The sequence below is a fragment of the Ranitomeya variabilis genome, chromosome 1 (genome assembly GCF_051348905.1).
Source record: "Ranitomeya variabilis isolate aRanVar5 chromosome 1, aRanVar5.hap1, whole genome shotgun sequence".
Lineage (NCBI taxonomy): Eukaryota > Metazoa > Chordata > Amphibia > Anura > Dendrobatidae > Ranitomeya > Ranitomeya variabilis.
In genome coordinates, this window is record NC_135232.1 from 228,474,868 (window position 1) to 228,763,225 (window position 288,358).

At 43.3% G+C, this 288,358-nt stretch overlaps 2 protein-coding genes and 1 long non-coding RNA gene across 4 annotated transcripts; 1 reads left to right on the forward strand and 2 right to left on the reverse strand.

The window, feature by feature from the left end:
- The first annotated feature begins 625 nt into the window (after positions 1–625).
- Positions 626–167,660, forward strand: DNAH10 (dynein axonemal heavy chain 10). Its single transcript, XM_077293221.1, has 79 exons — positions 626–938; positions 5,944–6,069; positions 6,704–6,852; positions 18,983–19,091; positions 19,192–19,307; positions 21,709–21,937; positions 23,820–23,977; positions 38,914–39,144; positions 39,237–39,427; positions 39,580–39,778; positions 41,315–41,509; positions 41,864–42,034; positions 45,069–45,245; positions 45,821–45,997; positions 47,564–47,733; positions 49,987–50,138; positions 50,828–50,989; positions 51,684–51,891; positions 53,121–53,277; positions 57,237–57,713; positions 59,168–59,326; positions 59,644–59,760; positions 61,674–61,776; positions 64,729–64,907; positions 68,713–68,924; positions 69,976–70,132; positions 73,907–74,140; positions 74,228–74,350; positions 74,498–74,731; positions 82,025–82,248; positions 82,805–83,074; positions 83,159–83,342; positions 83,699–83,833; positions 84,552–84,704; positions 86,831–87,019; positions 87,608–87,754; positions 88,178–88,369; positions 88,539–88,657; positions 91,272–91,430; positions 95,202–95,337; positions 95,424–95,546; positions 95,660–95,794; positions 97,228–97,444; positions 97,533–97,652; positions 98,787–98,932; positions 99,067–99,219; positions 99,367–99,627; positions 100,071–100,243; positions 100,365–100,458; positions 102,079–102,246; positions 102,337–102,525; positions 102,606–102,777; positions 103,591–103,794; positions 104,663–104,743; positions 104,879–105,076; positions 105,867–106,028; positions 108,565–108,739; positions 119,043–119,224; positions 119,487–119,623; positions 121,174–121,391; positions 130,642–130,863; positions 135,333–135,480; positions 136,889–137,168; positions 137,360–137,589; positions 140,061–140,334; positions 142,711–142,815; positions 142,971–143,125; positions 144,242–144,396; positions 145,186–145,369; positions 145,629–145,829; positions 147,305–147,514; positions 149,496–149,591; positions 157,479–157,650; positions 157,987–158,118; positions 159,581–159,792; positions 160,064–160,231; positions 163,569–163,749; positions 164,826–164,971; positions 166,827–167,660. The coding sequence occupies exons 1-79, from the start codon at positions 716–718 to the stop codon at positions 166,971–166,973; spliced, it is 13,929 nt and encodes a 4,642-aa protein (XP_077149336.1). The 5' UTR covers positions 626–715; the 3' UTR covers positions 166,974–167,660.
- Positions 56,832–61,090, reverse strand: LOC143811543 (uncharacterized). The gene is made up of 5 exons (XR_013223590.1): positions 61,032–61,090; positions 60,870–60,944; positions 57,414–57,562; positions 57,215–57,319; positions 56,832–57,102 (listed from the first exon to the last, which is right to left on the reverse strand). It is a non-coding gene; the product is annotated as an uncharacterized LOC143811543 (long non-coding RNA).
- A 13,119-nt stretch (positions 167,661–180,779) lies between the features above and the next one.
- On the reverse strand, positions 180,780–226,155 carry CCDC92 (coiled-coil domain containing 92). Of its 2 annotated transcripts, none has more exons than XM_077293228.1 (4): positions 225,796–226,155; positions 198,925–199,090; positions 192,268–192,309; positions 180,780–181,964 (listed from the first exon to the last, which is right to left on the reverse strand). In XM_077293228.1, exons 2-4 carry the CDS (start codon positions 199,052–199,054, stop codon positions 181,192–181,194), a joined length of 945 nt encoding a protein of 314 aa, XP_077149343.1. In that variant the 5' UTR covers positions 199,055–199,090; positions 225,796–226,155; the 3' UTR covers positions 180,780–181,191. The 2 variants fall into 2 exon arrangements, with proteins under 2 accessions (XP_077149343.1, XP_077149344.1); XM_077293229.1 differs by lacking the exon at positions 225,796–226,155 and adding an exon at positions 203,900–204,177.
- Positions 226,156–288,358: the final 62,203 nt, after the last annotated feature.

A 288,358-nucleotide genomic window follows, 5' to 3' on the forward strand; every position in this document is an offset into this window, starting at 1 on the left:
GGAGAAAGAAATGGTAAATGGCCGTGGATTGAGGTGTGGCCATAATGTGCCACGGAGCGCTATGTGCGCCACATGACCTGTCCCTCTGTTCTTCAGAAGTGGTGAAGTATGAAATACTGAGGTAAAAAGCTCACCAAATACTCCGCGTGTTCACGTGGCCTAATGGCGCCGACCCTGTCACCGTGTGCTCGGCCGTGCATCATTTTCGGACATACACGCCGGGAGGCGAACACTTGTAGCAGTCTACTACAGCTAGGTGTCCGCTTCCAGGTGTACAGCCCTAAATTAATGCACGACAGACTCTATCAGCATCATTATATTTAATGGCCGTTTGCAGGGAGTGCGAACATAAGCCCGGACAGGACCACTGACTATGGCCAAGATCCTAATGTGACCAGGGTCTTAAAAAAAAACAACTTGTACCTAGTGTCAAGTTGTGATAGGTAGCAAGTCGCGATATGACACTATAGGAAATCATTACATGTAATGTCACTATGGAAAAGTGTAATATCACTGTCTCGCCACACATGTCGCCCTAGCCTAAATCCATACAGGCGTGCAGTGCTGCATCCATTCCAGCAGGGGGAGCGCTGAATGCTTCCGTTCTAGTTTGTACTCACACAGACTCCGTAGTCTCTGTTACTAGGGCCGGCAGCGTCGCGTTGCTATAGTTACACACCACAAACTGAAAGAGCGTCCAGCGGAGAACACGGCCATGGACGATCCGCGCCTGGAGTGGATCCGGGACCGTGTCATCTGCGGATTTGGCTTGACGGATCCGAATTGCTTTGAGGAGCTGCTCAACCGGAACGATGGAGAAGACGAAGTGAAGCTTCTGCGGTTTCTGAACGAGAGCACGGAGGAGGAGGAGGGCGCATCAGCGCTGCTGTTCTTCAAGAGCTCCAGGCAAGAGGAGCTGGAAGTGGAGATAGCAGTCGGTGAGAGGAGTGTAGCGGTGTGCGCATGCGCAGTGTGGCGCTGTCACTATGCAGCACTGTTATCACATTACTATTACTATGTGTGTTATAGGACATCTTATTATATGTACATCTAATGTGTATTCTGTCTCACTGTGATTAATAAGCTATGATGTGTATTATATTAGACTATTATGTGTATTATTAGGCGGTATATTATGCTACATTATCCTATGCTGCAATGTGCATTCTATTACACTTTTGTGTATTGTACTATAGTATCTATTGTGCAGGACATATAATACCGACATCCCAGGTCTGAAGTCTCATTAACACGACCCGTCGGCTGAAAGTATCAGGAAAACTGGGAAAACTCCACTGGTCCTGTAATAGGCGCACATGGCACAGGAGACATTGGCAGGGCCGTATTTGCCACTAGGACTAGGCACTTGAGGGCACGTGCCTAGGGCACGTGCCCTATTAAAAGTACCAGGGAGCCTCCACTATCACTACCAGCCAGTGCCCTATTAAATGTGCCAGAGAACCTCCACCATCAGTACCAGCCGGTAAACTGTTAAATGTGTAGGTCAAGGAGCCTCCACTATCAGTACCTGTCAGTGCCCTATTAAAAAAATGCCAGCTGTGCTCCACTAACACTGCGAGCTGTAGTGTGGATCCCGTCTTACATCTGTACTCCTGTACTACATTTCTAGTTCTCATAGGTTTCTTTCCTGCCTCTGGTCTCCTGGTAGACAGGCAGACAGGCAGATAATTAGAAAATATCTAAATTAAAACCTTTTAGATTGATGGAAGGTAAAGTATATTCGCACATTGCATTTTAACCCATTGTTCCCACGATTTTGCAGTTCTACCAGCAGAGTGAATGAGATTTCTGAACTCTCATTGCATATTTTTTCCTTGCAAATGTGAAGCAGTTTCAGATCTGCAGCATGTCAATTCTGTCACCTATTTTGCAGCATTTTTCACCCATTTCAATTAATGAGTAAAATAAAGCGCATCAAAAACTCACGCAAAACGGTGGGTATTTTACTCAGGATTATTCCTGCCAACACTCCAGTATTTGCAGAAGACTTTTCTGCTGCAAGTATTGAACATCTGACCATACCCTTAGATTGTGTTCACAGGTTGCATTCATGCTGCAGTAAGTCGTTAGTAAGTTTGGCCAGGGCAGTATCAGTGGAATAGTGGGGACAGGAGCCAGATTGTAGGTTGTCGAAGAGTGAGTTAGATGCAAAGTGAGAGGAAAGTTTAGCGTTGACGTGCTGCTCAAGGAGTTTAGAAGCAAATGGGAGCAGAGATATGGGGCAAAGTCCTCGGCAGAGATTAGGGAAGTCGGATGGGGCAGTGGTGGGTGGAGGGGGGAATTAAAAGTGTGGGCACTTGAGGGCACGTGCCTAGGGTGGGACGATGCGGGGGGCGGCACCTGAGCAAGTCCTAGGTCACCTCCCGACCAACTGACCACACCCCACAACCCGCCTGCCTCCCACCGTCCTTGAAGACGTCATACTCACCCTGCTCCAGCGATGCCTGGTCTCAGCGCCTGCAGCTCGTCCTGAGTGAGCAGTCACATGGTACCGCTCATTAAGGTCATGAATATGGGCATATTCATGACCTTAATGAGCGGTACCACATGACCACTCACGCAGGAAGAAGGTGCTGCACCGGGAGTCGGGACAGAGCTAGAGGAATGTTCGGCGTGGCCGCGCGGTGTGGGAAGGGTGAGTATGAGGGACGGGGGGGGGGGGGGATGAAGGAGGACGGGGAGCCAAGCCATGCAAGATGGGAGTTGGGGGGGTTGAGAGTTGAGCCATGCATACAGGAGGGGGGGGGGAATATGAGCCATGCATACAGGAAGGGGGGGAATATGAGCCATGCATACAGGAGAGGGGGGGAATATGAGCCATGCATATGGCATGGGAGGGAGATGAGCCATGCATACAGGGGGATATGAGCCATGCATATGGGATGGGAGGGAGATGAGCCATGCATATGGGATGGGAGGGAAATGAGCCATGAATACGGGAGGGGGATGGGTATATGAGCCATGCATATGGGATGGGAGGGAGATGAGCCATGCATACAGGAGGGGGGGGATATGAGCCATGCATATGGGATGGGAGGGAAATGAGCCATGAATACGGGAGGGGGATGGGTATATGATCCATGCATATGGGATGGGAAGGAGATAAGCCATGCATACAGGGGGGGATATGAGCCATGCATACAAGATAGGAGGGGGGCATTATACAGTATTGAGCATCATGTGGGGTCATTATACAGTATTGAGCATCATGTGGGGTCATTATACAGTATGGAGCATCATGTGTGGCCATTATACAGTATGGAGCATCATGTGTGGCCATTATACAGTATGGAGCATCATGTGTGGTCATTATAAAGTATGGAGCATCATGTGTGGCCATTATACAGTATGGAGCATCATGTGTGGCCATTAAACAGTATGGAGCATCATGTGTGGTCATTATACAGTATGGAGCATCATGTGGAGCCATTATACAGTATGGAGCATCATATGTGGTCATTATACAGTATGGAGCATCATGTGTGGCCATTATACAGTTTTGAGCATCATGCGGGGTCGTTATACAGTATGGAGAACTGTGTGCGGCCATTATACAGTATTGAGCATCATTTGTGGCTGTTATACAGTATGGAGCATCATGTGTGGCCATTATACAGTATGGAGCACTGTGTGGCCATATTTTTTTTTGTTTATAATTATTGTTTGTGAAACAGTGTGATCAGCAGTGCTAAATGGGTGTGGTTGGGACGTGGATATAGGTGTGACTAGTTGTGAAATGAGTGTGGTCAGAGGCGTGGCCTAAAATTTGCTGCGGCGCACTACGCACGCCACAAACTTTAGACCTCTTTCCCCTCTTCAAAAGTTGGGAGGTATGGTACTGTATTTGCCAGATCACGGCAAGTGCCGCAAATCCCATAGGGAATGAATGAGGCCAAATGCAGTGTTGCCGTAAGTGATCCGTTACGCGGCAGATGCAGAAAAACTGCCCGATCTGCTGCAAAAGGCGACTTTCACATCAGCGATTCTTGCCAAAGTCACTGCCGATAGTGTCATACTCACCAAAGGGGGAGGCAGCACTAAAAGTACCTAGGGCAGCAGAAACTCTAAATACGGCCCGGGACATTGGTATCGTGTGTTTGCTCTGCCAGTCTGTCAGCAGTCAGCTTTCTGCAGCTTGTACAACCATCTGTGGTTAATCCATGGGTGACAGGTTTAATAGAAAATCCATTGTACATACAGCTGACAATCATATTCAGCCAGAGATAACAACAGTCAGGGAGCCTCCACTATCACTACCAGCCGGTGCCCTATTAAATGTACCAGGGAGCCTCCACTATCACTACCAGCCGGTGCCCTATTAAAAGTACCAGAGAGCCTCCACTATCACTACCAGCTGTTGCCCTATTAAAAGTACCAGGGAGCCTCCACTATCACTACCAGCCAGTGCCCTATTAAATGTGCCAGAGAACCTCCACCATCAGTACCAGCCGGTAAACTATTAAATGTGTAGGTCAAGGAGCCTCCACTATCAGTACCTGTCAGTGCCCTATTAAAAAAATGCCAGCTGTGCTCCACTAACACTGCGAGCTGTAGTGTGGATCCCGTCTTACATCTGTACTCCTGCACTACATTTCTAGTTCTCATAGGTTTCTTTCCTGCCTCTGGTCTCCTGGTAGACAGGCAGACAGGCAGATAATTAGAAAATATCTAAATTAAAACCTTTTAGATTGATGGAAGGTAAAGTATATTCGCACATTGCATTTTAACCCATTGTTCCCACGATTTTGCAGTTCTACCAGCAGAGTGAATGAGATTTCTGAACTCTCATTGCATATTTTTTCCTTGCAAATGTGAAGCAGTTTCAGATCTGCAGCATGTCAATTCTGTCACCTATTTTGCAGCATTTTTCACCCATTTCAATTAATGAGTAAAATAAAGCGCATCAAAAACTCACGCAAAACGGTGGGTATTTTACTCAGGATTATTCCTGCCAACACTCCAGTATTTGCAGAAGACTTTTCTGCTGCAAGTATTGAACATCTGACCATACCCTTAGATTGTGTTCACAGGTTGCATTCATGCTGCAGTAAGTCGTTAGTAAGTTTGGCCAGGGCAGTATCAGTGGAATAGTGGGGACAGGAGCCAGATTGTAGGTTGTCGAAGAGTGAGTTAGATGCAAAGTGAGAGGAAAGTTTAGCGTTGACGTGCTGCTCAAGGAGTTTAGAAGCAAATGGGAGCAGAGATATGGGGCAAAGTCCTCGGCAGAGATTAGGGAAGTCGGATGGGGCAGTGGTGGGTGGAGGGGGGAATTAAAAGTGTTGAACAACTGTTTGGGGTTGTGAGATAAGGAAGATACAAGAGATGTAAAGTAGACCTGTTTAGCAGAGGTGAGAGCTGATTTGAATTTGAGTGTTGCTTGTTTGAATGTGGTGAAATCATTTTGCGAATGCGTTTTCTTCCAACGCTGCTCTGCAATTCTGGATACTTGTCTAAGCTTTTTAGTGATGTTATTGTGCCAGGGTTGTCTACTGATTCGTCGCACTCTGCTGTGCATGAGAGGGGCGACACTGCTTCGATAGCTGATGCGAGAGTGGCCTTGTAGAAACTAGTGACAGTGTCTGTGTTGTGGAGTGAAGGTATGGAGGACAGTGGTAGAATAGAGTCAGAGTGTGCGAGTGTCTAGATGCGTGAGGTTTCTGCGGGGGTGCGCAAATTGGTGGACATGGGTGACAGGTGAGGAGGACAGTGATGAGAACGTTAGTAGATGGTGGTCAGATAGAGGGAGAGGAGAGGTTGTGACGTTAGATAGGAAGCAGAGACGGGTGAAGACCAGGTCTAATGTATGTCCATCTGTGTGGGTGGCTGAGGAGGACCACTGAGTAAGTCCAAAAGATGAAGTGAGCGACACGAGTTTATAGGCCTATGCATCATTTAATTTTATGCATTCTATCTTTCTCCTAGAACCAGAAGAGCTAGTAGCACAGAGCACAGGACCACGTGAAGACGATATTAACCCTCCACTCACCGATAGAACAGACCTGACCATAAGATCTGTTGACACAAACTCACTGGATCCATCTGGTGGCAGTAAGAAAAAATACTATTTGTGTTCTAGTATCATAGGTATAGTCAGGGGCCGACACGGACAGAAGAGGGCCCTGTGCAAGAACGATATATGTCTCATCATAATGCACATTTCATCTTGCTTTGGAGGTAGAATTGGTCTCACTTTTTAGGCCCAGGTTGCACCAATCATACGTCCTCTCATGTCTATATTAAAAAAAGTTTGCCTAGCTCCTATAAATTCACGGATGGTCTGTAAAAATAGGAGGCTGTTTTCTATTATATGTAAGAAATGTAGATGCTTCTGGGACGTCCTGAAGCTAGGGTTTGTATGCCGGTTAAGGCTTGTTCACACGACCGTATATTCGGTCCGAGCGCTATCCATGAAATAAAAGACAGCACTTGGACCAATGTTGTTCAATGGGACAGTGCAGATGAGCGATTTTTCACTTTAGGATTAGATTTACTCAGAAACGAAAATACCGTTGGTGAAACCTGTGCAGCCACATAGGGGCCCAAGAGGTAAGGGGTCCATCTCCGCCTCCAATGTAGGGCCAGTAAATTGTCCTGCACAGGGGCCCTCTTCTGTCTGAGTCCGGTCCTGTACTTACCCTCTCAACAGATAAACTAATGATGGAAAATTGTGATTTACATGTAGAGAAAGAAGAGGCATCGGACAATACCAGTCTGCACATAGACTCCGATAGAAAGGCAGAGGCTTATATTCCTTTGGGGACTGACAGTGGCCCGGAATCAGGCCAAGAAGAAGCTGCTGACAGTGAAAATGTGACTCCTATCAAACTCACTGTAAGAATGAACTGATTGATCAGCCGCCATCTATCATATCTGCAGCTTTTATTTATTTGTTTAATGGCAGTTTTTCTGTTGTTTACGGTATATAGGAGATTTGTGGCTGTTATATACTAATACCATTATTTCGGTTTAGTATGTACTTTTGTACTGGGAATGACACTATATCTAATAATGTTTGTTTTTGTGTGTAGCATTAACCAGGCCAAATTTTTCAACTCTGTCTTGTCACTTTATTTGGCAATAACTGGATGGAATGTTTCATCACGTCCCAGGGATTTTTTTGCTTGATTTTTTTTTATAACACGGTATACTTTATGATAGTGATACATGTTTAATTTTTATTTATAAAATATCAGAAATTTCACAAGAATTTCTGATCGCATCTGCTACACACCCATTGGGGGGGACGCTATTTTTTTATATCTCATGGCAGTAAAAAGGCATATTTGTGGTCATTAACCCCATAGCGACCAAGCAACATTTTTTTAAATCTGACCAGTGTCACTTTATGTGGTAATAACTCTGGACTGTTTCAACATATCCCAGTGATTTTGAGATTGTTTTTTTTTTGTGTGACACATTGTACTTTATGTTAATAGTAAATTTAGGTCGATGTGGTTTGCGTTTATTTATAAAGATATCAGAAATTTAACAAAAATGTTAAAAACAATTTGCAAAACCACACAAAACAGTTAATATAGAACATTTCCCTCATGTCTGCTTTATATCTAAAGCATTTCTAAAATGTCCTTTTATTTTCTTAGGATGATAGAAGATTTAAAAATGTAGCAGTCATTTTTTTAATTTTTCAAGGAAATTTTCAAAGATTATTCTTTTAGGTACCTATTCAGTTTTGAAGTGACTTTGGGAGACCTATATATTGGAAAATCCCCCAAAATGACACTTTTAAAAACAGCCCCTTCAACATATTTAAAACTGCTGTCAAGTAGTCTTTTTGAACCCTTCAGGTGCTTTTCAGGAGCGGCATGACAAAAAATAGAATTAGAACTTACCGGTAATTCTCTTTCTAGGAACCTTCCACGACAGCAGTATCGGAGGATGTCTCCCCGCCCTAATAGGGGACAGGAACAGAAAGAGGTTAAATACCCCTCCCCTTCCTGCAACCACCAGTGTTTTTTCTGGACACAGTAGCATGTTTAGTTACCACTTAAGTGCAGGAAACATTTAATATATAAATCAGATAGGGAGGGAAATTAGTGCTGTCGTGGAAGGTTCCTAGAAAGAGAATTACCGGTAAGTTCTAATTCTATTTTCTTTAGTCACCTTCCACGACAGCAGTATCGGAGCAATACCAACCGCTAATTTCTTTAGGGAGGGACAACAGCCTGGAGAACTCGTCTGCCAAACGATAGGTCCCTATTGAAGTTGAGCCTGTAGTGCCTGGTGAATGTATGGACTGACGACCAGGTGGCGGCTCTGCAAATCTGCTCTGAAGATGCGCTACCCCTCTCTGCCCAGGAAGTTGAGACTGCACGGGTGGAGTGTGCTTTTAGAGAAGCTGGAGGAGTTAGATTCTGGGATGAGTAGGCAAGGCTAATGGCCTGTTTAATCCAATTTGCTATTGTACTTTTGGCTGCCTTCTTGCCTTTATTACGTCCTGCCCACTGGACGAATAGATTCTGATCCACCCTCCAACTTTCCGTCTGTTGAAGGTAGAATAGGACCACTCTGCGGACGTCCAGGGTATGAAAGACCTCCTCTTTTGGGTTAGATGGATTCGGACAGAAAGAGGGCAAGATGATTTCTTGATTTCTGTGGAATTCAGAGACCACTTTAGGCATAAAGGAAGGATCTAATTTCAGGATTATGCTGTCCATAGTTACGGTCAGGAATGGCTCCTGGATTGATAACGCCTGTATCTCCCCTATACGCCTGGCGGTAGTGATCGCCACCAGAAAGACTGTTTTTAGGGTCAAGATCTTTAAGTTGGAAGCTGAAAGGGGTTCAAAGGGGTCACCGGTCAGACTGTTCAAGACAAGATTCAGGTCCCACGGAGGGGTGTGGATGAGACGTCTTGGACGGATTCTTGTTGCTGAAGCTATAAACCGTTTGATCCATCGGTGACTTGCCAGATCTTGGTCAAAGAAAGATCCGAGGGCCGACACTTGGACCTTCAGGGTACTTGGTGAGAGTCCCATCTCCAAGCCCTTCTGGAGGAATTGAAGGATTTGAGCAATTTCCGGGTTAAATGGATCTGGTTTGTTCGGAAGACACCATGAAGAAAATTTCTTCCATATTTTCCCATAAATGGCATTAGTTATCGGCTGCCTACTTTTTTGTAGGGTTTCAATCACGTCTTGAGAGAGCCCCCTGGTGCAATGTTCTGGATAGCAATGGGATTGGCGGGAAGGCATACGCTAGGGTAAACTCCCAAGGATGTGAGAATGCGTCCAGTCCTTGAGTCTCGTTTGAGATGTTCAGGGAGAAAAAGTTGTCTGACTTTTTGTTCTGACTGCTGGCGAACAGGTCCACCTCGGGGGTTCCCCACCTCTGGACCAAGGATAGGAATATCTCCTGGTTTAGGGACCATTCCCCAGGATGAAAGTCCCTCCTGCTGAGGTAATCCGCCTGGGAATTGTCCAGCCCTTTTATATGTACCGCAGAGATGGACAGGAGGTGTTTCTCTGCCCAGGAAAAAATCCTTCCAGCAGTTAGCTTTAGGCTTGAGTATTTCGTGCCCCCTTGGTGTCGGAGGTAGGCGACAGTGGTCATGTTGTCGGACATCACCCGTACATGGTGACCCTGGATGAGGGCCGATGAGGCTTTTAGCGCCTCCTCCACTGCTTTTAACTCTCTCAGATTTGAGGAGCTGCGTCTCATCTCTAGGGACCACAGACCCTGAAAGTGGGATTTCTCGATCACAGCACCCCAACCTCTCTGACTTGCGTCTGTTGTAAGTATTCGGAGAGGGGTCTGATCCCAGCTGACTCCCCGCTGTAAGTTTCGGGGATTCCGCCACCATGAGAGGGAGGATCTTACATGAGTGGGAAGAGGAATTTTCCTGGATAAAGCCATCTGGTGTCCTCTTGAGTACGACAGGATGTGAGACTGAAGAATCCTTGTATGGGCCTGGGCCCAGGAGACTGCCTGGATGCATGATGTTAGAGAACCCAGGATTGACATAGAGTCTCTTAGAGTTGGGTATTTCTGGTCTCTGAATCTGGAGATCTTGTGGACCAGATCTATCCGACGGTCCCTGGGTAAGAAGGACATTCTCTTTTCTGAGTCCAGCAGAATTCCTAGAAATTTCTTCTGGGGAGATGGCCGGAGATCTGATTTTGCCAGATTTGGAATCCACCCGAGAGACGTTAAGATGCTGAGAACCTTCGCCACGTCCTGATTGAGGCGAGAAGCTGATGGAGCAATGAGGAGGAAGTCGTCCAGGTATGGAATGACGCAGACCCCCTGTTGTCGGATAAAGATTATCACTTCCAACATGATCTTGGTGAAGACCCGTGGAGCTGATGACACTCCGAAAGGAAGGACATTGAACTGGTAATGGCTGATCCGTTTGTTTTGGGAGATGGCGAACCTGAGGAACCTCCTGTGGTCTGGGTGTATTGGCACATGGTAATATGCGTCCCTCAGGTCCAATGTGGCCATTACCCAGTTCTGTCCAATCAGCAGGATCGCTGATCTGATAGATTCCATCTTGAATCTTCGATATCTTATCACCTGATTCAGAGGTTTCAGGTTTACGATGATACGGTGTTTTCCTGAGGGTTTCTTCACCAGAAAGAGATGGGAATAATGGCCTTCTCCTTTTTCCCTTTGTGGTACGTGGGAAATCACTTTCTCCCGGAGCAGGCTTAGAATATCCGATCTCAGAGCTTCCTGTAGTTTTGGAGATTGTGGAGAAGTGATTGTTAGATGGCGAGGAGGAGGACTCTCGAATTCCAATTTTAGGCCATCCTGTATGGTACGCAGGACCCACTGATCCCTGGTGATCTCCTGCCACCTGGAGAGGAAATTCGAGAGTCGACCCCCGACGTGGAAGCAGTCATTGTTTTTCAGAGGGCTGCTGGGGCTGGGGGACCATGATGTTTCTGGCTTTCCCACCTTTAGGGTAGCTCCATCGCCCTGTTTTGCCTTTTCCCCTATAGTTCTGTTGGGGTGGTTGTTCACGGGGGGGACGAAAAAACCGCTTCCTCGGGTTCCGTTGTTCTGGAAGGTCCTTCTTTTTGTCCGAAGCCTTGTCCAGGATGTCGTCCAAGGCTGGTCCAAAGACATGATGGCCCTGGAAGGGGATACCACAAAGTTTGGACTTTGAGGTAATGTCTCCCCCCCAAGACTTAAGCCACAGGGCCCTCCTTGCTGAGTTTGTAAGGACAGCAGATCTAGCGGCTACCCGAACTGATTCCGCGGAAGCGTCCGCGAGGAATCCGGTTGCTTTTTGGAGCAATGGAAGAGAATTAAGGATGTCCTCTCTGGATGTACCTTGTACGAGGTGGTTCTCTAAGGTACGAAGCCAAATAAACAACGATCTGGCCACACATGTTGAGGCTACGTTGGATTTTAATAAGTTAGTTGAGGTGTCCCAAGATCTCCTCAGTAAGCTCTCAGTTTTACGATCCATCGGATCTTTAAGTTGGGAGGAGTCTTCGAAGGGTAGGGCCGTTTTCTTAGTGACCCTTGACACCTGAACATCCACCTTGGGCATATCAAATAAAGAACAATCTCCCTCCAGGGGAAAGCGATTTTTGAACTCAGATGGGACGTTCAGCCCCTTTTCTGGCAGGCTCCACTCCTGGAGGATAATGTTTTCGATGTTTTCATGTATGGGGAATCCTTTTACCGATTTAGGTTTCAGACCCCCGAACATATCATCCTGCACGGAATGGCCCTCTATCTCCTCCTCTACCCCCATGGTGCCTCTCACCATGGAAATTAACTCTTCCAAATCTTCAGAGGAGAAGAGGTACTTCCTACTTTCCGATTTGGGAGCAGGAGTAGAAGTAGAACCCTCTTTTTCCCAGCTGTATTCTGAACCCGAGGTATGTATCTCGCCCGAGTCAGAGTCTGAGGCTACCCGGCCCAATCTCCTTTTCTTAGGAGGGGGAGGCTGTGGGGTCGGGGCTCGAGAGAAGGTTGCCATAGAGGATTGAACCTCCTCCCTGATGAGGGTTCTAATGCTATCCATTAAAGAAGGCTGTTCGCTACGCAGCACTTCGTCTGTGCATGGTTGGCAGAGCTTCTTTGTGTATGCTGAGGGGAGCTTGGCTGCACAAGCACCACACTTGCGGCTGGGCTTCCTAGTGCCAGTGACCTTGTCTCCCTGGAACGAGAGAGAAAGGTGGACTGAGCCGCTTAAATTTTTCAAAGAATGGACAGCAAGGGACATCATCCCACTACTTACAGTAGAGGGGTGCGCGGTGGGCTCTGCAGTGGCAGAGTGAGAGGTTTTGTCGCCGTCCATAACGCCAGAGGTACTGTCACCGACAGACGTCTCACTAGGAGGGCTCCCCAGTCAGGAATAAGTAGTCTTACCGAGATTCCAGCGAGTTTGGTGCTCTTCCCTCGAAAGTGTCCCTGGGGGGGGTCCGCGACGCCCGCCCTGGCCGCCGCTGCTGTTCCCAGGTTCAGGACGCCGGCCGGCGCGCGCCAAAGCTCCAGTTTGAAAAACCGGAAGTCCCGGAGTGTGTCACTTCCGGCGCGCGCGCGCGCCAACCCCGCAGCGGCGTGGGGAGAGGAGGAAGCCGGGGAGCTGCAGGAGGACCCCGGAGCACTACACCGCTCTGCATTACCACCCGAAGGTGGCGCAGGAAGAGCGGGTGGGGGTCCCAAGTCACGCGGGGACCGCGGAGATGGGAGCAGTCTGGAGGCGGAGGAAGAGAACGGAGCTCCCGACCGCGACTGCCCGGCTGACAGGTAACCAGTGCTCTCGTTCGCCGGCCACGGCAGCACTATCGGAGAACCTCTTCATGCCCCATAGGGGACAGGAAAAACACTGGTGGTTGCAGGAAGGGGAGGGGTATTTAACCTTTTTCTGTTCCTGTCCCCTATTAGGGCGGGGAGACATCCTCCGATACTGCTGTCGTGGAAGGTGACTAGAGAAATGTGAAATTGTATTTTTACCTCTAAAATATTGCTAACATCTGAACTGGCAGACTTTAACCCCTTCACAACCTTAGAAGTATTCATATGTTCTGCCTGGGAAGAGGTTCCCAACATATGATGTATGGATACGTCCTGGCTATTGTGCGGACACAGGAGCTGTGCACATGCGATTGTTGCCGGATGTTCAGCTAGCACGACAGCTGACACCCGGCTCTCACTGCCAGGAGCGGTGCTGCACAGCTCCCGGCTATTTAACCCTCTAAATGCTGCGATCGATATTGATTGCATCATTTAGAAAGCAATGAGAGGGAGGCGGCACCCTCTTCTCTCAGATCGGCGCCCCCCCCGTAAATTTTGTTGGAAAAATTAGAAATTGATGATCAACTTTTAGCCCTTCTAACTTACTAACAAAGAAAATAATGCTTCAAAAATTATTCAGATGTAAAGAAGACATGTCGGAAATGTTATTTATTAACTATTGTGTGTGACATAACTCTGTAATTTAAGGGAATAAGAATTAAAAGTATAAAATTGCAAAATTTTCTCCAAATTTCTGATATTTTCACAAATAAGCGCAAGTCATATTGACCAAATGTTACCGCTATCACGAAGTACAATATGTCACGAAAAAAAACTATCTCAGAATCAGTGGGATACGTTGAAGCATTCCAGAGTTATTATCTCATAAAGTGACAGTGTTCAGAATTGTAAAATTTGGCTTAGTCATGACGGTGAAAACAGACTTGGGGGGTGATGGGGTTTACACCATTGCTCCACCATGGATTGTCATGGTGACCATCAGATCCAAACAATCGTGATCTCAGGGAATCGAATACTGTAAGGTTAAAGAGGGAGCATCCACGCTCTTATAACTATCTCAATGCTGCTGTCACTATAAACGGCAGCATCTAAGGGGTTAAAGGGCTTTGGTCGGTGCCAACACCAATTGTGACTGATGCAGTAGGGCAGTGATGGCGAACCTTTTAGAGACTGCGTGCCCAAACGACAGCCCACGGACATGACGGGAGTCATTGAGGCTGGTGCGGACATGACAGGAGGCATTGGGGCTTGTGCGGACATCGCAGGAGACAGTTGGGATGGAGACAACATCACAGAAGGCATTGGGGCTGCTGCGGACATCGAAGGAAACAGTTGGGCTGGTGCGGACATCACAGCAGACATTGGAGCTGATGCGGACATCACAGGAGACAGTGGAGCTGATGCAGATATTGCAAGAGACAGTGGGGCTGGTGCGGACATAGCAGGAGGCATTGGGACTAGTGGGGACATTGCAGGAGACAGTCGAGTTGGTACGGACATCGCAGGAGAAAGTGGGGCTGGTGCAGACATCAGAAGAAACAGTGGGGCTGGTGTGGACATCTCAAGAGACAGTGGGGTTGGTGGGGACATCGCAGGAGACAATGGAGTTGGTGCATGCATCACAGGAAACATTGGGGTTGGTGCGGACATCACAGGAAAAATACACAAATATACTGTGTATAGGGAGCAATGTATGGGCTCACTGAATATAGAAGGCTATATATTGGCGCATACTGTATATAGGAGGCTATATGGGGCCCTTACTGTATATAGGAGGGTGTATCAGGGCTCATACTCTATATAGAAGGCTATATGGGGCTCATACTGTATAAAGGAGGCTATATACGGGCTTATACTGTATATAGGAGACTATATGCAGGCTCATATTGTATAAAAAGAACTATATAGGAGCTCAAACTGTAGATAGGGTGCTATGTGAGGGCTCACACTCTATATAAGAAGCTATGTGGGGTTTATACTGTATATAGGAGGTTATGTGGGGGCTCATACTGTATCTAGGGAGCTATGTGTGGGCTCATAGTGTATCTAGGAGTCTATATGGAGGATCATACTGTATATAGGAGGCTATATGGGGGCTCGTACTCTATATAGGGAGTTATATGCGGGCTCATACTGTAAATGGGCTATATGGGGGCTCATACTGTATCTAGGGAGCTATGTGCAGGCTCATACTGTATCTAGATAGCTGTATGGGGGCTCATACTATATATAGTTTGTCAACTAAGAACAAAGAGGTGCACGCTAAAAGATAGGGAACACCCAATGTATAACAAAGAATGAATTTTATTAATAGTAACAACATATGCAAATGGACAGACAATTAAAACATTTAAACACCAAAACACGGCTATATAAGGTTGAAAACATGCAGTAACCATAAAGTGCATAAGTATAAAGTGAATAGCATTACTGAGTCAAATAATAATAATAATCTTTATTTTTATATAGCGCTAACATATTCCGCTGCGCTTTACAGTTTGCACACATTATCATCACTGTCCCCGTTGGGGCTCACAATCTAAACTCCCTATCAGTATGTCTTTGGAATGTGGGAGGAAACCCGCAAAAACACAGGGAGAACATAGAAACTCTTTGCAGATGTTGTCCTTGGCGGGATTTGAACCCAGGACTCCAGTGCTGCAAGGCTGCTGTGCTAGCCACTGAGCCACTGTGCTGCCCCATCAAATGACGCAATGTAATAATGGCAGATGCAAGTTGAAACATCTTAGGAAAAAGAAATGATTATTTTTTTAAATAAATTGCATCTGTGGGAAACTGTCGGAAATCAGACCTGCTGGTGTCAAAATGAGAAGACTGCAGCTGAGGCCATGTGAACCAACAAGAAACTATGGAGGAGCAGACCCCACGCGTATCGCCACGGACATCTGTGGTTTCTTCACGGAAAGTGACACTTCTAGCAGATCTGATTTCCGACCGTTTCCCAAAGATGCAAATTATTTTGAAAATAATAATTTATTTTTGCTAATATGCTTCATCGTGCATCTGCCATTATCTCATGGGGTCATTTGACTCAGTAATGCTATTCACTTTATACCAGCTGAACTTTGTGGTTACTGCATGTTCTAAACCTTATATTGCCATCTAACTAGGTGTCAGGTTATAGTATGGTGCTGTAATAGGTCTGTCCATTTGCATGTGTGGTTACTATTAATAAAATTAATTATTTGTTATACATTGGGTGTTCCCTATCTTTTAGAATGCACCTCTTTGTTCTTAGTTGTCAAACCATGTTGCTAGTCAGCATGCTTTCAGAGATCCCCTTTTATATTTGGCGGTGCCCTCCATTTGCATCTAACCCTCATACTGTATATACGGTAGGTAGCTATATGGGCTTTATACTAAGCTTTAAGCTATGTGGGGGCTCATACTGTATGTAGGGGGTTGTGTGTGGATTCATACAGTACATAGGGGGCTGTGAGGGAGCTCATACCTTATGTAGGGGGCTATATGGGGACATAATGCCTGGTCCTGTGAGCTGTTATCCTCATTGCAGTACAACATATGGCTATGGTCTCCTTTTCTTGTCCCGATTGAGGGAATTCCCTGATGAATCCCTGAATGACTAAAAGAGGGTGGAAACGCGTCGGAAGAAGATACCATTAAAGCTATGTACTGCCATTTATGATTTGAACGGTTATTCGTTGTTTGATAAGGACTTGTGTTGGCTCGATTTATCTGATCCTGGAGAAAAATGGATATGTCTCCGTGAGTTTTACAGAGACACAAGGTCCATGAAAAAACACAGACATGTGAGTAGCCCAATAGACTATAATGGGTACAAGTTCCCCAAAAAAAATTTTGTCAAAATTTATATGAGTCGCCCCGTACTCGGTACTGGGTCCTGTGGTTCACAGGGGGATGTCACGTTGGCTGCGACCCGGTTCATGGCCCAGGGCGCCAATGTAAAAGAGAAAGGTCTTTAAAGGGATAGAGTTTATGTTTGTGACGCCACCTGTGGTATTTGGTCAGGGTGACCGACGCTGCTTTAAGGGATCCGCTGGGGTGATGTTATGGCAGCTAGATGGTATACCTTCCCACAGGTGAAGTATGTCCCCAGGGCTTCCCGGTGTAAAGATGGTGGTGTGGTGAGAGGCGCAGAGAAGAACGAGGACACAAGGTTGCAGTCTTTTTACCTTTACTGAAGACTTCAGCATCCACAGTCCAGAGCACCAGATCACGGGGCAGGCAGAGTCGGGACGGTTTGGAGGCAAGTCCAGAGTTCCCTTGTCCAGGTGTAAATCAGTAGCCTTCCCTTGCGCTGCGGTGGTGTAGTCCCTTACTGCATATGGCTTCACATAAGGGTCTCACTGATTTTGTGTTTCGTTCTCTCTGTCCCCCATATAGGATAGGACAATACCCGTATGACTGGTGACTTGAGCCTGTTTATAGGGTCTCTTAGATAACCCGGCTCTGTAGGTGTCACTGTGCCTCCTGGGTGTAGGTGCGGACAGGTAACCTGCAATTAGCTGACCGACGGTCTCCAAAATAAGGCATAGAGGTCCTTACTCCCTCGGTGTTCCGGCTACCAGGATTTTGCGCCTCAGAAGGAGGCAGCCTGAGCGGGGCTGGTCTCCTTCTGGTATCCTCTCCTTTGATTCAACTTCCTTCATGCTCGCTGCAATACAATTCTGCCTTTCAGTGTCTCTTTCTGGGAGCTGCAGCTCTGAGGGCATGCAGAGCTCCGATGACCCTCTGTCCTCCTCAGACCACTGTCTGGAACTGACTACCAGAACTCCTGTCTGGAGCTCTGTCAGGAACTAACTAACTTTCCCTACAGACTACCAGTTATATCTATGCGGGGAGTGACCTAATAAATAGGAGCAAAAGCTCCCCCTGGTGGCCTGGAGTGTGAAATGTGTTGCATGTTTGTGGTACCTCGATGCAGTTATCCTTCATTGCCAACAAACGTAGTATCACTCTCCCCGAGAGGAAAGCAATACCACCGCGATGACTAGGACCCTGGGGCGCCGCTTATACACTTTCTGATGTTTGCAATGAACCAATTAAGCAAGAATAATTTTTAGAACTAATATAAGAAGTGATTTCTTAAAATAAAACAAAACGCCGCCTTTAATGACTGCTGCAGTCTTGGGGCGCAGTCAGACGGTCGTATTAATCTGTGTGCGATCGGACCACAGTGCACAGACTGGCTGGCGGCTCTCTTTAACTATTTAAATTACTCTTGTTTGATTGGTTTATTGCAATAATAATCTTTATTTTTATATAGCGCTAACATATTCCGCAGCGCTTTACAGTTTGCACACATTATCATCGCTGTCCCCGATTGGGCTCACAATCTAAATTCCCTATCAGTATGTCTTTGAAATGTGGGAGGAAGCCGGAGTGCCCGGAGGAAACCCACGCAAACACGGAGAGAACATACAAACTCTTTGCAGATGTTGTCCAAGGTGGGATTAGAACCCAGGACTCCAGCGCTGCAAGGCTGCTGTGCTAACCACTGCGCCACCATGCTTGCAATCATCAGATTAGAAGGTGTGTACATTTTGATAAAAAGCATAATTTGCACTAGGGGTTGAATAGTTTATATTGCAACTGTAATTATTTCTTGTTTTACAGCTACTTGTTCATCACTTTTTTTTTTATGAGATGGGACGCCTTTAATTTGTATTGTACGATAGCTAGCATCATGGAGCGACAGGCATCAAAGTGAGGAATTATAATTTCAGAGTTCTTATATCGCAGGGGATTTTTAGATGATATTAGTTGTGTTGAGCTACTTAAATTGTTGACTAACAGCTGAAAGTTTGTACATTTTGTTAATGCAATGGGGCTGAATAATTTTGATTGCAGCCGTAGCATTACCTACACGTTGAAGCCCCTGCAGCTCCAGCATTGCCTCTTTACTGCTGCCTGCGGTGGTAATTTCTCATCTACAACTTTTGATCACTACAGTCATTCATTCATTGTTTTATATATATCTTATACTACTTGACAATTTTACTTCTTAGGAGCAAGGCCTATATATTGTTTTTCTACAAGTCTCCCCCTCCTTTAAGGGGCATCTCCTGTCTACACCAAAAGTGATATCCGTTACCAGCCCTGACTTGTAAAGTACACTATTTTTTGGTGTAGACAAAAGATGCTCGTAAAGAAGCAGGACCCTTGTAGAAAAATAATACATGACTGTCCTGACACAAACGTCATGCGCGTTATTTCATTCCAGAAAACGATCAAACAGACGGTGAATCGCACTGTTCTCCATGTCGCTTTCAATTGCATCCCACAAGAATTTGCAGAATCGAACGCCTTGTATTTTCTGCGTAATACCCAAGGTATTTTACATTTATTTTATTTTTATGGGTTGATTTTGGGATATTTCTGGGTAGATCATCTGGTTACATCAATATGCTAATAAATTACCTTTGTGTGCAGAAACGATTTCCGAGCCCAATGATATGCAGGAAGCCAATGACATCATGCCAATGTACCTGGAGTATGGATATCTTGATGGAAATTGCCTTCTCATGCTAAATCAGGTTTTCTCACAGGTATTAAATAACACTCTGCTAGATCAAATAGAAATGTAGACAATGTAATAAAGGTTTCGTCAATGATGCAGGGTCATTTTGTGTTTCTTATCTTCATAAAACAGCAGAGTATTGTTATGTTGACAGTGACTAAAATCTAAGCAGTGGCTTATGTTTGTACAGTAAAGGAGCTGTCTGCTTCAAAAATATCTTTAGATGTGTTTAACATAAAAATGGAGAGGATAGAAAAAATAAAAAAACAGCTCACAATCTGCACAGAAACCTGCGATCCATGCCACTGCACGGCATTACTTAGGCCTCTTTCACACATCCGTGTCTCCGGTACGTGTGGTGGCACTTTTTACACGTACCGGAGACATGTACACACGTAGACCCATTCAAATTAATGGGTCTGTTCACATGTCCGTGTGCTTGCGTAGACCGTGTGTCCGTGTGCCCCACACGTAGACGTGTCCGTGTGCCCCACACGTAGACATGTCCGTTTTTTACTGTCATCACGGATGGCAAAACGTCCCTCACACGTGCACCCGAAGAACAGACAAAGGTGTCCTCTGTGTGACACGCATCGGCACTGGGGAAAAAGCGCTACAGTAAGTGCTGTTCCCTGGCGGCTGGTGCTGAAGACGGCTCTCATCATTCTCCCCTGCTCTGCCGGCAATCAGCGCGAGCAGAGGAGAATGATGAGAGTTATATTAAAGTCCGAACGATGACAGCAGGTGGGGGCTTTTGGGACTCTTACTTCCATCATCCGACACCTGCTGCCCCTAATAACAGTGACAGCAGGATTGGATGATAGGGGCGTTCCTCAGCCGCCATCTGTGATCTAACATAATAAATGGATGAAAAACCTGACGTGGTTTCCCCCCTATTTTCTTGAACCAACCAAGCAAAACTCACAGCTGTGGGCTGCAGCACTCAGCTGTCATCTTCAGCAAGGTTGGTTATCAAGAATAGAGGGGTCCTCACGCTGTTTTTTTAATTAATTAAATAAATAATTTTAAAAAAACGGCGTGGGGTCCCCCCCATTTTTGACAACCAACCTTGCTAAAGCTCACAGCTGGGGGCTGGTATTCTCAGGCTGGCAAGGGGCCATTGATATAGGCCCCCAGCCTAAAAACAGCAGCCCCCAGCTGCCCAGAAAAGGTGCATCTATGAGGTGAACACTAAGTTTTAGACTTCAATGTTCATTCCTTCATTCATTTTCAGATCATTCTGCTAGGTTTAGGTTTTCTTCTGTGAGTGTACCTACTAGTAATTCACAGTGGACATGTGATCTCTGCAATCCAAGATGCTTCCTCCTTCACTAGCTCTTATATATCTGATCAACTTTTTTGCTGTGCTGATTTCTCCTTCTACAACTTCTAAGGTATCTCCTCTTACTTCTACTGACAGACATTGATACTGATGAGTGTATGATTCACCCACCCTTACAGGGTTTGCCTGCTGTAACAAATGGAAGCGGAGGCAAAGGTGGTGAAGTTCACATTCGTTTTTTATTGATATTTCTGTGGAACCTCAGGACCACGGTCCGGGGGGCTCCGAAGGGGCCTTGACTACGTGAGCCCCAGGCACCCATGGTAAGTCTTCTCGAACAGGGTCAGAATGGAATGCCTATGGGACACGGGTGCTACCTCCAGTTAGACCCCGGACACGTGGCAGCTGTCCCAGCGGGACAGACGGACTAGCAGGGTTAACAGATGTCATGGAGCTGACCGGCGTGTTCTGTGTGTACGGGTAGGAGCTGGCACAGGTGGTACTGACGTTGTCCAGAGGTACGTGACGGAACTGGCATAGACAAAACGGATGTCATCCAGGATAGCCGGGTAACAGGTAGCTGACAGTCTGCGGAGACAAACAGTGTAAGCGGAGCACTGGCAGAACACTTCAGAAACTTAAGCACACACTAGCAGAAACTGGAAGCTAGCAACAGAGGATACTTGTTGCTCCGGCACCCTCCCTATGGCAGAAGGGCTAGAAATAGTAATCACTAACATGCCATTGGTCAGAAGTACTTTTGAAAAATGAGCGCTGACTCTTGAAGAGACCGGGAGCACGCGTGTGCACGACCTAAGTACATTACTCGGGAACCTGCTGGAACCAGAGGCTGCAGCAGGATGGCGTGGGGCCGGCACAGAGCGGGTGTCCCGACAGGGACCCCGCGAAGGTACAGGACCGGGACCGGGTGTAACACCGGCTATGGGTGACCTCACCAGCTTTTCCCTGCAAACTGCTTTGGAATATGCTTTCCTTCCTCAGCCTCTGTAAGCTGCCCTCCCTGATAACATGGATGCTTCCTCCCCTCTCTGATCAGCCATGTTTATTCACCCCCACCTCACCGCTGCTATTTCTGCACGACAGCAGAGCCTATATGGATATAAAGGTTGATTTGCTTCTGTTTTAGATTTTTATGCCTCTGTTGTCTTACAATGAACACAAAAGCAAAGATCTCTTGCTGCAAGAGGATCAAGATCAGCAAACAGGAGCCCCTGAAAACATTAGTGACAAAGATTACTTAAAAATGGAAGAACCCAATGTGGAACTAAGAAGTGTACAACTAATTCGAGATGAATTCCTCATGAATATGCAGAAATTCCTGAACCATATTCAACAAACAATACAACAACTTGAAGGTAAGTGTTTTTTTTCCAGTAATATCAAGACTATAAGATGTTTCACATGACTTTCCATTGATGACTGTGGTAGTTCAGCTCACTCAACGGTACTTGGAGGTAGAAAACAGGAACACTTTCTCTTTAACCCCTTAGTGACGGAGCCAAATTTTTGAAATCTGACCAGTGTCACTTTATGTGCTAATAACTCTGCAACGCTTCAACAAATCCCAGTGATTTTGAGACAGTTTTTTCATGACACATTATACTTTATGTTAATGGTAAATCTAGGTCAATATGTTTTGTGTTTATTTATAAAAAGTATCAAAAATTTTAGTAAAATGTTAAAAAATTTGCACTTTTCTAAATTTGAATGATTATCTCTTTAATCCAGATTGTCACACCACAGCGAACCATTAATAAATAACATTTCCCACGTGTCGGCTTTATATCAGCACCATTTGTAAAATGTTATTTTGTTTTGTTAGAATTTTATGAGGTTTAAAAATGTAGCATCAATTTTTCATATTTTCAAGGAAATTTACACAATTTCTTTTTTTAAGGACTTATCCATGTTTGAAGTGACTTTAGGGGTCCTATATATTAGAAAACCCCAAAAATTGATACCATTTTAAAAACAGGACCCCTGACATATTGAAAACTGCAGTCAGTTAATTTGTTAACCATTCAGGTGCTTTACAGTAATTAATGCAGAGTGGCATGACAGAAATGAAAATGTCTATTTTTACCACCTAAATGCCTCTAACTTCTGAACAGATTACTACAGCAGTCAGACTCTAAGGCCGCTATTTGGTCTTGAATTGCCATGGCAAACATCAGGACCACACAATCATGATCTGAGGGCACCAATTTGGATAAAGAGGGAGCCCTCACACTCTGTTAACCATTTATAATGATGTAGTCACTACTGACAGCAGCATCTAAGGGGTTAAACAGATTTGGAAGGTGCAAACACTGATCATGGCTGATACAGCAAGTTGTCAGCTATAGTGCACAACCGACAGATGCTGGATTGTCACCTGTATGGCGAGGCTATTCTCTCATATCTCAGGTCAGTTAAAAGATGTATTGGTGGTCATTAAGGGGTTAAATCTTCTGTTGGTTTATTAGGGTATGTTTCCACGTGCCGGATTACATCCAAATTAGCTGCGGATTGAACGCTGCATACAGCTGCAGCATTCAACCCGCAGCGTCCAGATGTTACAGCATAGTGGAGGGGATTTTATGAAATCCCGTCTCCACTATGAGTGCGAACACGCATCCGGCAGCCCTGCATTTCCGGACATGCAACGTGACTTTTTAGAACGCAGCATGTCTGTTTACCTTGTGGTGAAGCTGGGTCGCCGCAAGGTAAATCACAGGGTCCTATGTATGGGGTGCGGAGATTCCGGATGCGTTCAATGAACACATCCGGAGTCACCGCGCGTACAGAAGGGGGCGTGGCTTTGGGCAGAGCGGGATATCCGCTCCGTCCAAAGCGCCGTCATTACGGACCGTTGACATGCACCCTCAGACAGACGGCATAAACCAACACGAAGGGAAAAATAAATTTGCCCTTTGGGGCAAAACAGAAAAACAAAGAAGACAAAATGCTGCAAAACAATCCATACAATTTACTCCTCAGACCACACCCTGGGATGGCGATAAGGTGGACATCCTCCCACCCACTCTATGGATGTCCACATAAAAGCCAGCCCTTTATACAAATTAACCCCTTACCATACTTAGTGTGCTGGAGGAAAAACTCTGGGTTTTATATCACTGATGCACTTAAGCATAGTGAAACGTTTCTCCCTTCCAGCACTTTACCAGTGACTTTGTCACATTGCATATACTTATCCTAAAATATATATTTTTTGTCTTCTTTTTATCTCAATATTAGGAGAAATTAAATTAGAAATACCAGATGTGAACCTTGACATTGAACCTTCCATAGTGGCAGCAGATAAAACTGCTGTGGAGAAACTTGAGCAATATGTGATGAATTGGCAGACACAAGTGTCCGCAGCTGTGGAGGAACTGCTACAAAAGAAACCACAGGTATTTTATACATGGTATTCATTCCCTCTCTTACTCACATAAATAGTTTGTCAAAGCTATTAGATCATAAGAAAAGTCATATTATGTGAGCGGTGTAATTATAATTGATTTTAATGTTTTATCGGAATTAAATTTCACTTGTCAGTGCTATGAATGAAACCTTGCGATAGCTCGCTCTTTGTGAGATCGGTTTTGGCTGTTGTGGAATTCTGCGTTGCATGTTGGCACGCAACAACCTGGAACTCTTGGAGAACATTAGGGGCTATAAGGAGGAGTCGATGGGAGTTATGTGTCCCAGAGATGGCTGCGCTCTGTGATGCAACCCGGAGTACCTTCTTTAGTGCACGTAGGCACTAAGAGGTTCGTTTGGTGCACCTGGGACTGTGTTGCTGGTAGCTATGAGAGATGGGCCGGTCTGGCTATCCACATACCTCACCTCTGGGTGTGGCTACAGCCTATATAATGGAGGCTGTTGTTTGGCACATGGTCTGGGTGTTGGGAGGGAGAAGGCCTCCTGTGTGTTTGGCTCCAGACCAAGCCTGAGAACTGGACACTAACTCAGCCTGTGTGCCCACAGGCCTGACGGAGTAGAGCTCTGTTTTGGACATTGTGACTTTGTTTTGCCTGACCTAAAGGCTGTTTATTTTCTGTTTGTGCTTCTGGGGTTTATGAAGTAATAAACCCCCATGAACTTTTAGAGGATCGAGACTCCTGTTTTCCTCCCGTTGCACCAAAGTGAGTAAAACCCCTACAATTGGTGCTAGACGTGCGGGCAGCGTTCCCAACAGAGACGTGAGACTGATACAGGAAGGACTGCATGTCATGCCAGCAAGCATCGCCAGACAAGATGGAGGACCTGCAGAAACCCCTGGTCCAGTCGCAGCAGCAACAGCAAGAGACCAACAGGCTTTTATTACAGCAAATCCAGCAGGAGCAACAGCAGCAGATGCAGCTTCTGGCAACTGCCATCCAGGGCAGGACAATCACCCCAACCCCAAGTCCGGCTGATGATGCCCACGTCCGGAAGGCGGTAAGATGGGATTTGCAGAAAATGACTCCCTGCGATGATGTTGAGGCCTTCCTGACGGTGTTTGAAAGGGTCGACAGAGCAGTGCGCAGAGGTACTGGCGCCATACTTGACAGGAGAACCCCAGAAAGCATCATATGATTTAGCTTTGCAGGACGCCAAAGAGTATGGCAAGCTAAAAACAGATTCTTGAACGCTTGGGGCTAACAATGACTCTCAGGGCGCAGTTGGGCGTATCACTGGGACAAACCACTGCGCTCCCAAATGTTTGACCTGTTGCACCTGGTCCAAAAGTGGCTGCAGCCAGAGTCCTCTACGCCTGCGCAGATGGTAGAACGGATGGCGATGGATCGGTTTGTGCACTCCCTGCCGAGGCCTGTGCAGACTTGGGTTGCCCAGGGTGATCCCCGGAATGCTGATGAACTGGTTGGACTGGTCGAGAGATGCCGGGGGTTGAAGGTTCTGTGGGAAAGCAGCCCACTCCATACTGGGGGTCCCAACAGGGGGCAGAGGCCCAAAACGGGGTGGGGCATCCAAAGGGGCAGGGGAGGTGGTGCCCGAGGTCCCTACAGGTGATATTGTTTGCTGGAGGTGCCAAGGCCCAGGCCATATAGCCACCTGTTGTCACCTGACCCCTGAGCAGATGGACTGCAGAATAGGAAGTCGTTCATATTATGCATATCCAGCCTGCAGTATGAACTCTCCATCCAACGAGGGGCCTCAAGCGTGACCCTTGAAGGTGAATGGGAGAGATGTAACTGCACTGTTAGACTCTGGGAGTCTGGTTACCCTTGTGAGGGCCACGTTTCCTCTCCAACTAATCTCGGGGAAAAAAGTTGTCATTCGGTGCATACATTGTGACACTAAGGACTACACTATAGCCAGAGTGGACATTGAAACGACCCACGGTACTGAGTCCCATGAGGTCGGCGTTGTTCGGGACTTGTTGCACCCTATTATTATAGGCCGGGACTTTTGTTTATTTTGGGATCTGTGGGGGAAGGGTTCTGAGTTCGCTGGCACAAATAGGAAACCAGTGAACCCTAATAAGGTATCACCACACCCAGAGGCAGACGGTTTTCCCTTTTGTGTTCTTGTGGGGGATGAGGAGGAGGTGTCCCCTGTGTCTGACATTCCAGAGTTAGGGGGGACCAGTGAGAATTTTGGGACTGCCTAACATAGGGATCCAACACTGAAGGAAGCATTTACCGTAATAATGTTACCGTCATAAATGGGGTTGCACAGGAGCTGGTGGCTGATACAAGGTTTCCCTATTTTATGATGAGTAGGGAGTTGTATCGGGTCACAAAATTGAGGAGGGAGCTGGGGGAACAGTTAATAGTGCCAGTCCCCTATAGGTGGAAGGTGTTGGACATGGTCCATTCACACATCTTGGGGGGACATCTGGGAGTGGAAAAAACACAGTAACGGATTGTGCAGAGGCTCTATTGGCTCGGGTGTCACCGGGAAATATTAAACTATTGCAGGTCCTGCCCCACATGTCAGTTAACCTCCCACATCTCTCACTTTCGGAGTCCCCTCGTGCCACTGGCCATTATTGAAGTGCCGTTCCAGAAAATTGCTATGGACTTGGTTGGTCCCCTGATTAAATCTACTCATGGGCATCTGTATATTTTGGTCATCCCGGACTATGCCACACGATATCCTGAGGCAATTCCCCTGAGAAACTCCTCCGCGAGGAGTATAGCCCGCGAATTGGTCCATGTGTTTTCCCGGACAGGTTTACTGAAGGAGATCCTGACTGACCAGGGAACACCTTTTATGAGTAAGGTGATGAGGGAGTTATGCAAGGTTCTGCAAATCTCCCAGTTGAGGACTTCAGTGTAACATCCTCAGACAAATGGCCTTTTCGAGAGGTTTAATAAAACCCTGAAGAGCATGATATGAGGGGACAGTACAAAGACCTTTCTAATGATCTTTTTACTCTTAGACCAGAGATGGGGACAAGGGAGCATCCTATACATCTGGAGGAAAGAAGGTTTAATCATAATCACAGATGCGGATTCTTTACTGTAAGAGCAGTGAGACCGTGGAACTCTCTGCCATATGAAGTTGTAATAAGTGAGTCACTACTAAAATTTAAGAAGGGACTGAATGCCTTTCTTGAAAAATATAATGTTACGGGTTATATATACTAGATTCCTTGATAGGGCTTTGATCTGGGGAACTAGTCTGATTGCCATATGTGGAGTCGGGAAGGAATTTATTTCCCCAATGTGGAGCTTAGTGTTTGCCGCATGTTTTTTTTTTTTGCCTTCCTCTGGATCAACATGTTAGGCTATGGGTTTAACTAGATGCACCTAAAGTCTTCCTTCAACCTTAAATACTATGTTATGCTGAGGAAAGCCAAAGAAAAAGACGGTAGAGACTGGGACTGTCTCTTACCTTATCTGCTGTTCTCCGTCCGTGAGGTTCCCCAGGCCTCTATGGGGTACTCGCCTTTCGAACTTTTGTATGGCCAACATCCGCAGGGTCTCCTGCATATAGCCAAGGAAACCTGGGAAGCCGAAGTCACGTCACCTAGAAGCGTCATTGAGCATGTGACACTGATGCAGCAGAGAATTGCGAAGACGATGCCCATCGTAAAAGGACATCTCCTCCAGGCACAAGAAGCTCAGGCCAGGGTCTACAACCGGTCAGCCAGAGTGAGGCAGTTCAATCCAGGAGACCGAGTTCTTGTGCTAATTCCTATTGTGGAGAGCAAGTTCTTGGCCAAATGGCAAGGGCCGTATGAAGTGGTGAAGAAGCTTGGTGAGGTAAACTACAAGATTCACCAGCCAGGGAGGCGGAAACCATATCATGTTACCATGTTAACCTCATCAAGCCATGGCAAGACAAAGAGCCGACTGAAACTCCTTGCTTGCTGGGCAAGTCAGAAGGTGAGGTTTGACATGTCACCATAGCGGAGATGCTGTCGAAGGCCCAGAAACAGCAGTTCCAGGAATTGCTCCAGAGGAACAGGGATCTGTTCTCGGAATTACAGGGGTGCACAAGGGTCATAGAAAACAAATTTCTGATGGAGCCACGTGTGCGCATCAACGTAAAGCCTTATCAGATTCCGGAGGCCCGTCGAGAAGTGATCTCCAAGGAGGTGGAGCGTATGTTAAAACTCGGGGTCATTGAGGAGTCCAAGAGTCGTTGGTCGAGCCCGATTGTCCAGGTGCCAAAGCCCGATGGTGAATGGAGGTTCTGCAATGACTGTCAGAAGTTAAATGATGTCTCCAAGTTCGACGCATATTCCATGCCACGCGTCGATGAGCTTATTGAGAGGCTTTGGCTCACAAGGTACATAACCACCTTGGATTTGACGAAGGGTTATTGGCAGATCCCCATTGCACAGGGAGCCAAGGAGAAGACTGCATTTTCTACCTTGGACAGTTGCTTCCATATTGTCCGGATGCCGTTTGGACTGCAGGGGCCCAGGCAACGTTCCAGAGAGCTATGGATAAAATTCTTGCACCCCATAAGCAATACGCCGCTGCATACTTGGACGATATTGTTATCTTTAGCGCAGACTGGGAGAGTCATCTGGAAAAGGTCCAGGCAGTGTTTGATGCTCTAAGGAAGGTGGGGTTTTCAGTAAACCCGAAGAAGTGTGCCTTGGGGAAAGAAGAAGCCCAGTACCTTGGATATGTAGTGGGGCCAGGCGAGATAAAGCTCCAAATCAATAAAGTGGAGGCGATTCAAACATGGTCGAGACCGCTGTCCAAAAAAACAAGTTAGAGATTCCTGGGGATTGTGGGATACTATAGGAGGTTCATTCCGAACTTCGCCATGATGACCGCTCCCCTGACTGGCTTCCTTAAGGAGACAAAATCGATAATGGTCATATAGTCTGAAGAGGCAGAGGTGGCCTTTCAAGAAATGAAAGGGGCTCTCTGTAAACAACCAATTCTGGTGGCCCCTGACTTTAAGAAAGAGTTCATACTCCAAACAGACGCCTCAGATGTTGGGGTCAGAGCAGTCCTTCCCCAGGATTTACACGAGGAAAAGCACCCTGTTCTCTACCTGAGTAGGAACTTTTCCTCATGTTAGAGGAATTACTCGGTCATAGAAAAGGAGTGCTTGGCCATAAAGTGAGTGGTGGACACATTACGGGACGTAAGTTTAGATTGGTAATCGACCATGCCCCACTCAGGTGGATGAAGGAAACAAAAGGTAAAAATGCTAGGGTCACCTGCTGGTTCTTAGCCCTGCAAGATTTTTTTTTGTTTCAATTTGTTTATTTGAAATTTTCAACATAACAAAAACCAAATGCAGAAGCTCCTCCAAACATAAGAGAGAGCCAACACTCATAAAGTACAAAATCTGCAACGGAGGGGAGTCTATCGTACATCGAGTAAAACAACTAAAACATAAAATATCAATACAGAATGAGAAAGGTATAAGACAAGACAGACAAAGGGAAAGAACAAGAGGACAATGAGCTTCTTAACTGTAAACACCCCTACAGAAGGTATATAGAGAAACCAGGTAATACAGCCCCAAATTTAAACTTAAACATGTATCAAGCGGACAGACTTCAGGAGCTGTATGAAAGGTATACAATAAAAAGTGCTGCCAGGTCTAGAGGGTCAAAATGAACGGAATAACAAGGTTAAAACACATCTCAGTTGTCATAGGTATCTACGGAGAAAGCGAGAGGGCCTGAGCTAGAAGAGCACCCGAGCCAAGATCTATCCAAGAGCTCCAGGTCTTGAAAAAGACTTCCCATTCGTCATTTCTGGTGGCCTGGATTCGCTCACATAATAGGATCTCATCCATTCTATCTCTGACCAAAGATATAGACAATGAGGGGGTTCTCCACTTGGCAGCGATATGAATTTTGGTCGCCATACATAAAGTGGTCACCAGTTTCTGTGAACAATTTGAAAACCCAGGGAGTTTCTTGCCTAACAAGAAAACGGTGGGATCCATCGGGATGGTTTTACTATATAATTGTTCAATAAGTAGCTTAACGTCCTTCCATAAGGCTTCAACCACCGGACATCTCCACCAGATGTGTAGAAGGTCTCCCGGGACCGCACAACCCCTAAAACAACCCTCAGATATATGCGGAAACATGGCATGGAGCTTTGTTGGAACATAATATGTTCGGTGTAAAACTTTAAGTGATGTCTCAGTCAAAGATGTCTGATGACAACCCCTTGACAACGTGTCACAACAAGTGTGCCAAGTCTCTATGGGCATAGTAAGTCCCAGATCCCTCTCCCACTGTAGCATATATTTTTGCTTACCTTCTACGTATGGTTTGTTAAACAGAGAGTATAGAAGGGATATAATTCCACTACCCAGAGGATCGTCAATACACCTCTGTTCAAAATTGGTTGGACTGAATGGGACTCCACAGGGTGAATGCTGTCTGGCGAAATGGAGAATCTGGTTTATACGTAGGGCTTCCTTGGGTGGTGGCTCGTATTTCTGGACAAATTCTTGTCCGGTAAGTAGTAAATTGAATGGAGAGCAGAGATGTTTCAGCGTGGAGATATCCCTTAGGATCCACCAGGTAAAATGTGTTATTTCTAATCCCGGGGTGAACATAGGGTTATGAAATAGGGGAGTGAGTGGGGACAGTTTGGACTGTAGGCCGCATTTGAATCTCACCTTTCTCCATAAGATGAGGGAGAGAGCTGAAAAGGGAGCTATAGTGAAAATATTTTGCGGGAGTTTCCCAGTGGACCACAAAAGACCTCTAAGCGAGTATGGTCTTAGAAAAAAAGATTCTAGATGAACCCACCTGGGACTAAGACTGTTGGAATTGATCTTGGCCATTTGGGCTATTTGAGCAGACTCAAAGTATAACTTAAAATTGGGCAGTGATAGACCACCTATCTTCCTGTGTAGAAACATGACGTTTTGCTTGATACGGGGTCTCTTACCATTCCAGATAAACTTAGAGATAGTTGACTGGATGTCACGAAGGCATTTTGTAGGTACCATTATGGGAAGGGACCTAAATAAATAGAGAAATCTCGGAAGACAGACCATTTTAATAGTATGTAGACGGCCCAACCAGGACAATGCCATGCGTGACCACCCGGCAACATCTGTATGAAAAGTTCTAATTAGGGGGGCGTAGTTCCATTTGAAAAGAGAAGATTTATGAGTTGTAAGATTTATACCCAGATAAGTTAAGGAGTGATCTTTCTTTGTGAATCCGAATTGTGAAACTAAGTAATCCTGCTCAACCTTGGGGGTGTTGATAAACAAAGCCTCCGATTTATCCACATTTATTTTAAGACCAGATATTTTTTCAAAAGTCTGAAGGAGAGAGAACAAGTTAGGGAGTGTGGAGTGGGGATTAGACAGTGTCAAAAGAAGGTCATCAGCGAAAAGACTAACTTTATATTGTGCGCCTAGTCCAGTGGGACCTAGTATATCTGGATTATTTCTTATAGCTACTGCTAACGGCTCCATAGCCAGTGCAAATAATGCAGGGGATAGAGGACAACCCTGTCGAGTGCCGCGTTGTATGGTTATAGGGGTGGGTTTTGTTGAAGGAAGTTTGAGATAGGCATTTGGTTTATCATATATGAGTTGTAGGCATGTAATTAGCTTTTGTGGAAGGCCAAATTTCGCTAGTACTGTGAAGAGGTAGGACCAAGAAACAGTATCGAACGCCTTTTCTATATCTAGGGCTAATACCATGAGAGGTTTTTGGGAATAATTTGCTGAGTGAATAATGTTAAGATTTCTACGTATGTTGTCAGGGCCCTGCCTTTTGGGAATGAAGCCTACCTGGTCTTGGTGAATTAGCGTAGGAATAATTTTATTAAGTCTATTAGTGATAAGTGAGGTAAATATTTTTAAGTCGACGTTTAATAATGAAATAGGCCTGTAATTTTTGACTAAAAGGTTGTCGCGTTTTGGTTTAGGGATAACAGTCACATGGGCAACATAAAATTCAGGAGGCATCTGGGAACCCATAAGGAGAGCATCACAGAAGTTTTTAATGCGAGGAAGAAGGATATTTCCAAATTTCTTATAGTATAGGGCAGAGAGTCCGTCTGGACCCGGCGCACGACCTGTCTTTAACTTTTTAATTATTAAATTAATTTCCTCAGGTGAAGCTTCAGACTGCAGTTGCTGTGCTATGGAATCTGTAATTTTAGGGAGTTTTATGCCCTGAAGAAACGAGTTCAGAAGGTTAGCATGGTGCTCTGAAGGGGAAGAGTATAATTTCTGGTAGAATTCTTGGAAGACTCTATAAATGATCTCCGGGTGAGCGGATGAACGTCCCTTGTTATCTTTAATGGAAGGGATGGTATTTACAAATTCTCTGGCTCTCAATTGGCGGGCTAGCATTCTGGATGGTTTGTTAGCCTGCTTATAAAAAGTAGCCCTGGTCCAGGCCAGAGCCTTCTCCGTTCTATTAGAGAGGATCACATCTAGCTGTTTTTTGACATCATATATTTGTTTTATTAAATAACGAGAAGTGGATAGCTGGTTCGCTTGTTCTAGTTTGGAGAGTTTGGTCTCCAATCTGTTTTGGAGTTCAGTTCTGCTTTTTTTACGAAATGAGGCTATTTTAATAAAAGAGCCTGTAATAAACTTTTTATGAGCCATCCAGATATTTCCGGGAGTGGAGTCATCGGTCTCATTGGTTTGGAAGAAGAATTTCAATTCTTCCTTTATTTGGGATTTGATTGAGGGATCCATAATTAGAGACTCATTTAAGCGCCATTTGAACAGATTAGATGTGGCAATGTCAAATTTAAAAACCGACATGACAAGATCATGGTCTGACCAAATCGAGGGGATGTGACGTGAGTATAAAACTGCTGCGAGCGTACTCGCATTCGTGATATGAAGGTCAATACGGGAATATGATTTGTGGACAGGTGAGAAGAACGTGTAGCCTCTCATAGGCCCGTTTACCTCTCTCCATATGTCCACTAGTCTATTTTCTCTCATCATGTGTAAAATTAGTTTCCTGTCAGTCTTAGAGAGATCAGATCTTCGCAGAGCAGTACTATCGAGGCTCGGATTTAAAGTTAAATTAAAATCTCCACACCATACAATGTATTGGTATGAGATTGAGGAAAGTTTAGATATTATTTTTTTAAAAACCGACAATTGAGTATTGGCAGGAATATAACTATTTACTATACAGATAGTTTTACCCTGTAGAGTCCCTTGCAAGATTATGAATCTACCCTCTGAGTCGGAATAGGAGTCAGTTAGATGGAAAGGGAAAGTATTTTTGAGAAATATCGCCACCCCTCTAGTTTTGCGGTCCCAGGAGGCCAAATAGAAGCGGGAGTAACCAGGATCGAAGAACTTAGGAGCGGAGGTAGTAGAGAAATGTGTTTCTTGTAAACACAGAATATCAGGATTGTATTTTTGATAATTTAAAAAAGCCTTCTTCCGTTTTGTAGGAGAATTCAGCCCTCTCGCATTGTGGGATATTACCTTACACATAGTTGATCAAAAGTATCGCAAAAGACCCGTAGACCCAGGCTCTCAGCCAGCTCAGCCAATGAAGAACCTCTCGCCGCAGGTGATGAGGTAGACAGCAATGAGTAGATCTAAGGGAGAACAATAGGAAGGAGACGATACAGGGGTAAATAAACACATAAAACAATGAAAGACAAAGAGACTGGGATCTAGTCCCAGAACACATGGCGATCCGGATTGCCATATTAAAAAGCTTTCCGGGAATCTCCAAAGTTGGGCAACATGTAAGTGGCCCGAGGTCCAACCCATAACAAATAAGAGCCCGCTTATAATATAATAGGGGAGGAAGAAGGGGGGGGTTAGGGGGGAAAGGTAGGGGGGGGAGGTGGGGGGGGGGGAGGAGGGGGAGAGAGGTGGGGGAAAAGGGAGGGGGGGAAGGTGAGGGGGGGAAGGAGGGGGGGAGAGGTGAGGGATTAGGGAGGGGGGGAAGGTGGGTGGAAGGTAGAGGGAGGAGGTGGGGGGGAGATAGAGGGGGGAGGTGGGGGGGGAGGAGGAGGGGAGAGGTGGGGGGGAGGAGGGGGGGAAAGGTGGGGGGTAGGGGAGGGGAGGGGGAGGTGGGGAATAGGGGAGGAGGGGGAGGTAAGGGGGGAGAGGTGGGGGGTAGGGGGGAGGAAGGGTAGGGGAGAGGGGGGAGAGCAAGTAATAATTCAGGCTCGTCGTAATAAACATGGAACCGAAATGATGCACTTAAAATAGAGGAACAGTAAGACTATCTCAAATTGGTAATTGCAACTCTATGCAACAGAGTGGTAAAGGAAAACTATATCGTAGTGCCCAAGGGTTCTAAAGAGACAGTCAGGTAATTTGTGAACGTTGGCTCCTAGTTCTAGGAACGGTCTGCCATTCTTTGATCGGTCGAGGTATTCTTTGAGGTTGTGGGGGAAGGGAATCAAGGAAGGATATTCCCGCTTGCTCGAGGATCTTTTTTCCTTCTTCTAACGAACGACATATGTGTAGTTCATTGCCATGGGTGAAAGATAGGGAAAAAGGAAAACCCCAACGATATTTGACTTGAGCCGATTGCAAAGCTAAAGTGACTGGTCTGAGAGCTCTCCTGCGAAAAAGCGTGGCCGGTGAAATGTCTGAAAAGAGGCGTACAGCATCAGGAAGACCAGGCAAAGTGGAGAGTGGTCTTGCAGCGTTCAAAATGAGGTCCCTGGACTCCTCATATTGCATTTTAAGGACCACATCTCGAGGGATCGTAGGGGACCGTGGCTTACCCAGAGCTCTATGAACCCTGGTAATGTGTAGTAAAGAAGGGTCCATATCTGGTAGTAATGCCGTAAACAGGGAGGCAATTGTCTCCTTTAGATTTACAAAAGATTCTGGAAGACCCCGTATTCTAATATTTCCCCTGCGGGACCTGTTTTCAAGATCTTCATTCCTCAGCTCCAGTTCTGTGATACGGTCCGCATGGTGTTTCAGGGTCTCCTGATCTGCCTCTAGGGCCTCCGCCGTGACCTCCATCTTGTCTTCCAGGCTTGCTGTGCGCTGAGTTATATCCTGTAGCTGGGAGGATATGGCTTGCATAGCGGAGTGGAGCTCGGTACGGAAGGTGTCCTGGAGGGTTTTTAAAAGCGTTGCGGTGGAGACCACCGCTTCATCTCCGATGGTAGGAGCGTCTTCACCTGCTCCCTCACTGATCTGTGGGGACGGGGCAGGAGTGGAAACAGGCGCGGCGGCCATTTTGCCTGCACCGCTGCCCGCCAGGAGCTCAGAGATCGGGCGGCTCACCGGCTGTCCAGCACCAATTTTTTTGGGCATTATAGTTCTCGGGAGTCTCCGGTACAAGGGGGTCTCGATCGCTATAAAATATCTCCGGTTCCGGTGCTTAGAGAGGGTATATGTGGACGTCGGGCTGCGGAGCTTAGCAGAGCACGTCCAGCCCCATCAAAGCCCGCGCATGCGCCCTCAGCCCTGCAAGATTTTAACTTCCATGTAGTACACAGAGCATGGAAGCTACATGGTAATGCCGATGCCCTCTCAAGAATCCCTTCTCTGGTAATAGAAAGTGCCAAGCCCCACGGCTTTAGGCAGAGGGGGGAAGGGGAGAAGTATGTAAGGAGGCTAATGGTCGCGTAGTCGATGGGAGGTATGTGTCCCAGAGATGGCTGCGCTCTGTGATGTGACCCGGAGTTTCTTCTTTAGTGGACATAAGCACCAAGAGGTTGGTTTGGGGCACCTGGGACCGGGTTGCGGGTAGCTATGAGAGATGGGCTGGTCTGGTTACCCACATACCTCACCTCTAGGTGTGGTTACAGCCTATATAATGGGGTCTGTTGTTTGTTTGGTCTGTGGTGGGAGGGAGAAGGCCTCCTGTGTGTTTGGCTCCAGACCAAGCCTGAGAACTGGACACTAATCCAGCCTGTGTGCCCACAGGCCTGACGGAGTAGAGCTCTGTTTTGGACATTGTGACTTTGTTTTGCCTGACCTAAAGGCTGTTTATTTTCTGTTTGTGCTTCTGGGGTTTATGAAGTAATAAACCTCCATGAACTTTTAAAGGAACGAGCCTTCTGTTTTCCTCCCGTCGCACCCAAGTGAGTAAAACCCCTACAGGGTCCTTATGAGCACTTTTGTTAATTGGTAATTTTTGTAAAGATCATTCCTCTGGGGCTGTTCACTGTTTTATTAAATAGTATTAATATAATAGGTATTAATAATGTAGATAGGTATTCTTTACCTTCTTCTGGATGACCCATATATTTGAAACATCCGGGTGGTCCACACTTTGCTCTGCACTGATCTTCTAAATACAGTGTTAACAGCTTGCAGGAGATTGTGCAGCTGAGGAGAAAGAGAGAACACTGGGAGATACAGACAGAGTCGCAACATAGAAGGATAATATGATTTATTATCATATTTGCCTTGCTGATTGCTGTGTCCGTGGCGCTGAGCAAGTGTTGTGTTTGCACATTAGAAAACATTGATGGTTCTTCCTCCTCGAGACCCAGTGATCATGTCATAGGAGCTCTAGTCAGCTCTGCTATACAACTAGGAGGCTGAATTTCCTCTGTAACTGAGGCTTATTTATCACCCTCTGTTACAGGGAAAATCAACATTAAAAAATGTATTAATATTTTGAAATTCCACCAAAAAGATCTTTTAAGACCTTATTGGGTGCTCAGTTTGTGAAATAAATGAAAATTAAGTAAATAAAAAAGCAAGAATAAAAAAAAATGCCTGTCCTAAATGCTGATTATAGCCCCCGGCGAAAAATACACATGTCCAATGTATAAAAATAAGTTCTACAAAATGGCGAGCACAAGGTAAAATGTTATTTTAGCAGTCCTTTGTGGTCGTAAAAAAATAAATAAAAAATGTGAAAATAGACACGAATTTCCTGTTTTCTTTACATTTTCCTCTGATATCCGCAAAAAAAAAAAGAATATTAAAATTTCCTTTGCATTGCGAAAAAATGTGGCAAAAATGATTTGACAATCCAAAAGAGAAAGTCCCAGGAAATGTTCCTGTTAATAAACAGGGTAAATTTGCCTGATCCTAAACTTGTTAGGCACATTAAATCACTGAAACAAGGCTTATTATAGATCAGTTTCTTTATGTATGGTATATACATTACATAGTATATTGTACATACATTGCATATACTTGGAAAAGGCGGGTATTTCATCAGAACATCTCTGTTTTTAAAACAAACCAGGTTCAGTATTTTGGCATATTTAAAGGGATTATCCTGGACCTTTTGATTTACCGTATTTTTCGCTTTATAAGACGCACCCCCAAATTTAGTGAAGAAAAATGGAAAAAAAAATGTTTTATGTTAAATGGGGGTCTGTTTTATAATTCCAGTGTCTGTCTTACAAATCATATATGTCCCTCATCCTGGTATCTATATAACCTCCATCCTGGCACATGGCCCCCCTGTGCTGGCACATTGCCCTCGTGTGCTGCTGGCACATTGCTCCCCTGTGCTGCTGGTACATTGCCCTCTTGTGCTAGCACATTGGCACATTGCCCCCTTTGGCACATGGCCCCCTTGTGCTGGTACATTGCCCCCCTGTACTGCTGGTACATTGGCATATTGCCCCCTTGTGCTGCTACATAGCCCCCCATCCCATCCTGGATATGGCCCCCCGGTCACTATATGACCCCCTGCTGGCACACACATGGCCCCCCCAGGTCAATATATGCCCCCTGCTGGCATGCACATGGCCCCCCAGGTCAATATATGCCCCCCTGCTGGCACGCACATGGCCCCACGTTCACTGTATGTCCCCCTGCTGGCATGCACATGATAAAATAACAAAACTTAACTCACCTTCCGATGATGGCTCCATGCTCCTAGCTCCTCGGTTGCACTTCATGTTTCCTGGGCATCTGATCATGTGACCTGGGCACGCAGTGATGTAGGCACAGACACGGGAAAAGCCACGGGGGAGCTGGAAGCATGGAGCCATCATCGGAAGGTGAGTTAAGCGTTTATTTTATCATGTGCGTGCCAGCAGGGGGGCATATAGAGTGACCGGGGGGCCATGTGTGTCCCGGCAGGGGGCATATAGAGTGACCGGGGGGCATATTCATGATGGGTAGGGGGGGAGTGCAGGCACATGTAATATGTGCTGCTCCCCTGTCAACCAACACGGCGCGGCTTCAGCACCGAGGTGATGGACAGACGGTGCAGTGAATATTACAAGAGGCTAATGAGCGGGAGCATGTGACCTCCCGCTGTGTCTGCAGCCTGCAGCCAGCCTAACCCAGCCCCCTGACACCACTCCAGAGCCGCCCCCCCCCCCCCCTACAGCACAGCGCACATTCGGATTGTAAGATGCACCCCCACTTTCCCTCAAAATTTAGGGGAACAAAAGTTCATCTTATAATCCGAAAAATACAGTATACTCTTATGCTCCTTTGAACTTTTACAGGGAGGTAGTTGCTAACTACTTGCATGTTTTGCCCAATGCTGGTCTCGGCCCGATCAGAGCAGTCATGGACCACTCCTGCTGGAGATTCTGCAGCTTCCAGTGAAGTCACATTGACAGAGCAGCGGCTTTGTTCTGCTCAGCTCTGTTGATGGGGTTTTAGTGCCAATGTCATACTGATTTATAAGTCAACTCCCTGCTGCCTAACTGCGGGGAGCGTCTGTTAATCAGCATGAGGTCACCAGTCACACCCCAACTACAGAGCAGCCTGTAAGAGCTGCTCTGTTGATATGAGGTTAAATGAAACACCAGAGTCATTGGCAGGAGGTGTCCGTGACCGCTCTGAGCTGGCGCTGGTCAAAAGTACCTGCCTGTCAGTGCTAAGCCCCATGAGAAAAAAATAAAATAGTCATGGAAAACCCCTCTAACCTTTAGTAACCTGCTATTATAGCGGAGAAGGGAGGAGCATACAGAAACACCCCTTTATGACAAATATAAGAGGAAAGTCTTTTTAGTATTTCAAAGGTCTTCTAAAGCTCTTCTTCGGTTTTCAGGGAAACGCTCCCCTGGCTGAAATAGATTTCTGGCGAGAACGTAATGGTACTTTAAGTGCTGTTAGTGAACAGCTGAAACTTCCCGCAGTGAAGAAGGTCTTAAATGTTTTGTCCATTGCTGATCCTGGTTTAGTCCAAAATCTAGATCTTACAGTAACTGAGCTGGCAAAATACCATGTGGAAGCTGCTGATAACGTTCGATTCCTCACCACTCTTGAACGTCATTTGAAGGTCAGTATTCTAAATGAAGTATCTTGAACAGCCGGTATAATGTCATCTTCAAAGACCATAATATCCTAATTTTTCTGTCTTTTCTGTTGTAGAACTTAACACATGGCACGGGTTTTAACATAGTGCTGGATACAATTCCTCCAATGATGAATGCTTTGAGGATGGTATGGATTATTTCCCGTCATTATAATAAAGACGAAAGAATGGTCCCGTTAATGGAAAGAATCGCCTGGGAAATTGCAGAAAGAGTCTGTCGAGTCCTGAATATTCGCAGTTTGTTTCGGTAGGTGGCAAATCAACATGCTAAGGTTTGGTATGTTAATGAGAAATATAATGTTTTTTTTTTTCTTTACGATTTTCAAATGTGAGGTGGTGACCTAAATCACATTTACCATGAAATCAAATTCACAAGTTTTTTCCAACACTATTTTGTAGCGAGAACAGAGAATCAGCGAAAAACAAAACTCTGGAGGCAAAGCGAACCCTGGAATTGTGGAAAAGTTGCTACTTTGAAATCCGTGCTAAGATTGAAGCTTCAGGGAGAGATCAGCGTTGGGAATTTGATAGAAAACGCCTTTTCAAGAAAACTGACTACTTAGCCACTATATGCCAAAACCTGTATGATATTTTGCAGGTACTAATTGTTAATTTCTTGATTGATAAAATACTTTTTTGATTATTACAGTAGCTTTTACAAAAGACAAAAGACACCTAAAATAAAAAATATACCGGTACTTAAAACATATTTGGGTTCATTTTTTTATGAAACATAGTCCTAAATTTATTTAAATATTACTCCCAAAATTTTGTCTTCTCATGACAAAATAAAGGAAAATGGCCTAAAATAAGCAGACATGGTCAAGCAGAAGGAGCAATAACATTACAGAGGTTAATAATGTTCACATGTAATGTCACAAAGGTATGTCAGGTGTAAAAGGAAATTCAAAATTACTTTTAATTAATGAGGTGCGCTTCCACTAACCTAATTTAACTGACGTACAACATACTATTATTGAGTTTTCGTTTTTTTTCAAGTTTTTCAGTAATACTGTTAAAGTATGCATTTAGAAAGTTTTTTTTTATTATTCAGGATGTAAATTGTTATTATCCTGTAGGTTATCTGTGCCATGAATTTCTTTGTTAGGTTACCCAAAAATGAATCTACTATTTTATATATTTGGATAATAGGGCAAATTAACTGTCAATTGTGTTTTCCACTTTAAGAAAAGTGTTCTTCAAATGCTTTTAGACTTGTAACAAAAATTTGGCACTAGCCATCACTTGTTCCAGCACCAGCTGACCCTTGCTCTGGTCTTTATGTTTTGGCTGCGTCAGGGATGACACATAGACAATGCACATCACCACTGTAAGCAATTACTAAGCTTAGTGGCTCTGCCGATGTAAATGGTCATGAGCGGCTGAGCTCAGTAATGGATGGGGTCTACTGATGCAGCCAAAACAGGAGGGGCAGAGAGGCAGTGTTTTTCTTTTCTCTAATTTTCCATGATATAGATAGAAAAATCCTCAAATATTGGAGCTTTAACTCTGACCACTAAGTCTAATATTAGGATGATATTTCCTGTTCTGTAGAAATTGCTTCTCCTCCATTTCGTTATTATCACAGACCAGGTTACAGAGATAGATAGCACATATGTATAGCTGGCACAAAATCCACCGTTCACACTCGGAGATGTCATGGTTCACCTCCTCTCCCTCCCTGCGCAAATACTTTTGCTCAGATCAGAGCATGCGTAGAAAGATCCTCTATACAAGTCAATGAATCTATTACTCTCTATGGCCCAACGGCAGTGAAACAAATTTTTTAATGCTGTTTAAAAAAATCAAACAAGATGGCAGCCCCTATTATCATGTAAAAAAAAACCAATTAAAAATAGTAAAAAGGCTCGAAAAAAAATAGTATCACTATCCAGATTTAAGTATTTAAAAAAAAAAAATGATAGGTGACAAATTCAATTTAAGCTGGCACTGGCAATTACAGAAGAGAAGCTGCTGATGTGTGAAACAATTTTAAAATATTACCTAAATAATTGAAACAACACCTTTAACTGAATATTTTATTCATAATGGGCTGCAGACTGCCGCTGGGGTGTTAACTTAATATTTTATTACTTTAAAGAAAAGTTTAAATTTGTCTTCATGTAATACCCAGGTCCTTGAAGAGTTTTACAACATTTTTGGTCCAGAATTAAAAGCTGTCACTGGGGATCCCAAGCGTATTGATGATGTATTGCATAGAGTTGATGGTCTTATCAAACCAATGGAGGCCCTGTCTTTTGATCCTTTCGATATAAAATATTCCCAAGAATGGAAACTTGTCATGGATGACTTTAAAAATGAAGTTCAGGTATTAAATAGGTGGAAATTCTGTTTTAATATACCGGTAGACTTTTGGCAAAAGCAGTAATTGAATGGGGTTTTTCAGGATTCTTCGCAATTTTGGAAAGCAAAGTGATTGGTATAGTATAGAGAAATACGTTTCCTATAATGTGAATCCCCAACTTGGTTGGTATCATATTTGCTGCAGGGTCCTCTGACAGATGGATTGTTCTTCATCACTGCTGATCCTGACCTCTGGAATGTTGGGGAAAAGTGAAACCTTAGCTTTATAACAATCCCTTTGTTCTCCCAAAGTCCTCAACATCCTTTTAGTGTGAGCCTTTGCTGCTGACATGCTTCTAACCTTGTCCCATGTTAACAGGCCATTGAAGGAGAAGCCATAAATTTCATTGACGAATCATTTAAAACTCTTCGTTTGGCTGAGGCTGCATTTGACATGCTATTGAAGTTTAAGCACATTCGCTCTCGAGAAGCCATCAACAGGCAATTGATGATGAAATTTAACGCTATTCTGGAACAGTATTGCAAAGAGGTAAGAGGTGATTTTGTTGCAGTAGATCATCTTCATTTCAAGTGCTATTCCCACAGTCATAATCAAGGTTCATTGTACACATTGTTTCACTAAAAACAAAAGAGGACAAAATAGAAAAAAAAAATGCAAGAGATAATAGGATTCATACCAGGTGAAGAAGGCCTTCCAGGCTTAATGGTAGATACGAGGGAAATATGACTTTCAAGCTTGGACATGAAATGGGGTACCTTGTGATTGTGTCTGAATGCCATCAGGTTGACGTCTCACGTACCCCACTGTTGACAGATTTGATTGAAGACAGTCAGATGCAAAGACCACTCTCCTGCGGCTAGGCCAGAGAAACCAAGGAAAGACCTGTCCACGGGCCGCCCCAAACTAAAAACATGTTCCTCATCATAGAGACCGAGAGAGACAGACTGTTTGTGTTTCTGGGCGGCATGTGGGTAGGTCTCTTCTTGGTTTCTCGTAGGTACACTTTAACTGTGAGAGACAGAATCTAAAAATAAAAATAAAAAAATCACATTGTATGATTTTTACATAATTAATTTAAATTTTATTGCATGAAATAAGTATTTGATACAATAGAAAAACAGAACTTAATATTTGGTACAGAAATCTTTCTTTGCAATTACAGAGGTCAGATATTTCCTGCAGTTCTTGACCAAGTTTGCATACACTGCAGCAGGGATTTTTTGCCTACTCCTCCATCTTCTCCAGATTATTCAGGTTTCGGGGTTGTCACTGGGCAACATTGAGTTTCAACTCCCTCCAAAGATTTTTTTTATTTAGCTCAGGTCTTGAGACTGGCTAGGCCACTCCAGGACCTTGAAATGCTTCTTATGGATCCACTCCTTAGTTGCCCTGGCGGTTTGTTTTGGGTCATTGTCATTGTCATGCTGCAAAACCCAGCCACAACTCATCTTCAGTGTTTACTGAGGGAAGAAAATTGTTGGCCAAAATCTCTTGATACATGACACATCCATCCTCCCTTTAATACGGTGCAGTTGTCCTGTCCTCTTTGCAGAAAAGCACCCCCAAAATATGATGTTTTCCCTCACAGTGCTCTACACACGGCGAGTGGAGTTGATACCAAAAAGTTATATTTTCTATCTGACCACATGACCTTCTCCCATACCTTCTCTGGATCATCCAGATGGTCACTGGCGAACTTCAATCGGGCCTGGACATGTTCTGGAGTGAGCAGGGTGACCTTGCGTGTCCTGCCGGAATTTAGTTCATGACAGCGTAGTGTGTTACTAATGGTAATGTTTGAGACTGTGGTCCCAGCTCTCTTCAGGCCATTGTCCTGATCCTCCTGTGTAGTTCTGGATTGATTCCTGACCTTTCTCAGAATCATCCTTACCTCACAGGCAAGATATTGCATGGAGTCCCATACTGATGAAGATTGACAGTCATCTTGTATTTTTTCCATTTTCTAATAATTGTGCCAACAGTTGTTGCCTTCTCACCAAGTTGCTTGCTATTGTTCTGTAGCCCATCCCAGCCTTCTGCTGGTCTACAGTTTTGTCCCTGGTGTCCTTAGACAGTTCTTTGTTTTTGGCCATGGTGGAGAGGTTGGAGTGTGATTGAGTGTGTGGACAGCTGTATTTCATACAGGTATTGAGTTCAAGCAGGTGCAATTAATGCTGGTAATGAGTGCCGAGTAGGAGGGCTTATTAAAGAAAAACTAGCAGGTCTGTGAGAGACAGAATTCATGCTGGTTTTTAGGTGACCAAATAGTTATTTCATGCAATAAAATGCAATTTAATTATGTACAAATCATACAATGTGATTTTTCTGGTTTTATTGTTAGATTCTGTCTATCACAGTTGCGGTGTACTTACGATAAAAATGACAGACCTCTCCATTGTTTGTAGGTGGGAAACTTGCAAAATCTGCAGTGTATCAAATACTTATTCTCCTCACTGTACATCTCATTAACTTGGGACACGGGGTATTCTCTCCTGCGAGAACAATATTTGCCACTGTTGGGATCTTGTTCAAAAATACATTTGCTTTAAAGGTAGCCTCTCAGGCTGAAAATCGTATTTGATCTGTGGGTAGAATGTTATAGAGCAGGAGGTGTCAATCATATTGATGTACATTTTTGGTTGGAAAATATTCAGTAAACTTTGCATTTTATTCAATGAAACACCCTGATGTTTGGATGCATACGTCCAGTAGGTGGGGCTATTCAATTACCGTATATGACTGTGCATGTGGACAGAGCTGTCAATCTCTGAGTTGGACCACACACTGGACTACTTTTTCTATAAACCCCAGGGATTTCAATACATAAACTATAAGTTATACTGAATCTTTCCCACAAAACTATATATCATTTTCGGCAGCTTCTTTTTATACTATACTCTCCACAGATCACACTGCATCTACGTGACAGGTTCAATTAAATGTGTAAGACCTGCTTAAAGAGAACTTATCGTAGGGGCATGAATGTGTATTTGTATATGAAAAATATAATATAAATGTAATACAAACAATATAGACAGGATATTTATGATTCACACAGATTATGCAAAATTTCCAACTCCCCACAGTAGTTGGCACTGAAACTTCAGTTAAAGGAGTTGTCTGGTGTCTCTGTGTGACTGCAGACCTATGAAATGGCGGTGATGTATGCGATCTGCAGATATTGCCAGTTATCGCAGGATCTCACAGCTCCACAGAGCTGCATAATGTGGTCATATATCAGTTATTAATACATATAGTCAGAGCTTTATACTACATGTGGCCAGGGTTTATGAGGGGCCGGATAGGCTACAAGGAAGCAGCTTCAAAAGATGTTCTCTGCTGTTCCCAGTTGTGTGATGACTTATTTAAATAATCGCGCGTTAATATCCTTTAAAAAAGCTAAACATTTTCTTACTAGTTACAATATATTTAGAATTTTTTTGTAAAAAGAAACTAAACAAAACATTGATCTCCCCATAAAATGCATTTTTAAACCTCACACATTGTTGCTCTTGTAGAATCTCCCTAGATTCTGAGGATTTCTTTGTATCTTGCATTATAGGTTGATATAGTGAACAAACTCTTCATGAAACATTTGGAAACGCCTCCGCTCTACAAGAATCACCCTCCTGTGGCCGGGGCAATATATTGGGAAAGGTCACTTTTCCTCAGAATCAAACAGACAATCGTTCGGTTTCTGGAAATGGAAGAAATGTTAGCAAGTGAACATGGGAAAATGGTAAGGTTGCAAAGAGGACCCGTCATCAGGTCAAGTGAACAGTTTTTGGTTGTATTTTATTCCTGCTGCTCCTCTAAGTATTCGGTTAGGTTTTTTTGTTTTTTTTTAATCACCATACAGCTTCAGAGCAATGGGGACTCTAAATTTAATGCCAATTTTTATGGTCTTTACCAAGGGGCCATGGCTCACAAAGTACTCTGCGGCTGTGTCTTTTGGCTGTTCTGCGTTATTACCCTGTGAGCATCGCCCCCTTGGTAAAGACCATAAGAATTCGCACTACATAAAAGCCATTTCACTGTAACTCTATGGTGGATTTAAAAAAAAAAAGTGCAGCAGTGGAAATAACAAAACAAAAGATGGCCACTTTTAACCTGGTGACAGGTCCTTTTTAAATTGCTTGTGTTGTGTACTCTGTGGAAGAATCTTCTACAGTGGGTGTCTGCAGTACAATGCTGGGAGTTGTAATCAGGAGTCAGACATTTTTACCTCTAGGAAAGCTGCTGGTAACCATAACATGAATAGTCTTTAGAGAAGTTAAACTATTGTGATTTGATTTATTTTTTCATTTTACTTAGGCAAAGGCAAAATATTTGGAAGTGGCAAGAAGAATGAAGGAGTATGAGGACAAGAAGTACGAGGCTTGGAAAGAGAGCACAGATCAGAACCTGCCATCACTACTGAAAAGAAGTTTACTTGTCAATACGCATGTACCTGGTCTTATTAACCGCACCAGCATATCTGTTACCGAAATAGTAAGTTAGCTGTATGACAGATTGATAATGTCAGATTTATTATGACAATTATTAAATTCAATGAGCAAGTTCAGAGAAGAGCTACCAGGATGGTGAGCTGACTGCAAAGTATGTCCTATGAAGAATGGTTAAAGGAATATTCAGCTTGCAAAATAGAAGGTTAAGAGGAGACCTAATAGCTGTCTACAAATATCCAAAGGGATGTCACAGTGTAGAGGGATCATCATTATTCTCATTTGCACATGCAAACAAGAGAGGCAGTGGAATGAAAGTGAAAGGGAGTAGATAAGGATTAGATTTTAGAAAAAAACTTTTTGACAGTGAGGGTGATCAATGAGTGGAACAAGCTGCCACGAGAGGTGGTGAGTTCTCCTTCAATGGAAGTCTTCCAACAGAGGCTGGTTTACATGGTTTAGCGAATCCTGCATTGAGCAGGGGGTTGGACACGATGACCCTGGAGGTCCCTTAAAACTTTAACATTCTGTGGTGCTAGTGCTAAAATATTATCTCAGTAATGAGGAAATCTGTCTTCACTGAATACAGATTTTACATTTTGAATTGAGAATTTTGAGAATAAATAATCATTTTATGATTTAGCAAAGTTTATTAGTTTCATGTGTATTATTGGTTTATGATTATGAAATAACAATTAAAACAACGGTTACTCTTTAAGTTTAACTACAGGAAAGATATATATCTTGGTATCGTGTTAGCCAGTGGATAGAAAAATATTTAGAATTGAGAGTCCTCAGTGGTTGATACATTTGATATATTGATGATATATTGTTGGTTTTTTTTTGTCTCCCTGATCACAGCATTAGAGACATGAAATTACTTGTATTAAAAGGTGATTTCAAGTCTCAGAGAGACAGAAGAGCCTGGGAATATAAGCTGATGATGACCTGTGACACTCTCAGTGCAGGAATGAATGTGTTGCATGGATTTATGTGATTTTACATAAATTAAGGAATTTGCTCCTCAGACCGTGTGGGGGCATCATAACATAGAACCAGACCCCAATCAGAGGACAATAAAACATTCACACTCCTTATCTGTGAACTGTTCCAATATTTATGGACATAACTGTTTATCACTCACATAATGGTAGTTCTGCTTCACGTCACCTGTCTTATCTATGGCATTATTTCTTTGCTGTGTTGTGCATAAATATGTGATTCTTCAGAATTTCTATTAGTCTGTGCCTGATGAAGAGACCTGTGTAGTCTCGAAAGCTTGTAATTTGTTACCATCTTTTCAGTTAGCCATTAAAAGGTATCAACCACTGAGGACTCTCAATTCTAAATATTTTTCTAAGTTTAACTAGTATTTTATTAGTTGCAATCCCTGCCCTTTCTGGGTGTAGTAGTCATGTGAGTGATACTAATAAGAAACAAAGAAAGCTATGTTTGCCAGTGTTTTATTGATTGTATCTATGCACATTACCAATTATTTTTGGCTTTGTATTATGTTTATATTGAAATGTAAATTGCTGCGGAATACATTATCGCTATAAAAAATATGATTATTATTAACAGTAACCAACTTACACGTTTGTTTGTTTTGCAGGATGTGGACCAAGTAAAGGCTGACACCAATTACAAGAATGTGCACTATGCTGTGAACTTTGCTCCAGAACTGCAAGAAATTATTACAGAAACCAAACATATGGAGCAGTTGGGCTTTTCTGTTGGTGAATTGCCAAGAAATGTAGCCTTGCAAGAAGACAAATTTTTAAGGTGGTTTAGCTTTATGGCAGTTCTGACCATTTACAGTTATTATTGGTCATCCATCAGGAAGTCTATGGTGACCTCTCTTGGGGCAGCATTAAGTAATGAGAGATGATCTGATATGTTATTCTGTGAAACAGTGTATAGGTGAAATTGTAGACCCACATATTGATGAACTATGGTCTCTCTCCATTTTTACAACGATGAATAACAGGTTTCTGACTATACAGAATGATTCACAGAGAAATGGCTGTCAGTCAGAGGTGGAAGGATGGGGAGAGCCCGCAGATTATTAATATCCCGGACCCCAAGTTCACATCCCTTGCATCGTGCTGCAGCTTAGCAGTCATAATGTGAATCCATATTCTAGCGACATGACATCACTTTATGAGATGGAAATAACCCTTTAAACTGTGAAATGTTGTACCAACTAAGTTTTTTCAAAGAGGACCTGTCACCAGATAAGAAATTAGCAGTTTTAGGGTATGTGCACACGTCCAGATTTCTTGCAGAAATTTCCTGAAGAAAAACGGAAATTTTCTGCAAGAAATCCGCATTTTTTTTTTGCGTTTTTTTTTTCGGTTTTTTTTCGCTGTTTTTTTAGCATTCTGCAAGCGTAATTAGCTTGCAGAATGCTAAAGTTTTCCAAGCGATCTGTAGCATCGCTTGGAAAACTGACTGACAAGTTGGTCACACTTGTCAAACATACTGTTTGACAAGTGTGACCAACTTATTACTATAGATGCTGCTTATGCAGCATCTATAGTAAAAGATAGAATGTTTAAAAATAATAAAAAAAAATAAAAAAATGGTTATACTCACCCTCTGCAGACAGCCAATCTCCTCAGCGGCGTCCGTTCCTATAGATGCCGGTGTGGTTCAGGACCTTCGATGACGTCGCGGCTTGCGATTGGTCGCGTGAGTCACATGAGCGGTCACGCGACCAATCACAAGACAGCGACGTCATCACAGGTCCTGAACCACACCATCTATAGGAACGGAAGAGAGAGCATGCACCGGAGAGGTGGGAACACTTCGGGGGCCATCAGAGGGTGAGTATATCACTATTTTTTATTTTAATTCTTTTTTTTTTTACCAATTATATGGTGCCCAGTCCGTGGAGGAGAGTCTCCTCTCCTCCACCCTGGGTACCAACCGCACATAATCTGCTTACTTCCCGCATGGTGGGCATAGCCCCGTGCGGGAAGTTAGCAGATCAATGCACTCCTAGGTGTGCGGAATCCCCGCAATTCCTCATTTTTAATGAACATGTTGCTTTTTTTTCCGCGATGCGATTTTTTCACGGAAAAAAATGCAACATTTGCACAAAAAATGCGGAATACCCTGTAAATAATAGGAGGCATATGTAAGCGGTTTTTTTGCGTTTTTATCACGTTTTTATAGCAAAAAAACGCGAAAAATCCTGAACGTGTGCACATGGCCTTACGCTTATTTTATTATCTCTGATCCCTTGAGTTTTCCCATTTTTGTTTAAAGTCACCATTCGGTTACAGAGATATGAACTTTTTTGTTTAGTGCTAATTGTTAAGGTCCTTACCAGGAGGGCCTCCTGATAAAGACAATAGAAACTGGCACTAAATAAAAAGGCCCATATCTGTGAAACCATTTGGAAGCTTTAGAAAAGCACCACTCCAGCGTTTTTTTTATTTCAGCGCTGCATTGGAGCTTATGACTTGAGGTCCCTGACCTTATTGTTATACTTACTCACCGCAGTCTTCGCCTTCTATCCGCGTTGTTCCGGTTGGTCTTCAGTAAGTTTTTACCTGCGAGATCACTCATTCTGGCTCTCATAGATTTGCAATGAGCGCTTGTGCCCATTACGTCGGACTTTTGGTCAGTCAGAAGTTGCGGCTACAATTGGCGTCCCGGGACTTGAGTGGTTCCAATAAAAGGTGAGGACAGCGGAGTTAAATATAAAACCGTATGGTCAGGGACCTTAGATTAATAGTACCACTCCAGTGCTGAAAAAAGAAGAAAAAAAACTGAAGTGGGGATTTAAATGTCCTTTCCTTTCTGTAATTTTTCATATGTATGCAGCAAAGGGATAAATAGTTTGACTGAATGACCACAAATGGATGTCGTATTATAATTATTTATTACCTTATAATAAATATTTTTAATTACATTTTCATTTGATTGATTGCAGCTTCTTTATAGTTGACTTTTCTATAACACAAATTTCCCATAGACCAGCTATGGCTTCAGATCCTCTCTTATTTAAACACATGGTTTTTTTCACAGGTATATCGATGACATGAAGCAAATTCTTGCTTCTTATGAAAAACTAATACAGGGTCTTAATGACGCTGAAACCCAACTACTTGATAATCACATCCGGGAACTTTTAAAAGTGTTTAGATCTGGATACAGAAGATTGAATTGGAACTCGCTAGGTAACACAACTCTCTTTTTCTGTAGTTCACTTTGATTTAGCTTTGGCTAAAAAAATCAAATTCTTCTTAGAAGAAGATGAATATTTGACATTTTATGATTATCAATAAGTCTAAAATTGAAGGACTGATCAGAACTTATTTTCTGGTAATTTTCTGTGTCTTGTTTTTGGCAGTTGGAAGTTTTTATATCTAACGATCTTTTGGTCAAACGCAGTGTCAATGACTGCACCATGTAGATTCAGCTGAACGAGTGAACATTGACTTTCTATATCATTAATTGTCACTCATTTTGGGCATAAAATCTTCTCAGGATGGAGGACATTTAAGTGTCAGTGACTGGGAAGTTCTTATCTGTGTGTATTACCAAACTTTCCTCTCCCTGACATTCTTAACATTACACTTCAGTATTTAGACCTTTAAATCTGTTCTATTGAGTCTTGGTCCAGAGAAATGTTTATGGCTGTATCCGGCTTCTTGATTATTGTGTGTCTCTGTAGATTCATCCTTATTGTTTTTGCTTAGGTTTTTTATTGCACTGCAAGAAGTTTGTTTTTATGATATATATATTCCATTCCATTGGGGGTTTCATGGGACCTCTACACAATTTCACTGCTGTTTTCTTCTTTTTGTCTTTTTTTTTAAACAGAAAATGTATATATTAATACTTTAATGTTACTTTGTATTATTAGGTATTGGTGACTTCATTAGTCGTTGCACCCAGGCAGTGTCAAAGTTTGAGTCTTTGGTGCATAAAGTTCAGAAGAATGCAAGTGACATTGATAATAAGTTGTCCGCTATTGAATCTGCAAACCTTTTTAAGTTTATCAATAGGAAGTCAGCAGATCTATCAGGTACGTGATGAATGGTCTCATATACTAAGCACTGGCCTCACATACATGCCCTTTATGTTGTACGGAATATACTTATCAGAAGATTAATAAAAAAGCATTAACCTTAATTGATCATGGATTACATGACAACATATAGTCACTCACCTGACTCAGAAATATTGCTACTTGTTGAGTTGCCTTGTGACTTGCTGCAATTCTAATGTTTAGGCCGTGGTCACACAGCCATCGATCCTCTTGTGCGAGATAATCGGGACAATTATGCAAATGATACTCTGCTTAAACTGTCAGAAAGAAAGTAATCAGACTGCACTCGGATGACTTCCGTGGCAGTCCAATGTTTCACCCGCACCCATAGTCTCGGATGCACTCGCAGCATGCTTCGATTATTTTCTCATGCCGAATCGACATGACAAAATAATTGCTGATCTGTACTGCCCCAAAGTGTGGCACTAGGTCGAGTGCTGTCCCATAAAATATCAGATAGCACTAGGCCTTGGTATACGGCAGTGTACGGCAATGCCATTATGTATCCCCAGTAATACATAGTGTGAGATGTGAAAGAAAAAATAACCAGCTAAAACCAGAAATATAAAATTGCATTAGTGGTAGCAGCACTTCATTTTTATTTATCACTAGTCTTGATGAACCACCCTCATGTTATGTAACTGTGTTATTATCATTATTTCTTCTGTAGGTGTCAAGGAATTCTTTGAATACATTGAAAATGAACGGTCCAAAGACGTGGAAATAATGGTCAGAAAATATACCGCCATCGGGTCTATTCTAACAAAAATAGAAGGGCTAGTGGTAAACACAAACACGGGAAAAAATCCTCAAATGGCCCAATATTATGCATTCTGGGAAAACAAAGTGTACACCATACTGACGAAAATGGTCATAAAGTAAGTGATACTTTCTTGTCTGTGTCTTTGGGGGACACTAAGTAGTTAAAACGTAATTGTTGTTTTAATTTTAATTTCAGAAATCAATAGTACATATGAAAATAAATCGTGTACTATTGATTTATGAAATAAAAATTAAAACGATGGTAACTCTTTAAGCGTTTGGTCCTCCCACTGGTTACTCCCCTCCAGCAGGTACTGAGCTACTCAAGTTGTAGCTTAGTGTCCTCCAGTAGGCTGACCTCCCTGCTCTTCCAATCTCCCCGTTTATCCTCAAGTGAGGAGGGAAATCAGTGTTGAATAATCAGATTATCCCTTCCTGCTACAAGAAAGGAAAGTGGAATAGGGCAGCCATTACTCCCCTACTTTCTGACAGCCACAGGATCACCCAATGTTTCTGACTGCTTTCCACTATTCAAGCTTACGGTCATGACCCCATGGAAGGCCTGAAGGGGGTGACCCTTAAGATGATAAAGATGAAGTGAATAAACAGAATAATTGAGGGATGGCACCATGCATGCTTCCCACCAACGCAGTGACTTACTGCCAATTGTGACAGGCCACGCGGCCACTATGGGCCTCATGAGTTTGGGAGGCCCAGCCCAACATCGCACTTTCAACTGTATCAACATCCTGGATGCCAATGTAGTTGAAAGCAATGATGGAGGAGGGAGCATCAGCTGACACACCCTCCTCCATCATTCTCCCTCTGCATCTCACTTCTTAGCACATTGGGCGCATTATATCGATGACGTCACTATAATGTGCACGCTGTGCCAAGCACTGCAGAACTGCAGAAGACAAGTTGAGGAGACCGGAGCATTGCAGGAACAGGGAGAGGTGAGCATTTTGTTTATTTATTTTATTTCAATCAATGAGAACATTGAAGGGCCCATTATATTATATGCAAGGCAATGTGCAACCTAGAATATTATATGGATGGCTATGTGGGGCCGTTATACTATAAGAAAGGCTACGTGGGGCCTAGAATATTGTATGGATGGCTATGTGGGGCCATTATACTATAAGAAAGGCTAGGTGGGGCATTTATATTATATGGAGGGCTATGTGAGGCCCATTATATTATATGGAAGGCTATGTGAGGCCCATTATATTATATGGAAGGCTATGTGGGCTGTTGTATTATATGGAAAGCATTGTGGGGCCCATTATATTATATGGAAGTTTATGTGGTGTGGGGCCATTAAATTATTATTTTTTTTTCACAGGAATTTCCAGGCTTTTAATGCAGCTATCATTGGAAATGTCCCTCTCTTTCAAGTTGAAACCATCCTGTCGGCTCCAGAAATAATTCTTCATCCTAATTTCAATGAAATTTTCAAGTTGATTGTGCAGTGCTACAAGGGTTGTCTTGAATCCACAAAGGTAACCTCAAGATAATGGTAAACAATGTAGAAAAGTACTGTAAAAGCCATCTTGTACGTCAGCCCTAATGAACACACCACTGAAGTAAGATGCGCTTTATTCATTAAGAAGCACACTACACTTAATGACTTAGGTGCTTTTTAGAACTGTCATGTGTTTCAGTCAGTGACTAGAGTACATTTCTGCATAATGTTGTCATAAATTTTCTGGGTGGACTACACCCAATCCATCCAACCCCAGCTCTGTCTATTTTGGTGAAGCTGATTGGCACTGGGGTAAAAACGCAAAACCTGAAAAATTTTGTGCAGCTTAAAGTTGTGTCAAAATTTTGTGACAATTAAAGGTATTTACACAGAATTCAGTAATAAACAACTCGCTGAATTGGGCCCTTAGTGTTTTGAGGTGAAATTAATCGAATTTACTAGCACAGTCTGCTCAACGGCCAGTAATCTATACCACCTCTGGTCGTTGCACCACAGACAGTTATTCCCAAGAATAGCTGAGATAGGAGTCAAACAATAATGCAGCCCGTGAGATTCCGTGGCTTGGCTGGTGTTACGTTGGTTTTCCCATGTCTGCAGTCAGCACAGTACCATTCTAGCTCTGGTCTGCAGACCTCCACAGTATAGCGGGATATTGGATTCCAGTTTCATTAAACACATTTCCCATTATACATTCTGTATAATTTCTTTGTGATTTTAAAGATTTCTCCCTGAATTAGATTTAATAGGAATCTTTATTTCAATGAGCAATAACTTGTCTGTGCGATATTTAATTACCAAGCCCTGTACCCTAAAGCTAGATATACATACAGTGCCTTGCGAAAGTATTCGGCCCCCTGGAACTTTTCAACCTTTTCCCACATCATGCTTCAAACATAAAGATGCCAAATGTAAATTTTTGGTGAAGAATCAACAATAAGTGGGACACAATTGTGAAGTTGAACAAAAGTTATTGGTTATTTTAAATTTTTGTGGAAATTCAAAAACTGAAAAATGGGGCATGCAATATTATTCAGCCCATTTAACTTAATACTTTGTTGCACCGCCTTTTGCTGCGATTACAGCTGCAAGTGGCTTGGGGTATGTCTCTATCAGTTTTCTACATCGAGAGACTGAAATTCTTGCCCATTCTTCCTTGGCAAACAGCTCGCGCTCAGTGAGGTTTGATGGAGATCGTTTGTGAACAGCAGTTTTCAGCTTTCCACAGATTCTTGATTGGATTGAGGTCTGGACTCTGACTTGGCCATTCTAACACCTGGATACATTTATTTTTGAACCATTCCATTGTAGATTTTGCTTTATGTTTGGGATCATTTTCTTGTTAGAAGACAAATCTCCATCCCAGTCTCAGGTCTTTTGCAGACTCCAACAGATTTTCTTCAAGAATGGTCCTGTATTTGGCTCCATCCATCTTCCCATCAATTTTAACCATCTTCCCTGTCCCTGCTGAAGAAAAGCAGGCCCAAACCATGATGCTGCCACCACCATGTTTGACAGTGGGGATGGTGTGTTCAGGGTAATGAGCTGTGTTGCCTTTATGCCAAACATATCGTTTGGCATTGTTGCCAAAGGTTTGATTTTGGTATCATCTGACCAGAGCACCTTCTTCCACATGCTTGGTGTGTCTCCCAGATGGCTTGTTGCAAACTTTTAATAACACTTTTTATGGATATCTTTGAGAAATGGCTTTCTTCTTGCCACTCTTCCATAAAGGCCAGATTTGTGCAGTGTACAACTGATTGTTGTCCTATGGACAGACTATCACACAGCTGTAGATCTCTGCAGTTCATGCAGAGTGATCATGGGCCTCTTGGCTGCATCTCTGATCAGTCTTCTCCTTGTTTGAGATGAAAGTTTAGAGGGACGGCTGGGTCTTGGTAGATTTGCAGTGGTATAATACTCCTTCGATTTGATGATCGCTTGCACAGTGCTCCTTGGGATGTTTAAAGTTTTGGAAATCATTTTGTATCCAAATCCGGCTTTAAACTTCACAACAGTATCACGGACCTGCCTGTTGTGTTCCTTGGTCTTCATGATGCTCTCTGTGCTTCAAACAGAACCCTGAGACTATCACAGACCAGGTGCATTTATACGGAGACTTGATTACACACAGGTGGATTATATTTATCATCATTAGACATTTAGGACAACATTGGATCATTCAGAGATCCACAATGAACTTCTGGAGTGAGTTTGCTGCACGGAAAGTAAAGGGGCCGAATAATATTGCACGCCCCAGTTTTCAGTTTTGGAATTTCCACAAAAATATAAAATAACCAATAAATTTTGTTCAACTTCACAATTGTGTTCCACTTGTTGTTGATCCTTCACCAAAAATGTACATTTGGTATCTTTATGTTTGAAGCATGATATGTAGGAAAAAGATTGAAAAGTTCCAGGGGTGCAGAATAAGTATGCACCCCCAGTGAAAGCTATTTGATAATATCCACTTGGACGTAGTGAAAATTAACTCATTAGGTGCCAAATACTTTCATTCTTAATTTCTCCTCTATGAAGAGGCAAAATTAGTAAAAAAAAAAAAAAAAATTCTGCTCTTCAGCCGCAATTGCATTGTGTATCCACTTCAATATGAAAAATTTGTTGAAAGTTCCTTTTCACCTGAGTCTAAATGTCACTTTTGATTATCAAGAGCATCTAAGACTTACAGTATATCCTTTTATACTGAAAGATTTCTGTTTTCCGTTCCTTGCCACCTCTCACCTGCTTCCTTGCCTCTGCCCCTTTACCTATGAAAATGCAGCTCTAGCAAAAATTAAGAGACCACTGCAAAATGTTCAGTTTGTCTGATTTTTCTCTTTATAGGTATATTTTTGAGTAAAATGTAAATTTGTCATTTATTCTATAAACTTCTGACAACATGTCTCCGAATTTCCAAGCAATACAATTTGTATTTTTTTTCCTGAAAAGGAGAAATGGTCAAAAAATACAAACCCCCCCACCCAGTGCTTTCAGACCTCAAATAATGCAAAGAAAACAAATTCATAATCATCTAGAAACAACAATACTAATGTTTTAACTCAGGAAGAGTTCAGAAATCAATATTTTGTGGAATAACCATGATTTTTAATCACAGCCTTCATGCGTTTTGGCATGCTTTCCACCAGTCTTTCACACTGCTTCTGGCGCAAAAATGTAAGCAGTTCTTCTTTGTTTGATGGCATTTGACTATCCATCATCCTCTTGATTACATTCCAGAGGTTTTCAATGGGGTTCAGGTCTGGAGATTGGGCTGCCCATGACAGGGATTTGATGTGGTGGTCTCTTGATTTTTGCCAGAGCTGTAGATTTATGTCTTTAAATCTTGTTATATAATGTTTGCACTAAAGCCATTATTACATGTGCCAATAACTGGCCAAATAAGTGTTCATAAAAAAGGGTAATATTAGGGAATCAGAGGCAAGGGAACCGATGAGAGGTGGCAGGGAAAGAAAAACTGTGAGACGTTATCACAGGCCAAGCTCGTGTTAGTCAGTCAATGTATACTAATCAATGTAATTAAGGTTATGTAGAAGAATTGTGGCTTATATTTCATTTATACTACACCAGGATTCTAATGTACCAGTGAGCCCCATTTAAAACTAAATGTATTAGTTATCTATATTTACATACTTAATCCATTTATCTACTATCTCATATCTGAGTAAACATGTTCAAACATTAGGCGTAATAGTATATTCATTTGATTTTCAGCTCTGCTTTGGAAAAAAAATCTGGACGTTGAGCTTCACTCCAGTTGTTGTCTGCATTAGGTTTCATCCATGGGGTCTTTTCTGTCTTGCATCTTATAGGATCTTCGGTATCACTGTTGTGTACAAATGTACATGTAATTTACTACCCATGTACAAATTAGATGTAGTTTACCTTTCTGTTCAGAAGTTGTGGTAGTTAAGTGCAATTCATTAGTTTTTTCCTACCACCCATTTCTTCTGGTCCTAGAGTTTTGTTCGCTGGATGCACAGAACCTGCATTCTCTGTCCTCCTCAAAAATCTGATGATGATGAACCCGTTATATACAGCTTCTACAATGACATTTACCAGAATCCTCAGATCACAGAACAAGCTCTCATCATCAACCAGAACATGCACAAGCTGCTCACATCGCTCACAAAGTACCTGAACAGGTGGAAGAAGTACCGGCCCTTATGGAAGCTGGATAAGGCCATTGTGCTAGAGCGGTTTGCTGCCAAGAAGCCATCTTGCGTCACGTATGATGAGAAGTTGCAGTTCTATAGTCGGTTAGCGCTGGAGGTTACACAGCAGCCCTTAATTAAAGATGAACAGTGCATTCGATTGTATCTGGGCCCCCTGGCCTACACCGTGCAGGAGAATGCTAGAGCATGGGTAAACTCCCTTGGCCACCTTCTCAATGAGTCCGCCCGTGAACAGCTTTACAGTCTCAGGGATGAGTTGGACGTATGTATTTTATTCTATTTGGCTTTATTACCTGATAATCTACTATTGTATTTGTAACGATTAATTGCCATTTACCAAGTTACCAATAAGGCTAACAGAAATAGATCCAAGATAGATATTGCTTGTTATGAATGATAAATGTGTGAGGGGTCTTTCTGACTTACATACGGCTTTATGTAAAACTCAATAAACAGGTAAATTAATATACCTTTTTTTTATCATAATGAGCTATTTTTCTATTTTTGTCTCAATAGTCTTGTTGGTCACTTCTGGATTTATGCTAGCCATACACGTAAGATATAGTGATGAGCAAATATACTCATTATTCGAGATTTCCCGAGCACATTCGGGTGTCCTCCGAGTATTTTTTAGTGCTCGGAGATTTAGTTTTCATCGCCGCAGCTGAATGATTTACATCTGTTAGCCAGCATAAGTACATGTGGGGGTTGCCTGATTGCTAGGGAATCCCCACATGTAATCAAGACTGGCTAAGAGATGTAAATCATTCAGCTGCGGTGAGGAAAACTAAATCTCCAAGCACTAAAAAATACTCTGAGGACACCCGAGCGTGCTTGAGAAATCTCGAGTAACGAGTATATTCGCTCATCACTAGTAAGATATACTTCAGGCAAACCTGCTGATTTCTGCCAGATTGGCCAATGCTCACATATTTATTAGAGCCTCCTGACTTTTCCCTGATGACAGATGTCGGAGGAAAAACACCCTGGGCATGTTGTAATTCAACATGCCTGATCAATCGTTTGTTATTTGTTACCACAGGAGATAAGCTTCTGCAGGGTCTGGCAGAGGCTTTTTCGCTATTTCCCATTGGAATATACAGGTATTCTTGGCTAAGCCTGTTTAGGCGAAGCATTAGCCACAAATACTTGCTACTTCCAATAGGTGTCACTAGAGTTCAAGTACTCTTCCTTTCTGAAGAGGCAATTTGCATATTTAATTTCCCAGAGGAGCATGCAAGGCGTTTATACTGGCTTGTCACTTTCCATAAGGTGAAACCTAAGATCACAGTCTTAGCCTCTAACCTATCCAAATCAGTTCTCATACTTTGCCCTGACGAGTAGCAATACCCCGAAACACCGTATCTGTAAATTGGGATTCAGGATTGGCTTTTATCCTAAGTCATATTGCAAGGTTTGTTAAAGGGTCGATATTGACATGTAGGATTTCTACTTCCAATAACTGTCACTAGAGTTCATGGCCTTTTTGTATGTTTTTCTCCTGCAGTGCTAATGAGCTATGGATCCCACCCCATTATTTACATGCACGACTGAGTCCTTGCTCCCTCCGCCGTCCCATTGCTGATTGACAGCTATATATACAGAGATGTAGTCATACCCTGACTGCATACAATGGCTCCAATCTATTAATCCGTTGCCTACCAAAACCTAAGCCTGGTCCATTTTATAGAGAATAACTTTTTTTTTGTATTGTAGAGACTGTCCATAAATCTAATGGTGACACCAGATATCCTTGAAGACCTCAAGTTTGTTCTTGCCACAATTGCAGACATTAGAGATATGTCGCTAGTTGTTGAAATGCGATATCGAGATATCCAAGAACGATATAGGACCTTGTCCATGTATAATATTGAGGTGGGTAGCTGCAGGATTATCATGGCTCTTGTATTTTGTAATTTATCATGTGTAATAATGTCTTTTTAATTAAAAAAAACATCATTGTTAAATTGAAGTGAGTGATTTCAATATTCATAAATAATAACTATGATCTAGAAAACCTATAACTCCACAAATCTGTATCAAAAAGTGCTCCATAGTGAAGAGTTAGAAAAAGTGACTACAGTCATATATCATACATTAAGATTTCTCTTTTTAGATTGAGTTGTAAATAATCCAAAAATGTACAGGATTTATTGATGAAAATATCATTACTATGTTCATTTTCTCTCTAGTTTGATGAAGAAGAGAACATTTTGTCAGAGAAAATAACACAAATCTGGGAAGATCTGTTTGTGGAATCTAAACAGGTGGATCGCAGCCTGGGAAAGGTGAAAAGGAAATTTACTCAGGTAACTGAATAACTTAGTATAGCTTCACCTCTATATAGTACACATAAGCCTGCTGGTTATTATTATTATTATTTATTTATATAGCACCATTGATTCCATGGTGCTGTACATGAGAAGGGGTTAAGGTACCGTCACACTAAACGATATCGCTAGCGATCCGTGACGTTGCAGCGTCCTGGCTAGCGATATCGTTGTTTGACACGCAGCAGCGATCAGGATCCTGCTGTGATGTCGCTGGTCGCTGAATAAAGTTCAGAACTTTATTTGGTCGTCCGATCGCCGTGTATCGTTGTGTTTGACAGCAAAAGCAACGATACCAGCGATATTTTACACTGGTAACCAGGGTAAACATCGGGTTACTAAGCGCAGGGCCGCACTTAGTAACCCGATGTTTACCCTGGTTACCAGTGTAAAATGTAAAAAAAACAAACAGTACATACTTACATTCGCATCCCCCGGCGTCCGCTTCCCACACTGACTGAGCTCCGCAAAGTGAAAGTGAAAGCACAGCACAGCGGTGACGTCACCGCTGTGCCCTGCTACTCCCGGCGCTCAGTCACTGCAGGAAGCGGACGCTGGGGGACGCATGTAAGTATGTACTGTTTGTTTTTTTTACATTTTACGCTGGTAACCAGGGTAAACATCGGGTTACTAAGCGCGGCCCTGCGCTTAGCAACCCGATGTTTACCCTGGTTACCCAGGGACCTCGGCATCGTTGGTCGCTGGAGAGCGGTCTGTGTGACAGCTCTCCAGCGACCAAACAGCGACGCTGCAGCGATCGGCATCGTTGTCGCTCTCGCTGCAGCGTCGCTTAGTGTGACGGTACCTTTACATCAAAATACAGATATCACTTACAGTAAGCAAACTGACAATTACAGACTGATACAGAGGGGCGAGGACCCTGCCCTTGCGGGCTTACATTCTACAGGATGGTGGTTAAGGAAAATATCATGTATATGTAGAGGGAGTTAGCACCTGATTCCTCATTGTCCTGTTATTATGGGACACAATGTTCCTGTAGAACGATCAGATTGATCTCCTGGGTGCAGTGAAGCTGTTGACTTGCCTTATGGCCACTTACATTTACCTGCCTAGTATTTGAGACTAACCTTGTTGGGTATGGAGGGGCTGGATAGTATGTGGTTGGCACAGAGGGCTCTGGCTCTTTCACTGTGTCCAAGATCCTATGGAGTGTAGTCATAATAATGATATTAGCAAATACCTTCAATCAGAAATGTAGTATAGTTCTCCTGATAACCTACGTCGCTTACCTCATGTGCAGGCATTGCAGTAGCTTAGGTTTCCAGAGTCACGACCACAAGCAACTAACTAACTGTCACTATATGAGTTGTCATAACGATGAATATCTAAGCTACTGAAATGCCCTGCACATGGGGCAAGCGACATAGGTTATCAGGAGAACTATGCTATATTTCTAATTGGAGGTATTTGCTAATATTATTATGATTACACCTACTATATATTGGGGTAAAATCTTGGAGATGGGAATACCCCTTTAATTTTATGCAATTTATGACTGTGGATCTGTGCAAGATAACGTATATGTTGTACTTTATTGGGCATGTGTGGAATTTGTTTGCAGTAGTGTATGGTGGCTATATAACTATAAGGGGCACTGTAGCTCGTCTTGTTATGAATTAACTGTGTTTTGAGACACTGTAATTTGCATTGATATGTGGGCACTATGGAGGGGGGTCACTGACTGGCACTGTTACGAGAGTTGGCAGTTTTATAGTGGTCAGTCACTGACATCTGAAAATGTTATGGGGACACTGAATTAAGTTTTATATTGCATCTATATGCACACAGATGTAAGTATTCATAAATCAAACCCTTTCTTTTGCATATACCCTTTGTACTTTCTAAGCAGTTTTCTTTTTCTGTTTTACTAGATTACAAAAAATCAGATTGAAGATTATAAGAAAGAGGTGGCGCAGTTTGCGGAATTGTTCCGTTCTGAAGGTCCTGGAGTTGTTGGAGATGACCTCGATAAAGGTACTTTATAACATTGTGTAACAATTATGTAACAATGTAACCGTGCTGTCAAACAGTGCTGCCACCTTTATATGTGCACATCTGCTGCAGTAAGCGGCAAGTTATCTGCTATATATTCATATAAAAGGATCAAACAAAGTATGTAGCCAACTGTGCTGTTGTGCACTTGTAAGAACTTCCACGTACAGAATTTGGTTCACACACATCAGTTTCTTACAATGTTATGTTCCGCACTGGAAATATAGAGCCTACAAATATGTAGTAAGATTGTATTGGAAATATGCTTGTGTGTCCTATAGTCCAACTATATGCAGAATGTCCCCGATAGATCCAAAAGCAGCGGTCTGCTGGTAGTTACAGGAGCATTGATAGAAAGTGTGCGCCACTGGCAGGGTGACGTCAGTAGCCGACCTCTGACTGGCTGGCTGCATTTATTGCAGTGCTATGATCCGTAGGGTCACTGTGCTACAATACACTTCAGCTGGATGTGCATCCTGAGACGCACATCCAGCTGAAGTAGACTCTTCCATCAGTAGGCCCCCCTCGTTTTGAGACTGCAGTAGTTACGCCACGTTCCTGCGACTTTCTGCTCTGGACATTTGATGCAAATAATTTCCACCTCTTCAGGGTTGCTTGATTTTTTTTTTTCTGTCCCCCAAAAAGAAGCACCCTCTAATGTACTATTATGAACCTCTTTATAATGTTTAGGTACAGAATGACCTATAATAATGTTATAGGCATGTTCTTTGAGTTCAATGCGCAATTCCCGCTTGATCCAACCTAGGAGTAATTTGTCACAAGGCCACGTTGTGTAAAAATTGTCATTTCAACGTATTATTAATCTGCATTGTACTTTAAAGAACCTAATACAATATTATCATCCATATACAGTACAGACCAAAACTTTGGACACACCTTCTCATTTAAAGATTTTTCTGTATTTTCATGACTATGAAAATTGTACATTCACACTGAAGGCATCAAAACTATGAATTAACACATGTGGAATTATATACTTAACAAAAAAGTGTGAAACAACTGAAATTATGTCTTATATTTTAGGTTCTTCAAAGTAGCCACCTTTTGTTTTGATGACTGCTTTGCACACTCTTGGCATTCTCTTGATGAGCTTCAAGAGGTAGTCACCGGGAATGGTTTTCACTTCACAGGTGTGCCCTGTCAGGTTTAATAAGTGGGATTTCTTGCCTTATAAACGGTGTTGGGATCATCAGTTGTGTTGTGCAGAAGTTTGGTGGATACACAGCAGATAGTCCTACTGAATAGACTGTTAGAATTTGTATTATGGCAAGAAAAAAGCAGCTAAGGAAAGAAAAACGAGTGGCCATCATTACTTTAAGAAATGAAGGTCAGTCAGTCCAAAAAATTGGGAAAAGTTTGAAAGTGTGTCCCCAAGTGCAGGGGCAAAAACCATCAAGCGCTACAAAGAAACTGGCTCACATGAAGACCACCACAGGAAAGGAAGACCAAGAGTCACCTCTGCTTCTGAGGATAAGTTTATCCGAGTCACCAGCCTCAGAAATCGAAGGTTAACAGCAGCTCAGATTAGAGACCAGGTCAATGCCGCACAAAGTTCTAGCAGCAGACACATCTCTACAACAACTGTTAAGAGTAGACTTTGTGCAGCAGGCCTTCATGGTAAAATAGCTGCTAGGAAACCACTGCTAAGGACAAGCAACAAGCAGAAGAGACTTGTTTGGGCTAAAGAACACAAGGAATGAACATTAGACCAGTGGAAATCTGTGCTTTGGTCTGATGAGTCCAAATTTGAGATCTTTGGTTCCAACCACCGTGTCTTTGTGCGACGCAGAAAAGGTGAGCGGATATACTATACATGCCTGGTTCCCACCGTGAAGCATGGAGGAGGAGGTGTGATGGTGTGGGGGTGCTTTGCTGGTGACACTGTTGGGGATTTATTCAAAATTGAAGGCATACTGAACCAGCATGGCTACCACAGCATCTTGCAGCGGCATGCTATTCCATCTGGTTTGCATTTAGTTGGACCATCATTTATTTTTCAACAGGACAATGACTCCAAACACACCTCCAGGCTGTGTAAGGGCTATTTGACCAAGAAGCAGAGTTATGGGGTGCTACGCCAGATGACCTGGCCTCCACAGTCACCAGACCTGAACCCAATCGAGATGGTTTGGGTGAGCTGGACCGCAGAGTGAAGGCAAAAGGGCCAACAAGTGCTAAGTATCTCTGGGAACTCCTTCAAGATTGTTGGAAGACCATTCCCGGTGACTACCCCTTGAAGGTCATCAAGAGAATGCCAAGAGTGTGCAAAGCAGTCATCAAAGGTGGCTACTTTGAAGAACCTAGAATATAAGACATAATTTCAGTTGTTTCACACTTTTTTTGTTAAGTATATAACTCCACATGTGTTAATTCATAGTTTTGATGCCTTCAGTGTGAATGTACAGTTTTCATAGTCATGAAAATGCAGAAAAACCTTTAAAAATTTTACTCTGTACTGTATATACTGTATATAGTTTGGATATATGATGTTTGGATCATGGGAAATTGATGTGATGTTGATTCAGGTCTCTTGCTTACATCCAAGCTGTTAGGCTGGTCCCACATAATACAACTTCTTATAGCAGTGGGTTTTTGATGAGGAGCACTAATGATGCTAATGCCATTTTATTAAAATTATCATTTTCTACTGATCAAATAGTAGTCACTGCAAAATCACTGCTCTGAGTTTTATGTAGAGTTTATGCTTTATTAAATATTTAAATAATAATTATACATATTGTTTAATGGTCAAATGATTGTAACTAACAGGCGATTACAACAATTATGTTTTTAACACTCAACTTCTCAACATTTGAGTACCGTGATCGTTCTATGTTTAAAGTGTTTTTTTTTATGATTATTTTAATCGCATCTGACATCTAATGGAAAATACATCTGTTTGGCTGCTTACAGGTTTACAGATTCTTGCTGCCTATGAAAAAGAGCTGGTGAAGTATGAAAAGAACAGACAGGAGTTGGCGAATGCTGAAAAACTTTTTGATCTTCCTATAACTATGTATCCTGAACTCTTACAAGTGCAAAAAGAAATGAAGGGTTTGCGTCAAATTTATGATATCTACAGTGCACAAAAGGTTTGTACATGGGTAACCCTTGCTGGGCTATTATACACAGTAAAATCTAAAGGTATTTATGAAGGTTAGTTTCAGGATCATCATTTTAAACATTGCAAAGTTCTTGTAAAAAAAGAATGTTTGCAATTTTTCTTGTTCATAAAAATTTTCTGTGTTCTCAAGAACTGAGAGATGTTTCATTTTATTGCTTTTTATCTAGATAACTGGCCACATCTGCAGTTTAGAACTTGTGGCCATACATGATAGTGCTTGCAAGCACTTTTTAAGGCCGGGATCACGCATATGAAAAATACGGCTGAGTCTCGCATGTTAACACCCGGCATTGCCGCCGTCGCTCAGGAGCGGAGCATGCAGCTGCATGTATTGCTATGCAGTCGCACGCTCTGCTCCTGAGTGACGGTGCCAATGCCGGGTATTAACATGCGAGACTCGGCCGTATTTCTCGCATGTGTGATCCCGGCCTAAGAGAGCTTGTAAGCACTGATTTAATGCTGGCGTGATCGCTTCAGCACACAATCTGGCCAGGTTTAGTGCTATTGTGCTCTTCCAATACTGTAGAGGCAAAACTGCCTGCAGCATCGGAAGGCAAACAGTTGGGGCCAGCAGAGCAACCATGGTCTGAAATGTCAATCTTCAGGAGCACACCGCCCCTTGCAAACAGGAAGCCATGTGCTCCTGAAGATGAAACATGAGAAAACCGCTGTAATAGATATTTCACATCCATCATAGATCTTGCTTTTGTATCCTTTTCTTAAGTTATACCCATGAAGGAAAGATGTAAGAACATGTTTTGACCTTTTTGATGTAATGGCATTGTGAGGAGTACATTTCTGGACATCTGTGTAAAGAAAGCCTATTTTTTGGGTAAATGTAATGCAGCCAATTAATGTGTAAAATGTAAATACTGATGCACATAGCACAGGCGCTTCTATAGTTGTGCAAGGAGCCTGTTCTAAACATCTTACATAGTGACATAGTTATATTTGTTGAAAAAAGACTCGGGTCCATCAAGTTCAACCTTTTTCCATCAGTTATACATTCTCTGTTGCTAGATTACCTCACAATGCCAGTTCTTGTGAGAAAAGCATCCAGCCCTTTTTTAAAAGCTGTTATAGTGCCTGCCATTACTAGATCTTGTGGTAGGGTATTCCACAGTCTGACTGCTCTAACTGTAAGGAACCCTTTCCTATTTAGCTGCCGGGAATCGCCTTTATAAACCACCTGTAATGAGTGCCCCTTAGTCCTTAGTAAGATTTTTGGAAGGAATAAATCATGTTACAGTCCTTTGTATTGATCACACAGATAATTATACATATAAATGAGATTTCCTCTGAAATGTCTTTGTTCTGAGCTAAACCAGCCCAACTATTTTAACCTTTCATCATATACGAGGCCTTCCATCCCTTGCAATAATGTAGTTTCCAGCTTAGAACAGACTCAAACTTCTCAATATACTTTTTAAAATGTGAGGCCCAAACTTCTATATGCCTACAATTTCATACAGAGTCATGCCAAGGTTTTCTGTAATATTCTATATGATTCTGTAGTCATGATAGCCATTGGGTTCTACATTATGGAGGTATTTCCCCCAGAAGTCTGTAAATCACCATGGAATGACTATAGTTTCCCACTCCCATGTATGTTCATATGACCTCTGACAGAGGTGTATATAGGTTTTCCGGCTCCCGGGGCAAGAAATCAATTTAGCGCCTTCCTCCATCCCAAGCACATATGCAATTTGCACACTTACAGTCGCGTGCCCACGAGCTGTTCTTCTTAATTCTCTCAATGTTCAGTGAAAAACTGAGAGAAGCAGGAAGAAAAGCTAGTTGTCGTGTGACCATAAGTATGAAAATAGCAAATGAGTGAAGTGGTTATGTGATGACTGATGGAACCAGCAAGCAGAGCTGAATCCTGACAGTGAGTATATTACACACTGTTAGGATTGTCATTCTACAGTACTTCATTTTATAATTAAAGTGCTTTTCCAGGTTTGAAATGAAAGTCTGCAGTCACTCTAGGTGACTGCAGGCTTCTGAATTCTCACAGTGCACGCATTGTACACTTTTAGGATTCTTCCTTGCCAGTGACAAGGGTGCACAGTCACATGAGCACAAGTGTGCGATTTGTATACTTCTGGCCACATTCCGACGTGTCCGGCCTAGCTCAATTCATTTTCATTGAGTGAGACCACGCATGTCTCCTTCTCCTTGGCATACTGTCACCTCCTGGCTGTGTACTTACACTGTCTCACCATGCTACCTCCCACACTACTCAGTCTCTTCATACTATTCCCCTGAATAGTCTCCTTACATGTTTCCACCCTCCCTTCTCATGCTGTCGCCTCTCAAATCCACCCTACTAACCATACTGGTTCCTCATATATTTACCTTCTTGGTCTCCATACTGCTTTCTCACACATCTCCCCGACTCCCCATGCTGTGTCCTCACCCATACTATCACCCTTGTTCCCCATACTGTGTTCGCATACATTGTTCTCCTCGCTCATCATACTGTGTCCGCATACATTCCCCCCTCGATACTCATACTATGTACGCACCCATCCCCCACTCACCATGCTGTCTGCACCCATCCCCTCCCTCACTTCCCATACTATGTCTACATCCATCACCCTCACTCCTCATACTTTGTCCGCACCCATCCCATCACCGTCGCTGCCAATACTGTGTATGCAAACATTCTTCCTTGCTCCTTATACTGTGTTTATTTTTCATACATTCCCCCCTCACTCCTCATGCTGTGATCACACCCATCCCCCACTCACCATACTGTGTTCACACCCATCCCCTCCCTTACTCCCCATATTGTTTCAACACCCATCCCATCACCCTCGCTTCTCATGCTGTGTCCGCATCCATCCTATCACCCTCACTCCCCATACTGTATCCGCATACATTCTCCCCCTTGCTCCTCATGCTGTGTCTGCACCCATCCCCTCACTCACCATACTGTCTGCACCCATCCCCTCCTTTGCTCCCCATATTATGTCTGCATACATTCCCTCTTTGCTCCCCATACTGTGTCCGCACCCACCCTTCCTATTCTGTGTCTGCACCAATCTCCCCACTCACCATACTGTGTCTGCATCCATCTACCCATACTATTTCATTATGCATGCACCCTCTCTTCCCCCCCTGCTCCTCATACTGTGTCTTAAAATTTCTCCCTTTCCCCATATTGTGTCTGCACCCATCCAAACTGTGTCTTCAAATCTTTCTCAACCCCCCACATTACACTAAATCTTTGGTGTTTTCTGCTCCACTTGAACACTTACCACTAATGTTGTTTCCACCTCTATAGCGCTGTCAAATGACGTCAGCAGCGTGATCACATGACCTGAACATGGTGCTGACATTACCCTGACCCAGCGGTCAGGGCTTCAACTGCACTCGCACAATTGATCACTGGGAGCCTTTGCTCTGCACCTTCTCTGAGCCAGCTGTCAGCTTGACAGCTGGCTTAGAGAATGGTGGACTCCCAATCTGGGGGGCGGCAAAATGCAGCCTCTGGGGAGGCACCTCGAACTGCCGCATCAGGCGGACCAATGATCCCCTTCCAGTTGCACCCGATCCCCCCCCCCAGATACGCCTCTGCCTCTGAGCTTATGGCTCTGACATATTCTGAGGCCTTAATCTAGACCTGCATTTTTGTGTTATATGAATTTATAATTTACAACAGAAAAAGATTGTTTGAAAATAATATTTATTGGTCTACGTATTATTTTTGTTTAATCCGTATCATTTCTGTAGCGTTATATAACAAATGTAAGTATTTATTTCTTTAGCTTGCCAAAGAAGAATGGTCTCAAACTCTATGGGCAAATTTAAATGTTCAGATTCTCCAAGATGGAATTGATGGATTTCTTAAAACTTTTAGAAAACTTTCCAAAGAAATTCGCAGTCTACCAGTGGCTTTTTACCTTGAGTCTAAAATGAAAGAGTTTAAAGATTCAATTCCTTTACTCCTTGATCTGAAGAATGAAGCTTTGAGAGATAGGTATGGATCTTTTTTGAGTATTGTGATGCTGTTCATGCAGATGTGATTCTGGTATAAAATCATATGAAATTCAGAAGGTGAAACATGAATATGCTTAGTTTCTGGAAGGCAAATTGCAATATATATGAAATGCTTTTCCTATACAAGTTCATTGTATGCTGTTCATTAGATGCAAGCATTTCCATTGGTAGAAATAAATGTATTTTCTTTTTAGATATTTTGCTCCATATTAATTTGGTGCTAAATCTTTACTTAGAGCTCATTCATACATCAGTGATTTTTGTCTTACACAAAAAAGTCCTTATTTTCTCAGTGTTTTTGATCAATTTCTTCACATGTTAATTAGTGTGTCTGTTTTTACCATCAGAGTTTGGTCAGAGTTCCATCAGTTTTTGTCAAATCAAAAGAATAACTGATGGAGGTTTCTCAAGCTTCTCCTAACAGTCCATGAAATACGGACAGCAGACAGATGGCATCTGAGTGTTGTCTTACTTTTTCACTAAGGCCAAGTTCACACCTTCATTATTTGGTCATTATCTTCTCTCAGTATTTGTAAGCCAAAATCAGGAGTGGGTGAAAAATGCAGAAGTGGTGACGTGTTTTATTCTACTTTTCCTCTGACTGTTCCATTCCTGGTTTTGGCTTATAAATACTGAGTTAAAATACTGACCGAATACTGAACATGTGAACATGGCCTTACCCATACACTAGAATTGGCAAGTTTGATCTGAGACTTAGATAAAAATTGGTTATGTTTGTGTGATTTTATTATGACCACTCTATCTGTGAAAACCAAAGATGGAACTCATATGAGAAAAACTGACATCTGAATGAGTACTTAGGGCTCATGCAGATGTCTGTGGATCTCGGTCCAGTCAAAGAGCATATCAGCTTCATATGTTTCTATGAGGCTGACACGATCGGGTCAGGAGGTCCGTGGTCAATCCTTGCATTGCCACCCTTAATCAGACTGAGATCCACGAACGTCTACACGAGACCTTGCTTGTCTGCATGAGTTCATGATATAGTTTATTGCATTTCATACTTTCAGACATTGGAAGGATCTGATGACCAAAACAGGGACAAGTTTTGAAATGAATCCTGACACGTTCACCCTGGAGAACATGTTTGCCATGGAATTACACAAGTATACTGATGTCATCAGTGACATTGTAGCATCAGCAGTTAAGGAGCTTAGCATAGAAAAGGTAAGACTTACACGGTGGGAAATATTAGTAAATGATAAATTGATGGATATACAACAAAGAAATGTGTGAGAGATTCAATTGTAATTTTTAATGGGCGAAAATGGAGGTGATTTCAACTTTTTTTAATTTTTTTTACATTTCACAGTACTGTATCGAGTGTAAGCCGACCCGAGTATAAGCCGAGGCACCTAATTTTGCCACAAAAAACTGGGAAAATTTATTGACTTGAGTATAAGCCTAGGGTGGAAAATGCAGCAGCTACTGATAAATTTCAAAAATAAAAATAGATACCAATAAAAGTAAAATTAATTGAAACATCAGTAGGATAAATGTTTTTGAATATCCATATTGAATCAGGAGCCCCATAAGATGCTCCATACAAAATACGCCCCATATAATGCTCCATAAAGTTCATGATGGGCCCCATAAGATGCTCCATAAAGGCTAATGATGGCCCCATAAGATGCTCCATACAAAATATGCCCCATATAATGCTGCATAAAGGTTAATGATGGCTCCATAAGATGCCCCATACAAAAATATACCCATATAATACTCCATAAAGGTTAATGATGACCCCATAAGATGCTCCATATTAAAATATGCCCCATATAATGCTCTAAAAAGGTTAATGATGGCCCCATAAGATGCTCCATATTAAAATATGCCCAATATAATGCTGTACAAAGTGTTAATGATGGCCCCATAAGATGCTCCATATTAAAATATGCCCCCATATAACGCTGCTGCTGCTGTGATTAAAAAAAAAAATTACATACTCTCCTCGTCGCTGCCCGCTGAACCTCAGCATTGCCGGCTCTCTGCAGTGACTGTTCAGGCAGAGGGCGCACACTAACCACATCATCGAGCCCTCTGACCTGAACGTCACAGCCAGAGGACCCGGAAGACACAGTGTTGCGGTGGAATGGGGACAGGTGAATATCGCATGGCTCAGCCTCCCCTAGTCCTACTCACCCTCCTGGCGCTGCATATCAGTCTCTGAACCTCGGGTGCCGGCATCACTCTTCCTGTCTTCCTTCCTGTGCTGAGCGGTCACTGATACCGCTCATTAAAGTAATGAATATGTGCTCCACGCCTATGGGAATGGAGACGCGTGCATATTCATTACTTTAATGAGCGGTATCACTGACAGCTCAGCACAGGCAGGAAGACAGGAAGAGTGATGCCGGCACCCGAGATGCAGGGACTGATATGCAGGGATGACACCAGGAGGGTGAGTATGATGTCTTCTGCACCCCCCCATTTCCGCCGGCAATGACTTGTGTATAAGCCGAGAGGGGCGTTTTCAGCACACAAAAAATGTGCTGAAAATCTCGGCTTATACACGAGTATATACGGTATTTGTTAGTCTTTAGTGAATTTGAACCTGCGATCATTTGATCGCTTGTGCTATATACAGCAATGCCACAGCACTGCTATGTATAGCAGAAATCACAGTCTCCTATGAACCCCAGTCACAAGCTTGGTTTCACAGAAGTACTGTGATGACAGACACAGGGGTCTTCAGCAGACCACTGGCTGTCATTGCAACACATCGTTGGCCCACAAGAAGGGATAGAATGGAGGGCCCTCCTGCCGGTGTGCTGTTGATGCCGCTGTCACAGATTGACAGCAGCAGTTAACAGTTTAACAGCTCCGTTTGAAGCTCAGCTCCACCCACGGCTGTTAGAGGCAGATGATAGCTGAATACTGCAGTCATTATCTGCTGGGAAAGATGCAGGCTCGGCCTGTGAGCCTGCATCAAAAGCAGGCAGATGACTTACGATGGACATAGTACGTCATAAGTCATTAAGGGGTTAATTCACTGCTCTGTATCAGATTTTTGGTCCAGTGGGTGGTCCTATCAGTGGTTATCAGTTGTTCACAGCTATCTTTATAGGTGCACTTATTCAAAGAAAGCTGCAAGTCACTGATAAGACTGCCCACTGGACCAAAAATCCCAGAAAGAGCAAAGGATTAAATGAGTAAAACACAGATATACTAAATCTTTTTCACAAACCTATGTATCAGTCAACTCAGCTCACGCTGTTGTATTACATGATGCCATTAGATTGGACTGCATTTACAGGTCCTTCTCAAAAAATTAGCATATAGTGTTAAATTTCATTATTTACCATAATGTAATGATTACAATTAAACTTTCATATATTATAGATTCATTATCCACCAACTGCAATTTGTCAGGTCTTTTATTGTTTTAATACTGATGATTTTGGCCTACAACTCCTGATAACCCAAAAAACCTGTCTCAATAAATTAGCATATCAAGAAAAGGTTCTCTAAACGACCTATTACCCTAATCTTCTGAATCAACTAATTAACTTTAAACACATGCAAAAGATACCTGAGGCTTTTAAAAACTCCCTGCCTGGTTCATTACTCAAAACCCCCATCATGGGTAAGACTAGCGACCTGACAGATGTCAAGAAGGCCATCATTGACACCCTCAAGCAAGAGGGTAAGACCCAGAAAGAAATTTCTCAACAAATAGGCTGTTCCCAGAGTGCTGTATCAAGGCACCTCAATGGTAAGTCTGTTGGAAGGAAACAATGTGGCAGAAAACGCTGTACAACGAGAAGAGGTGACCGGACCCTGAGGAAGATTGTGGAGAAGGACCGATTCCAGACCTTGGGGAACCTGAGGAAGCAGTGGACTGAGTCTGGTGTGGAAACATCCAGAGCCACCGTGCACAGGCGTGTGCAGGAAATGGGCTACAGGTGCCGCATTCCCCAGGTAAAGCCACTTTTGAACCATAAACAGCGGCAGAAGCGCCTGACCTGGGCTACAGAGAAGCAGCACTGGACTGTTGCTAAGTGGTCCCAAGTACTTTTTTCTGATGAAAGCAAATTTTGCATGTCATTCGGAAATCAAGGTGCCAGAGTCTGGAGGAAGACTGGGGAGAAGGAAATGCCAAAATGCCTGAAGTCCAGTGTCAAGTACCCACAGTCAGTGATGGTGTGGGGTGCCATGTCAGCTGCTGGTGTTGGTCCACTGTGTTTCATCAAGGGCAAGGTCAATGCAGCTAGCTATCAGGAGATTTTGGAGCACTTCATGCTTCCATCGGCTGAAATGCTTTATGGAGATGAAGATTTCATTTTTCAGCACGACCTGGCACCTGCTCACAGTGCCAAAACCACTGGTAAATGGTTTACTGACCATGGTATTACTGTGCTCAATTGGCCTGCCAACTCTCCTGACCTGAACCCCATAGAGAATCTGTGGGATATTGTGAAGAGAAAGTTGAGAGACGCAAGACCCAACACTCTGGATGAGCTTAAGGCCGCTATTGAAGCATCCTGGGCCTCCATAACATCTCAGCAGTGTCACAGGCTGATTGCCTCCATGCCACGCCGCATTGAAGCAGTCATTTCTGCCAAAGGATTCCCGACCAAGTATTGAGTGCATAACTGAACATTATTATTTGATGGTTTTTTTGTTTGTTATTAAAAAACACTTTTATTTGATTGGACGGTTGAAATATGCTAATTTATTGAGACAGGTTTTTTGGGTTATCAGGAGTTGTAGGCCAAAATCATCAGTATTAAAACAATAAAAGACCTGACAAATTTCAGTTGGTGGATAATGAATCTATAATATATGAAAGTTTAATTGTAATCATTACATTATGGTAAATAATGAAATTTAACACTATATGCTAATTTTTTGAGAAGGACCTGTATATGGTGATAGATTCCTTTTAAGTAATTTGATATGCAATCAACTACAGATTTTGTTTTCCTCTTTTTTATTTAGGGCGTTAAAGAAATTATAGATACTTGGGAAAATATGAAATTTACTGTACAGAGGTATATAAAGGGCACTCAAGACCGTGGTAGCATATTGGGGTCTGTTGATGATTTCCTACAAATACTTGATGACAATGCTATGAACCTACAGAGTATATCTGGAAGTCGCTTTGTTGGTCCTTTCCTGAATACAGTACAACAGTGGGAAAAGACGCTTTCTCTCATTGGAGAAGTAATTGCAGTAAGTGCAGAATTATTATTAATTTTACTTAAAATCCTTTTACATTTTTTGTAAAATGATAATCAATATTGTTTGTCTGGTTTACAGGTATGGATGGTAGTTCAACGAAAATGGATGTATTTGGAGAGTATTTTTATTGGAGGTGATATCAGGTCACAGCTGCCAGATGAGGCGAAAAAATTTGACAATATTGATAAAATATTTAAAAGGGTAAGTCTAGGTAAAATAATCATTGGATTATTATTATTATTATTATTATTATTATTATTGATAATGAAAGTAATAATTGTTCTTAATATGTTTTTATTTTTAAGAGATTTCCTCCCTCTGTTACAAAGTCTTTATGTAATCTTTCAGATAATGTCAGATACTGTGAAGGATCCGGTAATAAAGCGTTGCTGTCAGGCCTCAAATCGATTGTTTGACTTACAAAACCTAAGTGAGGGTCTTGAGAAGTGTCAAAAGAGTCTAAATGATTACTTGGACTCCAAGAGAAATGCTTTTCCTCGATTCTTCTTCATATCAGATGATGAGCTGCTCAGTATCCTGGGTAGCAGTGATCCCACTTGTGTTCAGGAGCACATTATCAAGGTGACTTCTTTATACTGTCTTATATCATTTATTATTTACTATATTTCTGTGATATTATATTACCATGAAAACATACAGCGTTTCTTATTACATTGCTATTTGACATGGTCTCTAATAGACTGAAAAGCTGTGGACTTAGCCTACAATCTATCTATATAATCGTCTAAGGGTCACTTCTGTCTGTTTGTCTGTCACGGAAATCCCGTGTCGCTGATTGACCGCGACCAATCAGCGACGGGCACAGTCCGGTCGCGAATTCACACCTTCCTACTCTCCGTCAGTGCCCCCTCCAGTCAGCGCTCACACAGGGTTAATGGCTGCGTTACACTGCGTTATGCCGCGGTGTAACACGGTCCGTTAACGCTGCTATTAACCCTGTGTGACCAACTTTTTACTATTGATGCAGCCTATGCAGCTTCAATAGTAAAAAGATCTAATGTTAAAAAAAAAAAAAAATCATTATATACTCAGCTTCCGGCGCCTTTCCCGCTCCTTGCGACGGTCCAAAGAATGCATTGCGGTTTCGCGAGATGACGTAGCGGTCTGGATCTAGGGGCTGCCGGAAGGTGAGTATATAACTATTTTTTATTTGTATTCTTTTTTTTAACAGGGATATGGTGCCCACATTGCTATATACTACGTGGGCTGTGTTAGATACTACGTGGGCTGTGTTAGATACTATGTGGGCTGTGCTATATACTATGTGGGCTGTGTTATATACCTCGTGGGCTGTTTTATATACTACGTCTCTGTACTATATACTACGTGGGCTGTGCTATATATTATGTGGTTGTGCAATATATTACGTGGCTGGGCAATATACTATGTGGCTGTGTTATATACTATGTGGGCTGTGCTATATATTACGTGGCTGTGCAATATATTACGTGGCTGGGCAACATACTACATGGCTGTGCTATATACTATGTGGGCTGTGCTATATACTACGTGGCTGTGTTATATACTACGTGGGCTGTGCTATATACTACGTGGCTGTGCTATATACTATGTGGCTGTGCTATATACTACGTGGCTGTTCTTTATACTATGTGACTGAGCTATATACTACGTGGCTGTGTTATATGCTACGTGGGCTGTTATATACTACGTGGCTGTTTTATATGCTACATGGCTGTGCTACAGGTCCTTCTCAAAAAATTAGCATATAGTGTTAAATTTCATTATTTACCATAATGTAATGATTACAATTAAACTTTCATATATTATAGATTCATTATCCACCAACTGAAATTTGTCAGGTCTTTTATTGTTTTAATACTGATGATTTTGGCCTACAACTCCTGATAACCCAAAAAACCTGTCTCAATAAATTAGCATATCAAGAAAAGGTTCTCTAAACGACCTATTACCCTAATCTTCTGAATCAACTAATTAACTCTAAACACATGCAAAAGATACCTGAGGCTTTTAAAAACTCCCTGCCTGGTTCATTACTCAAAACCCCCATCATGGGTAAGACTAGCGACCTGACAGATGTCAAGAAGGCCATCATTCACACCCTCAAGCAAGAGGGTAAGACCCAGAAAGAAATTTCTCAACAAATAGGCTGTTCCCAGAGTGCTGTATCAAGGCACCTCAATGGTAAGTCTGTTGGAAGGAAACAATGTGGCAGAAAACGCTGTACAACGAGAAGAGGTGACCGGACCCTGAGGAAGATTGTGGAGAAGGACCGATTCCAGACCTTGGGGAACCTGAGGAAGCAGTGGACTGAGTCTGGTGTGGAAACATCCAGAGCCACCGTGCACAGGCGTGTGCAGGAAATGGGCTACAGGTGCCGCATTCCCCAGGTAAAGCCACTTTTGAACCATAAACAGCGGCAGAAGCGCCTGACCTGGGCTACAGAGAAGCAGCACTGGACTGTTGCTAAGTGGTCCCAAGTACTTTTTTCTGATGAAAGCAAATTTTGCATGTCATTCGGAAATCAAGGTGCCAGAGTCTGGAGGAAGACTGGGGAGAAGGAAATGCCAAAATGCCTGAAGTCCAGTGTCAAGTACCCAGTCAGTGATGGTGTGGGGTGCCATGTCAGCTGCTGGTGTTGGTCCACTGTGTTTCATCAAGGGCAGGGTCAATGCAGCTAGCTATCAGGAGATTTTGGAGCACTTCATGCTTCCTGGCACCTGCTCACAGTGCCAAAACCACTGGTAAATGGTTTACTGACCATGGTATTACTGTGCTCAATTGGCCTGCCAACTCTCCTGACCTGAACCCCATAGAGAATCTGTGGGATATTGTGAAGAGAAAGTTGAGAGACGCAAGACCCAACACTCTGGATGAGCTTAAGGCCGCTACTGAAGCATCCTGGGCCTCCATAACATCTCAGCAGTGTCACAGGCTGATTGCCTCCATGCCACGCCGCATTGAAGCAGTCATTTCTGCCAAAGGATTCCCGACCAAGTATTGAGTACATAACTGAACATTATTATTTGATGGTTTTTTTGTTTGTTATTAAAAAACACTTTTATTTGATTGGACGGTTGAAATATGCTAATTTATTGAGACAGGTTTTTTGGGTTATCAGGAGTTGTAGGCCAAAATCATCAGTATTAAAACAATAAAAGACCTGACAAATTTCAGTTGGTGGATAATGAATCTATAATATATGAAAGTTTAATTGTAATCATTACATTATGGTAAATAATGAAATTTAACACTATATGCTAATTTTTTGAGAAGGACCTGTATATGCTATGTGGGCTGTGCTATATGCTACGTGGGCTGTGTTATATACTACGTGGCCTGTGTTATATGCTACGTGGCTGTGCTATATGCTATGTGGGCTGTGTTATATACTACGTGGCTGTGTTATATGCTACATGGCTGTGCTATATGCTACGTGGGCTGTGCTATATGCTATGTGGGCTGTGTTATATACTACGTGGCCTGTGTTATATGCTATGTGGCTGTGCTATATGCTATGTGGGCTGTGTTATATACTACGTGGCTGTGTTAAATGCTATGTGGGCTGTGCTATATGCTATGTGGGCTGTGCTATATGCTACGTGGGCTGTGTTATATACTACGTGGCCTGTGTTATATGCTACGTGGCTGTGCTATATTTCTGCTGTATCTGTGCATCATGAATCGTGGTATGTGTTAAAGAGGAGGGCCCACTGAGACTCTTTCGCCTGGGGCCCTCAAAAACCTGGAGCAGGCCCTGGCTTCACTGATTGGTCACGCCCCGGCCGGCCATGAACAATCAGCAACAGGCGCAGTCCGGCCGAGAATTGGCACGGAATTTGAACCACGCTTCGCTAATTGGTCGCGCCCGGCCGGCTGAATCCTGTGTATAAATTGCATTATTCTGAAAACTTCATAAATAAACTACATACATATTCTAGAATACCCGATGCGTTAGAATCGAGCCACCATCTAGTTAATATATACTCTTCAGTTATATTTTACTATCTGTTTATGTAAATGTGTATTGATTACTAGTTGTACGACTCTGTTCAAATATCCAAGAAGTATTGTTTCTCCTTGCGGAGATTGACATGCTAAGCATGCCGAGATGCTCCTCTGGGAAATATGCTAATTATGCAAATTGTCTCTTCAGAGAGGAAGAGAACTAGAACTCTAGTGCCACCTATATATAGGTGGCACTAGAGTTCTAGTTCTCTTCCTCTCTGAAGAGACCATTTGCATATTTAGCATCTGTTCAAATAAACATGTAACAGAGCTATGTAACATACAGTGCCTTGAAAAAGTGTTCATACCCAGTGACATTTTCCATATTTTTTCGCATTATACCCACAAACTTAACCCCTTAGTGATCAAACTAATTTTGACCCTAATGACCTGGCCAAATTATAGAAATCTGACCAGTGTCACTTTATGAGGTAATAACTCTGGAAAGCTTCAATGGATCCCACTGATTCTGGGTTTGTTTTTTCAATTCATATTGTACTACATGATGGTGGTAAATTTTGTTCGACATGACTTGTTTTATTTGTGAAAACAATTCAATTTTGACTAAAATGTTGAGAAAAAAATTTCAATTTTCAAACTTTCAATGTTTATATTCTTAAACCAGTTGGTCATGCTGTACAAAATAATTATTAAATAACATTTCCCATATATTTACTTTACATCTGCAGCATTTTTCAAACATTCTTTTATTTTGTTAGGATGTTAGAGGGGTTAAAAGTTTAGCAGCAATTTCCTATTTTGTTCAGCAAATTTACAAATTTACAAAACCTGTTTCTTTAGAGACATATTCAGATTTAAATGGACTTTGAGGGACCTATATATCGTAAACTCCCCACAAGTGATACTGTTTAAAAACACACAATCCCTCAAATACTTAAAAACTGCTATCAGGATTTTTTTTTTAACCCTTCAGGTACTACACAGGAATTAATGCAAAGTGGAAGGAAAAAATAATTAAAATTTTACCTCTAAAATGTTGCTTTAGCCCCAATTTTTTCACTTTTGAAAGACATTCCCCCAAAAAGTTGACACCACAGTTGGTTCCCCACTTTCTTATAAACGCAGCGATATCCCGGAGCTGAAGGAGCAATATTTGAATTTTGGAACACAAGTATCACTGAAAGAGATTGCGGGCGACCTGTCAAATTTGCGGAGCCTCTAAGGTGCCTAAGCAGCAGAAACCCCCCACAAGTGATCCCATTTTGGAAATTACAAACCTCAAGGATTTTATCCAGGGGTATAGTGAGGATTTTGAACCCAAAGATACTAAGCAGAATTTGATAACATTAGGTTGTCATATTGAATATATCGGCAACCTTTTTTTTTTGTATCTTTTGAAAAAACCTAAGCCTAACTCTAAACCTAGCCTAACCCTTACGGGGAAAAAATAAAGATATAGAAATTATAAAATAACAAAATTAAAAATGTTATAATCTGACTTAGGGGATGCATGACACTGGTGGGGGGGGGTGATTAAGGGAGTGCACAGTGAGGCACAGCACAACTACTGTCCTATATACTGATGATTGAGCTTTTGATTACTGTGATAGATGCTGTCACAGTGATCAAAAGTTAGGAATTAATAGGAAAATTCCTGTGGTTACTGGGTGCTGGCCTGCAGATCTTGGCGGGTACACTGCCCATGCGCCCGCCATTTTGCTTCACGAAGAGGAGGAGGATAGCTGGGGATGGTGTATCCGGTACTATGGTACCATAAGGGGCTTGGGACACCTTTTCTCTCTCTTCTGACATGTTACTGTATTGTTCAGACTAAGATGCACCGTACGATAAGACGCACCCAGGTTTTAGAGGAGGAAAATAGAAAAAAAAATTGACGCAAAAAATGTGGTCAATTCTGTACTAATATTCCAAATCTTGGTATATATATGTCACCTATCCAGCTATATATGGCTCCCTCATCCCCATTCTTCTATACATGGTCCCCTCACCCCATTCTGGTATACAGGGTCCCCACATCCCCATTCTGGTATACGTGGTCCCCTCATCCCCATTTTGGCATGCATGGTCCCCTCATCCCCATCTTGGTATACATGGCCCCCTCATCCCCATCCTGGTATGCATAGCCCCCTCATCCCTATCCTGGTATGCATAGCCCCCTCATCCCCATCCTGGTATGCATAGCCCCCTCATCCCTATCCTGGTATGCATGGTTCCCTCATCCCCATCCTGGTATGCATAGCCCCCTCATCCCTATCCTGGTATGCATGGCCTCCTCATCCCTATCCTGGTATGCATGGCCCCCTCGTCCCTATCCTGGTATGCATGGCCCCATCATCCCTATCCTGGTATGCATAGCCCCCTCATCCCTATCCTGGTATGCATGGTTCCCTCTTCCCTATCCTGGTATGCATAGCCCCCTCATCCCCATCCTGGTATGCATAGCCCCCTCATCCCTATCCTGGTATGCATGGTTCCCTCTTCCCTATCCTGGTATGCATGGCCTCCTCATCCCTATCCTGGTATGCATGACCCTCATCAGAAAAACATTAAAAAAATTACCTTTCTACTTATCTTCCCTGTGCTTCCTCACAGCGTCCTGTTCTGATGCCGGCAGCTGATTTATGCTTGAAAGCAGCACATGGCAGTGACGTCATGTACTGCTTACAAGCCAAGGACTTCTGACAGAATACTCCCTGGTCCCCACACCCGGGACTATGTGCGTGTTAAGAAGCGAGTATTAATTTCTCTTTAATAGCAGGCTCACTGTTAGCCGAAGCCTTCGGCTCCCCGCTGGACGATCACTTGTGCCCGCTACTAAAGAGATTGAATATTCACTGCTCTGCACTCCCATGGGGGTGGGGAGCAGTGAATATTCATTCTGTTTAATAGCGGGCACATGTGATCACCCAGCAGGTGCAGGAAGTTGGTGGCTGCTGCTACTGTGTCTGCTATTAAAGAGAAGTGAATATTCACTGCTCCACACGCATATAGTTGTGATCGCCCAGTCCAGCTAACATTATGCCTGCTATTAAAGAGAAATGAATATTCACTGCTGCCCATGCCCATAGTCCCTCCCATCTCTCTGCACCAGCTTCAGTGCATAGTGGTGGGAGGGATTATGGGCATTTTGATTGACTGCCCTGCTGCTCCATCTGGTTTTGTCTGCTGGCATTTCCATGGGTGCCTCCTGTCCTCAAATAATTTGCTAGGTATTTAGCTGGCTTGCTGTGAGCACCAGATTTTCAGTTGTAGCTTTGCTTTAGACTTGGGATATCAGTCTAGATATGTCTTGGTAGGTTTGCAGTTGTGCCATACTATCCATATTTGTATGACTGATTGAAAAGTGCTCCATGAGATGTTCAGAGCTTAGGCAACTTTTACAACCAAACTCTACTTTACTCTTCTCCACAACTTTATCCCTGACCTTTCTGATGTGTCCCTTGGTTTTCATGATGCTGTCAAATGCTCTCAAACAAACCTCTGAGGCCTTCTTCACAAAACAGGTGTAGTTATACTAAGAATAAATTACACACAGGTGGACTCAATTTACTAAATATGTGGATGTAATTGGTCAGTCAGGATTTCATTTATGGGTATCCGTCTACTGGGGACTGACTACAAATGCACATCACAATTTTCAGATTTCAAAAATTTAAAAAAAACATGCATCATTCCCTTGATACTTCACAGATACTTTCTACTTTGGCACATACTGTATATCACATAAAATCACAATAAAATACACTTTTGCTTATGGATGTAAAGTGAAAAAATGTGGAAATGTTCACGGGGTATGAATACCTTTTCAAGGCACTGTATGTAAGTAAAGATTCTCCTACATTTAGACTAAACATTATACATACCTGAACACCTACTTTATTGCAGATGTATGATAACATTGCATCACTGAGATTCCAAGATGGAGACAATGGAGAAATGTTGGCAACAGGCATGATCTCAGCTGAGGGAGAGGAGATGGTATTCCGCCAGGCTATAGCTGCTGAAGGTCGCGTGGAGGATTGGATGACTGCTGTACTGCAGGAAATGAGGAGAACCAACAGACTCATTACTAAGGAGGCCATATTTAGATATTGTGAGGATAAAAGCAGGTACTGTGCATATATCGCCATGTTATAATTATGTGAACCATATATTTCTATAGTCAACTTGACTAAAAAGAACGTGATGGGACTCCACCCTGTATCAGCATAAGAACTTAGCCCTTCAAAGTGCGTTTCACTTCAAATGTTGGTTGTTAGTGAATGTCTCATGTGCTTGTACACTAACACTTTCCAAATCATGCTGAATGCAAACACCAAATTAACAGAGTTGTCTGGGTGAATAAAGTGATAGGTGATCCTAAGAAATAGTAAAAATATTTATTTGTTCCAACATTTTCAAGATAGATCGCACAACTCTTTCCAAAATGTTGCAATGTAAGTAACCCGTTGTGTAACATGAGAGAGAAGACAATAAACAACTGCTTATTTCATGCTCTGCATCTACAATGGTGCTTGACAGTCTTGACATAGGTGTGGGATCCAGAGATGGGACCTGTATCAATCAGAAAGATAGAACATGCTGTGGGTCTTAGATTGGAAACCCCTTAAATAATAAACTAAGTAATTGCCTCCTTCTTATTTTTGGTCTACGTTAATTTTACAGGGTAGATTGGATGCTGTTGTATCAAGGGATGGTTGTCCTAGCTGGTAATCAGGTGTGGTGGACCTGGGAAGTTGAAGATGTCTTCCATAAGGTTAAAAAGGGAGAGAAACAAGCACTGAAGAGCTATGCTAAAAAAATGCACCAGCAGATTGACGAACTAGTTACCCGGATCACAGAACCTCTAAGTAAAAACGACAGGAAAAAGTATAATACTGTTCTCATTATTGACGTACATGCTAGAGACATTGTGGACATATTTGTGAGAGACAGGTGGGTTTAATGTTAACATAAGCTCTTGCCAGCTGACATTGTGATTGGCGACTGTCTAATGGACATTTGTGACCTTTTTCGTAGCATTATGGATGCCCATGAGTTTGAATGGGAAAGTCAATTACGTTTCTACTGGGACAGAGAACCAGATGAACTGAATGTCCGACAGTGCACTGGAACCTTTTCCTATGGGTATGAATACATGGGTCTAAACGGAAGGCTAGTCATTACCCCTCTGACTGATCGGATCTATCTCACTCTTACACAGGTATCTGGTGTGATCTAATTACATCATTTAGGTTGTATGATGAGAGAACACATAAATTGACAGAGAATTGTATATATTAGGATACTATTTTGCTGGGTCTGTCATAGATGGAAAATGCTGACCATGAAATAAAATCTGTACTGTCATTGAGGTGTCTTTTTTTATGCAGTCGACATAGCTGATTTAACACATAATTGTGTTTTTTCCCACTTATTGCTTTTGTTGTATATCTGCTAAGGGGATTCACCTTGATTGAATGTACCTAGGTACAAAATATGACCAAGGTTATAATGGCCTCCTGCCCATGCTCTGTGTCAGCAAGCTTTAGAGTCTGTTTTTTCTTTCAAATTTTTAAGGCGCTCTCCATGTATTTGGGTGGAGCACCTGCAGGGCCAGCGGGTACTGGTAAAACTGAGACAACTAAAGATCTGGCAAAAGCTCTTGGATTGCTGTGTGTGGTGACAAATTGTGGTGAAGGCATGGACTACAAGGTAAACTCGATAATTTTTTGTGCTTTTGTTACTTATTTAGCACGCGCTTATAGCGTATTTACATGCAAACATGACTTTATTAGGTCATCCTGTTATCTTATTACTATAAGACACACTGTAGAGAATATGGCAATTTAGAAAGAATATTTTATAGCTTATATTGTAGGGAATCTGTTAGCAGGATTTAATGCTTACTGTATTTATATGCTCATGTAGCTCTTTCAACAACAAGTCCAGCAATACGTTTGCATGGCCAGTTCATTCCTCCATTACCGAGAAATCAACGTTTGAATTGACGAGCAAATGAGGCTGAAGAGCTATTGTAGATCTGAAGCCTCTGTCACTCCAGCTCTATTCCCAGCCCTCCTCCTTCTCTGCTGTGTGACGTGAGACAAAGGAGGAGGTAGAACTGGACAGCAAATAGAGCTGGAGTGACAGAGGCTTCAGATCTACAACAGTCTATCAGCCTCATTTGCATATCAGTTCAAAGGCTGATTTCTCAGGAATGGAGGAAAGGACTGGTCATGTAAAGGTATTGCTAGACTCGTCTTTGAAAGATCTACATGCGCATATGACTAGTTTGGGGGTGACATCCTGCTGACAGACTCCTTTTATAAATATTTACTTTCATGTACAATAAATACATTGCACTGCCATTGGTGTTGTCTTCAACCTGTAGTCCGGAATTTTGTTTGTAACTTTTCATCATTTTTTTAAGGCTGTTGGTAAAATCTTCTCTGGCCTGGCACAATGTGGAGCATGGGGCTGCTTTGATGAATTTAATCGTATTGACGCCTCGGTACTCTCAGTTATTTCTTCTCAGATACAGACCATACGTAATGCCTTAATCCATCACTTGAAGAGATTTCAGGTGGGTTGCTGGATCACCTGAATGTGTTGTATATCCCACAGAGAGATTTATGAAACAGTCTCCTTTGTTTTTTTTTTCATATATCCTTAAAATCAAGTTATTGCTCATTAAGGACTTATTCGTACATATCGTTTTTACTGTGCTTTTCCCATGCATTTTTTTTTATGTAGGTAAAAGCACTGCCACTTTTTACAGTGGCAACAGAATGAATGAGATTTCTAAAATCTCATTCAGGTGATGTGTTCATTTTTTCTACCAATTTGGACTTATGGTGCTTTAAAAAAATGCAATTTTTTCAGCATACTTATTGCATTTTTCCCCCGTTGAGATCAATGAGGCAGAGCAGCAAACATGTAATAGAAATGCACAGCAATGGCATAAAAAAGGCACCAAAACATCAGTTTTGTAATGGGGAAAAATCCAATGCCTTTTACTGTGAGTTGTCTCTGTTTTGCTCTGTCCAAGCGTAGCTTAATGTAACCTGCACACATGCGGATTTGATGTTGATTTCCTGCAACATTTCTGCAGCATGTCAATTCTCTCAGAGATTTTGCTGCAGATTTCATTCATACTAAGGAGTGGGGGAAAATCTGCAACAAAAACACATCAAAAATGCATCCTGCCAAGAGATGCAGAAATGGTGCAGAAATTCCTGCACCAAACACTTAACGTGTGCACAAACCCTAAGCGTGCGTGTGTTCAGGATGGCCTTGCACGGAGCGGAAAACTCACTCCGCCCAAAGCTCTGCCCCCTTCTGTAGACGCGATAATGCCGGATGTGTTCATTGCACACATCCGGAATCATCGCACCCCACACATAGGGCCCTGTGTTTTACCTTGCTGCGGCGCATCGTCGCCGCAAGGTAAACGGACATGCTGCGATCTAAAAAGACGCGCCGCATGTCCGGAATCGCAGGGCCGCCGGATGCGTGTTCGCACGCATAGTGGAGATGGGATTTCATAAAATCCCCCCCACTATGCTGTAACATCTGGACGCTGCCTGTTTGACGCTGCGGCACTACGCAGCATCAAACACGCAGTGTTTCCTGAACATGGAAACATACCCTAAGAGCTCATGCAGACACCGTTCAAATCGGACCAAGCACAGACTACTAATGCACAGGCTGTCCACGAGCTGTGACGCTCTGGTCGTGAGAACCGCAGCCAGTCTGTGGATTCCAGTCCCAGATCAGAACGATTTGCACAGACATCTGTATGAGCCCTCAACATTTCACCAAATATAGCACAAAGGGTGAGGTCTGAAATAAAATCCACACAAAGCGCTAACATGATGCAAATTTTAAAATCCGCAGGTCAATTTCCATTTGGAAAATTTGCACAGTGTGTATATGACTTTCTTAAGCTCTTATAAATTTAGCTGGTACTGTATTATGCTGTTGATTTTCCGCAAGAAAACTGACACAGGAAACCTGCACCAAATCTGCGCCTTGGACATATACCGTACTCTTTTGTGTTTGTTTTTTTTTGTTGCTTTTCTCTTTTGTTCACAATTACTATTTCTCAAGAAGTGATCTGGAAAATGTTGTATTTCCTTATGTTATTTGTCCCATTTTAAAGAAATTTCCTTAAAGGTTTGTTTGGTCTTCTGATAAAAGTCTGCAGTGACTCTTTGCACGCGCATGCTAGCAGGATTTACAAGAATTGCTAGTGAGAGCAGGTGGTCACAATTTTGTTACATTCCAACTAGACGTGACTGGGTTCTCTTAATACAAGTGAATTACTATACAGTAAGCTGAGCACGTCTAGTCGGCATGTGATCGCATGTATGTAAATCATATACTTGTGGTCACATCACCACCTGGTTTTACTGGTGAATCCTGACAACATGCGCAGCATACTCTGTCAGTATGTAGATTACTGCAGTCACATACAGTATAGTAACTGCAGACTTTTCTCAGAAGACCAGACAACCCCTTTAAGCAATAGATTTTGACCCATAAACATGTGTCTAGAATCTCTAGAAGGCAGGTTTGATACAGGATATGCTGTGATGATCTCTTATGTGTATTTCTTTACCCCAACCCTGTATTTTTCTCAATTGTAAAATCTGGATCTGGATTCTAGAACTTGTCATCTGATTTCCCTTTCAATGCATTGATTTGCAGTTTGAAGGTCAGGAGATTACCATGGATGCTCGAATGGGGATTTTTATTACAATGAACCCTGGTTATGCTGGTCGAACAGAATTACCCGAATCAGTGAAAGCTCTCTTCAGGCCTGTGGTTGTAATTGTACCAGATCTCCAGCAAATCTGTGAAATTATGCTATTTTCAGAAGGGTTTCTTTTGGCCAAGGTAAGTTAAATAAATAAATTTTATGACTTATGTAACTAATATTATTGTTATTTATTAATAAGGTATGTCCTGAGCTTCAATAATATCCAGTGTATCTATAAAATATAAGGGAAAACCTGCTTAAATCCTGTTATTAATGCTGATTAGCTTAAAAGGGTTGTCTGGCCTAAGGCTACATTTCAGCAATCACTCTATGTGACTGCAGACTTGTGAATCCTCACATCATGCGCACTGTGTGCTGTCAGGATTCTCCAGTGCTGGGTGCAGCAGGCGCCCAATTTCGAGTATTCTATATGCATACATGTGATCACATACCAACTAGATGGGCGCGGCCTTGCTCCATGCAAGTGTATGGAGTAAGGCCGGACACAGTCTAGTTGTAATTTAGCGAAAGTATGCAAATTGCGTACTTGCGGCCACATGACTGCCCATTCTTGGTACTGGCACAGGAGAATCCCTACAGTACGCAGAGTGCATGATGTGAGGGTTCACAAGTCTGCAGTAAAAAAAAATCACAGTAGACTTCTAGGCTAATTCCGGACAACCCCTTTGCTCCATTGAGTATAAAATTATTTTATGTCATTTTAGAACTTGGCTAAAAAAATGACCGTGTTATATAAACTTGCCAAGGAACAACTGTCCAAACAGCATCATTATGATTTTGGATTACGTGCCTTAAAATCTGTGCTGGTTATGGCTGGCGAGTTGAAGAGAGGTTCGCCAGACTTAAGTGAAGTAAGTAAATTGGAATTTTTAACAATTGTTCACATACGTTCATATATTCTTTTTAGGACACATGATCATCATCGCACAGGTTTAGTGTTACCACTTAGGATTGTGCTTTTTGAATCAGAAATGAGAAATGGTAAGAGCGTCTCCTGTTATTGCAGTCCTATTAATGCATTAGCCATAGGGCGCCATCTGAGGTTACACATTAGAGGACAAATCATGTTATTCACTATATCCGAAAAAGAGGAAGGTCATTAATTTCTCCTCGAGTTTGATGACCAGGGAGGAAGACATTGTGATTTTACCGTATTTCTACTGTGAGGTTACCACTTGGAAAAGATTGGAAAAGCAATGTCTTTGTAAATGTTTTGGCCTATATTACACCTCTCAGTGCAAATATTTGGCTTTACCATGTTCCATTCCCTTTAGGATGTTGTTTTGATGAGGGCATTGAGAGACATGAACCTACCCAAGTTTGTGTTTGAGGATGTCCCCTTATTTCTTGGCTTAATTTCGGACTTGTTCCCGGGACTGGACTGTCCTCGAGTTCGCTACCCCAACTTTAATGATGCAGTAGAAGAGGCTCTCATAGACAACAACTATGTCCTGCTGCCTGTTCAGGTAAGGTACAAAGGAAATTTGCAATGCTGACTTTTCTTGCTATAATCAATGGCCTTAAATTTAAAGACACGGTATAAATAGGGAGCACAAAGAAGAGAAATTATAAGTTGTAATGTATTCATCTTTCACTTTTATACAATCTTTATTGAGTTTTTTTTTTCTTTTATAGGTAGACAAAGTTGTTCAGATGTATGAGACTATGCTGACACGTCACACCACCATGGTAGTTGGACCTACAGGAGGGGGAAAATCTGTTGTGATTAATACTTTGTGTTTAGCACAGACTAAGTAAGTACTTCCTTACTTCCTTTCCTTCCCAGGCAACATTTAGGCTGGAGTTATACAGAAACTTGTGGTGCGCTTCAGCAATTTTCAGACTACATCAAAAACATCTGTACCCTGATGACGCCTCATTTGAGTATCTCAGCATGCGCTGGGATTCGCAAACGAAGCATCATCGAAAAAAAAGTTTGTAAAAAACAAAACAAAAAAACAGTGTAGTTAGTGAAGGAAGGAAATTTTAGTAAAGTATATTAGAAAATAGATGAGATTATGGCATTAAATGAATAGGCAATTAGGATGAAAATCAATTTGTCTTTTGAACCACCCCTTTATCGTCTGGAACAGATTATGCTCAGTGATTTTGTGTTGTCACAGCAATTGGTATAAATCAGCAATTGAGAAAATAATTAAATATAACTTTTAATTCAACCAGTAAAGAACTTGTTAATCTAATTTAGGCATTTTATTTATACCATGGACTTATGGTTCATATGCCAGTAGTGCCATGGCCTGCATCTCAATGGCCGGATGTGATGCCACTTTGCATGCCGGATACCGGAAGTGGTTGCTCTGTGGAATGCTCATTCTCCTTAGTTGTCTCTTGCCTCCAACTTGTATAGGAAGCGCCTGGGAGTTGTCCTACCTATCTGCGCTGATAATAAATTTCCCATGTGTGCCATGGGTTCCCTGAAGAGTCGGATTCTGATGAAACACGTCTGGACCCGCAGGGAGAGTGCAGGGCCTCCATTGTAGGGTCAGATGTTGACTGCCCTTGTCAGAGTGGGATGTTTTGGAGATAAGGACTTGTCAGCCCAAATAGAGATCTATAGGGCTAGACTACTGTCCTCATTTTTCCTGGAGGCATCTATTTCCTTATATTCATGGCTTTGTCCCTGCACTCGCACATGCATATTTCTGGGGCATATAGCTAATGAAATGGGGTCTTTGTATTGCTCATTTCTCTCTGACCACTGTCCTGTAATATCTCTAATAATACCCGATTAAAACCACCATCTTGGTTTATTTTGCATGTTGAGCAAGCACATAGGGATAGATCTAGTCGAATTATTATTACAGAACTGGAGATATTATATTATACTGCTACTTTATAGGTGTCCGTAAATCCTTGTATATTGTTCATTATCTTCTACATCAGAATTTCTTTATATTTGATTCTAACCAAGAGAAGCTAGGTCTTTTACTAGTTGTAATGCTGTGGTAACATCGTATGCAGTGAAGAGGCAGTGACCCACAAAGTTCAACCACAAAAGTCTCTTTAATGTGTTACTTCACACATAAAGGTGCATAGCATTTTTAGTACACAACATCAAAGTTCATTACACACAGTTCATCTCGTCTCAGTGCCTGCTTCATTGCACTACACATCATATGGCTTTAGATTGCAGACCCTAAACAGGCTAGACTTCCCTTTGTCCAGTTACCCTGGGCGCCCGCACGCCATATTACAGTCTCCATACACACGGCTTTACATGTTGCAGACACTACACATGCCAGCCTTCTTCTGACTAGTTCCCGTGGGTGTCCTGCATCACTGTATCACAGTCTCTTTACTCACACAGGCATACACAGCCCAGGATATCCTCCGGATAGCAGCCGGGCACCATATCCACCTGTGTGCAATCGTTACACATGCTAGTCCTCTTTCGGGCACAGGACATCCACCTCTGGGCACAGGACTGTCCACATCCAACTCTTTCAGGCACAGGACATCCACCTCCGGGCACAGGACTGTCCACATCCGAAACTAGTTACCATGGACGACTTGCATCTCTGTATACACTGTGGGTGCTGGCCTGTGCCCCCATGCACTCATGCAGCACTCTGCAGGCCTCTGTTCTGCACACCAGCACACACCAGACTGACACTGACGTGCACCTCACACCTGACACACCCACACCCCTTACTGCAGGGCTTTTAATACACAAACCCGTGGCCTTCAGTCACATGGAAAACCCTGACCGGAAATCTGTGACTGCCATGCACACCTATGGACTTCATCCGCCTCTGTGCGCATTCTGGGGAGCACAAACAGCGCCCCTAGCTGTAACAGGGGTCACTGCCTCACATAGTTGAATTAAAAGTTATATTTTATTATTTTCTCAATTGCTGATTTATATTGACAATTTGTGAGAGATTTTCTTAGTGGACTCTTGGATCCGCTGTTTTCTGTTTTTCCACGTCAATTGGTAGTAACATGTTTATTTGTTCTGTAATTTTTTTCTTTTGCAGTAGCATCTGCTGTATTTTGCCTATTTTAATCTATTCCTTTGCTGGTATATGTCTTTATAGCTGCCTACATTTTTTTCAACCATACAGCTACTTTTACTAATAAGTTATTCTAATTAAGTAAAATGGGTAGTTAGCACTACTGCTTCACAAAACTGGATTCAAATTCAAGAAAAGATAACATCTACATCTGTTTTCCCGTTCTCCCCATGGTTACATAGGTTGCCTTTGGGTTTTCAGTTTTTTTCTTACATATAAACAAAATCTACTGTATATTGGCACTATATTAGTAGCATAAATGAAATACTGTAATTTAGAACCCAGTTGAGTGTTGATTATCCTTATTAATGATAAAAAATATTATATTTACCAGACTTGGTCTCATAACTAAGTTATATACACTGAATCCCAAGGCCATGAGTGTGATTGAATTGTACGGTATCCTGGACCCCACAACCAGGGACTGGACTGATGGCGTCCTTTCAAACATCTTCAGGGAAATCAATAAGCCAACCGATAAAAAAGAGAGACGGTAAGAGAGAGAAGTATAAAGGTTTGTTCCGATCACATTATGGACACCACCAGTTCTCCATGGACCCCAATAACTTATAAGGAATTTCCACTGATTCCACTGAGGGGTTTGTTGTCTTTGAACAGAGATTACTGCTGCATGTAACACTGTATTTCCATCAAATATGACAGAATCTTTATTGGAGGCTCTTAACTAAGGCTCTTTCGGACATCTGTGCCAATCAGTACGAGCACGGACCTCTAAGGCATGAACTGGCCGCGGCTCTCCTGACCCGAACATGACCGCTCCATATATTTCTATGAGGCTGTCACTCTTGGGTCGGGAGAGCTGGGGCCAGTCCGTGCACTGTGATCCAGTCTCAGATCGATTTGCACGGATGTCTGAATGAGCTGTAAGATGTAAGAATAACTTGATCTGTTACTAAATAGATTAAAATGATTGTATCATGTGGAAGTCGCCAATATACAAACTAGTGATATGAAAGGGACTTCATGTAAAGTGTCGAGCAACACTAGAACTCAAGCCTTTAGACTCATTTAGAGGAAGACAAACCATTGGCCTCATTCACTCCTATGGAACATTTCCTACAACTTTTACTGGGACATTGTTTAAAGCTCAAAAATAGTGACAAGTTATCTTTTAAAAATACGTAGATTTTTTTAAACCTATCTAGGTACTTGATTAATGTGTTTTTAGAGTGTGTTAATTTAAGCCAACTCAGGACTTGGAGGCATTGGATATACAGTTAGTCCTCGGGTTACAACGGTCTCGAGTTACATCGTTTCGTGGTTACGATGCTTTATACAACGCCTCATTCCGACTTACACGGTTTTGCGTCGTAAGTCGAACTACATGCAACTACGTGCAGTGGCAGAAGAATAGAGTCCAGTACTGTACACAGTACCCGGTTACATGAGGAAAACGAGTCTCCTGCACGCCATAACACCCTAATTATGTAGGGTACTGTGTTAGGATAGGTGTTTGGATAGGCTAAGTGTTTGCAGTACTGTACTGTTATTATGGTACAGTACTGTATGAATGTATGGTCCGACTTACATCGAAATTCGGTTTACGACGCCGTGTAAGAACGGATCAACGTCGTAAGTCGAGGACAACCTGTACTAAGAATGCGATACCAAACCTGGAAAATATTCACATCACATTGAATCCAACTTGTCCTCCTCTCAGAAAATTGAGTTACCCCAAAAATGGAACTATTTAATAGAACACTGAGAGTACATAGATGTGTATTCCTAAAGTCAAAGCTTTTTGGGGAAGATGGCTTGACACACCTGGACTTCCTGCACAGGCCGTATTAGATACCAGGCTTAGAGTTAGGCAATGGTAGCTGCTCCTAAATCTTAGTAGATGTGATTTATAGTCTATGATTAAATAATCTCTAGTATACCACTGGATCCAAACTTGATGATGTGGGTTAGGTTGGTGACTTTAAGAGATGAGAGAGATGGGAGAAATAGGACTTGGAGTTAGTCCAGGGTGTACAGGATAGATTCAATGGCTCCTATCTTAGTGACTGTAATCCTCGTATTTCTTTTTTGTACGTAATTGTTCTTACATAGGGTATGTTAGTATGGCCTAAAATTGTTCAATAAAATAGTATCTGATTTAGTGTTGAGCATTCCGATACCGCAAGTATCGGGTATCGGCCGATACTTGCGGGTATCGGAATTCCGATACCGAGATCCGATACTTTTGTGGTATCGGGTATCGGTATCGAAACAAAATTAATGTAAAAATGTGTAAAAGAGAGAATTAAAATAAAAAATATTGCTATACTCACCTCTCCGACGCAGCCTGGACCTCACCGAGGGAACCGGCAACGTTGTTTGCTTAAAATTCGCGCGTTTACTTCCTTACGTGAAGTCCCGGCTTGTGATTGGTCGCGTGCCGCCCATGTGGCCGCGACGCGACCAATCACAGCAAGCCGTGACGTAATTTCAGGTCCTTCAGGATTTTAAAATTACGTTCTGGCTTGTGATTGGTCGCGTCGCGGTCACATGGGCGACGCGACCAATCACAAGCCGTGACGTCACGGGAGGCTGGACACGCGCGCATTTTAAAATGCGCGCGTGTCCTGCCTCCCGTGACGTCCCGGCTTGTGATTGGTCGCGTCGCCCATGTGGCTGCGACGCGACCAATCACGGCAAGCCGTGACGTAATTTCAGGTCCTTCAGGATTTTAAAATTACGTTCTGGCTTATGATTCGTCGCGTCGCGGTCACATGGGCGACGCGACCAATCACAAGCCGTGACGTCACGGGAGGCTGGACACGCGCGCATTTTAAAATGCGCGCGTGTCCTGCCTCCCGTGACGTCCCGGCTTGTGATTGGTCGCGTCGCCCATGTGGCCGCGACGCGACCAATCACAGCAAGCCGTGACGTAATTTCAGGTCCTTCAGGATTTTAAAATTACGTTCTGGCTTATGATTGGTCGCGACGCGACGCGACCAATCACAAGCCGTGACGTCACGGGAGGCTGGACACGCGCGCATTTTAAAATGCGCGCGTGTCCAGCCTCCCGTGACGTCACGGCTTGTGATTGGTCGCGTCGCCCATGTGACCGCGACGCGACCAATCACAAGCCAGAACGTAATTTTAAAATCCTGAAGGACCTGAAATTACGTCACGGCTTGCCGTGATTGGTCGCGTCGCGGCCACATGGGCGGCACGCGACCAATCACAAGCCGGGACTTCACGTAAGGAAGTAAACGCGCAAATTTTAAGCAAACAACGCTGCCGTTTCCCTCGGTGAAGTCCAGGCTGCGTCGGAGAGGTGAGTATAGCAATATTTTTTATTTTAATTCTTTCTTTTACACATTAATATGGTTCCCAGGGCCTGAAGGAGAGTTTCCTCTCCTTCAGACCCTGGGAACCATCAGGGATACCGTCCGATACTTCAGTCCCATTGACTTGTATTGGTATCGGGTATCGGTATCGGATTGGATCCGATACTTTGCCGGTATCGGCCGATACTTTCCGATACCGATACTTTCAAGTATCGGACGGTATCGCTCAACACTAATCTGATTAAAAAGATGAAATAATGATTTTATATCTGAATCTAAAGTTAAATTACTTTGTATTTGGCAATCTATGTTTTTTAAGCCATGCTGGGCACTGCCTGTTCACTGATTCTCCCAGAAAGCACTTTGAGGCCATGTTCACATAGCGAAAATGTTATATTGTATAAATACCACGGCACAGAAATCTAATTTATTGATGCAACCAAAATTATCTGTACATGAAACAGACTCACCTTTCGGTCAGTTTGACCTTCATCAGGGCCAAATGTGAGACAGATGAGGACTTCATGCAGCAGTTCTTCATCTGTCTCACGTTTAAGTAGATATAATTTTGGTGGCATCAATAAATTACTGCACGTTTATTTCATTTGCACATATTTCTGTGCCGTGATATCTATATAATATAGTACATTTTTCTACCACGAAGCATGAAACTTATCTTTACTGTCATGTGCCCACCATATTTTTTTTTTTTAGCGGAAATGTTGCGCTTTTTTCTGCTGCTTTTTTTTTCTTTACTTATATATATTTTCTGCAAGTGTCCGCACCAAAATATGTAACAACAATCTTCTCTGTTTATTGCATTTTTGCTACGTTTTTCTATGTTTTTGCCATTGCATTTTTGATGCAGATTATGCTCATGCGTAATTACAATGGAAATATATTATTTTATATTGAGGTTACTTATTATTATTTCTGCCATAAAACAATATATTTATTTTCTACAGGTATATATTGTTTGATGGGGATGTTGATGCTCTCTGGGTGGAAAACATGAATTCAGTGATGGATGACAACAAGCTATTGACCTTGGCAAATGGAGAGAGAATTCGACTTCAGCCGCACTGTGCATTATTGTTTGAGGTCTGGGCTATTTTCATCTTATTATTGATTTACTTCATCTGCAGTCTCTCTTATGCTGCTGTATAACTTGTGTCTTATTTCTTTAGGTTGGAGATTTACAATATGCATCACCGGCTACTGTGTCCCGTTGTGGGATGGTTTTTGTAGACCCTAAGAATCTTAAATACAGGCCTTACTGGCAGAAGTGGGTCAGCAATAGGCAAAACAAGGTAAAGGCGTAAAGAGAATGAAAAGTTTGACTTATAGCAACTTTGTTAACTATCAATTTACCGCTTCTGGGGATTTGAAATTTTAGCTAATTTGCCTAAATTTTTTTTTTTAGCAAGAACAAGTTGAATTAAACCGATTATTTGAGAAATATGTGCCTCCTTGCATTGAAATGATTATTGAAGGAATCATGGATGGGAAGCAAGGAGAAAAGTTAAAAACTATTGTTCCTCAAACAGATCTAAACATGGTAATTATCAATGATTTGGTTTTACATTATGTGAGTCAATGGAAGATTAGTTTTTTCCCAGAATAAAGGAAAGTAGCTAGCTAGTGCCACCTAACTGGCTTAGTTATATGTAAATGACCAATTGTTTAATGAGCCTTGCAACATGGTGCTGTATTGGCTCTTTATTAGGAAACCAGCTTTGTATGTAGTGTTATTGGTTCTATGGGAATATGAAATCCATCCATCTACAGTATAGAGTGCTGTTTCAGGTACTTGCCCCTCATTGGTATAGAGCAGAATTTTGTTGGCTGTATGAGATAACCTTGGTGCAGCTTTTTTTGGGACAGTTGGGGCCATATTGTCTCTATTTTAAGAAGACCAGCTATGTATGATGTATGAAGTTTAATTGGCTCTATGGGAATATGAAATCCATCCATCCGCAGACAGCTGTTTTGGTGCCCTTCATCAATAGAGAGCATTGTTTGACTGGCTTAATGGACCGCCCTTTACAAAGCTTTTAGGGGAAGGGTTGACGGGTTATCCTTAAGGAAACCTGTCACCCCTAAAATTACTTTTAGACTAACTATACAGTGATATTGGTGTCTTCACCCCTATAAAAATCATACTTTAACTGTACTTGTTTTTGGTGCAGTGATTGTGAAAATAACTTTTAATCTATATGCAAATGAGGGGCCTTCGTTGCACCAATGTTGTGGCCATGAGCTTGGTACACCGTTATGCCCCCTCAGCTTGCGTCTTGGGACGGTGCTCACTCCTAGAGTGAATGCTGCCCTGCGTGTGTGTGCATGTGCACTGATATTGGCTGTGCCGGCTACGCACGCACACAGTGGCTGAACGTGTTCTCCTTCCTGGTTCCTCTCTGCTGATGCTGCTTGATACTTCAGGAACTTTAGCAAGGGGAGTCCACAGAGAGCGAGGTAGCACAGCACACCCAGCTATTGTGTGTGTGCCAGTATCATTGCACACACACGGGGCAGTGTTCACTCTAGGAGTAAGCACTGTCCATCACAAGCTAGGGCAGTCCCCAAGATGCAAATTGTGGGGATTAAGGGTGCACCTAGCTCACAGCCACACCATCAGTGCACAAAATCCCCCTAATTTCCATATGGATTTAAAGTTATTTCCACAAGCATTGTACCAGTAGCAATCACAGTGCTCATATGAATTTTATAGTGTTGAAGTCCACTAAATCACTTAAGTTAGTCTTAAAGGCATTTTGGGGGTGAGACTCCCTTTAAGGAGACTAGCTTTGTATGAAGCCTCATGAGAACCATTTATGGATAATGGATTGCTACCAGTAAAACCGTCCAAAGGGGACCCTTAGTCAATTCCCTGGGACCCATAGCCATTGATTGATTCTACATACACATAACATATACATTTAAGATTTCTTTTAATATCAGAAATGCAATGTTCTATTCTCATATTCTCAGGTGACACAACTGTCTGTGATGCTTGATGCTTTAATTGAAAAAGAGGTTGAAGATGTGGACATCTTGGAATGCTACTTCATAGAGGCTTTATACTGCTCTTTGGGAGCAACATTACTTGAAAATGGAAGAAATAAATTTGATGAGTACATGAAACGTTTAGCCTCAATGTCAACCAGTTACGATGAGCAGGTTCCAGCTGGACCTGGAGAACTTCCCGGTAAGTGCCATTCCACGAAGAAGATTACATTTCGAATCTGGTGGACTTGTTTAAAAGGGGATTACTTAAATATGTTTTTTTTTTTCAGGTCAGCTACCTACCATTTATGACTTTCATTTTGATGCTGAGAAAAAGAAATGGATACCTTGGAGCAACTTGGTCTCAAAGTATATACATAAACCGGAGGAGAAATTTATTGATATTCTAGGTATGTTTGATGATGTATAATGTTTTTAATTATTCGGGCATTCAATGTTCCAGGCTATATGGTTGAAATGCTTAATGGTGTTTTTAGAGAGGTAACTTCTTTAACCCAGCAAATTTTTTACATATCCATAGCTAATAACTTACCGTGTTGCGACAACTTTTAGTGTGGTCCAATCAATGAGGAAATCCAAGTTAGTGACATCATTCCTGCTGAACTTCCTCTTGTATTTTTACCCACCTTCACATTTACACATACTTACACTGTACATTCATATGTGTGAAGGGGTTAAAAATAAATATGCAGTAGTTCACGTTAATGTAGTGAGTGACCATGTAGATGTCCCTTTCTATGGGCACACTTCAGCTACAGCTCTATGATTTACATTGGGCCATGAGTTTTACCGAGAAATATTGTTGTAGACATTGGCCCCGATTCAGCAGTTTTCACCCGAATTCTGTTGTATTTAACATGTTGCACACTTTTGTCGCTTTCACTCCAGTCTTGGCCAGCTCTGCCCACTTTTGAGTGGGAATGCGCAGCTGGCAAATTTATCTTAATTTACATCAGAAAAGTTGCTTAAATTAAGGCTGAAATGTTCTTGCATCAATTCTTGGGGTGGTTTCTGCCCCTTATTGAATTTGGAGCATCTTACTCTAGCGCACTGTTCATCAAGACTGGGGTGCAAAATACTAGTCTTGATGATTTAGGGCCATTGTGTTAGTAATTGGCCTAATTTTTCATGATCTGTTCATTTTTAATTCAAAAATATCTCTTAAGGTGTCCATACACCAATGACCGACAGCTATAACTGCTTGGGTCAACTACATGGACATGGGGAGACAGGACAATACCACTGCTTGAGCCTGCAGTTGAAATGCCTGGTCCTTCTTTCTCATCATCTTTGAGGGAAAATTTTGTAGGCTCCATATCTTTGAAATGGTTGGCCAGTCCCACCAAATCTAACAAGTTCGACAGATTTTGCTCAGTGGAAAAATACTTTAACATATAGTGTCATTCTAATATGCTTTTGAGTGAGATGTCATTTGTCTGCAGGTCAACTTGTCATGATCACCATATTATCCTGTAAATGCTTGTAACGCACACTATTAATAAAAATCATACTGTTACCTTTAGTTCCTACGGTGGACACTACACGTACCACATGGTTGTTGGAGCAAATGGTGAAAATTAAAAGACCAGTAGTACTTGTTGGTGAATCTGGTACATCTAAGACAGCAACTACAATGAACCTCTTAAGGAACTTGAACAGTGATGCTACGGTACTTATATGGTAGCCCAGTTACCCATTGAACTATCTTGTTTCTTCTTTTCTCTTTTCATATTTTGTATACATATATTTCTTGCTTAAAAAAAAAACATTTCCATACAATCTTATGCATTTCTTCCTGGACAGATTCTTCTGACCATCAATTTTTCATCACGTACTACTTCTATGGATATCCAAAGAAATCTAGAAGCCAATGTAGAGAAACGTACTAAAGACACCTATGGCCCACCTATGGGCAAACGCTTATTGGTGTTCATGGATGACATGAATATGCCGAAGGTTTGTGTGTTTTTTTTTTATCAGATTCATTCCAAAAATTATGAAAAATAATATATATTTTTTTAACTGTTATAATTTATGGAAAAATAACAAACTTCCTAAAGATGATTCCCTACGGACTAATTCTGCTTTCCATTTTGAATCTAGGTGGACGAATATGGGACCCAGCAGCCAATTGCTTTATTAAAGTTGCTGTTGGAAAAGGGTGGCATGTACGACCGGGGCAAGGAACTAAACTGCAAGTTCTTAAGGGATCTTGGATTTATAGCTGCAATGGGAAAGGCCGGTGGGGGCCGAAATGAAGTGGACACACGATTTATATCCCTTTTTACTGTATTTAATGTGCTTTTCCCTTCAGAAGAATCCTTACGTCTTATTTACTTTTCTATCCTACATGGACACACAATGGTAATTTCAATTATGCTTTCTCGTTCACCATGGCTTTATTTAAAGGGAAATTATTACAAGTTTTAAGGCCTCTAAACCAAAACCATGCCTTTATACTGAACAGTAAAAGTATTCTACTAATGCTCATAAGAAATGTGCTCAGAGGTGCATAATGTAGAAATGAACCTTCCAGCATAGCTGTGGGACCAGACTACATGACTCCTCAGCATCATGCTTCGCCCACGTGACTCTTCACCCGTAATTTATGTCGTATGTTGAGCTTTTACATTATGCAACATCAGGCACATTATACAGGGGCATCTTTACACTACTGTTGCGTTCAATATAGCAGCTTGGGGGTGATGTAGGGCCTAAAAACTTGTGACTGGTTTCCATTATGTGGCGTTTCATGTTGTGTTTTTCATCATGTGTTGTTTGACTTGTTGATCTCTATCCTTCTACAGCTATTTAATGAAGACGTCCAGACCATTTGTGATACGTTGACTTTCTGTACCCTGGAGCTCTATAAAATGATTGTTCGGGACCTTCCTCCAACTCCTTCAAAGTTCCATTATATATTTAACCTTCGAGATCTCTCCCGAGTATTTAATGGATTGGTTTTGACAACTCCAGAGAGGTAGGTTTTGTTTCCTTATTCTATGTATTTAGTGCGTAAAATGTTCAGTAAGATTTTATTAAAAATGTACATAAAAAAGATATTACTTTCTCACTATTTTTTGTGTTTCACTAAATTTAAGATTCCAGACAATGGCACAAATGGTGAGAGTCTGGAGGAATGAGGCCTTGAGAGTTTTCCATGATAGACTGATCAATGAAAACGATAAGACAGTGGTAACTAACACCTTTATCATCAATTACATTGTGCAATATGGATTTGTTCTTCCTCTGCAAAACTATTTGACCTATCAACCCCTTCATCACACGATTTTCCATTTTCACTGTTTAGTTGTTTTCCCTCCCTTTATTCCAAGAGCCACAACTTTTTTATTTTTCCATCCCCATGGCCATATGAGGGCTTGTTTTTTTGCGGGACTTTTGAATGACAACATTCATTTTGTCATGTGATGAATTCTAAGTGCGTTGAAATTGCAAAAAAAAAGTTCAGTTCCACAATTGTCTTTTGGGGTTTTTATTTACCATGTTCACTATATGGTAAAATTGACCTGCAACCTTGAATGTCCAGGTCAGCATAAGTACGTAGATACCAAACATGTATAGTTTTATTTTTATTTAAGTGGTGAAAATGTTGGGAAATTTGAAAGAAAACATTTTTTTTGCTTATTTTGCCATTGCCGAGACCTGTAATGTTTTCATTGTTTGGGATATGGGGCTATGTGGTGGCTTATTTTTTCGCGCCCTGAGCTGACATTTTTATTAATACTATTTTGGTGTAGTTTCTATGTTTTGATCTCCTCTTTATTTTATTGCAATGTTGTGGCGGCCAAAAAAACCCCCTAATTCTCCCTTTTTTTTTCTCCTCACACCGTTTACCTATCGTATTAATTTATTTTATATTTTGATTGATTGGACTTTTACTATTGCAGCTATAGCAAATTTGTTCCTTTTTTAGCTTGTTTTATTTTTAATGAGGCAAAAGGGGGGATTTGAACGTTTGTGTTTTTTCTCATGATGAAGCTGCGATTGTTAGATCACTTGTGCATCAGCCCTGCTATGTATAGCAGAAATCACAGTCTCCTATGAATACCTACCACAGGCCAGTGTTCACAGCAAGATCACAATGACAGGAGTTGGGTTCTTATTGAGCCCCCTTGATGTCATGATAACCCATCGGCGCCCTGCAATCACATGCCAGGGATGCTGGTGGGATGGATGAATGACGCACTTCCAGCCGGTACATGTTAAATCCTGCTGTCCATGATTGACAGCATGATTTAACTGGTTAACAGCCAGGGGCATAGCACAGCTCCACCGGCGGCTGTTAAAAGCAGATGATGGCTGATTAAATCAGTCATCATGTGTGGGGAAAGATGTTGGCTCCTAGTGTGAGCCCTCATCAAAGGCAGGGACATGACCTTTGATGTAAATTTACGTCAAAGGTCGTAAACGGGATAAAGGAGTTTTCTCAAAATGCAGCTTCAGTAGAATACCACTCCCAGTCTCCGACTTCCTGCTTTGCTGGGGGTGGTGCACTACAGAAGATTGACAGTTCAGATCAGTGGCTTGGTAGCACCACTGGTCCGAGCTAAGATCTTATATAGCCAGTTTCAGGCTGTAAAGCTTAGAGCCTGCTTGCACCACATGCTTCTTTGGTAGGTTACCGGCCAGGCTTTGACTGCAGGATAGCTGGTAAGCAAGGTGTACTTTATAAACGTAAAATTCCCTCTGTTCTTGAGAATATTTCTAATAAGGGGTAAATTGCAAAGTTTGTTGTTTTTACAGACACTTTCACCCATAAATTTGACCCATTTATTACATCCATTCATTTTCCAGGTACAAGGTCATATTCGAAGTCTGATTGAAGAACACTTCAAAGCTGACCTAGATAATGCAATGCGAGACCCCATTCTTTTTGGGGACTACAGAACAGCAATGAATGAAGGGGAGCCGCGAATATATGAAGACATCCAAGATTATGATGCAGCTAAAGCTCTTTTTCAGGTAAAAGATGCTCCAGCTTTTGTCAAACATATGATGCATATGATCCCACATCTCTAATAAAGTTTATGTTTCTGCTTTTGTCTCCACTAGGAAATCCTGGAAGAATATAATGAAAGTAAAACCAAAATGAACTTAGTTCTTTTTGATGATGCACTTGAGCATTTAACTAGAATACACCGCATTATAAGAATGGATCGCGGTCACGCTCTGTTGGTTGGTGTCGGAGGCTCAGGAAAGCAATCCCTTGCTAGGCTTGCAGCATTTGCTGCTGGATATGAGGTTTGACCTGTATTTCTATAGAAGTGTATGGTTTATTTTCAGAGGCATCAGATTGTAAAGAATTCTTATCTTTCCATTAGGTTTTTGAAATTGTCCTAAGCCGTGGATACGGAGAGAACAGTTTCAGGGAAGACTTGAAGACTCTCTATATAAAACTTGGCTTGGAGAACAAGAAGATGATTTTCTTGTTTACAGATGCACACGTGGCAGAAGAAGGGTTTCTGGAACTAATTAATAACATGCTAACGTCCGGTAAGCAATTGCCAACTCTTATGGAACAATATACTTGGCAACATATGCAGTCGTCAGAAAAACTAAGTACACCCTCTTTGAATTCTATGATTTTACCTATCAGGACATAATTAAAAAAAGGCTTTAAAATAAGGTAAATACAGCCTCAGATGAACAACAACACAGGACAAATTACAGTTTGCAATTATTTATTTAGCAAAAACTAGGCCAAATGCAGAAGTATTACATGAAAATATAAGTACACACTTACTGCTTCCATACGACTTAAAGGGAATCTATCATCAGGTTGTTGCTATAAAATCTGAGATCACCATAATCTAGGGGCAGAGACCCTGATTACAGCGATGTGTCACTTACTTGTCTGTGTTTTGCTGTTTAACTACAATCAGTGTCTTCTCAGTAGGCGATTATCACTACAGGACAACTATCCACGTGCCTCCTAGTCCACCCACAACTGATTAGCCACCTTCTCTCACTATGTACAATGTACATAGAAAGCTGTGGTGTGAGTGGGGTCATACACATCTCAACAACTGAGCTCTGCATGAACTACAGCAGAGAAAACTGTCTATCAGAACTGCTGCACCCAGTAATAAACTAAATTGCAGCCAAGTGCAGCTGATCAAATGTCCTTGATTAATTGTTCATCTCCTCTATAAAACCAGAAGTTTTGTCAGTTTGCTGGTTTGCTGTAGACAGGAAATGATAGTCAATTAAATTTAATGATCACCAGCTATGATGGTAGAGAAGCCATTATTACTACCCATCATTATGGGAAGGGTACTGATTATAAATTATGTGATTATTTCTTAGGAATGGTCCCAGCACTTTTCCCAGACGATGAGAAGGAATCCATTCTAAACCAAATCAGAGATGAAGCTGGAAAACATGGCATGGGACCTGCCAAAGAAAGCATTTGGCAGTTCTTTGTTAATAAGAGTGCAAACAATCTCCATATAGTTCTCGGAATGTCTCCTGTGGGTGATACGTTGAGGACAAGATGCCGAAATTTCCCAGGTAAGGAGACACTTTTTTACAGTACAGTTGAATTCACTCATATCTTCATGTCAGTACACCATATGGCCATTCTAAATTAATAGAGAAGTGCCTCTACCTTTAGACCTTCATTAATTAGCTATGGTGGCCTCCCATTTTCTGCACCATCTAGTCGATGTGTTTACATGAGACATCCACTAATTTGAAAAGGTTTCAATTAGTGAACTAATCATTTAATTGAATACAGACTGACTTTTTTTGTCTTTCACTTATCAACAAAGAAGATATTTCTTTACGGCTACTTTCACACATCAGGTTTTCGCTGTCAGGCTCAATCTGGCTAAATTTAAAAAAAACGGATCCGGCGAATGTTGCCACTGGATCCGTTTTTTCCCCATAGACTTGTATTAGTGCCAGATTGCTCCGGATGACATTGTATTTAGTCCATTTTTCGCCGGATCTGGAAAATCTGCCGTTTCCGGTTATTAGAAAAAACGTTCACTGCAACGTTTTTTGTCTCCGGCAAAAAAGCCGGAAGCGCCAGATCTGGCGCTTCCGGCTGTTTGCTAGAATGGAAGCCTATGGGAGCCGGAATGTACCGGATCCGGAAAGTGCCGGATTCCTTTTTTTAAACTGTGCATGCTACAATTTTTTTTTATCCAATAATCTAGATATGCTAGCCGGATCCGTCGAAAAAAACAGATCCGCCGCATCAGTTTTTCACAATCTGCATCAGATCCGGTTTTTCCAACATTCCCGGATTGTGTAGAATGCAAAAAACCTGATGTGTGAAAGTAGCCTAATACTATACTGTATATTATCTATAGAAAAATATACATTGCAGTCTATTTCTCCTTTGAATAATAAAACCTGCGTCTTTCATGTCTAGGCTTAGTAAATAACACTGGTATCGATTGGTTTTTGCCTTGGCCACCTCAAGCGTTGTATGCTGTTGCTAAATCATTTTTAGGTGAGTATTCCATTTCTGCGTCATTTCTAATGCTAATCATCGCTGAAGCTCTGACATTATCTGCACACCGTATTTTATTTCTTACTTATCTCGAAAAGCTTTTAAGAGATAAACGGTTTCTATTATATTCTCTAGGAGATAGCCAGATGATCCCTTCTCAGCACTTGGAGCCGGTCATTGGTCATGTTGTTATGGTTCATGATTCAGTTGGACAATTTAGTAAAAAATTCCAGCAGAAATTAAGAAGAAGTAACTACGTCACTCCAAAGAATTATCTGGATTTCATCAACACGTATTCAAAGTTACTGGATGAAAAGAACAAGTTTAATCTGGGTAAAATATAATTGCAGTCATAACAAGGCCCCAATATTGTGATTTACACACTTGCGACCATGTGCAGATTATCGTCTTTCCTGTTCCTCACAATGAATATTAATAACCCTGAGAGAAACTTGTTGGCACAAGATGCTACGTGTTTGACATACAGCATATAAGGGGAGTCTTTCCCAGTCTACATGTTAGATGAAGGTGGGAAACACAATGTGAATCGGGTCTTAACATTATGACCTGTCATAAGAGAAGGAGATTTTAATTATCTTCATCTACTGACACGTATTTGTCCTTTTTCCTCTTTGCTTGGAGGGACAAATTGTGAAATGACAATTCATAAAGGTGACACTTGTGATTCCTTGAGTTTTTACCTAATGGTCCCGATTTGTCAATATTCATGCCAGTCTTGATGAAGGGGTGTGTGAAGTAGTCAGAGACCAACCTAAGGTAAAACAAATCAGGCAAATACCCTGTAGTAAGGAAATAAATAGTATTTGCTTATTTTGTTTTAACCTTAGGGTTTTGTCTGTTAAATGGCCACAGTTCCAATGCAGACCTATGCACTGCACTTATACTAACATGCTGTGGCTCAATGTTTTGGGTTTTGTTCCAAGTTCGTTCTTCACTCATGGTTGGTGTCTTTATCATTTGCGATATGTGCACATAAGCAGCAAAGGAACAAACAATATGACTACATGTTCTGTATCACTTTTACAAAACTGGTTAGGGTAGCTGAACAGAAAAATGTATGGAAGATATTTCCAATTTAGCAGAATGTTTTGTCCTACTGCAGCCCAATGTAAGCGACTGGAAGGAGGCCTAGACAAGCTGAAGGAGGCTGCTGTCCAACTGGCTGAACTGAACGTAAAGCTGGCTGAGCAGAAGGTGGTATTAGCAGAGAAATCGGCTGCATGTGAAGCATTACTGGATGAGATATCTGTGAACACTGCAGTAGGTGAGAAAATCACTGTAATTACAGTATATACATTTGTATTAATGGCATGTGTCTATGAATGACTCTCCCCAAATATCAAGGAATATATATACAGTGGGTATGGAAAGTATTCAGACCCATTTACATTTTTCACTCTTTGTTTAATTGCAGCCATTTGGTAAATTCAAAAAAGTTCATTTTTTTCTCATTAATGTACACTCTGCACCCCATCTTGACTGAAAAAACCCAGAAATGTAGAAATTTTTGCAAATGTATTAAAAAAGAAAAACTGAAATATCACATGGTCATAAGTATTCAGACCCTTTGCTCAGTATTGAGTAGAAGCACCTTTTTGAGCTAGTACATCCATGAGTCTTCTTGGGAATGATGCAACAAGTTTTTCACACCTGGATTTGGGGATCCTCTGCCATTCTTCCTTGCAGATTATCTCCAGTTCTGTCAGGATGGATGGTGAACGTTGGTGGACAGCCATTTTCAGGTCTCTCCAGAGATGCTTAATTGGGTTTAGGTCAAGGCTCTGCTGGGCCTGTCAAGAATGGTCACAGAGTTGTTCGAAAGCCACTCCTTTGTTATTTTAGCTGTGTGCTTAGGGTCTTGTTGGAAGGTGAACCTTCGGCCAAGTGTGAGGTCCAGAGCACTCTCATGCAGGATATCTCTGTACTTGGCCGCATTCATGTTTCCTTCAATGACAACCAGTCGTCCTGTCCCTGCAGCTGAAAAACATCCCAATAGCATGATGCCGCCACCACCATGTTTCACTGTTGGGATTGTATTGGGCAGGTAATGAGCAGTGCCTGGTTTTGTCCACACATACCACTTATAATTATCACCAAAAATGTCTATCTTCATCTCATCAGACCAGAGAATCTTATTTATCATAGTCTGGGACTGGAGTCCTTCATGTGTTTTTTAGCAAACTCTATGTGGGCTTTCATATGTCTTGCACTGAGGAGAGGCTTCCGTTGGGCCACTCTGCCATAAAGGCCCGACTGGTGAAGGGCTGCAGTGATAGTTGACTTTGTGGAACTTTCTCCCATCTCCCTACTGCATCTCTGGAGCTCAACCACAGTGATCTTGGGGTTCTTCTTTACCTTTCTCACCAAGGCTCTTCTCCCACAATTGCTCAGTTTGGTTGGATGGCCAGGTTTAGGAAGACTTCTCGTGGTCCCAAACTTTTTCCATGTAAGGATTATGGAGGCCACTGTGCTCTTACGAACCTTGTGTCCAGCAAAAATTCTGTAGTAACCTTGGCCAGATCTGTGCCTTGCCACAATTCTCTCTTTGAGCTTCTTGGACAGTTCCTCTGACCTCCAGATTCTCATTTGGTCTGACATGCACTGTGAGCTGTGAGGTCTTATATAAGACAGGTGTGTGCCGTTCCAAATCAAGTCCTATCAGTTTAATTAAACACAGCTGGACTCCAATGTAGAACCTTCTCAAGGAGGATCACAAGGAAATGGACAGCATGTGACTTAAATATGAGTTTCTGAGCAAAGAGTCTGAATACTTATGACCATGTGATATTTCAGATTTTATTTTTTAATAAATTTGAAAAAATTACTACATTTCTTTTTTTTCAGTCAAGATGGGGTGCAGAGTGTACATTAATGAGAAAAAAAATGAACTTTTTTGAATTTACCAAATGGCTGCAATGAAACAAAGAGTGAAAAATTTAAAGGGGTCTGAATACTTTACATACCCACTGTATAATGGAGGATTAAGGAAATAAAGCAACTGCGACGACTCAAACATAATCTCCGAGCAAGCCCAAAATACTCGGAGACCATCCGAGCATGCTCGGAAATCTCGAGTAATGAGCACACTCGCTCATCACTACATCCTACACCATAATTCTGCGAGTTGGACCTGTGGGACATACAATTGTAAAGGTCTCTTCATTGCATTGCTCAAGCAGTCTCCAGACCAATCTCCTGCTATTATTGCATCTAAGGCTAAAGCGGGACTCTTTGCTGAAGATATACTTCTATTCTAGCCTAAATTGCCATTTTTCTCAGCACCTTGATAGTCTTTGAGAATGGTGGCGTGAGGTCAGTGGACAGCTGTAGCTGGAAATCTGACTCAGTATTGATGGTTTGTGCAGACTGTTTGACGCTTGGTGGGTGACATCAAATTTCACTTCCAGTAGAGTATAGATCAGTCATTGAACCAGTGGTTTGGCCGTTTGTCCATAGTGTCCCAGAAGCTGTTTTTCAACATGACAACGCCAAGCTGCATGTTGCTCATGATACTTTTAGTAGCCTGCGTGGCCTACACATTCTACCATTGGCATTCAACATCTCTGGATTTGTCTCCCATGGAGCACATCTGGGACGTTATGGGTCGGCAATTGCAAAGGAAGCTGCCAGAAGCTGATCTTGATGATTTCTATGCCGAGTGCATTAAGCGTTGAAGAACTTTTATGAGACAACTATTAATAACCTCAATGATTGCATGCCAAGGTGTGGACACTAAGCCATCTTTAAAAGAGAAAAGACAGCAAAATTAAAAAAATAACAATGTTTATTTCCAATTACAGCGGAGGAGAAAAGGAAGCTTGCGGAGGAGAAAGCAGCAGAAATAGAGGAACAAAATAAGGTTATTGCTGTAGAAAAGCAGGAGGCAGAAAGCGCTCTGGCCGAAGCCTTGCCTATACTGGAAGCTGCAAAGCTGGAACTGCAGAAGTTGGACAAGTCAGATGTAACTGAGATTAGGTAGGTCGCACTGATGTAGCAATCATATATCATATATATGTGTTGCTGCTAATAATACAAAAATACATTATATATACCCCACAATGGTACCATCAAAAATACAAGTTGTCCTGAAAAAAACAGCTTTTATGTGGCAATAACAGACACAAATAGGCAGCTAAGGATCTGGGAGCGCAGTGATAAAGAGCTGAAAACTCTTTGAAGCCAAAAATAGTAGTAACTAAAAATTATGGTAAACGTGGAATAAAGCATGACAAATAATTAGCAGATATTTAAACACATCAGTGCTAAGAATGCTACTGTGCATAGTTGCATATCGTGTTTTTATTTGTATTTTTTTTTAACTCAGGCAAAAAAAGGTTTTAAAGGGCATGTGCCATTGTAATATGACCTATTTCTCAAATTAGGCCTGTGGAGATGACATCTCGTTATTATCACAGCCAGTATTGCCATGAAAGATATCACCTATATGTAGATAACAGAGCAGCACACAATTCACAATAGGTGATGTCACAGCTCACCTCCTCCCCATCCCTGCACAGCCTTTTCTGCACAGATCACTGAGAATGTCTAGAAAACCCTTCAATAAAAGTCAGCTTCGGGCCAGGGACCAATTAGCGTATGGTATCTGATGATTCTGAACTGAATGTAAAGCTAGCTGAGCAGAAACACGGGGCAGAGTACAATCCGATTCATTATCATATAGTACTCGTCCGATTGTATCGCAGGTGGGGAATGAGCCCTTATACTACAGGTTCTTATTGTATGTCTAGGTGCTGTAAAACATATTTTACCTCTGAATACTCTTAGCAGCAGGCAAAATGGCTGTCCCTATAATCACGTACAGAAAATAATATAAAATCTAAGCTAAAAATCAGAATGCCTACCTAGTCTGACACAGTCAGTAGTGATTGGACAGTACAAGGGATCGCTCACACTGGCGTATAACACGGCCAAGTGCTATCTAATGTTTTATCGGATAGCACTCAGCCCAATGTTATACCATGGGACAGTGCAGAGCTGCATTTTTGTTCACATACTGATTCGGCATGAGAAAACAATCACTACAGGTGCATACAATGATCGAATCACACGCACCCATACAAGTCTGTGGGTGCAAGTGAAACATCAGACTGCATCTGAGTGCAGTCTAATATACACAGACACAATGGAGAAGATGGTGTAGTTACTTTCTCTGTCTTCTCTGCCCCCGACAGAGTTTGATCCTAGTGTCATTAGCATAATCCGCCTGATTCTCTCACATGAGAGAATCGACAGCTGTGTGACCCTGGTGTAAGGCCACGTTCACATGTTCAGTATTTGGTCAATATTTTACCTCAGAATTTGAAAGCCGAAACCAGGAATGGATAAAAAATGCCGACGTGGTGACGTGTTTCTATTAGGCTGGGTTCACATTGCGCTAGAGGCGTCCGTTAGACGGACTACGTTACACCGCGGCATAACGCGGTGTAACGCAGCCCGTTAACGCCGCCATTAGGTCCAATGTCGGACGCATCGCTAGCGCACGCCCACAATGGGCGTGCGCTAGCTGTGGGCCGTCATTGAGTGACGGACCCTGAGACGCGGGCTGCAGCGTTTCCAGGTCCGTCACTGCTAGCGCAGATAGAGCATCTGCTAGCTCTATCTGCGCTAGCGCGCTGACATACCGGCACTTGCATTAACAGCAGCCCGTTAACGCATGTGTTGAAAGGGCTGCTGTTAACGCAATGTGAACCTAGCCTTATACATTTCCTCTGATTGTTCCACTCCTGGTGGACCTAAGAATGTGCAGGGATACACCCACAATTAATGACATCTAAATGTCATTTTATTAATACATTTGTAGCTGGTATAACAGAAGAACAGTGCAACTCAGCGGTATAGGAAAATATGCTTCAAACATGTTACAATACGGGAATAAGGGTATGTTTCCGCTGTCAGTAAACGCTGCGGATTGGATGCTTTGTACAGCCGCAGCATCCAGATGTTACAGCATAGTGGACGGGATTTTATGAAATCCCATATCCACTATGCGTTCAAAGACGCAGGTGGCAGACCTGCTTATACGCACATGCGGCGCATCTTTATAGACCGCAGCATGTCTATTTATCTTGCGGAGACGTTCAGTCTCCGCAGGATAAAGAGCACAGTCTATGTATAGGATGCGGTGATTCCACATGGTTCAATGAACATATGCGGAATCACTGTGCATACAAAAGCTGGCAGCGCTTTGGATGGAGCGGGTATCTGCTGCGTCCAAAGCGCTGCCATAACGGAACGTGGAAACATACCCTTAAAATAATTACCCAAAAGATTTGTCGGAAGAATTGACACCTCCTCTGTAACATCCGAACGGCATTCTTTATATGCAGATACAGCCTACGGTCCTATAACTGGCCAGTGTGGTCATTCAGAAGATCTGAGATTCACCATTAGGGTATGTGCACATGTGGTCTTTTAGCCGCGTCTTTGCAAAAAAATGCAGTGTTTCATTGTACCAGCAAAGTGTGTAAGATTTCTGAAATCTCACCCACATTTTGCTTATTTTTTTCTTGCAGATCTGAAGCATTTTAATTATTTCAGTGTTTTTCCAGCATTTTTCATCCTATGACTGGGAAAATAATGTATAAAATGCACGTAACACGTGACGAAAACACTTGTTTATTCTTCCTGTCCGGAGACACGTTTTTGAAGCAGAAATTTCTACAACTAGTACTTAACGTGTGCATATGCCCTAAATACACTGCTCAAAAAAATAAAGGGAACACTAAAATCCCACATCCTAGATATCACTGAATGAAATATTCCAGTTCTAAATCTTTATTCATTACATAGTGGAATGTGTTAAGAACAATAAAACCTAAAAATTATCAACGTAAATCACAACTAATATCCCATGGAGGTCTGGAATTGGAATGATGCTCAAAATCAAAGTGGAAAATGAAGTTACAGGCTGATCCAACTTCAGTGGAAATGCCTCAAGAAAAGGAAATGATGCTCAGTAGTGTGTGTGGCCTCCATGTGCCTGTATGACCTCCCTGCAATGCCTGGGCATGCTCCTGATGAGGCAGCAGATGGTCTCCTGAGGGATCTCCTCCCAGACCTGGAATAAAGCATCCGCCATCTCCTGGACAGTCTGTGGTGCAACAGGACGTTGGTGGATGGTGCAAGACACGATGTCCCAGATGTGTTCAATCGGATTCAGGTCTGGGGAACGGGCGGGCCAGTCAATAGCTTCAATGCCTTCATCTTGCAGAAACTGCTGACACACTCCAGCCAAATGAGGTCTGGAATTGTCCTGCATTAGGAGGAACCCAGGGCCAACCGAACCAGCATATCCTCACAAGGGGTCTGAGGATCTCATCTCAGTAGCTAATGTAGTCAGGCTATCTCTGGCGAGCACATAGAGGGCTGTGTGGCCCTCCAAAGAAATGCCACCCCACACTGTTATTGACCCACTGCCAAACCGGTCATGGTGAAGGATGTTGCAGGCAGCAGATCACTCTCCACGGCATCTCCAGACTCTGTCATGTCTGTCACATGTGCTCAGTGTGAACCTGCTGTCATCTGTGAAGATCATAGGGTGCCAGTGGCAAATTTGCCAATCCTGGTGTTCTGTGGCAAATGCCAAGGGTCCTGCACGGTGTTGGGCTGTGAGCACAACCCCCATCTGTGGACATTCTCATGGAGTCGGTTTCTAACTGTTTGTGCAGACACATGCACATTTGTGGCCTGCTGGAGGTCATTTTGCAGGGCTCTGGCAGTGCTCCTCCTGTTCCTCCTTGCACAAAGGCTGAGGTTACAGTCCTGCTGGGTTGTTGCCCTCCTACGGCCCACTCCACGTCTCCTGGTGTACTGGCCTGTCTCCTGGTAGCAACTCCAGGTTTTGCACACTACACTGACGGACACAGCAAACCTTCTTGCCACAGCTCGCATTCATGTGCCATTCTGGATGAGCTGCATTACCTGAGCCACTTGTGTGGGTTGTAGAGTCCGTCTCATACTATCACGAGTGTGAAAGCACAACCAACATGAAAGCACAACCAACATTCAAAAGTGACCAAAACATCAGCCAGAAAGCATTGGTACTGAGCTGTAGTCTGTGGTCCCCACCTGCAGAACCACACCTTTATTGAGTGTGTCTTGATAATTGCCAATAGTTTCCATCTGTTGTCTATTCCATTTGCACAACAGCATGTGAAATTGATTGTCAAACAGTGTTGCTTCCTAAGTGGACAGTTTGATTTCACAGAAGTTTGATTTACTTGGAGTTATATTCTGTTGTTTAAGTGTTCCCTTTATTTTTTTGAGCAGTGTATATTTAACCCCTTAGTGACCACCAATACATCTTTTTACTGACTTGAGAGATAAGAAAATAACATCACCTGATGGGTAAAGATGCATCAGCTGTACACTATAGCTAATACCCTGCCTCATCAGCCACAATTGGTGTTGGCAAAAACCATGGCCGTATAACCCCTTAGCTGCTGCTAATAGTGACAACAGCAAGAAAATGGTTCAAAGAGTGTAGGGGCTCTCTTTAACCCCATGGGCACCCTGAGACCACAGTTGTGTGGTCCTGATGGTTTCCTTATTAATCCATTGCAAAACATTGGCCTTAGAGTGTGTCAGCTGTAGTGGCTTATTTAGATTATAGCAAAATTTTAATAGTAAAAATAAAAATTTTCATTCCTGTCATTCAAATTTGTGTTAATTTCTCAAAAGCATCTGATGGGTTAATAATCTACTTGTCTGCAGTTTTGAATTGCTGAATGGTACTTTTTTTTTAAATGGTATCACTTTAGGATTTTTTTTCCAACAGATAGGTTCTTTTAAGTCTGCGATACTGAATAGGTCCCTAAAAAAAGTTTTGTAAATTTCCTTGAAAAATTGAAAAATTCACTGAAGCAAATGTCCCCTGTAACAGAATTAAAATAATAAGCAACCGTATTCCTCACCTGTCCACTGACATGATAATAATTCATTTGTCCCACAACACGTCTAGCTCTGCTACATCTAGTTGGCAGGCTGCATTGTTGCATGATGTGACTATACAGCCTGCCATCCAGCAGAGACACTGAGCTGTGCGTGCTTGTTCAGCTCTGTGTCTCACGGTGAACTCCTTTCAACTCATAGATTAACATTGGTCAGAGTGCAATCCAATTTTTCATCGGATTGCACTCGTCCGTTTTCCTCGCAGATGACTATGAGCCCTTTGCCTGTGAGTTGGATCCTTCCTTAGTTCATCAGCTGTTTACTAGTGATGAGTGAACGTGCTTGGATTCCCTTTAATTCAAAATATGTATTTAATAGAAGATTCCGTACAAAATATTTGTAAGTTTTTGTATTTGTGTCTTATTATTCTGGAAAGTATATGTGTGCGGTATATACAGATATTTTTTACAGCTATTGTGCCTTGAAGAAGTGTTCATACCCTGTGAAATTTTCCACATTTTTTCACCTTACACCCACAAATTTAAATGTATTTTATTGGGATTTTATGTGCTATACTAAGACAAAGTAGCAAGTATTTGTGAAGTGTAAAGGAAATGATACACGGTTTTCTAATTATTTTAAAAATATAAATCTGAGAATTGTTATGTCCATTTGTATTCAGCCCCACCTGAGTCAATACTTTGTAGGACCACCTTTTGCTGCAATCACTGCTCTTTGTCTTTTGAGGTATGTCTTTACCAGCTTTGTGTCATGTCGGACGCTGTTCACACTAGGGCGTCCGACAGACAGCGGTAATTCCGCTTTTGTCCACTATGCGCTCAGTGGCGTCGGCTAGTTTTTATCTAGCTGGTCCGGGGTTAATTTAGCTGGTGCTCGGATTGGAAGCTGGGTCACGCCCACTGCCTTTAAATAGTTCTTCTGAACATTGGGTTCCGTGGACACAGCGCCGATGCCACCTCCAGTCTTGGTGGATGGTAATTTGGAATTTGAAGTCTCCGAGGTGGTTGACTCTCGTGTAGTGCGCCGCACTTTACAGTACTTGGTACACTGGCGTGGTTATGGGCCTGAGGAGAGGTCTTGGGTACCAGCCTCGGACATTCATGCGGATCGGCTGGTCAGTATGTTTCACCGCCGCCATCCGGACAAGCCGGGTCCTATAAGTCGTGAGGGCCCTGGGGTCCCTCGTAGAAGGCGGGGTACTGTCATGTCGGACGCTGTTCACACTAGGGTGTCCGATAGACAGCGGTAATTCCGCTTTTGTCCACTATGCGCTCAGTGGCGTCGGCTAGTTTTTATCTAGCTGGTCCGGGGTTAATTTAGCTGGTACTCGGATTGGAAGCTGGGTCACGCCCACTGCCTTTAAATAGTTCTTCTGAACATTGGGCGTCGCCAATTATAGCTTCTGTCTTGTGCGCAGTTATCTCGGTCTGGAGTGGTGGTCTAGGAGAAGGAGTTTCGTATCTGTTGGTGTATTTCCCTTTGTCGTATTTTCTCCTTCCTTTACTTGTATTTGTTTTGCCCTGTGCATTTATAGTGTATAGTTCCTGAGTGACTGCGGCGTGGTGCATATTTTCTTTTATCCTTGTCTGTACTAACTGTAGGTATTGGTGTGTGGACTCGTCACTGGGTGGTGGGTGGAGGTTTCAGCCTAGGGATGAAACAGGAGATAGGGTCAGGGTGGAGGCCCAGACATGCACACCATCAGTGTAAACTCTGGGAGAGGGTCAGTCAGGGTTTCCCAGAGTTGAGGGAGATCGCAGGGGCCTGGGTTATTAGCTCTTGCCTCCCTAGGCTTCCCGTGACACTTTGCACATCTAGAGGTTGAAAGTTTTGACCATTCTTCTTTGCAAACTGGCTCTAGCTTGTTTTTACCAAGATGATTTAGAGTACATGTTCTAAGAAATTCCCATTAATGTCTGAGCATTCCCTGATGACCTCATTCCTATTTAATCCTGTAATACCTGATACTTTGAATAGTAGTTTCATAAGACCGTGGTTTAATAAGCAACTTTTCTGTTTTATTACTTTTTGATACTTTACAATCTCACTTCAACATACCCTTAAACTCTCATTATCACTACATCCAAATCAGGCACTGTGTCCCCTCATTTCTCTTCCCTCAAAATCTCTCATCCTACCCACTTTGTTATGTAGAACTGGTGTTTCAACTAAAGGATTAATCTGAGATATTTATCAGATATTACCCCTGTAGAGATGATCACCTGAAACACTGATACATGAACAAATAGGACAGTTTTCTGGGGGAATCCCTCTCGCCTAGTAGGTGTCAAACTAGAATTGCTCTTCAACTCTTCTCTCCCCTTTCTTCCTTCTGTGTCAGTGTCCTGCCCAGTTATTGTCCATGTTTAATTGTAGTTGTAAGATGTTGAGTTTACTCATCGTTACTGATTATTAAGTCAAACTATGCAATATTGTTTGTTAATATTTTGAATTTTCTGATGTCATTCTGTAATTTTATTTTTTGAAAAATGTAATAAAAATTCATTGGATTGTGAGCGTCTGTGAACAGCAATTTTCAAGTCTTGCTGCAGATTCTCAGTGTGATTTAGGTCTGAACTGTGACTGGGCCTGTCAAACACATGAGTATGCTTTGATCTAAACCATTCCGTTGTAGATCTGGCAGTATGTTTACTGTCATTATCCTGCTAGAAGGTGAACATAGTCGGAACCTATGCCCCAGTCTCAAGTCTTTTGTAGCCTCTAACAGGTTTCCCTCCAGGATTGCCCTGTTTCTAACTCCATTCACCTTCCCATAATCTCCAACCAGTTTCCCTGTACCTGCTAAAAAAAAGCATCCCCACAGCATGATACTGCCACCACCATGTTTGATGGTGGTGATGGTGTTTTCAGGGTGATGTGTATGGTTAGTTTTCCACCACCAATGCTTTTTGCATTTAGCCCAAAAGTTCTATTTTGACCAGAGCACCTTCTTCCACATGCTGTGTCCTCTACATGGCTTTTTGAAAACTGCAAACTCGATTTCTTATGGCTTACTCTCAAAAAGGACTCTTCTAGCCACTCTTTCATACAGGCCAGATTTGTGGAGTGAACGACTAATAGCTGTACTGTGGACAGATTCTCCTACCTGAGCTGTGGATTTCTGGAGCTCCTCCAGAGTGCCCATGGCCATGTCGTGGTACATTTGCAATTGTGCCATACTCCTTTCATTTTTGAGTGATTTATTGAACAGTGCTCCATGAGATATTCGGAGCTTCGGCTATTTTTTTTTTAAAGAAGCTAACCCGGCTTTACTCTCTTCCACAACTTTATCCCTGACCTGTCCAGTGTGTTCCTTGGTTTTCATTATTCTGTTTGATCCCTGATGTTCTCAAACAAACCTCTGAGACCTTCACAGAACAGCTGTAGTTATACTGAGAGTAACTTACACACAGGTGGACTCAATTTTCTTATTATGTGACTTCTGGAGGCAATTGGTCACTCAGGATTTTCAGGGCTGAATACAAATGCACTTCACAATTTTCAGATTTATATTTTAAAAATTAGAAAACCATTTATCATTTTGTTTACACTTCACAAACACTTGCTACTTTGTGTTGGTATCTGACATAAAATCCCAATAAAATACATTTAATTTTGTGGATGTAATGTGAAAAAAATGTGAAAAAGTTCCCGGGATATGAATACTTTTTCAAGGCACTGTATGTCATGAGTTTATTTAGAAAGGAAACGATGAACCTGTCAAGTCCTACAGCTTCTTTGTCTGGCACATGTAGGCTTCCATGACAAGAGGCCTGCCATACTGAAGAGTATTGTGGTTAAATATCACGTATACGAAAGCCATGTGTTGGATGTCCCCGTCTTTGTACTTATGAATACATCTAACTAGTGATCACTACAAGAATCCTGATGGAGCAAGGATGTATGTTTTATTGCTCAACCTAGTTGTCCCTACAGCTGTAATCTTCTTCAAGAACATCTAACATGCAATGACCTCCTGTCATGTCCTGCTTCAGCTTCACAGTAATAGATGTGGTGTTTATGAAGCATAAAAATAATATTTTATGGAAAAATAAAAAAGTAGTAGAGAAATGGTTCATAAAATGGAGGAAGATAGCATTTTCTTCTGCAGCATGCACAGCCTGTAATGTTAGGAAAAAATGCTTATGATAAGTAAGTAAGAAAAGAGAAAATCATATAAAGTTGTACTGTTTTGTCAATCACAAGTATTAATAGATATTCTCTTGAGTATCCATGTCGTGGAATAAGGCTTTTCTCTTACTTTCTGCTCATCAAAGGAAGATGTAAGTACATGTCAGGACCTTTCTGATTTGGGGTGCTGTGAGTTTTTAATGTGAGTGTCTGTACTGTGGAGTGTTAATATTTGGGTAGCCATGTCTGTAAGTCATGAATGCTCCCATCAGTGTAGACCACCGGAATGAAAGCCATAGCGGCAGTTAGAGCAAGTTCAATATTTCTTCCTACTATGCCTTTTTTGAGCAAGTTCAATATTTCTTCCTACTATGCCTTTTTTGACTATTGTGTATTAGGCTTTTTTAGAATGTTTATTCTGGTTTAAAGAAGCGCTCCCACCAAAAATGTTATCCTCCTGATATATTGCTCATTTTGCCTTTCCACCCAGCTAATTCTTCTCTTTTCCATTAGGTCTATGACATCACGTGATTAAAAACTGGCTAGCTGAATCCTTCTAAGCTCTATGTAGAAACAGGTCAGTTTTCACTTTATGAATTATAATGATTCATACAGTTAATGAGAATGATTTCCGCAGGGACAAGAGACTTCCTGTCTCTACATAGAGCAGAGAAAACAGAAAAAAAAGTCAGTTTTTAATCATGTGATGTCACAACCCTAATGGAAACTAGAAGAATTAGCTGGGTAGAAAGGCAAAATGAGCAATTGTAAGTGCACAGTGCTATATAATATGATGACTGCAATATATTAAGATGATAAAAGCTTTGGTAGGAGGGCTTCTTGAAATGAATAATTTATAGAAAATGTGAGATTACTAAAATGATGTCAAATATATATGAGAATGTATGAAACAAATAGGATCTCTGAGTCTAAATGTAAAAGTGACCATGAATTAATACGTATTGTAACAAACCTCTCCACTCTATATCTTTAATTTTATGAGATTGTTATCTGTGTAGTGTGCTGTCCAGTCTGTACGTTTGCTGTAATAATTGTCATGCTCTGTACACTGGATCATATATTAGTTGCAGTATGTAGTTTGTTTGAGACTGAGCCGTTTGCAGTGGTCTACTGTAATATCAAACACTATCCATAAAAATAAAATTCATGTTCCTTTTTTATCATTATTATTATTTTTACCATTCTTACATTTAAGGACTTTTGCCAAACCACCAAGGGCAGTGCAGGTCGTCTGTGAGTGCATCTTGGTGATGAGGGGCTACAGGGAAATCAGCTGGAAAAGTGCAAAAGGAATGATGTCAGAGCCAAACTTCCTGAAAACACTCATGGATATCGATTTTGACGCAATCACTCAGAATCAAGTGAGGACAGTCAGAGGTAACGTGCTGATATCTTGTATGTCGGAATTGTAATGTCCGTTATATATTATATTAGCTAAGTTTTAAGCTGTGTGGAAATCAAGAGGGTTTTTTTCTGCCATGCTGGTGGACTCGAGAGATGGAGAAGAATAAAGTTCCGCTTTTTAGAATATCTACGCGTTTCGAAGTAATCCAACTTCTTCCTCAGGATACAGCCACAGATTTTAGCTCAGTTTTACATTGGTGAATACACTCACTGTTATGTTGTGTGCTTTTTGTAGGATTCTTAAGAAATCTAAATGCCACATTTGAAGAGATGGAAGCCATTAGTAAAGCGGGCCTGGGAATGCTGAAGTTTGTTGATGCCGTGATGGGTTATTGTGATGTGGCCAAGGAGATTAAACCGAAACGAGAAAAGGTTCAAATATGTTTTTGTAAAATGTTCATGAAAAGCTTCTTTAAAGATTTGTCCCATATTCCCTGTTTATGAGTTCACCATTTCCCAGTCTCCCAACTACCAGGTTGATATAGGTAGCTACTCCAAAAAGAGGGATAGGAAGCAGCATCTTTCAGTAGAAACGAGCTTGTAAGCACTGTCCATGTTTGGTGTCCATGCCTGGACAGCCAGCAGCAGTCCCCATGCCAATGAGCTATAAACCAAAAAAGAGAAAAGCAGGGATCGAAAAAGACTGGAGGCAGACAGAAATAACAAGTAAATTGCAATTTTACTGTCACCCATTCATGTCCTATTTTTTTTTAACATGAGAATAACCCTTTGAAGATAATGTGTCACACTACGTTTTTTTGCCACCTGATCTGACAGCAGAATAATGTAGAGAAAGAGACCCTGTTTCCAGCGATGTGTCACTTACTGGGCTGCTTGCGGTAGTTTTCATAAAATCACTGTTTTATCTACAGGAGGTTAGGCCAGGTTCACACTGCGTTTTAGCTGTCTGTTAGATGGACTACGTTACACCGTGGCATAATGCGATGTAACGCAGTCCGTTAACGCCGCCATTAAGCCCTATGGCGGACGCATCACTAGCGCACGCCCACAATGGGCGTGCGCTAGCGATGTGCCGTCATTGAGTGACGGACCCTGGGACGCGGGCTGCAGCGTTTCCGGGTCCCTCACTGCTAGCGCAGATAGAGCATCTGCTAGCTCTATCTGTGCTAGCAGTATGACAAGTCGGCACTTGCGTTAACAGCAGCCCATTAACGCATGTGTTGAACGGGCTGCTGTTAACGCAATGTGAACCTGGCCTTATCACTAGAGGATTTGTAAACTTGTTGCCAGGTAGTCCTTTATATGCATGAGCTCTATATAACCCCACCCAGCTTTCTGCCTATGCACAGTCTACACATAAAGCTGCCAATCAGTGGTGTGTGCGGAGTTTTGCAAAGCCCAGCATTCAGACAACTGGTAGACCTGCAGCAGATAAAACACTGATTTTAACAAAACTTGCAGCAAGCAGCTCCGTAAGTGACACATCACTGGAATCAGGATATCTGTCCCTACATCATGCTGCTATTAGATGGGTTATCAAAAATTTGTCGACAGATTACCTTTAATTTTTATCTATTATATAGCTCCAAGAGATTACATGATGCTGTCTTGGTCTGGTTCATACTCAGGAACACAGTGCAGCAAGGATACAGTGCTAACAATGATGCACAGTACTGCCTGTTAAGGGTATCTACTGTCTTGCAAGATTCATTTTATAAGCACTTTTGTAAGGACTTTATCACAGGATTTTTCAAAACTGAAAAATACCCAACAGGTTTTTCAGGTTGCCTTTTTCTGAAATTCCAGTAAAATATGGGCTCTACCAATATATTGTTGGTGGGACTTTCAGATGCTCTCCTAAGGTTAAGAAGAAGAGGAGAAAAGGATATTTTTTAATTAAATTCTCTCAGCATTTTCCATAATCAGAAATTTTTTGAGAAGAAATGACTTCTGTCATGCAGGTAGCAAAACTGGAACGCAACTATCACATGAGCAAACGTGAGCTGGAAAGGATCCAAGCTGAATTAGCAGCCATACAAGGGGAATTGAAAACCCTCGGCGAGCGGTACGAAGCTGCCATAACGGAGAAGCAGAAACTTCAAGAGGAGGCAGAAATTATGGAGCGCAGACTGATCGCAGCGGATAAGTTGATCTCTGGTTTGGGATCCGAGAATATAAGGTACGTTCATAGAGATGTCTTATAAGCAGAGTATGCAAATTGCCTCTTCTGAGAAAAAGAGGACTTAACTCTATAGCGCCACCTGTTTCTAAGTAGCGATCCTACAAGTCACAATCAACCCTCTAACGAGTCGTGCAATATGACTTAGGATAAAAGCCAAATCAGTATCTCAATTCACAGACACGGTGTTTCGGGCTGTTGGCCCTCGTCAGTGCGAAGCATGAGAACTGATTTGGCTAGGTGAGAGGCTCTGGACTGGGGTCTAAGGGGTAACGTTTCTCCTTGCGGCAAAAAAACGTATTGCTGTCTATGTAAACGCATGCGTTTTTAAGCACATGCGTTTGGTTGCGTTTTAAACGCATGCGTTTCAATAGAAAAAAACAAGAATACACACTGATAAGCCACCCCCCACCATCAAGGTGATAAAGGGATCCAAACCCTACCCCTAACCCTAACCCTAGGGATCCTAACCCTAACCCTAACCCTAGGGATCCTAACCCTAACCCTAGGGATCCTAAACCTAACCCTAACCCTAGGGATCCTAACCCTAACCCCAACCCTAGCTATTTCTATTTATAGTGGGTTTTCTAGATGATTTTGATGATTGGCAGCTGTCACACACTTCTCAGCATGCGTTTCAAAAACGCAAACGCAGGAAAAAACGCATGTAAACGCGTCAAAACGCCACGTTTTTTTTACCGCATGAGAAATCGCATGCGTCTAAAAAACGCAGCGTTTGCACGCGTTTACATGCATTTTTTTCACCACCTGCATTTGCATTTTAAACGCTGCGTTTTTAAACGCAAATGTGAAACTAGCCTTACGAGTCATGCAATATGACTTAGGATAAAAGCCAAATCAGTATCTCAATTCGCAGACACGGTGTTTCGGGCTGTTGGCCCTCATCAGTGTGAAGCATGAGAACTGATTTGGCTAGGTGAGAGGCTCTGGACTGGGGTCTAAGGGGTAACGTTTCTCCTTATGGAGAGTGACATACCAGCTGGCTTGTCAAGGTAAGGAGGCTTATTTGCCGTACAATGCTCCTCTGGGAAATTAAATATGCAAATTGCCTCTTCTGAGAAAAAGAGGACTTAACTCTATAGCGCCACCTGTTGGAAGTAGCGATCCTACAAGTCACAATCAACCCTCTAACGAGTCGTGCAATATGACTTAGGATAAAAGCCAAATCAGTATCTCAATTCGCAGACACGGTGTTTCGGGCTGTTGGCCCTCGTCAGTGCGAAGCATGAGAACTGATTTGGCTAGGTGAGAGGCTCTGGACTGGGGTCTAAGGGGTAACGTTTCTCCTTATGGAGAGTGACATACCAGCTGGCCATATTGCACGACTTGTTAGAGGGTTGATTGTGACTTGTAGGATCGCTACTTCCAACAGGTGGAGCTATAGACTTAAGTCCTCTTTTTCTCAGAAGAGGCAATTTGCATATTTAATTTCCCAGAGGAGCATTGTACGGCAAATAAGCCTCCTTACCTTGACAAGCCAGCTGGTATGTCACTCTCCATAAGCAGAGTATGGTCTTCATCATCCATTGGTCTGTTTCTTTGACAATTGGGGTGTTAGACGTAATTGCCAAGATGTTGTGTGTGTCCTTGTACATACACTGTGTTCCAAATTATTATGCAAATTGGATTTAAGTGTCATAAAGATTTAATTATTTTGTTTTTCAAATAAACTCGTGGATGGTATTGTGTCTCAGGGCTCAATGGATCACTGAAATCAATCTTAAACACGTGATAATTGGTTTTCCAGGTGATTCTAATTAAAGGAAAACTACTTAAAAATGATGTTCCACATTATTAAGCAGGCCACAGTTTTCAAGTAACATGGGAAAGAAAAAGGATCTCTCTGCTGCTGAAAAGCATCAAATAGTGCAATGCCTTGGTAAAGGGATGAAAACATTAGAAATTTTCCAAAAACATAAGCGTGATCATCGTACTGTTAAGAGATTTGTGGCTGTATCTGAGCACAAATGTGTTTGTGCTGATAAAGGCATAATGAGGAAGATTTCTGCCAGGCAAATTCATCGGATTAAGAGAGCAGCTTCTAAAAAGCCATTACAAACCAGCAAACAGATATTTGAAGCTGCTGGTGCCTCTGGAGTCCCTCGAACCTCAAGGTGTAGGCTCCTTCAAAGGCTTGCTGTGGTGCATAAACCTACAATTCGGCCACCCTTAAACAGTGTTCACAAGCAGAAATGGTTGTATTGGGCCCACACATACATGAAGACTAATTTCCAAACAGTCTTGTTTACTGATAAGTGTTGAGCAACCCAGGATGGTCCAGACGGATGGAGTAGTGGATGGTTGGTGGATGGCCACCATGTCCCAACAAAGCTGCAACGTCAGCGAGGAGGTGGAGGAGTCATGTTTTGGGCCAGAATCATGGGAAACAGCTAGTAAGGCCCTTTAAGGTTCCTGAAGGTGTGAAAATGACCTCTGCAAAGTATATATAGTTTCTGACTGACAACTTTCTTCCATGGTCTAAAAAGCAGAAACGTGCCTTCAGGAGCAAAATCATCTTCATGCTGACAATGCCCCATCTCATGCTGCAAAGAATACCTCTGAGTCATTGGCTGCTATGGGCATAAAAGGAGATAAACTCATGGTGTGGCCACCATCTTCCCCTGGCCTCAACCCTATAGAGAACCTTTAGAGGATCACCAAGCAAAAGATCTATGAGGGTGGGAGGCAGTTCACATCCAAACAGCAGCTCTGGGAGGCTATTCCAACTTCATGCAAAGAAATACAAGCAGAAACTCTCCAAAAACTCACAAGTTCAATGGATGCAAGAATTGTGAAGGTGATATCAAAGAACGGGTCCTATGTTAACATGTAACTTGGCCTGTTAGGATGTTTTGGAGTTAGGCTACGTTCACATTTGCGGTCAGCGCCGCAGCGTCGGGCGCCGCAGCGGCGCCGCATGCGTCATGCGCCCCTATATTTAACATGGGGGCGCATGGACATGCGTTGTGCTGCGTTTTGCGCCGCATGGCCGCAAGCGTTGGACGCAAGAAACGCATCAAGTTGCATTTTTTTTGCGTCCAACTTTCGGCCAAAAACGACGCATGCGGCGCAAAACGCATCGTTTTAGCGTGCGTTTTGCCGCGTTTTTGTTTGCGTTGTGCGCTGCGGCGCCGACACTGCGGCGCACAACGCAAATGTGAACGTAGCCTTAACCCCTTCCTGACATCAGACGTACTATCCCGTCGAGGTGGGGTGGGCCCGTATGACCGCCGACGGGATAGTACGTCATCATCGATCAGCGGCGCTCACGGGGGGAGCGCGGCCGATCGCGGCCGGGTGTCAGCTGCATATCGCAGCTGACATCTGGCACTATGTGCCAGGAGCGGTCACGGACCGCCCCCGGCACATTAACCCCCGGCACACCGCGATCAAACATGATCGCAGTGTACCGGCGGTATAGGGAAGCATCGCGCAGGGAGGGGGCTCCCTGCGGGCTTCCCTGAGACCCCCGGAGCAACGCGATGTGATCGCGTTGCTCTGAGGGTCTCCTACCTCCCTCCTCGCCGCAGGTCCCGGATCCAAGATGGCCGCGGCATCCGGGTCCTGCAGGGAGGGAGGTGGCTTACCGAGTGTCTGCTCAGAGCAGACACTTCGTAAGCCTGCAGCCCTGCACAGCAGATCGTCGATCTGGCAGAGTGCTGTGCACACTGCCAGATCAATGATCTGTGATGTCCCCCCCTGGGACAAAGTAAAAAAGTTAAAAAAAATTTTTTCCACATGTGTAAAAAAAAAAAAAAAAAATTCCTAAATAAATAATAATAAAAAAATATATATTATTCCCATAAATACATTTCTTTATCTAAATAAAAAAAACAAAACAATAAAAGTACACATATTTAGTATCGCCGCGTCCGTAACGACCCAACCTATAAAACTGCCCCACTAGTTAACCCCTTCAGTAAACACCGTAAGAAAAAAAAAAAAAAAACGAGGCAAAAAACAACGCTTTATTACCATACCGCCGAACAAAAAGTGGAATAACACGCGATCAAAAAGACTGATATAAATAACCATGGCACCGCTGAAAACGTCATCTTGTCCCGCAAAAAACAAGCCGCCATACAGCATCATCAGCAAAAAAATAAAAAAGTTATAGTCCTGAGAATAAAGCGATACCAAAATAATTATTTTTTCTATATTTTAGTTTTTATCGTATAAAAGCGCCAAAACATAAAAAAATTATATAAATGAGATATCGCTGTAATCGTACTGACCCGACGAATAAAACTGCTTTATCAATTTTACCAAACGCGGAACGGTATAAACGCCTCTCCCAAAAGAAATTCATGAATAGCAGGTTTTTGGTCATTCTGCCTCACAAAAATCGGAATAAAAAGCGGTCAAAAATGGTCACGTGTCCGAAAATGTTACCAATAAAAACGTCAACTCGTCCCGCAAAAAACAAGACCTCACATGACTCTGTGGAGCAAAATGTGGAAAAATTATAGGTCTCAAAATGTGGAGACGCAAAAACTTTTTTGCTATAAAAAGCGTCGCTGGTTTCACACTTGCGTTTTTGTCTACAGCGTTTTTTGCACAAAAAAACGCATGCGTTTTTTCCCTATATTTAACATTGAAAACGCATGCGGTTTTTTTGTACGCGTTTGGTCGCGTTTTCAAACGCATGCGGTTTTTTTCTGCATGCGTTCATTTTCAGAAATACAACCTGCAGTATTTTCTTGCGTTTTTAAGCACATGCGTTTGTTTGCGTTAAAAACGCATGCATTTTTATCGAAAAAAAACAGAAAACACACTGAAAAGCCACCCACCACCATCAAGGTGATAAAGGGATCCAAACCCTAACCCTAACTCTACCCCTAACCTCACCCCTAACCGTTTAATGAACATTTTCTGACAGTCATAGTGCCACGTATTTCAGTGCCACGTATTTCAGTGCCACGTATTTCAGTGCCACGTATTTCAGTGCCACGTATTTAAGTGCCACGTATTTCAGTGCCACGTATTTAAGTGCCACGTATTTCAGTGCCACGTATTTCAGTGCCACGTATTTCAGTGCCACGTATTTCAGTGCCACGTATTTCAGTGCCACGTTTCACATATTTCAGTGCCACGTATTTAAGTGCCACGTATTTAAGTGCCACGTATTTCAGTGCCACGTATTTCAGTGCCACGTATTTCAGTGCCACGTATTTCAGTGCCACGTATTTCAGTGCCACGTATCACATATTTCAGTGCCACGTATTTAAGTGCCACGTATTTAAGTGCCACGTATTTCAGTGCCACGTATTTCAGTGCCACGTATTTCAGTGCCACGTATTTCAGTGCCACGTATTTCAGTCACGTTTAGGGTTAGGGGTAGGGGTAGGGTTAGGGTTAGGGTTAGGGTTAGGGTTGGAGGTAAAGTTAGGGTTAGGGTTTGGATTACATTTACGTTTGGATTAGGGTTGGGATTAGAATTATGGGTGTGTCAGGGCTAGGGGTGTGGTTAGGGTTACCGTTGGGATTAGGGTTAGGGGTGTGTTTGGGTTAGGGTTTCAGGTAGAATTGGGGAGTTTCCACTGTCCAGGCACATCAGGGGCTCTCCAAGCGCGACATGGCGTCCAATCTCAATTCCAGCCAATTCTGCGTTGAAAAAGTAAAACAGTGCTCCTTCCCTTCCGAGCTCTCCCGTGCGCCCAAAAAGGGGTTTACCCCAACATATGTGTTATCAGCGTACTCGGGACAAATTGAACAACAACTTCTGGGGTCCAAGTTCTCTTGTTATCCTTAGGAAAATAAAAATTTGGGGGGCTAAAAATCATTTTTGTGGGAAAAAAAAGATGTTTTATTTTCACGGCTCTGCGTTATAAACTGTAGTGAAACACTTGGGGGTTCAAAGTTCTCACAACACATCTAGATAAGTTCCTTGGGAGGTCTAGTTTCCAATATGGGGTCACTTGTGGGGGGTTTGTACTGTTTGGGTACATCAGGGGCTCTGCAAATGCAACGTGACGCCTGCAGACCAATCCATTTAAGGCTGCATTCCAAATGGCGCTCCTTCCCTTCCGAGCTCTGTCATGCACCCAAACAGTGGTTCCCCCCCACATATGGGGTATCAGCGTACTCAGGACAAATTGGACAACAACTTTTGGGGTCTAATTTATCCTGTTACCCTTGTGAAAATACAAAACTGGGGGCTAAAAAATCATTTTTGTGAAAAAAAAAAAAGAATTTTTATTTTCACGGCTTTGCGCTATAAACTTTAGTGAAACACTTGGGGGTTCAAAGTTCTCAAAACACATCTAGATAAGTTCCTTGGGAGGTCTAGTTTCCAATATGGGGTCACTTGTGGGGGGTTTGTACTGTTTGGGTACATCAGGGGCTCTGCAAATGCAACGTGACGGCTGCTGACCAATCCATTTAAGTCTGCATTCCAAATGGCGCTCCTTCCCTTCCGAGCTCTGTCATGCGCCCAAACAGTGGTTCCCCCCCACATATGGGGTATCAGCGTACTCAGGACAAATTGGAAAACAAATTTTGGGGTCCAATTTATTCTGTTACCCTTGTAAAAATACAAAGCTGGGTGCTAAAAAATCATTTTTGAGAAAAAAAATAAAAATTATTTTCACGGCTCTGCGTTATAATCTGTAGTGAAACACTTGGGGGTTCAAAGCTCTCAAAACACATCTAGATAAGATCTTTAGGGGGTCTACTTTCCAAAATGGTGTCACTTGTAGGGAGTTTCAATGTTTAGGCACATCAGGGGCTCTCCAAACGCAACATGGCGTCCCATCTCAATTCCAGTCAATTTTGCATTGAAAAGTCAAATGGCGCTCCTTCCCTTCCAAGCTCTGCCATGCGCCCAAACAATGGTTTACACCCACATATGGGGTATCAGCGTACTCAGGACAAATTGGCCAACATTTTTTGGGGTCCAATTTCTTCTCTTACCCTTGGGAAAATAAAAAATTGGGGGCAAAAAGATCATTTTTGTGAAAAAATATGATTTTTTATTTTTACGGCTCTGCATTATAAACTTCTGTGAAGCACTTGGTGGGTCAAAGTGCTCACCACACATCTAGATAAGTTCCTTAGGGGGTCTACTTTCCAAAATGGTGTCACTTGTAGGGAGTTTCAATGTTTAGGCACATCAGGGGCTCTCCAAACGCAACATGGCGTCCCATCTCAATTCCAGTCAATTTTGCATTGAAAAGTCAAATGGCGCTCCTTCCCTTCCAAGCTCTGCCATGCGCCCAAACAATGGTTTACACCCACATATGGGGTATCAGCGTACTCAGGACAAATTGGCCAACATTTTTTGGGGTCCAATTTCTTCTCTTACCCTTGGGAAAATAAAAAATTGGGGGCGAAAAGATCATTTTTGTGAAAAAATATGATTTTTTATTTTTACGGCTCTGCATTATAAACTTCTGTGAAGCACTTGGTGGGTCAAAGTGCTCAGCACACATCTAGATAAGTTCCTTAGGGGGTCTACTTTCCAAAATGGTGTCACTTGTAGGGAGTTTCAATGTTTAGGCACATCAGGGGCTCTCCAAACGCAACATGGCGTCCCATCTCAATTCCAGTCAATTTTGCATTGAAAAGTCAAATGGCGCTCCTTCCCTTCCAAGCTCTGCCATGCGCCCAAACAATGGTTTACACCCACATATGGGGTATCATCGTACTCAGGACAAATTGCACAACATTTTTTGGGGTCCAATTTCTTCTCTTACCCTTGGGAAAATAAAAAATTGGGGGCGAAAAGATCATTTTTGTGAAAAAATATGATTTTTTATTTTTACGGCTCTGCATTATAAACTTCTGTGAAGCACTTGGTGGGTCAAAGTGCTCACCACACATCAAGATAAGTTCCTTAGGGGGTCTACTTTCCAAAATGGTGTCACTTGTAGGGGGTTTCAGTGTTTAGGCACATCAGGGGCTCTCCAAACGCAACATGGCGTCCCATCTCAATTCCAGTCAATTTTGCATTGAAAAGTCAAATGGCGCTCCTTTCCTTCCGAGCTCTGCCATACGCCCAAACAGTGGTTTACCCCCACATATGGGGTATCAGCGTACTCAGGACAAATTGTACAACAACTTTGGGGGTCCATTTTCTCCTGTTACCCTTGGTAAAATAAAACAAATTGGAGCTGAAATAAATTTTGTGTGAAAAAAAGTTAAATGTTCATTTTTATTTAAACATTCCAAAAATTCCTGTGAAACACCTGAAGGGTTAATAAACTTCTTGAATGTGGTTTTGAGCACCTTGAGGGGTGCAGTTTTTAGAATGGTGTCACACTTGAGTATTTTCTATCATATAGACCCCTCAAAATGACTTCAAATGAGATGTGGTCCCTAAAAAAAAATGGTGTTGTAAAAATGAGAAATTGCTGGTCAACTTTTAACCCTTATAACTCCGTCACAAAAAAAAATTTTGGTTCCAAAATTGTACTGATGTAAAGTAGACATGTGGGAAATGTTACTTATTAAGTATTTTGCGTGACATATGTCTGTGATTTAAGGGCATAAAAATTCAAAGTTGGAAAATTGCAAAATTTTCAAAATTTTCGCCAAATTTCCATTTTTTTCACAAATAAACGCAAGTTATATCGAATAAATTTTACCACTAACATGAAGTACAATATGTCACGAGAAAACAATGTCAGAATCGCCAAGATCCGTCAAAGCGTTCCAGAGTTATAGCCTCATAAAGGGACAGTGGTCAGAATTGTAAAAATTGGCCCGGTCATTAACGTGCAAACCACCCTTGGGGGTGAAGGGGTTAAATAGCTTTTCTGATCAGTGAATGTGACCTCCTAATGCTGCAAATTCCACAAATGAGCATTTTCAGTTCTTTAAAACATATCAAATGTTTAGAAATTCTACTGTGCCTAATAATTTGGAACAGTGCATTTTGAGTTTTTATTCATTTTGGAGATTATACTGTTATCATTGGGAGGTTTCTTCAATAAAATTCGATGTATAATCTAACGGGTGATGACTTTTATTAGACTGACTGTCATTTGCACCGACCATTTAGGAAAATCTGATAAAAATGTAATTTGCATAATAATTTGGAACATAGTGTATTTGCTTTGCTCCTACTTTTTATACTAGCTTAGTGTAATTTTGGAATTATACTGAGACAGAATATTTCAGAGACCACGTCATAAACCCCCCCCCAGCTTAAATAAAGGAATAAAATAGATTTTAAATCTATAGTACATATTCTAAAATGAAAATACAAGTACAATACTTTTGTTTTAAGGTGGACTAAGGATTTGGAAGAGTTGAAGGAGAGAAGAGTGAAGTTGCTTGGAGACTGTCTGCTCTGTTCAGCATTTCTCAGCTATGAAGGAGCCTTCAACTGGGAATTTCGGAAAGAGATGGTATACACAGACTGGCAGCAGGACATAGTGGGTCGTGAAATTCCTCTTAGTCATCCATTTCGGGTGGAGACTCTGCTCACCGATGATGTTGAAATTAGCAGGTAGTCCACCTTTCTTTCTACATGCAGTCTGCAATTGAAGGCTGAAGAATATAAATGATGGAATTGGAGGATAAACCCTTTCTGTCTGTGTAAACTACAGTATGTATAAGGTTTCCACTTGATTTTGAGTTTTTTTTCGGCACAACTTATAAAAAAATCATTTTTTGCAGACACGTTAAAAAAAAACAATTGAATTATTAAGATAAATGATGTGTCTACAGCTACAATACAGATATAAAGAAATTTGCAACATCTACTGTAAACTGTAAAATTATCATAATTACAATCACATAATCTGAAAAAAAAAAACAACACACACCCAACACATTTTTTTTTTATACAGAAAAGTGTCCTATTTTTACTGACTGCTCTGGAATTTCTGGATGGTTGATAACCCTGATTGTGTATATGTACTTGATACTTAATTTGCTGTCATTGTTTAGCTGTTGTATAGGTCTCGTTGATGTTGGAATACAAAGTAATTAACAGGAAGATGAAAAATCCTGCATATTAAGTGAAAAGTTCATGATCCGTTCCCCATGCATTATTTTGCAAGGATCATTTACTCCTCTTCTAACATCAACCATTGAGATGCTTGATTTTATTGTATGGTTTGAATCCGCTCTACTAGTTAATATTGTTATTATTTATTATTATAGCGCCATTTATTCCATGCTGTTTTACATGTGAAAAGGGGTATACATAACAAAAAAAGTACAATAATCTTGAAAAAAATTAGTCACTGAATCGTACAAGAGGAGAGAGCAGCCTGTGAGGGCTCATAATCTACAAGGGATGGGTGAGGATACAGTAGGTGACGGCAGAGGTGGTCATTCAGCAGTATGGTAAAACTAGGGTTACTGGAGGTTGTAGGCTTGTTGGAAGAGGTAGGTCTTCAGGTTTCTTTTGAAGGATTCCATGGTAGGCGAGTGTCTAATATGTTGGAATAGAGAGTTCCAGAGTAGAGGGGATACACGGAAAAAATCTTGTATGCAATTGTGGGAAGAGGTTTTGAGAGGGGAGTAGAGAAGGGGATCTTGTGAGTATTTGAGGTTGCGTGGATATAAGTAGCGGGAGACTAGATCACAGATGTATGAAGAAGACAGGTTGTGAATGGCTTTGTATGCCATGTTTGAACTGGAGTCTCTGGGCAATGGGGAGCCAGTGAAGAGATTGAAAAAGAGGAGAGGCCAGGGAATAGCGGGGGGATATGTGGATTAGTCAGGTAGCAGAGTTTAGGATAGATTGGAGGGGTGTGAGAGTGTTAGAGGTGAGGCCATAAAGCAGGAGGTTGCAGTAGTTGAGGCGGGAGATGATGTGGGCATGCACTAGTATTTTTGCAGATTCTTGGTTGAGGAATGTGTGGATCCGGGAGTTGGCAGGAAGTGGAAAGGGCTTGGGTGTGTGGTTTGATGGAGAAATCAGAGTCAAGGATTGCCCAGAGGCAGCAAGCTTGCTGACCTGGGGAGAAGGGAGGGCAACCATTTGACTTTGATGGACAGGTCTGTTGTTGGGAAGGGGGGGGGGGGGTTGAGTGAGATGGTGGAAAGATGATGAATTCTGTTTCTTCCATGTTAAATTTCAGAAATCTAGCAGAGAAGAAAGATGACATAGTTGACAGACATTGTGGGATTCTGGTTAGTAAGGAGATGATATCGGGTCCAGAGAGGTAGATCTATGTGTCATCAGCATAGTGGTGATATTGAAAGCCGTGGGACTCTGTGAGCTGTCACAGGCTGAAGGTGTAGATGTAGAAGAGCAGGAGTCCTAGAACTGAACCTTGGGGAACACCAACAGATAGGGGCGAGATGAGGAGGTGGTGTGGGAGTAAGAGGCGCTGAATGTCCGGTCTGTCAGGTATGAGGAAATCCAAGATAGAGTCAGGTCTGTGATGCCAAGAGATGAGAGAATCTGTAGTAAGAGAGTGTGGTCCACTGTGTCGAAGGTAGATGACTGGTCCAGGAGGAGGAGGACAGACTAGTGTTGCTTGGATTTGGCAGTTAGCATTCATTGGTGACTTTAATTAAGGCAGGTTCAGTGGAATGATGAGGTCGGAAGCCAGATTGTAAGCGGTCGAAGAGGGAGTGGGAGGAGAGGTGGGAGCACAGTTCAAAACGGAAGTGTTGTGCCAGTAGTTTTGAGGCATAGGGGAGAAGTGATATAAAACGATAGTTAGACAGGATGGTCAAGGAATGGCTTTTTGAGGATGGGTGTGATCGAGGCTTGTTTGAAGCATGAGGGGAAGACATCAGTTCTTGGTGACAGGTTGAAGAGATGGGTTAGGGTTGGGATGAAGACTGTGGTGAGGTTTGGGATGTGATGGGATGGTATCGGGTCCAGTGCACAGGTAGTGAGATGTGACTAGGAGAGTAAAGAGCAAAGTTGATATTCCATAATGGTTGAGAAGTTGCTTTTGGAGGAGCAGGGCTGTGTAGTTATGAGGAGGGGATATGGATACTTTGCTTGATGTTGTCAATCTTTTGATTGAAGAATGAGACAAAGCCTTCAGCTTATTTTAGGGGAGGAGGTGCTGGGGATGGAGGAGAGAATTGAAAGTGTTGAATAGCTGTTTAGGGTTGTGAGACAGGGAGGATATGAGATGAGAGCTATGTTTTGCTGCAGTGGGTGTGGACTTGAAAGTAATGAGGGACTGTTTGAAGACGATGAAGTACTTATTGGAATGGGATTGTTTCCATCTCCGCTCAACAACCCTGGAAGGAGATGAAGGAGATGGAGTTCTTTAGTCAGGCTGGTGTGCCAGGATTGCCTGTTGATTGTGTAAGCTGTGATATGTGTGAGGGGGCAACCGATTCTAGAGCTGCAGCTGTTGTGGTATTATATAAAGCGGCAGCAGCATCTTAAGTCTGTAAGAGGGAGAAGTGATTCAGAAAGTGAGTGTAGGTCGAGGTGTTTGAGATTTCTGCGAAGGTGTACAAGTTTATGGAGTGGGGATTGTGCACCTGGAGAGGAGAGAGAAGAGAATGTAAGCAGGTTGTGGTCAGAGAGGTGAGTTAGAGATTAGAGAGGTTAGATAAGGAACAGAGGTGAGAGAAGATGAGATCCAGTGTTTGGCCCTATTTGTGAGTGGCTGCAGAAGACCATTAAGCAAGGCCGAAGGAGGAAGTGAGAGAAAGAAGCTTAGAGACAGCTGAGTGGGAAGTGTCAATGGGAATGTTGAAGTCACCCATGCCTATAGTGGGGATGTCAGAAGAAAGGAAATTAAGTAGCCAGGTGGTGAAGTGGTCGAAGAAAGTGGTGGCTGGCCCTGGGGGCAGTAGATTACATCCATATCGAGGTTGGAGAGGGAATAGATGCGCACAGAGTGCACCTCAAAAGAAGGGAGAGTAACAGAGGGGGCAGTGGAATTTGGGAGAAGGAGCAGTTATCTGACAGAAGAAAACCAACTCCTCCGCCATCCTTGCTGCTGGGGCATGGGATGTGGGAAATGTGGAATCCACCATAAGAAACTGCAGCTGGAGAGGCTGTGTCAAAGGTGGTGAGCCAGGTTTCAGTGATGGCGAGGAAGGTAACGTTGTTAGTAATGAAAAGATCATGGATGTATGACAGTTTGTTGCAGACAAAGCGGACAAACGTTCTATAGAGCTTCTGTTAGCGGGACTGGGGAAGCAGGGGCTAGTCGAATGGGTATAAGGTTAGAAGAGTCGCAGAAATTTGTGATAGATTGTGGATGAGAGGTAGAAGTGACTGTGGGGATGTGGTAAGGAGGACCAGGATTTGGAGAGATATTGCCAGCAGTGAGGAGGAGCTGGAGAGGGCATGAGGTGGCTGTCTGTGTTTGTAGACAGAGGATTTTATGTTGAGGAACAAATCTGAGGAAGAGGTGAGATGAATGGGGTAGATGAAGGGAGAGATAACCAGTTTATTACTAGGTGTAGGGATTAGAGGGGTTAGTATGAAGTGAAGGACTATTGGGGTTAGAGTGAAGACAAACCAAAACATTGTTTACTGTGACTGTGTATCCAGTTACCTTCAGTGTAATTTTGGTCTAATTCATTGCAATACACTTAAGTTATGCACTTAGGTGATGCACAGGACAGACTAACATCTATGGAAACGCAGTGCTCACAATATATTTTCTAACGAATGCATTCAGGTGTGAAACAAAGGGGCGAGGCCTGTTATCATCTAATTCAGATAATTACAATTGAGCCAGATGCAGGATATAACACAGGAACAGTTAACCTGGCTGGTCATGAAGAAAAGTGGTGAGGGGCGGGTAGTGCAGTGGTCAGTTTAAAAATCTACCGAGTTAAAGCATGCAGGAGAAGTAAGAGTTATCACAAAGTTTGAAAAGCTGATACATATTTACCAGATAGTCTAGTTCTTTTCTACAGTAAAGGGAATGTAATAAAGCCAGAATTACTATGAGAACACATATTCAGTTTCCATCACCAAAGTAGATGACAAGACGTAATAAATACTATGCTCATTCTGTAAATTTTATGCAGATGGGGCTCAGAAGGATTACCTCCAGATGAACTCTCTATACAAAATGGTATCCTGACCACCAGGGCCAGTCGCTTCCCACTTTGCATAGATCCTCAACAGCAAGCTCTGAACTGGATCAAAAGAAAAGAAGAACGGCATAACCTTAAGGTATAACCTACCTTATCTTACTGCTAGTTACCTGTTATGTCAAATATTTTACGCTTAAAGAAGCACTCCTGTCAAAATTTGTATCTTAATATGCTGCAATCATCACTGTGAACTTACAATTGCTCATTTTGCCTTACTACCCAGCTAATTCTCCTCTCTTCACTGCTCTGTGTAGAAACACTCCCCTTCTCCCCCTGCCATAGACTTTTGCAATGATGCATGACTTGTGCAGAGAAAAATTGACCCCCTGTTTCTACATAGAGCTTGGAAGGGTTCAACTAGTCAATTTTTAATCATGTGATGTCACAAACCTAATGGAAAAGAGAAGAACTAGCTGGGTAGAAGGGCAAAATGAGCAATTGTAAGTACACATTGTTATATAATACTATAAATAGGCCCGATGCTATCGCATCGGGAGTGCAGTGAAATTGACATTTGTGTATGCTTAGTGGTGCTGACAGGAGCAGCGGACACGTCTCACACCGATTGCGCTTTCCAACATATCTTACAGTTGTGGCTGTTACTGCGCATGCGTTGGAATAGTGGTGACGTGAACGTCACTTGCTCAGGCGCAGTTCGTGGCCACATCCACCTGCGCAAGTGACAGTGCCTTATGGGATTCGGAGACAGCGGCCAGAAGTCCCAACTGGCGATTATATATGTAGATGTTGATGATTGCAATATATCAAGGGGATCAAAACTTTGGGAATTCTTCATTAAAGTTGGCTGAACCAGTCAATTTGTCTGAATTATCTGGTGTCTAAAAAAAAAACCTCAACTTTTGCCCTTTGCTTTAATTTTTTTTGCATATAAACCACCAACAGAGATGTATTGTAGTGGCTTCTTACAGATGACAGAGCCAATCATTCATGTGTACAGGGGTGGGGGGAGTCAGGAAAGATAGGTGTCAGCCCCCATTTCTATCAAGAGGACAATAGATAGTTCTGATGGGGCCTGTTTTTTCTTTTGAAATGACCAGTGAGCCAGCCCCCTTTACTCAAAGCGCTGCTCACACTTTGACATAGAATCCACAGAAACTGGAGCTGCTGGGGCCAAGAAGCAATTATGAAATGGAAGGATTGGTGGAGCTTTGCAGAAAAGTTAGAAAGTTATGTAGAATTTCATAAATCACAAATTTAAATATAGATTTTTTTAGTTGACAACCCCATTAATCTGTTAATTTTTTTTTACTGTACATGCTCAAATGTAGTAAAAACAGATTTATTTTGTATTACTTTGATAAAACATGTCTGTAGTACACACTTTATGTAATTTAAACTAAATTCAGCAGAAGGAAATATTTTGGGTAATTCCGGTAGTTTGTATTTGGTGTTCTCATCTGTCCTGTCTTTCTTAATGGATTATACTACTGAGTGCAATGCAACAAAAAAAATGTTTTTCTTTACAGATTTCCTCTTTTAATGACCCTGATTTCTTAAAACAATTAGAAATGGCTATTAAGTATGGCTTTCCCTTCCTCTTTCAAGACGTTGATGAATATATTGACCCTGTAATTGACAACGTTTTAGAGAAAAATATCAAAGGTGCCCAAGGTTGTCAGTTTATCATCCTAGGAGATAAAGAGGTCGATTATGATCCCAACTTCAAACTGTACCTGAATACGAAACTGGCAAATCCTAAGTATTCTCCTTCAGTGTTTGGTAAAGCCATGGTCATAAATTATACAGGTGAGTACTTGCCTTAATGAATTATCATGCACAACTTTCTTTCATTCAATATTCATTGCTATTTTAGGAATCTAAGCGGAATTCCACCAGTGATTGTCCTTTATTTTGCACGGTTTACATCAGGAGTACACTTAACTGTACCTCATTGCATTTAATGCTGTCCATGCTTTTCTTGTCAATGTTTTTCTCAGTTACTCTGAAGGGTCTTGAAGATCAGTTGCTCAGTGTCATTGTTGGCTTTGAAAGAAGAGAATTGGAAGAGCAAAGAGAACATCTAATTCAAGAGACCAGTGAAAATAAAAAATTGCTGAAAGATTTGGAGGACTCCTTGCTTAGAGAACTTGCGACTTCCACTGGTAACATGTTGGATAATGTGGAATTAGTTCAAACCCTAGAAGAGACCAAATCCAAAGCTACAGAGGTAACTATCCAATATCCCAGACTTGAAGGGGTTGTCTACCACTCAAACAAGGCCTTCGCAATCCCTATGTTTCCTGCCAGTAAAATAATACTTATACTCACCATTGGTGCTGGTGCCATTCCAGTGGTGTTGGTACTGGCACTCCTGAGGATGGTGAGACATAACAACGTAATGCTTCACTCCCTCCGGCTTCAGACAAATCAGACATCATGATGAAGACAACCGCAACTCTCACTTCCTCTTAATGTCTGATTTATCCAAAGGCGGCAAGAGTGAAGCCAGCACTGACTGACTGTAGGGATCATGTGACATAACAATGTTCCGGGATAGCCAGTGCCGACACTGCTGGAACAGTCCCGGAACCAGAGGCGAGTATAAGTGCTTTTATTTTACTAGGGGCAAATATGCTGTTTGAGACAGGGTTGTTCAAGTTGTGGACAACCTCCTTGATAAAAATGTTTAATGTAGTGCTTAAAGTGTACCTGTCACATTGGTTGGTGGGGATTTGGACTTTGGACTGACCTGTACATTTCTCTGTTTAAACACTTTTCAAATTGACAGGTTTACCGTTGTACAGATTCAGACTTTCTATATGGGGATTCCAGCAGATCAGATCTCAGTCGGAGGTGCACAGCACTCTGCTGAGCACTCCTGTCCCTTCTTTTTCAATAATTATTTATATAGCGCTATCATATTCTGCAGCGCTTTACAGACATTATCATCGCTGTCCCTAATGGGGCTCACAATCTAAATTCCCTATTAGTATGTCTTTGGAATGTGGGAGGAAACTGGGGAACCCGGGGGAAACCCATGCAGACACGGGGAGAATATACAAACTCCTTGCAGATGTTTTCCTTGGTGGGATTTGAACCCAGGACCCCAGCGCTGCAAGGCTGCAGTGCTAATCACTGAGCCAATGTGCTGCCCTAATTGGTTGAGGTCTCAGCATCTGACCCTTCTCAACATCTGACATGTCCCGACAACATATTTCAGTTTAACTGAGCTTTAAAGATGCCTCCCTATACATTATCGGTCATGGTTCTACTTTCAACCCTGTGCTATAAAGTGTTTCCAGTGTTGGGACATGACCAAACCTGTGTGTAAAGGGGGCTCGTTGGCGGTTCATTTCAATGACCAAGCCAGACCCTTCTCCTTGTGGGCAATGCATAGACAGAGTAGAGGCAAGCTTAACTATTGAAATGAGCAATTAGCCGCTTTTTCACAAAGCAATAGCCACGTGTCGATACACGGGAGTGTTACCTACGTGTGTCCCTGTAATAACAGTTATTGGATGGGAAGAAATCATGCACAGAAACCCATATGAACATGATTTGCAGCATCATGAACACTTTTTCACATTGAAATTGTTCCAACCACTGCAAAATATTTCATAACCAGTATGCCCCTTTTAACAAATAATATTTTTATATTAAAAGTATATAAAGCATTAGATTGTCAAGTGAAAGGGAAGAGGCAAAACTAATGTGATCAAAAACAGAACGGTACATTGGCTGCTCGAACCACGAGAACAATCAGAATTGCAAAAATAACATATAAACCCCTAATGGTTGCTGTTAATAACATGGGAACTTTTTTTAGGACCCTAAAGGCTAGTGATTATATGGTCAAGCGCTTAAATAGAAAGATGGGTATGAACGGCACCGAATGCTGTACTTTATGTAGAGATGTATAAGTATACTCGATCCTTTGTAGATCAGGATGTTCAGAGGCTAGCTACTGACATGGGTGGTGCACAACTTATAAAATAGAAAGTCCATGAAGTAAATGAGAGAAGAGAAAGTAGCACTCACCCTTCTGTGCAGTATAAGTGTTGTCCTTTATTTGCGATCAACAGATTACAGACATTTTCTGCGGCGGCTGGTGAGGAGAGGGGTGCGGGGAGTGAACGACTGGACGACGGCCGTTTTGCGCTCTTGCGCTTCTACGGGTCCATGTCTCTGTGGTGATAACACTTCCTATATATAGGGTGTGACTATCACAGGTGATGAATATACAATTAATATGTCACATTAAAAACAATGTTACTAAAAAGCGGACTGCACATTAATACAACTTACGGTATAAGAAAATTGCCATATCTAATTTATCATTTAAGCCCAAAAGGCCCTGGGCATTAGCATGCATAATCCATTTGGCCTCACACTGTAATAGTAGTTTGTTATGATCTCCACCCTGCGGAGGAAGCTTAACTATTTCCAAGCCTGCAAAATGTAGCTGGCTAGGATCGCTACAGTGTTTTTCCTTCATATGTTTAATAAACCGTACGCGTCCTTTGCTTGTTAATACCGAATTATAATGTTCACGTCACGAAATCTGATTATATGGTCATTTTACCTTCGATGGAATGTGTATTGTTTATTCTTTCTTGCTCTATGTTTTACTTATACAATGTGCTGTTGTTAATTGACGATTGTAGTACACATTTATCAATGGCAATTTTATACTTTTAGGTGTCTGAAAAACTGAAATTAGCGGAGCGGACTGCCCTGGATATTGATAAATTACGAGATGGGTATAGACCAGCTGCTAAGCGTGGAGCCATACTGTTCTTTGTCCTTTCTGAGATGGCCTTAGTCAACTCAATGTATCAGTACTCTTTGTCTTCTTTCTTGGCGGTCTTCGATTTATCTCTGCGGAAGTCTCTTCCCGATGGAATACTGGCCAAAAGATTGAAAAACATAATGGACACCTTGACATTCAACGTTTATAACTATGGATGTACAGGTCAGCTCTTTAGAAATATATTGAAATTGCACTTTATCTATTTGTCCATCTTATAGACCTGTGATATGAGCGCAACAAATAAGCTGATCCTTTTCATTCAACATGAACATTTTCTTCTTAGAATAATTATATAGACACATAACATAACTTACAGAGGAGATGTGGTAAAATATCAGGTTTACTAATCTATATGGACCAAATATGTATTTTCTGCTGAGAAATCAAATGTACAAGGGTGAGTCAAAAACTATCCACACTCCAGTAAAATTAAGGGTATGTGCACACGTCAGGATTTCTTGCAGAAATTATCCTGACAAAAAACGGACATTTCTGCCAGAAATCCGCATCGCATTTTTTCATGCGTTTTTCACACGTTTTTTGTGCGTTTTTTTTCAAATGCATAGAATTGCGTGAAAAACGCAGAAAATCCGCAAAATTAATGAACATGCTGCTTTTTTTACAGCGATGCGTTTTTTTCGCGGAAAAAAACGCACCATGTGCACAAAACATGCAGAATGCATTCTAAATGATAGGATGCATAATGTATGCGTTTTTAATGAGTTTTTAAAGCATTTTTATCACAAAAAAACCTGAACGTGTGCACATACCCTAAATCATCTGTGGGACGCACTATCGTATCAACTCTTTCTAGACGAGGTTGCTGCCTCCCCACTCACTGTTGTGCAGGCTTAAACATGTTATGGCAGTTTATTTGTGACTGTGGTGCCAGAAACAATGGCTGTCCCACTTGTGATTGGCATGAAAGGAGAAGCTGTGATTCATTTTTTGTGGTCTGAGTGTGTGTCTGCTGCCAATATTTATCGAAGACTTTGTGCACAGCATGGAAAAAGTGTTTTGTTGTGAAGAAGTGTGTATGTATTGTGGTAGTTCAACCTAATCAGCAGTACACAGAGGTAGAAAACAGGAACACTGTCTCTTTAAATCTTCTGTTGGTTTATTATTTTGTAAATGGTATAAACCAACATGAAAAGAGAAGTAAACACAGCCCTTCGGGCAAAACAGGAGGACAAAAAAAAATGTTGTAGCACAGTCCATACATCTGCGGCAAGCTGTCCGCTCTGGAGCAACACAGTCTTTCCTCCTCAGGACACAAACCACTGGAGATCCTATCTCCAGCCCTACTGAACCCAGACTGCCTCTGGACTGGAGGCCAGCTATTTAAGCCTCAGACCACACCCTGGGGTGGAAATAAGGGAAAAGCAGGGAGATTATGTAATAAAATGACGCATTTGTCTCTTCTGATTATTGGGCAAAATAAATTCTGCAGTCTTGGTGCGGTTAATTTTTGACTCTGCCTCATATATATCAGACCTAAATTATACTTGCTTTTAGTAGTATATATTTGATCAGAGGATTGTGCATTTCTAAAATAATACAGTATTCTTTCTGGTGCCCCTAAATCCTTCCCCTGACCGCAAAACTATCACAAGATGCAAAGGGTTACTACAGAAGACCCCTTTATCACCATCTTGGTACTCCTGCAGTATTGCATTGTATGTAAAGCAAGCAAACGATTGCAGGTTCCAGATACCTAAGGGAACTAAAAATAAAGTAAAAATTAAAGTTTATAGAGATACAGAAAATGTTTTTTAAAAAAATATAAAAGTTTGAATCACACTTTTCTCTTTCTATAAATAAAAACATTGAAAGAAAATAATAAAAAATACTTGTTATAGTCATGTCTGTTTCATAAAAATGTAAAATAAAAAGTTAGAATTTATTATCAATCAAAGTAAGAGCTTCAACTTGCCATATAAAAAAAAAGCTAAAAACTAAAAACAGAAAAGATACAGCTCTCAGAAAATGGTGCAACAAACTAAACATCTTTTGTTCCAAAAGTTCCAAATTATTTTTAGCCACTAAAGTATAAAAAAAACTACAAAATTTTGTTATCACCGTAATCATACTGACATGAAGAATCATGCTGCCAGGTAATTTTTACAGCACAATAAACACAGTAAAAAATTAAAAATAAATGAAAAACAATGGAAGAATTGCATGGCTTTTTTTTCAACATTTTACCCCACTTGCAATTTTTAGCCCATTTTTTAGAACATTATATGGTAAAACGAATAGTGTCATTCAAAACAACCACTCATCCCGCAAAAAAAACAAGCATTTACTAAAAAATGTTATGACACGCTGAAGAAGTGTAGAAAGAAACAAAGAAAAATGGCCTATTCAAGAAGAGATTAAATGCAGGAGGCAAGGAGACAGTTTCTATGTAGAGGGCAACAGGGATACCGCTGATATTTCCTGTTACTTGGTGTAATGAGCAGATTCCCAATAAATCACTACCAGGCACAACTCGGTGGGTTCTTTTTGCAGGAAACTAATAGGAACCTTTTCTTTCAGGCTTATTTGAGAGACATAAGTTGCTGTTTTCTTTCAATATGACCATTAAGATTGAACAAGCCGATGCCAGGGTGCCACAGGAAGAACTGGACTTTTTCTTAAAAGGTAATAAAACTACAGAATGGCTCACTTCTAGGTGCACCTCAGTTAAGTTCCTCAGTTCAGTTGTCTTTTTAAAGTATAAGTTATATTTCTTCTTGTGATTCAAATTCAGGGTTTGATTTACATTGTCCTGGTTCTGACCTTTCCTTCTCTTCTAGGAAATATCTCCCTGGAGAAAAGCAAAAGGAAGAAGCCATGCTTTTGGCTCCCTGACCAAGGCTGGCAGGACATCATGCGCTTGTCGGAACAATTCTCATCATTGTTTGGGTCGCTTCCTGATGATGTAGAGAGACATGAGTCGGAATGGAAAGCTGTAAGTGGCAAATCCAAGGTCTATGTTATACCACATAACCTGCAGACTAGGGAACCCGTCAGTCGATTCATGCTGCCCAAACCATGGCAGCTTGTATCAGAGCCTGGCTGTGATATCTTTTTCTGAAAAGATCCAGCTGGGTACTATAGGGAGAGATGAGATTAGTCTGGCACAGCCCCTGGCCGGCTTCTCTCTTCACTGATCTGATTGATAGGTCTTTCCATGGGAGAGCCATGTCAATCAACAAGAGCAGTGCGGGGAGGCAGTGTGGACTAATCAGGTCTCGCCCTAGGGTTGGATCACTAACTATGGTTTCTCTGAAACTGGAGCGTTTCAGAAAAAAACATACCTGGCTACAACCATCCAGCCAGGCTCCGATTTATGCTGCCTGTGGTTCGAGCAGCATGAATCGACTGACAGGTTCTCCTTAATGGTTATTAATATAACACCTCCTATTATTATACAATGTATGTGTAGCAATCAGGTGCCAAGGAGATTCATGAGTAGTACATAATCTATAGAAGATTGCAATCTATGGTGGGTAATATACGGAGGATTCTAAATAATACGTCACTTGCCTTTCAGACAAAGCAATACCAATTTTTTAAGGGGTTATCTCAGGATAAACATTAATGAGGCATGCTACCAATGATCAGCATGGCTTCCTATTATTGGGCATGATTGCTATATCCTAGTGACATGCCACTATTTTGAGAAAATCCCTTTAAAGAGGTTACATGTCATACATTGTATACAGGAACCTAGAACTGTGTGATCGTCTGCATGCTTCTTAGTGAGGAGGGTCATGGTTATAGAAGAGCTTCCTGTATAGTGACTATCATAGCTCTGGGCTTCTTCCCTTTCGTGCTTATGGCCTCTGTAGGCCTAAATACATCAGCACAAATGCCTCTGTACACATCTGAGAGCTCCTATGCATCCTGACAGGTACAGGAATGCTGTGAGCAGGACGCGGCGAGGGAATATATTCAGAGATCTAGTAATCTTGGACAAGACGATCAATGTAATCATTCAAGATACTTATTTAGATATCCAAATACGATGTCATCTTGCTCAGTCTCTCTAAAACCTTCCACGTCTATCACTTTTCTTATTCAGTGGTATGACCTGGATACTCCAGAACAATACCCCTTCCCTTTAGGCTACAAAGACAAACTATCCACCTTTCAAAAACTGCTTCTTCTCCGATGCTTTCGAGTAGACCGCGTCTATAGAGCTGTGACCGACTATGTGACTGTCACCATGGGAGAGAAGTAAGTACAATAACTGTCGAAAAGCGATTTTTGTACCACTAGTCCAAAATAAATTCAAATCAATGAAATATCTTTTTTTACTCATTCACTATATTTATAATTAATAGGTCTCCTATTTGTAACTTTTCAGCTGTCACAAAACAACAATTCCCAGCATGCCCAGGCTCTCATGTGGTTGTAATATTAATAATAATACTTTAGTCATTATGTCTATTGATATGAAATGCCTGTGTTATAGCATATTTGCAGGAACGGAGACCTGGAGCCAGTGTGACCAGACGGCAGGATAAAGCCCCACTGGGAGCAGCCACATTACAGATTATAGGTTGCCTGTTAACTATGTCGCTGCTGGAAAGCATCTCGGCAGCACGTCTTCTTCATTCTCTGTCTTCTCAGTAGCCTCTGAGGAATTAACTTATCTGTCATTTAGTATCTTTTATTTAAAAATTATAAATGTTGATTTTTTACAGTCCGTTTCTAGATACCGTACATGTATGTAATGTGCCGTCAGAGCTGCTTTGTGGAACTCCACAGAGATCCTTATTAACCACTACTACTGTATGGTACTGATGACCTATCATAAAGATAGGTAATCAGTATCAGATTCATGGGGGTCCGGCACCTGGCAGCCCCACTGATCAGCTCTTACCAGCTTCACCAGCAGCCCGAAGTGAAATGTGTATGAGTGGAGGGGCAAAGCACCATCACACTGCTTAGTACTGCTTTCATCTGTTCTTAATAAAATAAATATATTTATTATTTCATAATATGGATCATTACACCCCATAGATACGTGCAGCCACCAGTCATAAGCTTTGAAGCTATATTTGAACAGAGTGTTCCTACATCACCTATTGTTTTTATCCTGAGTCCTGGGTCTGATCCCGCTAGTGACCTCATGAAATTGGCAGAGAGGTCGGGATTTGGAGGAAATCGCCTTAAGTTCCTTGCCATGGGTCAGGGGCAGGAAAAGGTACGTTTCTCGTTTAGTTGTCTAATGGCTTTGTACTATGTCCATTTTTGCTTTGACATGTAGATTTTTGTCTTACATCGGGATTTGTACACTTTTCATGACCTTGTACATGAATATCAGGGGTTGTATGGTGCTTAGTTTCTTGAGATACAATTGCAGAGATTCTTGTTTAGGTGTTAATTGAATGGGACACTGGGGCCGATGATTCATACATTTTAGTTTGTGTTATTACTTATATGTATTACTATTGTTATGGTAGGTGGCACTTCAGCTCTTGGAAACAGCAGTGTCTCGTGGCCAATGGCTTATGTTACAAAACTGTCACTTGTTGGTAAAGTGGCTAAAAGATTTGGAGAAAGCACTGGAGATGATAAGGAAACCACACCCAGACTTCCGCCTATGGCTCACCACAGATCCCACCAAAGACTTTCCTATTGGAATACTTCAGAAATCCCTCAAGGTTTGAGTTATGGAAATAGAAAATAAAAATAATAATAATTTGAGTATTAAAATCAGCTGCATGGTGGCTCAGTGGGTAGCACTGTTGTTTTGCAGCGCTAGGGTCTTGGGTTTAAATCCCACCAAGGACAACATCTGCAAGGAGTTTTTATGTTCACGTGTTTGCATGGGTTTCCTCCGGGTTCTTCGGTTTCCTCCCACACTCCAAAGACATACTGATGGGGAATCTACATAATGAGTCCCAATTTGGACAGTGATGATCATGTCTGTAGCATGCTGTGGAATATGATGGCGTTATATATAGCTCTGGCAAAAATTAAGAGACCACCACATCTAAACCCTGTCATGGGCAGCCCGATCTCAAGACCTGAACCCCATTGAAAAGGATGATGGATAGTCACAAGCCATCAAACAAAGAACTGCTCAAAGCAGTGTGAAAGACTGGTGGAAAGCATGCCAAGACGCATGAAAGCTGTGATTAAAAATCATTGTTATTCCACAAAATATTGATTTCTGAACTCTTCCCGAGTTAAAACATTAGTATTGTTGTTTCTAAATGATTATGAACTTGTTTTCTTTGCATTATTTGAGGTCTGAAAGCAATGTTTTTTAGTTTTTTTTTGTTTTTTTAATTCTGACCATTTCTCCTGTTCAGGAACTTCGGAGACGTTGTCTGTAGTTTATAGAATAAAAGAACTATTTACGTTTTACTGAAAAATATACCTATAAAGAGAAAAATCAGACAAACTGAACATTTTGCAGTGGTCTCTTAATTTTTGCCAAAGCTGTATGTAAGCATAACAAATAATAGACAATTAAATTGTGTTTAGAAGTAAGGGGATATTGGGTTACAAGTGTTCCTAGGAATCCTTAGATCCCAATCATCGGCCCTTCTAAATGCAATCCCGTATTTTGATTATCGACTCTAACAAATAACCACAATCTCGTATCATGAATATCTGCACTCATGTCTGAACACAAACTTTCATCCCAATTATCGGCTCCTACTTCTAAAATCAATCTCGTATCCAGATTATCAGCCCTTCTTCCCATTATTGGCCTCTCTAAACAGGCCAGCAATTACTCAACGAACAAACACAAGTGATGTGTTGCCAATTACATGATGTTTTATGCACACAAACGATTATATTATAATGTATGCATGGAAGTGTTATCTAAAAAGGCCGTTAAACGCTATTGCCGATGGCTGTTTAACTGCTGTCTAAACCCATCTAAATGGGCTTTAAGTTTTATTCAGAGGAGAATTCTATTTTCTAAATATATTAAATATCTATATAATCCAACCATATGAAAATATAGAACTAAAAAAAAAAAAAATATGGTGGAAAACAAGTTCCAAAGCAATAAAATAGCGACATTTAGTCAGTTAAAAGAAACAAAAATAATAATTGTGCTATAATTATTTTAACTTAACAAAAGACCATACATTAAAATATCTTGTCCATTTCCTTACAGGTTGTTACTGAACCTCCTAATGGGCTGAAGCTAAATATGAGGGCTACGTACTTTAAGATCTCTCATGAAGCTCTTGACGCCTGCCAGCATCCAGCCTTTAAATCCCTGGTCTATGTGCTGGCGTTCTTCCATGCTGTGGTGCAGGAGAGGAGGAAATTTGGAAAGATTGGCTGGAATGTTCCTTATGACTTCAATGAATCTGATTTCCAGGTATGATCTTACTAATACTACAATGGCCATGTCCAGCTTGCAGCATTTAGAAGCTATAAGAGAAGAACCTATGGTGACTGGTAACAATCAAGACTTCCAGATTTGCACTTTATGGCAAATAAACCTTATTCATTAACTAATTCCATCCTGTTTTACACCAGCCCATAGACTATAGAGTACATATTAATCCTCCAAATATTCTCTTCAGTTTCTGAAAACCAAGATTAAATGTAAAATCTATCAGCCCATTGTTTAACAAATTAGACAGACCTTTTCAATCATCTCTTATTGTAATAGATTGCTGAATCTGTTCAATATGGTAGAATGGGAGTGTTATAAGTTTAACATGAAACACCAAACATGACTATGATATCTCTATAATTCGGATTAATATTACATTTCCCAAGGCCAAAAATCCTGGAGCTTGGAACTGTAGATGTGATCATGTTCCCTGATCAAAAATATATCTGTGAATTGTGATAATAGCAGATTATTTGAGATATCGCATGAAAATATTGCATTTCCATGTGATGTTCCTGGTATGGACTAGAGATATACAATCTACTTTAGGCGCAATTAACTTCCCTGCATATTTAGCACTTCTTTGCAAAGGAGAAAACACACAGAGAACATTTGGTTTCACTATAGACTGGCTCACTACTTGTTAATATAATTAGGTGTTCAATGATATTGTCACAACCCAGCTCTCGGGTGACCCTGGACCAGGGGCTCCTTCCCTGTCCCTACCACTAGGGAGCTCCCTAGCTCACCCTATTACCGAGAATGCTTCTGAAGGTGAAGATGCCGGGGCTGCCACCCTTGCCTTATCTCCTGAATCAGCCCTCCATCTGTTCTCTTCCCCCATCCCGGGAAGAGGGGTGCTACTGTGCACTGCAGTACACCAACTCGACAAACAACGCAACACAAACAAGGGTAAACTGAAAACACCAAGCATAGAAATATTCACTCACGTATAACAGAGGAATGCATCGGGGAGTGGAGGATGGAGGAATAACCAAATTAAGAGGAGGGAAGGGAATTATCACACTTGCAAACCACTCAACAGTCACAGATACAGTGGGTATGGAAAGTATTCAGACCCCTTAAAATTTTTCACTCTTTGTTTCATTGCAACCATTAGGAAAATTCAAAAAAGTTTTTTTTTCTCATTAATGTACACTCTGCACCCCATCTTGACTGAAAAAAACCAGAAATGTAGAGTTTTTTGCAAATTTATTAAAAAAGAAAAACTGAAATATCACATGGTCATAAGTATTTTTTTTGCAAGCTAATTTCCACAAGTCCATGACTTTTCCTTCTTGTTGTTGCAATTTGAATGTTGAGGAGTATATATCTTCTTGACACGGTTACATTTCTAGCAATGGACTCCATAAGGGCTCATGCAGACGACCGTATTTTCGGTCCAAGTGCGATCTGACAGAACATCGGATAATGTTGTTCTATAGGGTTGAGTCTATCTGAGGAAAAAGAAATTGCTGAATATCTGAGTTTGATATGATATTTGGATCGCACTCAGCCATGTCAATCAATGGGTCTGTCAAAAGAAAAATCAGGCCACACTTGGATTACATTCGAGTGCAGTCCGATTTCACGGGCTCACAGAATGAAGACCTTTTTTCCATCTTCTCTGCATTTGAAAAATATCGTATCACGCTCTGATCAGTGTGGTCAGTGTGATTAACATAATCAGACTGAATTTCTCGGATGAGAGAAAATCCGATCGTGTGACCGGTTCGTCGGAGTGACCCATTCCTTGACTGTTTGTAGACTCGACTATGACAATGTTTATATGAACATTTATTGGTCATCAATGGATCGTGCTAATTGGAAAAAAAACATCTTTCATGAAGTATTTTTCTGGTTTCTACATCTTCAGAATCTTGCAGATGGGTGAATATGAGGTTTCGACTGCCTGCTTAGTGGTAGATTATAACCGCGCACCTTGTGTTGTTTTTTTCAGGTGTGCATGGAAATTCTGAACACGTACCTGACCAAAGCCTTCACACAGCATGATCCCAGGATACCCTGGGGCAGTCTGAAGTATCTTATAGGAGAGGTCGGTTTGTCTGCACTGCAGCTATTTTCTTACTCTCATTGATCTCTTCACTCTCTGAAATCATATTCATGCAGCTTCCTGTAAATCCCCTGGAATTAGACGTGCAGGCTGTATTCCTAGCATGGCAGTCAGCAGCATCCTCCAAATCCATAATTGTGTTGGCTTGTGCTGCTTACACTGCAGCGACTCTGGAGACATATTAAACTAAGTATAGACAATAGCATCAGATCAGTGTAGTGTAAAAGTGATTATATGCTGGATAATGCATACAGCTTAATATACCTATATATTTTATGGTTTCTTAACCCTTAACGCCTGGGCAATTTTTCATTTTTATGCTTTCGTATGTTTCCTTCCCTTCCTCCAAGAGGCTTAACTATGTGATTTTTCTGTCAACATAGCCTGGTGAGGGCTTGCTTTTTGTTGGGGGGGACAAGTTGTAGTTTTGAATGACACATTCATTTTACCATATTTTGCGCTGAAAAATGGGGAAAAAAATCAAGCTGGATGAAATGGTGAAAAAAGGCAATTATGCCACAGTTTTTTGGGTTTTGATCACAGGTTAAAACATGACCTGTAAACATGATTTTATATGTCAGTATGATTACAATGATGCCAAACTTCCATTTATTATTTTTCTTATTTTACTTAAAGGGAACCTGTCACTAGAAATAATGGAGTTAGCCTGCATATATGGGGTTAATCTGCTGGTTAACAGCATTATGATGCTGTCTAGCGCCTGCACGCAGCCGAATGCAGCAGGGACAAAATTATCTTTATTCTACCCATCAGCATTCTGTATTCAGTCATAGGAGCGGGGGGTGGGGTAGCGTCGGTTCAGTGACCGCTCTGCGTATACAGGTCGGCCCCTGTAGCCACACCTCCTGCCCTAACTGACAGCACCGCCGGTCACAAGGTAGAACCATTGTCAGTCACGGCCGAGGGCGCGGTTACAGCGGCCGCTCTGTATACTGAGAGTGGTGACTGAACCAGCCAGTGGCGTATCCGGGGGGGCAGCCGGGGCATGTGCCCCGAGCGCAGCCGACAGGGGGGCGCCAGCGGGCTGCCTGATGATGCGGCGGTCCAAGGAGGGGGTTGGCAGGGCCAGGGAGCGGGGGCTGTCTAATTATACTCACCTACTCCTGGCGTGGTCCCTGCAGGTCCCTGGCTGCCCGGCGCCCCGGCTTCTTCATGTACTGAGCGGTCACATGGTACCGCTCATTACAGTAATGAATATGCGGCTCCACCTCCCATAGGGGTGGAGCCGCATATTCATTACTGTAATGAGCGGTAACGGTGACCGCTCAGTACAGGAAGAAGCAGCAGCGCCGGGGAAGCAGAGACTGCACCGCGCCAGGAGCAGGTGAGTATACGGGGAGGGGAGCGCTGCGCTGCGCGATATTCACTTGCTCCTCGTTCCAGTCGCCGGCCCGTCTTCTGCAGTGACGCTGAGGTCAGAGGGCGCGATGACGTAGTTAGTGTGCGCCCTCTGCCTAAATGTCAGTGCAGAGGAGGCGGGAGATGGAGCGGCGCCGGAACGAAGTCAGGTGAATATTGAAAGTGCCGGGGGCCTGAGTGATGGAGAGGTGAGTATGTGATTATTTTTTTTTATCGCAGTAACAGCAAATGGGGCAAATATCTGTATGGGGCATCTTATGGGGCCATAACATTTGTGCAGCACTATATGGGGGCCATAATGTTTGTGCAGCACTATATGGGGGCCATAATGTTTGTGCAGCACTATATGGGGGCCATAATGTTTGTGCAGCACTATATGGGGCCATAACGTTTGTGCAGCACTATATGGGGTCATAATGTTTGTGCAGCACTATATGTTGGCCATAATGTTTGTGCAGCCCTATATGGGGGCCATAACATTTGTGCAGTACTATATGGGGCCATAATGTTTATGCAGCACTATATGGGGGCCATAATGTTTGTGCAGCACTATATGGGGGCTATAATGTTTGTGCAGCACTATATGGGGCCATAATGTTTGTGCAGCACTATATGTTGGCCATAATGTTTGTGCAGCCCTATATGGGGGCCATAACATTTGTGCAGTACTATATGGGGCCATAATGTTTATGCAGCACTATATGGGGGCCATAATGTTTGTGCAGCACTATATGGGGGCCATAATGTTTGTGCAGCACTATATGGGGGCCATAATGTTTGTGCAGCACTATATGGGGCCATAACGTTTGTGCAGCACTATATGGAGCAAATGTCTCTATGGAGCATCTTATGGGGCCATTATTAACCTTTGTGCAGCATTATATGGGGCTCCTGATTCAATATGGATATTCAAAAACACTTAACCTACTGATGTCTCAATTAATTTTACTTTTATTGGTATCTATTTTAACATTATGGAGATTCAGGAATGTACCTTGGCTTGGTCATACAGTTTTAATAGTTAAGGTTCAAATGGGGGAAGTTTGGGGGGGGGGGGGGGCACCAAACTGATCCTTTGCCCCGGGTGCTGGAAAGGCTAGATACACCTCTGGAACCAGCGCCAGCCCCGCGTCCATGACTGAAAGCGAATGCTGGCGGGAGAATAAAGTTCATTCTCTCCCCGCTGCATTCAGCTGCGTGCAGGCACCAGACAGCATCATAGCGCTGTTAACCTGCAGATTAACCCCATTTCTGCAAGTTAACAGAATTATTCCTTGTGAAAGGTTCTCTTTAAATAGTGTAAAAGAAATATGTTTGTAAGAAACTTATTGTTCACATGTTTTGATACCCCAATTGTTTAAATGTTTCCATTTTTTTCTTGCACGGTGAGGCTACTTTCACACTAGCGTTAACTGCATTCCGTCACAATGCGTCGTTTTGCCGAAAAAACGCATCCTGCAAAAGTGTTTGCAGGATGCGTTTTTTCGCCATTGATTAACATGAAGCGACGCATTGTGACGGATTGCTACACGTCGCACCCGTCGTGCGACGAATGCGTCGTGCAGTGGCGGACCGTCGGGAGCAAAAAACGCCACATGTAACGTTTTTTGCTCACGACGGTCCGCTTTTTCCGACCGCGCATGCGCGGCCGGAACTCCGCCCCCACCTCCCCGCACTTCCCCGCACCTCACAGTGGGGCAGCGGATGCGCTGGAAAAATGCATCCGCTGCCCCCGTTTTGCGGCGGGGACAACGCTAGCGTCGGGGACCTCGGCCCGACGCACGGCGACGGGCCGAGCCCGACGCTAGTGTGAAAGAAGCCTGAGCTGATGGTTTTGTTGATACTACTTTGGAGAAGATACAATGTTTTGATTGCTTCTTCATGCTTTTTTTTAGGGAAGTGTGGTAACCGAAAAAACTTCCCTGGTGTTTTGATATTTTTTTCTCTTTACTGTGTTTTGTGTATGAGTTAGTTAAGTTCTCACTTTGAAAGACCAGACTTTTACACACACAGTGATACCAGATAGGTTTAGTTTTCTATTTTTTACATTCCTGTATTTTTAATGGGGAAAAGGGGAATGATGTAAATTTCTCTGAATTATTTTTTACATCTTTTAACATTTTTCTTTTAATTTCTTACTCTTATTTTTAGCCCCCCCGAGTGGACTTGAACCTGTGATCATCTGATCACTTATACTTTACACTGCAGTGCGAAAGTATTGTAGTATATAGAAAAATCTTGTTCTTTTTTGAAGCTTAACCCATGGTTTAGTTTCATAGGAGTACTAAGATGGCAGTGAAGAAGGCCCACCATGGTAAACCATTGGTTCCCCACGATCATGTCACTAAAAGCCGATAGAAGCAATCAGAGATTGTCAGCAGCGGTTAAATAAATAACCCCTTCACAACATATGACGTAAACATATGTCATATGTAGTGCTGATGCACTGCTATGTATAGTACAAGTGATCAAACAATCGCAGATTCAAGTCTCCTAAGAAAAATTTTAAATATAGTAAAAAATTAAGAAAAAAGTAAAAATATGAAAAAAAAAACAAAAGTTCAAATCACCCCCCTTTTATCCCATTAAAAAATAAACAATCAAGATAAAAAAAAAACACATTTGGTATTGCTACTTTTGTAAAAGTCCAATCTATTAAAATATAAAGTAAATTCATTTGATCGTTAAATGGCATAACAAAAAAAAATTAAAACGCCAGAATTACTGTTTTTGGCCGCCGCAACATTGTAGTAAAATGCAAAAAGAGGTGATCAAAACATTGTATCTACCTCAAAATAGTATCAGTAAGAACACCAGCTCAGGGCTCCCTCACCCAGCCCCAAATCCTGAAAAATCAAAATGTTATGGGTCTTGGAAAATGTCAGCAAAAGCAAAACAAATTTTCTTACACATTTCCAATTTTTTTTTTCACCACTTAAATAACAAAAAACTATACATGTTTGGCATCTGCGGAACTTAGCTGTGGTCACCATTGTTAGGCACAGATGCAGGCTACTTAACTTAGATAGCATATACCACATATACTGCGCCCTCAGGTCCTGAGCCCGCTCCACATCAACACACCATGATCAACTCTATGACAGACATACAGCATGAGAAATAAGTATTGAGCACGTCACCAATTTTCTAAGTAAATATATTTCTAAAGTTGCTATTGACATGAAATTCTCACCAGATGCCAATAACAACCCATCCAATCCACACAGGCAAATAAATCAAACCATAGATGTTATAAATTATGTGTAATAATGAGAAATGACACACGGAAAAGCATGTCACCAATTGAAATCTATCAGTAATTAGAAAGTAATCCTACCACTTAGTGAAAAATAATATCAACTGATTGAACTGATGGCCTATAAAAATGTTTCATATTACCAAGGTGCAACACAAGAAACATCTCATGATGGGTAAAACCAGTGAGCTGTCACAAGAGTATCACAACCTTATCGTTGCAAAACAAACTGATGACATTGGTTACAGAAGAATTTCTAAACAACTGACAGTTCCAGTGACCACTGTTGGGGCCTGTGACAACATAGCATTTAATCTTAATTATCCAGACATGTACTTTCAATAGGCCAGGAAACATAGCTATTATCTTTATGTTGACTTTTGAATTTATTTGTTTTTCTTTGGTTGGTCAAGAAACACAGACAATTGTACGTATGAGTCTTTAACGTTGACTCTTGAGTATTGCAGTATATTGTGTTGTTATCTTAGATGACAGGGACATAGGATAACTGAACAGTAGATGTTTGTTAATATGTTGATTACACATTGAACCAGGACAGCTAGTTAGTTGACCTGCAAAACAGAGGAGGAAAAACTAAGCAGATTGATTAAATACTCAAACATTGACAGTTAAAATCAGTCCTCCCCCTGCCCTTTGGATGATGACCTGCACCACAGTTGTGGCTATAAAAGGGTGGTGTATCATTCTACAAGAAGAGTCAGAGAGAGACTTTACAAAAACCACAGCCAGGACAACATGACTTCACCAGGAGGGACACAGATTTGACTTTCTACAGGATGCCAGCTTAATGGACCATAGCCCTGCACTGGCTGGAAGAATACAGATCTACTCCATTGACCATTATTGAACCCTCAAACACGTTTGGAGAATCCAGGTTGGGAAGAAAGAAGAAAGAAAGAAAAATCCAGGAGCTACAAGCGAGGAGGGAGAACGGATATGACCCTTCTGTAAATTGTTGTTTACATAGGTTTTTCATGAGGGTATGTTCAGGCCCAGACAAATAGTAAAGGCGCACTTTAGGTAATTTGACATCAGGGACAAGATCTATAGTACAATCATTAAGACGATGGGGATGTAATGTCTCCACCTCTGTTTCCGAAGTTTTTCCAGTACCCCTGCAGACCCTCCAGACTAGCGAAGCATATTTGTGCAGAACTGAGACATTTCTTATGACATTTGAGGCTCCATTTAATCTCCTTCTGACACCAATAATAACAGCATTGTGAATAAGCAGCCATGGAAGCCCTAATACCCCAGCAGGTAAATTATCCAAGACAAAACAGGAAATGGATTCAGAGTGAAGTGCAACCACTTGAAGCATGAATTCCACCATTACCCATTTAACAAAGTTCTGAAGTAGCACTGTTTTGTCAATAGCTAATAATTGAATGGGTTTTTCCAGACTAACTGTTCCTAATTTCAGAACCAGTCCCGAATCAATAAAGTTAGCTGCAGACTCGTAGTCAATGAAAGTCAATGCTGGCAATACCTGATTCTTGAAGGACACAACCATATTAAGCAGAACTTTATCTGAGGAGAAAAATGGTACCTGGAAGTCTGGGTGACCCCCTCGACAATCACCTAGACTTAGGTGTTTTCCCACCGGCTTGTTTACTTGTGGGTGAGTTGGACAGTTTTTAAAAATGTCCTGTGAGACCACAATATAGACAGAGTCCAAGATCTTGTCTAAGTCTTTTCTCCATAGCATGAAAACTGGCAACTTCCTCCTCCAATGGCTCCACCTCCGGTAAATAGCCCTGCTCCAGAGGGGTATAATGGGCACCAATTCGCTCACCACATCTCCTACGGTTTCTGTGGTCCATCCGCATGGACTGGGTCATGGCCTCTACCAGAAAACAAGGGGAATAATGATGAACCCAAGCATCCTTCACAGTCTTGGAAAGACCTTTGCAGAACTGGCTCCTGAGAGCTGCATCATTCCTTAGAACTTCAGTGGACCATTGCTGGAGCTCGGAGCAGTAGTCCTCAGCAGTGCAACCCACCTGTGCCAGGTTCATGAAGTTTGCCTCAGCAACCTGGAGCCTGTCGTTTTCCTCATAGAGCAAAGCTAAGGCATCCAAAAAGGCATCAACCGGAGACTATTCTGCCCCCCCCCCCCCCCTTGCAGTAAGGACATGATTATCCCCATCCAATTATCTGACCCTGGTGATGTGTTCAATACTTATTTCACCCACTGTATCCATCATGGGTTTTTAAGAGGGTAGTGCAAATGTGGATCTTCTCATAGTAGCCACTTTAACAAGATTTTGTCATCAGGTTTTTACCACCTAATCTGAGAACAGCAGATCCTGATTCCAACGATGTGTCACTTAGTGGGCTGCGGGCTTTATTTTTGATAACATCACTGTTTTATCAGCTGGAGATTATCACTATAGGACTACTAAACTTGATGCCATGTAGTCCTCCATATTCATTAGCTCTGTATAACCCTGCTCCCACCACTGATTGACAGCCCAGTAAGTGACACATCGCTGGAATCGGGATCTCTACCCCCAAACCTGCTGTAAAAAAAATCTTGTGACAAATTCCCTTTAAAAGGTACTTACTCTGAAGTGTTAATGCTACTACTCCATTGTTGGAGGTAATGGTGGCGTCTTTGAGCAACACAACCGAATAGTCTAGGTCTAGGAGATCTGGTGGAAATCTGATGCCTTGTCCTTAATTATGACAACTATTAAAGCACCACGCCAGCGTTTTTGTTTTTAGTACACCACTGGAGTGGTGCTTTAAATGTAATTCCCTGCTCCCTGTCTCATACTCACTTGCCGCCACCTTCATCGTTTTCCAGCGTCGCTCCTGTCGGTCTCTGGCGTGACCTGTCGGCAGCTGCAGTATTTCATGGAGCAGCGCGTAGGTCATTTTTCTGTGCAAGTCTATGAAAGCCTGGCTCTCATAGACTTGCATCGGGAGCTTGTGATGTAGCTTCTGACTTCCGACTGGTCAGAAGCTGCGCTCACAAGATGGCGCTGCAGGACCGGAGTGGTGCCAAAAAATGGCGGGGGACTTGCATTTAAAGCACCACTCCAGTGCTGAACAGAAACAAAACGCTGCAGTGCTACTTCAATGAAAGGGGCAGAGAATTTCTATCCCACTTACTACATGTAATTGCAGTGAGACCACATATCTGGATTAGCTTTTGTATTGTAAGCTATTCACATTATTACGTTATTAGTTACTGTGTATTTCTGTAGGTCATGTATGGGGGAAGGGCCATTGACAGCTTCGATCGTCGAATTCTCACCACCTACATGGATGAATATTTAGGCGACTTTATATTTGACACTTTCCAACTGTTCCATTTCTACAAAAATGACGACGTTGATTACAAAATTCCAAGTGGAGACAAAAAAGATGATTTTGTCGGTAAGATCAGTGTTAGGATTAATAAAATATTTGTCCTAATTATCAAGGCAGGAGACTGACCTTAATCTCTAATTACATGATATCAGCCTGTTAGTGGCTCATGACTTTAGTGTAGACTTTGTTTCCACTGAAAAGAGCAAGAAAGAAATTGGATTCATATGAAACAATCAGCAGGTGAGTTGCTGTCAAAATATCCTGTGCCGCATATTCAAACTCTGTATTAAAAAATGAATACTGAGTAGCATTACGTACTTAAATACTGAAAAACTGGAAAATATTTTATTATCAAACTATTTTTTTATTTGAACGGTTTCATATATTGATTTTGGTTAACAGATGAAATAGAATCGCTTCCCCTTGCAAATACCCCTGAAGTGTTTGGTCTGCATCCAAATGCTGAAATTGGATACTACACACAGGCAGCTAGGGATATGTGGTCTCACCTCCTGGAACTGCAGCCACAGACAGGTATGAGAATTGGCGTCACCAAGTTATAATTTTGTTTTCTGCTGTTTAAATAAGTTGTCTGGCTATAGCATATTGATGACCTATCCTTTTGTATAGGTCATCAATATCAGATCTGTAGTGGTCCTATTCATATTTATAAGCTCTGTTCTGCAGTACCTGGCAGCAGCCGCTACTAATGAATGGAGCTGTGATTTGCCACTGCATTCAAAGTGGTTACAACTGGCACTTACTAAAGGAAATAACATGTCAGACCCCCACTGATCTCATATTGATGTGACTGGAGAACCCCTTCAATGCTGCATATTGAACATCGTTGAGGAATATTGGTATGCCCTTTGCAATACAGAAATTCAAGGTTAAGTCCAGCCATGGACTCACATTTTTAGTCACAATTAGAGTCTGAATAAAAACTATTTAAAACTGCAAAAGAATGTATTACACGATACCACTGATTATAACTTAGTGCCAGTTCCTCTTTAAAGCACCACTCCAGCGTTTTTTTTTATTTTTTAGTTCAACGCTGGAGTGGTGCCACTAAAGTAAGTTCCCTGACCGTAATATTATATTTACCAGCTCACGTCTTCAGCTGTTCTCGACGCTGTGCCGTTCCCAATGCACTGCTATCTTGTGACTGAAACTTTTGACTGATCGGAAGTCAGAGGTGACAATCACAAATTCTCTATGTAAGTCTATGAGAGCCTTTTTCTGGCCCCGTTCTGGCTCTCGTAGACTTACATTGAGAAGTGACTTCCACATCTCCCAGAAAACATTGGAGCGATCCGGCGGGTCACAACATGCTGGAGATCGACTTGTGCGGCACCGAGAACAGATTAAGGTGGCGGCTGGTAAGTATGACGTTAGGGGCAGGCAACTTAGATTAGTGCCACCATTTCATCGGTAAAACATAAAATGCTTGGTTGGCGCTTTAACATACCCTCAGCCCACTATGTACAAAACTTCACGGGTGAAACTCATCACACCAACATTATCTTTGCCAGATACCTGGCACGCAACCTCCGATCCTCACAAGATCTCCTTCTCTACTCCCCTCTTATCTCCTCTTCCCACAATCACATACAAAATTTCTCTCGCGCATCACCCCTACTCTGGAACCCTCTACCACAACACATCAGACTCTCACCTACCATCGAAACCTTCAAAAAGAGCCTGAAGACCTACCTCTTCCGGCAAGCCTACAACCTGCAGTAACCGCGGATTGACCAAACCGTTGCACGACCAGCTCTATCCTCATCTATTGTATCCTCACCCATCCCTTGTAGATTGTGAGCCCATGCGGGCAGGGTCCTCTCTCCTCCTGTACCAGTTGCGACTTGTATTGTTTAAGATTATTGTACTTGTTTTTATTATGTACACCCCTCCTCACATGTAAAGCGCCATGGAATAAATGGCGCTATAATAATAAATAATAATAATGTAAATCTTAGTTTTACTATTTCTACAGGTGAATCGGGCAAAGGTATAAGCCGGGATGAGTACATTGGGCAGGTGGCAAAGGATATTAAGAACAAGCTGCCACAAGTGTTTGATTTGGATCAAATTAGGAAAAATTTTGGGCTAGAAATATCACCAACCACAGTGGTGCTACTGCAGGAGCTAGAAAGATTTAACAAGCTGATCGTACGCATGTCCAGGTCTCTAGCTGAACTTCAGAGGGTGAGTACAATGATGACATGGTGCCATCTTTCCCAACCCACCAGCCTTTTTATCTTTTATATTGCCAAAGCTTTTATATCTAACACTAACACTTCATTCCCGGCCTCAGATAAACTCCTAATACAGTAATCATTACTACAACTAGGAATAACAGATCATGAATATTGGGGATCGCAAACCATTCTTTCATCCATTTCTTTCTGTGGAGTAAAAAAGGAATATACCGTAACTTGTGGGTCAGTACATTACCTTTATTCTTTTATGTCTACAGGCTTTAGCTGGTGAAGTTGGAATGAGCAATGAATTGGACGAAGTAGCCCGAGCACTATTTAATGGTCAGATTCCAAGCATATGGAGAAAACTGGCACCTGATACCCTAAAATCTTTGGGAAACTGGATGATTCATTTCAGGACACGTTATAATCAGTACACGTCATGGGTATGATATAAGCTTTCGGAACTCCGACTGTTCTGTGTGAATTGTACCAGCTGCAATGGCTATCTAGATATAGTTGAGTGAAAAAGTGTTTGCCCCCTTCCTGATTTCCTATTCTTTTGCATGTTTGTCACACTTAAATGTTTCAGATCACCAAACAAATTTAAATGTTAGACAAAGATAACACAAGTAACACAAAATGCAGTTTTTAAATTAAGGTCTTTATTATTAAGGTCTTTATTATTAAGGTAAAAAGAAATCCAAACCTACAGGCGAAAAACAGTGTGAAAAAGTGATTGCTCCCTAAACCCAATAACTGGTTGGGCAACCCTTAGCCAGCAACAACTGCAACACTCTGGAGGAATTTTGGCCCACTCATCTTCGCAGAATTATTGTAATTCGACCACATTGGAGGGTTTCTGAACATGAACCGCCTTTTTTAAGGTCATGCCACAGAATCTCAGTCGGATTAAGGTCAGGACTTTGACTAGGCCACTCCAAAGTCTTAATTTTGTTTTTCTTAAGACATTCAAAGGTGGACTTGCTAGTCTGTTTTGGATCATTGTCCTGCTGCATAAACAACTGCACTTAAGCCTGAAGCCACGAACAGATGGCCGGATATTCTCCTTCAGGATATTTTGGTAGACAGCAAAATTCATGGTTCCATTTACTACAGGAAGTCCTCCAGGTACTGAAGCAACAAAAAAGCACCAGACCACCACATACCACCATATTTTACTGTATTATGTTTTACCGTTATGATGTTTCTTTTCTGAAATGCTGTGTTACTTTTACACCAGATGTAATGAGACATACACCTTCCAAAAACTTCAAATTTTATCTCGTCAGTCCACATAGTATTCTCCCAAAAGTCTTCGGGATCATCAAGATATGTTCTGGTAAAACAGAGATGAGCCTTTATGCTCTTATTACTCAGCAGTGGTTTTTGTCTTGGAACTCTGCCATGCACTGACCTTAACTGAGGCAAGTGAGACCTGCAGTTCTTTGGATGTTGTTGTGGGTTTTTTTGTCTTGGATGAGTCGTCGCCTCGCTCTTGGGGTAATTTTGATCTATTGGACACTCCTGGGAAGGTTCACTACTGTTCCATGTTTTTGCCATTTGTGGATAATGGCTCTCGCTGTGGTTCGCTGGAGTCCCACTGCTTTAAAATATGGCTTTATAACCTTTTTCAGACTGATAGATCTCAAATACTTTTTCTCATTTGTTCCAGAATTTCTTTGGATCGAGGCATGATGTCTAGTTTTTGAGGATGTTTTGGTCTACTTCACTTTGTCAGGCAGGTCCTATTTAAGTGATTTATTTTATAAACCTGTAAAATCTCCTAACTCATCTCAGATCTGCAACTCACCTACCCAAAGTGTTAGATTTTGGTTCTGGGAAACAAAGGTGTCCTAGATAACTATAAATGCTGTGATTCTCTGTATTTTGGCGCAATACACGATCAGTCAGATAGTGTTCATTTATATCTGCATTCCTGTATGTAAACAGTAGTAAGCAAATGATACGGTACCTACGATGAATGTTAATGTGAACCATTTTGTATTTGGTTTGTAATGACGCATATTTTCTTCATTTGTGTGTTTGTTCCATTTAGTTTTGATTGTTTCTGAAAACAAAACCAAAATGTGAATATATCTTGATATTTTTCACAATAAAAATGATCTGATTGAAGTGATTTATTGATTGCGAACAGATGTGGCAGTAATCGGGCCTGGGTGTAGCTAAGAAATTTGAATCAGCTTTCCAAAAATGTAATAAATCACAGTTAATTTATGTTTTAAGGGGTGGGAGGCAATCACTTTTTCAAACAGGGTGCTGTAGGTTTGGATTTATTTTTCCCTTAATAATAAAGACCTTTAACCTCTTTCTGCCAGCTGACGGAATAGTACGTCAGCTGGCAGAACCCCTGCTTTGAGGTGGGCTCCGGCGGTGAGCCCACCTCAAAGCCGTGACATGTCAGCTGTTTTGTACAGCTGACATGTGCGCGCAATGAGCGCGAGCGGAATCGCGATCCGCCCGCTCTCATTAACTAGTTAAATGCCGCTGTCAAACGCTGACAGCGGCATTTAACTAGCGCTCCCGGCCGCGCGGCCGGAGTTACGCGCACCGCTGACCCCTGTCACATGATCGGGGGTCATCGGTGCATTGCCATAACAACCAGAGGTCTCCTTGAGGCCCCTATGGTTGTTGATGGCCGATTGCTTTGAGCGCCTCCCTGTGGTCGGCGTTCAAAGCAACCCTGCATTTCTGCTACATAGAGGTGATCTGTGCCTCACCTCTATGTAGCAGAGGTGATCGTGTAGTGCATGCTTATAGCCTCCTATAGAGGTTATTGAAGCATGCCAAAATTTAAAAAAAAAGTATTTAAAAATATAAAAAAATAAAAAATATATAAAAGTTAAAATCACCACCCTTTGCCCCAATCAAAATAAAACAATAAAAAAAAAATCAAACCTACACATATTTGGTATCGCCGAGTTCAGAATCGCCCGATCTATCAATAAAAACAAAGGATTAACCTGATCGCTAAATGGCGTAGCGAGAAAAAAAATCAAAACGCCAAAATTACGTTTTTTTGGTCGCCGCAACATTGCATTAAAATGCAATAACGGGCGATCAAAAGATTATATCTGCACCAACATGCTATCATTAAAAACGCCAGCTCGGCACGCAAAAAATAAGCCCTCACTCGACCTCAGATCACGAAAATTAGAGACGCTACGGGTATCGGAAAATGGCGCAATTTTGGTTTTTTTTTTAGCAAAGTTTGGAATTTTTTTTTACCACCTAGATAAAAGAGAACCTAGACATGTTCGGTGTCTATGAACTCGTAATGACCTGGAGAATCATAATGGCAGGTTAGTTTTAGCATTTAGTGAACCTAGCAAAAAAAGCCAAACAAAAAACAAGTTTGAGATTGCACTTTTTTTGCAATTTCATCGCACTTGGAATTTTTTTCCCGTTTTCTTCTCACGGCATGGTAAAACCAATGGTATTGTTCAAAAGTACATCTCGTCCCACAAAAAATAAGCCCTCACATGGCCATATTGATGGAAAAATAAAAAAGTTATGGCTCTGGGAAGGTGGGGAGCGAAAAACGAAAAAAGCTCCGGGTGTGAAGGGGTTAAACATACAGTTGTTATCTTTGTCTAATATTTACATTTGATTGGGGATCTGAAACATTTAAATATGAAAAACATGCAAAAGAATAGGAAATCAGGAAGGGGCAAACACTTTTTCACAAAAATGTACATGCTTCTAGTGTCTGCTTGGTTCATACAGGTAACACAATCACTGATATTACCTATCTTCTTGCAGGTGAATGAGGGTGAGCCAAATGTCATGTGGCTGTCTGGGTTGCATATCCCAGAGTCCTACCTGACTGCTCTTGTGCAAGCCACTTGCAGAAAGAATGGATGGCCACTTGACCGCTCTACATTGTACACTCAGGTTACAAAGTACCGTACAGCTGAAGAGGTCACTGAGAGACCGGGACAAGGTAAGGATTTTCAAAGAGACCATTTCCAGTAGCATTTATGCACATTCAGGATAATTTTTAAAGCTGACTCAGTCTGAAGTTACATAGTTAATACGATTGAAAGAAAACACATGTCCATCAAGTCCAACTAAGAAACTGGAAAAGGTAAAGATAATGAGGCATAAGTAAATTCATAATGCATGATCCTGTCCATGGCTCCTGATCCAAAGCGTCGATCGTCCTAATCAACCTTCGGAAGAGGAATTTTATATATTTACAGTCATGGCCGAAAGTCTTGGCAACCTTGAAATTGTTTCAGATGAAGTATTTCTCCCAGAAAATTATTGCAATTACATGTTTTATTATACACATGTTTATTTTCCTTTGTGTGTAATGGAACAACCCAAAACATTTTGTATTTCTTCCATTTTCTTACAATTGCACCAACAGTTGTCTCCTTCTCACCCAGCGTCTTTACTTATGCTTTTGTAGCCCATTCCAGCTTTGTGCAGTTCTATGATCTTGTCCCTGACATCCTTAGAAAGCTCTTTGGTCATGCCCATGCTGTAGAGGTTAGAGTCTGACTAATTGAGTCTGTGGGTAGGAGTCTTTTATAAAGGTGACTATGTAAGACAGCTGTCTTTAATGCAGGTAACGAGTTGATTAGGAGCGTCTAACTGGTCTATAGGAGCCAGAACTCTTAATGGTTGGTAGGGGATCAAATACTTATTTTTCACTGCAAAATGCAAATAAATTTGTATAATTTATACAATGTGATTTTCTGGATTATATTTTTGATCTTCTATCTCTCAATGTTAGAATTAGCCTACTCTTAAAATTATAGACTGTTTATGTCTTTGTCAGTGGGCAAACTTACAAAATCAGCAAGGGATCAAATACTTATTTTCCCCGCTGTAAGTGTCCATAAAGATACACTACTCACCATCAAACCTGCCGCGTACTGTTTTTTTTTGCATATGTTCTAGCTGCACTCTAAAATCCAGCTGCGGGATATTCTAAGAACAAATATGATACGATTGTATATATGTATAATCCGATATTTTACATGACAGTGTTGTGTTTTGTACTTTGGGCAGGATGCTTTATTTCTGGATTATACCTGGAAGGAGCTGACTGGGACATTGAGAAATCCTGTTTAATTAAAAGTAAACCCAAAGTTCTCGTGGTGGAGTTGCCTGTACTGAAGGTTATCCCTATAGAAGCTCATCGGCTCAAGCTACAGGTACATAGTCATAACCAAAATATATTTTTTTGCAAAGCATAGGTGTGCATTCACACTGTGGTCATTTAACAAGCAGAACCTAGGATGAAAAGAAAATGAGCAAATACCCTGTAGTAATAGTACATTCCATAATGAACATAGGGTACTTAGTTAACATTTTTTTGATCAAAAAAATGTAAAAGCCATCCCACCACTACAAGGTGTACCCAATCGGGATGGTACCCAACTCTTGTAGTTCACCTCTCTATGCGTCAGCAGATCTAAAAATAAATAAGCAGAGCAGGACAGGGTCCGGACTGTTCACATTGCCCGTGGAAAGCTATAGTATATAAACAAAATAAACAGCCCCCCAAAAAGGGAGAGCCACACCCCTGTTTGTACAAAGTACATATTCACACAGTAGCTCGGTTTATACTATCAGTCTTCATGTTTTGAATATTGAGGTTAAAATTTAGAATGATACCTTTGCTGTCACAATATACTGGCCCAACACGTAATCAGAAGCACAGAAGTAAGTAAGTAAAACATCCTTGCACACAAAGTCAAACACATAAAAAGTCAAACATTCATATACATATAAACATGGACAGTAAACTCCTGGTGCTACAGGATTTCGTTATGGCTGACAGTATGGGAAGATAAAAAATGGTTAGATACTGTACATTTCTTTTGAGTTCTACAGAGCTGGGGAACCTACTTGGCCATGGTGTACGCGTCCTGGCAGGCATCTGCCAGTGCAACATTACTACCTTTCTTCTCTCGATGTGGAAGTGAGTGATGCGGGAGAAGCCCTTTAAAGAAATAGAATGTAGCGAGTTTAGGCCTCATTTAGACTTTTGCGAACCAGTGCTGTCCTTAATTTTCACAGATAGTCACAGGAAAAAGTTGGACATGTGAATGGCCCCATACTCTATCATTGGAACAAGTGCTAAGTGGTCCACGGAAAATATCGGAGTCATGCTGGATTTTGATCTTAAGGTTGGATCAAAATTGGCAATGCAAGTCAGTGGGTCCATGAAAAAAATCGGACAGCACTCGGATTACATCCTGTTGGGATAATAATCCAGAGTTTGGTCTAATTGTCCGTCTCATACTCATCAGACTAAATTTGGGAAAAATGGACGATTACAATCATATTGAATGTTCCTCTGGTGGAATCACAACAGTCATCATCGTTGCCGACCACCGACAAACTGTCATCGTCTGTAATGAAGTCGCCGTTTCATATTTGCATCTGATATACGTTGAAGAACAATAACGGCTAAAATCAAGAAAAATCTGTATGGCTGCATCGGTGAAACAGTTATTCTGGAGAAGAACGTTTCTTCAACCATAACTTTTTCAAATGTGTGTGGACACCTAAAAGCCAAAATTAGTCTATGCCAAGGGATGTTTTGCATTCTTTGGTATTCACTACTATGGGTTTTCAGGCAGATCTTTAGTTTCCAGTCACCCATTGCAATGTGGACATTCATACCTTCTCATTGGGCCACCTGTACATCAGCATTGCAGTAAGGGATTACAATTATTATTTTTTTTTTTTTCGCAAGTGCCAAGCTTCAAGATATGGCCTTATGAGTGGCTAGTAAATAAAATGTTCTGGCTAAACATTCTTACAAACACCAGGATGGATAGATTCAGGACTTCTTATCACTGGCCCGATAGAGGCAATATGAAAAAAATAAAAAGTATGTTAGGAAGTGTTAACGTATGTGCTTGCCCAAGCAATAGGGTATTTCTTTTTAACCCAAGATTTTCATAGACTGTTGTATTACTAGAAATGATGTATTCTACCTCCCGTACAGTGTAACATATTGCTACTTCTACCCATCTTGATTGTTTTATGTTTTTTCAGAATACATTCAGGACCCCGGTTTACACTACGTCCATGAGGAGGAATGCTATGGGAGTTGGTCTGGTGTTCGAGGCAGACCTCTTCACTACCAAACACATCTCCCACTGGGTGCTGCAAGGAGTCTGCCTTACACTTAATTCTGATTAGATTATATTTTGGGGAAAAAAACATAAAAAAGATAATATATTTTCCTGTTAAATGTGTATACATATAAGTCTAAACTTTTAAATAAACAGTAGACTGTAAGTGTATTTTTTACTGTAGTGGATGTTTTCATTAAAGTGGTTATCTGGGACTTTGTTTTTCGTTTTTTTTTCTATGGAGTTAAGAACTTACCGGCAGGTAGGTGCTAACAACCTACCTGTTCTGCCCTGCGACATCTCTCCTGACTCAGGCAGCGATTCTCTGACTTCTTTTTGACTTCATGTCAAGAGAGCAGCTCTTTCTCTTCCACTTTGCTCTGTTGGCAGTGCGTCACTGCCAGGACTGTGAAGTCGTTGTCCATTTTGGTGGAGTCGATATAAAATGGACCGACTCATAAAATATATAATAAATTGGTACAGTAGTACAATGCAGGGTGTGCTGTAAATGTTTTCATAAGAATTTGTGAAAGTTATGAAATGTTCTATAAATGTCTGTTCTGCTCCTGATCTAAGGATCTCGGCTCTTAGTTGAGATGAATCTGTGCTGCGCTTTATGTACATGCTCAGTAGGGGGCAGTGCTGGGGAGTCGGAGTCTGGGATATTGAGGAGTTGGAGGTCTGGCTTACCTACTCCACAGCTCTGGTCACTGCAGCTGTCATGCTGATTGACAAGTAGTTAGACAGAAGGGAGTTGGCTATCAATCAGCATGACATTTGCAGTGATGCCCTGTCTACAGAGCAAAGTGGAAGAGACAGAGCTGCTCTGTGAATGTGACATCACTGGAAGAAAGCCTTGAGAAAGAACGCCAGAGAGTGTTTCAAATCTGTTGCACTTGATCACACTATGGATTCAAAGAGTTTTTAATTTGTTTAAATAATATTAGAATTTATAAGGAGCTGAAAGTTTCCACTTTTTTTCTGGGGTCACATGGTTTCCTTGCTCCTGCACGCCTTGAGCCTACTTAGGTTAGACGGTTACCTTTCCTTTACTAGATTGTGAAAACTATACCACCCAAGAGATGATATATAACAACACTATCCTTTGTAATGGTACACTGCTTGGAGATATATTGTAAATTGTACATCATTGTCTTGTACTATGGGCTCATTCAGATGACCGTGGATCTTAGTCAGATCACAGACTGCAATGCATGAACTGGTGATGGGTCCCCTGATCAGAGCGCCACCACGTCATACAAATTACAAGAAGCTGTCATACTTGGCTCAGAAGACCCACGGACAGTCCATGCTTTCAGGTCTGTATTCGGACCAAGATCCACAGACAGGACCCCCAGGAAGAAGCATCACTCGAAACGCGCGTCGGGGCAGGCGGATACAGCACGCCATTTGGCTGAGCACGTTTGGAGAAGACACGGAGCAGGTAATATGTATGGGGCAGGGGGCATACCACGCAATATGTCTGGATTATATCGGAGTACTAATTAGAGTAGATATATTATATGGCGGTGGTTGCAGCTAAACCCTGATCAGTACTGGGAGTAGTGTGTTATATAGTTGACAAGTCAGTGTACCCGCAACTGATTTACGTAACTGGGACATATGCAGTATTTAAACTATAACGGATCATATTTATTATGTGATACTTTAGGACCCAATCACACTGGTTTCTTGTACTATAGACATATGTAGTGGCTGAATGAAGTGAATTATATGCATAACTTGATATTGTTAAAAATTGCCACACTCCTAGGTTTCTGCTCCTAAAATAAGTGTCCTGGTCAAGCTGACCGCATTTCTTTTTTCGGTTGTATAGAGGCACCTTACTGTTTATATATATATGTATGTTTGTATTTTAATTAATTTGTAAATAAAAAGATTGTGTTTTAAATACAACTTTGCTGCACTTCTTGGATCACAGTTAATTTTCTGTGCTCCTAGTATGTTTTAGAGCTATATGAAGTGTTGCCCACTCCCCCTCGGGGGTTATGGGTTTGGGCGTTATGCTTACAATTGATATCTGTGATTCTATGTTTTATTACATTGAAATCCCCATTTTTCTTAATATGTAAATGAACTGTTAAGGACCTGACACAGATCTCCCTTAGAATAAGCTCTGGAGGCAGATTCTCAATAAACGAGCGTGTTACCAGTGTGATATGTAATGACTGACAATCTGCTCTCCTGACCTACAAGTCTTACACTCGTAATACCTTCTTTAATTTAAAACAAGCTCAGATTCTTGTGAAGATTTATGTCCGGCCCACAGTCCTGAACAGCTCATGTACATATTAAGAAAAATGTGGATTTCTCTGGAATAAGACATCGGATTGGAGATATCAAGATTTCATTTTATTTAACCTTTTATGACCTACATGCCCATATACATGGCTTAAGAAGGTTAACCCCACCGACAGACTCCCTTTAATACATTTAGGCCCCGATTCAGCAAAACAATTTTTCTAGAATTCAGACGTTAATTGCTTTGAAAAGTCGCAACGTTTTGGCACAATTTGGAGTTGCAGAAAAATGTAGCATTTTATTGTCTTCACTCCAGTTTCTCCCAGCTCTGTCAAAATGGGTGGATCTGGGACCATTACAGAGCGTGGCGCCACAGCTCATCCAATTCATGACAAGCTGTGGTGTTCCTATTTCCAGAAATCTTACTCCAGGTGGGGACAGGAGTCATATTTCTGGAATGGCGCAAGGTGGCAGACCACAGAAGAGAAGACTGCCCGTTTCAGCTGCCATGGAGGTCTTCCCCAAATTCTGGCCCAGGATAGCACTAATCTTTTTGCTCAACTGTAGTTAACAATCTACCCTCTGTCAGCAATCCACAATGAATATCTTACATTATCCAGGAAATGTCATAGTGTCTTCTCTGTGGTGGTCAGAATCTATTAAAATTAATGAATCTCATATCTTATCTTTAGAGGAAAGACCATTTTTCATCACCAAAGTTAAGCTGCACTTTACCAAATCACTATATTACAGTTTTTATAGTATTAGTAAGTATAACTAAAGAACCAGAAAATGGAGCTGTCATCAATTGCCATTTTATTATGACCAATGAGGCTAGTGGGAAGTTCTTCCCTGTATTTAAGAGCATTGGTAAAGGACTTGTCCACTATACCAGAGGTGTCAAACTGCATTCCTCGAGGGCCGCCAACAGATCATGTTTTCAGGATTTCCTTAGCATTCCACAAGGTGCTGGAATCATTCTGTGCAGGTGATTACATTATCACCTGTGCAATACAAGGAAATCCTGAAAACATGACCTGTTGGCGGCCCTCGAGGAATGCAGTTTGACACCTCTTCACTATACTGTATAAAGCTATTTTGTTTTTATTTGCAAGCAGAAAATGCTATAAAATAATTTAAAAAAAACAACAGGCAAATATTTCCCACTCCTGTAATCCCTCTCTCCATTCTGATAGTCCTTGATTACTTTGATGCAGTTGATTACATGCTGCCTACCCACAAGACCTCTGCAGTCAATCACTGGACTCTGTTGGCCACAAAGGGAGAAACTGTTTTTTTAATTTGTTTTTATTTTACAGAATTTCTATCCTGCACAACCCCCTTTGACATTACACAGCCTGTAACAGCACATGTAGTAGTAGAGACAAAGCTTATTTTATTTATTAATATAATTGGTCTGTAACCCCTTCACACCTAAGCCAGTTTTCACCTTCCTCAGCAGGCCAATTTTTACAATTCTGACCAGTGTCACTTTATGGGGTAATAACTCTGCAACGCTTCAAATATCCCAGTGATTCTGATATTGTTTTCATGACAAATTATACTTCATGTTAAGGTACATTTAGGTTGATATTTTTTGTGTTTATTTTGTGAAAGTATTCAAATTTTGTCAAAAAATTAGCAATTTTCAAACTTTTATTTTTATGCCCCTAAACCAGAGATATATCATAGAAAACAATTAATAAACAACATTTCCCATATGTCTACGTTACATCAGCATAATTTTTTAAACATAATTTTTCTTTGTTAGGAAATTGGAAAGGATAAAAGCTTCAGTAATTTCTACTTTTTCAATCAAAATGTACAAAACCTTATTTTAGGTACCACATCATGTTTAAGTGACTTTGAGGGGCCTATGTGACAGAAAATACCCAAAAGTGAAAACATTTTCAAATCTGCACCTCTCAAAGTGCTCAAAACAACATTCAAGAAGTTCATTAACTCTTTAGGTGCTTCAAAGGAAGTAAAGCATTGTGGAAGGGAAAAATGAACATTTTAATTTTTCCCACAAAAATGTTCCTTTAGCCCCAAATATTTAACTTTCACAAGGATAAGTAAAAAAAAAAAAGAAAAAAGATACAATTTTTGTGCAATTTCTCCTGAGTACGCTGGTATCCCATATGTGGTGGTAAACTGCTGTATGGCAGGGCATGGAAGAGAAGGAGCGTCATTGGACTAATGGAGCGCTAAATTGGCTGGAAAAGATAGTGGACGCCATGTTGTGTTTGCAGAGCCCCTGATGTGCCTAAACAGTGAAAACCCACTACAAGTGACACCATTTTGGAAATTACACCCTCAAGGAATTTGTCTAAAGGTATGGTGAGCACTTTGAACCTGCAGTTGCTTCACAGAATTTTATAACGTTGAGCCATGAAAATGAAAAAATTCATTTTTCACAAAATGTTTTTGCTTTATATAATATTGGGCGGTGAAGAAGAACTAATTGCATTTTTAGTACTAAACTGTTGTTTTAGCCTCAAGTTTTTAATTTTTGTGAGGGCTAACAGGAAAACATGGACCTCTCAGTTTTCTTGTGCAATTTGTACAACAATACCCTACATGTAATTGGTAACTACTTTTGAGGCATACTTCAAAGCTCAGAAGGGTGGGCGTGCCATATTATAGTGCAGATTTTGCGGGAATGGTTTGCAGGAGCTATGTCCCATTGGCAGCACCCCTGAGATTGCAGAACCCCCCATAAGTGACCCAATTTTTCAAACCATGTCTCAATTCATCTAAGGGTGCAGTGATCATGTGTAAAATGGCACCAAAATTTGTCACACAATTTCTGCTGAATGTGGCAAAACCTAATATGTGGCAGTACAGTACTGCTTAGCCACACGGCGAGACTCAGACAGGAAGGGGTCTGAATTGCGTATTTGCACGGAAATCCCAGCATGAGCGCTCAGCGTAGAGTGCAGGATAAATGTGCTCCAAGCCTTACTGTGATCTTTCAGAGGCAGAATGAACAAATCAACAGCAGGTCGAGAATTGGTTTTATTTATTTTTTTACAATGTTCACCATGCTGTATAAGTGATTAGGCGACTTTATTCCTCAAGTCGGTGCGATTACAGGGATACCAGATTATATAGTTTTGGCTGCTGTCAGACACTAAATGACACTTTTTTGTCAAAACAAAGATTCTGCATCGCCATATTTTGAGAGAGCTATAATTTTTCTATATTTCTGCTGACAGTCATGTGAGGGCTTGTTTTTTGAGGGACGAGTTGACGTTTTGTTTTTTTTTGTTTTTAAACCATTTTTGGCCAAATAAAAATTTTCCAAAAATTCTATTCCAATTTTTGGGAAGGGAAAATGAACAAAAAAGCAACAATTTAGGAACCGTTTAGTTGGAGTTATTTTTATGCCACTCACTATGTGGTGACCAGAATCCTACCGGTCTGCACGTTTACAGCGATATCATATTTATATAATTTTTTAATGTTTTGCTGCTTTCATATAATGAAAACAATTTTATTAAAAAAAAATTGTTTCTGCATTGCTATATTTGTGTGAGCAATAACCTTTTTTATTTTTCCCCTGTTGGAGCTGTACGGTGACTTGTTTTTTTTTTGCGGGACAATATGTTTTCAGCTATACTATTTTTATTTACAGTGGCTTGCAAAAGTATTCAACGTGCTTTTCTATCTCGCAACCTGGAATTTCACTGTTCTTTTTTAGGGTGTGCATCAGTTCATGTAAAGAACATGCCTACAACTGTGAACATTTGGTTTTCTTTTTTTGTGAAGCAAGCAACAAATAGGACAACATAACTGAGAACTAGTGATGAGCGGGTATACTCGTTACTCGAAATTTCGCGAGCATGCTCGGGTGGTCTCTGAGTATTTCGGAGTGCTCGAAGATTTAGTTTATTTTGACGCAGCTGCATTATTTGCGGCTGCTAGACAGCTTGAATACATGTGGGGATTCCCTAACAGGCAACCCCCACATTTATTCAAGTTGTCTAGCAACCGCAAATCATGCAGCTGCGTTGACATAAACTAAATCTCTGAGCACGGCGAAATGCTCAGAGACCACCCAAGCATGCTCGGGAAATCTCGAGTAACAAGTATACTCGCTCATCACTACTGAGAACGTCAGTGTGCATAACTATACATCCCTGAGGTCAGTAATTTGTAGAGCCTCCTTTTTCAGCAGTTACAGCTGCAAATTGCTTTAGATAAGTCTATATGAGCTTTCCACATCTTGCCAATGGGATTTTTTACCATTCCTCAAGGCAAAACTGCTCCAGCTCCATCAGGTTAACAGCAATCTTCAAGTTTGACCACAGATTCTCAATTGGATTAAGGTCCGGGCTTTGACAAGACCATTCCAAAACATTTCCACATTTCCCCTTAAATCACTCTAGTGTTGCTTTAGCAGTATGCTTTGGGTCTGCTTTGTCTTGTTGGAAGGTAAACCTCCATCAGTCTGAAATCACGGACAGAGTGCAACAAGTTTTGCTCAAGAATATCCCTGTATTTCGCACCATCCATCTTCCCCTCAACATGGACCATTTTCTCTGTCTCTGCTGCCGGAAAACATTCCCACAGCTTGAAGCTGCCACCACCATGTTTCACTGTGGGGATTATGTTCTTGGGGTTATGAACTGTGTTGGTTTGGCGCTAGATGTAGCATTTACCTTTTTGGCCAAAAAGTAAAATTTTAGTCTCACCTGACCACAGCACCTTCCTCCATACATTTGGGGAGTCCCCACATGTCTTTTGGCAAACTGAAAATGAGCCTTACAATTTTTGTAAGTAAAAGCGTTTTTTCTGCCCAATGTTCCATAAAGAAAGGCCACCTCTATGAAGAAAATGGCTTATTGTGGCTGTATGAACAGATACTCCAGTCTCTGCTTCGGAACTCTGCAGCTTCTTCAGGGATACCTTTGGTCTCTGCTGCCTCTTTGATTAATGCCCTTCTTGCTCGGGATGAGAGTTTTGGTGGGTGGCCCTCTCTTGGCAGGTTTGCTGTGGTACCGTTTCATGATAATGGATTTGATGGTGCTCCAGGGGATCATCAGAGATTGGAATATTTTATTATAACCCAACCCTGACTTTTACTTCTCAACAACTTTGTCTCTGACTTGTTTGAGGATCCTTTTTTTTCATGCTGTTGTTTGGTTAGTCATGCCTTTTGCTTAATGTTAAACAACTGCAATCGGCACTAGCTCTGATTGTGGGCGTTGCTGCAGGGTGTCAGCTCTCTTATAGTGCTGACATCTGCTTTTGATCAAACCGGCGCTTGGAGTGAGCCCGTGCAGTCATCACACCACACATGTACCGCGATTTGCAGGAACGCGCCTCCCTTGGTGCCTGTCTCGTGATCAGCTCATAGCTCCGTAGTCTCCATATTTTTTGGTTTTTGGGTCGAGCGGGCTCTCCTCCTTGATTGACAATTATGATGAATAGTATACCTGTAGTTGTTAGTAGGACTATAAAGCTCAGCACAAGTTCTGCTGTAACACATTCAGCCACCAGTGGTTTGTTCTTTAGTCTACACTGTATTTACATATAGAAATAACAGGGCATTTGAACATGTACACCAGGGGTGTCAAACTGCATTCCTCGAGGGCCTCAAACCATGTGTTTTTTCAAGATTTCCTTCTCATTGCACAAGGTGCTGGAATCATTCTGTGCAGGTGATTAAATGATCACCTGTGCAATACAAGGAAATCCTGAAAACATGACCTGTTTGCAGCCCTTGAGGAATGCAGTTTGACACCCCTGATGTACACAGCTAGGCAGCGGCAGTGTGAGTCATGGGGCTTGGTTCCGAGGATTGTGATTCTACAGGATTGATAGGAGCAATTGATAAGAGAAAGATTTCTAACAGCAGCTCTTCAGAATCTGAAGTGGTAGTTGAACAGACAGCTAAGGCTACTTTCACACTAGTCCATCGGTACGGGCTGTCGCAAACCGTCGGCCCGACGGACATTGTGTTAATTAATCACAACGTGGGCAGCGGATGCAGTCTTACGACGCTGCCCAGTGTGATGAGCGGGGAGGAGGGGGCGGAGTTCCGGCCGCGCATGCGCGGTCGGAAATGGCAGACACGACGCACAAAAAAAGTTACATGTAACTTTTTTTGTGCCGACGGTCCGCCAAAACACAACGCAACCGTTGCACGACGGCTGCGACGTGTGGCACTCCGTCGCTATGTATAAGTGTATGGAGAAAAAACGCATCCTGCATGCCCCCTGAAGGTGTGACAACCGAAACGCGCGTCGGGGAGGGCGCACGGACCCCGGGAACATCACACCCGTTATCTTACTAAGAGGTAATTGATATCTTAGATTTCTATTAAAACCTTTGGGACAATGCCTCTCAAGATAACATATATATTCGCATGATCCCTTATTATACACAAGATGTGTTCTATGTCTCTAACTATAATAGGCAGTATATATATGTTTGCTATTTGCACAAACTCTTGGTATTTATGGGGAGTACTAGCCCTTTGTTATCTTATTGATTAATGCGGGTGTTGTTTGTCCCCGGCTCCGTGCGCCCCTAGTATGCCTACATGCCTATGCGATGTCTGTGCACACCATGCGGCACTGTACCTCACCTGTTCTCTGTAATGTTATGCATTTTTGGTGTATTTTCTAATTTTAATAATTAGTAAAGGTAATTTATACATATTGCTTTATATGGACTTATGGGTCGTTTCTTTTGGGTCCTTGTGACCCACTTTCTTGCTGCGGGCAACTTTGCAGGATGCGTTTTTTCTACATAAGGACGCATTGCGACGTGCGTCGAACGACGCTAGTGTGAAAGTAGCCTAACAGCTGTATAGAAATAAGCTGACTGGTATGTTAAGAGTTAACCCCTCTCCTGGAATGTAACTGCTACTTACTCTCAAAGGCATTACTGGCTGAGCTAGATGAAAACCAGCTATACTCTATGAAAGAAGCTCTCACTGCAGAATAACAACAGATAGAAAAAGTAAATCAAATGAAAATTTGCTTATTTTCATACTGTCTAGTAAAATAAAATTTGAGAATACTACTTTAAAGATGGTGTGATATGAGCACATTTTTGCAGCTTTAATTAAAAGAACTAAAACCATTATAAGCATCTTTGATGTGGTTAGTTCCTGTGATTATACCTATGCAGAAGTCAGTGTGAAGGGAGGAGGGATACAGATGAGTTGACAACACAAAGCGAAAAGCTGCAGAGGTGTTTGCAATTACACACAGCTCTGCTGTACAAACCATTCCCCACACTGACTGCCATGAGATAAACACTAAAAGTTTTTGTAGTCACACTTATCTCCGCTGTATTCAACACATTAGTTGCAGAGGTCAATGAGGAAAGGAGGGATGTCTATCATCATGTCTGACAGGAGAAAGCATGATCTTCTGACCTTCTGGGGGGGGGGGGGTGTTCTTATTTCCCCTGTATGAAGCCTCTTGCTCGTGATTGGTCAACGTCGTGCAGGGAACGACACTGGGCATGGGATTTCTAACGCAGTGTGAGTGTAATATTAAACGCTGCTATTTCCAATCGTGGGCATGTACTCTTACATTACAGGTAAGTATGGATGAGGAGTGCAGTATCTTCCATTGTTCAGGACTAATTCTGTTTAATAGTGAAGAGGATTATCATTTGGTCATAACTGTGTGGGTAACATGAGTGACAGACACTCTTTCGGCTTCAGTAGTTTTTTCCTCTTGAAGTAATTTAACAATGAGGCAGTGGTAGTAAGAGCTGATCGTAGAGAGCAGTAATGTGGCCTCGGGCAACAGATGAATATTTAGAATGGTGTTGGGTCACATCAGAACAAAGCAAAGTTTTACAGCAGTTTTCACTATCCTTTAGTATTCAGACTACAATCAAATTTTTAGACTTCACTACATTTAAAGAAAGAACGTATATCACCTAAGTGATAGTTTTATGACCAGTGGGGGCCAACGTTGTCATCTACATGGATTAGTATGACTGGGGTCCCAGTTTCCTGTGCTTATGGAGCATTGTTGAACATGCCACTGCCTTGCCATTCACTGTATGTAGTGGTGGTCACACAGGCTCATTACCACTCCATTCACACCAGGAGCTTTGGACCCTCCTCTTTCCCCTTTTCATGATCATGGGGTCTCAGAAGCCAGATCCCCAGCAATCATTCAGTTGTCATCTTTGCTACATCCCCTTTACTATGAGTTTTGTAAGCCTATGGGAAAGAAAACACAATGGGCTCAGGCAGTTTTCATAGTTTCTTGTAGCTAAAAGCAGGCAAGGGGTTATATTCATCGTTGTAGTCTCAGGCAGTTCAGCACTCCCCAAGGCAGTGATGGCCATGGCCCTCGAAAGCTTCTGGGACCCAGAATATAGGATTCCAGTCTGTAATCGAACAGCTGAAAAAATAATAGTTTGTAGCATGTGCCTCCAATGGCATCCATTTAACATAAATGGATGTGAACAAAGCCTTGGTGCACTGAAGTATGGCATCTCTGCATGAAGCAAAATGTTTCTACTAGATTTTTTCAAAACCTAAAAGCTTAGAATGGACCCATAGGTAGGTATACGGAGAACTTGTACAGAACCATAATACAGTCCTCTTAATGCAAATCTGTCAGCAGCATTTCACCCCCCCCCCCCCAACTATTTATACCTGCATGTAACTCTTCATAGACAAGTCCAGCAATACCTTTACGTGCCCGGTCTGTTTTTTCATTACTAATGAATCAGCTTTGAATTGAGGTCTAAGAGCTATTTGCATATCTGAAGCTTCTGTCACTCCAGCTCTATTCTCCGCCCAGCACCACCTTTTCCTCTATACTGACTTTAGGCAAAGGAGCAGACAGTCAAGCATGAGTAGGCAGTGCTTGGGCACGGAATAGAGCTGGAGTGACAGAGGCTTCAGATCTACCATAGCCCTTCAGCATCATTGGCATATCAATTCACTGATTTTACAGTAACAGAAGAACAGACTGGCCATGTAATGGAATCGCTGGACTTGTCTTGGAAGGAGATACATCCATACATAGTTTGGGGTGTGAAATCCTGTTGATAGATTCATTTCCCTTTAAAGAAATTAAGCCATGATCCTAATGTGAACAGAGCCTAAATTTCTTGACCAGACCCACAATAAAGATATTAATCTTAAATCTGTGCGTATAAAACCAGCAGTCCTGATTTTAAAAGATGGTGAGAAAAGGGGAACGTTATCATCTAATGGTCTTTAACCCTTAAAGAAATAGGCAATTTTTATTCTTTGCGCTTTCGTTTTTATCTACTTTTTTCACCAAGAGTCCGAACTTTATTTTCCTGCCAACACAGCTGTACTAGGGCTTGGTTTTTGCGGTACAATTTCTAGTCTTGAATGACGCCATTCAATTACTTTATCATGTAGTGAAAACCAGGATTTTTTTCCCCAAGTGTCATGAAACAAACACTATTTGGGTTTCGCTTTTCCAGAGTTCACTGTGCGAAAAAACTGACTCTGCAAGATGTTTCTTCAGATCTCCCACAACAGTGGTGACACCAAGTGTGTATATTATATAAACACACACCACATATATGTACATTTTAAATGTAAATTTTAGTGGATAAAAGAAAATTTTAACCTTGCAAAATATACAATAAAAGAAGAAATGGTTTGGGTCTCCATTTTCTGAGATTTGTAACTTTAATCCTTCTATGGAAAGACTTTTTTTTTTTTTTTCGCCTGTGGAGCTGTAGTTTTATCCATACAATTTTGGGGTATGTGCTGTAAGAAAAAAAAATGGCAGTTGTGTCGCTTTGATATTTATTTGTTTCTGCATTCACCTTACGGGATAAACAAATATTTTATCAGTTTGGGCAATTACGCATGCAGCACTACCAATTACCGTATGTAATTTTTTTTACATTTCATTATTTACAGTCAGGGAAAAGAGGGTTGACTTACGGAATTTTTTTTAAAACATTTTTTTCCATTGATGGACAATACAATATGCTGCAATATCAAGTTACTGCAGTATATTGTGAAATTGCCGTTGTCCCATGAAGCCCAGCCACTTGTTGGGCTTCATGGCAGCAGTTACATGGCAGACACAGGGGCCTTCAGTAGGCTCCCGGCTGCAATGGCAAACCTTTGGCACACTGCAATTGTATAGTATGTGAGGGAAATGCTAGAACAAGGCAATAGACGTCAGAATTTCTGACAGTCACCCTGCTACAGCATTTTAAATTGCCCTGGCAGCTGGGATCTACGCTAACATTTGCTGTCGAAGTACAGACTACGATGTCCAGACCAGCAATGGATGTCCTCTAATGATGAGTATGCTCGTTACTCGGGTTTCTCCGAGCATGCTCAGGTGGTCTCTGAGTACTTCGGTGTGCTCGGAGATTTAGTTTTCGTCACCTCAGCTGTATGATTTGCAGCTGCTAGACAGCCTGAGTACATGTGGGGATTGCCTGTTTAAGCAACCACCACATGTATTCAACCTGTCTAGCAGCCACAAATCATGCAGCTGGGGAGACGAAAACTAAATCTCCGAGCACACCGAAATACTCAGAGACCACCCAAGCATACTCAGGAAAACCCGGGTAACGAGTATACTTGCTCATCACTAATGCCCTCTCATAAATGAGGGTGTTGAGTGTGGGTCAGGAGACAGGTGGTTGGTCTGGACATCGCTATCCATTAGCCTGAGGCTAGCATTTCTCAACCAAAAATGTAAGAAAATCTGGTGAGGTGGAAACAAAACATTATCCCTCATTTTCATTCATTATTTATTATCTGAACAGCACAAACTTTGGGGATTTTTTAAAGCTTGTGTAGGGGAATCACTGAATGTGAAGATATGGTTTCACATGTATATTGTCACGGACGTAGGTACAGTAACAGGTCATGACTTTAAATAAATGACAACAAAAAAAATCTATGGGCTAAAGCTTTTAGATCTTCTACGGTTTAGATTTAGCTTTCAATAAAGGCAAAGCTCTAGCTGCAATTTTCAGAAAGCAGCGCTGATTTGACGTAAAACGCCCTGATTCACAGTCTGTGGTTTTGTCTTTGGGAGATTCAGTCCGTCACTATCTGAATGTCTCTGTTGCAATTCCCTGTACAGTTACAGATCTGAGTACCTCTGCGCAGGAAAAAAAAACTAATTAATCTTTATTCTCCAGGGTGATGGGAGACCAAGTGTTGGACCCCAGTGGTCACAATGTTAAGGCATATCCATGCCAAATGCCATGACTTTCAGTGCTAGGAATACCCACTTCCGTATAAGAGGACTTCTCAAATACACGTATTCTTCCTGATAGGAGGATCTTTATGATGCCTAAGACTGTAGTCTGTAGTCTTTTCTTAGGACCCCCCAGTGAGCCAGTCCTCTGTTATTCCTGCTCCATATTTCTGGCACACCGACAGTAGTGTCACCGGTTAGAGGTTGTGTCCAATCTGTGCAACCAGCCCGTGTCACGCCATGTAGGCACATTCACCTCTGACAAAGGAAATCGTGACACCCAGTTGTCCATTTATTTATAAACATTAGGAGGAATAACAGAAGAACGACTCAATGAAGAGGTATAAGAAGATCACAGAGAAGGAAAACTAGAAAGTGGAATAATGGGTAAATAAAATCTCTAAACACCACCATTGACTTTCAGGAAATTGTCTTATTAAACTGATCAGACATATACATTTATCGGCGTGGTTTGACGTTCCGCCAGTGATGGCATTGTTATACAGAGTAGAGCAGTATGTGTGAACAGCGCCTTACAGCTTGCCACACTGGTATTGCTGCAGGTCTGTGCTCTTGTCAGCGTAGTCCATTATTGTTGGAGGGATTGGAGCAAGCTTTACACAGGCGGATAGATAGCGATTCCATTAGGAGCTTAGGACCGTGTATTACTTATTAACAAAGTGTCTGTTCATATTTGGCATGCAGGGAAATCAAGTAATTGTAAAAATAAAAATGAAATCAAAATGTAGTGTTTGTATTTACCAGATATGGTAACAGTGCATAAAAAGCATCATGGTTATGAGTTTTACCAGTGTATAAATATATTTATATAGTTCTGTCAGTTCCTGAGTGCTTCCTAACAACTTTGCTCGCATTGACTTGGTCCACTGCTAGCGTCTCCACTTCGGGCTGGGGCACATGTTGACTTTGGACAGAGGTTGCATGTGGGATCCTATGGGCAACCCCAACATGGGCCTTCTGCTTCTTCTCTTTAGCTGGACTACTAGAGTCAGAGCGTATCGGAGGGATAACAAGTGGGCGCTCTTTGATGATCTGTGTGTCCACCGTTTGTCTTGCCAGTAAAAATGGGGTGGGATCAGGCATGGCATCTACAGGTTCACGTAACATTATTTTACGACCATCTGCCCCAAGCCTATAGACCTCTGCAAAGTCAGCATTAAGCGGTGTGGATAAGCTCTTCTTCATCCTTCTTCTCGGAGTCTCAGGTAGCTTTTCTTTTGGAGGAGATGGCTTGTAGGTGGACATTACTGGGCTCCCTGGAGGAGCAGCCTCCGGGGCTCCACTTGTACTGAGCAGCTTCTTCTTTGTTGCATGCAGCTGTGATGTGAGATAGGCAATAGTGCTCGCTCTCTGCTCCAGCTCACTGGACAACATGTTGAGCTTATGGCTTTTAACTTTCAGTTCTTCTAAGTACTTCTTCTCCCTTTCCTTTATTGTATTTTCCAGCACCATTATCATGGCATTTTTCTGCTCGAGCTCCTTTATTAGCTCATTGTTTTCCGTTTCTTTGTCTTTAAGCTGAGCTTCCAGTTCTTCACATTTTCTCCTGAGCTCATCACTTCTTGAAAAACTATCCCCTGTAAATGAATAAAAAAATAACATTACCATTCTTATTATTAAAAAAGTGTGTTAAACTTTCCATATTCAGGTATTACATGGTAGAAGCTTAGCGTACCCAAGTATGTTCACATTTATAATATACTTTTTTCATGTACCTTGGAAAAGCTTCCAGCACATAGCATACATGTGTTCAATGGAGGCAGAAATAATTTACTTTGGTGGGCCTTTAACTGTCTGGTTCACCACTTTACCATTTTCCATACAACGGTATTTTGTAAAAACCATGTCAAATGTATAAAGTTTAAAACAAACAAAGAATGGGACATTATTGGTGAATTTACATTTTAAAGTAGTGATTGGAGTCAAGGGCGTACATAGAAATCATGGGGCCCCATAGCAAAGAACATCTCACAACTTACAGCCCTTACACAGTTATTTTCCACCTGTACAGTCCTCCATATGGTATTATGGGCACCACATAGTCCTCTATACAGTATTATGGGCCCCACATAGTCCTCCATACAGTATTATGGGCCCCACATAGTCCTCCATACAGTATTATGGGCCCCACATAGTCCTCCATACAGTATTATGGGCCCCACATAGTCCTCCATACAGTATTATGGGCACCACATAGTCCTTCATGAAGTATTATGGGCACCACATAGTCCTTCATGAAGTATTATGGGCACCACATAGTCCTCCATACAGTATTATGGGCACCACATAGTCCTTCATGCAGTATTATGGTCACCACATAGTCCTTCATGAAGTATTATGGTCACCACATAGTCCTTCATGAAGTATTATGGGCACCACATAGTCTATACAGTATTATGAGCACAACATAGTCCTTCATGCAGTATTATGGGCACCACATAGTCCTTCATACAGTATTATGGGCCCCACATAGTCCTCCATACAGTATTATGGGCCCCACATGGTCCTGCATACAGTAATATGGGCACCACATGGTCCTGCATACAGTATTATGGGCCCCACATGGTCCTGCATACAGTATTATGGGCACCACATGGTCCTGCATACAGTATTATGGGCACCATAGTCCTCTATACAGTATTATGGGCACCACAGAGTCCTGCATACAATATTATAGCACCACATAGTCCTGCATACAGTATTATAAGCACCATAGTCCGCTATACAGTATTATGGGCACCACATAGACCTGCATACACTATTATGGGCCCCATAGTCCTCTATACAGTATTATGGGCACCCCATAGACCTGTATACACTATTATGGGCCCCATAGTCCTCTATACAGTATTATGGGCACGACAGTCCTTTATACAGTATTATGGGCCCCATATAGTGCTCATACAGTATAATGGGCCCCAAATTGTCCTCCACACAGTATAATGGGCTCCGTATAGTGCTCTATACAGTCTAATGGGCTTCCATGCATAAAAAATAAACTAATTACTCCCCTCCCCCTGTTGCTCCAGTCACTGTAGTCTCTTGAACCCTCTGCACTGACGTCACAGAGCTCAGACGCAGAGGGGCAATGATGGGAGAGGGAGTGTCTGCAGGAGGCCCCCTCTTATCATTGTTTTCAAGTGTATCAGGATCCATCCAGGATACTGAAACAGTTGAAAGTATGATGCGAGGGGAAAGGGGGGGGGGGGTTGGGGCTGTGGTGCCCTCCACTCACCGGGCCCTCCACTCACGGGAGTATTTAATTTTGTGTTGTACACCTTTAAGGATAGAATGCATAACTACATTTCTTTAAAAGTTCTATTGACCCTGCAAAGTGAGTTAACCGAGAATCTGTCAGTGAGCTTGTTCTGATGGTCCAATGGGAGAGTTTCTGTCCCTCTTATATGTCTTTTTCTAAGCTCCTCTCAGATTTATGACTACAACTAAGTTCAATGTACGGGGAAACAAAGAAGCTGATAAGGCTGAAAGTCAAATAACAAAAACAAATGTTACCTCCACATACACGCATTTAAGAAAAAGATGGTGGATATGCCCTTTAAACAGAAGGTAATGTGATGTGAACAGAGCACTGATGTACTGAAATATAGCACCTCTGTATGAAGCAATTCAACTGATGGAAAAATCATGATTTTTTTTTTTAACGCCTGCCTGGATTTATATAAATTTAGAGACATATGAAGGTACAGTACGCGCCCACAGATTTGTACGCACTTTTGAAGACCCATGATTTTTAATCAATTATATTTACCAACGAAAAACTGAAGAAAGCTCTGATCAGAACATTACAAAGCTAAATATAGACACATCTCCTGCCTGCCAGCACGCATCTCCCCTTCTCTAGACAATGGTTTAGTCCATGCACCATAAGAAACAATAAAACATTTATGAAGCTGCACTATTTGTATCCCGCTGCTGTGAGCTCAGATTTCAGTCTGCCCGCAGCGCACAGCATGGACGGCAGCGTCTGCTCCGGGGCACTAATGGCCGATGACTCAATACCGAGAGGTCGTTTGTTGTTTAAAGGTCCAGTTTTTCGCATTCGCATGTGACCCATCAGTGCCGACTGTAACAAGATTACATGAAGTATTTCTATCTCCTGAAATCACAGGGGACTCTGCAGGGACGGCACAGATGAGGCCAGAGCTTATAGGGATGGCATGGAGGAGGGAGCCGCCACAATCCACAGCTAATGTGCTGTACTAGCCCATGAGTGTGCCCGGGGCAGACACATGTAGATTGTGAGCCCCGATGGTGAATGTACAGCGCGGTGGTATTAATGGCGCTTTATAAGTGAAAAAAATAAATAAAAGGGCCCCTGTGCAAGAGCAATACATGGGCCCTTTGTTGCACCTGCTTTGGAGGTAGACATGGGCCCCCTCACCTCTTGGACCCCTGTATTTTTAACCTTTAGCATCTTCTGTGACAAATATCTAGCACAATAAGTGACAATAATTAACATGGTGCATTGTCCAGTTCTAGAATTTGTGAAAATATTATATATATATATATATATATATATATATATATATATATATATATATATATATATATATATATATATATATATATACATATATATACATATATATATATATATATATATATATATATATATATATATATATATATATATATATATATATAATATTGGCATGAATATGTAAATGACAGTGCCCCCCAAAAATGAAATCATCCAGAAAAAAAACACAATTCAACACATCTTCAATGAAGGTTTTTCTGAGGAACAATTAGAATTATTTTATTCGTGTTACTTTTGAGGCGTTCGTGCTGTGGTCTGGACAAAACTACAACTCATTCCAAAGGAAATCAGGAACAGCAATGTCCAGCGACCTCCCACCGCGCCTAGCAGATTATCAAGCCCGGACCACGTGTCCAGTATAACCCAGGTCCGTATCCTGGTAATGGAAATGAATGACTGAATTGTCATCAGGTCCTGGGACCCCACCCTGTGCCTAGTCATATGATGAAATGAATATTCTTCTTTAAGACATGTGAAACTGAAGAAAAAGTTACAAATTAAAAAAACAAACAAACATCATTACTGACCTGTTAAATCCCAACTGCTACATTTTTCTGTGGTGAAGACATGCTGCAGCCCATCACTGGCTGTTCATTTTAGAAGTGAGACCAGTGATTGGCTGCAGTGGTATGTATATTATTTGGCATGATAAATCCCGGAGAACCACTGGAGCAGTGGGGGATTTAACATTATTAACATTTGTTGTTGTTTATTACATTTCTACCTGCCAGCTTCATTCCTTGAGCTCTTGGAGAATCCCTTTAAGCATGTCATACTTACAGAAATGCCATTGTTACCTGTTTAACAGTAGTTAGAAACCAGTGTTTTCCCTTCCCCATGACAGCACCGGTACATGAGAGATGGTCCCGCCCCCAAGAACAGGAAACCTGCATAGGAGATAAAAGATGGGGGCGGCACCTCTCTCCTCAGTTTGGTTTCCTGTTCTTGCGGGGAACCTGCGGTGCTGCATGGGGAGAGGTCTCCCTCGCTAAGCCGGTCTCTGAACCGAGGTCCGCGGTGGGAGCAGCGGCGGCGGCGGCGTACGCGCGTCGCCTCCATACCTGGAGCTGCAGGTGCGTCCTTCCCACTGCGGACTCCCCGGCGTCCGCTCCTGGCCGGAGGCTGGGCCGGGGGAGGAAAATGAGCGTGCCCATCACGACGCTGGCGCCGACTGAATGGGGAACTTCCGGGTGGAACCGGAAGTGACGCTACACGCTGAAGAAGCGGTGTGCTGACACTCCCCGGGGGGGAGGAAGTTCAGGGGCGCACACACCGCTTCCTGCCCGCCTATATTTAAATCTACAAGGCGGCAAGCTGGCGCTGGGAACAGTCTCCTGCAAGATGGCAGATCTGAAGGAATCAGCGATCCCAGCAGACATCCCACAGCCTGTCATGGTACTGAGGGTCCGGTGGGTGAGTGCCTTTGTAAGGCAAAGACATGTCAGTGACATTGTGTTTTTTGTATATATGCAGGGAAAGAAAGTTGCCTCTAAACAAAAGCATAAAGTATGTGCACTCTGTGATAGAAGCCTCCCCAAAAAGTATGAAAAGCGTATGTGCCGCTCATGCATAGAGAAAACTGTGTCTGAAGAATTATCATCATTGCTTCAGAATATAAAAGATATTGTTAGAAGCGAAGTACAATGTACGGTAAAGGAGCAGTTAAAACAACATGGGTTGCAGAGCTCCGTAAACCCGCCCTCTATGTCTACCCGGGCATCTGATGTAGAATCCGAGGGTGAACTGGGTGAGCTTCCGCCCGAGGAGGTTTCGGACCTGGACTCTTCAGATGAAGAGTGTGGCCGGCCTTATGTCTTATCAGAAGATGTGGGGAAGTTGCTAAAACTGGTCAGGTCCACCCTGGGGGTTGAGACGCCAAAAGAGAAGCAAACAGTTCAGGACTCTATGTTCAGTAATTTGGAGGATAAGAAACGGAAGGTTTTCCCATTTCATGATAACATACTAAATCTCATTAAAAAAGAATGGAAAAAACCGAATAAAAGGATTTCAGTTCCCCAGGCCTTGAAACGTAAATATCCCTTTAGTGAGGAAATTTGCGAGAAATGGGAAAAGGCGCCTAAGTTGGACACGGCTATCGCAAGTACCTCCAGGGGCATAGCACTTCCCTTTGAGGACATGGGGGCCCTAAAAGACCCCCTAGATAAAAAGGCGGATGCCTTTCTAAAATCAGCCTGGGAAGCCTCAACTTGGGCGTTTAAACCTGGAGTAGCGGCTACTTGTACTGCCCGTGCCATGGTTAAATGGCTGGAGGAACTAAGCGACCAAATAAAAAAACAAATGTCCAAGAGACAGACTTCTAGAAGTCATCCCTCCACTTCAAAATGCAGCAGGATTCCTGGCGGACGCTGCCATTGATTCTGTTCGGTTTTCTGCCCGGGCGGGTGCCCTTTCTAATTCAGGTAGAAGGGCGTTGTGGTTAAAAAATTGGAACGCTGATTTCCAATCTAAAGTGAAGCTCTGTGCGGTCCCCTGTGAGGGCCAATATTTATTCGGCAGCGCTTTAGATGAGATCTTAGAAAAAGCGGCGGACAAGAAAAAGCACTTCCCTCCACCTCCCTTCTTTAAACGACGTTGGTATGACAATCGTCGGTCCTTTCGAGGATCAGGTAGGGGCCGAGGCCGCCCAACGGATAGAACCACACGGGGAAAACCCTGGGGGGAGAAAAGAGAAAGAGGGTTTCTTTTCAATAAACCCCCAAAACCGGATCCTAAACAATGACGCCATATTTCAGGTGGGAGGAAGGTTACGGTTTTTTGTCCATCAGTGGGTAACCTTACAGCCGTCCCAATGGATAATCAACTTGTTATCAGACGGTCTACGACTAAATTTCATCTCCCTGCCTCCCCACCGAATAAAAGTTACTCGTGTGGCCAAAAAGAACCAGTTAGTTCTCGAAAAAGATGTTCGTCTTCTTTTAGACAAAAAAGTCCTGGTAAGGGTACCTCCACAGGAGATAGGAAGGGGATTTTACAGCACCCTTTTCCTCACTCCAAAACCGGATGGTTCTTTAAGAACTATTTTCAACCTAAAAGAATTAAACAAATTCATCCGGGTAGAAAAATTCAAAATGGAGACTCTGAGAACGGCGGTAAAACTGTTGTATCCAGGATGTTATATGGCGGTGATAGACCTTACCGATGCCTATTATCATGTGCCGATCAGCAGAGAACATCAACAATTCCTGAGGTTGGTTGTGCAGCTGGGGCAGGTCTACACCCATCTACAATACCAATGTCTCCCCTTTGGGGTATCGGTAGCTCCTCGTATTTTTACCAAAATAATTTCGGAAGTAGCATCCTTCATAAGGAGAGAGAACATTCTGTTAGTGCCCTATTTAGACGATTTCCTCCTGATAGCAGACAATCAAGAAGATTGCATAAAAGCAGTTACAACAGTACGAGAGCTACTAACCAGGCTGGGGTGGATAATAAACTTAAAAAAATCAAGATTGATTCCAGCCCAGATACAGGAGTTCCTGGGGATCCAATTAAATTCAATCAAACAGGTCTGTATCCTTCCAGACAGAAAAGTCGAGGCCATAAAACAACGTATAACACAAATACAGGTGGCCCAATACGTCTCGGTAAGGGAAGCAATGTCCCTCCTAGGCATGCTTACTGCAACAATTCCGGCAGTCCAATGGGCACAACTTCATTCAAGGGACCTACAGTGGGAGATCCTGTCAGAACAAACAAGAATACCCTACAATCTAAACCGGAAAATCGTATTGTCACAACATGTTCGGGACTCTCTAAGCTGGTGGCTAGTTTCCGGAAATCTAAAAAAAGGGGTCCCATGGTCAATCCACAATCCGGTGATAATGACCACGGATGCGAGCCCGTTAGGTTGGGGAGCACACCTATCAGATCGGATCCTACAGGGTCTATGGGATCCACAGATGCAATTAGCCTCCTCAAACCTGAAGGAATTGACAGCAGTAAGGCAAGCAATTCTTCAAACAGAAGAAGATCTCAAAGGAAAACATTTAGTAGTGTTGTCCGACAACAGCACAACGGTGTCGTATATAAATCGACAGGGAGGAACCAGATCAAGTTCCCTAATGGAAGAAGCAGGAAGACTATTTCTTTGGGCCGAAAACCACCTTTTATCCCTCACGAGTACACACTTAAAGGGGTCGGACAACTTTGTCGCAGATTTTCTGAGTCGTCACGTCCTGCACCAGGGCGAGTGGTCACTAAATCAAAAAATATTTGGAGAAATCTGTGCAATCTGGGGACTTCCTCAAGTGGATCTTTTCTCCACAAGGCAGAATCGGAAAGTAGAAAGGTTCTACTCTCTAAACCCGAAAGAGAACCCGGAAGGAGTAGATGCGTTACTACACCAATGGACATTCCATCTAGCCTATGCGTTTCCCCCGATCCCATTAATCCCTACAGTCCTGAAGAAGATCCGAGAAGAGAAATCACGCATAATCTTAATCGCACCCTTCTGGCCAAAGAGAGCTTGGTTCACTTGGCTCAGACGTATGTCCATCTCGGACCCGTGGATACTTCCAGAGGTTCCAAACCTTCTGCACCAGGGTCCGGTGACACATCCTCAGGTTCACAGCCTACACCTCACTGCTTGGAACTTGAGAGGGGACTGCTGCTAGCAAAGAGGTTCTCGGATCCGTTAATCACTACTCTACTGTCCAGTAGAAAAAAAGTCACAACTGATAAATACCAGAAGGTATGGGGAAAATTTTTAGAATTCTCGGGCCGAGGGATAACTGATACCGTTCAGAAAGTCCCTATATCTGAAATCCTAGAGTTTCTCCAAAAGGGTCTGGAGAGGGGTTTATCTACCAGCACTCTAAAAGTGCAAGTCTCGGCGCTTAGCGCCTTGTTTGACCAAAAATAGGCTGATCACCCTTGGGTGTGTAGGTTTATTCGGGCCTCTTTTACAGCCAGACCATTCAAACCTCGTCCAAAGGTCGCTCCCTGGGATTTAAATTTAGTTTTAAACGCCTTGACCTCCTCTCCCTTCGAGCCTCTTTCCTCCATATCGGAAAAAGCGCTAACTTTAAAAACAGTTCTCCTGATTGCCCTTACCTCAGCCAGACGCATTAGTGAGCTCCAGGCTATATCTATAGACCCTCCTTATACTACATTTCTGGAGGATAGGGTAATTATAAAATCTGATCCGGCCTTCTTACCAAAGGTCAACTCGAAATTTCACAGGGACCAGGAGATAGTCTTGCCTTCATTTTGTGCCAATCCAAAATCCCAGGGAGAAGAAACCTTCCATTGCTTGGACGTCAGACGTTGCCTACTTCAATATATAGAAGTGACGAAACCATGGCGACAGTCTTCAGCCCTTTTTGTCTCCTTTCAGGGGGCAAACAGGGGAAAAAAGGCCACAAAATCAACCATTGCACGATGGCTCCGTATGGCTATATCCCTTTCCTATTCCTCTTCGGGGCAGGTCCCTCCACCTGGTGTTACGGCCCACTCTACTAGGGCTATTTCCACATCTTGGGCAGAGAGGGCAAATGCGTCTATAGAGCAAATCTGTAATGCAGCAGTATGGTCTTCACCCTCTACTTTCTTCCGCCATTATAGATTAAATCTAGGGCTGTCAGATCTTGCCTTTGGTAGAAAAGTACTATCTGCCATTGTCCCACCCTAGAGGTTCTTTCTATTTCTTCCTCTCATGTACCGGTGCTGTCATGGGGAAGGGAAAAAATGATAATTACTTACGGGTAATTTGATTTTCCAGATCCATGACAGCACCGCTCTAGTTCCCGCCCTATCTTGGTGATGGTGTGTGATTCACAAAAAAAAAAAAAAAAAAAATCACAAGCGAAAGATGGGGTAATAACCACTTAACATAACAATAGATAAATAGTCTTAGAGTTAAGTATAATTTATATGCCTAAAACTAACATAGCGGTTACCTTACATTCTCTGTAAACAAACTGAGGAGAGAGGTGCCGCCCCCATCTTTTATCTCCTATGCAGGTTTCCTGTTCTTGGGGGCGGGACCATCTCTCATGTACCGGTGCTGTCATGGATCTGGAAAATCAAATTACCCGTAAGTAATTATCATTTTTCCACTACTACATTAAGGCTAAGTGCACAAGTCGCAGAATTGCCGCGGAAATTTCCGCGGCAATTCTGCAACTCCTGCCGCGGGTATATCGCATGCGGAATTGGCATGCATACTCCTGCTAAAAACTAGCACTTTACAAGCATAATTAGCTTGCAGAATGCTAGCGTTTTCCAAGCGATCTGTAGCATCGCTTGGAAAACTGATTGACAGGTTGGTCACACTTGTCAAACATAGTGTTTGACAAGTGTGACCAACTTTTTACTATTGATGCTGCCTATGCAGCATCAATAGTAAAAGATATAATGTTAAAAATATTTAAAAAAAATTTAAAAAATGGTTATTCTCACCTTCCGAAGGCAGCCGATCTCCTCAGCGGCTTCCGTTCCTATAGATGCTTTGTGTGCAGGACCTGCCATGACGTCACGGTCACGTGACCGCGACGTCATTGCAGGTCCTTCACACAAAGCATCCATGGGAAAGGAAGCGGCAGCGTGCACCGCTGAGAGGCGGGAAGACTCCGGGGCCATCAGAAGGTGAGTATATCACTATTTTTTATTTTAATTCTTTCTTTTTAACAATTATATGGTGCCCAGTCCGTGGAGGAGAGTCTCCTCTCCTCCACCCTGGGTACCAACCGCACATGATCTGCTTACTTCCCGCATGGTGGGCATAGCCCCATGCGGGAAGTAAGCAGATCAATGCATTCCTAGGTGTGCGGAATCCCCGCGATTCCGCAAATTTAATGAACATGCTGTGTTTTTTTCTGGAATGCGATTCCGCTCAGGAAAACAACACAGCATGTGCACAAAAAATGCGGATTGCATTCTATTAAATAGGATGCTTAATGTGAGCATTTTTTTCGCGGTTTTATAGCGAAAAAAATGCAAAAAATCTGCTACGTGTGCACACAGCCTTACAATTCCAATACAGTCCCACTGTATTCTTCACAGACAGGAGGAAGGATAGCGGAGCTGTGAGAGATAAGAACTACAAAGAAAGCAGTGTGAGCAAGTGGCGTCCATGCTGGCACAGTGCACAGCCTTTTCATACATTTCTACTTGAAGATTCAGCTTGAAGGCAGCTACTGGATCAGTAAAGAAAAGTGTCCTTGTTCTTTCCTTTGCTGAGTAGGTGCATATGACACCATGGAGAACTGGGGAAATCCTCCACTGGTAAAAGGAAACAAAACATTTAAAACCACAAAAAGAAAGTGCCATATTAATGAATGAAGCTTTATAGCGTTTACCTGTCTGATCGGAAGTTTGAAGCGTCAGTTCATACGTTAGATCTGTAAAGAATACAGAGATGATGGTTGAGAATCGCACTCATGAAATTATCTGAACAGTCATTATTCATACATAATGATACACAACACATAATTAAGAACATGTACAAAAACTCGGGACACACAGACATAGCTCATTGCACTTGCAGTATGCTGACTCCCCTCCCCTCCTACACCCAGCAAAGACCCCAAGATAAAGTGCCAAGTGCTACTGAGTACAAAAGTGCAAGTGCACAGATGAGGAATACGACGATAGAAAAGAGGTATTAACAGATCAAACCGTGGAATAAAAGTGTCTTATACAAGAGTGTACAATAAAGCAGAAAACATGAAGAAACAGGCAACTATATATCCAGTACATCACAGGTAATACATGAGGATAATTGGAGAGATGTACTCTGAATACAAGGCTCCCCACATGTCTGGCTGTTCCCACAGATTCCTCAAGGATCTGTCTGTGTATTCTGTTTTAATCATGTGTTGTTGTGATAAGTCTAGTACTTGCTAGATCAACTACGTTCCTCAGTGCTAAAATTACAACACCACAAAAGTTGTGGAACTGTGGAGATGACAGGATCGAGAGACATGTTAATGACATGCAAGCTTAGAATTAGATTGATTTGGTGTCCCAGTGTTTTTCAACACAACAACGTCAGGACGCATGTTCCTCAGGATATTGTGAACAGCCTACTTGGCCTAAATGCAGCGCCCCAGAGTCCTGGTCGTTGCAGTACTGTGGCTCCGCCACTAAGGGGAGCTATGGTACGTCCGATGGCACTGAAGGAGTTCATCTGACCAGGTATTACAGACACCAATACATTTCACAGCCGGGTCACCAGGGGGAGCTAAGGGTTCTATTCATTAGGCCACTCCCCACCATTGTGGGTAAACTGGGGGTCAGGCAGGAAGTTAGTTCAGAAAGCTGACTGGGTTGGAACCAGGCAACACCTTGTGGCAGAAGGTGTTGTGGGAGAAGATTCAGTAGGGTCCCTGTCAGGGGTGGGATCCTGACAGAGGCCTGGCTACAAGAAGGAATGTAACGGGACCGTGCCTGCTCAGCATAGCGGTGGTGCCCAAGGAAGGATTAGAAGCGAGATAGATTGTGCTGAGTGAGAAACGAGATCAAAGCAAGAAGGAGAATACCAGTAGGAGTCGTGCTGTAAGACCGAGGCAACATCCTACTGAGGCGCACAACCGGCGGCCGGAACGCCGAGGAAGTATTTATAAATTCAGCTTCAAGCAATACTTCAAACCAACGGCAGGACAGTCAGTCTAAGGCGGGCTGTCTCACCCAAATCACCTATGCAGTCTTGGGGGGCAACTTGTGGAGAGGGGCGACTCTAGGGTCCCGGAAGAGCTCCGAGCCTACCCGTCATACGGGTGCCGTCCTAACCGTAACATCAGGGAGGGACGGAGGATTAGCAGAACATAATCTAATCGAGTTGTGAGGGAACTTAAGAAACGGACACAACAGTTGTGGGGACTTTCCGTAAGCACAGCAGGGAAGGACCGCAACACCTAGCGCTAGAAGGAAGGCACAGATTTCCACCTGTTAAGAGAACTCTGGAGGTGCCATTGGACCGGCCGGACTTGCGCAGCCTGGTTATCTGGATTCCGGACTGAGGACCCAGAGATCTTCAGTAAAGAGGTAAAGAGACTGCAACCTGGTGTCCTCGTTATTTACTACAACCCACACTGCACCGCAACATCACCATCCATATCTATTATTCACTGTACGCCCCTCGGCAGGGTCACGGACCGGGCCTAGCCACCGTGACAACCCCAGAGCAGAGACTCAAAGGCCCGGTACCGGGTACCCCTCGGCCCTGCGGCAGTGGGGGCGCTACAACTTGGCGTCACAAACAGGATCTACTTAAGCCTGAAGAATCAGGTCATGTGTGCCTTGGAACTGTGATTTATTGTGCTTGGACTGTGACTTATTGCAAAGACTGTGTATTGCCACTTGCCGCCAGAAGTTCCCGCCAAAACCGCCGCCATTACAGCGCTAAGGAGAGCGCAGGAGAAGAAGAAGGGCGTGGAGTGGGCGTAGACAAGCTGGAGAGCGCGAAAGACAATGGCCGCCCAGTCTAAATATTTCAGCCCCTTGAGGACGTGTCCGTCAGCAGCCGAGATCCGCCTACTGATCCTCAATGGGGGGCGGAGACAACGAAAGCGAAACCGCCCACGAAGGAGAGAGCGGGAAAAGGACCAGGAAGAGGAAGTGAGCGACATGGAGGACGCCATGGCGAGTCACCCGGAGCCGGAGCGTGGGGTCAGAGCCGAGGACTCCCCCAGCTACCCAGAGAGGCACCGCAGCCAGACCTCCACAGCTGACGCTGACCTCCAGCAGATCGGAGCGGACGGGCTGATCCGCCAACCCCTGCAGACGCAGCTGAGCACTGAGGCCGGGTGGAAGAAGACCATCATCGGGAGCCTCGCCAGACGTCTGTCGGTAGCCTCGTCTGGTCCGGAGCAAGAAAGAAGTTCCAGCGCTCCGAAGCCAGAAGGCAAGGCCCTGCCGGAAAGCGAGATGCTGCAAACGGAGATGACAACGCCGCAGCGCAAGGCCCCGCAACCAGCGTTCCAGACCCCAGCGGAGGCGGAGCAGATCGGCACCGGAGGGACCACGTCTGAAGCAGGTATGAAGGACGACCCTGCCCTGACGACCGACACCACTCCAGTGACTGCTAGTGCCACAGCTGTTGATTCCGTTCCAGTGACTGATCTTGCAGCAGCCGCTACCTCTGCTGCAGCAAATGCCCATGCTCAAGCTGCGCAGACCTCCATCGCTGCGCATGATTTCACCATACTTGAAAGACGGATTAACGGCGTTTGTCCAGCACTGGGTGTAACCCTGGACCTCACTTTTCCCAGGCCAAGAGGGGTTAAGTGCCAGGTGCAGCCCTGGAAGCCGTCCAACTAAACCTCGGAAACCTGAAACTGTACATAGTTAACTGTTTGTTTTCCTGCTTTTTGCTACTAAAACCCGTCCAGGGTTAACTCTTAAAGGGATCCCTTTGTTGACCCGGGATCCCTATTGCTTTTTGGTTGTTTTTCCACTTTTTGTTTCCTGTTGAAAAGAACTGCCGCAATCATGAACAGTGCATGATACAAACTGCTTGTAAATAGTTCGCACCTTATTAAAGGTGCTCCCCCTACTGGTTTTACTTAAAGAGAGACTCTTTGCGAAGATACCGCACCGGAGCTTTTGCTGAGTATGGACTGGTAGCTTGAGAAAATGTGCTACCTCATAAAGACTTGGTCCCCTCTTAAAGGGGATGTTCACGTATTGCGCTGATGAACCGTATTGCCTTAACACAGTTGGGTGGCAATAATGTCTTGGAAAGAGAAAGTAATAATGTTGATATGAACACGTTAAATGTACCTAACTAGTTAAATGTGAAAAGTGTTTGATAATGTTGATGGAAGAACGAGGACAGGAAGTGAACCCGTAGGGGTTAGTGGTGAGTCCTCTTAGGAGCCAGATAGAGATGGCTCAGTGATTTCAAACTGAAGGTAAATGTTATGTTCTATACTGTGTATAGTAGTTGAGAAGGCAGTAGGCCCAGGCTGAAAGGGGCGGTCCTGTAAAGAAAGGAGAGGCAGTAGGTCTGGAGCCGTTAGGACAGGCGGTCCTGCAGATTTAAAGAAGGAGAATGAAGTTAATTGCCTTATAATGTGTTATAAGAAGGTCTTTAGTGGATTCAGAGTGTACATCCTTAAAGGCAACGTTGAATTAATGTCTAAAAATTTTGCACTTAGTAGAATACCCGGTTGGGTAAAGAGAGTTATTTATAGAAAAGTTATTTAAAAGTATTTAACCATGTTTGTAACGTTCAAGTGTCCTCACCTCCCATAAAGGGAAGCTCTGTTCAAGTATACTTATTGTTATTGCACTCAACAAAATTGTATGTCTTTTTTGCTAACCTGTATTGTTGTTTTCTTCCCAGTCCAGGAGTACTGGATTTAACCGGGGGGGAGTGCAGCGCCCCAGAGTCCTGGTCGTTGCAGTACTGTGGCTCCGCCACTAAGGGGAGCTATGGTACGTCCGATGGCACTGAAGGAGTTCATCTGACCAGGTATCACAGACACCAATACATTTCACAGCCGGGTCACCAGGGGGAGCTAAGGGTTCTATTCATTAGGCCACTCCCCACCATTGTGGGTAAACTGGGGGTCAGGCAGGAAGTTAGTTCAGAAAGCTGACTGGGTTGGAACCAGGCAACACCTTGTGGCAGAAGGTGTTGTGGGAGAAGATTCAGTAGGGTCCCTGTCAGGGGTGGGATCCTGACAGAGGCCTGGCTACAAGAAGGAATGTAACGGGACCGTGCCTGCTCAGCATAGCGGCGGTGCCCAAGGAAGGATTAGAAGCGAGATAGATTGTGCTGAGTGAGAAACGAGATCAAAGCAAGAAGGAGAATACCAGTAGGAGTCGTGCTGTGAGACCGAGGCAACATCCTACTGAGGCGCACAACCGGCGGCCGGAACGCCGAGGGAGTATTACAATATTCAGCTTCAGGCAATACTCTAAACCAACGGCAGGACAGTCAGTCTAAGGCGGGCTGTCTCACCCAAATCACCTATGCAGTCTTGGGGGGCAACTTGTGGAGAGGGGCGACTCTAGGGTCCCGGAAGAGCTCCGAGCCTACCCGTCATACGGGTGCCGTCCTAACCGTAACATCAGGGAGGGACGGAGGATTAGCAGAACATAATCTAATCGAGTTGTGAGGGAACTTAAGAAACGGACACAACAGTTGTGGGGACTTTCCGTAAGCACAGCAGGGAAGGACCGCAACACCTAGCGCTAGAAGGAAGGCACAGATTTCCACCTGTTAAGAGAACTCTGGAGGTACCATTGGACCGGCCGGACTTGCGCAGCCTGGTTATCTGGATTCCGGACTGAGGACCCAGAGATCTTCAGTAAAGAGGTAAAGAGACTGCAACCTGGTGTCCTCGTTATTTACTACAACCCACACTGCACCGCAACATCACCATCCATATCTATTATTCACTGTACGCCCCTCGGCAGGGTCACGGACCGGGCCTAGCCACCGTGACAACCCCAGAGCAGAGACTCAGAGGCCCGGTACCGGGTACCCCTCGGCCCTGCGGCAGTGGGGGCGCTACATAAACATGCCATGGCCTGTAGAGTTTCTCGCACTGGTCTCCCATCACGCACATCTAGAACATCATTTGAAGGCGATTGCAAAGGGAACTGCCAGAAGAGGATGTTGATGACTTGTGTAAAGAAACTGCATTCAGCAATCAGTACATTCCTCAGAAAATTCTTAATAATCTCATTATTAGTATGCCAATGCATGTATTTCTGAGCATTACTGAGAAATCAAAATAATTTGAGAATTTTTGTATCTATGTTTTCATCGTTTGCATCTCATTAACATAATTAATTTCATTTTTCTTCCTGTTTCACTGTTCATGAATGCATAAATAAAGACTGGTTGCCAATGGATGGGCATAAGCCTTTAAGACATGCCACTTGGATTTTTAGCAAATATAGCTGGGATATAACAAAACACTATGTCCTTCCAACCACCTAATGTGTAGGGATCTGTAATACTGTTAATACTTCAAGTGATCCGGTCTGTGTAATAGTGCCCTTTACAGAATGTGTCCAGGAGTGTCACTGGGCAGGGAAAATATCTGAGAGCTGAACCAATTAATAAGCACTCCTGCTTCAATATCAGGACTGGCGAGAGTCCTGGCAGCTGGACCCTCACTAATCAATAGGTGAAGGCATACACTAGCAAAATTCCATCACTCATGATCGTGGAAAAACCATCAGACGCCCTCATGACAGTGAATCAGAATTAACTTTAAAATGCTATGCCAGATCAGTTTTCTGGAGTGAAACTGCTTGCCATGTTGCAATTTTTGACTTTTATATCAACCCCGGCCACTTACTACAACTTTTGGAAAAGTGAGCAGAGCTCTAATGTGATGGGGCAGGCCAACAAATTTATCATAAATTACGTTACAAAAGTGTCTTAAATTACAACACAAACGCACTACTTTCCCTGACTGGAGCAACATTTATAGCACTGGAGCACTGCAGTTGAAAGATGTGGCAAATTCATTAAGAGGCATTTTTAGCCAAATGTCTGCACCTTACTCTCTTCTGCCATACAAACCACTAGTGTATGCGAGCAGGGCCACAGTTTTAAAGAATGCTTTGCACAGGGACAAGTGTCCTCCGAGAGTTTGTGCACCGGCTTGGCTTGATTGACAAGTCTGGCTCTAAGGCCAGTTGTGTATCACAAACATAGCAAGAACCGTGATCTACGGAATTGAACTCAACAGTGTCATATGTGCCCATGAGGCTGCTGAATTTAGGTCAGGAGGCTCAGTTGGCCCATGCATCGCGGTATCGGACTGTGATACATTGCTGTGTAGGCCTCCCCTCCATAAGGCCAATTTCACACATCTGTGTACCATGGTCTTACTACGGACCATCACGTTTGGACTGGCCTTATAAATGCCATTATGCTGTCAAGTTCGGGTTAGGAGATCTGCGGTCAGTCCACGCATCGAGCTGGAGGGAGGGATAAATATTACGTGCCAATAACACAGATATCATGCCCTCTTATGCCCCATTCTTACCTGTGCAGTGCTGCTGTAGCCGGCGGATCTCAGAGTGTAATCCTTTCAGTGTATTGGCATGCTCCTGCTGCAGAAATAACAGGTTCTTTTGGGCACTTTGCAGTTGATTCTCGAGGTTAGAAGTGGCCATCTTGATTGCTTTTAAAGAAGAGAGGAAGGTGTGAGCCTGCAGTTGAAAAAGAAAAATATGTGTATAGGATCAGTAATTCTGCTCACATCGGGGTCAACAATTACTGCAAGTTTTAACTCTCTGCTCAATATGAAGCCTTCAAAAATAAAATTAATTTATACATTTATACAAAAACATTGACGACTTATCGGAAAATGCAGTAGAAATCAACAGAAAACAAAAAGTTCTAACATGTCATTATTCGTCTTAAGACCACATAACGGCTTCTTCCCAGACGTCTATGAGATGGCTATAAGTAATAATAGTATTAGTATTATTTAGGTAATTTGTGTGATCTCTACAGCTAATGTCAGCACCACCTGCGAATTGCCATTGACGTTTGCACAGGTCTGACCACTAGACTCTTTGGATATGTGCAAAACAGCAGTAACTATGAGCATCGGATGACATTGGCCAAATCAGTTCTTCTCATTAATATAACTAGTTTATTTTCTAATAATTATGTGGTTACAGTCTTTCTAGATAACTGAAGTCTTCCCAACCCAATCCTGCTCAGATATTCCTCCTGTCGCCTGCAGCTCAAAAATATCTCCAGAATCCGTCCTTTCCTCAACCATCAATCTACTAAAATGCTTGTGCATGCCCTCATCATCTCCCGCCTTGACTACTGCAACATCCTTTTCTGTGGCCTCCCTGCTAACACCCTTGCACCTCTCCAGTCCATCCTTAACTCTGCTGCCCGACTAATTCATCTCTCTCCTCGCTACTCCTCCGCTTCCCCCCTCTGCAAATCTCTTCACTGGCTCCCATTCCCTCAGCGTATCCAGTTCAAATTACTAATACTGACCTACAAAGCCATCCATAACCTGTATCCTTCATATATCTCTGAACTAATTTCCCGATATCTTCCCTCACGTAATCTCCGGTCCTCCCAAGACCTCCTTCTCTCCTCCACACTTATCCACTCCTCACCCAACCGCCTCCAAGACTACAGAATATCCCCTACCCTCTGGAATTCTTTGCCCCAACACATCCGACTCTCAACCACATTCGGATCCTTCAGAAGGAACCTGAAAACTCATCTCTTCAGGAAAGCCTACAGCCTGCACTGACCCTGCTGCCTCCTCACCACTACCGGAGCTGCCGCCTCACAAACACCAGAGATCCTGCAACCCTAAACCTATTGTCTCCATCCCCACCATCCTGTAGAATGTAAGCCCGCAAGCGCAGGGTCCTCTCCCCTCTGTATCAGTCTGTCATTGTTAGTTTGCTTACTGTAAGTGATATCTGTAATTTGTATGTAACCCCTTCTCATGTACAGCACCATGGAATCAATGGTGCTATATAAATAAATAAATAATAATATTTCCTAGGAAAAAGATTACCATGTAATCTATGTATAAATATCTGGTGGATGAGCGTCTGCTCTACACGACAGTAATGATAACGTATCACACTGCTTTATCAGTACACTACTGCAATTTACTTATCAGTGTATTATTTCACCACTGCAGGAGCTTGCTTCAGAATTTGATTCAAAAGGACAAAATCATCAGAAAAAACTGAAATTTGTACAATATGGCAATAGTGAAAACATTATTTTTGACTGTTTTCGGCCTCTTACTTCTCCCCAGGATCGACTGGAGGCTGCGATGGACAGGAGGCTGCGATGGACAGGAGGCTGCGACGGACAGGAGGCGGTGAGGGACAGGAGGCTGCGAGGGACAGGAACCTGCGAGGGACAGGAACCTGCGAGGGACAGGCAGCTGCGAGGGACAGGAGGCTGCGAGGGACAGGAACCTGCGATGGACAGGAGGCTGTGACAGACAGGAGGCTGCGAGGGACAGGAGGCTGCGAGGGACAGGAGGCTGCGAGGGACAGGAGGCTGCGAGAGACAGGAGGCTGCGACGGACAGGAGGCGGTGAGGGACAGGAGGCTGCGAGAGACAGGAGGCTGCGAGGGACAGGAGGCTGCGAGGGACAGGAGGCTGCGAGGGACAGGAGGCTGCGAGGGACAGGAACCTGTGATGGACAGGAGGCTGTGAGGGACAGGAGGCTGCGAGGGACAGGAGGCTGTGACAGAGAGGAGGCTGTGAGGGACAGGAGGCTGCGAGGGACAGGAACTGCGAGGGACAGGAGGCTGCGAGGGACAGGAGGCTGTGATGGACAGGAACCTGCGATGGACAGGAGGCTGTGAGGGACAGGAACCTGCAATGGACAGCAGGCTGTGAGGGACAGGAGGCTGCGATGGACAGGAACCTGGGATGGACAGCAGGCTGTGAGGGACAGGAACCTGTGATGTGAATTGCGGCCTACATATCTCTGCTTTATAAGTTTCTATACCCTTCAACTTGATTCCTTTTTTCTTTTACAAAACTTCTCGTTAAAGGTTCTCTGTTTTGAAGTCTTTTTTAAAAAGTCACTGAACACAAAATGTCTTCCTGCTGGGGCCCTCAGCAATCGCCCCTATTTCCTCATAGATTGAAAGCTTGCGAGCAGGACCCTCACTCCTGGACGGATGTGTTGAATTATGTATTATTCTGTAATGTCTTTATTGTCTGTACATGTCCCCTCTGAATATAAAGTGTTCCCGAATATGATGGCGCCATAGAAATAAAAATTATTATCTGTAATCTGTAGAATTGTCAAAAAGTGATCAATCTCTGTGCCGCGCCACCACAGGGGAATGCAAACATTACACAGTGCTCATTCGCATCGATGGTTTGTCTGTGTAATGCTGGACAAGACAGGAGTCAGGACAAAAAGATTTTCTTTTAGACGGTTTCCATAAACGAGTCCCAATGACGTCGTTTTTACATTAGTTGATGTGATGAATCTTTTGGACCTCACACGTCCACCCTGTCAGGTTGCAATAACATACACGTTAGACAAGTTTGGACAGCGCACCATGTATTAATGCTGCGGCTTTAATAATATTATCTCCATGAGCATTATGTGACACTACCATAGTGATAGTATTATGTGTGCACTGTGCAAATCCAGGCCGTCGGGATATCTCTATGGGTACTGTACAAATTCTAACCATTGTACCCTTCTCACACGTTATATGGTCTTCTGCTATAGGAGGAGACTAAGAAAGATCACAAGACCTGAGCTCTTCTTCAGGGTGTGTCTCAGAACAATAGTAAGCCGACAGCTGACATAATACTTTCCGGCACAGTCACCGTATATTGATGGCTCTTTGCATTTTTCTATAAAACATCAGCTAAATTGATTTATGATGCTGCGCTCTAACTGACCATGTGGAGCACTGAAGATAATATACGGGTACAACGAGAAGCTACAGGAGCCAAACTGCTCCAAAAAGTCATCAGAAGCAAGCGATGAAATATGTGATAGTGTACATATGTAGAGTGTGTGTACATATATGTATATAGTGTATGCATATGTAGAGTGTGCAGATCTGGATATAGTGTATACATACATAGAATACATGTGTATAGTGTGCATATGTAGAGGGTGGGTATATATAGTGTGTTCATACATGTATATAGTGTGTGCATATCTGGATATAGTGTATACATACATAGAATGCATGTATATATGTGTATAGTGTGCATATGTAGAGTGTGGGTATATATATGTATAGTGTGTTCATACATGTATATAGTGTGTGCATACCTAGAAGGTGTGTATATAGGTGCATAGTGTTCATATGTAGAATGTGTGTATATAGCGTTTATATGTCTAGAATGTGTGTTAGTATAGAGTATGTGCATGCGTTTATATGTCTAGAATGTGTGTTAGTATAGAGTATGTGCATGCGTTTATATGTCTATAATGTGTGTTAGTATAGAGTGTGTGCATGCGTTTATATGGCTATAATGTGTGTTAGTATAGAGTATGTGCATGCACAGAGTGTGATATGTATGTAGTGTGTGTATGTGACAGTTTGTGCATTAAACATCTTGAATTACACTGTGAGCCGCACTGATTATGAGGGTTGTGTACTATGCTGTGGCATATGGTGCCGCAATCTAAATATTAAAAATTGTAAACTAGTTCATACATTGCAGATGTATTCTAAACTCATGTGACTAAGAAAAGGTTAATTGTGCAAACAGCCTTCATCTTGTAGTTACAGCTGCAAATTCCCAGAATCTTTCTATGAACAAAAATAGGAAAAAGAAACAAAACGCTGCCTTGATGGGATTTTTTTTTTGTTTTTGCCAAACAAACAGCAGGAGATATCAAGTGAAGCGCACGTGGTCCACGCTGTAAACCCAGTTGACTCTCAATATGATCCCCTTTTCTTAATAAAGTGGAGCGACTTCTCATTGTGGAGTGAAACTTTTCTTTTTCTGCTGCTGGCTGATAATATAATCCACTGCAGGTGACATGGGTGATCTCCGCGCCTCCTCCCCGGGCAGGTCCTATGGACACATCCTAACACCCTGTGTTTTCTCCTGGAACGTCTATTATTAATAGCAAAATAGATAGAACGGCTGACCTGGTCCTTCCTCCTCTGACGGGAGGCTCTAACCGACAGGATGCCTGGCAGCAATACTTAGTGCCCCCAACAATGCCAAGAAGAAGGCGGCACTGAGGGGCAATGCTAGGAAGGATCAGGTACCGGAGCTCTGGAGGGAGGTTATAATTAGAAGCCAATGATTCATTTTAGGACACTGCGAGGCGGAGCAGGGACCCATAAAACATCATGCTCAAAGATGTGAGGTTGTATCTCCTCACATCAAAGTGAATAAATCAGGATGCTACCGGGCTGGACACAGTTTGCCATCTGCAATGCGGATCACCAGATCTCCACTTCCATTCCTTCTGTAACCTGCAGCAAAGACATCTCCATTGCATTCTCATAGACCCTTACCTCCTGGGGGGATATCCTCGCCTCCTGTAGATTTCAGCACCACGTGCAGAAGGGTCAGCTCATGAGGAAGTGCAGCACTGCTGTACACACACTGGGGAAGGATGACAGTGGATGTGCACAGACCCAGACTGCAACGTGTCCCCACCCTGTCATGTACAGAGCATAGCCAGATGCTCCAAGCCCCTTGTCCTCTAGTGATCAGCGAAAGAAAACGCCCTTCACATCCCGGAGGGGATGATATGGATCGTTTATTCCCAGGCAATGCCCCGCATACTGATGACGAAAGATGGGAGGCTGGAAACAATAAATAAATAAAGAAAAGAAGCTCTGCCCCTCCCTCACATCAGAAGTAGATCAAATGGATTGCTACCCAGTGCTAAAAATACAAGCCGTCTCATGACTGCATCTATAGACCGTCCAGCCAAACCCTCACCGAACACAATGAAGAGTTAACGCAGTGATGATGCCACATAGGACAACCACTATATTCACAGCATTCTGGCATGCCGGCTGATGCCCAAGGGCCCGCCATCAAATAATTCAGATCAAAAAGTTAAAAGTAGGAAAAAAACAATGCGGAGAAAAATATATGCACCATATTGTAGCTGAAGATACCAGACTCATGGGTTTATTGATGGATGATATTCATAATGGACCAAATAGGCATAACACCGCCCAAAAGCCGCCACAGACGTAATGTGCTATTATTATTATTATTAGACGTTTTTAGATTATGCTGGACCAGACAAGCAAATCAGTATAATACTGAAAGGGTTATTCTCGGCTTCTTAACTCCTTAGTAGCCGAGCCAATTTTGACATTAAAGACCAGGCCACATTTTTTAAATCTGACCAGTGTCACTATATGTGGTAATAACTCTGGAAAGCTTCAACGTGTTCCAGTGATTTTCAGATGTTTTTTTTGTGACACATTGTACTTTATGTTACTGGTAAATTTAGGTAGATATTATTTGTGTTTATTTGTGAAAATATCAGATTTTTGTCAAAAATTTTGAAAATTTTAAATTTTCAATCTGTATATCTAGACCAGTTAGTCATGCTGTAAAAAATAATAAATAACATTTCCCATATGTCTACTTTACATCTGCATCATTTATCATATGTAATTTTATTTGGTTAACATGTTAGAAGGGTGAAAAGTTTTGCAGCAATTTCTCATTTTTGCAAGAATTTGATAAAACCTGTTCCTTTAGTGACCTATTCAGATTTAAAGGGAACCTGTCAGCAATTTTGCCTGATATAAGATGCGGCCACCGCCTTTCAGGGCTGATATAAGGTATTCTATAATGCTGTAGAGAAGCCCCCGATCCAACCTGAATGTGAAGAAAAATAAGTTTTATTATACTCACCTGCGGGGCATCCCAGACCGATGGGTGTCGCAGGTCCGGGGCCTCCCATCTTCTTGCGACGCCGCCCTCCTGCTTCTTCCTCGCACCCCGGCATCAGCGCTCCTGCACAGGCATACTTATCTGCCCTGTTGAGGGCAGAGTAAAGTATTGCAGTGCGCAGGCGCTGGGAAAGGTCAGAGAGGCCCAGCACCTGTGCCCAGGCAAAACATGATCCACACTAGATCACCTCTTACTTTCCCTTTTTCAAAATTCTGTTCCAATTACGATCGGCGGCGAATATTGTTTTTGCAATATTCACCGAACAAAGCCGAATGTCATTGGAGTCAATGGGTGGGGGTGATGGGAGATCCCGTGACAATTTCCAGCCCATAACCGTAAACCATGCTGCTGCTATGGGACTGCAGGACACAGACATTGAAATGACCCTTGTGCGGCCTGAGATAGTGTTCCCCCAGGACATGATACATGGAAAAACCCTCGCTGTCTCCGGGATTGGAGGCGTCAAACCGGCACAGCCTGTCGCCAAGGTCTATTTGGACTGGGGCGCCGGAAAGGGAATGAGGGAGGTGGGAGTGTCGCCTAATATTCCCATGAATGTTTTACTTGGGACAGATTTGGGGCGCTTTGTGTCACAGTATGTGACGTTCCGGTCCATACATTGCGGTCTCGCGAGATGATGACGTAGCAGCCAAGCTGGCCACTTCAGAACTCTCCAGCACTTTATTTCCATCCACTTCTGGGTGCTTATTGAAGTATTCTTGGGGTCATTGTCTTGCTGGAAGACCCATGACCTAGGACACAAATCCAGCTTTCTGACACTGGGCACTACATTGCAACCCAAAATCCTTTGGTAATCTTCAGATATCATGATGCCTTCCACACAGTCAAATCACCCAATGCCAGATGCAGTAAAACAACCCGAAAACATATTTGAATCTCCACCATATTTGACTGTAAGTACTGTATTCTTTTCTTTGTAGGCCTCATTCCATTTTTGGCAAACCGCAGCATGATGTGCTTTACCAAAAAGCTCTATCTTGGTCTCATCTTTCAACAAGATGCTTCCACAGAAGGATTTTGGCTTACTCACGTACATTTTGTTAACACCTATAATATCGCAAATCAATCAAATTTATGCCAAGCGGTAACTATCACCAACACCAAAGATAGACACTAGGCCCAAGGATATGAAAATATACAATCTTTATTATTAACACATCTAAAAACATATATCAAATATATAAAATAGGGGAGCAAGAAAAGTGCAGGAACAACCGGCAGGTATGGCTGAGAAAGTGGCAAAGGATATATATATGGTGATCTTTCCAAACATCCACTTTTAAATGGATGTACACACCTGTGGAAAAATCATGCAAATATAGCCGAGAGTACACCCAATGCAGCGGCTGTCTATGATGACGCACCATAAATATAAAAATGTAAAACATGTATATCAAAACTTAGTTTTAGTAAAAACCATAAATGTGCAAAATCACAAAAAATAAATGCATTATAGCATAGGGTGCAAAGTCACCAGCAGCCGCAGCATCACGGAGCACCGCCCTGCAATCACAAAACATTCACAATACATACAAAGGAAAGATCATAATTACCAAGTGTAGACCACCAGCTAGGGACCCACGACACCCGACGCGCGTTTCGCTAAGGAAAGCTTCGTCCAGGGGTGGTGGGTAGCTGAAAGTGAGGCTTATTTATCTTTGTCATTGGCCAATGACAGAGAGGCACACTGACTCTCCTTAATAAATATCCCAAAAGAGCTTTTGCTTAGTATATTACTGATCGCACATTCAATCAATATAATACAAGCATAATAGACATACATAATAAAACCATCATCCCTCAAGTTGTAAAAATATTATTAATGCTTATAAGGAATCTCTTCCGGAATCTCCCGCTTTACTTCCGGGTGAACAACGTCTAGTTATAGCTGTAACCTTGGTGATGAAACTTCAATCACGTGAGTGAGAAAGATCCAGTGTTCCCACATCACTTCCGGTAAGTAACCAGCTGATAATGAAGCGTAGTCATAGAAACAAAAAACACACCTCAGTCCGGGACATCCCCCATTGTTTCCGGGCAGTAATGAACAGATTCCCGCCGCACTAATGGCAGCAACTCCAGTCACATGAACAGCGGAGGTACAATTTTCACCATATCACTTCCGGAGAAAACCAACATCTGATGACACCAGTAGTCATGGGAACAGGACATGCCTTCATCAATGGTACGAAACTGGAGCCAAAACACAGGATCCAAATCATATTATTGTGTGGCACAACGCAAAGAGCGGCCCGCATCCACCATGTTACTGGACAGCTACAAGTTCGAAGCCAACCAGAGAGACATCCATATAATAAAAACTGCATATTTTGCGATCAAATTATGCTCAATCCTAGGGAATACAAATTGATCCATTTAACAGTTTTGCCACGTAAATATAACACTATATACCCTATAGCTAGTGAAAAAAAGACACTGAAAATAAAGATAAATATAAGCATAAAGCGCAAAATAGCGCTGATAATGTGATATACTAATAAACACATATGCAAAAGGTTAACAATAGTGCTATGAATATATTATAAACTAATAAACAAATATACCAAAAAAAAAAAAAGAAGATATATGAATGTGCAATAAATACAGGCAACAAAAAAGAAATTAGGAAACGAATATGTTGTAACAAATAAAAATATATACACAAAATAATAATAAATAAGGTGTGAAATATTGTGACAAATATATAGATGTATAAAACGTGACATCTTGGTAATGGTGCTGTAGCGATCATCGCAGAATCCACTTATGGGGTAAAACGACAAATGACATAAATAAGCCTCTATAAAAAAGAAGAAAAGAATAAAGACAAAGAACATTAAAAATCAAAAACACCAACATAAAAAATATATAAAAAGATACCCACAAAACAGAGGACTAGCCATATACATCCAGAGATAATAGACATACATACACACATTCACACATACCCCAAAAAATCTAAAAACAATTATAAATATATACATATATGTGCACGAGTCGCTACAACCGTCGAACCGCATAAACGCGACAACAGGACCCCCACTAAGAGAACCACCCATCAAATAAATGACAAATAAATGTCATAAGAAGGAGAGTGCTAAGTATCTTTTCAAGTCAAAGGGCCCCTCTTGGGGGTGTACTGTCTGTGGTAAGTGTGTGGCCTGTAAGAACATTCTGACGGTTAATTTGATCGCAAAATATGCAGTTTTTATTATATGGATGTCTCTCTGGTTGGCTTCGAACTTGTAGCTCTCCGGCAACATGGTGGATATGGGCCGCTCTTTGCGTTGTGCCACACAATAACATGAATTGGATCCTGTGTTTTGGCTCCGGTTTCATACCATTGATGAAGGCATGTCCTGTTCCCATGACTACTGGTGTCATCAGATGTTGGTTTTCTCCGGAAGTGATATGGTGAAAATTGTACCTCCACTGTTCATGTGACTGGAGTTTTGCTGCCATTAGTGCGGCGGGAATCTGTTCATTACTGCCCGGAAACAATGGGGGATGTCCCGGACTGAGGTGTGTTTTTTGTTTCTATGACTACGCTTCATTATCAGCTGGTTACTTACCGGAAGTGATGTGGGAACACTGGATCTTTCTCACTCACGTGATTGAAGTTTCATCACCAAGGTTACAGCTATAACTAGACGTTGTTCACCCGGAAGTAAAGCGGGAGATTCCGGAAGAGATTCCTTATAAGCATTAATAATATTTTTACAACTTGAGGGATGATGGTTTTATTATGTATGTCTATTATGCTTGTATTATATTGATTGAATGTGCGATCAGTAATATACTAAGCAAAAGCTCTTTTGGGATATTTATTAAGGAGAGTCAGTGTGCCTCTCTGTCATTGGCCAATGACAAAGATAAATAAGCCTCACTTTCAGCTACCCACCACCCCTGGACGAAGCTTTCCTTAGCGAAACGCGCGTCGGGTGTCGTGGGTCCCTAGCTGGTGGTCTACATTTGGTAACTATGATCTTTCCCTTGTATGTATTGTGAATGTTTTGTGATTGCAGGGCGGTGCTCCGTGATGCTGCGGCTGCTGGTGACTTTGCACCCTATGCTATAATGCATTTATTTTTTGTGATTTTGCACATTTATGGTTTTTACTAAAACTATGTTTTGATATACATGTTTTACATTTTTATATTCATGGTGCGTCATCATAGACAGCCGCTGCATTGGGTGTACTCTCGGCTATATTTGCATGATTTTTCCACAGGTGTGTACATCCATTTAAAAGTGGATGTTTGGAAAGATCACCATATATATATCCTTTGCCACTTTCTCAGCCATACCTGCCGATTGTTCCTGCACTTTTCTTGCTCCCCTATTTTATATATTTGATATATATTTTTAGATGTGTTAATAATAAAGATTGTATATTTTCATATCCTTGGGCCTAGTGTCTATCTTTGGTGTTGGTCACGTACATTTTGGCAAAATGCAGTTCAGCTTTTTTATGTCTCTGTTTCAGCAGTGGGGTCTTCCTGGGTCTTCTGACATAGCGTTTCATTTCATTCAAATGTCGAAGGCTAGATCACACTGAGACTGATGCACCCTGAGCCTGCAGAACAGCTTAAATTTCTTTAGAACATGATTGGGGCTGCTTATCCACCATTCGGACTATACTTCTTTGCAAACTTTCACTAATTTTTCTGTGCCGTCCAGGGAGATTAGCTACAGTGCCATGGATTGTAAACTTCTTGATTATGTTGTGCACCGTGGACAAAGGAATAACAAGATCTCTAGAGATGGATTTGTAATCTTACGACTGTTGATATTTTTCAACCATTTTGTTGAAAGTCCTCACTCAGACAGTTCTCTTCTCCTCTTTCTGTTCTCTATGCTTAGTATGGCAAACACAAACACACAATGCCAAGATTGCATCAACTTCTCCCTTTTTTTATATGGTTTCAGGTGCGATTTTCATATATTTAATAATAAATCCTATAAAAGGAAATACCAACAATAAAGTATAGGTGTACCCTAGAATACCAAAAAATGAAGAGAAACCCAAAAATAGTATTGAAAGAGTGAAAAAAAACCTAAAGTAATTAATCACAAGAAACACTATACTTCGTAATAGATAAATAAAAACAACAAAAAGACAAGGACATAAATTTAACAAATCATATTACTCATTATGTTGGAGGGATGTGGGGAAAAAAGGGGATCTGGGTCATGTGTGGTGGTGGTGCCCCAAGATAAGAGGATTCTGCAATCGAGTGGCAGACTTAATCAGGACCTTGATAGGTTTCCCCTTAACCCTACAGGGGCCCTTGGCAGTCTTAAATATTGATTTGGACCTCCTTCCCCCAAACTTAGTTCCAGTGATAACCCATGTTTTAACAGTGGCCAGTCAGAGCTTGGCAAGGAACTGGAGGGAAGCTGCTACCCACACACAGGAGGAACTCATTGGTAGGATAAACTCTCATTACCTACATGAACGTTGTTTGGTTCATTCGATAAAGCAAAAAGAACGAGTCAGTCGCCAGTGGGAGTTTTGACAGGCTTCTAGATTGGCGATAGCTCACACTTAGGATGGTTTTCATATTTGTCCTGTTTTTTCTGGTCTTCTCATAATCAGATTGGTCAGATTGTTATACAAAAATGTTTAAAATAACAGCTCCTAAAGCTCATTCCCCCCACTATCCATTAATTTACCTTTTGTGTACAATCCTCTTTTGCTAATCCTGTTTTTCTGCCTGCGTGTGTCTTTCCTCTTATACTCACAGTCAATATCTGTGGGGGGCTGCCTATCCTTTGGGGTTCTGCTCTGAGGCAAGATAGAATTCCCATTTCCATCTATAGGGGTATTTAGTCCTCCGGCTGTGTCGAGGTGTCTAGGACGTGTTAGGTACATTCCACGGCTACTTCTAGTTGCGGTGTTAGTTTAGGGTTTGCGGTCAGTACAGGTACCACCTACTCCTGAGAAAGTCTCTCATGCGGCTCCAAGGTCACCGGATCATAACAGTACAACTGGCCAACAATAAGTTAAATGCATCTCAGAAGAAGGGAAGAAAGAGCCTTTTTTTTTCTGTAGCCTGCTTTGTCTTTTCTTCCCTCTTTTCCTCTGGGTGACTGAGGAGTCTTGTGCTAGCATGGATGTTCAGGGATTAGTTTCTCGTGTAGACCAGCTTGCTGCTAGGGTACAGGGTATTTCTGATTATATTGTTCAGACTCCGCTTTTAGAGCCTAGGATTCCTACTCCTGATTTGTTTTTTGGGGACAGGTCCAAATTTTTGAGTTTTAAAAACAATTGTAAACTGTTTTTTGCTCTGAAGCCTCGTTCCTCTGGTGATCCCATTCAGCAGGTTAAAATTGTCATCTCCCTGCTGCGTGGCGACCCTCAGGATTGGGCATTTTCCCTGGAATCTGGGAATCCGGCCTTGCTTAATGTAGATGTCTTTTTTCAGGCTCTAGGATTATTATATGATGAACCAAATTCTGTGGATCAAGCGGAGAAGACCTTGTTGGCCCTGTCTCAGGGTCAAGAAACGGCAGAATTGTATTGTCAGAAATTTAGAAAATGGTCTGTGCTGACTAAATGGAATGAGGATGCTTTGGCGGCAATTTTCAGAAAGGGTCTTTCTGAATCTGGTAAAGATGTTATGGTGGGGTTTCCCACGCCTGTTGGTCTGAGTAATTCTATGTCTCTGGCCATGCAGATTGATCGGCGCTTGCGGGAGCACAGAACTGTGCGCGCTGTGGCGTTGTCCTCAGAGCAGATGCCTGAGCCTATGCAGTGTGATAGGATTCTGTCTAGAACGGAACAACAAGGATTCAGACGTCAGAATAGGTTGTGTTTTTATTGTGGCGATGCTTCTCATGTCATTTCAGTCTGCCCAAAGCGTACAAAGAGAATCGCTAGTTCAGTTACCATTGGAACTGTACAACCTAAATTTCTGTTATCTGTGACCTTGATCTGCTCATTGTCGTCATTTTCTGTCATGGCGTTTGTGGATTTAGGCGCCGCTTTGAACTTAATGGACTTAGAATTTGCCAGGTGTTGTGGTTTTCCCTTGCAGTCTTTGCAGAACCCTATTCCTTTAAGGGGCATTGATGCTACACCTTTGACTAAAAATAAACCCCAGTTTTGGACACAGGTGACCATGTGCATGGCGCCAGCCCATCAGGAAGATTGTCGTTTTCTGGTGTTGCATAATTTGCATGATGCTATTGTACTGGATTTTCCATGGTTGCAGATACATAATCCTGTGTTGGATTGGAAGTTTATGTCTGTGACTAGTTGGGGTTGTCAGGGGGTTCATAATGACGTTCCTGTGATGTCAATCTCCTCTTCCTCCTCTTCTGAAGTTCCAGAGTTTTTGTCTGATTTTCAGGATGTATTCGATGAGCCCAAGTCCAGTTCCCTTCCACCGCATAGGGACTGTGATTGTGCTATTGACTTGATTCCAGGCTGTAAGTTTCCTAAGGGCCGACTTTTCAACCTGTCTGTGCCGGAACATACCGCCATGCGGAGTTATGTTAAGGAGTCTTTGGAGAAAGGGCATATTCAGCCATCTTCTTCACCGTTGGGAGCGGGATTTTTTTTTGTTGCTAAGAAGGATGGCTCCTTGAGACCCTGTATTGATTATCGCCTCTTGAATAAGATCACGGTCAAGTTTCAATACCCTTTACCTTTGCTTTCCGATTTGTTTGCCAGGATTAAGGGGGCTAGTTGGTTTACTAAAATTGACCTTCGGGGGGCATATAATCTTGTTCGTATTAAGCAGGGTGACGAATGGAAAACTGCGTTTAATACGCCCGAAGGCCATTTTGAATACCTTGTGATGCCATTCGGGCTCTCTAATGCTCCATCTGTTTTTCAGTCCTTCATGCATGATATCTTCCGGAATTATCTTGATAAATTCATGATTGTATATTTGGATGACATCTTGATTTTTTCCGATGATTGGGAGTCTCATGTGAAACAGGTCAGGATGGTATTTCAGATCCTTCGTGATAATGCTTTGTTTGTGAAGGGGTCTAAGTGTCTCTTTGGAGTGCAGAAGGTTTCTTTTTTGGGCTTCATTTTTTCTCCCTCATCTATAGAGATGGATCCGGTTAAGGTTCAGGCCATTCATGATTGGATTCAGCCCACATCCGTGAAGAGCCTTCAGACATTTTTGGGCTTTGCTAATTTTTATCGCCGTTTCATTGCTAACTTCTCCAGTGTGGTTAAACCCCTGACCGATTTGACGAAGAAAGGCGCTGATGTAACGAATTGGTCCCCTGTGGCTGTCTCTACCTTTCAGGAGCTTAAACGCTGATTTACTTCTACCCCGGTGTTGCGTCAGCCAGATGTTTCTCTTCCGTTTCAGGTTGAGGTTGACACTTCTGAGATTGGGGCAGGGGCCGTTTTGTCTCAGAGGAATTCTGATGGTTCCTTGATGAAACCGTGTGCCTTCTTTTCCCGTAAGTTTTCGCCTGCTGAACGCAATTATGATGTCGGCAATCGGGAGTTGTTGGCTATGAAGTGGGCGTTTGAGGAATGGCGACATTGGCTTGAGGGAGCCAAGCACCGTATTGTGGTCTTGACCGATCATAAAAAGCTGATTTACCTCGAATCTGCCAAACGGCTGAATCCTAGACAGGCTCGATGGTCCCTGTTTTTCTTCCGTTTTGATTTTGTGGTCTCGTATCTTCCGGGTTCTAAGAATGTTAAGGCTGATGCCCTCTCTAGGAGTTTTTTACCTGATTCTCCTGAGGTATTTGAGCCGGTCGGCATTCTGAAGGAAGGGGTGGTCCTTTCTGCCATTTCCCCTGATTTGCGACGGGTTCTGCAGGAATTTCAGGCTGACAAACCTGACCGCTGTCCAGTGGGGAAACTGTTTGTTCCTGATAGATGGACTAGTAGAGTGATTTCTGAGGTTCATTGTTCTGTGTTGGCTGGCCATCCTGGTATTTTTGGTACCAGACATTTGGTTGGTAGGTCCTTTTGGTGGCCTTCGTTGTCACGTGATGTGCGTTCTTTTGTGCAGTCCTGTGGGACTTGTGCGCGGGCCAAGCCTTGTTGTTCCCGTGCTAGTGGGTTGCTTTTGCCTTTGCCGGTCCCTGAGAGGCCCTGGACGCATATTTCTATGGATTTTATTTCAGATCTTCCGGTTTCCCAGAGGATGTCGGTTATCTGGGTGGTTTGTGATCGGTTTTCTAAGATGGTTCATTTGGTGCCTTTGCCTAAATTGCCTTCCTCTTCTGATTTGGTTCCGTTGTTTTTTCAGCATGTGGTTCGTTTGCATGGTATTCCAGAGAATATTGTGTCCGACAGAGGTTCCCAGTTTGTTTCTAGGTTTTGGCGGGCCTTTTGTGCTAGGCTGGGCATTGATTTGTCTTTTTCTTCCGCATTTCATCCTCAGACAAATGGCCAGACCGAGCAAACTAACCAGACTTTGGAAACTTATTTGAGATGCTTTGTATCTGCTGATCAGGATGATTGGGTGGCTTTCTTGCCATTGGCCGAGTTTGCCCTTAATAATCGGGCTAGTTCGGCTACCTTGGTTTCGCCCTTCTTCTGTAATTTTGGTTTTCATCCTCGTTTTTCTTCGTGGCAAGTTGAACCTTCTGATTGTCCTGGTGTGGATTCTGTGGTTGACAGGTTGCAGCAGATTTGGGCTCATGTGGTGGACAATTTGGTGTTGTCTCAGGAGGAGGCTCAGCGTTTTGCTAACCGTCGTCGGTGTGTTGGTTCCCGGCTTCGGGTTGGGGATTTGGTCTGGTTGTCTTCCCGTCATGTTCCTATGAAGGTTTCTTCCCCTAAGTTTAAGCCTCGGTTTATTGGTCCTTATAGGATTTCTGAGATTATCAATCCGGTGTCTTTTCGTTTGGCCCTTCCGGCCTCTTTTGCCATCCATAATGTTTTCCATAGATCTTTATTGCGGAAATATGTGGTGCCCGTTGTTCCCTCTGTTGATCCTCCTGCTCCTGTGTTGGTTGATGGGGAGTTGGAGTATGTGGTTGAGAAGATTTTGGATTCTCGCTTTTCGAGGCGGAGGCTTCAGTACCTTGTCAAATGGAAGGGTTATGGCCAGGAGGATAATTCTTGGGTTTTTGCCTCTGATGTCCATGCTGCTGATTTGGTCCGTGCCTTTCATCTGGCTCGTCCTGATCGGCCTGGGGGCTCTGGTGAGGGTTCGGTGACCCCTCTTCAAGGGGGGGGTACTGTTGTGAATTCTGCTCTTGGGCTCCCTCCGGTAGTTGTTGGTGGTAGTGCAGTTGTAATCCAGGGCAGGTGTTTCTGCTGATTGCAGCTTTATTAGGTATTTAGGTGTGCAGGATCCATGAGTCTTTGCCAGTTGTCCATTGTACTTGGAGGGATTGCATCTCTCTCTGGCTCCTCATGCCCTGCTGCCAATTCAGCTAAGATAAGTGTCTGTTTTTTTGTCTCTGGGCATACATGCAGTGTGCTTTGCAATTCAGTGCAATTCATTGTGTTTTTGTCCAGCTTAGACTTTGTTTGGATTTTTCAGTCATGCTGGATTCTCAGGAGACGCAGATATACTTTCTATGTCTTTAGTTAGATGTAGAATATTTGTATTACCGTATATACTCGAGTATAAGCCGACCCGAGTATAAGCCGACCCCCCTAATTTTGCCACAAAAAACTGGGAAAACTTATTGACTCGAGTATAAGCCTAGGGTGGAAAATGCAGCAGGTACCGGTGAATTTCAAAATTAAAAATAGATACTCCATACCGTTCATTATGGCCCCATAGATGCTCCACATAAAGCTGTGCCACATATAATGCTCTGCACCGTTCATTATGGCCCCATAGATGCTCCACATAAAGCTGTGCCATATATAATGCTCTGCACCATTGCCCCATAGATACTCCACATAAAGCTGTGCCATATATACAATGCTCTGCACCGTTGCCCCATAGCTGTGCCATATATATAATGCTCTGCACCGTTGCCCCATAGCTGTGCCATATATATAATGCTCTGCACCGTTGCCCCATAGCTGTGCCATATAGTGCTCTGCACCGTTGCCCCATAGCTGTGCCATATATATAATGCTCTGCACCGTTGCCCCATAGCTGTGCCATATAGTGCTCTGCACCATTGCCCCATAGCTGTGCCATATAGTGCTCTGCACCGTCCATTATTGCCCCATAGCTGTGCCATATAGTGCTCTGCACCATTGCCCCATAGCTGTGCCATATAGTGCTCTGCACCGTTGCCCCATAGCTGTGCCATATAGTGCTCTGCACCATTGGCCCATAGCTGTGCCATATAGTGCTCTGCACCATTGGCCCATAGCTGTGCCATATAGTGCTCTGCACCATTGCCCCATAGCTGTGCCATATAGTGCTCTGCACCATTGCCCCATAGCTGTGCCATAAAGTGCTCTGCACCATTGCCCCATAGCTGTGCCATATAGTGCTCTGCACCGTCCATTATTGCCCCATAGCTGTGCCATATAGTGCTCTGCACCGTCCATTATTGCCCCATAGCTGTTGCTTCTGCTGCAATTAAAAAAAAAAAAAAAAAACATACTCACCTGTCTTGCTTGCAGCTCCTCGGCGCCATCTTCCCGGCGTCTCTCCGCACTGACTGATCAGGCAGAGGGCGGTGCGCACACTATATGCGTCATCGCGCCCTCTGCCTGAACAGTCAGAGCGGAGAGACGCCGGGAAGATGGCGCGACGCCCGGCGTGTGGAACGAGGACAGGTGAATATGTCATACTTACCTGCTCCCGGCGTCCCGCTCCTTCCCCCTGCCTGTCTTCGGTGCCGCAGCCTCTTCCTCTATCAGCGGTCACCGGCACCGCTTCATTAGAGAAATGAATAGGCGGCTCCGCCCCTATGGGAGGTGGAGCCGCCTATTCATTTCTCTAATGAGCGGTCCCACGTGACCGCTCAGGGGAAGAGGCTGAGGCACCGAAGACAGTGTGACAGGCAGGGGGAGCGACAGGATCGCCGGGACTAGGTAAGTATATGACAGTGCTCACCCGCCGACCCCACCACCGATCATGACTCGAGTATAAGCCGAGAGGGGCACTTTCAGCCCCAAAATTTGGGCTGAAAATCTCGGCTTATACTCGAGTATATACGGTATCTGCTGTGGATATTTTTAGGATTTTAATACTGACCGCTTAGAATTCTGTCCTATCCTTTTCTATTTAGCTAGAAGTGCCTCTTTTGCTAATCCTGTTTTTCTGCCTGCGTGCGTCTTTCCTCTTATACTCACAGTCAATATTTGTGGGGGGCTGCCTATCCTTTGGGGTTCTGCTCTGAGGCAAGATAGAATTCCCATTTCCATCTATAGGGGTATTTAGTCCTCCGGCTGTGTCGAGGTGTCTAGGACGTGTTAGGTACATCCCACTGCTACTTCTAGTTGCGGTGTTAGTTTAGGGTTTGCGGTCAGTACAGGTAACACCTACTCCTGAGAAAGTCTCTCATGCGGCTCCAAGGTCACCGGATCATAACAGTGTAAAGCTATAATGAATAATAATGCACACCCACTATACGAGCTGTTCTTGAAGCAGAAGAGCACATTCAGCAGCTGCCTAATCCTACTAAGGTGCAAGAAGGAGAAATTCAGGAAATCGTTTGTACCTACTGCTATGGGGATGTATAATAATTTCCTAAGGGTGGTAGACAACAATGACTGATTGCTGATGTACTAATGTCAATTAACAGTGATTTATATACCTGAACTACCCACATTTATTTGTTATGTAATGTTGGTATACCTGTGCAAGATTTGTGTCCTAATATTTTATGTACTGCTGTTTGTATTGCTGCTGTAATACTGTAATTTCCCCCCGGGATCAATAAAGTGTATCGTATCGTTATAAGATTTAATTGAATAAAAATGTATTGTATAAAAAAAAAGACAAGGACATATTAAAAATATATATAAAAAGAGCTCAGGAGCTGTAGCAACGAGTTGTGTATTATGTAATCATAAATTCAAACCACTATTCTAATTATGTATGCCTCAAGGATAGAATAAATGTACAAATGGCTCAATATACACAATTATGCCACAGATTTACATTACAATAACTGTTCAATGACAATTTATTAAATACTAAAGTGCATATACTTAATTTAATACTGAAAAGCATACAACCTATCATGAAACCAATAGATACCATGGATCAAAAAAATGGCATACAGATAGCACCCCTAAAATACTGCAAGATGTCATTTACATAATAAATAGCAAAACTAATTGCTTAGAAGGCATGGTTTATATACGGATTGAACAAGTAAAATCGCAGTATTGAAAACACCATGGCTAAATTCTACAAACACTGAATGGACATACATACAATGAAAGGACATACCATAACCCCCTCACACCAATGCAACGCAGTTTCGCTACCACTTTATCACGCAGTATATATAGTACTAGCTGTACTACCCGGCTTCGCCCGGGTTAATGACTGCTGTTAGCAAAATAGAATGTGTTAACAAAAATTTATTCTGCACACAAAAACCACAAAACAAATAGATAGAAATGTAATTATTAAAAGGCAAAAACTAAGCAAATAGAAGCATTTCACAACATATATTAGCTTTGTTATACTGAGAATGTCTTTGTTGCCTATATTAACCAATCAGAGCTCAGGTTAATTAACTGTAGCAAAATAGAAGCTGAGCTGTGATTGGTTGCTATTGGCAGCCTGATAAATCCCCAGCCAACAGGAAGCCCTCCCCCCTGGCAGTATATATTAGCTCACACATACACATAATAGACAGGTCATGTGACTGACAGCTGCCGTATTTCCTATATGGTACATTTGTTGCTCTTGTAGTTTGCTTATTAATCAGATTTTTATTTTTGAAGGACAATACCAGACTTGTGTGTGTTTTAGGGCGAGTTTTATGTGTCAAGTTGTGTGTGTTGAGTTGCGTGTGGCGACATGCATGTAGCGACTTTTGTGAGATGAGTTTTGTGTGGCGACATGCGTGTAGCAACATTTTGTGTGTTGAGTTGCATGTGACAGGTTAGTGTAGCAAGTTGTGTGCAGCAAGATTTGTGCATGGCGAGTTTTGCGCGTGGCGAGTTTTATGTGTGGTGCATTTTGAGTATGTGCAAGTTTTGTGTGAGGCAACTTTTGCATGTGGTGCAACTTTTGTACATGTGGCAATTTTTCTGTGTGTGCAAGTTTTGCATGAGGTGAGTTTTCCATGAGGTGAGTTTTGCACGTGTGGCGAGTTTTGCGTGAGCCTAGTTTTGCATATGGCGAGTTTTGCATGTAGCGAGTTTTGAGTGGTGACTTTTGTGTTTCGACTTTTATGTGGCGAGGTTGGTGTGTGTGTGTGGTGAAATGTGTGCTGAGGGTGGTATATGTGTTCAAGCACGTGGTAGTGTGTGGCGCATTTTGTGTTTGTGTTCATATCCCCGTGTGTGGTGAGTATCCCATGTCGGGGCCCCACCTTAGCAACTGTACGGTATATACTCTTTGTCGCCATCGCTCTCATTCTTTAAGTCCTCATTGTTCACATCTGGCAGCTGTCAATTTTCCTCCAACACTTTTCCCTTCACTTTTTCCCCATTATGTAGATAGGAGCAAAATTGTTTGGTGAATTGGAACGCGCGGGGTTAAAATTTCACCTCACAACATAGCCTATGACGCTCTCGGGGTCCAGACGTGTGACTGTGCAAAATTTTGTGGCTGTAGCTGCGACGGTACAGATGCCAATCCCGGACATACACACATACATACATACACACATTCAGCTTTATATATTAGATATACCTGTATGTAATCTCCTGTATATAGTATATACCTGTGTGTCATCTCACCTATATATAGTATATATCTGTGTGTCATCTCCTGTATATAGTATATACCTGTATGTCATCTCCTCCTATACATAGCATATACCTGTGTCATCTCCTCCTGTATATACTATATACCTGTAGGTAATCTGCTCCTGTATATAGTATATACCTGTGTGTCATCTCCTCCTGTATATAGTATATACCTGTATGTCATCTCCTCCTGTATGTAGTATGTACCTGTATGTCATCTCCTCCTCTATATAGTATATACCTGTGTGTCATCTCTCCTGTATATAGTATATATCTGTGTGTCATCTCCTCCTGTATATAGTATATACCTGTGTGTCATCTCCCCTGTAAATAGTATATACCTGTGTGTCATCTCCTGTATATAGTATATAGCTGTATGCCATCTCCTCCTGTATTAGCCCTCGTTCACACGTTATTTGGTCAGTATTTTTACCTCAGTATTTGTAAGCTAAAATGGCAGCCTGATAAATCCCCAGCCAACAGTAAGCCCACCCCCTGGCAGTATATATTAGCTCACACATACACATAATAGACTGGTCATGTGACTGACAGCTGCCGGATTCCTATATGGTACATTTGTTGCTCTTGTAGTTTGTCTGCTTATTAATCAGATTTTTATTTTTGAAGGATACCAGACTTGTGTGTGTTTTAGGGCGAGTTTCGTGTGTCAAGTTGTGTGTGTTGAGTTGCGTGTGGCGACATGCATGTAGGGACTTTTGTGAGATGAGTTTTGTGTGGCGACATGCGTGTAGCAACTTTTTGTGTGTCGAGTTGCATGTGACAGGTTAGTGTAGCAAGTTGTGTGCAGCAAGTTTTGCGCATGGCGAGTTTTGCGCGTGGCGAGTTTTATGTGTGGTGCCTTTTGAGTATGTGCAAGTTTTGTGTGAGGCAACTTTTGCATGTGTTGCAACTTTTGTGCATGTGGCAATTTTTCTGCGTGTGGCAATTTTTCTGCGTGTGCAAGTTTTGCGTGTGGCGAGTTTTGCACGTGTGGCGAGTTTTGCATGTGGAGAGTTTTGCGCGTGGCGAGTTTTGAGCGGCGACTTTTGTGTTTCTACTTTTATGTGGCGAGGTTGGTGTATGTGTGGTGAAATGTGCACTGAGGGTGGTATATGTGTTCGAGCACGTGGTAGTGTGTGGCGCATTTTGTGTGTGTGTTCATATCCCCGTGGTGGTGTGATTATCCCATGTTGGGGCCCCACCTTAGCAACTGTACAGTATATACTCTTTGGTGCCATCGCTGTCATTCTTTAAGTCCCCCTTGTTCACATCTGGCAGCTGTTAATTTGCCTCCAACACTTTTCCTTTCATTTTTTCCCCATTATGTAGATAGGGGCAAAATTGTTTGGTGACTTGGAAAGCGCGGGGTTAAAATTTCACCTCACAATATAGCTTTGACGCTCTCAGGGTCCAGACGTGTGACTGTGCAAAATTTTGTGCCTGTAGCTGCGACGCCTCCAACACTTTTCCTTTCACTTTTTCCCCATTATGTAGATAGGGGCAAAATTGTTTGGTGAATTGGAAAGCGCGGGGTTAAAATTTCACCTCACAACATAGCCTATGACGCTCTCGGGGTCCAGACGTGTGACTGTGCAAAATTTTGTGGCTGTAGCTGCTACGGTTCAGATGCCAATCCCGGACATACATACATACATACATACATACACACACACACACATTCAGCTTTATATATTAGATATCTACAGCTGCACATAATACTTTTCAGTATTAAATTATGTATATCCACTTTAGTACTTATTTAATATGTAGTCATTGAACAATTACCATACTTTAATTACGGTAAATCTGTGGTGTAATTGTGTATACTGAGCCATTTGTTCATTTATTGTATTTTGGAGGCATACATAACTGGAACGGTGGTGTGAATTTAAGATTTTTTTCTAATTCTTGGACATACCCTTCCCCCTCCTGAGCTGTTTGTTGTATACATATTTTAACATGTCCTTATCTTTTGGGTGTTTTATATGTTATCTAATACTAAGTGTTTATTGTGATTAAATTACCGTATTTGTTTTCGCCCTCTTTTGAATACTTTTTTTTGGGTTTCTCATGACTTTCATATTGCCCACACCTGTTATGTACCCCATGTGAGTTTGAAAGAGCATCACATGCTTGAAACAAAGTTGTTTACCCACAATTTTGGAAAGGTTCCGGCAATTGTTTTTGGTCCATTTTTGGGGTTTTGTGTGAAAATATGTCCAATTGGCCTTTTTCCCCATCAGTTTTTTGTGTTGCGCTATATAAAGATTATTATTAGGAACAATTTCAAGGGTGCCAACACTTTCAGCCATGACTGTATGTAGCTGCCTTGTGGCAACGCTGATCACTTTGCCCGGCCCAGGGATTCTGGAGTAATACCAGCTTCTTTTAGGGCAAGGTCAAGGTTCAGACATCTTAATTAAATACTCACAGTTGTATTTACAAATATGTGTATCAATATACAATAATACAAAACTATATATAAATAAAACGTAAGATACGAAATATAAATAACGCCTTTCAAAACAAGTCAATATTGCTGATTCAATATTTTTCGTCATAATTTTACAAAAATGTTTTCATGTGTCTGCAGAGTTTTTAGGGCAACCTCCCAATTTATATAATATATGCCTGTAAATGCATGTAAACCATTCAGCTGCGGCGCTGAAAACTAAATCTCTGAGTACTTACAAATACTCGGAGGACCCCCGAGCATGCTTGAGAAATCTCGAGTAACGAGTATATTCACTCATCACTAGCGGTGACCCTGACATATCTCTAAAATGGGCACTGGATCGACTGCTCCCAATTCTAAGAGGTTCCTGACATCCACCCAGAGTCTTTTTGAAGTGGAGAGGGAATGGGGTTTGGTGGCCCCTCTTAACTGGAAGCGCGCTCCATGCTGAAACGCAAGCGCGTCATTGAAATGCGTCCCCGGTTGGGACGCTGGAACGGACGCCAGTATGCCAGACTGGAAGTCCAGCAGCAGCATAGAGCCGAGAGCCCTCTGGAGAGGGAGCTCCGCACTGCTCGACCGACAGGCTGAGGGACTGCCGCCCAATGAGGCATCAGCCTCGGCGCCTCTTGACAACTGGAAGGGAAGAGATCCAGTCCCCTCCGATCCCACAGAGCTCCGGTAAGTGCTTTGCGCTCCTCTTGCTGTGCTCTCTCCTGTTAGGGATAGGAAAAACACTGAGGGTGAGGTGGAGGAAGGGGGGCTCTTAACCTCTTGTGTGTTTCCTGTCCCTAGAGGATGAGTAGGACTACCTCCTGTTATGCTGTCATGAGGGACGTCCTGGGGAAAAAAGCATTCAAGCCCGGTTAAGTTTTACCGAAACCTACTGTACATCAAGTCTGACAAAACTATGTGGGAAAAAGAGTCATGGTCTGATGAGATCAGGCTGAACTTTTTGACCATGATTCTAAAAGGTATGTTTGTCGAACGCGCGCTTTGCCTCTCTCCTGCTTTCATTAGCCGTAAGTGCGCGCTGGATGCTGGGCACTCAGGAGGGGTCTGCACAACTGGGTCACACCCCAGTGAAGCAAGGAATTATGGAACGTGACGTGACAGCGCCGCTCACAGGGCAGAGAGGACAAGAGGTATTTATAAAAATACTTCTATACAAGGGTTAAATCGGTGGGGAAATTATAGTATGCAGTGGACAACCTCTTTAAAGGGAACCTGTCACCCCCAAAATGGAAGTTGAGCTAAGCCCACCAGCATCAGGGGCCTATCTACAGCATTCTGTAATGCTGTAGATAAGCCCCCGATGTATCCTGAAAGATGAAAAAAAGAGGTTAGATTACACTCACCCAGGGGCGGTCACGTGGTGCCGCTCATTACAGTGATGAATATGCGGCTCCACCCGCTCATACATGACAAGCTGTGGCGCTGAGAGGAAGCGTCGAGGGAGCTGGGTGAGTATTTTACTTCCAGCGGGCGGGCGCACAGGGGGTGGGAGGGGGTTGGTTACCGGAAACTTTATTTCAACCGCATAAAAAAGAAAAAAACAATGATTTTTCATTCCTTCTCTCCAGCGAACGCTGCTGGAGAGAAGAAATGAATGGCGGCTTCAGCACCACAAGCTGGGGGGACAGCGCTTACTGTAGCGCTGTCTCCTGCACGGCACACGGACTGCAAACAGACAGCATCCGTGTGCGGTACGTGTTTTACACGGACCCATTGACTTTAATGGGTCCGTGTGATCCGTGCGCTCCCACAAACACTGACATGTCTCCGTGTTTTTCAAACGGACACACGGTCCGTGAAAACACGCTGACATGTGCAGAGACACATTGATTTTAATGTGTCTACGTGAGTCAGTGTCTCCGGTACGCGAGAAAACTGTCACCACACGTACCGGAGCCACTGACGTGTGAAACAGGCCTAACGCTGTGTAAGGCACGGCGCACACACACGGGTCACACTTCACCTATTACAGTGTCAGATTATAGTGTAAATAGTGCGACGCTACCGGTTTTACACTCGCACTGTGTCCAGTTATCCTGCAACGTAAAGGGTGATAGCAACAAACATGTCTGACAGTGATCAGGTCATAGGAGTGCCCAGATCAGGACGGCACAACACCGGGTACATCCCAAGGCGGGCGCAACACCGGGTACATCCCAAGGCGGGCGCAACAACGGGTACATCCCAAGGCGGGTGCAACAACGAGTACATACCAAGGCAGGCACAACACTGGGTACATCCCACAGCTTGCACAACACCGGGTACATCCCACAGCGGGCACAACACCAGGTACATCCCAAGGTGGGCGCAACACCGGGTACATCTCACAGCGGGCACAACACCGGGTACATCCCACAGCGGGCACAACACCGGGTACATCCCAAGGTGGGTGCAACAACGGGTACATCTCACAGCAGGCACAACACCGGGTACATCCCACAGCGGGCACAACACCGGGTACATCCCAAAGCGGGCACAACAACGGGTACATCCCAAGGTGGGCGCAACACCGGGTACATCCCAAGGCGGGCGCAACACCGGGTACATTTCAAGGTGGGCACAACACCGGGTACATCTCACAGCGGGCACAACACCGGGTACATCTAACAGTGGGCACGACACCGGGTACATCCCACAGAAGGCACAACACCGGGTACATCCCAAGGCGGGCACAACACCGGGTACATCCCACAGCGGGTACAACACAGTACATCCCACGGTGGGCACAACACCGGGCACATCCCACGGCGGGCACAACACCGGGTACATCCCACGGGGGGGCACAACACTGGGTACATCCCATGGCGGGCACAACACCGGGTACATTCCACGGCGGGCACAACACCGGGTACATCCCAAGGCAGGCACAACACCGGGTACATCCCACGGCGGGCACAACACCGGGTACATCTCACGGGGGGCACAACACTGGGTACATCCCACGGCGGGCACATCCCATGGCGGGCACAGCACCGGGTACATCCCACGGCGGGCACAACACTGGGTACATCCCACGGGGGGCACAACACCGGGTACATCCCACGGGGGGCACAACACTGGGTACATTCCACGGGGGGCACAACACCGGGTACATCACATGGAGATTAGTCTGTCACCATTGTATAGTGTGGGGCCACCTGGATACATGAGTTTGCCCCATGCCGGCCACAGGGCACCGTACGCTGCAGTACACACACAGGGGGCACACATACCTAGAGGCGACTACAGGCTCATGTTCGCCGGCCTGCTCCTCTCCAGCTGCCTTCACCCCTATCTCCCAGAGCTACCGACCACAATAAAGCAATGCATGACGGGAGGCCTCCCGGAGATGCGGCAAACACTGGTCTGCAGGTGTCCCGCCGTTCAGGCCGTCTTGGTGACAAGCGACAATAGGCCGGCCGGTGAGTATTTCCGGTTGGAGCGGGTTCTCTGCAGTCTACCGTGGAACACAACCGCACAGGGCTCAGGTGCACTGCTGTCACCATAGAAACGAGGTCACACAGGAAGAGGCCGGGCGCTGCAGTAACACCGACAGCCGCTGGGGGCTCACTACCGTTATCTGCAGCTGCACTGCTCTCCGGACAGCACAGCAGAGAACCGGGCAGTGTGTCACGTGATGTGCTCCCAAGCTGCAAAAATGTCATATTGTGTGTCATCTTATTTACTATTTTATCCTTTAAGTTTTTAACCCTTTTAGGACACAGCATAATTTGACTTACAAACCATATTTTTTCATTGTCCCATTCAAGAACCACAACTGTTCAATACGGCTGTGCAAGAGTTTTTTTCTTTCAGATCACGTTACTTTTTTCAGTGGAAGCATTTGTGGGACTTTTTATTTGGGTTTTGGGGGAGGGAATATAAATAGTTATTCTTCTGAAATTATTTTTAAGCCAATTATTGTCTGGAATAACTTGGACGAGGATCGTAACGCAATGCTCGGACTGGCCGGCGGCTCTCCTGACCCGAGGCTGATATAAATACATGCTGTCACGCCGGCCGGTCCGTGCGCTGCGATCCTTGTCCGAGTTATACGGCCATTTGACTCTTGACTTATATAGCGCCATCATATACCGCAGCGCTTTACCGACAATGGGGCTCACAATCTAATTTCCCTATCACTACGTCTTTGGAGAAAAACATATTTTCATTTTATAGTAGAACTCATTACATTTACGCCACTATCAGATTCGTATAGGTTTTTTTTTCTATAGTTTAAGATTTTCAACAGTAAAACTTTTTTGATAGAAAAAATAATTATTCACGTTGTCACAGAAAGGCACAACTTCTTTCTTTGTCCAATGTCATTGCTTCATGAGGGCTTTTTTTGCAGGACAAGTTATACAGTTTTTATAGGTGCCATTTTGAGGACCATATAAAACCTTTATTAGCTTTTATTATTTTTGTCATAGCACTTAATGGTCCAAACCAGCAGTTGTTTTGTGTTCTTTTTTTACAGCTTTAATTTGCATCTTTTACCAAAATGGGTCTATATAATTGGTCATTTCTATGTTTTTGCTAAGTGTATTTTTTTACTCAGCGAATTTTTTTTTTTCCAATAAAGTTTAATTATATTGTTTATTTCTTTTTATCTGACTCTGAGACATGACAGTCTGATCACTAGGAAAACTGTCTGATAAGGAATCTAGTAGGCTCTGTTCAACCGGATAGTGCAGAGAGATAGCGCAGGAAAGCTGCTAGAGCTGTTACACCACAATAATTGCCCAATTAAGCCATACAGTCGGATTGCTCAAAAAAATTCAAGATCACAAATCACTACTTTTTTTGGGAGACATTTGTACAGAGGCAAACGTGCCGTGTGTGCAACCTGTGATGCCACACAGGAGTCGGGAAGAAAAAGAGGCCCACTGCCTAATAACTCACGAGGGCTATGGTTTTCCCATCCGTGTCTCACCATTGGTGGTAGATTGACATGCCCATGTGCATGTAGCTCTGAATGAAGAGGTCTGTGGCTAGTAACTAGTTGTTATCAAACTGCTGCTGAAAATCAAGACACCCATACAATGTTCTTGCACGAGGGTCCGTTATTGTTTCCAGCTTCCCCTTGGTAAACTGCAGTGATATCACAAGTGTTAGATAGGCAACTTTCACATCAAAAATGTTGTTGAAGTTGCTGTGATTTCAGTCAAGTTAGCAGCTTTTCCAACACAACTTGTTTGAATCAGGTAAATTCAGGAATGTACATCTAAGGCCGCGTTCACACGTTCAGTATTTAGTGAGTTTTTTACCTCAGTACTTGTAAGCCAATACCAGGAGTGGAACAATCAGAGGAAAAGTAGAGAAACACGTCACCACTTCTGTATTTATCACCCACTCCTGGTTTTGGCTTACCATCACTGAGGTAAATTACTCAGTGTGTGCACATGGCCTTATATGCACCATCAAATTCAAAACTTAAGAGCTTGTTCAGAAGAGAGTATCATGCAGACGTGTGCTTTCCTTGGGCACCATGGACCGAATCCCTAGAGCATACGCAGCTGCTATAGCCAATGTGCCAGTGCACATGGCCGATTTTTAGACTTGGACCAACAGTCTATGTGGAAAAAAAAAAAATCACAGCATGGACTCTTGTAGTCCGATTCACGGGTCATGTAAATAGCAGGCAGCTCCTGTAGTTGTCTGATATGCCGACAAATACACAGGGCTACCCCCTTTTAGCCAGTCACTTCTGGAATTTGCGAACTGGTCTGAATTTTCGTACCGAATCTGAACCCGGCCTAAAAACAAGATGTCCCAAACAATTCTTGTACAGCTATCTTTTATTAGATAGATTGCAATTTTCTGCAATGCGGAAGTCATTGGTTCAAAGTACACAGCCATCTCCGAATCAGTCTCTTCCACGTTATTATTTGAATCTGGCATTTCGATGGTCAGATTGTTCATATCTGAATCAGAAGTGTGGTATGGCCGATTGTCCAGATCCTAATCTTATGTGTATGGTCAGCTTTCATTATAGTGGACCCATAAAGAAAAATGACCCAGACTAGGAAGTCTAATGCTGTCATTGTTTGCTGGCTTCAATGTCACCTTTGTGTTCAGCGTCGGTCCCATGCAGAGCGTTCACAGTGATGAGAATTGTGTAAGACCTGCAGTGCAGGTATGGCCTGTCACGTAATACATTGTAACTAAATTAGGGAGTAAGATGTCAGTAGCTATGGTAACAGAAGAAAATGAGAACCTGTTTACACATGCTTAGTATATTGGATACTTTGGATTCTAAACCACAAGATGAAATACTTGATCTATTTAACTATATAAACATGTATACGTACTGTTAGGGCTGGCGGAACCCACCTAATAATATAAGAATAGAAATAAGGTTCGCAGCCCGGGGTCCTCCGTGCAGAGATGTTAACTGCTGCTCGGTAATGGCGGACACTATATGACGGTATAGTGGGTAACACACCCGGTATGTACAGAGGCGGACTCAGTAGCCTCACTGAGCCGCAATACCGCAGAGTGTAAATGCCGTACCCCGTTTAACTTCACAGAGCACAGCAGAGAGAGAGCTAGTGTACCGTCACAGAACTCAGCCCCAAGGTCGCGGGGTTAGAGTCCCTCTAGACCCACTAGCGCTCGGTGTCGCTCCAGCGATGCCCAAATAAACTAAAGATTTAGCACACAATGTGCAAAGCGTCGCGCTGGCGAACGCCACTAACCACCCTAGCGAGGGATAGAAAGCGCACTAATTGCGCATGGTGCCGCACTGGCGCTGTAGTTGCTCCAGACACCGAACCTCAAACAACAACACTAAGGAAGGGGATGATTAGGAGCTTTCACAAGATAACATACAGGCATCCACACACCACGATTCATGTGTATACATGCGAACCTTTTATAGTTGCGGCCTTCCGGGACCTTTCTAGTGGTCCAATCAGAGCCGCTTGAGGACCTGGGCATGTGACCTCTGACCTCCAATGAGAGTTCCACGGGCATGCTCAGTAGGCAAAAAGCAGGACTTAGTCCCAGGAACGTCTGCTCGCCGCTGACTAATGCTGGTTACAATACCTGGACCTGAGGTGGCAGCAGTAACCAGGCGCACAGCATACGCTTGAGCAAGATCCTGGGACCGACATCTCTGCTGAGCAGGCTTCTCTGTGGCTGAGGAAGAATGGGAGACTGCAGAGGACATGGTTCGAGATTCACCCTGTGCAGTGGCGGGAACTTGACATCTAACATTACCCCCCTTGGGCCTTGCTACGCTCAAAAGCTGCAATGGGCTGAGGAGCCTAAATGTGCTCAATAGGTTCACAGGTCCTGTCCTCTGGGCCATGACCCTTCCAGTCCACCAGAGAGTACTTTTTGCCACGTACCACCTTGCACCCAACAATGGTGTTCATCTCATAATTGTACGTGGACAAGCCCGGTGTCCCGGCAGATGACTCAGAAAACCAGGACATGTGAATGGGTTTTAAGAGGGACACATGAAAAGTGTCGGTGATACCAAGACGCGGAGGAAGGGCCAGACGATAGATCACATGGTTGACCTGTTCCAGGACCTATGTAGCGAGGAGCAAACTTAGTGGACTTAACTCGCAGCCTGATGTTACAGGCGGAGAGCCACACTAAGTCGCCTGGGGCAAAAGTCGAAGCGGGGCACCGGTGTGCATCGCGGGGAGACCCTCATTCTCTCCTTGGAGGCCCGGATGGCATCCTGAGTGCGGTCCCAAATGTCACATGCCTCCACCGCCCAGTCTGCCACCCTAGAGTCGGTGGACGACATGGGCACGGGGACACGCGAATGTTGGCCGTAATTAAGGAGGAATGGGGTCTGACCAGTGGAATCGGCAACAGCGTTGTTCAGCGCAAACTCCGCCCACGGTAGCAAGGATGCCCAGTCATCCTGCCTGGCAGAGATAAAATGTCGCAGATATGTGACCAGGGTCTGGTTGGCACTCTCTACCAACCCGTTTGTCTCAGGATGGTAAGCTGAAGAGAGATTTAGCTCTATGCTGAGCAAACGACAGAGCTCTATCCAGAACTGAGACGCGAACTGGGGACCCCGGTCACTGACAATTTTATCAGGCATGCCGTGTAGGCGAAAAACATGTTTAATGAACAACGCCGCCAAGTCCCGTGCAGAGGCACCAGGTGCACCATTTTGGAAAAATGTTCGGTGACTACCCAGATAACGGTGCAGCTACGAGACTTGGGTAAGCCCACCACAAAGTCCAACCCGACCATTTCCCAGGGCCTATCCGCCACCGGCAGAGGGTATAGTAACCCAGCAGGCCATTGCCGAGGAGACCGATTCTTGGCACAGGAGACACACTCCCAAATATAGTCTCTGACGTCACGGGCCATATGCGGCCGCCAGTACGTCCTCGCCAGGAGCTCAGATGTCCTCTTGGTCCCAAAATGTCCACCCACCCTGGACGAGTGAGCCCAAGAGAGAACCTCCAGTCGCATATTAGGAGGAACAAAAGTCTTGCCCGGAGGCACAGACTCTAGCGAAACTGGGGCCACAGTTCTCAGGATCTCTGACACTACGGAGCAGGAGAGAGCGTCGGCACGAATGTTCTTCTCCCCGGAAAGAAACTGGAGGGTGAAGTGAAACCGTGAGAAGAACAGGGACCATCTAGCCTGGCGAGAGTTTAGCCGCTGGGCAGTTTGTAAGTAAACCAAATTCTTGTGGTCGGTGTACACTTGGAAGGGAAAACAAGCCCATTCCAGGAGGTGTCTCCACTCCGAGAAAGCCAACTTCATTGCTAGCAACTCCCTGTCCCCGATGGAATAATTCCTCTCTGCCGGTGTGAAGGTCTTAGAGAAGAAGAAGCAAGGATGCTTCTGACCTTGAGCATCCTTCTGGAAGAGGACAGCTCTAGCACCGACAGAAGAGGCATCCACCTCCATGACAAATGGTTTATCAACATTGGGGTGATGTAAGATGGGAGCACTAGCGAATTCTGACTTGATAGAGAGGAAGGCCTTGGAGACCTCCTCCGACCACAATTTGGGATTAGCTCCCTTCTTGGTGAGGGCAACCAGGGGAGCAACCAAAGTTGAGAAGTGAGGGAATGAACTGGCGGTAATAGTTAATGAACCCCATAAAGCGCTGCACCTCTTTGAGAGAATGGGGTTCCTACCAGTCCCTCACAGCTTGTAGCTTGGCAGGATCCATGGCCAATCCCTGGGCGAAGATGATATAGCCCAGGAAAGGCAAGGGCTCCTTCTCAAACACACACTTCTCCAACTTGGCATAGAGGGAGTTTGCCCGTAGGAGGTCAAAGACTACGACCGAGATGTTAAGCATATCCCTGAAGGTGTCGTTCACAAAGTCTTGGAAATTGGCAGGGGCATTACAGAGCCCGAAGGGCATCACCAGGTATTCATAGTGCCCGTCCCTGGTGTTAAATGCCATCTTCCATTCGTCCTTCTCACAGATGCGAATCAGGTTGTAAGCACCCCACAGATCAAGCTTAGTAAATACCCTCGCTCCCTGCAACCTATCTAAGAGCTCCGATATAAGGGGCAGAGGATACTTATTCTTAATGGTTATGGCGTTAAGACCCCTGTAGACTATGCAGGGACGTAATTCTCCGTTCTTTTTCTGCACAAACAAGAACCCAGCCCCTGTGAGTGACACTGACTTCCTAATGAATCTTCTTGCCAGATTCTCCTGGATGTACTGAGACATTGCCTCCATCTCGGGAGAGATAACGCGGGTAGACTTGACCCCGATGAAGCTCAGCACCAGGCAAGATGTCAATAGGACAGTCATAGGGGTGGTGAGGCGGAAGAGTCTCTGCAGCCTTTTTTGGAGAAAACTACTGCATAGACCCAATAGTGTTTGTTGAGAGAGGAAAGATCTGTGGGTATCTCTGTAGTAGCAACCTGAATGCACTCCCTCAGACATCAACCCTCACAAGATTCACTCCATCCCAGAATTCTCCCTGAGGACTACTCAATATGAGGAGAGTGGTAGCGTAGCCAAGGTACCCCTAACAGGACCTCATCAATTCCCTCGGGTATGACTAATAGGGAGATTATCTCCTGATGCAAAGGAGACATTGAGAGTGTAAGTGGGATGGTTTGGTGTGTAATCTGTGAGGGCAGTGTCGACCCATTTACCACTCGTACGGTCACCGGTTTAGCGAGCATCACCAGGGGTATTGCATGCCGTTGGGCAAAGGCTGAAGACATAAAGTTGCCCTCTGCCCTGGAATCCACACAAGCCTCAACCGTGTGAGTGGATGGGCCTATTGTGAGTGTACCCTTGAAGGACAATTTGGAGGAAACGCCGCTATGTCTAGAGAGCCTTCTCCTATAGTCACTAGACGAGGAAATGTCTTGATTGCCGGCAAACATGACAGACCATGAGTGCTCGAGTGGTCTGGGACGTAGATCCCTCTCATGACAACTCCATGGCCTCTTGTGGCTCGGACATCTGATCCAGAGATTCCACAGGTCTGGCAAAGTTAGGAGCCATCCGAAACCTTTTCCTACACTGGGCTCGCTCCAACCTTTGCTCAGTAAAATTAACCCCTTAAGCCCCGAGGGTGGTTTGCACGTTAATGACCGGGCCAATTTTTACAATTCTGACCACTGTCCCTTTATGAGGCTATAACTCTGGAACGCTTTGACGGATCTTGGCGATTCTGACATTGTTTTCTCATGACATATTGTACTTCATGTTAGTGGTAAAATTTATTCGATATAACTTGCGTTTATTTGTGAAAAAAATGGAAATTTGGCGAAAATTTTGAAAATTTCGCAATTTTCCAACTTTGAATTTTTATGCCCTTAAATCACAGACATATGTCACACAAAATACTTAATAAGTAACATTTCCCACATGTCTACTTTACATCAGTACAATTTTGGAACCAAAAATTTTTTTTGTGACGGAGTTATAAGGGTTAAAAGTTGACCATCAATTTCTCATTTTTACAACACCATTTTTTTTTAGGGACCACATCTCATTTGAAGTCATTTTGAGGGGTCTATATGATAGAAAATACCCAAGTGTGACACCATTCTAAAAACTGCACCCCTCAAGGTGCTCAAAACCACATTCAAGAAGTTTATTAACCCTTCAGGTGTTTCACAGGAATTTTTGGAATGTTTAAATAAAAATGAACATTTAACTTTTTTTCACACAAAATTTATTTCAGCTCCAATTTGTTTTATTTTACCAAGGGTAACAGGAGAAAATGGACCCCCAAAGTTGTTGTACAATTTGTCCTGAGTACGCTGATACCCCATATGTGGGGGTAAACCACTGTTTGGGCGCATGGCAGAGCTCGGAAGGAAAGGAGCGCCATTTGACTTTTCAATGCAAAATTGACTGGAATTGAGATGGGACGCCATGTTGCGTTTGGAGAGCCCCTGATGTGCCTAAACATTGAAACCCCCTACAAGTGACACCATTTTGGAAAGTAGACCCCCTAAGGAACTTATCTAGATGTGTGGTGAGCACTTTGACCCACCAAGTGCTTCACAGAAGTTTATAATGCAGAGCCGTAAAAATAAAAAATCATATTTTTTCACAAAAATGATCTTTTCGCCCCCAATTTTTTATTTTCCCAAGGGTAAGAGAAGAAATTGGACCCCAAAAAATGTTGTGCAATTTTTCCTGAGTACGCTGATACCCCATATGTGGGTGTAAACCATTGTTTGGGCACATAGCAGAGCTTGGAAGGGAAGGAGCGCCATTTGACTTTTCAATGCAAAATTGACTGGAATTGAGATGAGACGCGATGTTGCGTTTGGAGAGCCCCTGATGTGCCTAAACACTGAAACCCCCTACAATTGACACCATTTTGGAAAGTAGACCCCCTAAGGAACTTATCTAGATGTGTGGTGAGCACTTTGACCCACCAAGTGCTTCACAGAAGTTTATAATGCAGAGCCGTAAAAATAAAAAATCATATTTTTTCACAAAAATGATCTTTTCGCCCCCAATTTTTTATTTTCCCAAGGGTAAGAGAAGAAATTGGACCCCAAAAAATGTTGTGCAATTTGTCCTGAGTACGCTGATACCCCATATGTGGGTGTAAACCATTGTTTGGGCGCATGGCAGAGCTTGGAAGGGAAGGAGCGCCATTTGACTTTTCAATGCAAAATTGACTGGAATTGAGATGGGACGCCATGTTGCGTTTGGAGAGCCCCTGATGTGCCTAAACATTGAAACTCCCTACAAGTGACACCATTTTGGAAAGTAGACCCCCTAAGGAACTTATCTAGATGTGTGGTGAGCACTTTGACCCACCAAGTGCTTCACAGAAGTTTATAATGCAGAGCCGTAAAAATAAAAAATCATATTTTTTCACAAAAATGATCTTTTCGCCCCCAATTTTTTATTTTCCCAAGGGTAAGAGAAGAAATTGGACCCCAAAAAATGTTGTGCAATTTGTCCTGAGTACGCTGATACCCCATATGTGGGTGTAAACCATTGTTTGGGCGCATGGCAGAGCTTGGAAGGGAAGGAGCGCCATTTGACTTTTCAATGCAAAATTGACTGGAATTGAGATGGGACGCCATGTTGTGTTTGGAGAGCCCCTGATGTGCCTAAACATTGAAACCCCCCACAAGTGACACCATTTTGGAAAGTAGACCCCCTAAGGAACTTATCTAGATGTGTTTTGAGAGCTTTGAACCCCCAAGTGTTTCACTACAGATTATAACGCAGAGCCGTGAAAATAATTTTTTTTTTTTTTCTCAAAAATGATTTTTTAGCCCCCAGCTTTGTATTTTTACAAGGGTAACAGAATAAATTGGACCCCAAAATTTGTTTTCCAATTTGTCCGGAGTACGCTGATACCCCATATGTGGGGGGGGAACCACTGTTTGGGCGCATGACAGAGCTCGAAAGGGAAGGAGCGCCATTTGGAATGCAGACTTAAATGGATTGGTCAGCAGCCGTCACGTTGCATTTACAGAGCCCCTGATGTACCCAAACAGTACAAACCCCCCACAAGTGACCCCATATTGGAAACTAGACTTCCCAAGGAACTTATCTAGATGTGTTTTGAGAACTTTGAACCCCTAAGTGTTTCACTAAAGTGTATAGCGCAAAGCCGTGAAAATAAAAATTCCTTTTTTTTTTCACAAAAATGATTTTTTAGCCCCCAGTTTTGTATTTTCACAAGGGTATCAGGATAAATTAGACCCCAAAAGTTGTTGTCCAATTTGTCCTGAGTACGCTGATACCCCATATGTGGGGGGGAACCACTGTTTGGGCGCATGACAGAGCTCGGAAGGGAAGGAGCGCCATTTGGAATGCAGCCTTAAATGGATTGGTCTGCAGGCGTCACGTTGCATTTGCAGAGCCCCTGATGTACCCAAACAGTACAAACCCACCACAAGTGACCCCATATTGGAAACTAGACCTCCCAAGGAACTTATCTAGATGTGTTGTGAGAACTTTGAACCCCCAAGTGTTTCACTACAGTTTATAACGCAGAGCCGTGAAAATAAAACATTTTTTTTCCCCACAAAAATGATTTTTAGCCCCCCAAATTTTTATTTTCCCAAGGATAAGAGAACTTGGACCCCAGAAGTTGTTGTTCAATTTGTCCCGAGTACGCTGATAACCCATATGTTGGGGTAAACCCCTTTTTGGGCGCACGGGAGAGCTCGGAAGGGAAGGAGCACTGTTTTACTTTTTCAACGCAGAATTGGCTGGAATTGAGATTGGACGCCATGTCCCGTTTGGAGAGCCCCTGATGTGCCTGGACAGTGGAAACTTCCCAATTCTACCTGAAACCCTAATCCAAACAGACCCCTAGCCCTAATCCCAACGGTAACCCTAACCACACCCCTAGCCCTGACACACCCATAATTCTAATCCCAACCCTAATCCAAACCGTAAATGTAATCCAAACCCTAACCCTAACTTTAGCCCCAACCCTAACTTTAGCCCCAACCCTAACCCTAACTTTACCTCCAACCCTAGCCCTAACCCTAACCCTAACCCTAACCCTAAACGTGACTGAAATACGTGGCACTGAAATACGTGGCACTGAAATACGTGGCACTGAAATACGTGATACGTGGCACTGAAATACGTGGCACTGATATACGTGGCACTGATATACGTGGCACTGAAATACGTGGCACTGAAATACGTGGCACTGAAATACGTGGCACTGAAATACGTGGCACTGAACTACGTGATACGTGGCACTGAAATACGTGGCACTGAAATACGTGGCACTGAAATACGTGGCACTGAAATACGTGGCACTGAAATACGTGGCACTGAAATACGTGGCACTGAAACACGTGGCACTGAAATACGTGATACGTGGCACTGAAATATGTGGCACTGAAATACGTGGCACTGAAATACGTGGCACTGAAATACGTGGTACTTAAATACGTGGCACTAAAGTATGTGGCACTGAAATATGTGATACGTGGCACTGAAATACGTGACACTTAAATACGTGGCACTGAAACACGTGGCACTGAAACACGTGGCACTGAAATACGTGATACGTGGCACTGAAATACGTGGCACTGAAATACGTGGCACTGAAATACGTGGCACTGAAATACGTGGCACTATGACTGTCAGAAAATGTTCATTAAACGGTTAGGGGTGAGGTTAGGGTTAGGGTTTGGATCCCTTTATCACCTTGATGGTGGTGGGTGGCTTTTCAGTGTGTTTTCTTTTTTTTTTCGATAAAAACGCATGCGTTTTTAACGCAAACGCATGTGCTTAAAAATGCAAGAAAATACTGCAGGCTGTATTTCTGAAAATGAACACATGCAGAAAAAAACCGCATGCGTTTGAAAACGCGACCAAACGCGTACAAAAAAACGCATGCGTTTTCAATGTTAAATATAGGGAAAAAACGCATGTGTTTTTTTGTGCAAAAAACGCTGCAGACAAAAACGCAAGTGTGAAACCAGCGACGCTTTTTATAGCAAAAAAGTTTTTGCGTCTCCACATTTTGAGACCTATAATTTTTCCACATTTTGCTCCACAGAGTCATGTGAGGTCTTGTTTTTTTGCGGGACGAGTTGACGTTTTTATTGGTAACATTTTCGGACACGTGACCGTTTTTGATCACTTTTTATTCCGATTTTTGTGAGGCAGAATGACCAAAAACCTGCCATTCATGAATTTCTTTTGGGAGAGGCGTTTATACCGTTCCGCGTTTGGTAAAATTGATAAAGCAGTTTTATTCGACGGGTCAGTACGATTACAGCGATACCTCATTTATATCATTTTTTTATGTTTTGGCGCTTTTATACGATAAAAACTATTTTATAGAAAAAATAATTATTTTGGTATCGCTTTATTCTCAGGACTATAACTTTTTAATTTTTTTGCTGATGATGCTATATGGCGGCTCGTTTTTTGCGGGACAAGATGACGTTTTCAGCGGTACCATGATTATTTATATCAGTCTTTTTGATCGCGTGTTATTCCTCTTTTTGTTCGGCGGTATGGTAATAAAGCGTTGTTTGTTTTTTTTTCTCTTACGGTGTTTACTGAAGGGGTTAACTAGTGGGGCAGTTTTATAGGTTGGGTCGTTACGGACGCGGCGATACTAAATATGTGTACTTTTATTGTTTTGTTTTTTTTATTTAGATAAAGAAATGTATTTATGGGAATAATATATATATTTTTTTTTATTATTTATTTAGGATTTTTTTTTTTTTTTTTTACACGTGGAAAAATTTTTTTTTTACTTTTTTACTTTGTCCCAGGGGGGGACATCACAGATCGATGATTTGATAGTGTGCACTGCACTTTATCAGATCACCGATCTCACTTACATCGGTGCAGGCTTACCAGCGTCTGCTCTGAGCAGGCGCTCGGTAAGCCACCTTTCTCCCTGCAGGACCCGGATGCCGCGGCCATCTTGGATCCGGGACCTGCAGGGAGGAAGAAGGTAGGAGACCCTCAGAGCAACGTGATCACATCGCGTTGCTCCGGGGGTCTCAGGGAAGCCCGCAGGGAGCCCCCTCCCTGCGCGATGCTTCCTTATACCGCCGGTACACTGCGATCATGTTTGATCGCGGTGTGCCGGGGGTTAATGTGCCGGGGGCGGTCCGTGACCGCTCCTGGCACATAGTGCCGGATGTCAGCTGCGATAGGCAGCTGACACCCGGCCGCGATCGGCCGCGCTCCCCCCGTGAGCGCGGCCGATCGCGTATGACGTACTATCCCGTCACCGGGAATTAAGTCCCAGGTCACCTTGATGGGATAGTACGTCATACGGGATTAAGGGGTTAAGGTCGATTCAAGTTGAGACCGCTATTAGCTCTTCCAGTGTGGCGGGAATATCCCTAGTGGCCAGAGCGTGCTTCACGTGGTCAGCTCAAGATGTATAGCACACTGGTTCACGAATCCCCTACACGACTTGCTATCGCCAGTGAACCTATCTGGCAACGGGACGCGGGATAAGGTCGGAACAGGGGTGGTAGCGGATATACGGGCTGCAGCTTCGCTAGCAGCCTGAACAGCTACTGCAGTAGCATCCACAGCTGAGGTTGTGCGATCGAGAGCCGCCAACCGGCCCTCCAGCTGCTGGATGTACCACTGCAGTCGCTGCTGGTCCGCCATTACTAGCCAGACCCTGGCTCTAGTATAAAGTTAGGGCTGGCGGAACGCACCTAGTAATATAAGATTAGAAATAAGGTGCGTTTGCAGCCCGGGGTCCTCCGTGCAGAGATGTTAACTGCTGCTTGGTAATGGCGGACACTATATGGTGGTATTGTGGGTAACACATACAGGTTAAACGTCACCCAGTATGTACAGAGGCGGACTCGGTAGCCTCACTGAGCCACAATACCGCAGAGTGTGAATGCCGTACGCTATTTAACTTCACAGAGCACAGCAGAGTGAGCGCTAGTGTACTGTCACAGAACTCAGCCCCAAGGTATGTGCACACGTTGCGGATTTCCATGCGGTGTACAGTACCATGTAAGCTTATGGAAACCAAATCCGCAGTGCATATGCTGCGGGAAATTCCGCGCAGAAATGCAGCGATTTATTTTCTGCAGCATGTCAATTCTTTGTGCATATTCCGCAGCGTTTTACACCTACAGTTATATGAAAAAATTTGGGCACCCCTATTAATCTTAAGCTTAATGTTTTATAAAAATTGTTTTTTTTTGCAACAGCTATTTCAGTTTCATATATCTAATAACTGTTGGACACAGTAATGTTTCTGCCTTGAAATGAGGTTTATTGTACTAACAGAAAATGTGCAATCTGCATTTAAACAAAATTTGACAGGTGCATAAGTATGGGCACCTCACCAGAAAAGTGACATTAATCTTTAGTAGATCCTCCTTTTGCAAAAATAACAGCCTCTAGTTGCTTCCTGTAGCTTTTAATGAGTTCCTGGATCCTGGATGAAGGTATTTTTGACCATTCCTCTTTACAAAACAATTCCAGTTCAGTTAAGTTTGATGGTGGCCGAGCATGGACAGCCCTCTTCAAATGATCCCACAGATGTTCAATGATATTCAGGTCTGGGGACTGGGATGGCCATTCCAGAACAGTGTAATTGTTCCTCTGCATGAATGCCTGAGTAGATTTGGAGCAGTGTTTTGGATCATTGACTTGCTGAAAGATCCATCCCCTGCGTAACTTCAACTTTGTCACTGATTCATGAACATTATTGTCAAGAATCTGCTGATACTGAGAGGAATCCATGCGTCCCTCAACTTTAACAAGATTCCCGGTGCCGGCATTGGCCACACAGCCCCAAAGCATGATGGAACCTCCACCAAATTTTACTGTGGGTAGCAAGTGTTTTTCTTGGAATGCTGTGTTTTTTGCTGCCATGCATAACGCCTTTTTGTATGACCAGACAACTCAATCTTGGTTTCATCAGTCCACAGGACCTTCTTCCAAAAAGAAATTGGCTTCTCCAAATGAGCTTTTGCATACCTCAGCCGACTGTTTGTGGCATGCTTGCAGAAACGGCTTCTTTCGCATCACTCTCCCATACAGCTTCTCCTTGTGCAAAGTGCGTTGTATAGTTGACCGATGCACAGTGACACCATCTGCAGCAAGTTGATGCTGCAGCTCTCTGGAGGTGGTCTGAGGATTGTCCTTGACTGATCTCACCATTCTTCTTCTCTGCCTTTCTGATGTTTTTCTTGGCCTGCCATTTCTGGCCTTAACAAGAACTGTACCTGTGTTCTTCCATTTCCTTACTATGTTCCTCACAGTGGAAATTGACAGGTTAAATCTCTGAGACAACTTTTTGTATCCTTCCCCTGCTATGTTGAATAATCTTTGTTTTCAGATCATTTGACAGTTGTTTTGAGGAGCCCATGATGCCACTCTTCAGAGGAGATTCAAACAGGAGAACAACTTGCAAGTGGCCACTTTAACCCCTTCACCCCCGGAGCTTTTTCCGTTTTTTCGTTTTCGTTTTTCGCTCCCCTCCTTCCCAGAGCATAACTTTTTTATTTTTCCGTCAATATGGCCATGTGAGGGCTTATTTTTTGCGGGACGAGATGTACTTTTGAACGATACCATTGGTTTTACCATGCCGTGTAAAAGAAAACGGGAAAAAAATTCCAAGTGTGATGAAATTGCAAAAAAAGTGCAATCTCACACTTGTTTTTTGTTTGGCTTTTTTGCTAGGTTCACCAAATGCTAAAACTGACCGGCCATTATGATTCTCCAGGTCATTACGAGTTCATAGACACCTAACATGTCTAGGTTATTTTTTATCTAAGTGGTGAAAAAAAATTCCAAAATTTGCTAAAAAAAAAAAAAAAAAATTGCGTGATTTTCCGATACCCGTAGCGTCTCCAATTTTCATGATCTAGGGTCGGGTGAGGGCTTATTTTTTGCGTGCCGAGCCGGCATTTTTAATGATACCATTTTGGTGTAGATACGTTCCTTTGATCGCCCGTTATTGCATTTTAATGCAATGTCGCGGCGACCAAAAAACGTAATTTTGGCGTTTTGATTTTTTTTCTCGCTACGCCATTTAGCGGTCAGGTTAATTCTTTGTTTTTATTGATAGATCGGGCGATTCTGAACGCGGCGATACCAAATATGTGTAGGTTTGATTTTTTTTTAATTATTTTATTTTGATTGGGGTGAAAGGGGGGTGATTTGAACTTTTATATTTTTTTTATTTTTTTAATATTTTTAAACACTTTTTTTTCTTAATTTTGGCATGCTTCAATAGCCTCCATAGGAGGCTAGAAGCATGCACAACTCGATCGGCTCTGCTACATAGAGGTGAAATACAGATCACCTCTATGTAGCAGAAATGGTCGTGTACTTTGAGCGCCGACCACAGGGTGGCGCTCAAAGCATTCGGCCATCAACAACCATAGAGGTCTCAAGGAGACCTCTGGTTGTTATGGCGATGCACTGCTGACCCCCGATCATGTGACGGGGGTCAGCAGTGCGAGCACTTCCGGCCGCGCTACCGGGAGCGCTAGTTAAATGCCGCTGTCAGCGCTTGACGGTGGCATTTAACTAGTTAATGGGCACGGGCGAATCGCGATTCCGCTCGTGCTCATTGCGCGCACATGTCAGCTGTACAGAACAGCTGACATGTCGCGGCTTTAAGGTGGGCTCGCCGCCGGAGCCTACCTTAAAGCAGGGGATCTGCCAGCTGACGTACTATTCCTTCAGCTGGCAGAAAGGGGTTAAGTAGCTTTTCTCATGATTGCATACACCTGGCTATGAAGCTCAAAGCTCAATGAGGTTACAAAACCCCAAAAAAGTGCTTTAGTAAGTCAGTAAAAAGTAGGTAGGAGTATTCAAAACAAGAAAATGATAAGGGTGCCCATACTTATGCACCTGTCAAATTTTGTTTGAATGCAGATTGCACATTTTCTGTTAGTACAATAAACCTCATTTCAAGGCAGAAACATTACTGTGTCAAACAGTTATTAGATATATGAAACTGAAATAGCTGTTGCAAAAAAAAAAAACAATTTTTATAAAACATTAAGCTTAAGATTAATAGGGGTGCCCAAACTTTTTCATATAACTGTATTCCATAATAGTCCAGGTGTAAAAATGCAGGCGAATTCGGCACAAAATATGCACAAAATCCGCAGAAAACCCGCAGGGAATCTGCAGGTAAAACGCAGGGTGTTTTACCTGCGGATTCTGCAGAATCCACAAGGAAAAATCTGCAATGGAATCCGCAACGTTTGCACATACCCTAAGCTGGCAAAGAGAGATCTGGCGATATTGAAACAGCTCTGAAAATCCTGGCAGCAGCAATACATAATAGAAATACAGTGGCGTGTAAAAATTTGGACACCCCTTGTCAAAATTACTGCTATTGTGAACAGTTAAGCAACTTGAAGATAAAATGATCTCTAAAAGGCCGAAAGTTAAAGATGACACATTTCCTTTGTATTTTAGGCAAAAATATTCATCTTAGGCAAAAATATAAATCTTTTGCATTTTTAAATTACAAAAAAGGAAAGTGGACAAAATGCAAAAGTTTGGACACCCTTGTAGTTTTGTGTGCTCAGATTACTCTGACCAAGGTTTCAGACCTTAATTTGCCTGTTAGGGTTATGGATTGTTTATTATCATCGTCAGCAAAGACCAGCTGATGCAGATTTCCCAGCTTTATCAAAACTGAGCCTCCTGCAGCCATGTGTTGTTGTAAGCTGCTGTATAGCACTCTGTGGCGGCCCACAAAGCAGGAGAAGGCTATAAAAATATAGCAAAGCATTTTCAAGTTACCCTTTCCTCATTTGGAAATGTAATTAAGAAACAGGAACAGTGGAGTCAAGACAAGATAATGTCTAGAAAACCAAGCAAAGTTTCAGTGAGAGTAGTGATGGGCAAACCCGAAGGGTAAAGTTTGGGGTCCGTACCAGACACCCAGTGTTCATGTATGAATTCCGAACATAGACTTCTCACGGAAGTCCATGTTACTTTTTGTGTTTGGCAGCCCAAAGAAAGCTTGTTGAAAGGCTGCAGCGCAGCCAATCAACAAGCTTTTCAGGTGTGGGCAATTCCAACCCCATTGGCCAGCGCAGCATGTAAAAAACATATCCATGGCCCATGTAAAAATGGCTTCCCAGCCTATTCATATCGGCCTCCAGTTGTCTGCTTTGCCTTAGCTGGTTATTAAAAATAGGGGGGCCCCACGTAAATTTTTTAGGGTCTCCCATTTATAATAACCAGCAAAGGAAAGCAGACAGCTGGGGGCTGATATTAATAGGTTGAGAAAGTCCATAGATATTGGCTTCTTCCCAGAATAATAAGACCAGCTCACAGCTGTCTGCTTTCCCTTAGTTGATTATTAAACATGGGGGGGGGCCTACATTGTTATTTTTAGTTTCTTTATTTATTTTTTTGAATTTTTCATTTATTTATTAGTAATAAATAAATAAATGAAAAAATGCCTTGGGTCCCCCCCCCGAATTTTAATAACCAGCTTTGGGAAAGGAGACAGGTGTGGGCTTAAATTAATAGTCTGGGAATGCAGATGGTTATTGGGTCATTCCCAACCTACATATATCAGCCTGCAGCTGCTCCAGAAGTGGTGCATCATATTTGATGTGCCAGTTGTGGTACTTAGAGCTGAGGCTATTTGATTGCCCTGGTGCGGTGGCAATCGGGATCATTGTTTTGGGGGATAGTAATGGAGAGGTGTCAGTCAGACACCCACCCATTACTAACCCAGTAGTAAAAATAAACACACACACAGTAAAAAAAATTAGTTGAATAAAGACTCTCCCATGCTAGCCCTCGTTCACGCATTTATTAATAGAATGATTCCATGAAGTAATCTACTTTCATTTTTTTGGTCTCTGGCGCCTGTGGATAGCAAAAAAGCTACCGATATGCACAGACGCCGGCTGATGAATACTCTCATCATCGTCTCCAGCTCTCTCTGCTATCAGCGAGAGCAGGAGATGCTGATGATATTAGTAGTCACCAATCAGCGATTGATTGGCAGTAACCTTGTCACAGCTGCTGATTCACAGTTATCTCCTCCTCCAGCCAAACAGCGAGATAAGGCATTCATCTTATTGTTCTTATCCCCCGCCTATACGTCATAAGAAAGTTTAAACTGGTGAAGAGCAATCACCATCTTGCCTGTCTGGGTGTCAGACACTTTGCAGATTAAAATTTGAAAGATTTTTACGATCAGTGATTACCATGATTGGATGTGCTGTCCACTACAAAAATGTTGCCACTGTTCAAAAGTTCACTTTACTGCCAAGCGTTCCCTAATACCAATGTCATAATTTTTCTCAGCGGACAGTTTCTTTGAAAGTGCAAAAGGAAAAAAAAGAGCAAAAAAAAAGAGCACGAACCGCACATCCCAAAATCATACGTTGATCTAAAGCCGCTAGGCAAAAATTTAAATACTGAACATGAGGTTTTCAGTTTAACATTCTGATCAGACTGTATGAAGCCCACTGCCCCTTCACGGCAAACCTCGTAGTGGGTCCTAACGCCCTAACGGAGCGGAGCCGTGCGGCGACCACCGCCGCAGCGGCCATGCACCAGCAGGGCGGACGGCCTGTTGCCCCACAGCACCCATGCTGCGAGACTGAGCCCCCAAGACTCCTGACCGCGTCGCCCCACCAGCACAAAGCCACAGCAACAATGGCCGCCACACAGCACCAGCTGTTCAGTATTTAAATTTTTGCCTAGCGGCTTTAGATCAACGTATGATTTTGGGATGTGCGGTTCATGCTCTTTTTTTTCTTTTTGCACATAGCATGTACTTGTCTCTTTTCTTGGACCAGCACTCCTCCCATTTGGCTCAGGTGATTTTAATTAGCAGGAGACTGCAAAGTAAGGGGTCTAGCCCATTTTGGCTCACACTGAAGAGCTGGAGGAAGGTGAGTTTAAATGCTCCCTTCATTTTGGTGCTGGTGCTGTGTGGCGGCCATTGTTGCTGTGGCTTTGTGCTGGTGGGGCGGCGCGGTCTGGAGTCATGGGGGCTCAGTCTCGCAGCATGGGTGCTGTGGGGCAACAGGCCGTCCGCCCTGCTGGTGCATGGCCGCTGCGGCGGTGGTCGCCGCACGGCTCCGCTCCGTTAGGGCGTTAGGACCCACTACGAGGTTTGCCGTGAAGGGGCAGTGGGCTTCATACAGTCTGATCAGAATGTTAAACTGAAAACCTCATGTTCAGTATTTAAATTTTTGCCTAGCGGCTTTAGATCAACGTATGATTTTGGGATGTGCGGTTCATGCTCTTTTTTTTCTTTTTGCACATAGCATGTACTTGTCTCTTTTTTTGGACCAGCACTCCTCCCATTTGGCTCAGGTGATTTTAATTAGCAGGAGACTGCAAAGTAAGGGGTCTAGCCCATTTTGGCTCTCACTGAAGAGCTGGAGGAAGGTGAGTTTAAATGCTCCCTTCATTTTGGTGCTGGTGCTGTGTGGCGGCCATTGTTGCTGTGGCTTTGTGCTGGTGGGGTGGCGCGGTCTGGAGTCATGGGGGCTCAGTCTCACAGCATGGGTGCTGTGGGGCAACAGGCCGTCCGCCCTGCTGGTGCATGGCCGCTGCGGCGGTGGTCGCCGCACGGCTTCGCTCCGTTAGGGCGTTAGGACCCACTACGAGGTTTGCCGTGAAGGGGCAGTGGGCTTCATACAGTCTGATCAGAATGTTAAACTGAAAACCTCATGTTCAGTATTTAAATTTTTGCCTAGCGGCTTTAGATCAACGTATGATTTTGGGATGTGCGGTTCATGCTCTTTTTTTTCTTTTTGCACATAGCAGTTTCTTTGAAAGTATGCACATGGATGCCATTTTCTTGCAGATGTGCAGCGCCCCAGAGTCCTGGTCGTTGCAGTAATATTGTTCTTCCACCAGGGGGAGTGATATTACGTCTGATGGCAATAAAGGAGATCTTCTTGCCAGGTATCACAAACCATACACCACACTTCACACTCCAGACCACCAAGGGGAGCCTTGCTCCTATCTACTAGGGCACTCCTCACAATAGAGTAAAACTGGTGGGCTGGATACAAAGTTAGTCAGAAGCTGGCTGGGCTTCACCCAGGCAGCATCCTGTGAGAGAGAAGCTGACTGGGCTTTGCCCAGGCAACACCTGTCAGGCAGACAGGGGAAAAGAGGAACATCTGAACTGCAGACAGAGGGTCCCTGACAGGGGTGGGATCCTGTCAGAGGCCTAGGAAGAAGGCTACGGCGCTGCACCTGCCCCACGTGCGGCGGCATCCTAAGAAAGGACACGAAGAGAATTGTATTGTAGCGGGTGAGAAACGAAGTCATAGCAAAAGGAGATAAAACCAGAAGGAGTTCTGCCCTGTAATAGGCTGCCTCCTTCTGAGGCGCAGACGCCGGTGGCCGGAACACCGAGGAAGCAATCGTCTCCAAGCCTTGCTTCAGAGACCGGCAGGACAGTCAATTCCATGTTGGCTGCCCAACCATATACCGAGGAGGCACGGTGGCAGCTGTGGGGGCCGGGGCGTCTTTAGGGTCCCTGTAAAAAGCCTCAGGCCATCAGTCATACGGGTTTGTCCTATCCACACCATGTGGGGGACAGAGAGTGCAGCGCCCCCACATGTAGGGCAATGGGGTACTCGGTACCGGGTCTATCTCTCTCGGTTCTGGGGATGTCACGGTGGCCCGACTCGGTCCGTGGCCCTTCTGAGGGGCGTCCAATTAAAAGTGAAGTAGTTTGTACGGTGTTCGTGACGCCACCTGTGGTATTCGGTCAGGGTGACCGACTCTGCTAGGGGTCCGCTGGGGTGATGGAATGGCAGCTAGATGGTGTACCTTCCCACAGGTGAAGTATGTCCCCAGGGCTTCCCAGTTGTATAGGTGGTGATGGTGGACGTCGTAAGGCGCAATGAATAACGAGGACACAAAGGTTGCAGTCTCTTTACCTTTTACTGAAGACTTCAGAGTCCACAGTCCAGAGTACCGTTCACAGGGCAAGCAGAGTCCGGCCGGTCCGAAGGCACATCCAGAGTTCTCTTATCCAGGTGGAAATCAGTCGCCTTCCTACTAGCGCCTGTGTGTTGTAGTACCTCCCTGCTGAGCTTCTCGGTAAGGTCCTCACAACTGTTGTGGATGTTCTAGATGTTGTATCTTCCTCTTGCAGCGCCCCAGAGACCTTCTTAAAGGTCAGAGAGGCCCGGTGCCTGCGCACTGCAGTACTTTACTCTGCCCTCAACAGGGCAGACAAAGTACGCCTGCGCTGGAGCTGCGGCATGAAGACCAGGAGAGGATGTCATGGAATGAAGATAGGAGGTGCCGCAGCGGACCACGACACCCATCGGGCCGGACCAGCAGCGGGACCACCCCTGGGTGAGTATATTCTAACCACTTTTTCTCCTCTTTCAGGATACATCAGGGGCTTATCTACAGCATTACAGAATGCTGTAGATAAGCCCCTGATGATGGTGGGCTTAGCTCATCATCGATTTTGGGGGTGACAGGTTACCTTTAAAGATTTTTCTGTATTTTCATGAGTATGAAAATTGTACATTCACACTGAAGGCATCAAAACTATGAATTAACACATGTGGAATTATATACTTATCAAAAAAGTTTGAAACAACTGAAATTATGTCTTATATTCTAGGTTCTTCAAAGTAGCCACCTTTTGCTTTGATGACTGCTTTGCACACTCTTGGCATTCTCTTGATGAGCTTCAAGACGTAGTCACTGGGAATGGTCTTCCACCAATCTTGAAGGAGTTCCCAGAGATGCTTAGCACTTGTTGGCCCTTTTGCCATCACTCTGCGGTCCAGCTCACCCCAAACCATCTCAATTGGGTTCAGGACTGGTGACTGTGGAGGCCTGGTCATCTGGCGTAGAACACCATCACTCTCCTTCTTGGTCAAATAGCCCTTACACAGCCTGGAGGTGTGTTTGGGGTCATTGTCCTGTTGAAAAATAAATGATGGTCCAACTAAACGCAAGCCGAATGGAATAGCATGCCGCTGCAAGTTGCTGTAGTAGCCATGCTGGTTTAGTATGCCTTCAATTTTGAATACATCCCCAACAGTGTCACCAGCAAAGCGCCCCCACACCATCACACCTCCTCCTCCATGCTTCACGGTGGGAACCAGGCATGTAGAGTCTATCCGTTCACCTTTTGTGCGTCACACAAAGAAACGGTGGTTGGAACCAAAGATCTTGTAATAATTATAGGGGATAACTCAGGAGACTCTTTGCATGGAACAAGACAACTGCAGGACACAGTTTTATAAGTGGTAAAGTCTATATTATCACACGGTGATTCAAACAGGTGCAGAGAGAAACTCAAGTCCACAACACTTGGTGTAAATATTAAACGCAGCTTAGCAGTCTATAGGAAACTTCAGAGGAAAATGCAATCAAGCAGAAAGTCTATGAAGCACAGTTATTCTTGAGGATACTTGACATGAATAAATCCTTGTCTTAATCCAAACACAGATAGATAAGCTTATAAGGCAGTTCAAATCATATCTTAGCTCAACCAGGGAGGCCTGATTAATAGTCTCAGGTTTTTGCAGAGCAGAAACAGCTTACATGTCCAGCAAATGCCGATGGAAGTAAACACGTGCAGCAGATGAAGGAGGATTACTGGAACTGGTGTATGCAGCAGGAACTCAGAGCAGAGTAGCAGGATCACCACACAGGTTCACAGGAGCAGGTATATAGCCAGGGAGTAATCAGAGGTCAGGAGCTGGATGCAAGGCAGAATACTCTAGCACAGACTGAAGGCTGGGGTGGAGTTTTATAGCAGGAAGACACAGTGCACATGAGATCAAAGACGCCATCTTGGAAAAGGTCAGTAATGCACAAAAGGTAAAAAATGTTCAGAGTCCTGACATTACTCCCTCCTTAGAAGCGGCCTCAGGACGATCCTGGACCTGGTTTCTCAGGGAATCTCTGATGAAAACGAGAAATCTTCTGTTGGGCATTGATGTTTTCCACAGGTTCCCAAGAGTCTTCCTCAGGGGGATATCCCTGCCATCTTATCAGATATTGGAGCCGATTCCTGCGAATCCTGGAATCAATAATTTCCTCCACCACAAATTGTTCTTGCCCATCAATCACTACAGGCTGCGGAGGTGGCACAACACGTCCCTGGAAGGTATTAGGAGATACAGGCTTTAGTAAAGATACATGAAAAACTGGGTGTACCTTCATAATACCGTTGATCTTGAAAGGGCCAATGAATTTCTGTCCAAGTTTTTGTGAAGGAACGTTTAACTTCAGATTCTTAGTTGCTAACCACACTGAATCTCCTACCTTGAACATGGGTGCAGGTTTACGGTATCTATCAGCCGATCTCTTATAATGTTCTTGCGCTGTGGTCAGGGATTCCTTCAGAACCTCCAGATTTTGTCTCATCGCAGTCAGCCTTTCCTCCACTGCCGGAACCGGAGAATTAATTGGAGACCTAGGTAAAATACACAGATGATAACCCAGATTGGCAAAGAAAGGTGTAAATTTAGTGGAGGCGCTCTGAGAATTATTATATGAAAATTAGGCTAACGGCAGCAACTCCAACCAATCATCTTGGAGATGGCTGACATAGCATCTTAGATATTGTTCCAGCGTCTGGTTGGTACGCTCAGTCTGACCATTTGTCTGGGGATGGTAAGCGGAAGAGAGACAGACATTAATATTGAGTGCAGAGCAAAACCCCTTCCAGAATCTTGAAGTGAACTGCACTCCACGGTCAGAGATGATCTCATCCGGAACCCCATGCAACCGAAAGACATTCTGTATAACCAAGTTCACTGCATCTTTAGCTGAGGGGAGGCCGGTGCATGGAACAAAATGATCAGCTTTAGTCAGGCGATCAACTACCACCATGATTGTATTCATGTCCCCCGATGTAGGCAGCTCCACAATAAAGTCCATTGATATAGACCCCCAAGGGCGGGACGGAACAGGTAATGGTTGTAGAAGACCCGTAGGTGCCACATGAGGAGTCTTGTAATGCGCACATACCTCGCAAGAGAGAACATAGTCCTTGGTATCCTTCAGGCAAGTTGGCCACCAGAAGAATTGGCTGAGGAACTCTTGTGTCTTCTGTACTCCCCTGTGACCAGCCAACTTGGAGTCATGTACCAACTTGAGGATCTGCAGACGGACGACCTCAGGGACATAGATACGTCGATCTCTGAACCACATGCCACCCTTAAAGACAAGATTAATATCCACAGGTGGGTTGGCCAGAAATACATCACCGTCATAGGCCTCCCTGCACTCCTTCCACAAGTCCTGATCGTGGATAACTCCGATTAAATTGGCATCAGATAGAATGGTCTTGGATGGGAATCCAGGTAGGGAATCCGCAGCATGGATTCGGGATAAAGCATCAGCCTTCCCATTACGAGAACCTGGACGGTACGAGATAACAAAGTTAAACTGATTTAAAAATAGGTTCCAATGAATCTGACGAGGAGAAAGCCATCTAGCGGATCTAAGGAACTCTAAATTGCGATGGTCAGTTTGCACTATGATCTGTTGTGCAGCTCCTTGCAGATGATGCCTCCATTCTTTGAAAACCGCAATAATAGCCAGCAATTCCTTGTCTCCCACGTCGTAATTCTTCTCTGCTGAGGTTAGTCTACGGGAAAAAAAAGCACAAGGATGTAGCAGACTCTTCTCTCCAGTTCTTTGGGAGAGAATAGCCCCCAAAGCATTATCAGAAGCGTCCACCTTCACAATGAATGAAAGTGTTGGATCTGGGTGTATCAACAGCGGTGCTGATGTGAAACAGATCTTAAGCTGATCAAAAGCTTCTTGAGCCTGTGATGACCACTTAAAGGGCTTTTCCTTCTTTGTCAAGGAAGTAATGGGACAGACAATATCAGAAAAATTTCGAATGAAGCGTCTGTAGAAATTTGCAAAACCAATAAAACGTTGGACCTCCTTAATGTTCTTGGGTACCGGCCAGTAAAGGATAGTCTGAATCTTACCAGATTCCATGTTCAGCCCCTGGGGAGAGATGATATAACCTAAGAACTGTATCTCAGAACGATGGAACTTGCATTTCTCCGGCTTGATATACAGATGGTTCTCTTTCAGACATCTTAAAACAGCTTTGACATGTTCTTCATGTTCCTGTAGAGAGTCAGAAAAGAGTAGAATATCGTCCAAATAGATCACCACAAACTGGTCCAACAAATCTCTGAAAATGTCATTAGCAAGGTGTTGAAACGTTGCAGGGGCATTACAAAGCCCGAAGGGCATCACGAGATATTCAAAGTGTCCATACCGGCATCGGAATGCTGTCTTCCACTCATCCCCTGGACGAATGCGCACCAAATTATAAGCCCCACGAAGATCCAGTTTAGAGAACACCTTAGCATGGCGGACTCTTTCCAGTAATTCGGGAATCAGAGGCAAAGGGTAACGGTTTCGTACGGCTACCTTATTGAGTTCCCGATAGTCAACACAGGGTCTCAGGGTCCCATCCTTCTTTTTTACAAAAAATATAGGTGCCCCTGCTGGTGAGGAAGAAGGACATATGAAGCCTTTGGCCAGATTTTCATCAATATACTCCTTTAAGGCTTGAAGCTCAGGTGCCGCCAAAGGGTATACATTCCCAAAAGGAATAGCTGCCCCAGGAAGCAGCTCAATGGGACAGTCATAATGCCTGTGTGGAGGAAGCTGATCTGCATTCTTCTTGTCACAGATGTCAGAGAACTCTTTATATCCTGGAGGTAAAGAAAGTACCTGTACATGTGGTTCCGTAGCCGTGGACTCAGGGACAGCTTCTGTTAACGCTGAGTTGCTCCTTGTTGGAAAGATAATCTCCTTGGTCTCCCAGTTGATAATTGGGTTCTGAGAACGCAACCAAGGAATGCCTAAAATCACAGGAACATGAGGAGAAGAAATTAGCAAGAAAGAATGTTGCTCCTGATGATTAGGCTCCAACAAAATTTCAAGGGGTACGGTCTCCTGATCCACAGGCCCAGAGATTAAAGGTGACCCATCCACTGTTTCCATGGTAATTGGAGAGGTTCTTTGCTGAATTTCAATACCATGTTCCTTGGCAAATGCGATATCCATGAAATTGCCACCTGCACCTGAGTCAATCATAGCTGCACTGGAAATCCACTGTCCTGAACACAGGATCTTAATAGGGAGAGAACAGTGAGAGTTCTTCTCCTTCAGCTCCTTGGGGGTGAAGTCATAGAAAGTGAATGGAATACAGCGTTTAAAGGCAGGCTACATTCAGAGATGTCAGATTCATCATCACAGTTGTCATACTCCCCTACTGCTGCTAGCACTTTGTTAGGCCATCTAGGACACTTAGGACAATTGATCAAGAAGTGGTCAGACTGGCCGCAGTAGAAACATAGACTTTCACGAAGGCGATGCTCCCGGCGCTTATTGACCTCGCGCCTTTGAACGGAATCAATTTGCATGGGCACCTCCTCCACCTCCCAAGAGGTTTTACCTGCAGGCTCTTTGGAAGGAAGGGAAAAGTTAGAAATACGGTTATATGCAGCAAATTTCTCCTGCCTACTCTCAGTAAGGCGAATGTCTATGCGCACACAAATGTCTCTAGCTCTTGTGGTGACTCAGAGTGAGCAGATTCATCTTTTATAATACTAGACAGACCCCTTTTAAAAATAGGCAATTGTGCATAACTGTCCCAATTGGTATCTACCGCTAATCTCCTGAATTCAGTGGCATACTCAATAACAGAATGTTTAGCCTGGCGTAAAGACAACAAAGCACATTCAGCGGTTGCAGGGCGATTAGGGTCATCAAACATTAATACCATAGCGGCCAAGAAATCATCCAGGTTAATTAACAGTGGGTCACGAGACTCAATCATCGGATTCGCCCAGGCGAGCGCTCGTGAGGTCAGTAGCATTATTACACACAATACTCTGGATCTATCAGTAGGAAAACGGTCAGCATGCACATCAAAATATAGCATACATTGTTTCACAAAGCCACAAAATTTGTCGCGATCACCATTAAATCTGAATGGGGGCAACTTAGGTGGGCTAGCTGGTGGCGGTTGCCCAGAGGGTAAAGTCACTTGTGCAGCTATTTGCGTGCCTATGTCCTGAAAAGCCCGTCCTGTTGTGAATTAGACTTTTTTGGCTCCCTCTAGTGGTTACTAGTGATATGACTCTGGGATTTCCTTCCCTCTGTCTGCACCCAGCTGGGTCGTTACTTCAGGGGTGTTGCTATATAAACCTCCTGGAACCTTAGTCCAGTGCCTGGCATCGGTGTTATCAGACACATTCTGTTTGCTCCTGTTTGCTGGTCCTGGTTCGTGTTAAATTAAGCTAAGTCTTGCTTCTTTGTTTTTTGGGTTATTTGTTTGCTATCATTTTTGTCCAGCTTGTACTAAATGTGATTCCTGACCTTGCTGGAAGCTCTAGGGGGCTGGTGTTCTCCCCCCGGGCCGTTAGACGGTTCGGGGGTTCTTGAATTTCCAGTGTGGATATTTTTGATAGGATTTTTTGCTGACCATATAAGTTATCTTTCTATATTCTGCTATTAGCTAGTGGGCCTCTCTTTGCTAAATTCCTAGCTCATTCTTATGTTTGTCTTTTCCTCTTACCTCACCGTTATTATTTGTGGGGGGCTTCTATCCAACTTTTTGGGGTATTTCCTCTGGAGGCAAGAAAGGTCTTTCTTTTCCCTTCTAGGGGTAGTTAGCTCTCCGGCTGGCGCGAGACGTCTAGGATCAACGTAGGAACGTTCCCCGGCTGCTGGTATTTGTGGTGCTAGGATTAGTTATATGGTCAGCCCAGTTACCACTGCCCTATGAGCTGGTTTTCTGTATTTACTGACTTAGCATTATTCCTGAGACCCTCTGCCATTGGGGTCATAACAGTATGCCAGGCCGATATTGAATGTTTAAAGCATTGCAGAAGTGGGATAATAAGAGAGGAAATTCTGAGTTTTTTTTTTTCCTTCCTTCTCTTCCTCCCCTTTACCTTTGAGTGGCGTGTGCTTGCTGCAGACATGAATGTGCAGACCTTGATTACAAGTGTTGACCAGCTGGCAGCTCGTGTGCAGGGTATACAAGATTTTGTATACCTATTCCGGAATTGTTTTCTGGAGATCGATTTAGGTTTAGGAATTTCAAGAATAATTGTAAATTGTTTCTTTCTCTGAGACCCCGTTCATCTGGAGATTCTGCTCAGCAAGTTAAAATTGTTATTTCTTTTTTACGGGGCGACCCTCAGGATTGGGCTTTCTCGCTAGCGCCAGGAGATCCGGCATTGGCGAATATTGATGCGTTTTTTCTGGCGCTCGGATTGCTTTACGAGGAACCCAATCTTGAAATTCAGGCAGAAAAAGCCTTGCTGGCTATTTCTCAGGGTCAGGATGAAGCTGAAGTGTATTGCCAAAAATTTCGGAAATGGTCCGTGCTTACTCAGTGGAATGAGTGTGCTCTGGCCGCAAATTTCAGAAATGGCCTTTCTGAAGCCATTAAGAATGTGATGGTGGGTTTCCCCATTCCTACAAGTCTGAATGATTCTATGGCGCTTGCTATTCAAATTGACCGGCGTTTGCGGGAGCGCAAAACCGCTAATCCTCTGGTGGTGTTGTCTGAACAAACACCTGATTTAATGCAATGTGATAGAATTCAGACTAGAAATGAACGGAAAAATCATAGACGTCAGAATGGGTTGTGTTTTTACTGTGGTGATTCTACACATGTTATATGAGCATGCTCTAAACGCCTAACAAGGGTTGTTAGTCCTGTCGCCATTGGTAATTTGCAACCTAAATTTATTTTGTCTGTGACTTTAATTTGCTCTTTGTCTTCTTACCCTGTTATGGCGTTTGTGGATTCAGGTGCCGCCCTGAGTCTTATGGATCTGTCATTTGCCAAGCGCTGTGGTTTTGTTCTTGAACCGTTAGTAAATCCTATTCCTCTTAGAGATATTGATGCTACGCCATTGGCGGAAAATAAACCGCAGTTTTGGACGCAGGTGACCATGTGCATGACTCCTGAACATCGGGAGGTGATTCGTTTTCTTGTTCTGCATAAAATGCATGATTTGGTCGTTTTGGGTCTGCCATGGTTACAGACCCACAATCCAGTCCTGGATTGGAAGGCAATGTCTGTGTCAAGTTGGGGCTGTCAGGGAATTCATGCTGATTCCCCGCCGGTGTCTATTGCTTCCTCTACTCCTTCGGAAGTTCCTGAGTATTTGTCTGATTATCAGGATGTATTCAGTGAGTCCAGGTCCAGTGCTCTGCCTCCTCATAGGGACTGTGACTGCGCCATAGATTTGATTCCAGGTAGTAAATTTCCTAAGGGAAGATTATTTAATCTGTCAGTACCTGAGCATGCCGCAATGCGTTCATATATCAAGGAGTCTCTGGAGAAGGGGCATATCCGTCCATCCTCTTCCCCTCTTGGTGCGGGATTCTTTTTTGTGGCTAAGAAGGACGGATCTTTGAGACCTTGTATTGACTATCGGCTACTGAATAAAATCACTGTAAAATTTCAGTATCCTTTGCCTCTCTTGTCGGACTTGTTTGCCCGGATTAAGGGTGCCAAGTGGTTCACCAAGATAGATCTTCGTGGTGCATACAACCTTGTGCGCATTAAGCAAGGTGATGAATGGAAGACAGCATTTAATACGCCCGAAGGTCATTTTGAGTACTTGGTGATGCCTTTTGGGCTCTCTAATGCTCCCTCAGTGTTTCAGTCCTTTATGCATGATATTTTCCGGAAGTATCTGGATAAATTTATGATTGTTTATCTGGACGATATTCTGGTTTTCTCTGAAGATTGGGACTCACATGTGGAGCAGGTCAGGATGGTGTTTCAGGTTTTGCGTGAGAATGCCTTGTTTGTTAAAGGCTCAAAGTGTCTCTTTGGAGTACAGAAAGTTCCCTTTTTGGGGTTTATTTTTTCCCCTTCTGCTGTGGAGATGGACCCAGTCAAGGTCCGAGCTATTCATGAGTGGACTCAACCCACGTCAGTTAAGAGTCTTCAGAAGTTCTTGGGTTTTGCTAACTTCTACCGTCGTTTTATCGCTAATTTTTCTAGCGTTGTTAAACCTTTGACGGATATGACCAAGAAAGGTTCTGATGTTGCTAACTGGGCTCCTGCAGCCCTGGAGGCGTTCCAGGAGTTGAAGCGCCGGTTTACTTCGGCGCCTGTTTTGTGCCAGCCTGATGTCTCACTTCCCTTTCAGGTCGAGGTGGATGCTTCTGAGATTGGGGCAGGGGCCGTTTTGTCACAGAGAGGCCCTGGTTGCTCGGTAATGAGACCATGTGCTTTCTTCTCTAGGAAGTTTTCGCCTGCTGAGCGGAATTATGATGTGGGCAATCGGGAATTACTGGCCATGAAGTGGGCATTTGAGGAGTGGCGTCATTGGCTCGAGGGTGCTAAGCATCGTGTGGTGGTCTTGACTGATCACAAAAATTTGATGTATCTCGAGTCTGCTAAACGCTTGAATCCTAGACAGGCCCGCTGGTCATTGTTTTTCTCCCGTTTTGACTTTGTGGTCTCGTATTTACCAGGTTCAAAGAATGTGAAAGCTGATGCTCTTTCAAGGAGCTTTGTGCCTGACTCTCCTGGAGTCACAGAACCTGTTGGTATTCTTAAAGAAGGAGTTATTTTGTCAGCCATTTCTCCTGATTTGCGACGTGTGTTGCAGAGATTTCAAGCTGGTAGACCTGACTCTTGTCCACCTGACAGACTGTTTGTTCCTGATAAGTGGACCAGCAGAGTCATTTCCGAGGTTCATTCCTCGGTGTTGGCAGGTCATCCGGGAATTTTTGGCACCAGAGATCTGGTGGCTAGGTCATTTTGGTGGCCTTCCTTGTCACGGGATGTACGGTCATTTGTGCAGTCCTGTGGGACTTGTGCTCGAGCTAAGCCTTGCTGTTCCCGTGCCAGCGGGTTGCTCTTGCCCTTGCCTGTCCCGAAGAGGCCTTGGACACATATTTCCATGGATTTCATTTCTGATCTCCCGGTGTCTCGGGGTGTGTCTGTCATCTGGGTGGTATGTGATCGCTTTTCAAAAATGGTCCATTTGGTGCCTTTGCCTAAGCTGCCTTCCTCTTCCGATCTGGTTCCTGTGTTCCTTCAGAATGTGGTTCGTTTACACGGCATTCCTGAGAATATTGTGTCTGACAGAGGATCCCAGTTTGTTTCCAGGTTCTGGCGATCCTTTTGTGCTAGGATGGGCATTGATTTATCGTTCTCGTCTGCCTTCCATCCTCAGACTAATGGACAAACTGAGCGAACTAATCAGACTCTGGAAGCTTACTTGAGGTGTTTTGTTTCGGCAGATCAGGATGATTGGGTGACCTTCTTGCCGTTGGCTGAGTTTGCCCTAAATAATCGGGCTAGTTCCGCTACTTTGGTTTCGCCATTTTTCTGCAACTCTGGTTTCCATCCTCGTTTTTCCTCGGGACATGTGGAGCCTTCTGACTGTCCTGGAGTAGATTCTGTGGTGGATAGGTTGCAGCAGATCTGGAATCATGTGGTGGACAACTTGAAGTTGTCACAGGAGAAGGCTCAGCGATTTGCCAACCGCCGCCGCGGTGTGGGTCCCCGACTTCGTGTTGGGGATTTGGTGTGGCTGTCTTCTCGATTTGTTCCTATGAAGGTCTCCTCTCCTAAATTTAAGCCTCGCTTCATCGGTCCTTACAAGATATTGGAAATCCTTAATCCTGTGTCCTTTCGCTTGGATCTTCCGGTTTCATTTGCCATTCACAACGTGTTCCATAGGTCTTTGTTACGACGCTACGTTGTGCCTGTGGTTCCTTCTGCTGAGCCTCCTGCTCCGGTGTTGGTTGAGGGCGAGTTGGAGTACGTGGTGGAGAAGATCTTGGATTCTCGTCTCTCCAGGCGGAGGCTTCAGTATTTGGTCAAGTGGAAGGGTTATGGTCAGGAGGATAATTCCTGGGTGGTTGCCTCTGATGTGCATGCGGCCGATTTGGTTCGTGCCTTTCACGCTGCTCACCCTGATCGCCCTGGTGGTCTTGGTGAGGGTTCGGTGACCCCTCCTTAAGGGGGGGGGTACTGTTGTGAATTAGACTTTTTTGTCTCCCTCTAGTGGTTACTAGTGATATGACTGGGATTTCCTTCCCTCTGTCTGCACCCAGCTGGGTCGTTACTTCAGGGGTGTTGCTATATAAACCTCCTGGAACCTTAGTCCAGTGCCTGGCATCGGTGTTATCAGACACATTCTGTTTGCTCCTGTTTGCTGGTCCTGGTTCGTGTTAAATTAAGCTAAGTCTTGCTTCTTTGTTTTTTGGGTTATTTGTTTGCTATCATTTTTGTCCAGCTTGTACTAAATGTGATTCCTGACCTTGCTGGAAGCTCTAGGGGGCTGGTGTTCTCCCCCCGGGCCGTTAGACGGTTCGGGGGTTCTTGAATTTCCAGTGTGGATATTTTTGATAGGATTTTTTGCTGACCATATAAGTTATCTTTCTATATTCTGCTATTAGCTAGTGGGCCTCTCTTTGCTAAATTCCTAGCTCATTCTTATGTTTGTCTTTTCCTCTTACCTCACCATTATTATTTGTGGGGGGCTTCTATCCAACTTTTTGGGGTATTTCCTCTGGAGGCAAGAAAGGTCTTTCTTTTCCCTTCTAGGGGAAGTTAGCTCTCCGGCTGGCGCGAGACGTCTAGGATCAACGTAGGAACGTTCCCCGGCTGCTGGTATTTGTGGTGCTAGGATTAGTTATATGGTCAGCCCAGTTACCACTGCCCTATGAGCTGGTTTTCTGTATTTACTGACTTAGCATTATTCCTGAGACCCTCTGCCATTGGGGTCATAACACCGTCCATACTGGGACTCTATGCCAGCAAGTTTGTTTTCCTGGGCTGCCATGCGGTTGCTTAAGTCCTGCAAAGTTTGTCCAAACAGTTGTTGATTTGTTGATTGTGTTCAAAGCTTCCAAACTTCTTTTGCAGACCTTCCACATCTTTCTGCAGTGATCTAATTATGGAAAACACCTGCTCTAATCTGTTTTCTGCAGTAATTGTTCCAGCAGTCTCCTTTTTTTTATGGCTAGAGTATCCTGTAATAATTATAGGGGATAACTCAGGAGACTCTTTGCGTGGAACAAGACAACTACAGGACACAGTTTTATATGTGGTAAAGTCTATATTATCACACGGTGATTCAAACAGGTGCAGAGAGAAACTCAAGTCCACAACACTTGGTGTAAATATTAAACGCAGCTTAGCAGTCTATAGGAAACTTCAGAGGAAAATGCAATCAAGCAGAAAGTCTATGAAGCACAGTTATTCTTGAGGATGCTTGACATGAATAAATCCTTGTCTTAGTCCAAACACAGATAGATAAGCTTATAAGGCAGTTCAAATCATATCTCAGCTCAACCAGGGAGGCCTGGTTAATAGTCTCAGGTTTTTGCAGAGCAGAAACAGCTTACATGTCCAGCAAATGCAGATGGAAGTAAACACGAGCAGCAGATGAAGGAGGATTACTGGAACTGGTGTATGCAGCAGGAACTCAGAGCAGAGTAGCAGGATCACCACACAGGTTCACAGGAGCAGGTATATAGCCAGGGAGTAATCAGAGGTCAGAAGCTGGATGCAAGGCAGAATACTCTAGCACAGACTGAAGGCTGGGGTGGAGTTTTATAGCAGGAAGACACAGTGCACATGAGACCAAAGACGCCATCTTGGAAAAGGTCAGTAATGCACAAAAGGTAAAAAATGTTCAGAGTCCTGACAGATCTCAAAGGCTTGTTGCTAGTGTTGAGCGATACTGTCCGATACTTGAAAGTATCGGTATCGGAAAGTATCGGCCGATACCGGCAAAGTATCGGATCCAATCCGATACCGATACCCGATACCAATACAAGTCAATGGGACTCAAGTATCGGACGGTATCCCTGATGGTTCTCAGGGTCTGAAGGAGAGGAAACTCTCCTTCAGGCCCTGGGATCCATATTAATGTGTAAAAGAAAGAATTAAAATAAAAAATATTGCTATACTCACCTCTCCGACGCAGCCTGAACCTCAGCGAGGGAACCGGCAGCGTTGTTTGCTTAAAATTTGCGCTTTTCTTTCCTTACGTGAAGTCCCGGCTTTTGATTGGTCGCGTGCCGCCCATGTGGCGGCGACGCAACCAATCACAGCAAGCCGTGACGCAATTTCAGGTCATTCAGTATTTTAAAATTACGCTCCGGCTTTGTGATTGGTTGCGTCGCAGTCACATGGGCGATGCAACCAATCACAGCAAGCCGTGACGTAATTTCAGGTCCTTAAGGATTTTAAAATTACGTCCCGGCTTTGTGATTGGTTGCGTCGCAGTCACATGGGCGACGCAACCAATCACAAGCCGTGACATCACGGGAGGCTGGACACGCGCGCATTTTAAAATGCGCGCGTGTCCAGCCTCCCGGCTTGTGATTGGTTGACCGCGACTCAACCAATCACAAGCCGGGACGTCACGGGAGGCTGGACACGCGCGCATTTTAAAATGCGCGCGTGTCCAGCCTCCCGTGACGTCACGGCTTGTGATTGGTTGCGTCGCCCATGTGACTGCGACACAACCAATCACAAAGCCGGGACGTAATTTTAAAATCCTTAAGGACCTGAAATTACGTCACGGCTTGCTGTGATTGGTTGCGTCGCCCATGTGACTGCGACGCAACCAATCACAAAGCCGGAGCGTAATTTTAAAATACTGAATGACCTGAAATTACGTCACGGCTTGCTGTGATTGGTTGCGTCGCCGCCACATGGGCGGCACGCGACCAATCTCAAGCCGGGACTTCACGTAAGGAAGTAAACGCGCGAATTTTAAACAAAAAACGCTGCCGCTTCCCTCGGTAAGGTCCAGGCTGCGTCGGAGAGGTGAGTATAGCAATATTTTTTATTTTAATTCTCTCTTTTACACATTTTTACATTAATGTTGTTTCGATACCGATACCCGATACCACAAAAGTATCGGATCTCGGTATCGGAATTCCGATACCCGCAAGTATCGGCCGATACCCGATACTTGCGGTATCGGAATGCTCAACACTACTTGTTGCCTTTCCTTAGCAGTTGTTTCCTAGCAGCTATTTTACCATGAAGGCCTGCTGCACAAAGTCTCCTCTTAACAGTCTTTGTAGAGATGTGTCTGCTTCTAGAGCTCTGTGTGGCATTGACCTGGTCTCTGATCTGAGCTGCTGTTAACCTGCGATTTCTGAGGCTGGTGCCTCGGATAAACTTATCCTCAGAAGCAGAGGTGACTCTTGGTCTTTCTTTCCTGGGGCAGTCCTCATGTGAGCCAGTTTCTTTACAGCGCTTGATGGTTTTTGCCACTGCATTTGGGGACACTTTCAAAGTTTTCCCAATTTTTCGGACTGACTGGCCTTCATTTCTTAAAGTAATGATGGCCACTTGTTTTTCTTTACTTAGCTGCTTTTTTCTTGCCATAATACAAATTCTAACAGTCTATTCAGTAGGACTATCAGCTGTGTATCCACCAGACTTCTGCACAACACAACTGATGGTCCCAACCCCATTTATAAAGCAAGAAATCCCACTTATTAAACCTGACAAGGCACACCTGTGAAGTGAAAACCATTCCCGGTGACTACCTCTTGAAGCTCATCAAGAGAATGCCAAGAGTGTGCAGAGCAGTCAGCAAAGCAAAAGGTGACTTCTTTGAAGGACCTAGAATATAAGACATAATTTCAGTTGTTTCACACTTTTTTGTTAAATATATAATTCCACATGTGTTAATTCATAGTTTTGATGCCTTCAGTGTGAATGTACAATTTTCATAGTCATGAAAATACAGAAAAATCTTTAAATGAGTAGGTGTGTCCAAACTTTTGGTCTGTACTTTATAATTTATTGTCCCTGAGTATTTGTAAGATACGCCTGACATGTACCTGATGTGCCTCAAGGTCAGGCGAATAAATCAATATGTAATCAAGATAGACCACCACAAATCTACCTGCCATGTGACTAAAAATGTAATTAACAAAGTGATGAAAGACAGCGGTAGCATTAGTCAACCCAAATGGAATCACAAGGTTTTCATAGTGCCCCTCAGGTGTATTAAATGCAGTCGTCCACTCATCCTGCTCCTTAAATCAAATGAGATTATATGCCCCCTAACGTCCAGTTTAGTAAACCTATTTGCCTCGATGATCTGGTTAAGAGGCCTGGAATGAGTGGGAGACGCTATGGATCCTGGACTGTGATCCAATTAAGTTTGCAGAAATCTAGGTAGGGACGTAACCCCTCATCTTTTTGCCTAACAAAGTAAAAAACCTTCTGCAACGGAAGATGAGGAAGGTCTGATATGACCCTTTTCCACTCCGATATAGTCCTTCATGGCCTATTTCTCCAGACCAGTAAAATTATGTAACCTGCTCTTAGGCAGCTTTGCCCCAGCAATAAGATTAACGGAGCAATCATAAGGAAAATGAGGAGGGAGTTATTGAAACCCCTCTTGCGAAAACAGATCCCCAAAGTCAGACAGGTATTCTGGCAGAGACCTAGTATTCACCTTGGCTTACCGGGTGCTTGAGCAGTGTCCTTGAGAGTACTCGCAATACCTTACCACCTGCAGAGTCTGCCAGTCCACTACGGGATTGTGAAGCGTGAGTCAAAGTAGTCCAAGAACCACAGGAGAAGGCAAGCCCTCTAGCACATAACAATCGATTATTCAGAGCGCATGGCCCCTACTTGCAGATGTACAGTATAACTTAAACAACCTGAGTCTCTTGGTCTAGACAGTTTTTGTAGCTTGAGACCCTGGTCCTAGACGAACCTGGTCTCAATGAAATTAAACCCTACTCCGCTGTCCAGAAAGGCTGAAATAACCACTTTACTCTTGCCAAGATAGATAGCGGCTGGTAAAAAAAATTGTGACCTCCCCACAGAAGAAATATGTACACCTGGGTTGGTAACCTCTCTGCAACCCGGGCTCTTTAGTTTTCCTGCAGCTCTTTGTGGTTATGTATGGAGGAACATGTACCCACAAAATGACCCTTCCTACCACAGAAAAAACACTCTCCCTTTTTACGCCAAATTGCAGAAGGACCAATAGAACGAGTCGTCCCGCCCAATTGCATGAGTTCCTCAGTTGACTCAGCCCTACGTTCCCTTGACTCCAGGTCCCCTGAAAATTGAGGTGTCTCTTTATGTCTCTGGCGAACACATCAGTCCACACAGATAGCCAGAGACATGGCCGCCTCCAGGAAAACAGGGGTCTCATACAGGGCAAAGGCATGTTTTACCCTCACAGAAAGACCCTGACAGAACTGACTGCGGAGTGCGGGGTCATTCCACTTAGTATCCATAGACAACATACGAAACATGAAGCAATACTCCTCCTCTGGCCAGTCTCCCTGCTGAAGCTGACATAGTTTAGATTCACTCACAGTCACAACACAAACGTACACCAGATGTTAGGTATTACAAACTGGAAGTGACAAATGATTCATGATAAAAACATATTAATTAATTAATTTATTTAATAATTTTTATTTTTACTTTTTTAAATAAGGAACTGGAACAGAAAAAGACGAAGAACTACAGCTCCTAATGTTGATAGCAATGCAGGTATACAATAAAGGTATGGTCATTATAAACTACAAACCACAGCACAATAGCTAATTTATATCCGGATAGACATACAACTAATCATATTAACTATAAATCTGAAAGTTTTTTGCATAAAGGATAATTTATGGTTTAACTAAAAGAACTGCATGCTTTTAGTTTCTTAATGCTCTCAATCTCCTCTTACAAAACCCAAAAATGGATATATCAATTTGTAGTTTTCCAATCTTGCCAGCATATGGCACTTGACTTTTATAAGTTTAAAGTGCTTGTGCTTGTAAACCAATTAAACAAACATAATGGTCAGTGATCAAAATAAAAAAAATAGTAAATCAAGCGCCCATTTGTCTCCTCCTTAGTTAGATAACAATGATACAGTACATGTTTTCGTATTTTTTCCATTCTTTGCAGTTGGCTTAGGGTTAGGGTTGGAGCTAGGTTTAGGGTTGGGGACAGGGTTAGGATTGGAGTTAGGGATGTGTTAGGCTGAGGGGTGTGTTACGGTTAGGGTTGGTGTTAGGGTTGTGTTAGGGTTGGGGTTGGAGTTTCTTCAAAAGTAAAAAAAAAGATGATATGAAGGTTAGTGATGAGCACAAATGCTCGCTACTTCAGGTGCTCGGTATGCATGGAGTATTGCAGATCCCCACTTGTTTTCTCTTTTGGTGTCCAACAGCCGTGAAACATGCGAGGCAGGGACTCGCGATATTTGGTGCATATCCGAAAAACCCAAAAGAAAAAGAGGTATGCAAAAAAAGGGATCACCAGAATAAAAATCAATTTGTTGAAGCAAGATAGACAACACATGAAAAAAACCCAAATTTCAAAAACATTTAAAAGAGCCAAGAAAAGAACCTCAAGCCAAACAACCTACAATATTGTTGTATTGGTCCCAAACAGGATTTGATAGTGTATAGGAAAGGGGCAAGTAATGTAGACAATAATCCAACAAGTGCAAAAAGGCTGAGAAGAATGTCAGCTAAATAAGGTTTAAGGTAAATTGAGATGTGGAAAGGAAGGGGAAAAAAGTACCCCACATGAGCACTGTATTAAATGCACACATGTGATGAAATTAACATCTATGCAATAATAAATGAATAATTCATAACAACAGCCCATTCAAAAACCAAACCAATATAGGTATTAATCAGGAAGGTAAAGAGTCAAAGAACAGCATTAATATATGTTACGGAACCCCCCAGCACCCAGAATATGTTGTGCAGTCATATGTATGTATAATAGGTTCCATGTGAAATGCATCAGTCCACAGGCTGCGCCCCTGGGCAGACGGGACAAGATATCCTCCTTCTGACCTCCCCCACCTTTGTAATTCCCACAGTAAATATCGGAAATACGTGGAGAAGCAGTGATCTTTTATATGCGCCCATGTAACCAAGGAATTCCAGCCAGCGTCCTGCATTCAGACTCCAGCCAAAGCAGAGTGGACCTCCTGAACCACAGGGTGGTACTGAAAGAGGTACCCCAGCACGGTAGACCCCGTTACACTGGTGGCAGACAGCGGGATATGATACCCCGTCTACAGGAGGAGAGGAATGAATGGAAAACAACTACTAGAAGTTAAAGAGGACTACATTAAAAGATCTGGTGGAAGCCCAAGGGTTAATCGCCAGCAACAAAACAAAAGCGGATTTGATAGCAGCCATCATGCAACACGACAGTGCAGCGCCCCCCAATGTGAACGTGGAGGAGACTGAATTCCAGAGGGAGGTAAAGAACCGACTGGCGTTCTATGGCCCAAACCCTGCAGTAGAGATCATACGAGAGGTGATGGCTGATGTGCGTACTGATCTGAAGGAAAAGATGGCCGAGCGGACCAAGATAGAGCTAGCCAAGATGGAGATGGCAGAGCAGACCAAAGTGGAGCTGGCCAAGATGGAGATGACAGAGCGGAGAGAGGAGAGTCAGCGAGCAGGGGGAGCTCTGTCCTTCGCCCAGGTACCTTCAACAGTAATCAACAAAAAGATCCAGTATAATGCCTTCCGACAGTTGTGGGAGGCAGAGGAAGACATTGATGGCTTTCTGCAGGACTTTGAGCGGCAGTGTGCACTTCATCAAGTGAAGCCGGAGGAACGGGTTCAGATTCTGGCCAGCAAGCTGACAGGCCGGGCAGCGGACGCCTATCGCACAGTACCTGATGAGGACTGTATGGACTATGAGCGGATCAAAGAAGTGATCTTGGCCCGGTATGAGCTGACACCAGAGGCATACCACCAAAAGTTCCGCGGACTTATAAAACGCATAACCGATACCCACGCTGAATGGGCCTGTAAATTACGGCGGTCACTGCTACAGTGGATACAAGGGAGCCAAGCAACCACTAAGGAGGACGTCCTCCAGCTCTTCTTCTTAGAACGATTCTTTAATGGACTAACCCCGAGACACAGGAATGGCTTTGAGACAGACGGCCAACGACTCTTGAGAGGCTGCTCATCTGGCCGATGAACATCATGATGCCAGGAGGCCTCAGTTGTCCGGATCAAAGATGGTCACTAGGGGTATGCTCATAGACCTGGAGGGCCCCAAACCACAAAAGATTGTAGGGGGACCAGCTAAAAACCCGCCCTACCACAGTCACCCTGGGGCATGATGCCACACCTGCCATCAGCTGGGCCACCTGCAAAGACAATGTCTCAACCGGACTCAGCATACCCAGTGGCCAAAGGTGGGTACAGCTACCTTCAGCCGGGCCGCTTTACACTGCTACCAAGGCGGGGGCTACGACTAACCAGGGGGTGGAAGAGATGGAAGAAGTGCTGCATGAAGTAGACCTCGTGCAGACAGCCCAGGCAGATAATCGACAACAGCATCGACAGGTCGTGTGGGTTAATGGGAAATGTATGCAGGGACTAAGAGATTCCGGGGCAACTTTGACCCTTGTGAAGCCTCATCTCGTCAGGGACCAAGAGAAGACGGACTGGACAGTGGCAGTCCGTGTAGCAGGGGGAGCCATACATCGACTGCCCACTGCCAGGATTCACCTGAATTGGGGAGTCGGGGATGGCCTTGTTGAGGTCGGCTTGATGGAGGATTTGCCTGCAGACGTCTTGCTGGGAAATGACTTGGGGCCCATGTTGTCTGCCTTCTCAGTTGCCCCTCTGGCTGAGACATATCCTGTGACCACCCGAAGACAAGCTCGAGCTGCGGAGGCGGAATCATACTCAGAGGAGGCCCAGGTAAGACATCCCAGCCCTACACGTATTCCCATAGCCAGACACATTTCTTGGGCCACCCCAGATGAATTTAAGAGGGAGTTACTTGAGGATCTTTCATTGGAGGGATATCGTGGGAAGGCACAGGAGGGGAGAGGGGTACTGGAAGGGGAACAGTTTGTATGGAAGCAGGGACTCTACCAGATCACGGAGCAGCACCACACAGGGACGAGCCCCACTATAAAACGACAGCTGGTAGTTCCCAAGAAGTATAGGCAGGAGTTACTGCGAATCTCTCATGACATACCCTTGGCCGGGCACTTCGGCGTCTGTCGCACCAGGCATTGTCTGACCCAAAACTTCTTTTGGCCGGGGGTAACCTATGATGTTCATCAGTACTGCCAGACCTGTGACAGTTGCCAGTGCATTGGCAAGAGGGGAAATCGATGCAAGGCCAAATTACGCCCCCTCCCCATTGTGGAGGAACCCTTTAGCCGAGTAGCGGTCGATCTGATAGGGCCGTTAGCCAAACCCAGTCCGTCAGGGAAAAGGTATATATTGACAGTGGTAGATTATGCCACACGGTATCCAGAGGCGGTTGCGTTACCTAACATACTGGCAGAGACAGTGGCGGCTGCCCTGCTCCAGGTTTTCTCACGGGTTGGATTTCCCTGGGAGATTTTCTCGGACCAGGGTACCCAGTTTACAGCAGAGGTGACCAACCAACTGTGGAAGCTGTGCGGTGTAAAGTCCATTAGAAGCGCCCCGTACCACCCGCAAACCAATGGGTTGTGTGAATGCTTTAACGAGACGTTAAGACAACTCACTGGGACTTTTACCAGGACCTACAGGGACTGGGAAAAATTCTTGCCACACCTCCTGTTTGCCTATCAGGAGGTGCCTCAAGAATCCATGGGGTTCCCCCCATTTGAACTGGTATACTTAGTGCTAGAACACTGGGAAGGGGAGGGCATCATAGAAGGGGTACCTATTGTACCCTATGTGCTGGAATTCCGGGACCGCCTAGAGGAGCTGACCCAGGCTGTACGTGGGAACATGCAGGTGGCCCAGCGGCGCCAGTGCGTATGGTACTGTGAAAATTTTATTCAAAAATGAAGATGAAACAACAAGGCAATGGTATTATAACGTTTCGGCCACCCCGTGGCCTTGGTCACAAAAATAAATGCCTTTATGGTTGTTTGTATAACGTCATGGGAGATAAGGTTGTTTTATGATATTCCTGAGGGGAGAAGGCCCACTTCATCCCAAAATTGATGGAGTACGGCTTTAAGTCCAATATATGTTTTTAACAGGGACAATGTATATAGGCCTCTGCACTGCTCTCTCAGCCAAGACACTGTTTGTGTCGGCGTCTCCCACCTCTCCACCAACGCGGACTCCAGGCCCAGAGTGTGAGGAAGCCTTCCGCCAGCTAAAGGACGCCCTCACCAATACCTCTGTATTGGCCGCACCCAATCCAATTAAACGTTTCCTTGTTCACACGGACGCTTCTATGTTTGGATTGGGGGCAGTACTGAGCCAAGTCGGGCCGGACGGCCAAGAACACCCGGTAGCTTACCTGAGTCGGAAACTACTGCCCCGTGAAGTAAGCTATGCGGCCATCGAGAAGAGTACCTGGCGATAGTATGGGCACTCAAAAAGTTGCAACCATATTTGTATGGACGACAGTTTTCCCTCCTAACGGACCATAATCCCCTAGTCTGGCTTAATCGGGTCTCCGGAGACAATGCCAGATTACTGCGGTGGAGTTTAGCCCTACAACCTCTGGACTTCACCATCCACTACAGACCCGACAAACAAAACGGTAACACCGATGGACTAAGTCGACAAACGGAACTTGTACCAACCCCATAAACTTCGGTCATCCCCAAACCAATCCGTTAAGGATCAGACTGTGTATGCGATCGCGTCGGTGAAAAGGGGAGCCGTGTTACGGAACCCCCCAGCACCCAGAATATGTTGTGCAGTCATATGTATGTGCAGCGCCCCTGGTCATTGCAGTAATGTCATTCTTCCACCAGGGGGAGTGATATTACGTCTGAAGGTAATAAAGGAGATCTTACTACCAGGTATCACAAACCATACACAACACTTCACACTCCAGACCACCAGGGGGAGCCTTGCTCCTATCTACTAGGGCACTCCTCACAGAAGGGTAAAACTGGTGGGCTGGATAGAAAGTCAGAAAGACGCTGGCTGGGCTTTGCCCAGGCAACACCTGTCAGGCAGACAGGGGGAAAAGAGGAACATCTGAGCTGCAGACAGTGGGTCCCTGTCAGGGGTGGGATCTTGACAGAGGCCTAGCGAGACAGAAATCTACGGAGCTGCGCTTGCCCCACATGTGGCAGCATCCTAAGAAAGGACACGAAGAGAATTGTATTGTAGAGAGTGAGAAACGAAGTCACAGCACAAGGAGAAATCACCGGGAGGAGTTCTGCCCTGAAATAGGCTACCTCCTTCTGAGGTGCGCAGCCGGTGGCCGGAACACCGAGGGAGTAATTGACTCTACGCATTACTTCAGAGACCGGCAGGACAGTCAATTCCAAGTTGGCTGCCCGGCCTTAATACCTAAGAAGACACAGTGGCAAATTGTGGGGGTCGGGGCATCTCTAGGGTCCCTATAAACAAGCCTCAGGCCATCAGTCATATGGGTTTGTCCTATCCATACCATCTGGGGGACAGAGAGGAAGAAATAACATCTAGAACATCTACAAGAGTTGTGAGGACCTTACCGAGTTGCTCAGCAGGGAGGGACTACAACACACAGGCGCTAGTAGGAAGGCGACTGATTTCCACCTGGATAAGGGGACTCTGGATTTGCCTTCGGACCGGCCGGACTCTACCCTGTGGTCTGTACCCTGGACTGTGGATGCCGAAGTCTTCAATAAAAGGTAGAGAGACTGCAACCTTGTGTCCTCGTTATTCCCTGCGCCTTACATCGTCCACCATCACCATCTACCTTTCTGGGAAGCCCTGGGGACACACTTCACCTGTGGGAAGGTATACCATCTAGCTGCCATAACATCACCCCAGCGGACCCCTCACCGCAGCTTCGGTCACCCTGACCGAATACCACAGGTGGCGTCACGAACTTCCCCTTTAAAGACCTTTCCCAAAACAATAAAAAACTCTATCCCTTTATTGGACGCCCCTCGAAGGGCCATGGACCGGGTCGGGCCACCGTGACATCCCTATCAAACCGAAGGACCCGGTGCCGAGTACCCCATTGCCCTTAACGTGGGGGTGCTCCATATGTATAATAGGTTCCATGTGAAATGCATCAGTCCACAGGCTGCGCCCCTGGGCAGAGGGGACAAGATATTCTCCTTCTGACCTCCCCCACCTTTGTAATTCCCACAGTAAATATCAGCAGGCTCCGGCCACCTGCGGCTATTGTAATGTATGTCTGGCCTGCCACTTTTTAATTGGCCTGCTCCCTGTATCTGTGTGATATATATTCTGTGTCCTGTGAGTAAAGTGTTGTCACACTGGAAATACGTGGAGAAGCAGTGATCTTTTATATGCGCCCATGTAACCAAGGAATTCCAGCCAGCCTCCTTCATTCAGACTCCAGCCAAAGCAGAGTGGACCTCCTGAACCACAGGGTGGTACTGAAAGAGGTACCCCAGCACGGTAGACCCCGTTACAATATACTTAGCACCCGGCAAATGAAATCCATGGAGGGATTGGAACCCCACGCATATCGACACAAAGTGTCTTCCTCAGGCTTAAGTGTCACAAGAGGTTGTTTCACGTGTTTATATACCTAATAAATAATGTTTGAATTCTTACCAGCTGGCAGCAGGCATGTGTGGTCAGTATCAGGAGTATGACGCCCGTCTCCCGGAAGTGACAAACACACATGCGCCAAAATTATGCAAATCAGAGATCAGAGCTCCTGTCCTGATACATGTTGGTTTAAATTAATTTTTTTGCAAAAAAAAGTTAAATGTTCATTTTTTTTCCACATTCCAATAATTCCTGTGAAGCACTTGAAGGGTTAATAAACTTCTTGAATGTGGTTTTCAGCACCTTGAGGGGTGCAGTTTTTAGAATGGTGTCACTTTTGAATATTTTCTATCATATTGACCGCTCGCTCAAAGTCTCTTCAAATGTGATGTGGTCCCTAAAAAAATGGTTTTGTAAATTTTGTTGGAAAAATGGGAAATTACTGGTCAAACTTTAAACCTTATAACTTCCTAACAAAAAAAAATTGTGTTTCAAAAATTGTGCTGATGTAAAGTAGACATGTGGGAAATGTTACTTATTAACTATTTTGTGTGACATATCTCTCTGATTTAAGGGCATAAGAATTCAAACTTGAAAAATTACAAAATTTTCCAAATTTCCGTTGTTTTCACACATAAACACAAGTGATATTGAATAAATTTTACTACTATCATGAAGTAAAAAACACGAAAAAACTGTCTCAGAATCAGTGGGATATGTTGACGCGTCCCAGAGTTATAACCTTATAAAGTGACAGTGGTCAGAATTTGAAACTTTGGCTTGGACATTAAGGTCAAAATTGGCTCAGTCATTAAGGGGTTAAATAAACACTTCCTGATACTTTCCCTGGTTCATCAATTATTTTTTTTTAAATAATCCCATGCAGGTCCAATGTAGTCTAGGGAATCCAACATAGTTTACAAATAGAAACCTGAAAAACATAAAAAGAGAGAAAGAATAACAAGACACTGTCCCTCGTTTACCACTTTATTATTTAAAAAAATCCTACGCACTTCCAACATAGTCCAACCTTTCCCAGGACGTTCTGTGAATCCGATTCATGCTGCGCTCATACGGTGATATCAATGCTCATCAGAGTTGCCGGGTCACGCTACGCTACGCATAACGCAGCATGACCCGGTGACTGTGATGTGCTGTGACATCACCGTCTGAGCGCAGCATAAGCATGATTAACGGAAGGTCTTTCAGGGCAAGTGCTGGACTACTTCAGATCTGCGTGTTACCTTTTTTATTATAATAAATTGGTGAATGAAGGACAGAGTCTTGTTTTTATTTCTCTATTTTTAAGTTTTTTCAGGTTTCCTTTTGTGGCCTACGTCAGATTCTCTGGACTTTGTTGGACCTGCGTAGGATTTAAAAAAACAAAATTGGTGAACCAGTGAAAGTGTTGTGGAGTTTTTTTTTTTTAAATAAAGTATTTTTTTTAAGTGTTTTTTAATTACTGAGTTAATAATGGGGGTGTCTTATAGAAACCTCTCCATTACTAACCCCAAGGCTTGATGTCAGTTGTGTTTTTGGACAATTCATAGCTGACATCAACCCCAAGCCCCATTACCCTGGGCACCAGGGTAATTGGGAAGAGTGAAGGCGAACCACCAGAATTGGTGCATCTAATGTGATGCAGCACTTCTGGGGCAGCTGAACGCTGGTAGTCTTAGGTTGGGAAGGGCCCAATAGCCATGGACCTTCCAAGCCTAATAATATCAGCTCTCTGCTGCCTGCTTTACCTTGGTTGGCTATCAAAAATGTATATAAATATTTACAATTTATTTATTAGCTAAATCCATGCATAGTAAGCTACACACAAGGCACTAATTACATATCTCAGGATATGTGTCTATGTATGTATCTATCTATCTACTGTATATCTTTGCGCATCTTTAACATCTAAAAATTTGTAATTTCTATGCTGCACTGTATTACGGTACGTGTCATGCCAGAAGTTTTGTGCACAAGGACGGCACACGAATGGCACATACGGAAACGCAAAATTGATAACACCGATACTGGTTTTTGCAGTACTGGAAACATCAGGATGTGTGAAGGGGGCCTTACAAACACGTTTGCAAAATTACACTTAAAAAGACTTCAAATAGAGAAGCTTATGTAAAAATGAAAAAGTTATGGCTGCTGTAACAATGAATGAATGAACAAAAAATGAATCCATAGAGCCCAAATGTCCCAGATACAGTGGGACAGTCCCGGATTTGAGTCTGCTTCCCACTGTTCTGGGCGGTCTGCTTAATGTTCAACCATTCCTCTATGACATTTCCTTATGCCAAGATGGAAAGAAATGTAAAATGGGTTTGGCTCAGTGGTGTGGTTGAGAGCATGGCCAGAAATGTTGTACCCTATAGTTTGCCCCTCTTTCTCTTTTATGAAAGCTGAGAGGTATGTTCACAGACTGAGAGTACCACTCCCATTTTCTATGTTCTTCAACACTGCAGTAGTACACCACACTCGCAATAGCGGCAGGTGAAATCGCGATTCACCTGCCGCTATTAACTAGTTAAATGCCGCTAACAGCAACTGACCTCTATGGTTGCTGATGCTAGCTTGCTGTGAGCGCCACCCTGTGGTCGGCGCTCATAGCAAGACTGTAATTCACCTACATAGGAGCGATCTGATGATCGCTGCTATGTAGCAGAGCCGATCAGGCTATGCCATCTTCTAGCCTCCCATGGAGGCTATTGAAGCATGGCAAAAGTAAAAAAAAAAGTAAAAAAAAATATGAAAAAAATAAAAAATATATAAAAGTTTAAGTCACCCCCCTTTCGCCCCATTCAAAATAAAACAATAAAAAAATCAAACCTACACATATTTGGTATCACCGCATTCAGAATCGCCCAATCTATCAATAAAAAAAGGATTAACCTGATCGCTAAACAGCGTAGAGAGAAAAAAATTTGAAACGCCAGAATTACGGTTTTTGGTCGCTGCGACATTGCATTACAATTCAATAACGGGCGATCAAAAGAACATATCTGCACCAAAATGGTATCAATAAAAACATCAGCTTGGCATGCAAAAAATAAGCCCTCACCTGACCCTAGATCACGAAAAATGGAGACGCTACGGGTATTGGAAAACTGCACAATTTTTTTTTTTTTTTAGCAAAGTTTGGAATTTTTTTTTTACTACTTAGATAAAATGTAACCTATTTGGTGTCTGTGAACTCGTAATGACCTGGAGAATCATAATGGCAGGTCAGTTTTAGCATTTAGTGAACCTAGCAACCTAGCCAAGCAAAAAACAAGTGTGGGATTGCACTTTTTTTGCAATTTCACCACACTTGGAATTTTTTTCCCGTTTTCTAGTACACGACATGCTAAAACCAATGATGGCGTTCAAAAGTGCAACTTGTCCCGCAAAAAACAAGCCCTCACATCGCCATATTGACGGAAAAATGAAAAAGTTATGTTTCTGGGAAAGAGGGGAGTGAAAAACAAGAACGCAAAAACGGAAAAGGGCAAGGTCGTGAAGGGGTTAAAGCTTTTTTTTTTTCACCTATCTTTAATGATTAGCTGAGTGCTCTGACTTCTCTCTAGGTTATAAAACCCTAAAATGACTGCTGCTTTCCCTGCCTCATGATTTATAGTATCTTTGAAAGCCCCCACTCATTTTCTATGCTAGATCATGTGATGTGCTAGATGTAAGGCTAAGTTCTCATTTCGTTTTTGTGTGAGTGCTAACGGACAGCGTTGCACGGCGAAATTAACGCCGTGCAATGCGTCCGTTAGCGCTCCCATTGCCAGCAATATTAAAGCGCCTTGCTAGCGCGTGCCATTTTCGGCACGCGCTAGCGATGTGCCGTTCTTTTGTGGCGCGCCTCGGACGGTGCTTGCAGCGTCCGCGGCGCGCCCGAGGTCCGTTCCCCACTCTGGCAGATCGGGGATCTGCGCTAGCGGGGACGGTTAACGCGACCCCTAAAAAGACATTGCGTTAGCGCAATCCGCTAGCGCTTAGCGCTAAACGGTTTACCCTAACGCAATCTGAACCTAGCCTTAGACATTAGCCCGCTTGGCTACGCCTAACATCATGTGAGCTTGCTAGCTTGTGAATGTAGTTTTTGGCAATGTGTGGAATGGTTATGGGCATTATTTTTTCATGGCAATTTACATGTGAATCGATTTTCAAATTGTTACCTGGGCAAGAAGTATGCGGATCGAAAAGGCTCAATGCTTCACAGCCTGCTTGCGCCACTCTGAAGTACCACTGCAGAGCTAAAGCTGCCTTTGCTGGCAGCCTAAAATGCCATCGTGTCCCTGGTCTGAACTGTCACTCTTCTGGAGTGTGCCACTCCCCACCAAAGAGAAAGTCGGGGTGTGGGAACGGTGTGCTCCTGAAGTTTCATCTTGTGAAAATCTCATTAACCACTTTCCGACATCGGGCGTAATAGTACGCTGATTTCGAACACCCTCCCATTGATGTGGGCTCCAGTGGTGAGCCCACATCTTTCCCAACACATTTCAGCTGTTTTGAACAGCTGACATGTGCCCGGAACAGCCGCGGGTGGAATCGCTATTAACCCATTAAATGCCGCTATCAAACGGTGAAAGCAGCATTTAACATGCACTTCCGACAATTGCGACGGAAATCCGTCCATCAATGACCCCTGCCACATGATCGTGGGTCACCGATGGGTTGGCATGACAACCAGCGGTCTCCTGCAGACCTCTATGGTTGTCATAGCCTTAATGCTATGAGCGCCGACCACTGGGCGGCACTCATAGCAAGTGAGGCATTCTGCTACATACAGTCGATCTGATCATCGCCCGTATGTAGCAGAGCCGATAGGGTTATGACATATTTTAGTCTCCCATGGACACTGTTGAAGCATGCTAAAAGTGAAAAAAAATTTTTAAAAATATAAAAAAAAAAAAAATATATAAAAGTTCAAACCACCCATTCAAACCCATTCAAAATAAAACAATAAAAAAACCAAACATACACATGTTTGGTATTGCCGCATTCAGAATCAAACGATCTATCATAAAAAAATTTAACTCGGTGTAGTGAGAAAAAAAGTCAAAAAGCCAGAATTACGTTTATTGGTCTCCGCGACATTGCATTAAAATGCAATAATGAGCGATCAAAAGATCGTATCTGCACCAAAATGGTATCAATAAAAACATCAGCTCGGCACACAAAAAACAAGCCCTCACCAAACCCGAGATCACGAAAAATGGAGATGCTACAGGTATCGGGTTATTGGAAAATGGCACAATTTTTTTTTAAGAAAGTTTGGATTTTTTTTTCACCACTTAGATAAAAAAAGAACCTACACATGTTTGGTGTCTATGAACGTGTAATGACCTGGAGAATCATAATGGCAGGTCAGATTTAGCTTTTAATGAACCTAGCAAAAAAGCCAAAGCAAAAACAGGTATGGGATTGCACTTTTTTTGCAGTTTCACAGTACCTGGAATTTTGTTCCCGTTTTCCAGTAAACTATATGTTAAAACCAATGGTGTAGTTCAAAAGTACAACTCATCCTTCAAAAAACAAGCCCTCACTTGGCCTTATTGACGGAAAAATAAAAAAAGTTATGGCTCTTTGAAGAAGGGGAGCAAAAAATGAGATCGCAAAACCGAAGATACCTCCAGTCATGAAGGGGTTAAAAGGAGGTGTCTCAAGTTCTTAAATGGGTAAATTTGCAAAGTGCTGGTAAAAACAAGAAACTTTACAATTTGCCATCTATTAAATACTAGATGGTGGCCGATTCTAACGCATCGGGTATTCTAGAATATGTATGTAGTTTATTTATGAAGATTTCAGAATAATGCAATAAATACACAGGATTCGGTCGGCCGGGCGCGACCAATTGACGAAGCGTGAGTCACGTAGTATATAGCACAGCCACATAGTATATAGCACAGCCAAGTAGTATATAGCACAGCCACATAGTATATAGCACAGCTATGTAGTATATAACACAGCCACGTAGTATATAACACAGCCATGTAGTATATAACACAGCCACGTAGTATATGGCACAGCCACGTAGTATATAACACAGCCCACATAGTATATTGCACAACCGCGTAGTATATTGCACAGCCACGTAGTATATTGCACAGCCACATAGTATATAGCACAGCCCATGCAGTATATAACACAGCCCACGTGGTATATAGCACAGCCCACACAGTATATAGCATAGCCCAAGCAGTATATAACACAGCCACATAGTATATAGCACAGCCACATAGTATATAGCACAGCCATGTTGTATATAGCACAGCCACGTAGTATATAACACAGCCACGTAGTATATAGCACAGCCACATAGTATGTTGCACAGCTACGTAGTATATAGCACAGCCACGTAGTATATACCACAGCGCACGTAGTATATTGCACAACCACGTAGTATATAGCACAGCCCACGTAGTATATAGCACAGCCACGGAGTATATAACACAGCCCATGTAGTATATAGCACAGCGATGTAGTATATAGCACAGCCACGCAGTATATAACACAGCCCACGCAGTATATAACACAGCCCACAGCTCACAGCCCACAGCTCCGTTCCCAGTAATGCCTTGTGGCAATAACCCGTGATGTAGCGGTCTCACGAGACCGCTATGTCATCTGGGGTCATTGCCACAATGCATTCTTGGGACTGGAGCATCGCGAGGAGCAGGAAAGGCTGCCGCGGACACCGGAAGGTGAGAATATAATGATTTTTTTTTTATTATCATTTTTAACATTATGTTTTTACTATTGATGCTGCATAGGCAGCATCAATAGTAAAAAGTAGGTCACACTTACAGGGTTAATGGCAGCGTTAACGGACTGCGTTACACTGCGTTATGCCGCGGTGTAATGCAGTCTGTTTAACGGACTGCTAAAACGCTATGTGGGCGCTGACTGGAGGGGAGTATGGAGGGTGCACTGACTGGAGGAGAGTAGGGAGGGGCCAATTCGCGGCCGGACTGTGCCTGTCGCTGATTGGTCGCACCCAGCCGGTCGCAACCAATCAGCGACACGGGTTTTCCTTGACAGACAAACAGACGGAAGTGGACCTTAGGCAATTATATATATATAGATCTTCTCTAGTCAATACCTAAGTTATTGTCCACCCTGCAGACTCAGGGAGGCTGAGCGAGTACACTACCGGCAAGCTGTGTGCTTTAGCGCTCTGAAGATAGCTGGTTCTTCAGACCCCATGCTGAAGTTTTTAATCATAGCCCATGTAGAAAAGTGCTTTATCACAGTAAAGGCTTGATCTGTCAGTGACTGTGGGTCAATCTGAAAAATAAACATCAGAGGGCGCTGACACCACATATAAGTTTCTTTAGCCCCACTGCTGAACATGTTTTCCTGCTAAGTGAAAAAGGCAAGTCATAATTATTATTCAAGTTTTTTTTTTGTAGTTTTAGTCTCTTTACGTATTGGATTTTTTTTTACGTAAGTTGATGAGAATTTCATGTTTTGTTTTGTTTTTTTTAACAAGCCCATATTGTGAATTGTTAATCCATAAAAGATGGTAACTTAGGGGTTGCTATAGACCATTCGGCAAATACCATCATAGTTGTTAGTTTGATTAGAGCCCACTAACATCTAATTTTTGATAGTCTACTTGCTTACAGAATACCCTGATAAAGAGGTCATTAGCAGTAGATGAAAAAGTTAGTACACACCTAAAGTATTTTTCACACATTTTATGCATTTTTTCCTTGTATTTTTTTCATGAGGAAAATATGCAGTTTTAACATTAAAATGAATAAGATTTTTTTTTTTTAATAATTTGTCATCATTATTTCAGCCCCAAACTATTTGTGTGTGCATATAACTCTTTCAAAGACAAGTCCAGTAATACCTTTACATGACCGGTCTGTTACTCCATTACTGAGAAATCAGCATTTGACTTGACATGTAAATGAGGCTGTAGATCTGATGCCACTGCCACTCCAGATCTACTGCCTGCCCAGCGTCAACTCCTCCTGCTTGACTGACAGCCTATGTCCTGCGTGACTTCAGGCAACAGAGTCATTAGACAAATAGGAGAAGGCATCTCTGGGCAAGGAATAAAGCTGGAGTGACAGAGTCTTCAAAACTGCGGACTCATCTATATATATAATTGTCTAAGGGTTTTTCTGTCTGTCCTGGAAATCCCGCGTCTCTGATTGGTTGAGGCCGCCAGGCCTTGACCAGTCAGCGACGGGCACAGTATCGACGTAGATGTCATAATGGTTGCCATGGCGACGATGATGTCATAAAGCTTGCCTCGACCAATCAGCGATGGGCACAGTCTGCCACAAATTCGCCTCGACCAATCAGCGACGGGCACAGTATCGACGTAGATGTCATAATGGTTGCCATGGTGACGATGATGTCATAAAGGTTGCCTCGACCAATCAGCGATGGGCACAGTCTGCCGCGAATTCTGGAATCATCATTGTCCATATACTACGGGGTACATGCATATTCTAGCATACCCGATGCGTTAGAATCGGGCCACAGTCTAGTCTACAATATAATTGTCTAAGGGTTTGTCTGTCTGTCCTGGAAATCCCGCGTCTCTGATTGGTCGAGGCCGCCTGGGCCTCGAACAATCAGCGACGGGCATTGTCCTCCACTGCTGTCAAGTGCCGCCATTGTGTTGTCTAAGGGTCTAATTGTCTGTCTGTCTCGGAAATCCCGCCTTGCTGATTGGTCGAGGCCAGCCGGCGACGGGCCCGGCGACGGGCACAGTCTGCCGCGAATTCTGGAATCATCATTGTCCTCCACTGCTGTCAAGTGCCGCCATTGTGTAGGGTGTGTGCCTGCGTCTCCCTGTATGGGCGGCATCTCCCTGTGTTTCTATCCTAGAATGGGTCGTAAACGAAAATACGCCAATGAGGATGACAGAAAAGCAGCAGCAGCAGCAAGAAAACGACAACATCGGGAACAGGAGACACCACAACAAACTGCCGCCAGACAAGCCCAGGATGCGGAATCTCACAGACAACATCGCCAACAGGAGACCCCACAACAAACTGCTGCTAGACAAGCCCAGGATGCGGAATCTCACAGACACCGTCGCCAACCGGAGACACCACAACAAACTGTTTTACGACAGGAACAACATGATCGCCAAATTCATAAAAAACGAATGCTCTACCAACTAAGGCACGACCAGGACAATATTCAACAACTTGCACATTACGTAACAGACAATGAAAGTACAATTCATGAACACTACTGTGGGAATATGAATGCAGTTTGCTCTAAATGCGACTCTCTGAATTTCATTGATGAAAAACCATCTGACAATCAGTTTACTCAATGCTGCCAAAAAGGAAAAGTTATGCTACCGAGACCTCACTACTCAGATCTGTTTGAAAGGAATGCGTCATCACAAGTCCTGCGCGCCTGCGCGGAAAGGACCTGCCATGACATCACGGTCATGTGACCGCAACACGGTCATGTGACCGCGACGTCATCACAGGTCCTGCGCGACAAGGACCTGCCGTGACGTCACGGTCATGTGACCGCGACGTCGTCACGTGACCGTGACGCAGGGCCGGACTGGCCATAGGGCACTTCTGGCAAATGCCAGAAGGGCCGGTGCCAGTGGTGGGCCGCTCAATCCGCCGCCCCCGCCGTCGCATTCAACTATACCGGCGTATAGACGCCGGTACAGTTGAATGCAATGATGGAGGAGAGAGCGTCTACAGACGCTCCTCTCCCATCATTCCCCACTCTGCCTCTGACACTGCGGGTGCGCGATGATGTCATATTATCGCGCACCTGCTGTGTCCCGGGCAGACTGCAGCTGCTGAGACAGGAGCAGGAACCAGGAAGCAACGCTGGGCACGAGGAGAGGTGAGGAGAGTTTTTTTTTTTTCTGGACTGTGGGGCCATTCTCGGAGGAGGGGAGGGGAGGAAGAGAAGAGATGTGGGCTGTATATAGTTCTCTGTGGGCTGTGCTCTGTGCTGTATACTGCTGTGGGCTGTATATAGTTCTCTGTGGGCTGTGCTCTGTGCTGTATACTGCTGTGGGCTGTATATAGTTCTCTGTGGGCTGTGCTCTGTGCTGTATACTGCTGTGGGCTGTATATAGTTCTCTGTGGGCTGTGCTCTGTGCTGTATACTACTGTGGGCTGTATATAGTACTCTGTGGGCTGTGCTCTGTGCTGTATACTGCTGTGGGCTGTATATAGTTCTCTGTGGGCTGTGCTCTGTGCTGTATACTACTGTGGGCTGTATATAGTACTCTGTGGGCTGTGCTCTGTGCTGTATACTGCTGTGGGCTGTATATAGTACTCTGTGGGCTGTGCTCTGTGCTGTATACTACTGTGGGCTGTATATAGTACTCTGTGGGCTGTGCTCTGTGCTGTATACTACTGTGGGCTGTATATAGTACTCTGTGGGCTGTGCTCTGTGCTGTATACTACTGTGGGCTGTATATAGTACTCTGTGGGCTGTGCTCTGTGCTGTATACTACTGTGGGCTGTATATAGTACTCTGTGGGCTGTGCTCTGTGCTGTATACTGCTGTGGGCTGTATATAGCTCTCTGTGGGCTGTGCTCTGTGCTGTATACTACTGTGGGCTGTATATAGCTCTCTGTGGGCTGTGCTCTGTGCTGTATACTACTGTGTGCTCTGTGCTATATATAGTACTCTGTGGGCTGTGCTCTGTGCTGTATACTACTGTGTGCTATATATAGTTCTCTGGGCTGTGCTCTGTGCTGTATACTACTGTGGGCTGTATATAGTACTCTGTGGGCTGTGCTCTGTGCTGTATACTACTGTGGGCTGTATATAGTACTCTGTGGGCTGTGCTCTGTGCTGTATACTACTGTGGGCTGTATATAGTTATCTGTGGGCTGTGCTCTGTGCTGTATGCTACTGTGGGCTGTATATAGTTCTCTGTGGGCTGTGCCCTGTGCTGTATATAGTTCTCTGTGGGCTGTGCTCTGTGCTGTATACTACTGTGGGCTGTATATAGTTCTCTGTGGGCTGTGCTCTGTGCTGTATACTACTGTGGGCTGTATATAGTTCTCTGTGGGCTGTGCTCTGTGCTGTATACTACTGTGTGCTGTATATAGTTCTCTGTGGGCTGTGCTGTATATAGTACTCTGTGGGCTGTGCTGTATATAGTACTCTGTGGGCTGTGCTGTATATAGTACTCTCTGGGCTGTGCTGTATATAGTACTCTCTGGGCTGTGCTGTATATAGTACTCTCTGGGCTGTGCTTTATATAGTACTCTGGGCTGTGCTGTATATAGTACTCTGGGCTGTGCTTTATATAGTTCTCTGTGGGCTGTGCTGTATATAGTTCTCTGTGGGCTGTGCTGTATATAGTTCTCTGTGGGCTGTGCTGTATATATTACTTTGTGGGCTGTGCTGTATATATTACTTTGTGGGCTGTGCTGTATATATTACTCTGTGGGCTGTGCTGTATACTACTGTGTGGACTGTGCTGTATACTTCTACGTGGGCTGTGCTGTATACTACTGTGTTGTGAATTTACTTTTTGCTCCCTCTAGTGGTTACTAGTTTTTTGACTCTGGTTTTTCTGTCATTCCTTTTATCCGCACCTGGGTCGTTAGTTAAGGGTGTTGCTATTTAAGCTCCCTGGACCTTCAGTTCAATGCCTGGCAACGTAGTTATCAGAGCTAGTCTGCTGTGCTCTTGTCTACTGATCCTGGTTCCAGTTATATCAGCTAAGTCCGCTTTTTGCTTTTTGCTATTTTGTTTTGGTTTTGTATTTTTGTCCAGCTTGTTCCTAATATATATCCTGACCTTTGCTGGAAGCTCTAGGGGGCTGGTGTTCTCCCCCCGGACCGTTAGACGGTTCGGGGGTTCTTGAATTTCCAGTGTGGATTTTGATAGGGTTTTTGTTGACCATATAAGTTACCTTTCTTTATTCTGCTATCAGTAAGCGGGCCTCTCTGTGCTAAACCTGGTTCATTTCTGTGTTTGTCATTTCCTCTTACCTCACCGTTATTATTTGTGGGGGGCTTCTATCCAGCTTTGGGGTCCCCTTCTCTGGAGGCAAGAAAGGTCTTTTGTTTTCCTCTACTAGGGGTAGCTAGATTCTCCGGCTGGAGCGTGTCATCTAGAATCAACGTAGGAATGATCCCCGGCTACTTCTAGTGTTGGCGTTAGGAGTAGATATATGGTCAACCCAGCTACCACTGCCCTATGAGCTGGATTTTTGTATTCTGCAGACTTCCACGTTCCTCTGAGACCCTCGCCATTGGGGTCATAACAGTTTGCCAGGCCAGTATTAAATGTTTAATGCATTGCAGAAGAGGGATTATAAGAAAGAAGATTCTGAGTTTTTTTTTTTTTTCTTCTTCCCCTTTACCTCAGAGTGGCTATGCTTGCTGCAGACATGAATGTCCAGACCTTGATTACAAGTGTGGACCAGCTGGCTACTCGTGTGCAGGGCATACAAGACTATGTTATCAGTAATCCTAGGTCAGAACCTAAAATACCGATTCCTGAACTGTTTTCCGGAGACAGGTTTAAGTTTAGGAATTTTGTGAGTAATTGTAAATTGTTTTTGTCCCTGAGACCCTGTTCATCTGGAGACTCTGCTCAGCAAGTAAAAATTGTTATTTCGTTCTTACGGGGCGACCCTCAGGATTGGGCTTTTTCGCTGGCGCCAGGAGATCCGGCATTGGCTGATATTAATGCGTTTTTTCTGGCGCTCGGTTTACTTTATGAGGAACCCAATCTTGAGATTCAGGCAGAAAAGGCCTTGCTGGCTATGTCTCAGGGGCAGGACGAGGCTGAAGTGTACTGCCAAAAATTTCGGAAATGGTCCGTGCTGACACATTGGAACGAGTGTGCACTGGCCGCTAATTTTAGAAATGGCCTTTCTGAAGCCATTAAGAATGTTATGGTGGGTTTTCCCATTCCCACAGGTCTGAATGATACTATGGCACTGGCTATTCAAATTGACCGGCGGTTGCGGGAGCGCAAAACCGCAAATTCCCTCATGGTGTTGTCTGAACAGACACCTAATTCGGTGCAATATGATAGAAAAATCGCAAATTCCCTCATGGTGTTGTCTGAACAGACACCTGATTTAATGCAATGTGATAGAATCCTGACTAGAAATGAGCGGAAAATTCATAGACGCCGGAATGGCTTGTGCTACTACTGTGGTGATTCTACACATATTATCTCAGCATGCTCTAAACGTATAGCTAAGGTTGTTAGTCCTGTCACCGTTGGTAATTTGCAACCTAAATTTATTCTGTCTGTAACTTTGATTTGCTCACTGTCGTCTTTTCCTGTCATGGCGTTTGTAGATTCAGGTGCTGCCCTGAGTCTTATGGATCTGTCATTTGCTAAGCACTGTGGTTTTACTCTTGAACCATTAGAAAATCCTATTCCTCTTAGGGGTATTGATGCTACGCCATTGGCAGCAAATAAACCGCAGTATTGGACACAGGTTACCATGTGCATGACTCCTGAACACCGCGAGGTGATACGTTTCCTGGTTTTACATAAAATGCATGATTTGGTTGTTTTAGGGCTGCCATGGTTACAGACCCATAATCCAGTCCTGGACTGGAAGGCTATGTCAGTCTCAAGTTGGGGCTGTCGTGGTATTCATGGGGATTCCCTGCCTGTGTCTATTGCTTCTTCTACGCCTTCGGAAGTTCCGGAGTATTTGTCTGATTATCAGGATGTCTTCAGTGAGTCTGAGTCCAGTGCACTGCCTCCTCATAGGGACTGTGACTGTGCTATAGATTTGATCCCAGGCAGTAAATTTCCTAAGGGAAGACTGTTTAATCTGTCGGTACCTGAACATACCGCTATGCGTTCATATATCAAGGAGTCTCTAGAGAAAGGACACATTCGTCCGTCTTCTTCCCCTCTTGGTGCGGGATTCTTTTTTGTGGCAAAAAAGGACGGATCTTTGAGACCTTGTATTGATTATCGGCTTTTAAATAAGATCACTGTCAAATTTCAGTATCCTTTACCGCTGTTGTCTGACTTGTTTGCCCGGATTAAAGGTGCCAAGTGGTTCACCAAGATAGATCTTCGTGGTGCGTACAACCTTGTGCGCATTAAGCAAGGTGATGAATGGAAAACCGCATTCAATACGCCCGAAGGTCATTTTGAGTACTTGGTGATGCCTTTTGGGCTCTCCAATGCGCCTTCAGTTTTTCAGTCCTTTATGCATGACATTTTCCGGAAGTATCTGGATAAATTTTTGATTGTTTATCTGGATGATATTTTGGTTTTTTCTGATAATTGGGATTCGCATGTGGAGCAGGTCAGGTTGGTCTTTAAAATTTTGCGTGAAAATTCTTTGTTTGTCAAGGGCTCAAAGTGTCTCTTTGGTGTACAGAAGGTTCCCTTTTTGGGGTTCATTTTTTCCCCTTCTGCTGTGGAAATGGACCCAGTCAAGGTCCGAGCTATTCTTGATTGGACTCAGCCCTCGTCAGTTAAGAGTCTACAGAAGTTCTTGGGTTTCGCTAACTTCTACCGTCGTTTTATCGCTAATTTTTCTAGCATTGTGAAACCTTTGACGGATATGACCAAGAAGGGCTCCGATGTAGCTAACTGGGCTCCTGCTGCCGTGGAGGCTTTCCAGGAGTTGAAACGCCGGTTTACTTCGGCGCCTGTTTTGTGCCAGCCCGATGTCTCACTTCCCTTTCAGGTTGAGGTGGATGCTTCAGAGATTGGAGCAGGGGCCGTTTTGTCGCAGAGAGGCCCTGGTTGCTCTGTTATGAAACCTTGTGCCTTTTTCTCTAGGAAGTTTTCGCCTGCCGAGCGAAATTATGATGTGGGCAATCGGGAGTTGTTGGCCATGAAATGGGCATTTGAGGAGTGGCGTCATTGGCTCGAGGGTGCTAAGCATCGTGTGGTGGTCTTGACTGATCACAAAAATCTGATGTATCTCGAGTCTGCTAAACGCCTTAATCCGAGACAGGCCCGCTGGTCATTGTTTTTCTCCCGCTTTGATTTTGTTGTCTCGTATTTACCAGGTTCAAAGAATGTGAAGGCCGATGCTCTTTCTAGGAGCTTTGTGCCTGATGCTCCTGGAGTCGCTGATCCTGTTGGTATTCTTAAAGATGGAGTTATCTTGTCAGCTATTTCTCCGGATCTGCGACGTGTGTTGCAGAGATTTCAGGCTGATAGGCCTGAGTCTTGTCCACCTGACAGACTGTTTGTCCCGGATAAGTGGACCAGCAGAGTCATTTCCGAGGTTCATTCCTCGGTGTTGGCAGGTCACCCGGGAATTTTTGGCACCAGAGATCTGGTGGCCAGGTCCTTTTGGTGGCCTTCCTTGTCAAGGGATGTGCGGTCATTTGTGCAGTCCTGTGGGACTTGTGCTCGAGCTAAGCCTTGCTGTTCTCGTGCCAGCGGTTTGCTCTTGCCCTTGCCTGTCCCGAAGAGACCTTGGACACATATCTCCATGGATTTCATTTCTGATCTTCCGCTATCCCAGGGCATGTCCGTTATCTGGGTGATATGTGATCGCTTCTCAAAGATGGTCCATTTGGTTCCTTTGCCTAAGCTGCCTTCCTCTTCCGATCTGGTTCCTGTGTTTTTCCAGAACGTGGTTCGTTTGCACGGCATCCCTGAGAATATTGTGTCAGACAGAGGATCCCAGTTCGTTTCCAGATTCTGGCGATCCTTTTGTAGTAGGATGGGCATTGATTTGTCGTTTTCGTCTGCTTTCCATCCTCAGACTAATGGACAGACGGAGCGAACCAATCAGACTTTGGAGGCTTATTTGAGGTGTTTTGTCTCTGCTGATCAGGACGATTGGGTGACATTCTTGCCGTTGGCTGAGTTTGCCCTTAATAATCGGGCTAGTTCCGCCACCTTGGTTTCGCCTTTTTTCTGCAACTCTGGTTTCCATCCTCGCTTTTCTTCGGGTCATGTGGAGCCTTCTGACTGTCCTGGGGTGGATTCTGTGGTGGATAGGTTGCAGCGGATCTGGAATCATGTGGTGGACAACTTGAAGTTGTCACAGGAGAGGGCTCAGCGCTTTGCCAACCGCCGCCGCGGTGTGGGTCCCCGACTACGCGTTGGGGATTTGGTATGGCTTTCTTCCCGCTTTGTTCCTATGAAGGTCTCCTCTCCCAAATTTAAACCTCGTTTTATTGGGCCTTACAAGATATTGGAAATCCTTAATCCTGTATCTTTTCGTCTGGATCTTCCTGTGTCGTTTGCTATTCACAATGTATTTCATAGGTCCTTGTTGCGGCGGTACATTGTGCCTATAGTTCCTTCTGCTGAGCCTCCTGCTCCGGTGTTGGTTGAGGGCGAGTTGGAGTACGTGGTGGAGAAGATCTTGGATTCTCGCCTCTCCAGGCGGAGGCTTCAGTACCTGGTCAAGTGGAAGGGCTATGGTCAGGAGGATAATTCCTGGGTGGTCGCCTCTGATGTTCATGCGGCCGATTTAGTTCGTGCCTTTCATGCCGCTCATCCTGATCGCCCTGGTGGTCGTGGTGAGGGTTCGGTGACCCCTCACTAAGGGGGGGGTACTGTTGTGAATTTACTTTTTGCTCCCTCTAGTGGTTACTAGTTTTTTGACTCTGGTTTTTCTGTCATTCCTTTTATCCGCACCTGGGTCGTTAGTTAAGGGTGTTGCTATTTAAGCTCCCTGGACCTTCAGTTCAATGCCTGGCAACGTAGTTATCAGAGCTAGTCTGCTGTGCTCTTGTCTACTGATCCTGGTTCCAGTTATATCAGCTAAGTCCGCTTTTTGCTTTTTGCTATTTTGTTTTGGTTTTGTATTTTTGTCCAGCTTGTTCCTAATATATATCCTGACCTTTGCTGGAAGCTCTAGGGGGCTGGTGTTCTCCCCCCGGACCGTTAGACGGTTCGGGGGTTCTTGAATTTCCAGTGTGGATTTTGATAGGGTTTTTGTTGACCATATAAGTTACCTTTCTTTATTCTGCTATCAGTAAGCGGGCCTCTCTGTGCTAAACCTGGTTCATTTCTGTGTTTGTCATTTCCTCTTACCTCACCGTTATTATTTGTGGGGGGCTTCTATCCAGCTTTGGGGTCCCCTTCTCTGGAGGCAAGAAAGGTCTTTTGTTTTCCTCTACTAGGGGTAGCTAGATTCTCCGGCTGGAGCGTGTCATCTAGAATCAAAGTAGGAATGATCCCCGGCTACTTCTAGTGTTGGCGTTAGGAGTAGATATATGGTCAACCCAGCTACCACTGCCCTATGAGCTGGATTTTTGTATTCTGCAGACTTCCACGTTCCTCTGAGACCCTCGCCATTGGGGTCATAACACTACTGTGTGGTCTGTGCTGTATACTACTGTGTGGTCTGTGCTGAATACTGCTGTGTGGGCTGTGTTATCTACTACGCGAGCTGTGCTATAGTATGCAGGCTGTGCTGTATACTATGCGGTTTGTGCTATATAATATGCGGGCTTTGCTATATACTATGGGGAGTATATTATATTCTATGGGGGAGGCCATGTTATGTACTATGT

Excerpts from the sequence above, each read along its gene's own strand:
- DNAH10 (XM_077293221.1), top strand. The coding sequence starts at position 716 with ATGGACGATCCGCGCCTGGAGTGGATCCGGGACCGTGTCATCTGCGGA. Across the intron at positions 144,397-145,185 it reads ACTGTCACCATGGGAGAGAA|ATACGTGCAGCCACCAGTCA; the intron begins GTAAGTACAATA and ends TACACCCCATAG. Across the intron at positions 164,972-166,826 it reads CTCATCGGCTCAAGCTACAG|AATACATTCAGGACCCCGGT; the intron begins GTACATAGTCAT and ends ATGTTTTTTCAG.
- CCDC92 (XM_077293228.1), bottom strand. The coding sequence starts at position 199,054 with ATGGCCACTTCTAACCTCGAGAATCAACTGCAAAGTGCCCAAAAGAAC. Across the intron at positions 192,310-198,924 it reads GCTACAGCAGCACTGCACAG|ATCTAACGTATGAACTGACG; the intron begins GTAAGAATGGGG and ends TATTCTTTACAG. Across the intron at positions 181,965-192,267 it reads TCAAACTTCCGATCAGACAG|GGGATAGTTTTTCAAGAAGT; the intron begins GTAAACGCTATA and ends ATTCATTTACAG.